Source organism: Paramormyrops kingsleyae, chromosome 4, assembly GCF_048594095.1.
Source record: "Paramormyrops kingsleyae isolate MSU_618 chromosome 4, PKINGS_0.4, whole genome shotgun sequence".
In the NCBI taxonomy this organism is placed as follows: domain Eukaryota; kingdom Metazoa; phylum Chordata; class Actinopteri; order Osteoglossiformes; family Mormyridae; genus Paramormyrops; species Paramormyrops kingsleyae.
Window position 1 is genome coordinate 41327461 of NC_132800.1, and position 262012 is coordinate 41589472.

Here is a 262012-nt window from a genome sequence, read left to right on the forward strand (position 1 = left end):
CATACTTAGATGTCCACTTAAGATTGGCTAATTCGTTGTAAATAGATCTTCTTTGTCTTGACTATTTTATTATGTTGTCGATGGTTAATTGTAGTGGGGATTCTCATTGTTATTGGCCGATAAAGGAATTAGTGCAGCCAAGAGCGCGACCCTCCCCAAAGTTAATATTGTCCTAAACTAAACAAGAACAAACAGAGGCGCCGTGACGGTGTACATTCGCCGACAATAATGAGGAATAAACACGGTTTAAACCGTTATAAACGATGAAGTCATCCACTGAGGCACATCAGTGGTGTTTTGCATCAGATATGGAATCTGGCTGCTTAATTAAATGAGTATACCGAGCATGCAGAATAACACGCCATCTTTATGTTAGTCTGAGTAAGCTACCAGAATACCGCGATTTTTCTCGGATGCTCGCCATACATTAGTAGGTTGCACTAAACACTGGCTCACTAAAATTGTCAATTTTCACCGTCTATCACTGTGGTTATTAGAACAGCTGCATAGGACAGAGACCGAAGTGTGAAGGTTTCAGTACACGAGAGTGTAACGTGCTTCAAGACAACAGCCTTCAGTGTCTAGAAACGTCAGCGAGGTGCTACTCGTTTTTAGTACCTCTATCCAGCCGTAATAGCAGAAGATGAAGTTGTAGTTTTCTCCATGGGCAGCTCCACCTAAGAACCACGTGTAAAATTATTTGTTCTATAAACACGTTAGTTGTTTAAGTTAAATAAAAATTTTCCATTTCTTTGTGCATATCTCCTCAGATGGAGTCCTGATTGATGACATTTTATGGTATATTGTAAAGCTGCGATTCGGGGGTGGGGTTGGAGGGGGTCAAAGTGATTCTTTTTGGGCCTATCTTGTATTCCCGCGGACAACAGAGCGGCCAGCAGGGAGACAACCTCAGAACATAAGGACTGAGCTTTCTCAAGTCCTCCAGCGGATTTTCTTGAGTCTTTTTTTTCTAAGCTATGTAAGTCTGTTTTGAGAGGATGAATATTTAAACCTTCGGGGTTAAATTCCCACGGAATCTGTGAAGGAAATAAACCGTGACGCGTGTTAAAATGCATGTTAAAATAGCGAAATAAAACAATACTCATCGTAACGTAAATTAAACTGAAATATACGCCGTATAGGCGCTGTAGAAAAACAAAACCTGAGGCTGTCAGCATTAGGCGTAGGCTATACTTGAACCAATGGGAAACACATTTCTCTACAATTCGGATTAATAGTGAAATTACAGCGAAACACCTAAAAGTGAAAAGCAAGCCTGGCAACAATAAATTCAGCAAATTGTGTCACAGAAAATATTTTTTCTACAAATCGTTTATGAATCATATAAACAATACACGTCATCAGATCGTTAGCTACATAAGTGCAAAATTAAGCCTACAGTAAAAGCAAAGATGTATGGCAAAAAAACTTTTGCCGTTGTTAATACTTGTAGGCTACATGGGTATAGAAGTGTTTCATTTTTTTCTCTTATTTTGCCTAAGCAATACACACGTATTTTCCACGTACGAGCTGCGCTTTGCCGAAAAAAAGATGGTGGCCTATATCTCTAAACCGGTAGTCGACTCGTAATTTGCATAATCTCATAATTCTTTTAGTCGACGCACTTCTCCTGTTTACTTATGCACATGTTAAAGTTTTAAATGTTGGCACACCCGCACACACAATAAATAAACAATTGTCCACACAGTGATGCCAAACCCTGTTTCTTCTCGTTCTTTAGACGGCTGGATAGAAAAAACAGGCTATTTCAAACTTCTGATGAATCAAAGGTGCTGGACGAACAGCTTCGCTGCATGATGCACAAAATAGTCGTAGCATAACAGAGAACACTAAGGATAAACCGCGGAATGGGCTTTTTCGCGTAACCACGAGCAAAATGCGTTTCGGTTACCAGGCAAGTCATGCGCTCACGAGAGTTCAATAAATATTTCAAAAATAAGTTGTTTAGAAATTCTAAGTGGTAGCCAATCATTGTTAGGGGGTGACGTATTATACTAGGCCCAACAGAGTCAGAAGATTAAAGGTATGTCTTGTTTTACATAATTAAAGAGAGTCGTGAAAACCACAGTTCTAAACAATAGCTTAAAAACTACAGACGCTGCTTCGATGACAGAATGCACCTTATTTTGTGTTAATGTCACGTTGTTACAACTTCCTTGAAAAACACGTCTATAGACATATTTTTCGTCAGCCTCCGTCCCCACCCCCACCCTGGCTACGTAAACACACACACATTTTCTCTCTCACACACGCACGAGGCTCAAAAGAAAAAAATCTGAAATTGAAGATCTATAAAATAAACGCTCAGGAGTAATGATTTACCAGCAAAAAAGGAGAGAGAAAACAACGTAATCATTATTCAGCAGTTCCCTCATTCAGCTCATTGCAAAGCACATTCCCGTTCACATTATGTCGTTACTATTTAAAGTAATCAATGACCTATAAAATACACGAATTAATATCACTGGCAAGTAATGCATTTCAAATTTTCTGTAAAAGCAGAAAAAATACACAGGCCAAGAAAGACGCCTGGGGTAACAAGAGATTTATCTCCAACATACGTTTAAGGTAGGCCTTACATTTTGCCAACGGAATAACACCATTTCACATAAATGGAAACAGGAAAAGGAAGCGAGCTAAACGTGCCAACCTCCCCCCCCCAGCCCGCCACGCTGCATATGGCAACGCAAGAAGATAACTTAAAAAAACCATTTTGAGCTTGACGGATAACATGTCACCATCCCGCAACACCGCATAATTTCTATTCATTTACACGACAGCAAACAAAAAACACTTTATACATCAAATATGCACTTAACAATCTCCTGCATTTACGCGAGCATGTCGTTTTAATAGGCCTATAGGTTATACAAGCCAAAACTTAAGTCTTCGTTATGCGATTACAGGATTTATCTTACTAGCCAGTCCTGTTTCTCGTAGAAGGGGGAAAGTGGGAAAACAACAAACCAAACATATTTTCAATACATTTCACAATTTATTTTAAAGTTGGTTACTATGTGTGTATTTGCATAATATGGAAGAAAGCAATCCCGTTTGTATCTCTCTTGATAGCAGAGAAGCACTGCATATGTACTAGCCTTCCAGATAAACTGTCCCGCCTATAGGCTATTATCGCCCGAAGACGAGACAAAGCACTCTCGCGTGAAAGGACAATGCGGCCGTCGCAGGCATAACATTTTGTCACGAGTTTACCAAGATCCAATTTCTCCAAATTACTTTGCTGTTGGTGCTACTGTTTTCAGCTGTTAAAGTGCCAGCCACAAAATCCTAAAGCTCAACATATCCCTAGTGTGATTTTATTTGCTGGTTTTCCTGCCAGGATGCTGCTTGCAGAATCACGTTTATGGTAATACTTCACGTGTACTATGATGCAAATATTAAAGAGCTACTGACATAATTATACACATATAATGTAAAACTAGTTTTAAAGACGCATTACAGATAGTGGCAGTGCCATATTTTATTCGAATCAATGACCGTTCCATTGTTTCGCTGAAATGTAGTAAACGGGTTTTGCCACAATTAGCTGGACTTTACTGGAGGGTTAAACGGTGGGTGGGTGCAATTTCCATGTTATAAGAAGCGGTTCTTAAACGTGCAGCATTTGTGAAGAGCTCTTGCAGGTTGTGGGGATTCGCTTCTTATTAGAGGCGCCGCAGGGGCCAAAGGGGGCAAAACTCGCCACTGTTATTCAGACTTCGGCCGCAGCGCCAGAAACATTTGGATTTAGGACACATAGAGATTTAGGACAACCTCGCGATTTAAGACGCAAATGTAAAAAAATACGGCAAACACTTAGAAATATAAGCGTATAAATATGACCAGTTTATAAGAAATCTCTCATAAAACCTCACAGCTAAATAAAAACAATCGGTATAACGATGTTAACGATTTCAGCGATGGTTTTACTTACATATTCTTATAATACCTAATCTGTGGTATTTCCTGTGGTATATATGCGTCTATTTACACTACAGTGAATGAATGATTTTCTATTTAGAGAACAGTGCATGAAATCAATTACCCCTTTTTAAAAGGCCTAGATTTGCCAAATATACCAAGTGGAGTACGCCTCATCGTTGCATATTGGAAATCGTGCACGTTTCAGTGTGAATGTATGACACCCAGCGTTTGATGGGTGCTTCCCGGTGCACAATACCCCATATTCCGAATGAGCGATCAAAGGACTTTGTATTGTTTGTTAAAATAAGAGAAAAGCCACGGAGGTGGACTCAGACAATCGCATTTCTGAATCTGCTTCGTTTGACTGACAGCGCAGATCTATCTGACCTCAGGGGAAGAGATTTATTGCAGTCAATGATTAAAATAAAACGTTAAAAGATAAATCATTTAAAATGTAATAATGGGTAAGGCGATATGTCACGTATGTTGAGTATACGAATATATACAGATTCAATAAAATCCCAAAATAAAAGAAACAGTATTACATGTCATAAGAAAATGTTGATGGTAATGTTCTCGCGTCCATTGCATCTACCTTAGAATATAATTAAGTGACATACACCACGCATGGTTTAAAGCACACAAGACCCAGTTTAACATTGTGCGAGACTACGCCTATATTTGTTCAACACCCGTATTTATGTAATATTACTCTGTGATTCACTTTTCATATATACATCAACTATAGACTGACATTTCAATACTTTAACCTTAAAACAAAGAATATGGAGGGTAGGCGTTTAACATTTAGAAAAATGTTACTCCTTATATTTAAGGCACATTCAACTAAACATCATTAACAAACCTAGACCAGTTGGATTTATATATTAATCTCAATTAATTGTAATGATGAATTTAATTAATTCGCAATTTATTTAATTATATCATTACATAAGTATTTTATGTTGAGGACGAACTGAATATGTTTATCACCCACAAGGCTCTACGTATGACAATTGCAATAGGGATCTAAGGTTTTTTTCTACGTAAACTGTTTTATGCAAGACCTTAAAACTCAATTTACACTTTACAGTGTAATTTAAAGAGAGATGATTCTACGCACAGCTTTCTCGCTGGATTTTACTATTAGCAATACAGACACGAGCACATTTTCTCGCCATTGCCGGCAACCTGGGAAAAGCAAAAAAGGCGATCAAAAAAGGCGAGTTTATTCTAAAAACAAAATATACACTTAAATTCAGTAAATCTTTAAAATAGTCAGTTTATCTGTTCACCCCTTCCACAACGGATATTACAATTTTACTGAAATTAGAAAGTGTAATCCAGGTTGCTCATGTACACTGAATCTTGCTATTCGTCCTTAATTCACTTGGTGCCTTGTCTGCCAAATATCTGTACATTTATCACAAAATCGTAACGCAAAGAATTCCTTGTGTCCATCAACTAAATAAAGACTTCAGATCTATAGTATCTTCTGGATTCTCTATCACCACTCGCCAAAGCAAAAAGGATTATCCGAACTGCGAACGTCACCCTTTATCACCCTTTTCGGGACCAAATATAATGATAGTCTGCCACAATACATTGAAAGAATGCACGACAGTCTATTTTCTAAAAACTTTTTAAATTTCTGCCCCAAGATTAAAAAAAGCACAAATGATAATTCATATTGTAGCAAATCGCTTACGTTTTGATCCAATTAAAATTAATTCAGCTCAAAATGGTTTATCTTTTAGATTCCCGAACTTTTCTGCATTTATCGAGACTATTTGGGGGCTATTATCAACCCCCAAAATGGAATGCTTACACCACGGTTTATATGTCTGAGTAACTCATGTTATTTCAGTTCATATTTTATTTTATACACCCCACCGTAGTTTACTTGCGTTTATTTATTATGTCAATAGTTTTTTTTAAATAATGATAATAGAAAACCAATGGCAATGTTAAATTGGAATATTTTTTTTCTTACAGAACTGCAGTGTTTTCAGTTTCGTGTTTTGGCCTGGTATGTTTAGCAATACAATACATATTTGACCTGCCATTTCAAATAAACATGGATCAGTTCGAATCAAATGCATAGTCTGAAATCCATTCTGAGCTAACAATTAGCGGGCTAAGAAACACATGCTTAATCCTCCACCCCCCTCCACACACACAAACACTTTCCTTGGAATTCCATAACACGTATATGTATAACTAATTGAATATAACTCAACATAACTGTTGCTGCTATTTCCGGGTAATACCGCAGTTAAATAGCAATATGGACCGTAATTTTTTAAAGCACCCCATGACTCATAAATAATGCTATGATGTTAATAAGTTGTGTTTATTTTACATAAAAGTAAAATTTGTTGTTTTAGAGGAGTTCCTGTACAATATTTATATATAAATACTATTGAGGTGCTTTTCAAATCAGACAGCTTTTACAGTTTTAACACTTCTTTTGCTGAACTTAATTCAAAATGTCAAACAAGCATTGAAAAGTAAAACATTACATTGAAGAATAGCCACAAAATCCAGTTTTGATCCACTGTGATCTGAATGGTTCATTTGCTGTTTTTGCAGGAGAGTTAGGTCGAAATGACGTATGCGCGTTGATTCTTTTGAAAAATTTGCACCGAAATATGTTTCTAGTTCTATAAACATCCGTCATTCGTTCTTTCCGGTTTTCATCATCCGTGATTGTGGGCATTTGTGCTCAATGACGCTTAATAGACAAGGGTTTTCAAAGAAACCGAAAACCGCGGCCTGAACACTGAAATAACACAAAGCGCAAGGTTACGTTTAAAAGTCACTAATGAAATCAAAACCAAGATATAGCAATAAAACAGTATGCTTATCCTGGCATTTTCCAACTTCCAGTCTTCCCCAGTTTAGGCCGTCTTAAATATAACATACATTTCAAGTATTGCATAACTGACAGACTGTTAAACCAAAATATAATTTTAACTTTCGCTGCCTTCAAAAATCAAACCAATTTAACTTATTAGCCCCTTAGGTTGATAGCGCTTTTATTGTTAAACTCTTCTTAGATCTGCTGTGTTTGAGTTTTTACATGTAAATGCTGGTGCGAGTGTATGCGCCATTCTAGATGGCATTCTAGATGTTTCAGAATTCAATCTGAAAACAGGAGTAATAAAACGCTGGCAGTTTCGTAAAGGAAATAACCAGGATGCTTGATACCATGACCAATAGATTTTGAAATCGATTGATAATCAGGACATAGGCAGGTCTATTCTATTTGCAATTTTGCTCATCTGCTTCGGCGCGCTCAGAGATGATTTCGTAGTGCTCAGCCGATTGTCTTTAAAATTGTGAATTGTCTCAATGCACTAGCTCGATGTTGACCACCCGTAAACTACAGAAAGCCATCGAATATCCAGATTTTAAGATATTACGCGCTAAGATGACCAGACATTAGTGATTACAGCTAACATAATATTTTCTTGAGTACTTGAAAATGTTGTGTTCAATTCTCCAGTTTAAGGGAAAAGATGCCAGTTTCAAACACTGGTAACCTTGTGCTTGAGTAGAGTTGTTGAAGTTTTAGGTTGCAGAAAGCGTGAGCTCACACACAGATAAGAAGAAATACAGGGAAATCAAATCAAGGAACAGTGTAGGTTACGGTCTTGTTCTTTTGAAAATCCAGCAAAAGACCCCATTTGTTTTGTACAAATAAGCTAACAAGATTTTGTTTTGCAAGAAACTTGTGTTTCAAGTATACATGTGTAAATTTAAGAAATACTTGCCAGCCTTTAAAAATAAAATTATATAATTAAATAATTCAGGGGACAGACATGTATCTCCATAGGAATTAAACAGCCATTGGCTCTAACGATTTAAACCGAATTATAGAAAATGTTTTAGCTTTATGTAATTGCATATTTTTTTACCTTTTTAAAGTTTAATTTTAGGATAAATGCCTTAAATTACCAAACAGCGGCAACATCTGTCAACTTTTCCATAAACAGACTTCAGTCAGCGGTTATTTAAAATGAATGCAAGTGCGATACCGCCACGACAAACCGCAGTGGGTTACTAGAGAAATGTTCTGCGTTAAGGGAACGTTTCAGGAAACTCGACATATGAAATTCTCTCAGACTAAAATAGTAAACTTTATTGTTTAACATAATCCCGGTGTGCCAAAGGTGTGCCAGATTATGCCGCATTCACAATTTAAATTGATGGCGCAATAAGTCACATCGCTTAGCTTCTAACATCTAAGATAACCGTATAGTTCTATTGTCATATTTCAGATAATGCTAGCAAATTCAATTGAAAGTGGAATATGTTAAGAGAAGACGCTTTTTAAAATAAAATGAATGATTAAACTGAGCAGAGTGCAATGATATGGTCATAAACGCTGCGTTTACCGTTCATATAAAAACAAAGGCTCATAACAGTTTCACATTTTTTCTTAATTCGTGAATTATAGGAAAACAATATGATGCAGAAAAACGACAAACATTACAGAAACACGTTAAAAAAACACAGAAAACACGCAGGCGAAAAACAAGATAAGAGCTGATGAAGTAATCTTTTGGCGCCCCCTTTTGGCATTATTATTTTTTCACCAATAAATGTCTTAAAGGGGAAGTTCTCAGTTGCGGTAAAATATTTAAGGTGGAGCGGAATTAATTCCATATCTCGTTTAATGCAGATTTGTTTGGTTCGCAAAATACCAAAAAGACGTACAAATAGTGAATCAAGCGTCGCAACAAACACCTGATGCTCAATGTCCCCAAATGAAAATGTATGATCGTTAAAGCGACTTAATACATCGTATTACGACACGCAGCAGTATCGTAGATGCATATCATTAAGAGTTCGAAACTAGATTCTCACCAACTAAGAAACAGTAAGAACTGCCTAGGACATATCCTCAGCAGAGGTACACGTTCTACATTACATCACATATCTCATCGATATTTGGGTTGATTTCAAAGTTTAGAATTTAATATCCGATTTATACCTCTATACACCATCATGTCAGTCTTTTCAATATTCCCAGTATCGAAAAGATTGTTTAACGTTGTGGTTCAAAGGCTTTTAAGGAATAAGCATTTTAAATCGCAGACATGCCATAGAAGTTATAAGAGAAAAACCAAAACGCGACTAGAACACTCATTACGTTTAAATTTTATGAATAAATGAAGGCATATATTGACAAAAACATATAAACAAAATACACACGTCCAAAATGTCCACTAATTTATAATCAGACTACCCTTAAGCTGATAAGAAGTAATGTCGATTTTTTTTCCTGGTGGTCTAACCCTTGACGCAGTAATAAAAAGACATGAAATCAATTGAAGTTCACAAAGCTTTACAAGACTCTTTGCCGCGTACATCGGCTTAGATTTTAAGCTTCACCCGACGTTTTAGCTATAATTTAATAGTAAGTCTATATTTTGTTGCTGCACTTTAAAACATTTAGCCTGTCTGTTTCAGTGGCGATGCCATTTTGCAGCAGATAAAGTGCGTAATTTCTTGGTATCCTTTATTGATGTATTTTTGTTTTACTCTTGTAGCGATGGGATTTAAGAGGGTGAGAAAAGAGAGATAGAGATAGTGAAAGATATTTTTTTTTCCCGAAATGTTATGTCAGAGAACACGCTCCAAAACATCGATAAAGCACATCGCTATACGGAGCAAAACAAAAACTTGAAGCTTTATATCCCATCTCCAGTTTAAAATGACGTAATAGACATGAAATACAGGTCGGTTAGTTAAAATCAGATGCATTTATTGACCTTTATCTACAATCAAGTTGAATTACGATAGAAACAACGATTGAAAATAAACACGAAAAGAATATCAGCAAGGCACATTGTGGTTATGAGTCCGGAAAACGACCAAACGTCATCTTGGTCAAGTCATAAAACGTCTGTTTACGGCCCATGCAAAGTATCACGTTTTTCGCACTGTTCATGATTTAGGTCGCGAGACACACAGGGCTACGTTTTCGTTTCACAGTAAATGGTGAAATCGTGAATGGACCCCCCTAGAACAGTACCAGTAAAATAAACACACCTAGAAATATAAATAAAATGAACTGAGCGGAAAAAATAATTAGATTGAATTAAAATATATAAACGTATAACCTATGCACGAATAGTAAAAAACTGCTGAAATTAACGTCTGAGATATATATATATATATATGTATATATATATATATATATATATATATATATATATATATATATATATATATATATATATATATATATATATTCCAATGTACGATTATATATAATAGCAAGGTAAAGATGTTCTGTTATTACTTGTGATGAGAGGTCTCGAAATTCTTGACTTCCACGTTGTACAAGAAACACACCGCTATGGGCCCCGACCGCTACTTCTCCGCAGAAAGCTGTGCGCTCCTTTTGCTCCACGCAGACGGTGCATGTCGGGGCTGATCTAGGAACAACTAACTGATATGTAACCCTAACGAAAACAAAATGTGTGGGAGACAGATGCACGACTAAAACAAAAAACAACCACCCATTCGATACTAATGTGTTGTCAGTATGAGAACATGCCATAAAATATTTTAGCTATATACTTTAGCTATATCCACGATGACCCCTTCCCATAATATAATGCGAAATGTCACTTTGACGCATTTATAACGGACAACTACAGTCAATTACGTTTATTCACTTTCCTTACGTTGACTAAACATTACACCCAGTCTACCCCTGTTAAACAAACGTTAAACATTATGAATACAGGACAATGAGTTGTGTTGGTTGTATTAGAGTGATTTTCTCCCTTTAAAACCGAGAAGTCGATTGTTCTTCTTAAATGGTTTGCATGAAGCAAGGATCAATAACTTCACGCTCCATTTACTCGTTTTACTAAAGACTACGGTACGGTCTGATTTACGCAACACAAGATACAATTTTTCATGCTTCACTGGTCAGGTTACCTGTCAGTTGTCTGGGTATACCTAAAAACTATAGGAACAAACCATGAAAACCAGATTTATTCAGATTTTCATGTATTTCATTATTTAATTATAATTGTGGCATGAAGATTAGATTTTGATTTTAAAGATATGTACCCAGTCTAAATTGATCCATATAATTCTTTGCATGAAAGTATGTATTGAGACATACTGAAGATTAATGTTTTTGACAAGTCTAATAAAGTCTTTCCCCATTATTTATTAACCGAGACGTGCTCATGTAACAGGCTGATATGACTGCGTGCAAAAGTGAGTGAAACTCTAAGTACAGTAAGTGTTGGTCCGGTCCTTAAGGTCCATGACGGTATGCAGACATTTCGTAAAGTTACAAAATCAGTCTCGCGTCTATGAAGAATTTATGCCTGTTCCTGTGTACACAACTATTTCAGCTTCTCGAGGCTTATGGACGGTCTTTAAGAACAGCCCGCTTTGTGTTCTGCAATTTGAGTTGACCACTGCGACGGACTAAATTTAGCAATATTTATTACAAATTTATTATTATATTATACATTTTCTGTAGGGGCAGTGACTGGGTTTTGATGGACTGGAGCACATTCTTTTGTGACAGAAAGGACTTGTTTTTATTAAACAATATTTTCCTGGTAAAAATGTGACCTTTCTGCAATTACCTTAAGGCTTCACAGGTGGGAAAAACAGATGGGAAGGTCTTTGTTCAGTTTTATTAATCTGACTTGTGCACTTGTACAAGTGTGAGTGCTATGACAGAAGAGTGTAAGAAGCACGGGAGGATGTTCCAGATAAGTATTCAGGACAGGCAATCCTTCTGGTTATCATTTAGCTTCTCTATTGCAGGGTTACATGAGTCTATGGACGTTTTAGAGCCACAAATTCACCTAAATGGCATGTATTTGAACCCAGACAAACACGGGGAGGACCTGCAAATTCCAACATGGCCACAAGTGTAGAAATGAAACCCACAACCCCGGAAGTGTGAGGCCATGGTACTACCCACAGATCCACCACACCAATCTAGGATTCAGAACAAACAGGGTGGTGTGCGGCTCAGTGGGTTTGGGATCTGCACCTGTGTCCAGGAGGTCATGGGTTTGAATTCCATTGGCAGAAGACTATTCATATCACACTTGGGGCCTTGGGCAAGCCTCTACTGCTGCAGGGATGCTGGCGGTACTGTGTGCTCTGACCACAGAACCTGCTCTCACAAGCATGTGGGAATACAGCTGTGTGTCTCTCATGAAAAGCTATGTGCAAAATATCCCCATTTTCCATACGGGAATTGATAAAAGAAAACCTCTAGGCTAAATATATGTTAAAAACATACAGTCACATGCAAAATTGCTTATTGGCTGGATGACAATTGTAACTTTATTGCAGTGAAAAATACAAGCAGCAAGAACAGTGATGTGCACAGACCTTTCGAGGGGCGGATGCTTGAACAGGGGGGGCGTGGTGTGGGTGCCCCTTGGTAAATTTTCAAGATCGGGGGGGGGTGGGACCCCTCAGTCTTGTGTGATCATCAGATATCTTGCAACATTGGTAGGGGGTGGGGGGGCTTCCATTTGTTTGGGAAAAGGGGCAGGTGCTCAGCAACCCCCCACCCACCCACACACACACACACACACACACACACACTGCAAATCCCTGAGCAACAACTAAACGAACAGCCAGGTAGTCCATTAAATCACTGATACACAGTGCATACACACCCATATAAACGTAACACATAACGTACCTCCCATATGTTAGAAAATATATTGAAATATATTGACAGACTTCATATCCAAATACTCACTGACAATTAATTCATTTAATTGTTTCCCTGATCAGGATTACTGTTTGGAAGTTGGGTGGACGGATAGAATTAAATCATGTTTAAGTTGCTTAATTGATGTTTTTATCCAAAGCAACCATACAACTGCATGTATTAATGGGGCAATTCAAGGTAGACACCTTGTTTAATGGTTTAACAGCATAGTCCCAGGAAACCAGCACATTTGGTTCAAGCACATTATTTAGGTACTGTTAATCATCATTTCCGGAATGACTGAATCCGGATTTCACAATATATAGATATATTCTTCTGTTTGAACTCCAGCATTGTGAATTGCTGTTTCACTGTTAAAAATATTTGGATATACGCATAGGGGAAAATAAACATTTTTACTCTATTTGAAATCAATCTGAGAAAAAAAGTCATATTTAATTTCAGGTTATTTCTGAGTGGAAATGCATCATGTAATTTTAATCCTTTGATGCATGAATTATTAAAAACATTTTTAGAAATATCGATTTTACCCAAACCCCACAGAATTGTCCACATATTAGGATGCTATGTATCAGAGAAGTAAAAAACGATGGTAAAAACTAAATTCATGAAACAGAATTAAAGTGTTTCTAAGCGTTTTCCTGCAGCACAATATATAGAAACACGTCATCTTGTTCATGTTCAAACATCACAAAATACACTTGAATCTCACTGTAAAATATCACATTGAATGCATTGCTCATAATTAGTGTTGTACATGTGAGGTTTTAGTGAAACTGAAAAAGCCATTACAGCAGTGAACAAGCATTATTACTCAAGCAAAAAAAAAGGATCTGTTGCAAGGTGACTCAATTCTTCTTTGTCATCTACATGGATTCAATGAACTATAGTGAATACTGCCTTAGTGGGGGGTATATGGCATTCCCAGTAGGTGGGCCCAAGGCTGTAGATTGCCTGAACGTGGACTTGGAGGAGAGAAGCCCCGCTAAGTCTGTAATGCTGTATGCTGAGCTCACTCGCGGTGGCTGTGAGATAATAGAGATCTTAGCTACAGCCTTGTGGGGAATCATGTGAGGGATGCTGGGAAACGGAACGAGAAGAATCAGTGGATCAGTGGGATCCGAAGCATCGCCAACTCAAGCCCCGGGGAGTGGATTTCTACGCATGGGTCCTGGCCTGTAAATCGCCACGGCAACGCCTGCCATCCAGTATGGTTATAGCAGAATCTTCCTCAGACTGGAGGGTTAAAACCTGACACTATTTTCTGTCAGATTCTGAGGGTATGTGAGTGGGATTAAACCAGGCTGCCATCAATGGCTCCTGCCAGAGCTGCTCACCTTCGGTTCCGGAGCCTCGTTTATTCTGCGGGCGTTAATGAGGGCATGCCCCGTCCCCATAACCTAAGGTAGTGCTCCACATACAAGTAAAGCTGGAAACGATTCAACTCACGCAGCCTTTCAAAGGAGCAGGTGGCTGTACTTGCCTCCTGCTCTCCGAACTGAAACTCCGCTGTAAATGTCATCTTCCTAACAGGATGCCCTCTGACTTTGTTGGGATTCAACAGTTCTTACACTCTCAGAAAAAAGGTACAAATTTGTACCTTTGCTTGTCACTGGGGCTGTACCCTTGTAATTGTACCTTTAATGGTACAGAAATGGACTCTGAGAAAATCCAAAAGGTATAAACAGCATTAATGTACCATCAATGGTACAGAAATGTTCCTTAAAAGGTACAGTTACTTTCAGCTAAGGGTACATTTGGGAGACCCTTGAGGGTTCAGCCCCAGTGACAAGCAAAGGTACAAAATTTTGCCCTTTTTTCTGAGAGGGTAGGCCGTGAAAATCCCTACACCCCTCCATACCCTCCGCACTCGCGCTCCTCACATTCAGGGACAGGGGGCAGCACTGAGCAGTGGGAAATGCTGAGATCGTTGCACATGGCTGTCACCATCAGTTGCTGCCCGCCCTGCGCCCAAGTCCGCTCCCGTCGACAGAGTGCTTTGTCCCGCTGCATCAATCACTCTTTCGCTCACGGCAAGCATGACTTTACGAGTGACAAATGGCCGTGCGCATTTCTGGACCGGCGTCAGGGAACTAACCACTGGGTAAGTATTTACCATGGTTACCGCACGTGACCAGGTCATGGAGGCTCTGCTCCCCCCCATTAGAGACCAGCTCCGACTCGCAGGCCCAGTAGGAGGGTGGCAGGAAGCCGCCTTTGTAAACACCGACCCTGGCAAGACTCTGGCCAGCCTCCACAAGCCAGGCCAAACACAGAGGGGCACAGATGTGCCCCTTCGCTGGCCCCAGGCCCGGTTTATCCCTGGCAGACTCACACTCTCAGGAAAACAATCTCGGAACAACACTTTGGGAAACACAGAAACAGTCCACAGTCCTCCATCAGTGACCGGGGGTCGAGTCGTTATTCTGCCTATTACAGCAATACTTTTGAAAGAAAAATACAAAAATAAAGGATCTGACTGATGGATTCTTACAACTTAATTTTAAACTTATTTTATAGTCAATTTATTTATGTGATTTTCATCAGGAACATTGAGCATGTGCACATAGTAAGCATCCATCCATCCATAAAATTATGTTCTATCTGCTTCTAGCCAATCACAGACAGCATAGAAAACAAGCTAAGAATAATACAAATTATAAGTAAAAAATTCTGGAAACACTTCCAACTTTTTAGACATTTCAGAACTTTATTCTAGTTACTTCAGTTACTTATTTAATCGCCCGGTGTATTATATTTGTAAACATTTAAAGCATAATGCCAGGTGTTTCCATAATTTTGCCCACGCAAGTACAGTATTGCATATTTTCTTTAATAAACTTGATATGATAGTGACATATATCCATTCTTATCCCCAAATATTCTAGCAATGGCGAGTTTGCTGCGGTAGCTAAGTCACTGCTCTTCTTAAAGTTTCATTTAATAAAAACCATTTCACTTTTTAAGAACATCCATGTGTCAGGAACGGCTGGCGGCGAGCAGGCAAACAAGGGAGCGAAGGCGTAGATAAAGGTACGACGGGGTTTATTCCAGGGTAAACAGGCAGACAGCGGAATCACCAGCACGAACAACCATAACACATACAATGACTGATCTGGAAAACAGAGGTAGACGTGGACTGATATACACTAAACAGGTCAAAACTAACATCAAACAGCTGGGAACAATCAGGGTAGTACACGTGGGTAATGAGGGGGCGTGACACACACGAGGATTGGACGAGCCGGACGTGACACCATGCAAGTACCGTTTGATATGTTATGGGCGCATTTGAAAAAAACGAGGTGAAGATTCCAAATTGTCCAGCAGATGGAGCCATTTGTACGTCTGAATATGAATTTAGATTCATAAGTCATCGAATACGCTGCTCAGAGACATAAAATAAAAAGTTTTTTCCTTTTAAACTTATTAGCTCACTGAGGATTTGTCGGAGGCCTTCTCGAGGTTCATGGATTAATCCATAGCAGTACTCACTGGACCCCCTGCTTCGATATCGGATCTGTTTACTTGACTTGCATAATACGATGTGACGCTGCGTGCGCACACGTGTGCGCGCTGGTTACTGGGCTTACGGCCAGCATTCACTTGAGACCAGAGGGCCAGGTGGACGGGTCACACATCACTTAGATGAGGAAGATGGCCTTGACTTGGCACAGCGGAGGATTTATTAAGGCAAATGGGTGACCGGATCGTTTCCTGACTCCCTTCCAATAGTTCAGCAAACAAGCTACATATCACACAACAAAGGGAAATGGGGATGTTTGAAGATGCTTCCTTGGTAATGCATTCAGAACAGAACATTGGCAGTGCCGGTCACTAATCTCCACACTCCTTCACACCTTACTGTCTGGGGCATTCTATGAGAAATGCTTTTAAGACCAGAATAATACTCTTATTTTAATGTACTTCGATTCATCATACATTCTGATCCTAATACCGCACATCAACAGATCAAATAACTGGCGTCATGCCTGCAGATCTAAGTGAGAAAATAGTTCAGGATATTGACCTTATAGGTAATAGTAACAATTGAATTACTGCATTTCAGTAATCAGACAGGGGAATAGATCAAAGTCATACTGCCATCTGGAGGGCCATGTGCAAACACAGATGACACTCTTGGATTTTATGTCTCTGGTTTTCACCGAGCGACCCCGATCCAAAAACGCGCAGGCTTTTCGGCGCGTCCCCCGATAGACCGGAGCAGATCGGCAGGTGACGTTAAACGGATAGGAATAACGTAACGTAAACCTGCACACGGATAATTAAACGTATTACAGCGCGATTCAAGGGGTGAATGTAAGATTCAACCAGTAGCGTCAAAATGACGCGCATAAATCGTTTGTATCGTTCATAATTCATTATAATAAAACATTATTATTCGAGCGATTCATGCAAAACAGCGCAGGGCATTGGGTAAGGTACTTACGTTCCCTCATCCAATACATGCCAAGCTTCCCTCTTTCTTACCCTCCCTCCCCCTCTCTCTCTCTATCACCTTGCACAGTGCAAAAAAGAAACGGATGGGTTTGGCTTGGCACTGTGGCGTCTCATAGTCCGGTAACACCGGAGCTGTCCTTTCACACCCGCGAAGCAACCTGCGCCCGCCGCCTGTGTGCGCGCCCTGACCGCATCTGAGCGAGAGAGACTCTCCGAGTCGCAGTAGAGGCAACACCGCTTCTGGGACGGCGCCGATGCTCCACTGTTGCGTCTTTTTCAGCCCTTTAACCTGGAAATGTGAGGCGAGCCACGGGTACGAGTGAGCAGTTTACACTGTAATTGGCTCCTTCAGACTAAAACCTTCAGCTTCCCAGGATCAAAATGAACCCTCAATGTGCACGCTGTGGGAAAATCGTATATCCTACTGAGAAAGTGAATTGCCTGGATAAGGTAAGCGAATATGTCCGCTTTTTGTTTTCTTTATGCTTTTTTGTTTATTATTGCAATGACGAGTTTAATATCTGGAGCAAGTAAATGTATCCCGCGACATGCTATTAGTCGGAGGAAGTGTTAAACTACGCTAAAACCACCTAGGCAGGGCTGTAAAACTTGGGATGCGTTTGGACTAGGCATGCCGATAAACACGAAAGCATTGCTTATCTCGGTAACCGTTTGTTTACCTTGTAGTTGCGTTCTACGTACTAGTTCAAATGATATGCGCATTAATTCGGGGCGGCTGTGACGCAACACACTTGCCTTTAAGCGAGCGATCGGACTGGTATGATAGCTTGCATTACTCAGTCTTACCTCGCATTGTTATTAAACAGGAAAAATAATAACATTTGCATTCGAATATCTTAGAGCAGTTCCAGATACAGTTTCACGAAACCGGTATTTGGCTGGTGGCTTGGGCATGTCACGCAGTCTAAAATCCCATAATAAAACGTTATGTAAGATGACGTGTGCTTTATTTACGCTTTAAAGAGAATAAAGTTTCACTCGAGAGTTTTACTTGAAGAAAGGATGCGATGTTTATTGAAAGAGTGGATGTATTTCAGAATTTGACCGATAATGTTTCAGTTATCTCGAGAAAAAGGACAGTTCGGACTATTTGATAAAGACAATATTATTACGCATAGCAAGTTTCATCTGTCAGTGCAAATTTCCTATTTAAAGTAATTTGAAAAATTATATCCAGAGCTATTCTTTTGGATGTATCCTGGGCCCTCATGTCCTGAGAGATCTATGATTACACCCCAGTGACTGTCCCCCCCCCCCCTTTCCGAAACCTCCCCCCTCCACTTCCACCCCCTGCCACAGGAGAAAATTGCAACCACCCAGTAAACTTCCTAACTCGGGCCAAAACCCTCCCACTGTGTTTTTTTTTTTGCCCTGTAAAGCCACTATGCTCCGTAGTGGGCTGAATAAAACGCATTCTGAAAATCCAGAGGGAAATGGTGACACAATGATGGTGGAAGCCATTAGCTCAGACCAGGGGTCACATGCAGAGAGAATGGTTGGAACACCCCTGAACAGGAAACTGGAAGTAACTTTAGACTGGAGTCTCCCTGGAAGGAGTGGAACTTGTTACTGGGGACTGCCATTGAGTGAGTCAGCAGTTCGCCATACCTGTGACCCAACCCTCTGTGTTCTGCTTTGGTCAGGTCTTCCTTACTGGAGGAGACCAACTCAATGCTGAAGTCACGGGGGCTTCTGAAAGAATCCAAAAAAGGGCAGCATTTTTATCCCAAATCCCAGACAAGAGAGTTATAGGTCAGTTAATGGTTCGAGCCAAGTTCCTGTTTCTGTTGAGAGTAGCGGCGTCACAAGTCTGGGGCGTTTGGGGCTGAAACTCTGAATGATTTGTTTGGCTTAGATGTTTAAACAACTATGCTCTCAGTTTGAGAACCTACAGAGTCAGGAAAAAAGTACCTTTGAGGGTACAGTTACTTGTCACTGGGGTTGTACCCTCATGGGTCTGCCAGTCGTACACTAGCTGTAGGTAAATGTACCTCCTGCTGGGTCGGTGTTTTCGTTGCAGGTTGATGAGCGATCACCCAGACACTGCCCACTTCAAGTAGCCTGTCATGTGAGATTCCCGAATTCCCTGTCTTCCAAACTAATTAACTCCATTTGGATGTGCAGGGATGCGAGGAATGTCTGGTGAGAGAATCATTAACAGGGGTCTTTGTGTGTGTGTGTCTGTGTGTGTGTGTCTGTCTATGTCTGTGTATGATCCTCACAGTACTGGCACAAGGGATGCTTCCACTGTGAGGTGTGCAAGATGACGCTGAACATGAAGAACTACAAAGGCTACGAAAAGAAGCCCTACTGCAACGCGTAAGTGACAGACCCGTTAATCGCACAAGGCCTGTCCGCTCTTCTTCTGTCCTGACCCGTGGCACCTATCCGCAGGCAAATCTTCCACCTGTTGGTAGAATGGTGATGATACTCTTTATGGAAGGTATAGGGCCTCCTCAGCAGCTCTGGGTTTCTGAAGGGGGGGGGGCATGTTCTTGACCTGTAGCCCACTTGACGTGACTAGCCCACTTGACGTGAATCACATAGAATTAAGCAATTTTGGATGAAAGTGAGTTAAGCACATGAGAAGGGGATGGGGCCCGTCCGCCTGCTTAGCGGCTCGGAAACCTTGGCTAATTCTTGAGTTATTCTGTGAGCAGCTAGAGCAGACTTTCTTTGATTTTTGGCTAATCCCATTCCTCGCTGTGTCCTCACAATGATCAGAGGAGTCCTATTGTTTGTTCTTCACTTTAGCAGTACCTTACCATTTCAGACGGGATAAAGAAACTACGGGTAATTAGTTTCTGTCGTTGCCTATGCCCGGCCGTTGACACTTAACTAAAGGGTTAGCCAAACTAATCCGAGTGTGGTCATTCTGAGGAGGACTGAGCAAGAGATTACCATTCCCTCAATCTGTGTTTATGTACAGTCTGCAGTTGATATTTTATAAGATTTGGCTGATTTTTAAGCCAAGAAAAAGGCTGATTCATAGACCAGACAACAGCGTAGTTGTAGGCTGACATTTCATGTGGGAAAACTTTGAGAGGAGAAGACCATAGTTTAAGGAAAACGCCTTTGGCCAGACTGTTAGTAAGGGCATGTGGGTTTGAATGCCCCTGCCTAGAGTTATCTGTGATCACCAGAGGGAAATGCTCTATATCTCACGGCGAGAACCCCACTAAATGAAGGTTCAGAAATGAATGCCCGCAGGACATCAGGGTCACACTGCCGTGTGCCTGAGGGTCCTGGGTGAAGACGACATGCTGCTTTGGGCTGCCTAGGCCTTTGCAGTCATGGAAGGGAAAGAAGCTCTTATGTCCTTTTGTCAAAGATGCACACATTTGAACACCCACATAAGTGCAGAAGTGTTACGTGTTTTTTTCACAGTATCTTCTGATGAGTATTATTTCACTACTGCTTGAGTTACTTCTTAAAGTATTTTTGTACGTTTTCTCACGAGGGCCTACAAATCTTCTTGTGTCCCCAATTCAATTGTGATAAAAATATATCATGTAACAATTGTCACATAATTGCGTGAGGATTACGGATTGGTGTTCTTCCCTGTCTTTACTCAGGCCTGGCTCGTAGTCATTAGTTGAAGAGGTTAATGTAGACAATTACTCACTAATGCATAGAATAATCAATGAAACGATCTGGATGGTCTGTTATATTTACCCTCGCAGTCTTTATTCTTGGAGGGATGCATGAGTAGTGTTCTTCCACTGGAAGAACAATCTGGTAGTGTACCATCACTCCCACATGCTGAGGTTCGTGTTGCAGTGGGCGTGATCTCAGACAAAGATGTTCCCAGGAGCTGAAGATCTTCAACTCCCGCAAGAATCGAAACTAAAGTTCTCCATGGCCAGTTGAAAGAGTGCATCGTTTGCGCCTGGAATGTATGAATAAATGTGAAATATTGTGTTTAGTAAATTTCATGAAACTGATGACAGGATATAAACATTATGCATTTGAACGCTGGTTTAAAGGATGTTTTGGCTTTTGAATGAAAAATCTTCATTGAACTCAATAATTCAGGACCTCACCTACATGTGTGGCATTACTGTGGTGCAGCCTCTTTCTCATAATTGTCAGAAGGATGTGTAGAGAAATCTTGGATATATGATACCTGCTTCTTAGTAAGCAGCGAGCTGACTCAGCTAATGAATAAACAACAGGATTATGATCTGTTTTGAATATGAAGATGAAACTGCCAAAGGGGGCAACGGATGACAAAGGAAATTCCTACGCAATAAAGTAATGTGGGCTGAGCCTAATGGCATCATCAGTGTGTACCCACTCCTGCCCAGATCAGGTGATGCCGGGGTTGGCGTGTTTTGCACTTTCGGAAAAATGTATCACTATCAGTCTCAGTATTATAATAAAGTACCTCCCGTTTGAAAATAATGAAATGTATTTTATGTTACTTTGTGTCATCAATCAGGAGTATGTGTTACCTTCCCAGAATGTATCTCAGGAGTGAACTTGTACAATAAAAGGCTACTTACATGGTTACAGACAGCAAGTGAAATGTGCACAAGCCCCCCACAGACAGTGTTCAGTTCCCGTGTGTTACTTGTTACAGAAACGCACTGCCCTATTCGGTGCCACCTGCCCTATTCGGTTTGCTGCCGTTATTGTACTGCACAGTTTTGAAAACGGTGGGCTCAATTGAAAAGGACTAAATGCAACTCCAATAGACTGTCTGTCCATATCTGTCATGCTTGTTTTAAAGGCACAGTCGTGTACATACTTGTAGCCTCATAAACTGTGACTCGTGACATGGACTCACCACAGGGTCACGGGGCCACTGCAACTGTGGCGCCCCGTGACATCACATGACTTGCCCCAAAGCCTCAGCGCCGCTTCTACGTCCTCCCGTATCTCCGGATTTACGGCGGTGCACTGTCGGGACCGCAAGGGCATGCGTCTAAGGGAGGGAAGTTCAGCCAGCGGTAGCCATGTCTGCAATCGGAGAAAATGTCTAAAGTAATGGATATTACATTTCCTGCAGCTTCAGGGAATGTTTTAAAAGTACTGTGATATACTTTACTAAGCTTAACATCATTTGCAGTCTTGACTGCGAAAGGTCAACCCACATCTTGGGACATTGCAGTGAGCTATAAGCTGCCGTCCAACATCTCCTGCTGCATTGCTGAAGGTGTGAAGGCTCATAGAGACAGTACCGACACTGCTGTCATTGTAAAGGCCATTGTTACATTGTTTTCATTTCCAATGGTTGTGACCATGTATATGCCTTAATAAACAGACGTGGTCTTATTGGTTAACTTGGATAAATTAAGGTCAATGATCGAACTGTTCTTTCAAAGTGTTTTTTTTTCTTTGCTGTGAAAGTCAATATTTTGACCATATTTTTAAACTTTGGAAAATCTTATAACTCTGGAGGTGAGATCAGGGGGTTTTACCTTTTTAAAGTTATCGGCCTCTGAAGCATTTAAAAATATTGCTGAAAAATACTCGTCTAATTCACAAATATGATGAAGGTAAAATGTTAGGAAACACTCCATAGTGCAGGTTTGTGTTGCTAAGAAATTAGTACAGATTTCTTCTCATGGGGATTCATTCACAAATTTGGCTCAGTGAGACAAATATATGCTGACAAGCAGCCACTGTTATTACACCTGAATCTTTAACATGATAGCGGCTTTATGCTGGAGGCTCAATGACTCATCGGAAGGCTGCTGTCATGGGATTGGTTCTGTTATGTAAAAATAGATGTTAGATGTGTAAGGGAACTGACAGGAGATTAACAGCAACATCCGTCGCCCAAATTTTGCCACTAATTAATTTTAAACGGTATTGTATTTGTTATGCCCCCGAAAGGGTTTTGTTTTGTACATAATGACTGCACCTGACTGCAAGGTGACAGTTATTCACTGTAACTGTGTTAAGACCCTGATGCAGGTAGAGATAACTGAAGTGTTCCTTCATTTCCCGCATTCTTTGACTCACCGGGAGTTTGGTAATTTCCCAGGGTCTGTTTGCCGGAATGTTCCGATATACAGTGCAGCCAATCAGATTCCAGGAAGAGTGGACCAATTGATTCCCTTCCGGACTAAATGAACAGGAATCAATGTGCACAGTCTGTATGAAAGCGGGTCCAGCAAAAACGGTCACCCTCACTGCTATAAATGCCTCTGTGAGATGCATTTGCTTGTGCAGTGATGATGCATAATGTATGTTTAATATCCTCAGATGAATTTCATGTTTTATGATGATCATAGTCAGACTAGTTCATCATCAGTCCAACTTTTTTAGGAAAAAATATGTTTATACATTAACAACAACAACAACAAATTTATTTTTGTATAGCACATTATCACAACATTACATTGTCCCAAAGCGCTTTACAGCATCCCCACCCAAAGCACCCAGTGAGTAAGCCATAGGCGAGAGTGGCAAGGAAAAACTCCCTAGAAGGAAGAAACCTTGGGAGGGACCAGACTCAAAGGGGGAGCCCATCCTCCAGGGGCCGGCAGGGAGAGTCAAATACAGTTAAATCTGAAACACAAACGGGGAGCAGGGGGGAGATGACAAGCCGGTGCCACCACTCCCTCCAATCGCCAGGCAGCCAGAAGGCAGGGAGCGGGTCAAACAAGGAAGATGACACAGGTAGAACGGCGAGCTGGATGCACGGTCGTCATTGGTAGTGGCGACGTCGCATGTTGCAGGGTGTGCTGGACATCTTGATAGATTGAGGGCTCCAGGCAGCACCCCCCAGGAGAAGATGGTGGAAATAAATGCAATTAGTCAAAGTAAGGGAGACTATAGGCAGTGCTAAAAGTTAGATGAGTGCAATATGAAGTGCAATGCTCTGGCATTAACTTAGATTTGAATGCAGTAGTTCATGCTACACTAAGATATTGAAACCATTCGAATTTTTCTTCCTTTAGTCCTTTAGAGTTCCTTTAATTTTTCATCATACCATAGCTGTGAGTGTGCAGCTAATTATTTAGTCCTTGTGTATGAGTGAATGCGGTCTCATGCCAATTTTTAAGAAGGTGCGAGTGGCTTATTAATACCCCTGTCAGTCAATTTCAGGGTCCCACTCGTTCTGCCAGCTTCTTCGTAGGACGAAGCTGGAGAGCTCTTCTTGCCTTCTTGTAGACGGACAGGCTGGGGAGAGGTCTAGTGGTGCTCTTGGCAGCAATCGTTCACAGGAGCGTGGAGGGGGGGGGGCAGACATCACCGCGTCTGGGACAGTCGGAGACCCTTACTGCCCAAAAATGTTCCCAGTGCCAAGAGAGTGGTGGTCAGGGCCGGCGTGTTCCGCTGAGGCTGAGCCAAACGGGCCTTCTGTGTTTGTAAAGAACACGCCAAAAAAAGCAGGAAAGACAAAGTAAAATGGCTCATGGTGTGAGAAACGGGTCCTCCTGCTTTCCTTTCGGCAGCTGCATGGGGACGATAACCGTGGTCACGGATGCGTGTGCGAGGGTTAACCCAGCATCAGCACGCTGGCATTCTGCTACGCAGCACTGGTGTCAACCTCCCAGTGGTGGCTGGGAGAAAACTCCTCCCATTGGGTCACGTGACGCCTCGCCTGGCTGCGGGGGTGTGTTCCCCTCCTGCCAGGTCTCCAGAAGCCCTGGCCGCGGTCCACTGGAAGGCTCGCTCTGAATATGAGCGGGTGGGGGCCAGGGAGGGTCCAGGCAATCTGTGGCACGTTTGGAGAGATCAGCCCTGTGAGCCTCTTAAGAGTCGAAGCCAGGCTTTTGCTGGTCGGTCCACTGTCAGGGATACCAGTGTTTGCATATTTATGACAAGAATAGCTGTGGTTTCGCGAAGGATCCTAAAATTCTCCCCTGATAGGTATTTAATGGATAAAATATACAATTTTTGTTTGTTGTTCTATATATAGATATACCTTAAAGTAAATATACAGCTGCAGAAAAAATTAATAGACCACAGCACATTTTTTTCAGTTTCACTCAATTTAGGGGTATGTGTCTGTGTAAAACATACATTTTTTTTTTGCAAACTCGAGCCTGGCTCTCTCTGCTTCTCATTAATGAAGGACTTCTTCGTTGCTTTATGGGACTTCAGTCCTGCTTCTAGGAGCCTGATATGAACTGTCATAGCAGTGCACTTCATACCTGCACTTAATGTTTCCCATTCTTTTTGATGGTCACCTGATGTTAGGGCTGGACGATTTATCGATTTCAAATCGAAATCGCGATTTGAAACAACGCGATTAGCAAGTCGCAAAAATTGCGATTTAGGATATACATTATACAGCACGTCGGACCCAGGCTTTAAAACTGCTGTGAGAACAGTTTTACAAATTCATGCCGCGCTCCCTGTCATCACCAATCACAAGCGCCGTGCTTCTTGCGTGCCAGTCATGCTCACCAATCAGAAGTGGCCCAAGAAGGTGTATAGGCCCACAAACAGCAAACATGTGAAACCCAAGGAAAATGTTACATTTGCGTTGCGGAAAAATACTGATTCCGCTACTGAGCTATAAGTGAATTGCCTTCCTATTTCATGGTCCGAGATTGTTTCAGAAAGGTCCTATCATCAATAAAACAGGCGAGCTCATTTTAAACACCAGCTGCAATATAGGCCTACTTCAGCGTATCATACCTTTGGTTTTTGTTAATAAGCAATAGCATTAGTATACCGCTAACACATCAGAACAACAATGAGACAGTAATTCTCACAGCAGCGGAGTCGGTGACCCCTAAAAAAGCCATAAAACATACAATACAGTCGTGTTTATGTCATATACGTTTTTGTGCTTATTAAATTTCAGTGTTTCCAAAGATTAATCCCACAACAATAATAAAATAAAAGTCTTGCTTTAACATAAATACTAAAAGAATACATCGCTTTAATCGCTATTACAGTTAATTGGGTATGGGCACGCGGTCTTATTGAGAAAACATACAAAAAGAGACACATATAATGTTTAATAATTATATTTGTCCGAGGAACAAAGCAAAAGAATGATAAGCTGCTTCAGTCGAAAACTGCATTTTACTTCTCAATTAAAATAAAATGCAGGGTTGGCAACTTTGGTCAGCTGCATGGAGTGAGATTTTCATGTATGTCAGTTTTATTACCTTGCAAATAGTCTGTAGGGTTTGCAAACTGCCGTAACGTTTTTGATGCAGCTAATTTTAAGTTCAGAATGGAATATAGATTTGCCGTAAGATTTCTTGTGTGAGAGTCTGAAAGAGTTTGCAACCATGAATACGTACATTTTTTGTTTCACCTGAATTGATTTGTATAGAAAATAACCGTATACAGTTGTTAAAAAGCGGAATCTTCGAGCAACATGAAATCACCAATAAACAATTTCTATTTATTCAACATTTTATAAAATGCATATTACGTTTAAAAATTTCCAGCTTTACGGTTTCAGGACCGAACAGCCACTCTGTTATGAACATTTCGGTTTTTTGAGTGTTATTAATGTTAATAACAGCAGCTAACAACAAAATAGCGCAAACAAAAGGGCTGCATACACCAAAGTAGTTCTTGCTTGTTCATTGGCGTGGGAAAAGGCGGTTCTAGTGTTATTAGGAGGGTAATACGCGTTACCTGCAAGATCGCTATTTTTCTTTTTGCTGCAATTGTTTTCATTATTACTTTATTTAACTTGACACATCACATCTTTAAATTCTCATCCTTGCATTAGAATATAGACCAGTTAATACTGATGGTATCTCATGCTGTGTCATATGTTTTAAAATTACTACACACTGAATATTGAACTGAAGCTTGACATAAAAAAATGTAATCGCAAATCAAATCGTAATCGCAATTTCTGTCAGAAAAATCACGATTCGATATTTTCCCCAAATCGTGCAGCCCTACCTGATGTCTTCCACAGATTAATGAGGCACTGCCGGAGAAGTCAATGGTCATCTCTGGGATTAGAATTTCGCTTCCGCCCTTTACCCGGCTGGTTTCCGGTTATTCCCAGTGTCTTCTGCTTCACCTTGTTCTTGTGTACTGCTGTCTTACAAATTTTGAACCTGGAAGCAACCTGCTGCTCAGCATAGCCTTCTGCCAGCAGGACCAGGATTAAACCAGGATTTAAAAATGCAAATTTGTTTAAAAATATAGAGTGGTCTCTTAATTTTTTTCTGTGACTGTATTTTTATTTCTCACATAAGCACATATTATAATGTCTGTAATTTCACAAGTACTTTTAAACATGCAGGGTAGACCAGAATAGGGTTTAGAATGGGTGCTTAGCAACCTACTGGTCCCCAGTCTTCAAGAAAAATACATTTGGTGTATGTGTTTATACAAATACGGCTTAAAATATATAACAATGATGTAAGTGGGGTCCCCCTCCCGCCACACACAGACACACACCCCTGTAGCAGGTAAAGCGGTACGCCCACATACGCCTGCAGATATGCTTGTCAGACATTACACAATGAGAGGGAAGCCTGAGCCTCTCGGTGTTGATGCTTATGAGGCACTGCAGTGCGTTTTAGGAATCCTCATAGGACGCCGCATATGAATTGTGGAAACCCGGCGTTGGGCAGAGAGCCGATACATGTGATGCGTCAAGGGGGTAAGTGGGCGGAATGTGTTGCCAGATGGGGGTGTGGTTTGGGCGTTGGTACCCTCTAGAAAAAAGCAATAGACATACTGTATGTCTGGCTGATTCAGAGAGTGGCTGTAAACCACCCTCCCTGAAAGGCACCCATATTTAAAGGGATTAGTTATCTATGGAGCATAGATTTGTAAAATATTTAGGCTATTAATATGTTGTTGTGTCAGTGTTTTCTTCTTAATAATGCCGTGTGTTATACTTTGTAAACATTACAGAGGATGCATCATTTCAGCGGTGGGTTGGGTGTATAAGTGCTGTCAGCAGTAATCCATCTGAAGCTAAGCAGGTTTGGTGCAATTGTTTGGTGCACAAAAGATCTCTGGGTATCCTTTGAAAGAGTTGGAGTGGTACCCTGATTTCCTGACTAAAATTGTCCCCAGTGGCCCTTTCAGATCTGCCCTCCTAATCATCCCTATACCTAATTGGTGAATTCTCTCCTGTCACTTCACCACCTTACCTACTGTCTGGTTAGCATACTGGTGCAGAATGGCAGCTGTCACATCATATTGGTGGGTGCTGCACAGTGGTGGTGGTTGAAGTGGCTCCCCATTGGTTCTGTAAAGTGCCATATAAATGTCATTCATTTATTCATTCAAATGATGGTTCAGTGTTGCATGGGCATAGCTCTGGGTGTTTGCTGGACACCCTGTCACTGGATGACACTGGGTGTGACCTCTCACTGCTTCCCCATCAGGAAGCCCCTTAAACACAGAATAACACCGGCCCTGTCGTTAAACAATGGAGGTGCGGGACTTTAATCGCCTGTCTATGAGGAGCATGTCCGTCCCGCTACCACGCTCATACGTACGCTCTCTGCCGCTTTGGCAAACGCCCTGTATAACTTGCAGGCCTGACCGGCTGGGGTAGTAGTGTGATCCAGTTAGCGAATTCCTGGTTATGTAATGGTCAGGTGCAGCGGATATCCCTGTTGAATTCACTACAGTACAACAGTTGTAGCTCTTTGCCCCCCTCCGCCCCAGGTTATCTGATTTTATCCTTGGAACATCCCCAGCATTTAGGCTTTGGTGCCCTGTCTGTGCATTAATTAAAACACCTGGCTCCATAAGGCCATAACTCACATCATCCCTTGCTGTCTCCCCAGGCCTGCTTAACTTGCAGTTTAGTTTCAGCAGGCTGTTATTTTATCCCCGGTGCCCCCCTCTCCCCATTTAACAATAGAGCCATGTTAATATAAAAATGACCGGCTCTGCTTTTAGATTTTTAAGGTTCAAAAGGCAGCACTCCTCAGAATCAGGCACGATGGGTGTCCCTGATAGTGCCATAGTCTGGTGGGGGGGTGGTTGACTGATCGAATATGTAGCTAAAGCCATGGAACCGTGCACTGGAGGTGCCTCGCTGAACACACTTACAATGCTGACAGTCTATGCAGTTTTGAAGCAACTGACAAATGCATATAAAGCCGAGCTGTTGACTGATCATACATTAAAGAAATGAAAGCCCCCCTGCAGTCTAGGCCATACTGAAAAAAAACACACAACTCGAATTCCTTAACTACGGCGAATCTACCCAAAGAATGTCCGACACGTTGCCATTTCCTGCGGGGTTATTAATTGATTACTGAGCTGTAGCTCCTACAGGTTTACCATCCAATTGCCGAACTCCACAATCTACTTGTGATCATTAAGCTAGTCTCAAACTGATGCAGGAATGGCACCTCCTGCTGATACACGCGTGCAAAGGGGTTGCCATTTTATTATTGGTCCCCCTTCTGGCACTCCTTCCCAGCAGACCAATCAGATAAGGCCCTCTAAGAAGGGGAATGGCGTCCCAGGGACCTTGTGTGTAGTTTCTTTGCCAGTATCTGTGGGAAGCACTGGGGGCGATTAGATGGGAAAAAAAGAAGCAGGGCCAGGCCTGTATGGGAAGCGCATGTACCAAACAGAACCGACGCACAGTTCTGTTGCAGTAAGAACCAGTTCATTTATTGGTAGCTATGCTGATGAATGTTATCAGTGCCCTTATTTACAGTTTGCGTTAAACAGTCTAATCTTCACTCTGAGCCAAAGATCTATCCAAAGAGTGAAAAAGAAAGGAAACTGAGTCACGGCAAGGTGTCTGAAGCATGTAGACCGTGGAGGTGGTCAAGAAAGGAAGCAGTTCAGGTCTACTCCTACATTCGTGTCGCCATGACAACACTCACTTGCATTTAACATGGCCTTTTTCTGATTTGGAGCCAGGTATGATCTCTGAGTTTTCTCACCCCTGTATGGGTGATGCCATGACTGGGTCTTCCATGCCATCCACCCAGGAGCTGGGGACAATGTGACCTTTGCGTGGGGAGCTGCTTGCTGTGCTGCAAACAAACTGCCGTCATGCCCTGTAACGGGCCATGCGCATGGTCCCCATGGGGTTTCCTATTTCTGTCCAGAGAGCACCTTTGGCCACCAATTTCCTCCTCTTTAAAACCGGCCAACAATCAATTAAGTAGGCAACCAACGGCGATAGACTCCTCTGTTAATGACCAAAGCTACATGCTAAATATGAGATATAATTATATGTAGCTAAACGTCGGTTAGCAGCGAGCTGGGATTCCAGCGAACCAAGATCCTCTGCAGGCTGAGAGGAAGTGTTCCCAGACAAGTTGTACAGTCACGCATCTCTTAATGACAGGGATATGTTCTGAGAAATGCATCACTGGGCGATTTTGCCATTGTGAGAACATCAGAGTGTACTTATACAAACCTAGATGCTATAGCCTACTACTCACCTAGGCTGTGAGTAGTGAATACAGTAACATAGTTGTTTATTATCAAGATCAGGTATTATGTAAATATATAAATTGTACATATTGTACAAATAAATTGTAAATATTTTTATACGACTGGCAGCACAATGGGTTTGTTTACACCAGCATCACCACAAACATATCAGTAATGCGTTGCACTACAGCATTACAAAGGCTTTGATGTTGCTTGGCGATAGGAATTTTTCAGCTCCAATATAATGTTATGGGACCACTGTCGTATATGCGGTCCGTCATTGAAATGTCGTTATGCGGCACATGACTGTATACCCGACGGAAGAGGAAAACCAGTGTGACAGACCTACCTGACTCTGGCCCGTGTCCTTGAACATGAACCATGTAGATGACTGTCACCCAAGATAAAGTCAAGTACTACTTAGTAAACACCAGCTCCTCTTGCTCAGCTATTACCCCACACCTCCAGCTCACTCTATTCAAAAAAAAAGAAAAAGAAAGGAAAGAAACAAGAACCTTCCTAGAGAAAGTCCTTGCCAGGAAGGGGCTCCGTGGCCGACCATTTGCTTCGGTCTCCTCTTTTTCAGATGAAAGGAGGAACCCTCTGCCCTCCATCCCTCCGTCAGCCTCCCCTGGTTATTCCTGTCCTTTTCAGAGGGAGTTTCTTTTTCAGATGACTTCAAAAGACTTCTTTCTTGCCTTTTGATATTTCCTTGGCTCAACTGGAAGACCATGCAACAATGCTAATGGCCTCGAAAGGGGGGGAACAAGGTTCAGGGGTCTGAAATGAGAATGAAACAAAATAAACATGACTGTGTGTGGAGAGGAAGTTAGGCCGTTAAAAAAAAGAGCTCACTGTGTTGATCCATGAATAAATGCTTGTTTGTGTGGCTCATTTTGGGCAGGGAAGAGACACCTTGGCTTCTCGGCAAGTGGATGCTGTCCCACAGAGTAGGGCCATTGTTGGCAGGGATTAGGTTACCGGGGGTGACTGGAGCGTCCAAGGTTGCTACTGGAAACTGCTTGCTCATGGTGCTGGTGTGTAACTATAAGCCAGAGGATGAAAACTAGCTGGGTAGAGGTCTGACTTTGGTGGCTGTGACCGGAGTATGGACCTCAGTTACGTGGCCAAGCTTTAATCTAGACTTTTCTCTTGTGTCATTGACCAGTCCTAGTGGTTCACTATTGGTCCTAGCGACAAGGTCTCCCCCTTTCTGCGAAAACACACTGGCAGCATCAGCTTGGCCTGCAGGGTAACCCATAAGAGGACTCGATGAATCGCTTGTTAATCGATTTGTCAGGGCAGCAGGCTGAAGCCTCCGATTCCTTCAGGAGGGCTGAACGTTTCCTGACTGAGTTAAAACACAGTGTGTCTTTGTTTACAAGATTTCTGCTTGACAGCATTTCTAGCTGAATAGTTTCGTTATATAGTGGATTTGTAATTACCAAAATTAAACAATTAAGGCCTTTTAATGGTTTTGAATAATATCACTTTTACTAATAAGACATTTATAGTGATGGATGTTTAACAAAATGTAGAAGAATGTGTAATCTACAGTAAAATACATTTTTTATGGATAATATTGTGAGACATTGGCAGGAGCCAAGATCATGGCATGGTATCATGGCAACAGACTCAGAAAGGTCTTGAGTCTTAAACACTTTGGGGCGTCACCAAATCAGCTCTGTCTGCAAATTGTCCTGCTTAGGTGTCATGATTCCTACAGAGCTGGGAAGAGCATGGATACTATGTTAAGAAAAATCCCAGCTGTGTTTCACAAGGCACCCAGCCATTGAAATTGTGAGTATCCGGCCTTGTCTCCCCCTTCGAATATCAGCGTGTTCTCCATGTAGGAGGTTGTGGGAGATAACATCCGGAGGGTGCACTGAGTGATGGAGGTGGTTCCCCGATGGTTTTTATCAATGGGCGGAACCTAGAGGCCCTGACCGTTGCTGCCCATCTCTGAGATGGTCAAGCTGGCTCCAGTTTCTCAGACCGAGTTTGTGGAAACCCGTGTTGGGCCTCGGGTTTATAGGGGATGAGTTCACTTTGATAGCCCACAGGGAGCACATTTCCCAGGACAGTGGATGGATGGGGAAGGGGCTCGGCAGGTCATTCACTGGTTGGCCAGCGGTCAGCTTCTGGTCCTCCCTTTTCCATGTGAGCTAACAATAACCATCCTATTATTGGTGACAAAGAGAATTTATCTGCTAATGCAGGGTTCCCCAGTTCCAGTCCTGGAGGGCAAGTATGCAACACAGTTTGCAGATTTCCCTACTCAAACACACCAAATTCAGCTCATCAGCTAATTATCAGGTTTAGCAGGTGTGTTTGAGCAGGGAAATATGCAAACTGTGCTGCAGACTGACCCCCTGGGACTGGAACTGCGGAAACCTGCATTAATGATTATTAAAATAAATAGAGATGCCTGCTTGGTTCAAATTAAATAATAATTTTAAAAAGGAACAGATTTCTGGACATTTTGTATTGTACTGTTATTTGTCTTTGCATACTGCAGGAAGAGAGTTTCACCCATCTGTGTAACTGGGCATGTTTAGTTATGTGTTGTTACAGTGTTTATGCTGGTGTTTCGCTAGCTCACTAGCAGCCATAAGAACATAAGAACATAAGAAATTTATTTATTTTGTACTCGAACTGTGTCGACTTTCACCAGCCAGTGACGGTCGTTTTGTTCATCTGTGTTCAGGTCAGAGGAGAAAAGAAAACAGACGGTGTTTTCTAGAGACTGGGCACACGTTCCTGCATGCTGGCAAAGCAGCCAGGGAAATACTGTGATGAAAAAAGGCACATAAAATATGCCCAGGGTCTGGGTCAGTCTGTACCAGCCACAATCTCAGGGCTTTCCAGCACCCATGAATCCCGGCACGGTCTGGACGGTCTCTTCAGTGGTTCGAATGTTCCCTCCTACCAGCAGGCTGGCTTTAACCCGCACATGTCCCCACAACCACTTACCTAGCATGGGCTACCTGTGTGCATCCTAACCTCCTATCTTAATGCTAATGCAGTTAATGGTAAAACTACCAAAATGAGTATGAAACTAATTGCATATAAATGGAATGAATTCATGTTTTATAAGTCATATTGCATGACAAAGATTCTTCAGGATAAGAATGGTATAAATAGTGATTGTCTAACTTGACTTCTTGACAAGTTCAGATCTCTGTCAAAGGTGCAAGGTAAAATTAACATGTCATTGTGACCGAATCCCAGTTCCATGCTGTACGTCCAGCTCGTTCATTTCGAAGCAATATGCCCAACAGAAAAAGGGGTGCTGCCCCCCTGTCAAGAGTCCATTGAGCATCCAGGAATGTGGGGCTCCTCTTGGCAGCTACAGAAGTATTCCTGGCAAGAATGGAAACAGCAAAGACAAAGGAAGTAACCAAAATGAGGGAGCAAATGAAGATGTGGGAGCCAATGAGGGTATTGGAGGTAACAGGAAGAAGTGTGCTGAAAAAATGGGAGCTGAAGAGAACTGAAGGAACCATCAGATAGGTGAGACCTAATGAATCCAAGGGAGCTGAAGTCGGTAACCGATATGGGGGAGCTTTGAAAGATGAGGGATGATGGAGAGCAGGGCACAGACCCTGAGCCAAATGCCTCCCCTGCTCTGTGCTCACAGGGAGTGCTTCGCTGCTCCGCCATTGTGTGTTCATGCCATCCCGTTTTCCCCCCTTCGTCCACGTTACGTAACGAGGGCACCAGCAGACGCATGCGGCGCCTTCAGAGCTGGAGTCTTGCTCCAGCCTTTCAATGCCTCCTTTGTTTAAACGAGCCTTTATTAGATAGAACTGTGAGATCACTCCTGAACTTTCTGATGATTGTGTTTCACCATGTTTAATCAGGATTATTTTTAAGCTATTGTGTTGCGCTAAATGCTTGTTGGCCCCACTACCAGTGACTCTGCAGACCATGTGCACTCTGCTGTGTGACGTGACGGCCAGCCCTTCATGCCGTTTTCCGTGTTCCCTGTGCCCAGGCACTACCCAAAGCAGTCCTTCACCATTGTGGCCGACACCCCGGAGAACCTGCGGCTGAAACAACAGAGCGAGCTGCAGAGCCAGGTAACAGCGCCCCCACATCAAAACAGATCCAGTTTACATAACCCATAATCCTCGTGGCCACTTTTCCTACTCCTTTGGGGTTTTTCTGAGATTTTTGGCCTACCGCCATTCCTCTGTTATCGTTCATTCTAACAAGATCTTCTTTTCATTCTGACAGTAGCAATATCCATTTAAGTAAGTTGAGTACAAAATTCTTATTATGCCTTGACTGAATATAATTATTTCATAAACACTTGTAGTACAGCACTACTCCTTTGTTTTGTCAATTTTTAAGCTCTTAGCTGATAAGTATTTCTGATGTTTTTGCCAATAAAGCTCTTTCTTGATATATGTGTTTGGTTTGCGTTTGTAGTGTCTAGACTGTGTGACTAGAACTAACTCTTTATAGTCAACAAACAGCATAAAATCATAATAAAATGCTAATTCTCAATGCCATTTCATGTTATTTTTATTTTCCCCCCCGAAATCACTCTTCAGTGCCGTCCATGATCCTGTCAAAGGATGGGAATTAAAATAGGATGTGTGTAAGACAACTGATTAGTGCTGCCCTGTATGCTGGACCTTCACTAGTAGAGAAAAATAGACTAAACTGGCATTTTTCTTTGCATGCGTTTTCAAAGCAAAGCAGAAACACGAGAAGAGGAAACGTTATTTACAATTATTTTTTGAATTCCCTCCTTTTCCTTGAGATGGACAACAGGCACATTGACCTGCGTGAAATATCAGCTATGCTGTTTGTTTTTGTCCACGCACGTCGTTTTGAGAGCGGAGCGGGTGCTGATCTGTTTGGGCTCGATGGAAACGAGACCGGCTGATGGTGACGCGGCGTGCCAGCGCTACAGGGACGGCAGGCTGCCACTCCGGCAGACGTAGAGCGAGGCAGCTGCTGGCGCTGCAGTCTCCCGCAGGACCCCGCTGACTCCACCCGCCCGTGAGCGGCATCGCGCTGACGTGCCCCCGGTGGGGGGGCCGTTCCTCGCAATTTGGCCAGGACGGATCAGGAGCGGCGGTCCTGGGGTTGGGGCCAAGTTAGAACCCTCCGTCCGTCTGTCCTTCTCTGGCCATGCTGGGTATCATCCTGGCCACGCCCCCAGGTCCCAAAGCGTGCCCCCAGGTCCCTTTGTCACTCCTCCTTTGATTTCCATATTCATGTTGGGATATGTAAGACATAGCGCCCTAGTGTCAATGGAGATTTATGAAAAGGGGTGGGTACACCTTTACTCGGGGGGGGGTCTGATTTTAATAAAAATGAATGAAAACACACTATTTAAACTAAAACCCCGCTAAAACAGCCCTATCGATATATCCCTGCTAGAGGCTATATCAAAACTTAGATTATACATTTGATTTTTGTAGCATTTTTAAAGTTACATGCAGGTGCCTCCGGTCCAGCAGTTTGTCATGCTGGGATTTCCTACTAAATATTTACATCCTAGCTCTATGTACCCTGGGGACACTTTGGGCAGATTGTGTGATGCTTGTACTCTGATAGAAGACAATAGATCAGTGACTGGAGATCTTTGCTTATCCCTCAGTCCCTCTCGCTGTCTCTCTTTTTGTTTTAGAGGGTCTCGTTCCCCCTTTTGAGGAATTCTCCTGCCACCAGTTAGAATCTGGTGGCTGTTGTTCCTTCTTTTTAACCAACCGATCTGTCTGTTACAGCCCGCAGGATCTGAGCATTAAACACCCGTGTGTATTTGGCCTGTGGGTCTCATACTTTTGCTCCCCTGTTTGTTTACCTTGTTTCTATAATTACTCGGCTGAAGGAGTCAGTCCAGAAAATGAATTTCAATGGTAATAATGAAGGATTCAGTAGAGAGAAATGAATGATTCTCCAAGTTTGATTTTGCTCTTCAGTAAGAAGTGGCTTCCTGGAGACTGGGTGTCACGCTCAGGGTTTTTGAAAAGAATTAGCAACTCTAGAATTAATTTAGCTATATTTTTGTTAGGTTTTTTAAATTCCGTAAGCTGTAGTGTTCCTCAAAACTCTCCACATTTCTCAGATCATTTCCCCCTTGACTACTTCCGTTTCAGTGTATGTTAAAGGAGTCGATTGTGTGTTTGCTCCAATAAGGCACCGATGGCCTTTTGTAGAATGATGTGTTTATTTCCGGATGACGGTAGATCTGCTCTGCCCTCCAAGTCCAGCTCTCCCTTCAGCAAAGGCTCCTCTGCTTGGTCTTTCCTTGTGGTTGTCATGGTAGGTTCCAGTTATTGACCAAGAGGTCAATACCTTACTGACAGCAGGATAAACACAGCAGAGCATTCAGAAATTAAAGCAGGGCTGTACGTGACACCCCTGTCCTGTCATTCGATAAGAGGTTAGCCGTGTTAAAAAGAGGTTAGCCGAGTTAAAAAGAGGTTAGCTGAGTTAAAAAGAGGTTAGCAAAGTTAAAAAAGGTTAGCTGAGTTAAAAAGAGGTTAGCCGTGTTAAAAAGAGGTTTGCTGAGTTCACTTACATTTCCTGAGTTACACTTACTTTACAACCTATTGTAAAGGTTTAAAAAATCAGATGTTATTTCCATTAATTTCATCATCCAAAAAAGAATGTAGTTGTAAAAAATATTATCAGATATTTGACTGACTGTTTGCTGTTTAAAAATTGTCATTAAATAGAAAATAGAGATTTCACGAATCCTTGTAAAGTCTTAAAGCTCGATTTACCTTGGAGAGCTGTGATTAAATGTTAACACGTCACGCTGATTTGCAGGTCTGTAAACACAGACTTTCAGTGGTAATTGGAAGTGGAAGACAAAGGTTCTCCTGGACCTTTGTTGAACTTAATTGCATGATTCTGGGTGGACACTGGAGAATGGGGTCTTTTAGACTTGCCTTTCACAGATTGACAGTTTGCATAGCCCAGGTAATCAGGAAAACCATAACATTTATTTAACCTTGGCTCTACCGCCTGTGATACAGCAGTCTTGCTTTGAATTTTTTTTTCCCAGCTTTTGCTGTTTACTGGTTTCTCTGCCATTGTAATGAGGCATCATGGACTCGAGAAGACCCTCATGAGTGCTGGAGGTAGTTACATCTCTATTAATCCTTCAGTAGTCCGGAGATTTATGGGGGGAAGATGTGAGAGGAATTATTGCCAGTTGAATTTTCGAAAATGGGTCAGGGAAGGGATGTGATTATCGCCCAGTGTGTAATCGGAAAAGCGTGAGGATAAAGTAAAGTGCCTTAACGGGACTTGAAATGATACCCGTGTGACTCATCGGGGAATTGCGTGTCTGAGTCTCGTACTAATGGCAGGCGGTGGATGTGGCTCCAGGCCTTTGGGACACATTTAAATGCTAAAGTTATGCTCTGTGAATGGAGAAGAGAACTTGAGGGTAAATTTAAGGGATGGACACTTCTTCTCATTAAAGCCCAGGCGTGTTTCAGAGCCTCTTATGATTATCTTATTTCTTATGTTCTTATGTATGAAGTGAGCTAAACACAAAACTGGGTTTACAATCATTTTCAGACAAACACAGCTCTCCCTTCTGCAGATACGTAGACCAGTGCTATTAAAAACCATTTTTGGTGTATCTTACCTGTGTAGCTGACCTTCGATCATGTACGTAGCTAGAAATTTTGCACTCCCTGACAAAATGTTACCTCGGCCCCCCCCTCTTGCCCACAGTTACATTTTAGGGATTCAAGTGTCCCTGTAAAGTGCTGGGCCCCATGAATCTGCCAGGGTATCCATGCCTCTGCCTTTGATATATGTCCAGAATTGTTAACAGAAGTACTCAATTTGTATACACAAAATCATCAATAATGAAGCATTTTGGCTGCCTTTATGGTTTCAGAGCACAGAAACGTTTGAACTGAATTTTGATTCCATCCAAAACTATTAAATGACTTATATGAATTCATTTAGCCGTGTATGTAAATATGATGAAAATAGGGATTTGGCTTCATCAGTGTTTAGTTAGTGCACATTGTTGTCCTTGGTCTTGGCCACAGTGATTGATTTTTCTTCCCCCAGCATGACTGGATGAAAATGCTCATGAGTGCATGTTGGTGAAGTGCAGTGACAAGGGGTTTCTCCCCTTCCTTTCGAAAGTTCTGGAAAAAGTGGTTTAAGTTCATCTTCAAAGACACCTACACGACAACAAAATTCTGGACAAATTTCAATCTGGCTTCCGCTCTGCACACAGCACCGAAACAGCTTTGATCTGGGTCACAAATGACCTATTGATCACTGCAGACCATGGCTCCTCTTCTCTCCTCGTCCTTCTGGATCTGTCAGCAGCCTTCGATACAGTTGACCATGACATCCTCTTCCACCGTTTACAACACCTAGCAGGGTTCACTGGCATTGCCCTGGATTGGTTTAAGTCATACCTAACAGACAGATCTGAGTTTGTCTCCATTGGACACGCTAAATCATTGAGCCATCCTGTCAATTGTGGTGTTCCTCAGGGATCAGTATTGAGGCCCATTCTTTTTAATCTGTACATGGCTCCACTTGGGCGCATCATCAGCAGCTGCGGGGTCTCATTCCACTCCGCTGATGATACCCAGCTCTACTTGAAGCTGGGTAGCAATGCATCTGAGGCCCCTTTCACTTCATCAGCCCCTTTGATATCTACACCCCCCACTCCCCCCACACTCACCGCCTGTCTCTCAACTTACTTTTGAAAGCCATATCAAGCACATTTGTAAAATCTCCTTTTTCCATCTTAGAAATATTGCTAAACTCCGGCCTACACTTTCCCTTTCTGATGCAGAAAAACTAGTGCATGCCTTTGTCTCCTCCAGACTGGATTACTGTAACGTGCTTCTCATCGGGATTCCTGGCAAAAACATACAAAAACTTCAGTATGTTCAGAACTGCACTGCCAGGGTCCTGATGAGAGTGAGGAAACACGAGCACATCACCCCCGTGCTCCGTTCCCTTCACTGGCTTCCCGTTTCTGCCTGGATCACCTACAAAATCTCCCTGTTTACCTTCCAATGTCTGCATGGTAATGCGCCTGTATACTTAAAAGAACTTCTCACTCCCCACTGTCACCCACGCACTCTCCGCTCCACCAACACACACCTTCTCCTCCTTCCCAGGACTCGCTCCCGTACCACTGGAGATAGAGCCTTTTCCTGCGCTGCCCCACGGCTGTGGAATGCCCTACCTCTTCATCTGAGGGCTCCACAGACTGTGACATGTTTTAAAAAAAACCTGAAAACGTTTCTTTTTAACCAATGTTTTTAATGATTGCTTAACTGTTAAAATGTTTTATTCCTCTTTTTAATGCTGTTTTTAACGTAATGTTCTCTCATTGTCTGTATGCACTTTGACATTTTCTCTGTAAAATGTAAAGTGCATTATAAATTTAATTTATTATTTATTATTATTATTACCACGGCGGCGGAATGAGTCACCGCCAATGAGAGTGGAGACCTTGCATACCCCCAGCCCCCGGAACCGGGGGCTTGACTGGAGGACAGAAATACTTTAAAGCACCTCATGCTGCAAAATGGGCCTTAACTCTGAGCTGGAGAAGATGGAGGGAAATTACCCTCAAACAATACCTGTTGAATCAGTCTGGGTTTTAAATTGCATCAGCAAAATATATGTTAAACTTGATGTAGGTGTTCCCTACCAACTTCTTTTTGACAGTCTAGGTCAAAAGCTTGTCTAGGTGTTTGCTGAGCATGGGAAGTTTGTAAGATGGTTACATACTGGATCAGCTGCCTCACCATGTAGGTATGTTACAATCCACGGGAATCCCGGCCGCCATTTTCTACGATCGCCACTGCTATGCGATATAGGTGCATCACAGGGTAACCCCAAGGTAAAATGGGCAGTGCGCTGTCTGTGATCGGCTATTTCTGCGAGATTCCTTGTTATGACATACTTAGGATTCCCCTCATCAGCCTCGAATTCGAATTTTTCAATTTGATCAAGGATTTGTCATTTTTGCTTGCGCCGAAAATTTTCATCAAGTTCAACCTGTTCTAAACCAAAATCTATGCTTTGGACAATAACAAAAGCTAATTGGACGCTCTTTCTATTGTTTTTTCTGTTAACTGGTGAAGTTTCATCAAAATCAAATGAATCCGAGACAGTTATTTACCGTTCCGAAGATCGCTTGTCTGATTGACTGAGTGTCATGGCGGTCACTGCGTTTTTGCATCTTTAGCCTTGTCCGTCACACTAATTAACTAATTAAAAGGAGAAATAGATATCCAACTTAATTGTTTAGTGTTTTATCTGATTCTCTTTAACTTTCTCTGTATGTGTTGAAAGTTTCATTCAGTTATCTCGTCCCACAAGGAAGTTATTGAGCATTCACTTTTGTTGATCACAGCTTTTGTTTTATTCTAATGCAAAGACAATACATGGAAATTAGCCATTCCCCGAATATTAAAACTGTCATAACTTCCTTAATACTGAACATAGAGGGGTGGTTTTGGTGTCAAAATTTATGTTTCTTTACACTCTCCCTGGTGAAAACATTTGCAGGTCTTAATTTTACTGTCTCATTTTTTTTGTAACATACCTACACCATGTCTTAGTGCAGTGGTCCCCAAACTTTCTCTGCAGGGCCCCCCTTTTCTAGATAGGAACATTATTGAGCCCCCCCCCCCCCATTCAAACTACACAGGTTCAGATTCAAACTTTATTTGAAATACAACTCCCTTTTCTAATTGAGCTAAACAAATGCAATTACAAAATACAAATGGTGCAATTTCACCACTGTGGGAGAAAAAAGAGCAATCAATTAAAAATAAAAGTCCAGCATAAGTTTGAAATTATGCTAATGCTGATTTAACATTCCTGTTAATATTCATTGGCGTACACAAATTAAAGTTTGTCTTACGATTACCGCATTTTGTTTTTAATGATAACCGCAGGTTTCAGCCTATACTATAGCACAAGACAACACTAAATCATACCCATTAATTGATAGTCTCCCTGCATTTCATGTAGAAAAATTTAAACCTCGTTTTTCATGATATGGTTAGATTTTTTGACCGGCGCTGCAAAACGTCGTCACGCGTCACCATGTCACATGGTACAAAAACCTTGCAAGAGCAAGACGACTTACACAGATCGTACAGTACCTATCAGACGGCTGAACAAACTGCAACAGCCTCCGTGCCCTTATTGGCTGAAGAACATGACGTTTGTATCCCAGGAAGTTCCGATGCGTTATCTGCTATTTCTCCCGAATATAACGTAAAGCAGTGAGAACTGGTTTTCAGTTAATTTACCTGGTGAAATAAAGTTTAACTAAATTACATAAATTCTCTAATAGTACACGTAAGTTAGTGGTTTATTTCTGATTTATTTGTTTAATCGTCCAGTCTGTGAAGAGATTATTTTAAGGTGGCACATGCCCCTGAGGCTATCCCATTGGTGCTCCCCCACGCAATACCGCGCCCCCCAGTTTGGGAACCACTGTCTTAGTGAATGAACGATGTGGGTGTGTTTGTAATTTATGATAGCTCCGTGGGCAGCCTTGTGGTTTCACACCTCCAGGGTGGTGGGTTGGGTTCCTCCCCCTAGCTCGGTGTGTGTGGAGTTCTCACATTTGCTCTGCTTCCATGTCGGGTTGCCTCCCGGTGCCCTGGATTCCTCACACGGTCCAAAAACACGGCATCTCTAAATGTCCCGTAGCGAGTGTTTGTGAGCGGCTGGCATCTTGTGTTAGCTGGGGTCTGGGCAGTCCTTTACCCCCACACTGGATAAGTGCTTACAAAAGATGGATGTTTTATCATTCACTTTTTAAGGAAACGGTTTGGCTAACATTTTTTTGTTGGATTGTATCGGTAATTGATTGAATTATATTTTTATTTTTCGTTCCTGAGTGTTATTTAGAAAATTAGCTGAACTCTGTTTTTTAAGTAAAACTTTTCTCATATGTGACATGCAAATTCTATTTATTTGCTCATCTGGATTTTCTCAGAGTCATGCAGGGAGATTACTCAGCTCAGAAATGCCCCTGCAGGACTCCTGATCAGACTTGTGTACTCAACTCAATACTTTTACATGCTGTGTGCATAAATACAGTATTTAACTACCTGTTCTCTGCTAGTGGGAAGTACAGATCCTCTTGCAGTGCCCTCCTCCAACTGCAAATCTCATGAATATTATATGAACCTGTGACATGTTTTATATCTCATTTTTATGTATACAGTTTCATTATGGTGGGAGTCATAACACAAAAAATATTTGGTACAATACTTAAAACAAGTTTGAAATGTAATAGTCAGTAATGTTTTGTAGTTCATGTATGTTGTCAAGGCAAGTATTTAATGGAAAAAGCATGTTTGTGGATTTTTTTTTAATCTAACTACTGCAGTGCATGATGGGTATGATATTTGGAGGTTACTTAAATTTTCATGATCTGCAAATCTGCAACTGCTGCAACTGCCGTAGGTAGGCCCTAGGAGTGAATTTGGAAGGGGGGGGGCATGCTCCATTTTTACCCCAGGGCCCAGTATACAGTTGTTCCGCCACTGTTTGGGACTAGCGTGTAGCTGAAGCCAGCCTTAGACAGCATCAGTCAGCTACAGGACTGTCTGCCTTCAGCACAACACAGAATAAGAGTGTGTATATTCCCTCTTTCAGCTGGGTAGTCATCAGATGTCCCACAGTAGTTTATGTAACGGTTTATGCAAGCAGTACTTCAAAGGAGTTTCTGAGTTATAAGCCCGTCAAAGTGATCCAGAATTATGGGGTCTTTCAGAATATGAAAGAATGTCAACATTTGCATATAATTCTCATTTTCTTTCCTAGCAGCTTGTCATGTGTGCTATTCCCCGCACAGATGTTCCTACTCCCCTGTCAACTACTGCTGTTTTGTTCTTTATTAGTCTTCAGAGATTTTAAGCTGAGTAAATATGGAAGTATGTTAGAATTCCCCATAGTGTGTGGCTGATTACCTTGCGATGCCCTTGTTTTCCTCCATGCTTCCCATGACAGTCTTCAGGCTCACCTCAAACCCGGACCGTACATTTCACACCATTTTCATTGAGCCCTTCCTTCACAGATCAGGTAGCAGTTTACATTGCCACAGTGAGTCATGTATGGTAACCAGTTTGATTTCCTTTTGGATGAGTACAGAAAGATGATGCATAAGTGTGATTCTGAGGGTCCCTTGTGTCACTGTCTGCCCAGCGTCTGACTGCAGGACCAGCTGTTCCATTTAACATGAGCGATATGGTGAAAGTGTCTGAGTCTGGAGTCTGAAGTCTGATCCCTGACTTTTTCTGCAGGTGAAGTACAAGAAGGACTTTGAGGAGAGCAAGGGAAGAGGATTTAGCATCGTCTCGGACACCCCGGAGCTCCAGAGACTCAGGAGGACCCAGGAACAGATCAGTAACGTATGCTGACACCCAGTATTGAAATAATATAACTACTAAAATATTAAACAGGCCAAATTTAGTTAATAGGCATTAACAGCCTTTAACCAAGTATCAGTCTTGAATGAAGTTGTTCCACACTTCAACTACCAGTTGCATAAACTATATTTGGATGCTTCGTCATCTGCAACGAGGGATGTAGGTCTGGTGCATTTCTTTGTGCAAATGTAAAGTGCATATTGCAACAGCAAATGTGAGAAACAAAAACATATAGAATGAAACATTTGACTTGTACTTTAACCGCAGGGTTCAATTTTAGGACCACTTTTGTTCCTAATTTACATAAATGATATAGACACCAATATATACAGTAAACTGGTGAAATTTGCAGATGACACCAAGGTGGGTGGTGTAGCAGACACTGAACTAGCGGCTCAGCAGCTACAGCGGGATCTTAATTTAATTAGTGACTGGGCTGACACCTGGCAGATGAAATTTAACATAGACAAATGTAAGGTACTCCATGTAGGGAGCAGAAATATAAAGTACAGGTATTTTATGGGACCTACTGAATTAAAGGTAGCTGATTATGAGAAAGACCTTGGTGTGTATGTTGATGCTTCCATGTCTCATTCTCGCCAGTGCGGGGAAGGAATAAAAAAGGCCAACAGGATGTTGGGGTATATCTCCAGGTGTGTGGAGTTTAAGTCAAGGGAGGTAATGCTAAGATTATACAATTCCTTGGTGAGACCTCACCTAGAATATTGTGTGCAGGTTTGGTCACCATATCTTAAAAAGGACATAGCGGCCTTAGAAAAGGTGCAGCGTAGGGCCACAAGAATGATTCCTGGTCTTAGAGGAATGTCATACGAGGAAAGGTTATTTGAGCTAAATCTGTTCAGCCTCAAGCAAAGGAGACTGAGGGGGGGACATGATCCAGGTCTATAAGATTCTAACAGGTTTGGATGCTGTTCAACCGAATAGTTACTTCAGCATTAGTTCAAATACAAGAACTCGTGGCCATAGGTGGAAATTAGCGGGAGAACATTTCAAACTGGATTTAAGGAAGCACTTCTTTACACAGCGTGTAGTTAGAGTATGGAATAGTCTTCCTGATAACGTAGTGCAAGCTGAATCCTTGGGTTCCTTTAAATCAGAGCTAGATAAGATTTTAACAACTCTGAGCTATTAGTTAAGTTCTCCCCAAGCGAGCTCGATGGGCCGAATGGTCTCCTCTCGTTTGTATAGTTCTTATGTTCTTATTTCAGGGGCAGACACCACTGCATTTTGCATTGCAGCACACTTAGCACAGGCTACATAAACAGCATATTTTTAATCAGCAGATACTGAAAAATGTTAAATAAAACATTCAACTGTGTCATTGTTAAATGGCACTCCGATGAAGTAATAAGTCGATACAAAGTTGATAGAAATATTGATAGAAAGTTTGTAGCACAATGAATCGCAATTTAATGGTTAATTGCAGTATTTGATAATCTAGTTTGATCACCTATCTGTGTAGACATTAGTGTCTTTCACATACAATGGAAAGTCACAGATTTGCATTAATTTTCAATATTGAGTACCCTGTATTGATGTTACTATATAAACTTCATAATATAGCTTATTCAAATGAAGCATAAAAGCTATTCCTCCCCTGTAGTGTCTATTTGTGTCAAGATACAGTTCATGTTTGGGCATCTTCTCATTACACAAATGAAGATACATTCTTTTACTACATTGGCTGGTTGAAACTATAAAATATAGAAAGATGTATAAGCACATACACAAATATCAGTCGTGCTTCCTGTGAAAGGATTGATGGAGGTCAGACTTGTATCCTTGCAAAGCAAAGCATCTGAAGTTAATGACACCTTTCCCATTGTCCCATTTCACGCATGGTCTGCGTCGTTCCGCTGACCCTTGTCTCACAGTGTGTGGCGGTACTTCGTCACAGACTAAAACAGGCCAGACTGGGACACCTGTTAGAAGTTCCATGACGTTTTCCAGATCTGGTGGACACCATACGCACCTCTAGGCTGTGAAATCACATTATTCCGCCATATGTATGCAATGACAGACAGAATGAAGGCCTCCAATCTTAATTAACGTTTCTGATGTGGGGAGTGCTATCTGTGTGTGTGTGTGTGTATGTGTGTAGATTAGGTTTGTATTACATTGTGGGGACCAAATGTCCTCCACAATGTAATAAAAACCTGTTATTTTGATGCTGTCAGGACCATTTTTCAGGTCCCTACAAAGATCTGTGAAAGCAAGCAAAAAACTAAAAATGCCGAAAGTCTCATATTTTGTTTGGTTCTTATGATTAAGCTTAGGGCTGGGTAGGGGTTAAGGTTGTCATGTTGGGATTTGAGTTTTCCCCATAGAAATTAATGGAGAGTCCCCACAAAGATATAATTATAAACCTGTGTGTGTGTGTGAAAGAGAGAGAGTCTATCTGTCTAGATGTAGGGGAGTCTTGTAATCAGCCGCCCCTTATTTGATTAGCCAGACCTCCACTTGACAAAGCAGTCTGGGATGTAATTAACTGTAGGAGGAAAACGATGAGAAGGGGGTGACTTTTCTCCGACTCAGCAGAAGCGCCAACTCAGGTGAATGGAGAGCCATGGATGCAGATTCTTGTGAGGGTATCGGTGCAGCTGGGTTACTAAGCATTAGAAAGCAGGTCCGTCCTTATAATCCTCTGTAGTGTTCTGTCTGTTATAAATGTGCATTTTTATGACAAGTTTATAGTGCTTTACCTATCGGGCACTGATGTTTGCAGCTGGATTTGGTTACTGTTCTAATGCATTTGTAAGGCTTATAAGAAAAGCGTCCTTGACATCCTGCAGCAATATTACCGTGCAACGATGACTACCATGCAGCAGGTCTGGTGACCTGGGCAAGATGTTTGGTTCACCATTTTTGGGAGGTGATTGTTGAACGTCACTGGTTCCTGTGTCGTGCTCGCCTCAGCCATTCCAGGAGAGCTCTCTATCCTCTCCGAAGCATTCCTTGCCCCTCTGCCCCCCCTGCGCTCGCTGTCACCCTCAACAACCACTCCATTCATGAACCATGGCTTGTGGTATTTGGGCCGTGGCACGATCCACTCTCCCCCTCCCACCCCCAGAAGCAAAAACGCAGCAAAAAAGATAATGAATGTTTTGCATCTGTTAACATCCTGGATCCAACATGCCGACTGCCAGTGCCAGTTCATACAGATCTCTGCTTCTAGTAAAACATGAACAGAACAGAGCTAGAAACATAGTCTGTGCTTTGGTTCTCTCATTAAAGGCAATGTCAGCCAGTTAATTGCCTTGAAATATTTACTAATCAGGTAAAATATGACACAATCAGTAAACAGAATGCTTTTGTTATGTTTTAGTTCAAGCTAAACAAACGTTTGGGTTGGTTATAGTTGCATTTTAAGGTTTCCTGCTGATGTAATATAGCAACCCTATTTAGCTAGTATCTTAGCTATAATGAAAAGCCTTAAATATCCTTATAATACTTTAAGGAAAAGCCAATAACCATTCATGTTTTCCTCAAGGCAACCGGGTGTGACGGCAGCAGCTTCATATTTGGCAGCTCTGTTTACTAATCTGTCTCGCTCCTTCATGGGAGATGAGTCACATCGCGTTGCACTAATCCCTGCCTGTTAGCAAGGTGCGATCACACTTGTGATCACATGACTAAAAGTCCCCATGAATCGGTGATGATTTTTGCTAAGATCCTGACGATGGATTTTGAAATACAATGCTGAAATAGCAGTTAGACATCTGTTATACACCAGACCTACACTGTATTTTCAAAAACCAAAATGAGAGGGTAGAATAACTAAAAAAAACAACAGGAGTCTGATCTTTTGCTCTTGTGAAATTTTTTCCAAGGGAGACTCTAGAGATGTTGCTACCCATGTGTAGAAATTGTGTTTCTTTTGAGTTTAGGAATAAGGTCCCCATTTCTGTGTGGGTCATTAATAATGATTTTTCACACCAGATCTGTTCAGAGTGACCGGTTTAGGAGACTGACGAGGGATACAGGTCTGGTGTCGAGTAAATCTGTGAAAGAGCTGCACATCTAAATGGCTGAGAATGGAAATGTGTCATCAGACAACAGTAAACAGGAAACTTTGCAACAATAGCCTCTATTGGCATGGGAAGAAGAGAGAAGCCATTGCTAAACATTAAAACCCATCGTGAAGATCTGCAACAAGTCATCTGAGTATACTAATGTGTCAAAGGTGGTATTTTATTCAGATGAGTTTGAAGTTCGGCTTAATTCAACGCAATTTATTTTTATATAGCGCCTTTAACAACAGTTGCCCCAAGGTACTTCACATGGGTGTGTTTGTTGTGATACTTTCCGCCATCATTCATACAGAAGTTCTTGGTCTAAATGCCTGATGTCACTTTTAGTACAGACCCAATGCAGCATGTCTCCCGGACTGCACTTTCCCGCCAAATCCCTATGAGGAGACATCATTGTTCTACAGGAAAGGCGAAGTCAGCCCTACAGGGTTTGTACATAAGAAACTGAAATTCATAGGCTGTACTCGAGCAGCATGAGGGGAAGCATGTTTATTTTTATAGCATTTATTTAGGAGATGCTTTTATCTAAAGCAACATGCAAATGAACAAAGCTTGGTGCCAGAGAGCAGTGATAGGATTTGAACCGACAACCTGCCGGGTTGAATCTCTAAACTGCAGAGGTACATAGCAGATATCTAGTAGCAGTAATGGAGCAAAAATTACACATGCTATGGCACTGGAGACTTTGGATAAAGGCAGTCAAAGGTGTTTCTGGCAAACACTAAATTCATAAACTGATAGATAGATGACAGGATGAAGGACAAGTAACACATGGTTGGAATGGTTTGAATATGCATATAGTTGAGAAGTTAAATTGGGTGTCATTTAAACATTTGTAGTTAAATGATCCCCGGGTTTAAGAAGATTGTAAAGGTCTTAAATTATATTATGGTATATCCTGTCAGTTGTAGTGTGTGGTAAAAATGAACAAATTCATTAATACCCAGACAGTATGCCAAGCTGGTATGGGCAAGGTTTTCTAATCTGAAATTCCTGGAGAGAACAGGGAGCTTAACCAGAGTCGGACCATTAAAACATCCATCTGTGCAAAGTCACGTCGAATATAAATGTTCACTAGGCAAGAGAGTGAAGCAGTTACCCGCTGCAGGTTTTATGGCGGTGACCCAAACAAGGGGCTGTATTAATATGCCGTCTGACAAGCATCCTGTCTGCTTCCCAGTGGCCTGGATATCACCCATATGCATCTGCAAAATGCCGCTGTAGCTCAGGCTTTATGGGACTGTGGGGGAATATCACGCTGACCTTTTCCGCGGGATGCCACGTGTTGTTAAACAGGTGGTCGTCACGCATCATTGGACTGCTCGTCATTAATGACGACATCAATTTTGTCTCCAAGGGCAGAACAACGGCAATCTTCCTGTTGGCATCCCGAGCTTCACTGGTGCCTGCTGCAGAGGTCCAGGTGCAGATGGACTCAAGGCCAGGGGGGTGGAGGGGTGAAGGGTTAGCAGCTGTGTAGATGTTGCATCTGCTTCAGGAGGTCCACCTTGTCAGCTGTCACCTCTTTAATCTGCTACAGTGGTGAAGGAATGACATGGATGGCTTTTGTACACGTGAGGCATTGCGAAAGGGAGTGTTGCACTTGTCTTTTTGAGAAAGACCAGAACACGGTTACACTACACAGTTATTCCATCTGTGCCTGTTCATGGAGTGGAAAGTTCAGGTCCAGAAAGTACAAATCCAGACCAAGGTTTTTCTTCAACCAACCAGTTGAGTATCAAGAGTCACAGTTGCAGAGCACTCAACTGGTTGGTTGAAACAAAACATTAGTCTGGATCTGTACTCTCTGGACCTAACCTTTCCCACCTCTGCCTGTTCACATTCTTTGGTCTTCAGTGTCTGTCATTAGATGTTGTGTGAGGTGGTTTGAAGTGTCCCAGCTGCTCATGGGAGTTTTGCTTACACTAAAATGTTCTGATGAAAACTGACATTAATTCTCTAATGAGAGGGTTTTGTATTCCCATGAGTTTATTTGGAAGGTCATACATTGTTTCCTTATCCTGGAATACATTTTTTACCATTTGCTCTTACCATGCCTGTTTGAGCACTGCTGATATGCTTGTCTAGGTGATAGTTTCCTAGGTGACATAATGTAGAATACAATAAAATGAATACAACCGCAGCTTTATCAGCCAGTTGGTTGTCAACTGTGGCTGAATATCTCTCTTCGTTAATGTGCCAGTAATAAGATAAGAGAAGGGGTTTGTACAAAGAAAAGGAACATGGAGGCCATTTTTCAAGAAGTCGTCCTGTGTCTGTGTGTGAGAGTGCATTATGGGATAGGATGACAGCAGGTGCATTATGGGAAGGCTTTTTGTTTCAAGGTGAACAGGGATGTGGGACTGATGCCACATGATAGGGTAAAACCAGCTGATTCCTGACTGGATTACTGGTGGGACAAAGGAGCAGAACACACCAAGTCCAAATTGGGAACAAGGGATCACAGTAGCTGAGAAAAAAGCTTTTTGTTCCACTTTGAGTGTATACTATAGGCCTGGACTCTGTCCTGCTTGGTGTAGAGTCTACAGGCAGCCTGTGACCCGGAGCAGGCCAAATGGCTGAAGAATCAATGGAGAATATCTACCAGTTATTGAGTGGGTGACAACGCTAATGACAATGATTCAGGACAAAGATGCAGGAAGACCTGAAGGAAATGTCCCTTCAGAGGAGGGGGCCAGCTTTTCCTCCTCTAGACGGAGTGACCCACAGAGAAATGATTCCGAACAAACCGTACGCCTGTTTAATCTGAGTGATTTTGGCAGTGCGACCCTCTGTTTTACTCCCACCAACAGCCTTGCAGATGTGTGTCACAAATGGCAGAGCGTCGTGCTGTTGACCGTATCTCTGGAACCGTAGATCTCTGCCACTGGTCAAGTGTAAGCCATTGTATCGAGCCAGACACCAGTTTACGTACAGGTTGGGTTTGACCTTAGCAGCTGACCCTTAAAGTTGTACTTGAATGTCTGCCAAGGTTTCTGCTGATGAGACCTTTCCAAAGATAGTTTTTCTTGGACAGCAGTTGTCTCCTGCATCCTCAAAACTTAATGAACCTGTCAGCCTGGATACCAGAGCAGTAAGTTATTCACTTCATTTCTCCTACAACATCAGTTTACTTCTATAATATTAGCCTGAATGAATAATAATGTACACAATTCCTCACTGACCTGGGGGCCCAACTGGGGGAACATGACTAGATAATAGTTCAGCTGCTATGAGGATTGATTGTTCACATTCTTCATAAGGAAATTCTGAATATCAACAATGAATTTCCAGTGACCCTTAAGGCCACAATTTTAGTAATTCATAAACACATTCATAACACATTATAATGTATTCATAAAGCATAATAAACATGGCTATAAATATTTAAATATTACAGCCATTTGAATTATGCATTATGCATGCTTTATGAAGCTCTCATCTATAATGCACCATAGATACCTCTATAATGCATTATAATGGTTGGAATAAGCATTAAGGATGCTTTGTACTGCATTATCAAGAGCTTCATAGAGCATTCGTAATGCATAATCGTGGCTATAACGTATTTTTATAAATATTTATAGCCATGTTTATAATGCTTTATGAACGCAACATAATGTGTTATGAATGTGTTTAGAAATGACTAAAAACATGGCCTTAAGTAAAGTGTTTCAGAATTTTCTCAGTATAATGGAGCTTCTATATGAAATCATGCAGCTGGGTACCTGAAAATGAAAGCTTTTGAAATTTTTCATGCATTTCTTGTAATTATAATCCAAGAATGTGAGTTTGTATGGAGGAGGACAGCAAAAGTCCTTCTGTCCAGAGGCAGATATCTAGTGCAGCAATGACCATAAACATCTTGAATAGTACAGATGGTATTGTCATGTCTCTATATTTTTCTTGTTTGTGCTTTTTTTTCAGTTTTACTCTTGGTAATTACAGTATTTTGTTTCACTTGCTGTGTCCCTGGTACTGTTTCTAAGAAAGGAATCATCCATCCATCTGGCTATGGCTTTTTTTAACCTCTGAATAAGTAAACAGTTCATTGTGTACGTATCCTTTTAACCAGAAGTGTAACATCGCGTGCAGGTGTGCACCACTGCTGCATTTGCTGTAGCGGTGACACTGTGTACCCCAGCTCTTTGCTGGCCTAATGTTATGGCTAAATGAGCCTTTTAATGCTTAGTGACCTTATTATTTCTGAGGACAGCGTTCTATGGGCTGGGGCTGGGGGTTGTGGCAGAAACAAGGTGTTTCAAAACGAACACTGTTTTTTTGTTTGCGACCCAATAAACAGAAGTGAACAATGGCTGCTTCTGCCTTTCATTCGAGGATAAACACGATACGACTAAATAAAAAATTAATGGAGCGATCTTTTGAAAATGCTGAAACAGATAATGAGCTTTTTAAAAAAATTGCCTGCTCGGTATTTCAGCATATGCTGAAATTTGCGTAATCATTTAAAAAATTTTAACTGTTGTAGAGTAGAGGGGCCCGTTTACTTACATATCAAAGTAACATAAGCATTCAATAGTATTTCAATCACTTTTTAGGAAAAGAGTTATTTTTTAACTATTGATAGATGAAACACAAACAGGCCTTACTGGTAAAAACACTTCCCATTTTAATGGTTCCCTTTTCTAATGGATTATAAAGTTAAAATAATCCATTAGTGACTGGATAAGTCCTTAAATGTCATACATTGCCATCTGTGTTTCAAAACATCCCTCTCGTCTTCAGAAAAAGAGAGGACTAGTTAGCAATGATGATCTCCAACCAAAATACATTTCCAAAAGTGGTCTTCAGATGTGTAGCTACTTGCCCCTGGGGCATTAGCTTGGTGCGTCATAACTGGTAAAGAGTCATCAAGATGATTGACGACTCACTAAAGACATTTTATGACCAAATGCTGTAGATGGTCACTCTGACCTTTTGCTGTAATACCGGTAATATAATTCAAGGAAGCATTTAGCTCCAACATTTAGCTCTAGCATTTAACCCTAAACAACCCTTGACATTCCTATTGTGAATTTGCCACATTCTACAATGCAATGTTTAATGTACTTATTATATATTTTTTTATGTCAGTGTCAGCTTTCCTGTCATGTTAAGAATGGGCTTTACGCTCAATGCGAGTCTGAGTACATGACGATTCTGCTGTGAGCAGAGTGTCCTGCCTGCTGTTGTGGATTTACCCGCAGTGAGAAGGGAAGCAGCCATTTTGCCAAAATCAGTCGGCTTGACTGGCAGGGGATCCTGCTGTACTGCAGATGGACTTTCCCACGCCAGCACACCACATTTACTGTCTTCCAGTGCCTAAATGGCCGGGTGCTAGGAGTTACCAGCCAGTCGGGGCCAGAGGTAGAAGCCGTGGCAAATATTTTGGAGCGAAAAGTTGGTGAAGAGTGCCTGCCATTTTGCAAAAGTATAAGCTGAAGTGAGTGGTCTCAATTTATGTTTTGGTGTGCAATGATTCTGTAGCCAGAGCCGAAACACTGTGTGGTTTGTGCTTTCCATTCAGCGGGACGTAAGTCCTCAGTCTGAGATTGGGAACAGTGCAGATAGCTGACTAGGTGCTCTGAAGTTCTTAGTCATCGTCTTCCGGTGAGCTTGCAATGTGTCAAGAGTAGGAACGCGTCGTACAAACACAGAAAAGACCCAAGTAGGTGGAATGACTGCATGCGTCATTTGAGGATGAAGAGCTCACGACTCTCATTAGACCAGAATGCATTGCAGGCAATGGCCGCTGCCGTGTGAGGCAGGAAGGCAAGCGTTGATGGGTCTCTCAGTGAGTTGGGGAGGGGTCCATCATGAGGCTGAGCTTGCTTTGGCTTGCTCTGACAAAGAAGAGAAAGGCGTTCCCCTCGCTGTACTTCTCTCTGTGAGTCAGAGAGCTCCCTGTGTGTGATTACGTACACCTCATATTTTAAAATAGAAGCATGGAGGATTCAGGAAATCGACATGTGGCCACCAGGGATTTGACCTGCCTGAGAACTGCAACATGCTCACTGGTAATAATGTCTGTCAGACTCAATCCCTGGTTTATCACTCAAGTTGAAGGGAATGGGTCTTTTTGGGAAACAGGAAGTAGATGGCCAAGTATTCAATGCCAGAGGAAATTGGGACATCATGCATAGTTTTCCCTGACATACCTTTTCCAGTAAGGTGGAGGATCATTTAGGGTTTTTGATTTATGTTGTTAAGCAATTTGTCTTTTGAGTTGGGTGCTTTGGCACCCTGCGCCTCCTGCAAATTTTAACCTCACGGGGAAGCTTACTGACGTGAAAAAATAGATGAGGTCATAACCAAGTCCCGAATCCTGAAGTTTTCAGGATGACCTGAAAGCCTCAGCTGAAAGGATTTGGTGTGTCATCCTGCCTCCGTGGCTATTGGAGGAATTTCTGTCGCACTTCAAAAGCGGCTTTTTATAGAAGACGGAGCAGCTGTGCGCTGTCCATATGACATTTTATGTAAATGATAGAATGAATTACTCCTTGGCATTGGCCACACAGCAGAGCATTTCTGCATCTCCTTTTGGGCTGTGTCTGATCGGAGCGCGAGCGTGTTTGCATTTCAGGGAGGAAACAAGGACTGAGGTTTTGTTTTCCGAGCACATGAGCAGATGAGACGGGAAGCAGAGACGGCCAGCTGTCCACATGCCAGCCATTGCAGACGAGTCCAAGCCGACTTGCCAAAGCCTGTGCACTGACTCCGGGCTGGGGTGGCATCGCTGGTCCCGTAAGGCTTGGTCTTTTAGCCTATTTACACCTTCTTTCCAGATCTTTTGGACACATTCCGCTCACCTTATGGTAAGAGACTTATTTCAGTGTTTGGTACGTGTTGGGTGATCTCTGCTGGGGGGAGGTGTGTGGCACCATGGGTTAAGACCCTGTCCCTGTGATTGGAAGGTCGCTGGTTCAAATTCTGGGGCCAGTAGTCTGATGCTACCATTGGGCCCTTCAGCAAGGCCCTTAACCCCCAGCTCCAGGGCAGCTGCACGCTGGCTGACCCTGTGCTGTGACCCCCCCAAGCTTGTTCTCACTTGCATATATATTTGTGTGTCTCATGGAGAGCAAGATGTGGTAGGCAAAGAGGAGAGAATATATATATATATATATATAGTTATCCCTAAGGCTCAGACAAGCTTGCTGTATTACTTCAAAGCGCCCATGGCTTTTTTGAACCGTGTGGTCAATATGTATCTCTATTATTCATGAAAAGATTACAGCTACATTCCTGTGAACACATATTACAGCCAATAAACCTGAAGTTTGGAATGTTTGTGAAAAAATCCACACTAATAATCTTGACATTTTCATATTTAAAAGTAACTGTGAATTTCTTTCCTTTTTTTAACTGGCATTCTGTACCAGGGGGTTGTGCTTCCTGAGAGAGGCTAAAGGCTCAGTGTGAACCTGAACTTGTTAAGTGGCTATTCTGCAACATTATTGATCCTAATGGGAAGTTCTTAAAACAACTTCACCCAACATGGGGCTCAAACCCACAACCCTGATATGTATGTATGTATGCATGCATGCATGTATGTATGTATTGAAAGAAACATGGATGTTAAGGTTATATTTGGGAGGCACTATTGGTTAGCAGTCAGGAGTAAATACAGTAGGTTCAGAGCAGAACATGTGCCTATAAAGAAAATGTCCACATTGAGAATGTAACTAGTTGTGAAACATGAACTTCATTCTGGATGCTAGCTATGAATTTCTGTAATTGTCTGACTGTTGCACATAAGTGTAACACATGACCTCACATAAAAGCCTTTTGGTTCACTGCATGCATAGCTAAGGTGAAATCAAACTGAAGTGAATTGAATTACATTGCATTTTGGACACATTCCGCTCACGGTAAGAAACATATTTCAGTGTTTCAATTCACTTCAGTGTTTACCAAATTACAATGCATTGCATTGCATTGAAAACCCCGCACCCTGAAAGCATATTGTCTGATTTTAAGATTTCACTGTCAGTACATTAAAAATGTGGTCTTCCTGGCTAGCAAGGCATAGCACATCACAGAGCAGCTACACTGATCAGCTATGCCAACTTTCGCCTTTATTAGTCTTGCAGTCTGTTTATTATTTTATGATATTTTCTAGTTATATCATGCATGGTTATGAAGGAACTTGTGGATGACACTCATAAAACAATCTATTTCTAGGTGCGACTAGAAAAAAAATTTCAGTCGCAAAAATAAAAGTTTTATGGGTGAGGAAAAAAGTAATCAGGGTTTGACATTCATGGTATTTTAGCAGTAAACCTGCTGTAGGCACAGCTGAGTAAAACAGTGGCTGCGATGCATTTCACAGGCTTAACACTTGTTAGGTGCTGAAGTTGGCAGATTGGCTGCTGGAAACTGCTCAGAAGGAGAGATCAAAGTGGTATCCGTGGTCACGGTAACTCAGCTGAAACACTGATGTTGCTATTGAGACCTCTCTCCTGCTTCTCCTGCTCCACGGTAGCAAGACACAGATCAATAATGATTAGACGTCACATGCTTGTGGTTAAATCCATGGTGATTGTGAGCCTGAGGTAACGCACTCTTATCTTACCATGCCCCACATGTAAAATACAGAAGTGTAAGTGTTTGCATTGAAGCATTTGCTATTAAAATGGTTGCGACAAACTGTAAGGTAGCTAATGTGTTAAACAAAGGAAATGATAACATGAGACAGGAGCCAAAATTTTGTATTCTGCTGTCCTTGTATGTCACTATCAGGCACACAGCTGGCTGGCCTGTTATTGTCAATGAGGAGACAGTGTTTGGATTGTCCTGTCAGTGTCACTGAAGAGACAGTGCTTAGGTTGTCTTGTCAGTGTCACCGTGGAGACAGTGTTTGGATTGTCCTGTCAGTGTCAGCGAGGAGACAATGCTTAGGTTGTCTTGTCAGTGTCATTGAGGGGACAACGCCCAGGTTGTCCTGTCAGTGTCATTGAGGGGACAACGCCCAGGTTGTCCTGTCAGTGTCACTGAGGGGACAGTGTTTCGATTGTCTTGTTATTGTCACTAAGGAGACAGTGTTTGGATTGTTCTTACAGTATCACTGTGGAGACAGTGTTCGGCTGTTGTTACAGTGTCACTGAGGAGTCAGTGTTCGGCTGTTGTTACAGTGTCACTGAGGAGACAGTGTTTCGATTGTCTTGTTATTGTCACTAAGGAGACAGTGTTTGGATTGTTCTTACAGTATCACTGTGGAGACAGTGTTCGGCTGTTGTTACAGTGTCACTGAGGAGTCAAGTGTTCGTCTGTTGTTACAGTGTCACCGAGGAGACAGTGTTTGGCTGTTCTTACAGTGGTTGTTACAGTGTCACTGAGGAGTCAGTGTTCGGCTGTTGTTACAGTGTCACTGAGGAGACGGTGTTTGGCTGTTCGGTCAGTATGTTCCACCCCCTCTGTCAGCGTTACAAGGATATAAGGGCTGAACCTTAAAAAGCACATTCTGCTTCCTGAAACACATCCCCTGCATCTCAAACAAGGTCACCAGGGATGGGGGAAGGGGTGACAGCTGTAAGACTGTTTCGTCATGCCTCGGGGAGTGGGTGCTAATTAAAAAAAGAACATTCATGGAGTGATAATAGGGAGTGTATGGCTCAACTTTCTGAATGCAGAGTGACATCTGGTTGGGGGACAGCATCTCTATCGTGTCTCTCTGTGAGACAGACCTCCATGTGAGAGGAACGACTCCCGTGTCCCGGGGATAATTATCATGTCCTTTTTAACCCCCACCCCCACCCCCTCCAGCCTGTTAGCAGCAGCATTGAGATTGGGTGTGTGTGTTGGTGTGAGCAGTGTGACCTCTTTTTGGGAATAAACTGTAAAAATGATCTCTATCCATGTGCTAACCTTCATAAACATTTCATTGCATTTACTGTTCATTCCCCACCAGCGGTTTCCATGGAAACCTATAATAGTCAAATCAAACCGTTTGGTCCGTGGTGAACCACAGACTACCAGGAAGACTGTTAGGGCCCTCTTCATAGTGTTCTTGTTTGAAGTGCCTTCCTTTCGGTGATTTTCGGCTACACTGGCAACATGTCTCCCCCTCCTGGTCATTCGACAAACTGCCTGAGGGTGAATTCTAGAGAATATTTTGTCCCTCGGGAGAACAGGAATTTTTAGCGACAGTGCTTACCTTTTGGTCCAGATGAAACTTCTTATGAGTTCGAGAGTAGGCTGGTGATATACAAGCTTATAGCTAAATTAAGGGAAGAATATTTTTTCTACTTATAACAGTGGAAAATTTTGTGCTGATTACAAACACTGGTTTTAGATTTTCATGTATTTTCTTTCATCGTTCATAACTTTGTGGAAAATGTACTTTCTTACCTCTTAATGGCCCATTTTTACCTATATTTATACAGGATTGCTGATTACTTAAACCAGTGTCTTCTATTCTATGTTTTGTTGAAGAGTTTAAAAAGGAAACATTTAACCTTTTTGACACATAACAGCAAACCTTTTCCAAAAATTAGAACGGGCAGACGAGGCTTTCTGTTTACCAGGCATTTTGTTTTGGGTTTTAATGATCTATGCTGCATGTGTTCTGGTTTGAACGTGAACCACTCCTAGTCCTGATTACGTAGGAATCCTCTTTCAGCAAAACAAGTCATGATACCAGCCAAAGTTTGTGTCCTTTCAATTATTTCTAATAGAGAAATCTCCAAAAACTCAAAGGTAATTGATTTTAAGATCTTATGCTGCTGGTAACAGGTTCTTACTTATTTCAACTAATCAATTGAATTGAATTTCTATCTGATCTACAGTGTTGGGGAGTAACGAGTTACATGTAACGGCGTTACGTAATTTAATTACAAAAAAATGTAATTGTAATCCGTTAAAGTTACTAGAGAAAAAAGTGTAATTAAATTACAGTTACTTATGGAAATATTCATGATTACAATTTTAGTTACATCATAAGATTGTATGCAAAACCTTGCTAATATCTTTAATAACGGTATTTTTATTGCTTTTCATGTTCTTCTTATGCATAACATCCTCCTTTGCTATTTCCCTCCACAGCCGAAAGTTTGAAATGATTCGATGCTTCTGATTGGTTATCCTGTCGCTTCTACATTTGCAGCCAATTCTGCTAATTAATTTGTTGGAGCGGTCTGAGTTTCTGTTGCAGGCAATGGCAGACAAGGAAAGGAATGCATTCCATTGTTGGAAATATGAGTACCGCGCTTTAAAGCCACACTGGCACTTCTGACCCCATTGACAGAAAATGTGCCGTCCTCCTTCAATATGCTAAGGTTATTGGTAATTTATGTTAGGTCTGTTATTAGCACTTCTGACATGCTATGTTGTATAGAGTTTTGAAAATTCACTAACTAGCTAACCCCTGGGTGATGTAGCATTACCACTCTGCTAACCCATTTTATTTTATAGTGCTGCGAAGACACTGTTTTAGCTACTCCGTGATTTGTGATTGAAAAATTGACTTAGAGAGATTACACAATCAGCTGAAATTTCATATCCTGTCTGATGCAACAACTGTTCAGATCAGAAGCAAAATGGAACCATTTATTTTCGCAAGTATATAAAATGTTTGTATCATAATGTAATTCTGAAGCATCACAGAGTGGTCAAATCACTCGTAGTTTATCTTGTTTTGACTCCCAAAAAGTTTATATTATGGACACACATTAGAATTTAACAATTTTTTTTTGACATTTTAGGTATATTTTATGTAACATTAATGTTATGACTTGTTACACTGAGGGAATCTGGGTTTTCACTGATTATGAATCTATTCTTACCCATTGTTTAAAATCATTATTAGGCCTGTATGGTATGTTTGGTATCTTTATTAAATTGATCAATTATAATCATGTTAATTCATGTATTGAAAGGAGTTTGACAGTAGTCAGTGTTTAGTACTGCTGTAAGGCAAACACTACCAGGTTTTATTTATAAATGGTTAACGGTTGAGAATATTCATTCATAATTTAGAAAGTAATCAAAAAGTAATCAAATGTAATCGGTTACATTACTTTCATATAGTAATTGAAATAGTTGCATTACTATTACATTTTAAATAGAGTAACTTTTAATTAGAGTAAATTACATTTCCAAAGTAATCTTCCCAACACTGCTGATCTATATGTTTAATAAACAAAAACATGTGTTTGGTGATATTTTTCATTCAGATTCTCTTTCCATTCTCAGTACATTATGATGACATAAATATTCTCTCCAGATGATTCAGATGATTACAGCGTAATCACTATGAAGGAAATTAAAGAAGAACAGTGAAACTGATCTGAATATCATTTGCACTGTTAACTATATATTTCACCTCCCACCTGTGACCTTACAGAATAATGTATCAAGGTTTAGTATAAATGCTGTATCCAATTAAGGGAAACATTTTAATGCAATGGGTCAGATTTCAAGCCAGTTTCAGTTACATTATTATTGAATGAGTGTTTCTCACCTTTTCTCTACTGGCCCCTAATGTACTGTGTGTAACTGGTTTCAGTCGCACAGCCCCACCTTGTGGCGTGAAGTTGAATTAAAACAGCCATCAACAAGTTAGTCCCAATGTGTGCTGATGCAGGGTGGACAGTTAACATGTACATCTCCAACTTGCTTTTGACTCTAAGTCAACATTTTTGAGCTCTTGACATAGTTGCATTAACCTATTTGTTTCCTTTTTTTGCGGCTTTTTGAGATATACTTATTTGTAAATGTTAAGAACATTTAGCATTTGTGCGCTGCCTAATCCAACGGGTCAAACAGAGTAGAACTGGAGTTCTTTAGAATTTTTGATTGTCTGTAGACAGAAAGTTAACCTAATTAAGTCTGTTTTGCCTGTGATATACACAATCTTTGGGTGATACTATAATTTCTTGTCTTCATAATGCAAATAACTTTTGTGTTGATGTGTAGTATTTATTAGCTGTCTGACATCCCAATGCGACGACCGAGTTTGGAGAAGACGAGATTATCTGTAATCCATGAGCCAGGGTGCATCTGGGCTTGCTGGAGGGCTCGACCTCATTTTGTCAGATGCTTGATGTGATATTTCATCTGTGATTGGAAGGAAGGCAGTTGACATCGAGGGGTGTTGACGAAGGGAAATCTGAGTGATTTCATTGGACAGGGAGAGCCACAGGGTTCTGCACAGGAATATCGTTCGACTCAAGCCAGCTAATGAGAGAGCTAATGATGACCCTCTTGGAGAAAGCAGACTTTCACAGGTGACCCTGTTCAACCCTAATTCAAGGACTGAGACAGCCTTGGGCTGTGGGGTGATCCCCACTGGGCTAGGAGAGGCATGTCACAGAGAGGCAGTATCCATCTCCTGTGATTGGCTGAGGGTGGCCATGACAACCACCAGGGTGGACTGAGGTCATTTGTAGCCTGATGTTTTTCTGTTTACTTTGAAGGAGGAGATGTCATGCGTCATTTATGAATGTTTAACCACTTGGAAAAGGAATAACAAGTGTGCTGTTTGTTAACAAAAATGTACCCTTAAAAGGGTGTGCGGATGTCTGTTCGGATACTGGCATGTCTGAATTCTGTACCTTGGATTTTTAGGTACTGTATCATCGTTCTTAATGTTTTCTTGTAGATATTATATTACAAAGTTGGACAGAATTTCTTTCGATATTTTTATAACTATTTATTGAGTGCAGGGGCATAGTGAATCTGGAGTTTGTCCCAAGATGCACAAAGCAGGGAAACATTTTTTCAGTTTGCTTTTTGTCTCTGTAGGCAAAATACCATGAAGATTTTGAGAAGACGAGAGGACGAGGCTTCACCCCGGGGATGGAAGAGGCCAACATGGAGCGGATGAGGCGGAGCAAGCAGATGATGGCCGAGGCGAGGGGAGGGTACCCACACACGGGGGACATGGATCCGCGCAGACCAGGCATCATAGTTGGTGAGTCTCCTCAACACCACAGAAACGTTAAAGCCGAAGTGATGATGTTACATGGGAAAAAAAGAAAAGGTTCAGCAAATGTCTACTTGCTTGAGTAGCGTCTTTTACTTTGAAGTTAGCAATGTTAAGACTCCTAACCCCAAAAACAGTTCGAACAGACATGCACATTTTTACATTATACATTTACTAATGGAAGAGTTCCTGCAATAATTCAGTCAAGGACCATCAACACAGACTCATATGCAATAAATGCAGTGATGCATTAAAATGCTGAACTGTTCCTCTGTAATACAGCAGTACATTATTCACAAGTAAAGACTTTGTGTGATAAGTGCAAGCTCTACAAATGGCAAGATCATTATATAGTCCAAGATGCACATACAGGAAAAAATGGGCATAATGGATATTATTAGATTAAAAATGAATGCGTAGAAATGCAAGCAGGTTAGAGTCCGTGCCAGGTTTGAGAAAAACAGCCATCCCAGCTTATCCTGCCCAGGGTTGGGGGGGCTTGGAGCAGGCAGCAGACAACTTAATCACTCCGGCCACACATTATGGACAATTTAGAGTAATGAGTCAGTAAAAAGTAACCTTCTGAGTGAAATCAGGAGGCAGTCAGGGCTGAATTGCAGACGAGATGAATGTTGCGGGGGGTCCTGTATTCGTAAGCCTCTGGGGAACTTCAGCCCACTACATCAAGTCCGGGCTCAGGAGAAGTGTAGCAAGAACTTGCAGTGTACAAAGGGCTGGTGATGCTATGGCATTTATCTATGGTCCATACAGCTCCGGTGCTGCCTGGAGCGTACCACCCAACCGGACACTCGCAGGGCTACGGTTATATGCACCAGACAAGCATGTCCTCCATGCGATCCCTGCAGTCTCCGCCGCACACCTCTGTCACGGTGAGTACCGGCACGCTCCTGGTCTTTCCCACAATGCTCTGCGGCACTAACTCCAATCCTAACCATGCAGAGAACCTACCGGGCCATCTATGACTACACGGCGCAGGACCATGACGAGGTGTCTTTCCGGGACGGGGATGTCATTGTGGGCGTGCAGCCCATTGACGAGGGCTGGGTGTTCGGCACGGTGCAGAGGACGGGACGCTCTGGCATGCTCCCTGCCAACTACATCGAGGGCCTGCGCTGAAACTCAGCATTCCCCGGCGAAGTTTTGACACCTTAAATCGGTCAAATTGTGACATGGTCAGCTTTCATCTTCTGCAGTAACATCCTTAAAACAAGGTCTTACACACTAAATATAAAAAATCTGGTTATAGCAACTTGATTCAATTAAGAAACTGGAAAATACTAAGGAAGACACTGTAAAATAGCGCCTCCTGCAGGACACACAAGCACCCCCACTACTCTTTACTGTGTAACTGACCACATCATCCATGTCCACAAGTAAGGCCAACTGAAATATATTAATGCGTTTTATTTTTATCTTTTTTCCTACACCTGTCTCTTTTTTACAGAAATTAGGGGAATTATTTTCCATTACTATTCTGTGCAAGTAAGCTTGTGTAATAGTTGTGATATTTTACTTAACTCCTTGAACACTTTTTTATGTTATTTCAAAGAAAAAATGTTTGACATGCCTTGAACTTAAGCGAGAGCGTTATGCCAAGTTCTAGGTGTGGATTAATAACTTATGCAAGAATAGATACTATGTATATTGCGATCCTGTGTTCTAGATGCGTTTTTAGGGAATTTTTAGTAATGAAGTTCAGGACCTTTGCTTGGGTTCCTGCAGTGACCATAAACATTTTCCTGACTAATGGCAAATCAAGTTGCATCCTGTCACACAATGGGTGACTCAGAAAATATCCCTTGATCGCTATGCTCGTCATGCCTATCGCTTTGGCGTCATTTTGTTTGACTACAAGCGGTTTGAGACACCGAGAGGTTCATTTAACGTCATTTACGTTCCCGCACACATATATGTACATATGCATGTCGTGTTAACGAAGTATTGAAAAAAAAAATGGATCTGCGTGTTTAAAAAATGTAACACGTTTACCACGGGACGACTGTTTATTCATAGTGACCTCAACCATTCCTTGGTAGATCAGTTACCTTTGATTAGTTTAAGCTGGTACTCAAAAGGACCAATTATTAAAACATAAAGTTTATAATCTGTGCATTATAAATGCTCATTATATAAATATCCTGTCTGAGATGGTAGGACGTCGCCCACATGATTCACGCACCTTCAAAGGGAAGAACGAGGTATTTTTTAGCTCTTGATATCACTGGCGACTCTTAGGAAGTGAATAGATGAAAATCAATGTCAAATATGCTTTTTTTTTTATTTAACAAAAACTTCATGCAAGAATAAACGGCTTTGTCTGTCTGGCCTTGTGATTCATGGTTGAGTCTGTATTTCACATCAGCGTCACATAGCGCTCAGTTTGTAGCACAACTGCTTCACACCTCCAGGGTTGGGATTCGTATCCCACCTCTGTTCTGCATACTGTGTATGACTTTCTGTCCAGACATACAGCCAGTCAAATTGGCGTCTCTATATTGCCCATAAATGTTGACTGTATGTGTCATAGGCTCCTGGCCCTGTGCAGGTTAACTGGTTAGAAGTTGGATGGATGGAACGAAAGGGGGAAAAAAATTATGGAATGGAATCACTAAACTGATACCCTTGTTGGTGAGAGAACTGGGTTCACCCTGGGCATGCACAATGACAGTGTGAGAACCCTACACACACTTGTTTGGTCTCTAATGGCGCTTTTCCACTGCATAGTACGGCACGACACGGTTCAGTTCAGCTCACTTTTGGGGGGTTTTCCACTGGGAACAGTACCTGGTACCTGGTCCTTTTTTTAGTACCACCTCAGCCGAGGTTCCAAGCGCGCCGAACCGTTACCAAAACGTGACGTGTAAACTCTACTGGTCACTGATTGGCCGGAGAAAATCGTCATTACTGCGTCACTGAACTTGCGACACGAGACACAACAGACCCGCTAGATTTTTAGCACAGCCAGCGAAGGTTCGGACGCACCATTTTGTTTTAACTAAAAATGGTCTTGCTGTTAAAAACATCCACATGCCGAAAATGAAGAACACCATTCCGTCGATATGCTCCATTGTTGTGTGTTTGTTTGTGGCGCATTTACGATGATGTCACGGCAATAGAGGCGGCGCAACTATAACGACACGTGAATAATCCCGCCCACTCTAAAGCGGCACTAAACTGCAGTCGAAATGCAAACCGAGCCGAACTGAGCCAAACCAAGGTGAGCTGTACTGAACCGTGCTGTGCCGTACTATGCAGTGGAAAAGCGCCATAAGAGTCTGAACCCTGCTCCTCAGATGACGGAAGTGAAGCAGAGGGTGACAGCCCCATTAGGAAGGAGGAGCAAGGCTGAACACACCTGATTCAACCTCTTGTGCTAATTACCACATAGCTGTTGAGCTGAATCATTTGTGGTGGAACAGCGAAAGAATTAAGCTACACAGGGCTGCGGCCCTCCAGGACTGCAGTTTGACACCCCTGCCATAGAGGAAAGCAAGCATTTGACTGAAAAAAACACATCCATCTGCACTCCACACTGGATTTAATAAGAAAAAAAAAATCGAGTGGCTCTACTCTGGAAAGGCTTTATTTATATATTTGATGATGCTGCAGATGTTCAAGGTGATCCGATAAGTATGCAGCTGTTTTAAATAGCAGAAGGAAATTATTCAGCAGCACATCACAGCACGATGCAGCAGAGTCCTGCAATCGTGCTGCAGTGACTGGACGCTGTACAGACACTCTGCTTCTCCGGGGTCCGGTGACCCCCAACCTCCCATAAATGTTATCACTTCACCTCTTGCCGTTGCCTGGAAACAATCTCTGCATTCCGTACCAAATGTGTGGGGTCGCTCAGAGCAGGATGCTGGGAACCGTGTGCCATTTCCAGCAGAGACGATCACATCACATTTCACTTCCAGCATTCACAGCTGAATTATACTATAAATAATTCTGTTAGGTATTTTGGTGGGAACCCGATAAATCACCCCTTACAAAGGATATAATTTTGATATCTGTCATATTACAGTCTCTCATACTCGTAAAGGTTTAATTGCATGCCATCATCACACTGAGACGCCACGTGCTGTCTGAAACCACGCCCCATCAGCACACACCCCGTCCCTATAAGCCAGACCCTGCCCCTATCAGTCAGTGCCCTACCCCTATTGGCCAGCATTTTCCCCTACGGGTCTATGCCCCATTCCTATCGGCCTTTTTTCATCTTGGCCACCTTCTCCTTGCGTTTCTTCACATGTTTCGGTGTTTTGTTCTTCCTCTTCTCCCTCTGTGCCTCCTTCACCAGCCTCTTCCTCTCCTGGGGGCAGTAATTAAACAGCAGGCAGTCAGAGTATTTAAATACTAAGGATGGGTTAGGTCACAGGCCTTCCCCCGTGACCTCTGCAATATTAATGTCTATTAAAACCAACCTCACTAATGCCTGCAATGTAAATTAAGTGAGTACACTAAAGCACAAACTGACTGGCATGCCTTCTGGGGTGGCCCCTCCACACAACTCCAGACCCATGCAGGGTGAAGACCCACAAAAAACGGCTGGCTTTTATCACAGTATCCACTCCCCTATAGTCCAAATCCACTATGGTATCCCAGCCTGTGTCTGGGTCCTAAAGCCGGCCCCTCACCTTCTTATCCACCTGTGACTCCTCCCCCTGCCCTGTGACCTGGGATGCACCCTCAGGGTCCGACCCATCACTCCTGTCACCCTCTTCCGAACTAGAGCTGTCCTCGTCGCCGAGATCCTCCAGGAGAGTGGGGACCTGCCAAGGGACACACACACACACACCGTCACTCTGTGTGGCCCCACAGTCTGGCAAAATGCTCACTGATGCCATTAGTGAAAGGTAGGACAAATATGTATTTACACCTTACATTCACATTAGGAATCCCACATGGTACAGGAATTTTACATTGTATTTGTCCAAGGTAAGTGAGGATCATAGAGCAGCAGTGGAGCAACTGGGGTTAAGGGGCACGCTCTTGGGCCCAACGATGACATCATCGGTGACCTTCTGATCATGAGTAGAGAGTCCTCCTCCTCCTTAACCTCTCTTTAACTATCTTTTACCAAAACATACAGAAATCACTGTAGGTTTACGGTGAGATGGGGGTGTCTTTACCGTCTGCACTCCTGAGAGATCCTTCTTCAGACCAGTCACTGTCTGGTACAGGACCTACAGGAAACATGACACACAGAGCATGAGGTCACCATGACGAACCCACTGAGAATTGGACCCTAACCTAGTCTGGTGGGCCAGGGGGGGTTACTCACATTGTCATTCTGCACATTCTCCCCCTTCATCTTCGCCATGGCGTCCACGTCCCGCTCATAGTGAACCACCTCCGTCAGTGTGCGAGGAATGTAGGCGTTTTTGAACACCTGCAGATTCACATTTAAAAAACGTACAAGTGTAATTATCACCAAACAATATAGCTAAATTTGTTATTTGGTAGTGAAGTTATGATGTGCCATTAAAGAATCTGCAAACGTCATGTGATACCAGGCACTCGGAACGCAACAGGCTGGACCTGACCGGGTTGTAGGTAAGATGGGCACCGTCCCTCCAGAACTTACCTCTTCATCCACCTTGTCCTGGTTGGACCTTTCCTCTGCCGTCCTTCCCGCAGCGATCTCCATTGCCTACAGAGAGACAGAGAGTCACTCCTGACAGAGAGACACACACAAACACACTCACACACACACAGAAGCCCTGGGTTGGGTAAGCCAGGTAGACACCCGGTGACCCCTGACCTTCTCCAAGTAGTCGTCGATGTTGTCCCCTGTGATGGAGGGGTCCGTGATGAAGTCAAACAGCTCCCGCACCGTCATCACCGCCACCTTGTGCTTCAGGAAGAAATCTACAGGGACAGACAACAAGTACCCCTCCATCACTAGGGATAATCATCAAAAGATCCCAGTCACCCTAGCTACAAACTTTTCACAGTGCTACCGTGAGGCAGGTGGCCCTGCAATATGAGGGCCCGATTCAGCAAGCTCTGGGACAGATTCTTCTAACCATCAGAATGCTGAACAATGGTCAATAGACCCATTTACTGTATTACTGCCCAGCAGATCTGTGTATGTATTATATTTAATTGTAACTAAAGTTACATACTGTTGTTACTGTGTTATGATTAGTGTTTGTACTTCCAATTGTACTGTTTGTCGCCGCTGTTGTGACACCTGCACACTGACAAATGTCAAGTGATATGACAAAGTGATGTAATGAATAAAGTGATGTGACAAAGTGATTTGGTTTGACAGTGGTGGAATCCTCACCATTGATGTTGCTGCAGTCCTTGCGCAAAAACTCCAGGGCGTGCGGGTGGTCGTGTTCCACGGACTGCGACACGTCGATGATATAGGCATCTCCATTATGATACCTGCCCTCACACACACAAATAAACTGGTTACTAAGAATAACCGAGGATGACTGACCTGGTTATCTCCTTCCTGGTAGGTGGAGGATGACTCACAGCATGTTGAACTCGCTGAGGTCGGCGTGGACCAGGCGCGCCTCCTGGTACATCTTCCTCATGTTCTGAATGACCTGTAGGTACAGTTCCCGAGCTTTGGACTCTGATAGTGTGGTGTTCTTCAGCAAGGGGGCAGGCCTAAATACAAGCACTGACATTAGAAATCATACAACAGCAGCCATGTCAACAATGAAATCTGGGTCTGTAGGGGAGAGATTTTTTTCTCTGTGAATACAGGTAGTTCTCGACTTTTACGAGTTAATTCGTTCCAAATTATCACTTATTAATTGAGAACTCATAAAGCGGGAGGTATTTTCCCAAAGAAATGTTAAAATAGAAATGATGAGTTTTGTTCCAGGCAGAGAATGTTATCAGAATTTTTTGCCAAATCAATAAAAGAAACGCAAATGTATTATTAGAATTAACATTTAATGAAAAATATACACACATTTAAGCAAAAAAAAAAAAAAATTAATCCTTGGAGAAAAGCAAACAAAAATCAAGCAAGGTATAAGTCAGACATGCACAGTCAGATATTTCACAAAGCAAAATGATCTGATAACTATCTGATAACGTTTTTGGGCAGCATGTGTTGAGATATGTGCATATTTTAAAAAAAAATATATATAAGAAATGAAATTTAAATTTTTGCTGCAGAAAATTAGTACTGAAATATACCCGCCAGTTCCCCAAACAAGGTGTGCATAATATTACCCACAATACACCAGGAGGCAGTGGGAGTAAACTCACGTGTCATTCCGGCCGATGAAGCCCATGAGGAGGATGTGGCTGCGTAGCATGATGGGCTCGGGACTGGGGATCTGCGCAGTCTGCAGCCTGGCAACACCCATACATATGCACACATACACACACAAACACCCACGAGCACGCACACACGCATGCACAAACACACACACACACAGTGAGAATCACCATGATCACCTGATCGGTGACATCAGGGTTTAACAAAAAAAGTGATACAAAATGATGCATGGACAGAAGCACACTTCAACAGTACCGATACCGAGAAAAGACTCCCCATTATGATCACATGACCAAAGGCTTTTGTGGGTGAGGTAACAAAGGATTTCAGAAGCTGGGCTTCGTTGACAGCACCATCACAGCAAAGTTCAGTGTCCCCAAGCATTTTAGAGCAGTTAAACCCCCTCCTGGATCATCCACTCATCCATCCATCTTCAAACCAACTGCCTGTGATCAGCTTCTCAAAAATAACAACACGACACCCTCAGTGAGTAAGGCCCGCCATCGTGAGAAGTTCACCTTATAAGGTTCCTCATCTCCTTCTCTGCCCACGTCCGCACCATCTTCCTGGGGTTCCCCTTGCAGTAGCCATGACGGAATCTAGGGGAGACATTTCATCATGAATAGCAGTCCACATGGTACCTTTGGAGTACCCCGCTGCACATCGTCGTCTCACCTAAACTCCCCACTGACGTATTTGTCCCGGTCTTTGAAAAGAAGGATGGAGGTCTTGTAAATTTTGATGGCCCGGCTTTCTCCCTGGGCGGTGGTGGCATGGTAGACATTTGCCTGTCCGTGCGGGAGACATAAAGCACCGGGGAAGAGATGTGAGCTGACGGGTGTCTACAAAACAATGCTCGAGATCTGGCACTGAAATACATGACAGGTTGATCGACGGCCCTGTGTAAAAGGAGTGGGGAGACTCTCGCCTCTTTGCCTGTGCTGATGCAGCCATTGATCTCCGAAATAACCCCTCGACTCAGCATTTTGAAGAGAATCATTCGAGTCCGTGGGTCCAGCACCTGCAGGAAGAAGATTTAAGGTTACTAGTAGTGTTGTAGTCAAGACCGCCTAAACCGAGACCAAGACACTGCCGAGACCGGAGGGTATCAAGACCAAGACACTGCCGAGACTTGAGGGTACCAAGACCAAGTCCAAGACCAAGACCAAGACACACTAAGGCGAGACCAAGACCAAGACTGGTCGAGACCAAGACCAAGACCGAAAACAGACTAGGGCTAGAATCGACATCACATTACCCAGATCAACTGTAGAGAAAAAAGGCATTGCTGTAAAGTGTCATTACTCATTCAATCAAATTCATGTTATCTTTTCAATTATATTGTCTGTATGTCCATATGTCTCTCATTTAAAATCTCCCAGATTTGTCATAGTTACGAGACCTGATGGAAAATAATATTCTCAGCAATCCTCTCCTATAACCATTTTATCAGACCTCGTCAAGGGAAAGAGATGGGATGTACCAGAAAGATGTTCATATTAAGTCTCTTATACCAGGGACAGAGGCCTCGGGTAAGCTATGAATACAGCTATATAATGATCCTTTGCTTTGAATTGAAGAGAATGAGCCTCCAGATTGACTTGCACCTCCAAGACCGTGCTTTCTAATCAATGTAAAATACCTAATCTATTTGAATTATAACTATGCTATAGACTTCGCGGACATTTTCTTGCCGATGTATGATACGATGTGTATGATGTTTGTGGACTGTGAAGCACTGGCAGTGTCCGTGGAGAAAATGTATAAAATGTAACGTTTTTGAAATGGATGCATCTGACTGGTTGCATTTGAATTGAGGCGCGTAATAAATAATGATACTGTTCTGTGAGGATGTGCAGTTTTCTCTTTTTTTCCCCATCCCATCGAGACCGCTATGTCCGAGACCAAGACAAGACCAAGACCAAATAGAGTCGAGACCAAGACAAGACCGAGACCAAATAGAGTCGAGACCAAGACAAGACCGAGACCACAAAAAATTGGTCTCGAGACCAAGACCGGTCTCGAGAACTACAACACTAGTTACTAGTCATGTCTTTGCTATACAGTTCTCCTAAACCATGGACCTGCCCCCCAAATGAATACAGATTAGACCTATGGACCCCCTATTAAAATGTCTCAAACAAATAAATAAAGAATAATGACAGATAATACTGATAACTTGTCAATTTATGACACATTTTTGTAGAGCCCTTAGAACTGCTCTATAGACCCCCTGGAGGTTGTGAATCACAGGTTGAACCCCCCCCTCCCTTTTAAATCTACAAACACAAACCAAAACGAACCTGCTCAACCGTGGCCCTGTCCGACTTGTCCTTCACTCGATGTCTGTGATTAAAAAAAATAATACAGGGTTCATCCAAATACATGTCACTCATGACCAAGCATCAAGCTGAATAAAAACTCATTTTCAGAAATACATGTTGCAGCTGTAATTTTGAAGGCCAGGTGAGTGGAAAAACAGAGATGACGATCTACATACGCGTCTGCATCTCTCTGTCTCTGCAACTCTGTGACTTTATTGATTACTGAATCCACATAGTTTAGTTTATCTGGTAAAAATATAGAGGAAGGTTTCAGAATAGGTATTACATAATTATCTTACGTTACAATGCTAATCTATGCTTGTAAACTTGTCCTCACCCAGATTAATCCTGTGTTCAAATTTTCTTAGTGCTTTATCCATAGGAGTTGACATCTTCTGAGATTTGTTGCTTGGGTTCTGTCTGTTTGCCTGAAAAAAAACATGAACATTTTGTTAATAGCATTCAAATTAAATTACTTAATTGCTGTCTTGTCAGTAAAAATGGCAACGAAACTTTGAAATGATGGAGAAACGGTGCAATTTAACACAAAAGTGAAATTAATCACCGAACAAAGCCAATTTTACATGAGAGCCACACTTCACTGGAATTACAAATGCATAGGGAAGCATTTTGCCGTTACTGCCTACCTGCTGATTGCTCCCAGTTCTGAGAGCCGCGTAGCGCTTGGTGAAATCTCCAGTAGGCTCATTCCAGTCCCACTCGTCATCTTCATCCTCCTCATTCGTATCCTCACTGTCCTCTCTCCGTTCGTTAAAATTTACCTGACAGATCTCTGCTTCCAACGCTGATGTGACCCTGGTCGGCGGATCAGAACCCGACTCTCCACTGTACATTATTTTTAGAAAGACAAATGTCTATTAGCAGATTCTGCATGTAAAAGAATGTCGTATGTAAAGTTATGTCCACCGTTTCAGGCTTCTTCTTTTTCAGTTCTATATCACGTTTTCTTGATATTTTTCTTTGCCCTCATCAGCCGTTGCTCTCTGTTATCTAGCAGCATCCACTGTCTTTTTAACAACAAATTCGGCCAACTGTTAATAAGATCAGCAGCTGACAACATACAGCATCTAACTTCTTAACTGATAGTTACGACCTTGAGGAACGACTGTCATGATCATGTACGACGTACTACCTGGGCCTATTTATGTCATAAACATAGATAAAATGGTATCAAAAACATATAATTCAGATGCTACTAGTTCTTCGACCTACAAAAGAGTACAAAATATATTACAAACCTGTCAAGTTCCTCTGCGTCGTCAAACTGGCCACGTATTATATTTGACATAACTAGTAATTCAGCAAACAAAATGTATTCTAATTAATAATTGGTAAACAGTACAGACACTCCGCCAAACTCCACCAGGATTCTTTCGATTGATCCTTCCTTAGATTTCAGAAACGTGGTTACGGATAACACGAAGGCTCAAACTTAATCAAACAACGTCAGGAAAAAACGCGTTTCGCAAATGTACTCCAGGATGTGACATCATAAAATCTTTCGTAAGTTCATGCATCATTCAATTAAACATATATATCTCACGTTTTATTCAGATATATATACTAAATTATAGTGTGGTTTAGATTTTGCATATATGAGGTTGTTGCGGTTCTTCTCTATAACAGCAGAAAATAAAACTCTGATCTGCTGCATTGTTTGATTAAATTATTAATAAACTAGATATTATATCCGGGTATAATTTACTGTGCAGTACTTTTTCTTCATGGAAAGCATGGTGTTATTCTGCAGTGAGACAAAGCGGCAGGAGGCGGCGTTTCGGCATGCTACCAGAGAGGGCGCTGTTCAGTATGACGCCTGGCGCTGCCCGGATGTACGCTGAGCGCCTTGCGATGCCCGGATGTGCGCCGTGCGCCATAGCTAAACGCACGGGACGCTGTCCGGCTAGGAGGGTGATCCGAAGCGGTGTGAGGATAAGCTGGAAACAATGCTCAAGTTCCTACCCAAATTATTACTCTTGGCGCTCTTAGCGCTCCCGGCAGCAGTCGTCATCCAAGGTTAACTTCTTTATTTATAAAGCGCTGGCTTATTTCGTGGATTTTATTTTATATTTGAACGCACCAGTTCGCGGACCACTAGCCTTGTGGCTAGCCGCTTTGAATGCAACGCTGGTTATTTAGCGGTTTTTTATTTTGGCGAATACTCTCTGTCGCCCAGCATTTTAGCAATTTTGCTGTGGGTTTGGCTGTGCGGCGGTTGTTAATCGTGATATATGCGTACGACGTGGATCGGGTTCCGTTTTATGCATAAAATGGCTGCTAACTTGGCTTTGCAAGATAATCCGCCGTTATAGCAAAATATTGGGTCTACGGGTTGGATTTGGTGTCCGTGTGCTCGGAATGGATGATAGATGTTTTTCAGCCGTGTCTTAGTCGCCGACCGTCTGTTGTGGTCTGAGAAACCTATGTGCCCCCGCTGTCCCAGACGTAGTGGTCGGGCTGACGTGTCCCTAAGCTGCCGTGAAGTCAGTCGAGCCTTACAATGGTCATATGCATACTCTTCTCCCCTTCAGTATGACCAGATGGGATCAACATGCCTTCCACATGTCATATTGCCGCAACATTTAAAATTTTCCTATTTATAACGAATATAAATATAATGAATGAACGACTTTGGTTCATTGGCATAAATCTCTCCTCGGGCCCGCAGACGCAGTCGGTTTTCGGGCGTTGATTAGCATGTGCCGTGTATGCAAGAATTGCTTATGAATTGCAGGGAATAGGGAATCATAAATTAGGCCTGCTATGCTGTATGACTTTTTGCAGTTTGTGTTATTGGGAGAATAAGGTTAACCACCCCTCATTCTGCATATTTAATTTAGGTTGATGAATAAATTTGATTGGATGATCTCAATGTGGTCTCTTAGAAACATTAGGCAACAGTGCAAGTGTGATTTATTATGCGAGACCAGTGTTGAAACTCGTTGTTGCTTAGATTTACACATATTCAATTCTGGCTTGGGAACAACGAAACTTCTATCCCATTCCCCCTCTGCACCCAGGTCCTTTGGTTGCAGCTCAGGATGCGACAGAAGATGAGGAAACCAGTGAGGACGTCATTTCGGAGGACGAAGACGATGAAGCAGAAGTGGAGGATGATGACAACACAGAGCTGGTAATAGCAGGTTAACTTGATGTTAAGAGGTGGTCATAGTTAGACTGCCTGTTTACTTGTTTTTCTTGTTCAATTGAGACGCTTATTAATATTGATACGCCATACAGGCTTCTTCTATTGCTGTACGTACTCCTTCATTCCATACCATAGATATCATGTATATCCCTGTACAGATGTGTATTTTTCTGTTTATTACATATATGTATATTGTACAGCTGTTTATAGCACTTTTGCACTATTTTACACTTTCTGATTAGATGCCAAACTGCATTTCATTGAGTACTTGTACTTGACAGTAAAACTGAGACTTAATCTAATAATCCAGACTGAAGAGAAGGAGGAAGATGAAGATCTTCCTTCAGGAGAGGCGAAGGCTTCTCCAAATGCTGATACCACCATCCTCTTTGTCAAAGGAGACGGTAAGGCTTCCCATGAAAAAGCATTGCTCCAGATTTCTCCAAAAAGTACCCTTTGTTGTGGTTGTTTGGGACACTTGTCCACACATGTGTAAAAGCCACTGAACACTTGACTTGTATGAGTGGTTTCCCCAACCTTTGATTCACCCCTGTAACCATGCTTCTGTCTGATTCGAACAGACTTCCCTGCCAACAATATCGTGAAGTTCCTGGTAGGCTTTACCAACAAGGGCAGCGAGGACTTTGTGGTCGAGTCCCTGGACGCCTCCTTCCGCTACCCACAAGACTATCAGTTCTACATCCAGAACTTCACGGCCTTGCAGCTGGGCACACTGGTGCCTCCCCTGCGACAGGCCACCTTTGAGTACTCCTTCATTCCCGCTGAGCCCATGGGGGGGCGGCCGTTTGGCCTGGTCATCAACCTCAACTACAAGGACAGCAGTGTGAGTAACCTGTCAGAGTACTATCTTTGACCTTCAGCAAGCAGAGGAACTAGTAGACCAGGGCAAGATGGCTTTGGTGTGAAAGTCTATTCTTTAAACCAGTGCTTCACAACCCTGTCCTTGGGGACCCCCAGATAGTACACATGGCAGGGAACAAAAACATGGACTGTCTGGGGGGTCCCCATAGACCAGGTTGGGAAACAATGTTTCAAACAACCAGGCCTCCCTTGAAGTTTCTTTAGGGATTAGTTGACTGGCCTATAAATGGAATATGATGGAATGTGTTGTTTGATATTTATTAATGAGTTGTTCCTCCTCTCCTGGCAGGGTAACGTGTTCCAGGATGCAGTGTTCAACCAGACTGTGACTATCACCGAGAGAGAGGATGGCTTGGATGGAGAGACGTAAGTGAGGGGCATCACGCTATACCATTGTGATGAAGGCTACGGATGGGCAATATAGCCTCAAAATTTTATCTCAATATTTACAGGAAATTTGTGATATTTGATGATATGGAAAAAAACCAACATTTTATCAGTGATTGCAGCTTGCAAGCAGCAGCATTTATCAGTGCAAAGAAATGAAGGGCATTTTCCATCTTTCTTTTCCAATGAGCTCCTGTCATTGATGATAGATCACCTAATTTGAAATGTGAATCTATTGCCACAAGGTGCCAGCAGCAGCATTATAGTGCAATAGTAGTGACACAGCAATAGTAGTCACATGTAAGCACAAAAGTAGCCTAGGTAGTGTTTTCTCTGGAAATCAAGTAAAAGTGTAACGCGACTGCTTAACGCTTTAGTTTAACAACAAATAAAGTACCGTAACCTTGTAACTCTTCAGGAGCCCGCACAATATTGTCAACCAATACAACTGTCTTCAATTTTTAAATCCACATATAAACAAACAGCAGCAATCCAAATAAACCTTTAGTCAAAATGTTAACACTCACTGCTTATAAAAATACTGTCAAAACTTAACAGTTGCTTTATATCTATTTTGGAATGAGGTAGAATATCAGTGCTGGAACTGTTGCATTGCCTCTAATCTCTTGTGTAAACATAAAATTGATATACCGTGAAATGAGGTACATTAGAATGTCAGTGTTGGAACTGTACAAGTAAATACTTCTAGAGTTAACTAGCCATCCAGCTGGCAGACACATCAGACAGAGCTTTAGATTCCTCGTCAAGATCAGCAGCTTTAATTTATTGTAATTTTTTCCTTCAGTATTACTACATAATTAATTTGATAATTCAAATGATCTCAAAACAAAAGGGTGGTTTGTATACTGTAAACAGGGGTGTCAAACTCCAGTCCTGGGGGGCTGGAGCCCTGTGTAGCTTAGTTCTTTCCCTGTTCCACCACAAACGATTCAACTCAAGAGCTGTGTGGTAGTTAGCACAAGGAGGTGCAAGGAGTTGAATCAGGTGTGTTAAATGAGGGGAAACTCAAAAATGTGCAGGGCTCTGGCCCTCCAGGACTGGAGTTTGACACCCCTGTTGTAACTTTTCGATGGCATTAGTGATATGAACGAGCACCTGAAGAGGAAAGGCACAATGGCTATTCTGGATGATGGCCTTCTAGAAAAGACAAAACCACCTTAAATGTTTTCTATTCATGTTTATTAAACTGCCATTAGTGTGACATGCTTTTCAGTATCCCTTGTCCTTATAGCTGCTAGATACACTCATTAAAGCCATAAAGTTGTCTGCCTGTTACCTTAGAATCTCCATTGAATAAGTGTTTCACAAAATGTTTAGCCTAGAATCTGAGTTTATTCTACATTGATTGATGGTGCCAGTATGTGTGTTTGTTGGGTCCAGTGTTATCATAAAGGAACCAAAATGAAAACAGGAACTAATTAAAAAAAAAAAAAAAACTGAAATAAAAATGAAAGCTGTTCTCCTAAAAAATGTTGGACTTTAAACTTCAAAAAGTACCACCACACCACCGACATCTTTATCATGTTTACCCACAATATCTCCCCTCTTAAAAGATGTTGCGGCTGCTGGGCTGTAGAACTGGGAAAATGATTCACTTCCATAATGCACTTATTAAAACAGTCAGCATCTTATCTAAAGCACAGTGAATGATTAAATGTGCATGTCAGTATAACCCATCAAGCCCACAACTATTCTATGTGATCCGCTGTTTCCTGCGTGAGCGAAACTGGTTGCTACCGCGCGAACTTTAAAACTATAGATATCACCTAAATAATAATTAGAATTAAGTCATCGGAAAAAATAAAAATCCTTACAAGCTTAATAGTCTTCTGATAATTCTCCAAACCCCTACGGATTAATCACCTTCGCAAGCACCGACCCACGATCTCCATTCAATCAAAAAGGTGCTTCCAGCTTTAGAACTTACCGTTTCACGTAAGTACAACATCATGTCTCCTGTTCCGTGTTCTGAGTGCAATATGTTTAGTTATTCTTCTCCGGTTATTAGCGGTACGTTTACCTGTGAGAAGTGTCAGTTAGTAGCTAGGCTGACGGAGAAGATTGTAGTTTTAGAGGGACGTATCCGGACGTTACGGGACATTCAGGAAACGGAGAGTTTTATTGATTCAGTGTTAGCGGCTCCGGATACGTCCGCCATAGGTATTCAGTCTCCCCCCGCTCCGGCAGCAGAGCCTACGCAGCAAGGCGAGTGGGTGACGACCCGGCGGCATAGTCGTAAATCCAACCAAAATTCACACCGGCACCATTCGCCCATTCGCGTTTCCAACAGGTTCTCCCCACTCAGTGAAACTCCCGCTGAGACACCTGTTGAAAGTGCTCTAGTAATAGGCGACTCTATTCTAAGAAACGTGAGAGTAGCGACTCCAGCGACCATAGTTAATTGTCTCCCTGGTGCCAGAGCGACCGACATCTCGGCAAACTTAAAAGTGCTGGCTAAAAGTAAACGTAAATACTCTAACATTATTATCCACGTCGGCACTAATGATGTCCGATTGAGGCAATCGGAGATCACGAAATCAAATTTTATAGAGGTGTGCAACCTTGCGAAGAAGATGTGTGTGTCAGTAACGTGCTCTGGCCCTATCCCTGCTAGACGTGGCGATGAAATGTACAGCAGATTATCGTCGCTACATCGCTGGCTGTCGGAATGGTGCCCGATAAATGGTGTGGGTTATATTGACAACTGGCGGATGTTTTGGGGTAGGCCTGGGCTTTTGAAGAGGGACGGTATTCACCCCTCGCGGGCTGGTGCTGACCTCTTGTCTAAAAGCATAGCTCATAGTCTCCAGACAAATCGCTGACTAACTAGAGCCAAGCCCAGGCGGCAGGCAAACCGGCATAACCGACCGCCTGCTAGTCGCCTAGAGTCGTCACCTAGGGTTCATTTTATTGAGACTGTGTCTGTTCCCCGCGTTTTTAATCATGGAAGCCGATTCCACCGTAGTGTGTGCCATAATAACTTAATAAAAATTACAATGAATCCGTTACTAGAAAACAGCTGTGATGCAGGGCTTAAACTTAAACTTGGACTTATGAATGTAAGATCACTGGCTCCTAAGGCACTATTAATAAATGAAATAATTACTGATTTTAGTCTTGGTGCCATATGCCTCACGGAGACCTGGCTTAAACCAAATGAATTCATGGCACTGAATGAATCTACTCCAGCTGAATACAGTTACAAGCATAACCCTCGACCAAATCGCAAAGGTGGTGGTGTTGCTGCAATTTTTCAATCCAGCCTAGGAGTGACTGAGAAATGTGGTCTTAGTTTCAGCACATTTGAAACTCTTGTTCTTAGTCTTGCTGGCTCATCTCTTTCTTGCTCTTCACCCCAAATCACCATTGTTATTGTTTATAGACCACCTGGGCCGTACAGTAATTTTCTTAAGGAGTTCGCTGATTTTTTAACTAACCTGGTGGTCAGTACTGACAAAGCTGTTATTGTGGGTGATTTTAACATTCATATGGAGAAAGATAGTGATCCTTTAAAAATAGCGTTTACAGCTATTCTTGACTCTCTAGGTGTATGTCAGAATGTAGTCGGGCCTACTCATGCCTGTAACCATACCCTTGATTTGATTATTAGTCATGGCATCTTGGTGGAACATGTATCTATTATGCCTCAGAGTCCCCTTCTCTCTGATCATTACTTGTTAACGTTTGAAATCCAGTATAGCCTCCCGTTGACCGCAGCTCCAAAGTACAGAATCAGACGTTCCATTGCCTCACTAACTACAACAACATTTATGAAACAACTTCCACAGTCCTTCAGCCTTACATCTGAAGTATCGTGTATAAATGAACTTGAACAGGCGACTGCAAACATGGATAAATCCCTTCGTAGCACACTAGATCTTGTAGCTCCACTTAAGAAAATAAACCATAGAGATAAGAAACCTGCCCCCTGGTACTCTGATCATACACGTGAACTCAAACAGGCATCACGCAAGCTAGAGCGCAAATGGCGCTCAACTAAACTAGAAGTTTTCAAATCTGCATGGAAAGAGAGCCTGTCTAAATACAGACAAGCACTAGTGACTGCTAGGTCTGTGTATCTCTCCAGATTAATAGACGGGAACAAAAACAATTCAAAATTCCTATTTGAATCCGTGGCTAGGTTAACACAGAATTCTCCATTAAACTCGCAAGTCCCACAATCTCTTAAGAGTAATGACTTTATTACATTCTTTAATGGTAAAATAACTAAGATTAGACAGACCATCCAGTGCACATCCTTAGCTACCTATGACTGCCAGACTCCTGCTAGTCTTATGCCTATCAATAATGAGACTTTTGAATCTTTCATTCCTATAAAACACCCAGAACTCCTGAGCTTAATTTCCTCCTGTAAATCCTCTACAAGCCTCATAGACCCAATTCCTACAAAATTTTTCAAGGAAATCGCACCACAGATTAGCAATACCCTGTTAAATGTGTTAAACTCTTCTCTTAAGCTTGGATATGTTCCTAAACCTTTTAAATTGGCTGTTATTAGACCCGTTCTAAAGAAACCAAATCTTGACCCTAGTGTTTTAGGAAACTATAGACCAATCTCAAATCTTCCTTTCATTTCAAAGATCATGGAAAAGGTTGTAGTTCGTCAGTTGTATACTTTCCTACAAAAAAATAATACTAATGAATTATATCAGTCTGGCTTTAGACCAAACCATAGCACAGAAACTGCTCTAGTCAAAGTAATGAATGATTTACTTATGGCTTCTGACCGTGGCTTGATATCGCTGTTGGTATTACTAGATTTAACTGCAGCATTTGATACTGTGGACCATAATATCCTCTTGGACCGGTTAGAAGGTGTAGTTGGCATTACAGGGACAGCACTCTCTTGGTTCCGCTCATATTTAACTGATCGCTATCAGTATGCACATGTGAACAACGAATCATCCAAGGCCACCAAAGTCACATACGGTGTCCCACAGGGATCAGTACTGGGCCCACTACTGTTTACACTATACATGCTACCGCTTGGTAACATTATTAGAAAACATGGTGTTGGGTTTCATTGTTATGCAGATGATACACAGTTATATATATCTGTTAACCCTGATGATACATCACTCCTATCTCGGTTAGAAGATTGTCTGTTAGATATTCGGTGCTGGATGGCAAAAAATTTTCTAATGTTAAACACAGAAAAAACAGAAGTACTGGTGATTGGTCCCAAGGCTGCAAGAAATAAGTTTCACCACCTCAGCATTAGTGGCCTTCCTACACAACCTAACACAGTGGTTAGAAATCTTGGTCTTCTAGTAGATTCAGATCTATGTTTTGATGCTCACATAAGAAGTATAACTAGAACTGCGTTTTATCATCTACGAAACATAGCCAAGCTTCGTAAGATGCTCTCACTTCGTGATGCAGAAAAATTAATACATGCCTTCGTAACTACCAGACTAGACTACTGTAATGCCCTCCTTTCTGGTTGCCCGTCTGGTTCCTTAAATAAACTTCAGCTGGTACAAAATGCAGCAGCCAGGGTTCTCACAAACACTAAAAAATTTGATCACATCACACCAGTCTTATCCTCCCTTCATTGGTTACCAGTTAAGTCTCGGATTGACTATAAAATACTGCTGTTAACCTATAAAGCACTGAATGGCCTTGCACCAGACTACCTTAATAATCTGCTGACCACATACAATCCCCCACGCTTGCTTCGATCTCAAGGTGCGGGATATCTGTTAGTACCTAGGGTAGAAAGATCTACGGCAGGCTGCAGAGCTTTCTCCTATAGAGCTCCTCAGCTGTGGAACGGTCTTCCACCGGATGTGCGGGTTTCAGGCTCACTTTCAATGTTCAAGTCTAGACTAAAAACACACCTTTTTAGTTTAGCTTATAGGGACACTAGTTCTAGCTAGCTTCTCACTCCCAGTTAAACCTATAGTGTGAGGTGTAGAGCTGGGTGGGGATCGGTGCCATTGGCTTTGGATAAACTGAATTGACAGTGCTGTCACTCTAGCTTCACAATTGCTTGTGGGATTGGAGTGCTGACATTTCAGGGACTCCCCATGCCTGCATTCCCACCTGCCTCTCCCTCCTACTTATGCTGCCATAGCCATATCTGCCGGAGCATTGCACTTCATATTGCACTCATCTAACTTTTAGCACTGCCTATAGTCTCCCTTACTTTGACTAATTGCATTTATTTCCACCACCTTCTCCTGGGTGGTGCTACCTGGAGCCTTCAATCTATCAAGATGTCCAGCACACCCTGCAACATGTGACGTCGCCACTGCCAATGACGACCGTGCATCCAGCTCGCCGTTCTGCCAGTGTCATCTTCCTTGTACGACCCGCTCCCTGCCTTCTGGCTGCCTGGCGATTGGAGGAAGTGTTGGCACCGGCTTGTCATCTCCCCCCTACTCTGCGTTTGTGTTTCAGACTACACTGTATTTGACTCTCCCTGCCGGCCCCTGGAGGATGGGCTCCCCCTTTGAGTCTGGTCCCTCCCAAGGTTTCTTCCTTCTAGGGAGTTTTTCCTTGCCACTGTCGCCTATGGCTTACTCACTGGGGGCTTTGGGTGGGGATGCTGTAAAGCGCTTTGGGACAATGTAATGTTGTGATAATGCGCTATACAAAAATAAATTTGTTGTTGTTGTTGTTGATTATATGGTGCATGTGCAGCAATCACCAGGGCTTCAGATGACCGGTGTAAACATTTGTCTGGACGCTGGCTTTTTGGTATTATACGGGCATAATTTTTTAAACAGATTAGTAGTAAACCCGAAATGTTAATAAGAGGCGTATTGTGATACGTTAGTAATCTGCATAAATTCAGCTTATGTTTGATAAGCATGTTCATCTTTAAACTGCCATACCACCAATGTCTTTTTATCTTGTCTGACCATAATTTTAAACTATGCTATCGCTTCCTTGATTCACCAAACCGGTTGCATGTGGCGTGCTCCGCTATCCGAATTTAATAAACACAAGGATATGCTGAATTTATACAGACTACTGACTTTTGAGCATCACAGTATATAGCTCAAAATGGTTTGATTATGAAATTGTGGGCATAAGTAGATGTCGTGTAGTGCGGAAAAACTGGTGTCTTATCTAAAATCCTACAGTGACATACAGTATGTTGTCAATTTAAACTAAAATTAAATGAGAATTTAAATTAGGTCAGTGATTTTTCTGGAGGACAATTAATTGAATTGATTAATTGATCCATTGGTACAATAGTTGATAAATTTATCTATAGAAAAACAGTTGTTGGTGGCAGCCCTAAATACATCAGGTATTATATTATTGATTTCACAACATGACCCTTTTTTTTCCACCGTGTAAAAATGTATACTGTTGCTATCGTGGACGGTATATGTCACAGACCTAGAGACTGCTTGCTTGTTTGGCTTAGGGAAGTACAAGACCAGCTTCCAAGGCCAGCCTGAATAAACCGAGCGTCAAATCTGCCTGTTTGTCTGTAGATCAATAGGTTGAGGCCTAAGGAAGATTCAGTTTGTATATTGACTAATTGTCTGGGTGGTGGTTAAGTAACTTGCTGTCTTCTCCACAGGATCTTTATGTATGTTTTCCTGTCCGGCCTGGGCCTGCTGGTGGTGGTGGGGCTGCATCAGCTGCTGGAGTCCAGGAAGGTAAGAGATGGGATGGACCTGGGGCACGCACTTAAGCATGTGAAGGCTTTGTGTTTCATCTCAAGTATGCAGAGACAGAATTAGCAGTAATGTGGGAGTAATTCTCAGCAGACCTTCAGACCTTCACTTCAGGTGACTGAACATTAAGCTTGAACACAACTAATACCCCCCACTGCTTTATTCGTTTTGTTTGATTACCTCAGACATTTAAACATTCCCTGTTACAGCCATCTAGATCTGAGTTTTGTCACCATTTAACAATATTTCAGACCACCACACGGTCAATATTTGACTTCATCTTGTTGCTGCGGTTTGTCATCTTCAGCTGTATCTTCTAATGGCAGAACTACTTCTGGAGAAAAAGACACGCCCTGACCTTTTTCTTACTCTGATGTACCCTACAGAGACGGAGACCTGCTCCCAAAGTGGAAATGGGGACGTCGAGCCACAACAACGTGGACATGAGCTGGATTCCTCCAGAGACCCTCAGCCAGATCAGTAAGCATTAGGGTTGCAAAAGAGTGGAAAATCTCCAGAAACTTTCCATGGAAAGTTAAGCTGGGGTATTTTGGAAATATTCCAAGGACTTTCCATGGGAACTAATGGGAAAATATGGAAATTAACGGGAAAATTCCCAGAATTTTGCAACCTCAGTGAGTATGTACTAGACTGCTAAAATCAGTTTACATCCCAGTTGTCTGTTCATCAGGAGATGGAAGTGAAAGTATAAAAACGGATCTCATTTTTTGATTGCTCTTGCTATGGTGAATTTATCTTTTTGGTGGCTTTTTGGCCTAAGAGGGGTGGACAGGATGACCTGAACACTATTAGTTTCTCTCCAAATCCTCGTCAGCATGGCATGAACTCGGTCCCTCTATCCATCCTGCTTTGCTTTACTTTATGCCTCTTCATCTCACCCTGTGCTCCAGTTGGCGTCCAGCCCTTTAAAGATGGGCAACTACTGCTATTGGTGTGGCTTCCTAAAGCTGTGTTTCTATTCTCCTTGGTGGTGCCTATCTAACTCACCCTGCTGTTTCTCTTCCCCTGTCCCTCCTTGCGGCCTCAGTGCAGAGCAGAAGAGGTGAGGATTCCACACTGTTTTCAGAGAAGGGTGGTAGCGTACTGTGTGTGTGTGTGTGTGTGTGTGTGTGTGTGTGTGTGTGTGTGTGTGTGTGTGTGTGTGTGTGTGTGTGTGTGTGTGTGTGTGTGTGTGTGTGTGTGTGTGTGTGGCCTTCTTGCCATGAAAATTTTTCTCACACCTACAACACGGGCTGTCTAGACTTGAATAAATGCAAAGAGGGAACCTCCCCTGTAGGACCAGGAGGGTATTGATGGGTTTCTCTATGGTGAATCTCCAGTTTGTCTTCCTCATTTGTCTACACCAAATAGCCTTGAGTAGCGGTGACTTTGCCTTGAACATCAGAGGTGAGAGTACTGTGTGTTGTGATCCAGTAGTCCTACTGCTGCCCTACTAAGGGAAATCCAAATAACTTCACTGGGGCTGAAGCTGAGAAAAGGGCCTTCAAAGTTGGACTGTCGACCCATGTGTGGAGTAGACAAATAAATGATCAAAACTAAGCATTGTTGAACTAAGATTTTATGATGCTAAAACTGCCTAAGAGAATCGATTTTGATCATTACTCCTTTTAATAAAACATGCAGTTGTGTTGTGCCTTTATATGGCAGTATACGTCCCTGATACATTTTCAAACGTTGCAGTTACAGGCATTGAAAATGAATGATCATGTATAAGAGAACATGTGTGCTTTGCCTAATCCCTGATTGGACAGTTCTTGGAGAGCTCTGCATGGGTTCTTTACACAGATAGAACAGGATTAGCAGTGTTCTTGCCCTTGGAGCTCATTTTGGTTTGGATTCCCCACAGACAAAGCCTCTCCGAGGCGGTCACCTCGGAAGAGAACCCAGAAGAGGTCTGCAGGCTCCGACGAGTGACTGCACTGCGTGCCGCCTCAGACAGGCACCTGTCTCCCCATCCAATCACACTGCAGTGGGCAGAGGGGGAGGGGCCACCCAGCCATGTCCTTCAAATGATACCTTGCCCCTCATTGGCTTTTTTTTTTTTTTCGTTTTTAATGGACTGTATGATCTCTGAAGAATGTGCTTGTTTTACGCCTTGAAAATGAAAACTTTAATAGTTCATTATGCAAGTAATGTTGATGGGGTTGGGAGTTGGTCTAACGTGCTGTCCAACAGAGCAAGGGGGATAAACAGTAATTCATGTGCCTGCTTGCTTCTGTCTATGATGGTCTTTTTATTTTGACTCTAAAAGAAGTAAGTGTCAGTTCGGGGAGCACAGCGTGTCAGATTTTTGAGGCAAACTACTGTTGATATTTAGGGCCGGTTAAGAAAGGGAGCCAGGTCTCTGAAGTTCTTCCCACAATGCAGGAGATCTCATGAATGAAATACGAAATACTCTGCATGCACTGATACAGGTTTCTCCCCCCACCCCCCCCCCCACCACCGTCGGTCTGCTTTGAGTGCCATTTCTGATGGGGTGGTACTGACAGTCAGGGGTGCCTAATTGGGTTTTTTTTTTCTTCAGTCAATGTGCCTGTGTATTTTTCTAATTAGCTCCTCTGTCAGCATTTACTTTAATCGGTAGATTTCCGCAGAAGGCAGCTATGATATGTGTAAATTCAGGGTTTTAGGCTTGTTTCCCCCCCCACATTTCAGAAAGTGACGTGACGACCGTTTAATCTGACAGCTGCTGGCTGCTTGGGTCTGTATTTTTAATGAACTGTTATTGCGTGTCTTCAGTTTTTGAAAGCTGAATGATTGAGGTGTTCAGTTACCCCGCAGCCTGAAGTCATGTGGCCAGCTGGTTTTGGAAAAGCTGGCCCAGCCTTTCGTCCTAAAAGGTTGGATCGTAGGACTCCTGCTGATTCACGATTAAGCTGGTGCATCGCTCTCAAAAATGCAGCTCCACTAGTTTCTTTACAAGCCTGTAGCCTCCCCTTGTAAACAGTCAAGCCGCCTTTGCTGTGAGCGTGCAGATTAGTTAAAATTGTTTCCAGTTGCAAACCAGTTGAATGATGTTTTTGCCACAATGTCTGACATTGAGGATTCTTTCATGACTGATTTTATGTGTCCACTTTCTCGTAAAAGACCACTTAACTGAAGATGTCTAGAAATGACAAACTTTTTGGTGAAATAAAATGGTTTTGCAGTATATGATGGGCCTGGACTGGTTTGGTTATTTTCTAGAATATTGACCTTTCATTTTTTATGATCCCCACTTCATTTTGGACAAATCTCCAGCAGCTAGTCCCTGGTGTAGTTGAGGTTAATGGCCTCTGCTGACATTACTATAGCAACCATGGGATTTGAACCAGTGACCTTCTGATCATGAACACAGCTGCCTAACTTGTAGACCCACACACCACACCACAATGCAGTAAGTTGGAATTGAACGTATGGTCTAAATTTGAAGCCAGATGTTTCTCATAAATCTTTGCTGTGCTGCCCTACAAGGGTCCTGCAAGTACAGAGTGCATCTCGTATTTGCTTGGGTTTCTCCCAGGTGACAAATCTAATCTGCACTTGACCTTGATTGCCCTTCAGGACTGAGTAGAGTGGCTCAGGGAGTCCTGTGGGTATTTTTCCTTGCCGTTGATTTGGCATTCTGCACCCTCAGATCAATGTAGCAGGACCTGTGGATGCTTACTCCAATGGGGAGATGAATCTCAAATTAGGTCTGCTAAATTCCTGAGCTCAAAGGAAAGACCTGAGAAGCTAAAAGCTTGAATAATGGACTCAACACACTTGATTAGTACTGATGGTGAGCTGCTGGTTTGTGTGAGGGCACCATCGGAGGCCTGCTGTGAGAGTGCAAGGAGGTGCTGGTGGTTTGCATAGAGCAGTAGTTCTCAGTCCTGTTTCTGGCGCCCTCTCCTAGAATGTGTTCATTTCAAACCACACTGCTTTCAGCCAGCCACATTTGGAGAGTGGAGAGGGGGGAGGGAGGGAGGGAGGGAGGGGGAGGGGGAGGGGGGGGGGGGGGGGTCAGGAACAGGATTGAGAACTACTGGTGCAGAGCAGTGTTTCCCTACCCAGTCCTCGGGGAACCCCGGACAGTCCATGTTTTTGCTTCCTCAGCTCCCAGCGCACTTGTGCCAGGTGTTCTTGATTGGCTGGGAACCGGGAGGGAGCAAAAAACGAGGATTTTCTGGGGTTCCCCGAGGACGGGGATGGGAAATGCTGGTGTAGAGCAGTGTTTCCCTACCCAGTCCTCGGGGAACCCCGGACAGTCCATGTTTTTGCTTCCTCTCAGCTCCCAGCGCATTTGTGCCAGGTGTTCTTGATTGGCTGGGAACTGGGAGGGCGCAAAAAACGAGGATTTTCTGGGGTTCCCCGAGGACGGGGATGGGAAATGCTGGTGTAGAGCAGTGTTTCCCTACCCAGTCCTCGGGGAACCCCGGACAGTCCATGTTTTTGCTTCCTCTCAGCTCCCAGCGCATTTGTGCCAGGTGTTCTTGATTGGCTGGGAACTGGGAGGGCGCAAAAAACGAGGATTTTCTGGGGTTCCCCCGAGGACTGGGATGGGAAATACTGGTGTAGAGCAGTGTTTCCCTACCCAGTCCTCGGGGAACCCCGGACAGTCCATGTTTTTGCTTCCTCTCAGCTCCCAGCGCATTTGTGCCAGGTGTTCTTGATTGGCTGGGAACTGGGAGGGCGCAAAAAACGAGGATTTTCTGGGGTTCCCCCGAGGACTGGGATGGGAAATACTGGTGTAGAGCAGTGTTTCCCTACCCAGTCCTCGGGGAACCCCGGACAGTCCATGTTTTTGCTTCCTCTCAGCTCCCAGTGCACTTGTGCCAGGTGTTCCTGATTGGCTGGGAACTGGGAGGGCGCAAAAAACGAGGATTTTCTGGGGTTCCCCCGAGGACTGGGATGGGAAATACTGGTGTAGAGCAATGTTTTTCCACCTAGTCCACAGGGATCCCCAGGAGTCCACATTTTTGCTCCCTTCCAACTCCCCACACACCTTTACCAGGTATTCGGTGTTCTTGATTGGCTAGGAGCTGGGAGAAAAATGTGCACTGTCTGGGGATCCCCAAGGACTGGAATAAGAAACACTGTAGAGAGCCATTAGTCGCACAGAAATGAACAAGCCTTGTGTTTTAACATCCTTTTTTTAATGTTTTATTTTCGGTTTAATGATTCCAATACAGAACAGCTTACTCTGAAACGGAAGCACCGTACAACGTGATACGGAGGAGCACTGGGGTGCCAGCGGTCAGCTGGTGCTGACCGGGCAGACACAGAACCTGTCCGGTGTGAAATAGCAGCAATTTGGAGATCCCTTTAGCGGTCATACAGTCAGTACTTCAACAGTGATACAACGAGCCATCCCATTGGTCGACACTGCGCTCATTCGTCCCTCCTCACTCTCTCAAAAGCCAAGGGGAAGAAAATAGGCAAAAAGTCACTGTGCCATAGTCATGAAAACGGTGCTAGACATAAATGAGGCAAGACACTAGGGGGCGCTCTTGGCTGAGTGAGTACTCCAGCTTCTGTTCCTCTCTCTGAATTCACAGTCAAGTGCTGAATGTAGTGATTGAAATTTTTATTTATAAAAATCACAAATTGGAAGACATCTTTACTAGAGAAAATATTGAATATGCATAATCTGTAAAAGCCCTGAGAAAGGAAAAAAATGATTAAAAGAAAAAGAAATTAGATTATCATGCAAAACTAGCCTATGAGTCACCCATTACTGAACACATACTTTTCACAGTTTTTTATATATATTTATATTCATGTAATTGTCAAACTAATATTAACCAAACAGACCACACTTCCTACAAACATAGATTAATGTCTAAATAAAGCTTTAGAATCAATAGTGATTATTGCTAAGACGAGTCTCAGGTTGTCACTGGGAGACTACTGTTTTTCTCTGTGGCATAAATGTGATCAATGGCTTCTCAAATAACCTCTTACCACACTCTGGGTCCTCAATAAATATTAAAATCAGCATCAGCTGCTTTACTGTAATCCTTATCTGCATAGAAACATACTCCACAGAGCAGGTGATGGGATAGGTGGAAATTTTTTATGCTAAAATTCCACACTCAGTGATTGGACAAGACTCTGCAGACTCGCACTTCCTGCATGGGCGGAATAGGGTAGAGTACATACATACCTCGACCCTGTGTTGTTTCGGCTGCTCATTGGTTGTTTCCAATAAAGGCGGCAACAGGAAGTGGGGTTTTAATTGAGACGGACCAATCAGGAGAAAGCTTTCCCATCACCAGATCTAGAACCACACATTGTTCATTCTAAACATCTCATTTTGCAAACTATTTATTTCTCTCTCGCCTGCTTTCCACTTTGCACTCGTGGTTATTTTGGTTATTGCCAGATTCGAGATTTTCAAAACTGGGTACACAGTGCTGGCTGATGTGGAAAAAACGTTCTCTGTTTACCGACTTGGGAACGTCTGTTCTACTCTAGCGGATTTGCACCTTGAGGTTCGTTTTGTTTCTGAGGTTCCTTTGGAAAAAAAAATACATACGTCAAAAAGATAATTATAAACAAAATCTAGCCTCTGAGCTGATTATGATGCTGGTCAGAATCCTCCTAGCGGAGGCCCAAAAGGGCCAAGGGGTGTGTAACACCACCCCCAGAACAAGGACAGCAGGGAACAACGTTCAAGTACAGAGGGAATTTTCTGGGTGGTGCCATCTCACACATACAGGGTTTAGGACACCGTGTTGGTGATCCCAAAATTCCTGTGTAAGGTGTTTTGATTGGAAGGGAGTTGGGAAGACATCTTGGAGATCATTGGAACGTTACTCAGCGGTTCAGGAGGACAAGCAGGACGTTCTGCCGAACATTTGGGGCTACGCATGGGAAAACAGGCCAGTCAGGCCCCGCCCACTCAGCTCATGAGCGATGTCATTTTCAAGCACACCAGATGTCAGTATAGCTGGAAGATCTAGTGTGCAGATGTGAGATGGAAAAGATGAAATAAAATAACTCAAGACAAGCATTGCCCATGTGTCTACTAAAAGAAGAGTCATTAGAATGAGCACCTAGTTTAAAAGAATGAAGCTTTCAGTTACACCTTAAAATAACGATCAGCTCTCCTGGGTGTCTTTAAGTGTCTAATAACCCAGCACAGTTATTCAGTCTCACAAGAAATTAAAACATCTTTGTCTCGACTCCAAAACGTTCGCTGAGGATTAAGTGGGGAGGGGAACAGGAAGTCCACCGAGACCATGTGACTGTTCCATTCTTCCAGTTAAGTGATCATATTCAAGCCTTAGTGTCCCCATACGGCAGGAACTCACAGGCTCCTGCTTAACACAAGCACCGCCATGGTACTCATTTAAATTTTGTCACCTAAAGAAGATGCACTCGATTGTTTAATGCTTAAATTTCGTAATCAAAGTTGTGACAAAAAAAATTATAAAAATGCTACGTAAAATTACGCCGCTCATCAAATATATCTTGAGATATATATATATATATATATATATATATATATATATATATATATAAAAAAAGTAATAAAAGTAGTAGTAAGGCACTAAGAATCAGGAAGTGTTTTTGCTTTGTTTCTGTTTAGTACAGTTCGTTGCATTCGAAGGCATTTGTTGCATGGCACGGGTTCTCACATGGGTTCCTGTCACTCCACCTCCAACATAGAGGGTTCTCCGGGGGGCAACATGTGCTCCAGGGACGTTAGCTTGTCGGGGCGCTCCAGCAGGTCCTCGATGTAGTCTCCTGAGGGCGCTGTTGTGCTACCTGGGGCATCTTCGGACTGTTCCTCTAAAGGTTCGGTGGCCTGGTCCATCAGTTCCTGGGGATGTCCCGGCTTTGCCTGCTCCTCCCTGAGGGCCCCCTGCTGCACCCGCCCCACAGGCTGTGCTGGCCCCACCCCTTCGCTTTCATTCTCTGAGGAGGGGTTGGTGCTGCCCAGTGTGGACTCGCTCTCGCTGCCTGAACGCCCACTGGCACCCTCCTCCTCGCCGGCCGTACCCCCAGCAATCCCACCACCACCGCCCTGTGCCTCCTCACCCCGGGGCTTCTGGTGTATCCGCTGGTGCCTCACCAAGCTGTGCTTCAGCGTGAAAGTACGCTCGCACGTCTGGCATTTGTAAGGCCGCTCGCCTGTGACGACAGAGGGGTGATGGTGGGTTAGGATGGGTGGCAGATGGAAGGGAGCCTCTCAGTCCCTAGAGGAGGCATGTATGGTATACCTCTGCTTGTATGTGCGAGGTTAGCAGATAAGACCACATGTACCCCCCTAAACACAATGACAGGGCGGAGCCTCACCTGTGTGGGAGCGCATGTGCCTTGTCAGGTCCTGCAGTGACCAGAAGCGCTTATTGCACACACTGCACACCTTCTTTCTCTTGTCGGCTTTGTTTCCAGGCTCCCCCTCACTGCTCTTTGGTTCTGTGGCCCCGCCGTCCTCGTCACTCCTGTCGTCCTTCTCTTTCTCCTCTTCCTCGGAGCCGCTGTCGCCGACACTCCCCATTCCCTCGCTCTCCTTCCTCTCCTTGTCGAGCTGCTCCTCTGCACTAGTGCCGGGGTCCTGACTGCCTTCTGCCACTCGTTGCACCACCTTCCTGCTGTCCTCCTCCTGGCCCTCTGAAGCGTGCACCCTCTGGTGGCGGACCAGGGTAGCAGCGTGCCGGAAACTCTTCCCGCAGTTGCCGCACGTGTGCTTTGATTCTTCCTGGTTGCAGCTCTCCAGGCCTGCACTGCCTCCTCCTGGCAGTGGTGGGTGATGCTGCTGCTCTTCTTCAGAAAACTTGAAGTCCATTAGCTTCCTGGCAAAGTTCAAGTCCAAGCTCTTGTTACTCTGTGAGTCGTCATCCTTCTCATTAGGGTGGCTCTCACCGCACTGTGGCTCTGCACACCCTCCATTGTGCTCTAGTGCCCCCTGGTGGACAGGTCGGTCTACAGCAGTGGGTTCTGGTTTTTGTTCTTCAGCTACAGGCCTTTTGGACCCAGCTATCCCCTTATTGGGCTCAGTGCCACTCAGGTCAAGTGCTTCCCCGGCAGCAGGGTCTGAGTCCGACATGCTCTCTGAAACACAGACGCACAGTTAGTGTGGGCCCCCGCAGCTAATCTTCACGGGGTCACAATTTCACTCATAGAATTGCACATCGAAAATGTTCATTTACAGGAGTTTTAACTTAAACTTAACTTGTATTATCTGCATTACTTGTAAATAAAATGTAAAATGTCAATGAACAGGTTTATTTTCATAACTGCAGGTCCAGCTATAAATATTTTTAAGTAAAACCGACATATGTGGCTTCACCTGGTGTCAGGCATGCACTAATTAAATCATACCCTACACAGCCTACATGACCAGAGTCATTTATATGTTATGTTATGTTGTTTATAATTTATTGTTAAAACTGTAAAACAGGTATGTTGATTGTTCCAGTGGTGATAAATGCCCTCTAGAAGGCAGCAGAGAAGAGTGAGACCTAGCATGGAGCTAGCCCAGCAGGTTACCTAATGAGTGTGAATCAGCATGCCAACGGTCATTTTCACAACAAGAGGCACAAAGACGAGCCCTTCTGGGTGGGGAGGGGGTGCATTCAGTGGGTGGTCATACCTGCACTCTCTGGCGAGCCCTCGCATGCCTTGGGCTTGGACGCGGTGCCATTGTGCTGCGTCTGCGCCCGGTTGGCTACACCGTGCTTGCGGAGCAGGTGCCGCTCACAATTGGACTTGGTGGAGAACAGGGCGTCGCATTCAGGACAGGGGAATGGCTTCTGACCTGCGAGTGTGAGCCAATGAGATGCTTCTATTCATCTCCCACTACAAGTTCACTGGTCCAGACATCAGGCATAGAGTCTCTGGATAAGCTCCATGTATTAAAATATAAATGGCAATAAAATGGAGCAAGAATATACTTTGGCTCATGGGAGTTTTACTTGCACAAAAATCGTTCTCAGGGGAGAACAAAAAAAATTATTGGTCCAAAGCGATAATCAATCAGATTGTAGAAGAGCTGGGTCGAAAAAACTAGAGGTGGCAGGACCAGACAAACACGACACAGAACAATGCATGAAAAAGTATCAAGAACAGGTCTGGGAGGGAAATGACAGCCCTGAAGGACGGTACTGGTAAACGAGATGCTATGTCACTTTCACTTCCGTAAACGAGGAACTGTCCTAACCACCAAAAGCCCATCTCTGTTGTGCTACCCTAATCCATCAAGCTACATGCCTTCCGTGGCTGCTGCCATTCATATTTCCTGCCACGCTTCCGCCACTGGCGCTATATGTCCCGCCCACCGCCATTCCTCAGCACCTGAGTGAGGCCCGGAGCAAGCCAGAGGGTAAAGTCCATTCCCCCATATGTCATTTCCTGTGCACGCCTTTTACCAAACAATCGCAGTGATTGCTGCCAGCTCCACTGGATCAGTAGCATACAAACACAACATACACACACGCACTGTGGTCTGGTGCGAGTATAAAAATAAACCTACTGTTTTCTTTCCATCCCAGCATTCTTAATGTGCACGCAATACTTGAGAATACCAGCACAAGTTTTCACTGCTTTGCGCTGTTGACAATCCTGGGTAAAAGGCATGGAGATGCCCTCCTCCAAAAAAAAATTAAACAATGTAACCATTTGTGGACATTTCTGAGATTCCAAACAGCCACCATCACTCTCAAAACAGAGTAAACATAAGAGGTGCTATATTAATAATCCAGACAGTGTATGGTCATGGGTTGAGTCGAAAGGTGATTTTTGACCTTGGATTCCATCTTCAAAACCACCAGAGAACAAATTGCACATCTTGTGCTACTCAAGCAGAGAAATTTAAATATAAGACAAAAACAACTGCAGCAACCAGGGTTATTTGTCGACCGTTAGGGCACCGCAAGCACAACTTACATTCTCGGGAGACCGAGAAACCCTTCTGCCCGGCCTCAAAGCCTTTTCACACTTCCTGTTTCAAGTGATCACAAGACAAGGTTGTCATCTTTTCTCCTTTTTTGTAACAGAGTTGAAAAATCAGGGCTGAAACATGATCCTTTTACGATTACAAATTTAGTTAGGAAAAAAATGTTGCTTCTACTATTTTGGTGTATAACCTAAAAGCAAATTTCAACAGAGATGAGCATTTGCGTGATGGACAGGAAACGTAGATGGGTATCAGAGGCCCAATCCCAAACTATACCCTCGACACTCCGCCTTCATTTCGAGTCACACTCCCGCCGAGTCACCCTCACAACACGCCCTATACACTTAAACTGAAGGAAATTGTCACAAGAAAGATTTGAGACAGACTTGCCCTCGCAGCGCCTTTTTACAGTCTTCATTACCGGAAAGAGTAAATGCATTACGTAGTGATTTGACGAAATGGATCCATCAAGAAGCTGTATTGTATTTTCTTTAATGACATATCAGTTATTTTAAAAAAGCACAGTTTATCTAATGCGAGAAGACGACGGCTACGTCGTCTTATTGCACTGAGCAATTTTAAGTATGTACATGTGTCATATTGACGATTGTACAATTTCTACCATAGCTAACTTAGTTTACATGCATAAAACATTACTTCTGTACCAAATACCAGATCCAGATATGTAGAGGAAAAAACAGGCAAATATGAAACATAAATTGTTATTGCTGGTGTGATGTTGATCGAGTTTGCGTACAAATGTTTCTTCGTGTGGTTTCTAGTTTGAAAAGTACACAAAATCTCTCGTAATCGGATCACGATAAAATCTACCTGTACTGACCAGTTATAAATAACTGCTTTCCTAATTTTTTTTCTGCAGCGATGAATTATAACATGTAACATAGACTTTCTATGTGTATTTCACTGTGCTGTTAGAATCCAATTATTAAATTATCGCGCTGTTCTGTTTCCTGTACGCTAGGAATTATGGGATATGGAAGTGGTAGTGAAATCGCGCGAGCCACCATCGTTGCCGACTCGCTAAAGGAGGGCATAATCGACCACTCCCCCTTAGCCCTTGCTGCTTTGAGACACACTTCAACATGGCGACGGGTCTCGGGAACGCGCAAACGAAGGCGGAGTGGTGAGGCGGAGTGTGTAGGGACCGGTTTGGGATTGGGCCAGACACTGTGCTTTGTAGGAGTGGATAACTCACCTGTGTGTGTGAGCATGTGTCTCTGGAGGGAGCTTGCCCAAGGGAAAACACGTGGGCAGTAGGAACAGGTCATCTTCTGTAGGGAGTTGGAGTACGCATTCTTCTTGCCCTTGGTCTGAGGCCGTGGCCGCTGCTTGTCGTCCTGGCTGTCCTTCTCGTCCTCACTGGTGGAAGGCCTCTTTGCCTCATCCTTCAAGGGGGCCTCTGCTGTTGCTGCATCGGGCTGCAGATATGGACTGAACTTGTTGGCGTTGGTGGTGGCCAGGATCTTCTCGACGCTGGCAAACTCTCCGCTGGACTCCAGATCGATGTCGCCAGGTTCTGTGGTGTGATGGTCGCCACTGCCATCACTGGGCCTTGCTTTGCCTCTCTTCTTGGAGATTTCTGGGGAGGATTCATCTACGGAGTCATTACTGGCACCACCTTCTCCCTCGGCCTGTTGCTTACTGGGTGGCTCTGGATTTTTTTGGAGCCCAGTGCCCTTCTCTGGCACCAGTTCTGGCCCACCTCCAGGGCTGCTGGGAGCACTCTCCCTCTTCAGCAGAGCAGGAGCGACGGACACAGAGGAGATGATCTGTGCTATGGAAGCCAGTGGAGGGAGTTCCTTAGAGGACGTAGGAGCTGAGAATGGCTTGGGAAGCAAGGGCTTGAGCCTCAATGGGCGACTGGCATTGAGAGGTCCGTTGGTATGAGGGGGCACGAGGGATACCTGGTATGGCCCAAATTGACGAGGTTTCTCACCCAGGGCTTTATCCTGGGGTCGGACATGGTTGGTGCCAGGAGACAGCTCCTCTCTCTTGATCTCCAATGGGGGTCCAGTAGGCGGCATACCAGTAATGTCTCTTCTCAACTTCTTCTCGGGATTCTTAGGGATGGAGAGGTCAATAGGTTCCAAGAAAGTATCATAAGGGGCAGGCAGAGGCGGGTGGAGCCCCTCCTGCTTCGTCCCACAAGGACCCACCATGGTACCTCCTCGACCCTTACTTGAAAAGTCCAGTGGCTGGTCTGGGTCGCCAGCATAGAAACCGATCTCTTCTACCTTGATTGGCTGAGGGAACTGCCTGTTCTGAGGGAGGGCAGCCGGCGATGGGGCGGTAGGAGAATCGAGGAGTAGAGTGGAGATGTGCTCCTCGATCTCTCGCTCCTGTACCTCGGGATGCTGTTTCAGCAGGTGGTGGATGCAGTTCCTCTTAGCCAGAAAGGCTGCCCCACACCGCCGGCACTCGAATGGCTTGCGTTGGCAGCCACCGTGCGTGCGCAGGTGGATCTGCAGTGCCCGGTAGCTCTTCAGGTCCTCGCCGCAGTAGCCACAGAGCGTCTCGCCACCAATGGAGTCCGGGGAGTCGCCGGACACATACTCAATATTCTTCTCTATCTCCTTACGCGTGTTCTTCATGTGCTTCTTGCGCAGGTGCCGCTCACAGTTAGCCTTGACAGTGAAGGCATAACGGCAGATGCGGCAGGCATAGGGCCGCTCGCCGCTGTGCGTGCGCAGGTGCCGAATAAGAGTGGCTTTGTCGGGGGCGGCGTAGTCACAGATCCGGCACTGATAGGGCGATGCACCCATGTGGAAGCGCATGTGGGCCTGCAGGACACTGGTGGAGGTAAAGACCTGGTCACAGAAGCGGCAGGGAAAAGCTTCCTTGCGCCCCGGCTTCCTGCCACCTACCCCCTTCAACTCAGACACCATTATCTGGTTGCCTGCCTCCATGGGTGTCAAGGCATCCATGTTGAGCTGGGTCTTCTCTCCGCTTCTTTCTTGGGTGCAGTCGTAGCCGCTGGTGGGAGAAGATGAGGAGGAAGAGGACTCCCCCAGTGTCTGGAGCAGCTGGTTAGTGGGGGGCGGCAAGCTGGGGCTGATGCAGCATGGAGAGGCCTGTTGGGCGTTCATGAGTGGGGGCGGAGTGGAAGTGGCCAGGCTGGTGCGTGGGACCACCAGTGGCTTTGGCTTGAGCGAAGGCATCTGCTTGCAGCTGGTCTGCGTGGAGTTGCTCGGGGCTTTGGAGAGCGGTGGTAGGGTGATCTGGTTGGGCGCCGAGGAGGCCATCTTCAGGATCTGCTGAATATCAGCCAGTTCAACGCCGTTCTCGTTGCTGATGGGCCTGACCACCACGCTGCTGTCAGGCTGCACAATGAAGCCCTTCTGGAAGGGCTGCAGTGAAAGGAAGCTCAGGGCGCTCACCTGGGAGAGGCCCTGGAGTGACGACGGGTCCGGCAGGGGAAGGGCAATGCCACTGGGCTCCTGAGGTAGGCTGGGCATCGTCGGCTCCACGCGGATGACCCGTATGCTATCCAGCACGGCTTGCTGGGCCTCCTCATCCGTCTGATCTGGCTTCATCTGGGAAATGTGCTGCAGGCCCAGTGACTCCATGAAGCCGGCCTTCTTGGCAGTTGGTGGCGTTTCACTGCGAGGACTGGGTGGGGCTTCCTTTGAATCACAATGTTCAACCTCGTGAATGGCCAAGTGCAGATTGAGGGCGGACTGAAGGGGGAAGGCCCTGTTGCAGGTTTCACACACAAAGCGATGGAACTTGCTGGTAGACCGGCGGAGGTTGGTCTCACACCAAACCTGGCGAGCAGACAGCTTTCACTTAAATTCGCCTGACAATAACCAATTTCATGCCACATAAGAAGCTTTTATTCAACACTAAACATCGATATTCCTGTGGACAAGCCCCCCAACCCCCATAAACTAATATCTGCTATCAGTAACGTGTAGATCCATGCCAGAACTGATCCGACTGTGACCGGCACACACCTGGGCAATGTGCGGGAATTTCCTGCAGGAGAAGTCAATGAAGGCCAGGTCACTGAAACCCAGTGGGATGGAGGGATTATTCTGGATGAAGGGGCGTCCGGCAGGGTCGGTGGGAAGCTGCTTGTGAACGACGGTGTTATGACGCAGCAGACCTCGGTGAGTGCGGAAAGTGATGCAGCACACCTCACACCTAGGAGGGGACAAAAGGGGGATTATAGCGCCTGACTCCAGGGTCTCGTTGCAGGGTCACTGTAGTTATGACAGCAATCTGCCCCACTGAGTAAATGAGTAATTGCATGCTTGCAATAAAAGTCCCATGGAATCTTTTCATTAAGTGCACATAATACTCTTTAAATCTGTCTGCACTATGTTTACTTGTTTGCACTGTGTGTACCGCCTTTGCAGCTTGTCATTTTGGCACTATATGTATGTTCTTCTGTGCACTGCATTCCTGCTGCTGTATGCACCAGAATTTCCCCCTGGGGTCATTAAAGTGCATTTTAATCTCTATCTTTCCCTTTGGAGCCAAAGGATCATGGCAAAGAATCGTCTGTACATTAACATTTTATTTCTTTAGCAGACACTTTTATCTAAAACGATGTTCATTTTGAAGCAGCGTCAGACAGTCCCTGGAGCAACTGAGGCGCCCAACACTGAGCTCCTTCTGCCGGTCATTTGATTTGAACCGAAAACCTTCCGCTCATAGGCACAGTGTCCTAACCTGCCAAACCACCCCCCATAGTTTCTGCATAGATGGAGACATGGAAGGGGGGGGGGTACCCCCATGTGATTATGATGTGGCAGGCAGGCGCTGTCTGTGACCTGTAGTGGGGCCGTTATCGCCTGGCACTGCCTAGGAGGGTTTCTGGAAGGCGTCTGCACCTCTAATCTCCTTTATCTCCGCTGACACCCGGCTACCAGCGGCTTGGTGGTGCTAGGGAGCCTAATCGCTGCCCCTCATCCCTCTCCATCCCTGGGTTTACCTCCCAACCAGAAGAACGCGGAACTCCAACTCCTCAATGGACAGAACCCAGACGGGCCAACATACTCAGCACCGGAAAGACATCACTGCTCCCCGTTACAAACAGCCCAACCATATGTAAATGTGCATGTGCGTGTTTACATACGTGTATGTATGTGTGTATGCAGGCCTCCCAGAATGCATCATCCAGAGATTAGTGTGCCTCGGCTACTCCTGTCACATCTAATTAACCAGCTCACCCCCCTCCCCAACCCCACTTAAGTGTCCATTAACAGCCCAGGTCCTGATGCTGCATACTGTGATGGAAGCTCCTAACATACCCGCCGTTGATGTGAATGATAAACAGCACTTTCAATGGAAACAAGTTTTGACTGTTACATGCACATTTAAGTGTAAGACAATCAAATGGGGGCCCAGAGAAATGCTTACTGGGTGGCATTCTCTGCCCCCAGGATTTCACTCCTACTCCAGTGTTCAAATATTCAACAGTGGTGAGGTGGCACCCCCTGCTGCTGAAATCATTTTCCAATCTTACCAGCTTCCCAATCCCAAGGTTCACTCACTCTCTCCTATTTACTCTACTTCTCTTTCAGCCCCCCTAGTGCCATAGCCTGCTTGACCCCCCCCCCCATTCAGCAGTTCACACAGTCAGTGGGGAAAGTCCCTCCACATTCTCATACACGGCAGCAGCTTTGCTCCCTGGCATTTTCCCGTTAACCTGCAGGACTTTTCAGTGCAGAATTCCCACTAAGGCTGAAGGTTTCGGCCATGGGGGCCGAATCCTCCACCACCCCCCCCCCCCCACCCCCCAACCCCCCAACTCCCGGGGCTGGTATGTGGCAGCACTTGGCCATGCTGGGATATATTAAATTATAGCTCCCGCTGGCTGAAGCATACCTCTATGGGATGCCGGCGGGGTCTCCAGGCAACGGCGGGGAGCAACCCCACCCACATGCTGCGTGGCTGAGCCCGGAGCACGCATTCTTCATGGCTCGTCTCACGCTACACCCGTCATGGGATCAGTGCCGCCAGCAGGACGCGCACTGGTCCCTAGGGTCATCAGGTCGGGTTCTGTATCGGTTGACGCCACCCAGGCTTATGCTCTTCCCAAAAGGAAGCCTGAGTGAGACCCCATGATGCAAAGCATCCTCCATTCTAAGATGGACTGGCCCAACCCGACAGGGACTCCGTGAGACACACATGGACCGGCACCGCAGGCATTACGAGTCAGCTGACTTGGAGGCTTTGGATGGCGAATTGGCTTCTGCAGCTGGGGGCGGGGTGCACGGTATGCCGTCACAGGGCGGGGGTGGGGTGGTGCCGGCCGGCGTACCTGAGCGTGCTGTCAGGGTGCGTCTCCATGTGCGTCTCCAGGCCGTATTTGCACAAAAAGCTCTTGAAGCAGATGGGACAGGGCTGTAGCTCCCCGCCTTTGCCCCGCTCACCCGCCTGGCTCTCCTCGGAACCCTGGGGACAGGTGTGGTGGCGTTAAGATAAAGGGAGGGTAGGGGGTAGCCTGGGAATGAGGGGGCGGCATGGCCTGAGGGGCGGGGGGGTACCTTTTTATGCAGGGGCTCGTCCGTGCGCTCACCCTCGTCACCTAGGCTGGGCTTCCTCTTGGCAGAAGGCCTTCGTCGCTTGGTGGGGGAGGGGGGGCTTGTGTTCAGGCCCGTGCTGGGGTCTTTGTCGTGGATCTTCATGTGCCTGTGGAGATACATGCCCTCCTTAAAACCAAGCAGGTGAATCCCTTTAAATTGGGGGGGGGCGGTGGCCTGCTCCGTCACAAGCCCCCTCCGCGCAGGTGGAGCCCACACACCCCTGACCACTGTGGGCCCTGGTCATGTGACCTTGGTACTCTGTGCTAAATTTAATTGGATTCATGACAGGAGAAAAACATGGAGCAAACACACGCCATGAGTGGCCAGCCAGCCTCTGAGAGGCGTCAGTGAGCCGGGGGCCTTGGGCTGGGTGATGGGGCGGGAGTGCATGCGCTTAGACGACTGTTGCAAGGACAAGGCACCCCCAAACATCAGAATGAGAGAACGGAAGGTGGCAGGGGACGTGCACAATGTTCTGACCCTGGGTTTACTCCAAGGTCTGTGTATGTGTGTGTGTGGATTAGGTGTATATTACATTGTGGGGACCAAAACTAAAAATACCAAACATCTTATTACTTATGGTTAAGGTTAGGGCTGGGTAGGGGTTAAGGTCATCATGTTCTGATTAGAGTTTTCCCCACAGAAATGAATGAAGAGTCCCCACAAAGATATAATTACAAACCTGTGTGTGTGTGTGTGTGTGTGTGTGTGTGTGTATGTGGTCACACTCCCAACGCTTTGCTCTGTGACACATGAGAAGGGAGGAAAAGAGGCAGCCATATGATATGCCGAGGTGACGTCACTTTACCATGGCTACACCATGTGACCCGACCATGTGACCCTCCAGCCATACAGATTTGCCAGTTTCGTCTCTCCCCTGCCTCTCCACTACCCCCCCCTGTCTCTCTCTGGTTAAAGGTCACATGCAGTGAGATGGGAGATTAAAAGAAACAAAAAGAGCACATCTCCACGGTAACACGCTGGGACACGTTGCCCCCCCATCACCCTAAAGGGGAACAAACTGGTCTTTCTGGAAGTGCAAGCCGTGTGTGCCCCTGAGCATACGTGGTAGAGCACTCGCTCGGGATTTTCGGGTGTTTCCCAGCATGTGTGAGGACAGTCAGAGAGTCAGCAGTCCACAGCTGAAGGTTACTTGTCACGCGAGGGCAGGCAGAGTGCCGGTCGCCCGTGTGCAGCCCTGATGGCCCCGCCTCTCTACGAGGACCCCGGCCTTACTCCCGCCCTGCAAGATGTCAGCGTGCTGCGATCCGGCAAACCCGGCCAACCGCAGGAGAGACCGTCTGTCTCTGCTATGGGAGTGACATGTGGAGTGACCTGGACTGACTAGGGCTCAAAATGGGGGGGAGGGGTGTGCTCACAGATACATCACCTCGAAAAAACCCCCAGGGCCAAAGCATGTGCTCTCAGGGAGCACATAAAGTACCCCCCCCCCCCACCTTCCCATACTAACCTAAACGCTGGTCTACTGCTATGCTGTGTCCCTATTCCTCCCCCATAACTCCAACCGGCTGTAACCTGACACTTCCCACAAACAATGCCACTAAATGTCACAGCGGTGACCTGGCACACCTCGCTAATCCAAAACACTGCTGCCGGAGTGATGGATCCTCGCTTTTCCAGCGTGTGAGAGGAAGAAGGGGATCATTGGGCGTGAATTGGTGACGAAACACCCTTACGCGGGCAGTTAATTTACCTCTAAATTCAGCAAGCTTTTCTTTTTTACTGCTGGGTTACTCACCTCACGCCAAAACAGCCCATGCCCTCAGGCAGGTTTCCCTACATCTCCCAAAGCAGCAGCTTGAAGGTTATTAAAGCGGTCATGATCCTGAGTGACTGCACTCAGACCTGCTGTAAAACGGTCACGCGGACTTCCTTCACATTGCATCCAAAAGGCGACTCCACTTAATGAACAACAATCAGACAGACCCTGTCTCCTCCCTGGGTTAGCTGGCGACCACAAATTGGCAACTGTGTGGGAGGGTGAGCATGGATGCAGGCAGCTTGCCGGGCCTGCAGCTGTCGCCCACTGGTCCAGCGACTGTCATGACCAGAGGTCTACGCGGTCACACATGTTTGGGAACGAACTGCCCCCCCCCCTCCCGCAATAGGCACAAAGAAAACCAGCAGAGAGGGAGAGATGGGGAGACAGACAGTTACCCCCCCACACATCTTCACACCCCAAAACCACATGGGTGGTGGTGATGGTGGTGGTGGGGGGGGGGGGCAGAGACAGCTGTCTGTCTCCCGAAAAGGAAGAGGTTTCGAGTGTGACAGTGAGCGGCTGGGGCCCCACCCACCATCTTAGCCACCCCCACTCCGCTCCAGCAGTCCACCACTGCCCAAACTGGTCTGCCCATGGGTTTTGGGGAGAGTAGGAAACAGCAGGCTATCAGCGCCTGTTGCGGAGCTCCACCTAAAAGTCCCCGGCGACCCCTCCCCCCCAGACACCGCCTGTAACCCCCCCCCCCCACCCCCGGTTTCCCACCCATCCTCCAGCCCACATGACCCCACCCTGCATTTATCTCTCCCGAGCACCCTCCACCTGCCTCCCCAGGCGATCTGGCTCGGCAGCGGCTCCGTGACGGATGCCAACTGCGGCCTGTCGCCCCCTGTCCCCTGCCCTCGGCCAAACTCCCATCTCCTCTCCTTGGTTACCGCGTGGCAACGGCGGTGGCTCTGCGCACCATGTCGTGGGGATAAACAAACGACTTCCATGGGCTTCCTGCCTCCTCGACTATCAACCTGCCCCACCCACATCCTGGCACGAACATGTCCCCCCCCCCAATGCAAATCACTTCCCCAGTGCCATGGTGGAGCTTAGCGGCTCCATTTTGCCAGTAAGGGTGCAAAGCAGGGCCCACCACTGCTCTCAAATCAACAACCATAAACCTTAACCTATACGCTGCCCTGTTGGCTGCCAATGGATAAAACTAATCATATAATAAAATTGCTTCTTGATGTCATCTGAAGCATCTTTCCATGGAGGTGAAGGCGTTTCTCTATCTCCTTTTACTGGAATCGCATCACCCATAAACAGATTGGGCAAGAAAACAATAATAAAAAAAATACAATCTCAACCAATAAGGGCTGTTCGCACAGCACACCGCTGCCAAGTCATGATACCGTTACGGCGTCCGGGCTGGTGCAGAACCAGTCCCATCACGCCCAGTCTCCTCCCACAGGTGCATTCCTGACGGCCAATTCATCACGGTGTGACAGCACCGCCCGAGGCGAACACGAGCCCGAAAAACAGAGCGAGGCACGGGAGCCGTACACTCCGCCAGAGCGCTCCCCCTTCCCGCGGCGGGTCTGAACATGACGTCCAGGCCCGAGTGGAGAAATCAGCTTTTGATGGAGACTTAAGAAACATGCAAAGCGCGGCTAATTAACAAGTAGCAGCTTCCTGCGAGCGCCATGGACGTGTTGGGGCTCGATCGCGGGGGCATCACGACGCTCCCACAATGCCCCGCCACCGTCATCTCCGGGTGAACGGGGGTGGTCGGCATGGAAACAGTGGGCGTTCACGTTTAAAGATAGCACCCTGGTGTCAAAATACAAAGATAAAAAAAAATAACAGATGCACATAAACACAAACACGCTGCTCATCCTCTATTTCGAGGCGCTAACAACCTATAGCATCAAAGTGCATCACTTCCTGTTGTGGCCAGGAAATGATCCTCTGACGGCAGAGGTTGGTAATTCTTTTATTCACGTCCTCTTTGTGGTTAACGAACAGGCTAATTAATCCATCTTGATTCAGATATACGCTCCTCATGCTCGGCGGCCCGCCAAGTACCTGTGCATGTTGCCATTGGTGGTGAAGGTCTGTCCGCACACGGAGCACTTGTAGGGCCTCTCGCCGCTGTGTACCAGCATGTGCCGGTCCAGGGAGCTGGCCGAACTCAGCGACTTTCCGCAGATGCTGCACGAGTGGTCCGTGGCCCCGCTGTCCGAATTGTGCTGGGGGGGTGGCGGAGAAGTGTGAAGGTTTATAGACACATGGAGACATCTTGCTGTGTGTATGTGTGTGGGTCACTAACATTCACTCAGTGGCCATTTAATTACGTACCCCTACACAGTACCAGATCAGGCACCCTTCAATCCCTAGAACCACCTTAAGGGTTGATGAGTTGCCTTTCTATACCTCACTATTATACTAAGCTGCTCTTGCTGCGCATGTGTACTTCCCAGCTTGAATGAATCATTCACCTCTGACCTCTGTAATAAGCAAGGTGTTTTCAGCCACAGAATTTCCCGGGACTGGATGGTTTGTGTTCAACTCAGAATTCTCTGTAACTTCAAGATACGGTAGCGTGTGAAAGTCAGAGGAAAGTAGCTGAGATGGTGGAAGCACCAGGTTTCACACCAACAATCACACCATGTTCAAAATATCACAGATCAGGCGTCTCCGCCATTCGAATGCTCAGCTGAGCAGTGACTGTGCCTGTGTGATTCTGCATGTGTTCAGAAGCAGCCACGTGATTCTGTGTTTTGGGCAGATCTGTGTACTAAATAAACTGGAGTGTAATCGAGTCAAAACGGATGATAACTGCTCATTATCAGCTGGCTAACGGCACAGTCACAGAGAGGACTGCCAGTGTTACCTGTCCTGCATGCGGCAGGTTCGTGAACTGTTATCTGTACACTGCTACGGGTTCAGAGTGAGGGTCTCAGTGTAAACCATCAGCCAGCCCCCAACTCCCCCCACCCGGTACCCTAAAGTATGGAATGAAGCAGTTACACACGACTGAAGGGGGCGACAGTGAGCGCATGTGTATATGTGTGTGTGTATGTATATGACAGAGGCCCGCGCGTGTGTTCATGTCAGGCAGGTATCCAGGCACACGGTGAGCCCCCCTGGCTCGGCGAGAGCCTTGCTGGGTCCTGGCCACCTACCTGTCGGATGTGCATGGTCAGCTGGTGCTGCGTGACACAGTTCTTGTCGCATAAGGGGCAGATGAAGGATGAGATCTCATCCCTGGCATCCTGCAACACAGTGAGCACCATGAGGTAAAATGATCCCAGGTCTCAGGTATTCAAAGGCAAGCGGTTAAAGAACCCTCATGTGCCAGCTGGATCTGCTCCTATACCGCCCCCTACCAAGCCGGTATAGGGATGCATGTATCTTCAATCCTGAACGCTCCACCTCATTCAATTTCATCAAATTACACTCAATCACCTTTACTCCGGAGGTTTGTTTAGGGACACTGTATAATTAAAGTATCAGTGCCTTAAATTTTGTACAGACCACAATCTGACCCTATAGACCACAGTCCCTATAGTCCTCTGACCCTTATAAACAATATTTCTATCAACCCTCTGACCCTATAAAGCACAGTCCTTATAGACCTCTGACCCTATAGGCCTCTGATCCTAGTATGATGGACTCTGACAAGCCCCCATGCTGCCGAGGCGCACGCACACACACACACACACACACACACACACACACACACAGGTTTGTAATTATATCTTTATGGAGACTCTCCAATCATTTCTATGGGGAAAACTCTAATCCCAGCATGACGACCTTAACCCCTACCCAGCCCTGACCCTAATCATAAGAAACAAAACAAAATACAAGACTTTAGTCATTTTTCGTTTTTTGATTGCATTCACAGAAAAATGGTCCCCACAATGTAATATAAACATAACCCACACACACACAGTCACAGCCGTCTGCTCTGTGACTAACCCTCACTCCTATGGGCTGTGGGTAGCCACCTCATCGTTTTCTTGGGAATTGGCCTACTCCCCCTTCTTCTAGTGTGCTCTAAACACCACAAAGAGCCCCCAGGCTCTCGCAGGGGTAATAATCTAGCGACTCAGGCCCTGAGGGCACCATAAGGGCTCCCCGGCGCCGCATTACAGATCAGGGACAACGCGGCTCGTATTAACATGTCTGTTTAATGACCCGGCTGAGCCCTGCCCTGTCCTCCCTGCCCCCCCCCCCTTGAGAAATGGGCCTGGAAACCGGCAGGTTCTGGGGCTGGAGGAGGGCATGTGATGCTCCCCCCCCAGTTTAGAACCAGGCATGCTAAAACGGGCCTCATGGTGAGAGGGGTGACCAAATTACACAGGAAGGCTCTCCCTGCCACTGCCAGAGCCATCTATGTATGGAAATACACTTATCAGTGTCACTGGGGGAGGGGTGGGGGTCACATGACCCAGGAGGGGGTAAGGAGAGGACACCTGTTTGCACCGTACGACAAAAAATCTCACACTTGAATTGGGGGGCATCAGTGCACACAAAGGGGGATTGAGATGGCCATATGCTGCTGCTCGTTAGCGGCTCTCCGACCCCCCCACACTCCCCCAGCTGGACAGGGATCCATCCGGAAGTCGTGCCCAGGGGTACCAGCTTCATGGGCCTTTAGGGGGCTCCCACAGGCTACGGTAACCTTACCTGGGTCCGCCTTGGCATGCGGTTCGGGGCCGGCAACTTGACGGGCGTCTTGGTGGGCGTGTTGGAGGTGGAGTTCCCGTTGATCTGGGCAGCGGTCGGTGTTGTGGGATTGACAGGGGGCGTCTCTTCCCCACCTCCCCCAGCCGGGGAGCGCTCAGCCTCCTCGCTGTCACCTCCTGCCAACACCAACAGGCCATCTTCCTAAGAGGCCCTGCTCATGGTCCACCCCGAGGGGAGGGTTTAGTAAGAGACCCACAGGGGCTGTGTGCATGTTCCTATCAGTGCATATTGGCAAGCTGCAGCAGCCTCCCTATTTTACTCCATCCCTCATTTCTCTGATCCTTCATTCCCTCCATCCCTTGTTCACTCCATTCCTTGCTCCCTCGTTCATTACATTCCTCACTCCTCATCCCTTGCTTCTCTGATCCCTCACTCCCTCATTCATTCCATCCTTCACTCCTCATCCCTTGCTTTTCTGATTCCTCACTCCCTTGTTCACTCCATCCTTCATTCCTCATCCCTTGCTTCTGATCCCTCACTCCCTCCCTCACTCCTCATCCCTTGCTTCTCTGATTCCTTACTTCCTCGTTCACTGCATTACTAGCACCCAGGCTCGATTCCCTGCCAGCCATGGTGTATTTATAGATTAAGTGGGCCAAAACAGGTGGAGTCAAATGGCGCGTACCTGGAGGCCAACCCCAATGCTGTACCTGACGGGGAGGGGTGGGAGGCTGTGCTCATTTTGGCCAAAACCATCCTGTATGACTGTCTGTGACCCTGTAGTGCCCAAACCCAGCATTATGCTTTGTATGTGTTGGTGGTGATGACGAGCAGAGCTGTGAGGCTGCCTCCGTCCCCCCTTCCTCCCTTGGGTATGTGGGGAGCCCCTGTCCTCCTCATTCTGCCTGAGTGTTATAATACACTGCCCTGTCTCAGGCGGTGCTGCTGCTGTAGGCCAGAACAGTGCGTGGGGGGGTGGGGGCAGCCTGTGAACAGCTGTGAACAGCCTGTGGTGTTACAATGGCACCTCTGTCCCAGACAGTAGGGTACTGAAGTGGAGGGGGGGGGGAGGGTGCAGGGGCACCGTCCACACAGAGTCGTCTTTTAGGGATCATCAAGTGGGGGGGGGGGGGGGGGGGGGGGTCTCATAACTATGAAAAAGAACACTGAAAACCCATAAGGCAGTAATTAATGTAATGAACGACACTGTTAAAAATATATTAAACTGAATAAAAACCACCCCTCCTGGAGCCGACACCTTATCGTGGTGGAGGGGTTTGCGTGTTCCAGTGATCCCAGGAGCTAAGTTGCTCGGGGCTTTATGCCCGGTAGGGTCACCCAAGGCAAACAGGTCCTGGGTGAGGAACCAGACGAAGTGCGGCTCAAAAGACCCCTTATGAAGAAAAACAATATGGAAACACGTTTTCCCTTGCCCGGACGCGGGTCACCGGGCCCCCCCCCTGGAGCCAGGCCTGGGGGTGGGGCTCAATGGCGAGCGCCTGGTGGCCAGGCCTATACCCATGGGGCCTGGTCGGGCACAGCCCGAACAAGGCACGTGGGTTCCCCCTCCAATGGGCTCACCACCCATAGGAGGGGCCATAGGGGTCGGGTGCGTTGTGAGCTGGGCAGTGGCCAAAGGCGGGGACCTTGGCGGTCCGATCTTCGGCTGCAGAAGCTAGCTCTAGGGACATGGAATGTCACATCTCTGATGGGGAAAGAGTCTGAGCTGGTGCGCGAGGTTGTGAAGTTCCGGCTAGATATATTCGGGCTCACCTCACAGCTTGGGCTCTGGAACCAGTCTCCTCGAATGGGGTTGGACCCTCTTCCACTCTGGAGTTGCTCACGGGGAGAGGCGCCGAGCTGGAGTGGGCGTACTTATTGCCCCCTGGCTGGGTGCCTGTACATTGGGGTTTACCGCAGTGGACGAGAGGGTAGCCTCCCTTCGCCTTCGGGTGGGGGGACGGGTTCTGACTGTTGTTTGCGCTTATGCGCCGAGCGGCAGTTCAGAGTACCCACCCTTTTTAGAGTCCCTGGAAGGGGTGTTGGAGAGCACTCATTCTGGGGACTCTCTTGTTCTGCTTCAATGCTCACGTGGGCAATGACAGTGAGACCTGGAGTGGCGTGATTGGGAGGAACGGCCCCCCCGATCTGAACCCGAGTGGTGTTCTGTTGTTGGACTTCTGTGCTTGTCACGGATTGTCCATAATGAACACCATGTTCAGGCATAAGGGTGTTCATATGTGCACTTGGCACCAGGACACCCTAGGCCACAGATCGATGATCGACTTTGTAGTCGTGTCATCGGACTTGCGGCCGCATGTCTTGGACACTCGGGTGAAGAGAGGGGCGGAGCTGTCAACTGATCACTACCTGGTGGTGGGTTGGCTCCGCTGGTGGGGTAGGAAGCCGGCCAGGCCTGGCAGGCCCAAGCGTATAGTGCGGGTCTGCTGGGAACATCTGGCGGAATCCCCTTTCAGGAGGAATTTCAACTCCTACCTCCGGCAGAACTTCTCCCATGTCCCGGGGGAGGCGGGGGACATTGAGTCCGAATGGGCCATGTTCCGCGCCTCCATTGTGGAGGCAGCTGACCGGAGCTGTGGCCGTAAGGTGGTCGGTGCCTGTCGCGGCGGCAATCCGCGAACCCACTGGTGGACACCAGTGATGAGGGATGCCGTCAAGCTGAAGAAGGAGTCCTATCGGGCCTTTTTAGCCTGTGGGACTCCAAAGGCAGCTGACAGGTACCGGCAGGCTAAGCGGGATGCAGCTTCGGCGGTCGCTGAGGTAAAAACTCGGGTTTGAAAGGAGTTTGGGGAGGCCATGGAAAACGACTTCCGGACGGTTTCGAGGCGATTTTGGTCCACCATCCGGCGGCTCCGGGCGAGAAAGCGGTGCAACATCAACACTGTTTATGGTGGGGATGGGGTGCTGCTGACCTCAACCCAGGACGTTTTGGGTCGGTGGAAGGAGTACTTCGAAGACCTCCTCAATCCCACCGACACGCCTTCCAATGTGGAAGCAGAGTATGGGGACTTGGGTGTGGACTCCCCTATCTCGGGGGCAGAGGTCACTGAGGTGGTTAAAAAGCTCCTCGGTGGCCGAGCCCCGGGGGTAGATGAGATCCGCCCAGAGTTCCTTAAGGCTCTGGATGCTGTGGGGCTGTCCTGGTTGACACGCATCTGCAGCATCGTGTGGACATTGGGGGCAGTGCCTCTGGACTGGCAGACCGGGGTGGTGGTCCCCCTCTTTAAGAAGGGGGACCAGAGGGTGTGCTCCAACTATAGGGGGATCACACTCCTCAGCCTCCCTGGTAAGGTCTATTTGGGGGTTCTGGAGAGGAGGGTCCGCCGGATTGTCGAACCTCGGATTCAGGAGGAGCAGTGTGGTTTTCGCCCCGGCCGTGGAACAGTGGACCAGCTCTATACTCTCCGCAGGGTTCTGGAGGGTTCATGGGAGTTTGCCCAACCAGTCTACATGTGTTTTGTGGACTTGGAGAAGGCATTCGACCGTGTCCCTCGGAGAGTCCTGTGGGGGGTGCTCCGGGAGTATGGGGTGCCGGGCTTCCTTTTAAGGGCTGTTCGGTCCCTATATGACCGGTGCCAGAGTCTGGTCTGCATGGGCGGCAATAAGTCGGATTTGTTTCCGGTGAGGGTTGGACTCCGTCAGGGCTGCCCTTTGTCACCGATTCTGCTCATAGTTTTTATGGACAGAATTTCTAGGCGCAGCCAGGGCGTTGAGGGTGTCCGGTTTGGTGACCTCAGGATTAGGTCTCTGTGAAGCGGCTGGGATGAGAATCAGCACCTCCAAATCCGAGACCATGGTCCTCAGCCGGAAAAGGGTAGAATGCTCTCTCCGGGTCGGGGATGGGGTCCTTCCCCAAGTGGAGGAGTTTAAGTATCTCTGGGTCTTGTTCACGAGTGGGGGGATGATGGAGCGGGAGACCGACAGTGATGCGGGCGCTGCATCGGTCTGTCATGGTAAAGGAGGAGCTGAGCCAAAAGGCGAAGCTCTCGATTTACCAGTCGATCTACGTTCCTACCCTCACGTATGGTCACGAGCTGTGGGTAATGACCGAAAGAATGAGATCGCAAGTGCAAGCGGCCAAAATGAGTTTCCTCCGCAGGGTGGCTGGGCTCTCCCTTAGAGATAGGGTAAGGAGCTTGGTCATTCAGGAGGGACTCAGAGTAGAGCTGCTGCTCCTCCGCATTGAGAGGAGTCAGATGAGGTGGCTCGGGCATCTGATTAGGATGCCTCTTGGACGCCTCCCTGGTGAGGTGTTCTGGGCATGTCCCACTGGGTGGAGGCCCCGGGGAAGACCCAGGACACGCTGGAGGGACTATGTCTCTCGGCTGGCCTGGGAACGCCTCGGGATTCCCCCAGAGGAGCTGGATAAAGTGGCCAGGGAGAGGGAAGTCTGGGATTCCCTGCTGAGACTGCTTACCCGACCTCGGATAAGCGGGAGATAATGGATGGATGGATGGATGGATGAATAAAAACCACTGGCTGACAACTGAGGGATGATTATGGAAAGAGAATGGCGGGGCGGGGGGTGTATGGAAGGTGAAGTGGACGGACTGTTTGCTGGGGGAGTTTATGATTGGTTGGTCAGCCTCTCGCTGGCTCACCTGCATGCTCCTCCTCCTGCCGCTCGGACCCACTTTCATCCTCATCTCCTGATGGGCCTGGCTCCATGCTCAGCGGCACAGCGACCCCGACTCCCAGCCGCGCATCCTCGTTCTCCATCTCTGCGATTGGATGGAGAGGGAGATAGGGGTGGATGAGAGCCTGTCTTGGTGATTGGATGCAGAAATGGACTAAAGAACACACAGGGTAATGCTGGAGTTTACCAGAACTTATGCATTCAGGATCTATTTATGGCTAATGAATAACTTAAAAACAGAAAAAACAGAGCAATTAACAAATGCGAAACGTGAACCCACAAGCTGCAAGGACCACAAAACAAACAGACGGATTGTCCGGTGACCCATCTCACCGAAATTATGACAATAAGCTACAGAATGACCACATCTTGCGTTTCCATCCGCGGCAACTATCAGCTGGAAGGGAATCTATTACCCATCAGCCCCTGCTCCTACACCACTACCAGCTTCCAGCCCTGTGGCCAGCCCCCACAGTACCACCGTTCACATTGGGAGGAGTGTAGCTGAGCCAGGCTTGCTGGCGGGGGGGCTGACTCGGGGATATGGGGGGGTTAGGGGCATGGACGCAGCACCCTCAGACTCCATCTGCTGCCATTTCTGTCGCTCAAACAGCAGCTTGTTTGATACGGCAGCTGGCAAGAGCGCCATCAGACAGATACGACAAGGAGGGTCGGGGGAGGCAGGGCGCAATGTAATGACTGTGGGGGGGGGAGGAAGAGAGAGAGAGAGAGAGAGAGAAAGATGCAGGCCGCACTCCCCCCGCTAATTGTCACTTCCCGTGCACAATCCCACAGGAAACTTCTCTCCAGGCCAGTCCACTTCCTCCTGAAGGGGGGGGAGGGGTGGAATGCAGAGGCAGTCAGCCCATCCTCAGCAGACAGGCTGCCCAGAAACAGCACCCAGGCGGGGTTGGAGAGACAGGGCAGAATGGGGTGGGGGGGGGGGCAAACACACAAACCACACGCACAAGAACCAGCCACGGCAACACTAAGAGCAGACTGTTAAATACAGCACCAATAGCGCGCGTGATAAAACTCTCTGGATGGGCACCATGGAGAAAGGCGAACAGAAGGGGGCGCCAGACAGCCCAGCCCCCCATCCCTTCAGAGCCAGTAGATAGCGAGAGATCATCTTACTTACAGGGACCACTCCATCTCCACCCCAGCCAGCGTGGGGGACAAAAGTACATGGATGGGAAGGAGACCTCAGAAGTGGGGTGGGGACCAGAGTTCCTGCTCTATCTGTCACAGCTCTGGGTGTCTCCACAGATAGAGAGCCAGGCAGGGGTAGAAGGGGGGGGGGTCCCAGAAACAGAGAAAGAGCAGAGAGAAACGGAAATGAATGGAGAAAGAGAGGAGAGGGAGTAGAGACAGAGGAGAGGGAGAGGCAGGACGGTGCATGTCAGAGATCCTTTCCCTGTCAAAAACAAACAGACGGCCCCGTGTGGGGGAGGGGGTGCGAGCGAGGGAAGCAGGTTCTGCAGGGTAGGACAGGCACGAGCAGCTGTGTGGTCTCACGTTTACCGGGGCGGGGCGGGGGGGTGAGGAATGCGGCTGGTACCAGGACATTCCCGTGACGAGCTGCCTGCAGGCCCCCATCCCGGAACGGCCGCCGAGCCCTCGCACCTCCCTCCCTCCAACAGAGTGCACCACGCTGCCAAAACATCACTGCCCCCCCCCCAACCCCCACACACAGAAACTGCTTCCAGCTCTGTCACTTGATTCGTTTCTGATATTTTAAAACACATATTCAGTAAATACAGCTTCACTAAAAAAAAGAGGATGAGACTACTGGAACAGATAGTTGCTGTACCGCTTAGAATACAAAGATGAGGGGAGGGTGGCAAGACTGTTTGAGGCCATACATGACCACACTGTCAACCTGTTGTGGGACGGGCTGCTTGCCCCCCCCAACAAGACCTCACGCTTGGCTGTGAAGGTTGTGAAGGAGTCATGTGACCCCAGTTCTGCAGGATCGCACCCCCCACCTCTACATCTGACCTGACTCTGCCCCCCGCCACAGGCCATAACCCGCAGGGAGGCAGATAGCACCCGCCTCACCAAAGCTGTGACTTTCCCAGGACCGCCGGATGGAGGAACCCGTCTCTCAGCATAGCTGGTGAGCCTCGGCATCGCCACGCCGATGCCTGGCCACCATGGCAACGCCGCGCATCCGCCACAGGCCTCTGGGAGTCACGCCCTGTTCACGCCGCCCTCCTGGAGATCGAGGTCCTGCTTGCAAGAGATACTCACCCCACCCACTCCCACTAACGTTCCTGTCAGACGGGTGTAACATGTCAGAGCTCAGCTAAAGGCGCACAAACTCAAACCTCTAACTGCTCAACTGAAGGTCGCAGACTTTATCTCAGACGGCCTTCGCCATATGGGACAGTGTGTCGCTTGCAGATTAAAGATGGGGGGGAGGGGCTTGTCTCATTGTTCGCCGCCGCTGGACTGGTGAGAAATTCAACTGCCATTTTCAGGGAGGAAGGAGAGGCAGATACTGCAAACGAGAACCGGGGGTTTTAAAATGGGTGCTAAACACAAGTTTAACAAGACAATCACGAGGGATCAAGGGCCCTGTAGGGGGCGCTATGCCTGTGGCTGCTCACATCACAGCTGCTGACCTTCTCCAGAGCGGGAAACCCAAACAACATCCCGAATAGGGAGGGCAGTCAGGGTGAGGGCGCAGACGCTCCCGGCACACAGCCTCGCGTCAACACGCCTGAGAAAAAGTCACATGGGGCGGGGCCACCCAGCTGGGCCTGAAAGGACGAGCTGAATAATTCATGAGGAGTGACTGATGACTTCTTCGTACTTGCGTGACACGGCTGATCCACCTGACGTTTGTTTACCTTTAGGGAAAAATAGCAGATTAATGACTGAGGTTGACACATTTTCACATCTGCCCTGGCTGGCATACGGCCCCTGGCTGCCAGAGATCCGCACAGGCCATCTCCCTCCAGTCTGCCATCATCCCCCCTCCCATCGTGCCATCTCCTGCACTGCACACCCACCCCTTCTCCACGAGCCTCATCCCCAACCTTCTGACATATTGCACAACACGGGTCCCGGATCTGCAAGGGGCCACCCACCCACCCGTGACGTTGGGCAACTATGAGCCGCACCGGGCCGCCGGCGCGGCCGTGACGGGACTTGTTTTCTTTGAGCCACATCCCGCAGGAGGAGTTTCACGAGTAACGGCGGGATGGCGTATTCCCATCAGAGTGCGGCGGGGCATCCACGTGGGGGGTCGGATTGCCTCAAGGGGACGCTGCGCTACACGTCAGGACCAAATACGGTTAAAGATCTGTGATGGCTGTTATGAGAGACACACGTACACACACAGCAGGACCCTAGATCCCACAAATACACCACACAGAACTGAAAATGGCAGACCATGCCATACCTACCAATCCTACAAACACACACATAGTTCATATGTTCCTGTCATTGTGGGAATTCTCCATTCATTTCTACAGGCATAGCCCCATTCCTAATTATGATAACCCTAACTCTTACCCAGCCCTAACCTTAACTATAAGAAACCAAACAAAATACAAGACTTTTGGTATTTTTAGTTTTTTGACTACAGTCAGCAAGGTTTATAAAACTGAGGTTTATATTGTGTGGACATGAAAAATGTCCCCATAAGCTAAAAAGTAACAGGTTCTACTACATTGTGGAGATGTTTGGTCCTTGTGGAGACTGAAAAAATGGTTCCCACAACATCAAAATAACAAATTTATATTACATTGTGGAGGACATCTCTCTCTCTTTCTCACACACACACACACATACACACACACACCACTCTCTGCAGAATTCAGTGAGAAGCCTTCCAGACCCATCTCTCCTTGCTAAGAGAAACGCACGCACTGGTGATCTGACCAATAAGCTGGCAGGACTGGGCCTCCAGAGTGAGCTGCCTTGAAAGGCTTGTCCCGTACACTGGGGCCTGGTGAGCGTGCATGCGGTGAGCACGGGACCTTTCATCAACCTCTGAAACAGCCAATCAGAGCACAGCTCACTGTGTCTGTACTTAAGCAGCAAATTATTACAGGAGCCGAGGGAGGCTTTCTTTTGGTTTTTCCCTCTCTGCCTGAGACTGGTGGGGGAGCTAATCAGGTTGTGGGGGGGGGGGGGGGGGTTTGGACGGGCAGTGACCCTGCAGGGGGATCATCGGGAGGGGTTTTTAAACATGCTGAGTCTCTTGGCTCCAGGGTGTGAACAGGTACCAGGGGGTGGGGGAGGGGGTGGTCCGCCTATAAGGCTGTAAACCGACACTTCCTGCCAGCTCCTGCCTCGCACATCAAAAGGGACGCCTCCCCCCCCCCCCCCCCCCGCACCCCAGTGATGGCCCTATTTGTTCTCCAACAGACTGGAAATGAAGCTCCAACAATCAGCCTCTGACAGTAAATCTGAAGCTGAGCACAGAGCACACTGCCCTCCACGGAACCAGCCAGCAGGCCCCAAGAAACATTTTCAGCTCTGGTGGGGGGGGGGGGGGGGGGGGCGGGGTCTCCAGGCTGGGAGGAAGCAGCTCACCTCAAAATAAAGAAACCAAAATAAAGCGGACAAGAAGGCAGAAGGTAGCCTTCGGAAGTGTTTGTGGTGTCCCTCCAGCCTGATGACATCACAAGGGGCGTGTCTAGGGAATGGATGACGGGGGGGGGGGGGATCTCTTAATTGCTCCTGCCCCCTGACCAGCAGGCAAAACAAGAAGGCCAAGAACGCCTGTAGGTCCTACAGAAAATGACAACTAATGGTGTGGGGGGGGGGGGGTGTACCTACCAGTACAGGCCAGGCAATCGGCTTCGAGAGACACCCAAGGGTAGAAGAATGATGGAAGGAGGACAAAAAGAGGTGCAAGCAAACCCTGCTGGGGCTGGAATGAGGAACGGGGAGATGGAGAGGCCGGGAAGACAGATGGGGCCGAGATTATCAGATTAGAGACTGCTAAGACTGTCCAATTAGGAGGTGGGGCTTATCTTGGATGGGACAGGTTACTGTTGCCAACCCCACCCCCCACTAGGACAATACATTCCTGTTAGAGATGGCAAGCTGTCAGCATCCCTGCCTCTACAGAGAGGTCACAGGCCAGTAACCCACCCCCCCCACAAGAATACCTACATGGGGGAACAGGAAAAAGATATAGAGAGGCAGGTCATCTATCAGACCTTGACAAGTCGAGCAGAGAGAGGTATTTAATCCATCCATCTGCAATTCGTCCATCATTTGTCCATCCGTCCATCCATCCATCCATCCACTTATCTGGCGCATGGGAATTGCCATCTGTTTACAGCATAATATAGACAAAATAAAATGGCATATCCAATAATGCACAGGGTGACTGAATGGGAGCGAGAGAGACAGAGAGGCAAGGGGTCACATGTGGCAAAAAGATGCGTGCAGGAATCTGGCCAGACTGGTGCGGCGGGCGGCAGGGAGGCGGGTCGCCCCTCCGTTAAGCGTCACCATGGACACCATCGCTCAAAGTGACTGTGTCGCTGTCCCAGCAGAGATAAACGAAGGGGGGGGGGGGGAGGGTGGCAACACCAGCAAAACCCACTGTACAGTCGATGTACCTCCAAAATAAAGACCGGAGTCTGCTTTTTTATGATACATTTTAGTGGAATAACTCCACTCAAACAGACTAAGAAATAAAGCGCTTTGTGATTGGACGCACGAAGTCTTTGGAGACAGACAGGAAGGCCGACGGCCATGTAAGCAGGCGGGATGCCCTGCCAGTCTGTGTGAAGGCCACCCTGCCTTTTAGGGCAGAGCCCCCTGCTTTTCCAGGCCGGAGCCAGGAGCACGAGGCCCTTGGCACCCCGTACCTCAGCTGTCACTCCGAACAGCTGGCCCTGAAAGGACTTTTCATGCCACCCCCTCCCCACCCCCCACCCAGCCACATCGATCTGCCTGGAGATATGAATTGCGTCAAAACGACACAGTGGGACCGGGTGACAGGGACAGCCCGGTTCTCCTCCCATCTGTCCGCCCAACCCACCTGGCAAGCGAGGGGGTGGGGGGGTGGGGGGGTCAGCACCTGAATGAATTAGGGGGCTCAGCAGGAAAAACCCTGTGAATACATTAAACATCCCTGAACGGCTTCTCTCAGGACGTGAAGTAGGTCACATGCAGAGACTCGAGGCCACGCCCCCTCCCTCAACCAGCCATGCCTCCTCCCCCCGTCTGTCCCAGCAGCCCTGTGGTGGGGCCACTGTAACCGGCGGGTTTCCGTCGGAGATGTGGAGAGAGCCTGTCCTGCCTGATGCTCCGAGGCTTCCTCTCTGCTCCACAAACGGGACATTCATTCCCGTCGACAGCACTGTGGACTGCAGGGCACTCAGTGGTGTTGGGGGGGGGGGGGGGGGGGGGGCACTCTCACACACACACACAGGGCTCAGTGGGGCTGGGGGCCTCACACACACACACACACACACACACACTCTCAGGGCTATGTGGTGCAAAGGGGCCGCTTACACACATGCACACACACAGCTGCAGCCCAAAGAATCTAAACAATGTCAGAAAAACAACAAATTTGGACAAAATTATAGATTTGCCAGAGGTTAGAAAGGCAGCATGTGCTGTTGGCAGGAGCAACGAGGGCAGGGACTCGGGATCCGGCACATGGCCGGCCATGTGACCGGGGCGAGAGGGCAGCTGATGGGCCTCACCTGCCTGGACCACAGGGAGACGGGAAGAAAGAGAGGGAGAGAAAGAGAGAGAGAGAAGTGGGACAAGAGGGAGAGAGGCAGGAAGAAAGATGGGAGTAGGGAAGAGAAAGACGAGGAGAGAGGGGAAAAGGATAAAGAAAGACAAAGGGCAGGAGGGATGGGGGAGCGAAAGCGAGCTGAGGAATGGAGCTCCCCACAGGCCGAGGCAGCTGGAGATGCAGGCTGCCACACGCAGGCAGAGCAGAGCTGTACGGGGCTGTGGGGGGGAGGAAACACCGCAGCCCTCACATGGATGCATGCCAGCGTGACATGCTTCAGTCCAGGGCTGCCCCCCCCAAAATGGGCTGCTAGAGCATCTGACATAAAATGAGCGGGTTGGGGAATGGAGGTTTACCCAGGACAGGAGTGCATGCCACATGGTGCTGGGTCATGTGTCTCTTTGTGAGATGCGCCCCCACACTCTACCTTCAGTCCTCTGTCGCTTGCCCCACCCCCCCTTACCTATACGGAGACAGATCACGCTGGAAACACTACCACTACTCAAACTACCATAAAAACATCCGGCTAGGTTGGGCAGCAACCTCCCCCCCGCCCTGCACAAGGCCAATGACCCCACACCGCCCCCCCCAAATCAGATTCAGGCCAAAGTACATGGCAGCAACCAGCTCCTGCGCCCCTGAAATGTTCACATGTGCCCAGTGACAGCCAATCAGGGGGCTTCTATGCTGGAAGAAGTCCCCCCCCCATCCAAATAAGAGTCACATTGTACCCCGTCCACCACAGTGTGGCTCTGCCTTCCAGCAAGGCGCCCCCACCCCAGGACAAGCTCCCACAAGGCGTTGATTCATCAGGAATGGGGGCGGGAAGAATCGGACCTGCCGTTTCTGGGAGGGTGGGGGGCACGCATACCCCCCCCCCCCTCACAGAGACATACATGAGGACTTGAGGATGACTGAGAGGCAACATCTGAAATAGCTCTTATATGTATCCCATTTAACTCTGCAAACTGCTCCATTTAATGTTTAATATCTCACACTCCTGCCCTCCCCCAGTGCACAGTACAGCACAATAAAAAAACAAGTGCACCCTATGCATTAACTTTGATCCCAAGGCAAGGGGGGGGGGAGTAAATGTCAAACACTAGTGGCCTCAGTCGTACAAAACGCACAAGCTCCCAAAGCACATCTTAAAGAGGGTGGAAGAACTGGATCCGAAAAAAAAAAAACAGAGCCCAAGGCGGGGGTGAAGCGCCAAACTGGTCTCCATGGGAGTGTTTACAGAGGCAGAATGGGGGGGCTGTGGTGACACCGCGCTCCCGTGGCCGACTTGCGAGGGGCATCAGGGTCGGCACCATCTGGCTGCATTATCACTGCAAACCCGACCAGCGCACAAAAGGAGCCCCGCACAGAGGACCCAGCTTGGACGTCCAAAGAAAGGCCTGCTCCGCGTGGCCCCGTTCCCCCAGCCGCAGGTAACCTCAACAGACCGATAAAGAGGTTAATATTTACAGCAAACCCCGGGTGAACCTCGCCTGGGGGAGCTACAAGTGAACTTTGCCTCATTTCAGGCGACCGCCCCCCCCCCCCAGCTTCCCGCAGACCAGCCCCATCCCTCTTCTTGGATGGGATAATTCCCTCAATGACTTAAAAACATTCAGCATAATTGTGAAAACCTGGAGCCACGACAAGCCTTTAACCGCTTCCTGTTTGGGGCACGTCTCCGAGTGTCGGGGGGGGGGGGGGGGCTCACAATTTATTATTTATTTTTTTTAACAGTTTTGTTACTCAGTCCCTGAACCTCCAGACCTTCATATCTTCAGAATAAACAGATCTGGTACATACTGTTTTCTCTCTCTCTCTCTCTCTCTCTCTCACACACACACACACACACACACGTTGGTCTTCCTATCTAAATGGAGACAGTCCATTCATTTCTATGGGAGAATCCCTAATCCCAATCATGACACCCTTAACCTCTACTCATCCCTAACCTTAACCATAAGTATCCAACCCAAATACAACACTTTTGGCATTTTTGACTGCATTCACAGATTTTTTTATAAAACTCAGGTTATCCAAGTGGGGATGTCAAAACATGCCCCCAAAAGCAGGGATTTTCAGGTTTTACTATACTTTTTGGTCCCCCCCCCCGCCCCCCCACACACACACACACAAGCTCACGTCAAAATAAAAGTCCCATACTCCACACTCCCACCATTGTGAAACTCTTCATGCAGCCACTGGAACCATAATTAAGCCAAAACCATCCTCCCAAAGAGAGCCCAGCTCCCCACTGGCCCCCAACTGTCATCTGGGCATAAAATGCAGCTCCTGATGGCTTAATTAGCACAATTAAGGAGCCTGATTGCCCAAGCATGCTTCCCTCAAGGGCCCTGGAGGTGTTCCGGGTAAAAAAAAAAAAAAAAAAACAAGGAGCATGGAGACTCGCATTGGTGACATCATCAGCGCCGAGGGGATGATCCGAGACATCTGCTCCGTTCAGTCGGCGTGACGGTCAGTGGGTGCACTGAAGCGGATGCAGGGGGCTCCTTTCCACTTTAAGGAAGCGTCACAGAGCTCAGCTGGTGTTAGTGGGGTGGCGTTCGCTCGCACGCATCTCCCAAAGGTATTAGCGCTAACAGGCAGGGCAGGGTGGGGCGGGGCGGTGCAGCCCGGAGATCAAACGGGTTACCTCTTGCGGAGAAGTTAATGATGCACCAATCAGACAGGGCTGCGAGGAAGCCAACAGAGACCCCACCCCACCCCTCCCCCAAACTGAGACTCAAGAGGTACTGCCAGGCAATCAATGCATGCTATGCGTTTTTCCTACCAAGACCGGAGGGAGCTAGACTTAAGATTATGGAACCCTGGGGGTTCAGCTGCTCAACTCTGGTCCCACAATCTGTCCCAAACGGACCGATGAACAACTTTCTGCACAACTCCTTCCAGAATATTCCATATGACAGCTGGACATTCCGGGCCGGTCGTCCTGCTGACTGACTCTGGAGTTCGCATTGCATATCCCGGCTCTGCTTCTGAGTCCCCCTCAGTAGCACGATCCTGGACCGCGAGACATGCCCCCCCAGCATCTCCACCATGTCCCCCAGCCCCTGTGACGTCCACATCAACACGGACACAAGACCATGCTTTGATGGGAGCCCGCCCCCCGATTCCAGGGATGCTTTGCCAATCGCTACTGCTTGCATGTTGGAGTGTTGGAGTGCAATGCCGGCGGGGGCTAGACAGCTTAACACCCCTTAGTGGACTAAACGCACCTTGTGGCCAGATGTTTAGAGACATTCCGAGGCCGGGAGCCATGTGGGTCGCCCCATCTCCCTCCTTATTGACACGCAAGCAGAATTAAGGGAGACGGACACTAATGTCACTACGAAATGGCACCGCAGATGGACCCCCAGGGAGGGGTCGGGGGCCCATGTAAGCCCCGGGGCCGGGTTTCAGCCCAGCAAATGGGGGCGTTGTCTCCTCCATTGTCTCTCCAAATCTCAATGACAACTGCGGGGGGCCCTGCGCAACAGGCCTGACTCCTGGGGGAGGGGGGGGCTCCACTGTCCTCTGAGGTCCTCACCCAGTCCCTGACACTTTCATCATCCACTGGTCCATCCCTCTGAATATCTACTGTATTTATCCTGAGGAGACCGCAAGTCCCTCCCTCCTCCCCCTCCCCCCCCCACTCCACTCCACTCCACTCCACTCCACTCCACTCCACTCCACTCCACTCCACTCCACTCCGGCTGGGAGTGGTGGGAAGATGTCTTGCTGGAGCCATAGTGGCCCATGGCGGTATTTAGGCTGTGTCCAGTTGGTAGAATGGAAACACTCACTCCCCCCCCCCCCTTAGTCCCCAGGCTCTGACAACACCCTTTTGCAGGGACACTCTCTCCAGGCTGGGCTGTATAACATGCCTAGAGCGCTGATCCACTGGCCCCCCATGTCAGACGGCGATTCAGGCAGGGGCTGGGAGGCGGGAACGCAATGGCAGACTGGGACCGCACCACGACATCCCGTTACAGAGAGGCACGGATCTCACTGCTAGACTTCAACACGGGGTCACCTTCTATCGGGATGCTCGTGCACTGGTCTCCATGGAGACAAACTCCACCCCATGTTTGCAGAGCGAACAATGGGTACTTCTTTCGGGAGGGCAAGGATGGAGGCAGACCCAGGCACCTGAGCGGGTGAAGACTGGAATGATGGGGCCAATCAGGACAGAACTGGCTGTCTGAATTAAAATGTTCTTGCCGTTAACACAAACACCCCCCTCTGTTCACCACCTCTGCTCCCCTAAACTTGAGGTGTCTCATTTTTTTGACGTTACCGACAACAATCCTTCACAAATGCTTTCATCAAAAGTTAGAGGTTCTGTGTTTCTGCCATTATAAGCTCTTCCTTCGACACAAACTGAGTCTGCATGATTAAGAAGTTCCTTAAAACATGCTTAACTTCTGGATGTCCCTTTTATTCCTTGGACCAATCAATTGAGGCCAATTGAAATGCGCGTACGCGGTGGGCCAGCACCAGAGCCGCAGCGGACCTGACGGTCCAAAGGCCCATATACGTGATTCCACGTCATTAAAAGTCGGGGGGGGGGGCACCCCCAAATCCCACCCCACCCCTATGGAGGAGTCCCAAGGAAGCTGTAAGTGCTGTATAAGTGCGATTTATGAAACATGTGGTTCCCATTCTGCATTACAGAAAGAACAAAGACGGAGCCCAGCCCGCTTTGGAGGGGAGAATCCACTGGTTGCCAGGTATCATCAGCAAAGCCACTGGGAAGGGGAAAAAAACACACACGCATACGCACACACACACACCCATGAGTTTTATCCGAGTCCTCAGCCACCTGAACTGCAGGCTCATGCTACCCTCAGCCCCTCACCAGAAAAATCTGGTTCCTCTTGTTAGTTGAGGAGGATACGAGCATTGGGAAATATGGTGCTTTCAAAAAACAAAAGCTAATTGTGCTTCACAGACAGACAAAAGTGGCGGAAAATACACACTCTCTCCCCAGAAGCCCCAAAGCATGCAGCAAGCAGGAAGAAAAAGGTTCTAAGAAAAAGTACATTAAAAGGTAAAGAAAAAAGAGTGCATGGCACTTAAACATGGGAATTAGTTATATAGAAGTTCATTTCAATAGCTGATTCTCAGTGGTTGTGCAGCAGAGGACTGAGGAACATCCCTGCATCCGTCAGGCTCCACGCGCCGTCACTGGGATACGCCTACTCCCAGCATGCACAGCACTGGCATGCTGCCAGGGTAGACAGTCTCTGCCGATGAGGTTGGGGGGGACACACACACCACACTTCTTAGATGGCTTCTGAGATGAGAGGGATGACATGTGGGTTTCCTCATAGGCCCACGCAAGACAAACAGGGAATAAATTAAAAATAAATAAAAAAATACACCCCCAAGGCCACATGCAAGACTGCTCTTTGTGCCACTTAAAGGCACACCGTCAGGAGAGGGGTGAACAGCCTAGGATGTGAGCCGTAATAAGCGTCCAGCTGCCTCCTGAACGGCCCACAGAGCCAAAAGGCCACATCAGCGTGCTATAAAGACGAGTGACGGGCAGTAACACGCATGCGCACGCCACGGCACCTCGCTACGCGGAGGGAACGTGGCATCCAGGGAAACAGGTTGGACGATGCTCACGCCGGGCACTGCCGTCGCTGCTCCTCCCCCCCTCCCCCCCAGGCGGACCAACAAGTGGCGTCTGTGAACAGGGCCCCTCCCCCTCTGCCTGCTAACCTCCAGAAGCTATCACAAATCCTCAGCCTGTGAACAGCTGCCAGCTGACAAAACTGTTTAGTCAGCGAGAACGCCAGCGAGAGAGGGAGGGAACGAGTGAGAGAGAGAGAGAGCCATTCTAGCTGCTGGCAACTGGTTGCTCACCCCCCCCCCCCATCCTGCAGCCCCCACCCCCCCTTCACTACAGCCTTCCCTCTTGCTGGTTTCCCTCAACAGCACCCCCTACAGGCCAGGAGAGGCAAGCGCATCTCAAACAGTAAGGGGTAGGAGGGGAGGCACCTTGATAATATGTAATGATGGCTGGCGCCCCCCCGCTGGCTGGCGAGCTTTTCCTCTCCCACACTCCCGCTCGCCCCAAGCTCCCCTACATCTCGGACAGAGCAGATCAAACACGACACGGACAAACGTACGAGAGCTCGACTGCTACATGCCATTGTTTCTACACTTCCTCCATCTTCCTCCCCCCGGCCCCAGAATGCAGGCTGTTTCACTTCCTGTCGTCCACACCCCTCTCCTCTTCACTCCAGGTGCTGCCGCTGCCTCCATTTCCCTCTCTCCGTCTCCCGTGCTCCCCCACCCCCCTCCTCCCCTGGCGCATTCTTTCACACGGGCGACAGGGCCGCCCCGCTGCAGACTTTGAACCCGCAGTAAATGGCCGCCTTATTTTCTTCTTTTTGATTCGCCGCGCTATGTGAGCCCGTCGCACATCCCTGGGAAGGCAGTCGCTTGCAGCCTGCCGGCGGGATGATTTTCCCAAATCTGGGACAGTGCCCCCTGTCACAGAGAACATTCAGTACCAACCTGGGAATGGGGCGAGAGCCAAACCGGGGACCATGTGTGTCCTCAAACGGGCTGAAAGTGTCGGCGTCATGTCACACAGACCATTCTAAGGGCACGAAACAGGCCTCTGCATCACAACTCATCTGCATTAATTGTTCAGATAGTAACAGTCGAGGTTCTGGTTGTCGATGCAGAGAGAGAGGTCCTCTGACTGCAGGGCGGGGCTCCTCCAAGCTAACCCAGCCCAGAACCATTCAGCGGGCCGCCTAGAACTGGGGGGGAGGCAGTCAGGAGTTGTGTGGAAATCTTATTTTCTGCCTCCTAGACTGATTTCTGTGCTTTGCATCCATTTGGTTACAGCTGAACATCCCCATAATTAGTCAAAAAGTGCTGCCCCCACCCCCCCCAGAAATGACACTCTGTATGTGGTAAATAGGCATTTCCTATTTACCAGTGAATCAGCACGTGCACACAGTCATACGGACCCAGATTTGCTAAGCTTAACACACATTGGTAAATGTAACATGACTAATGACGATATCCATCCATGCGTCTCGCAGCCCCTTATCCTGCACAGAGTCACGGATATTAATAAAAACCATGAATATATAATAAACTAATCTTGTAACAGGGCTCAGCCCTTAATCACACTGACTGTTGCTGTTTTTAAGTATCCAAGCATTCTGGCCTATGAGGGTGACTCAGGTTTGATGCAAGTCAGCCTAGGCCCAGCCAATAGCTCCCCACACAGGACAGCCGTCCCTCCCCAGCCCGCGTACCTAGCACGGTGAGCTCCCAAACATGGGCACCCCATGGCCCGAACACCCCCGGCAGGGAATGGAATATAATCTTATCTAAAATAGGCCGGTTAAAAATAGCTGGCGTGGCCGAACGGGAAGCCCATCTGCACCCAGGGAATGAGCGACTGCGCATCGGCGCTGGAGAAGGCCCATCAAGGTAACAGGGACCCCCTCTGCTTCCTGAGGACAGAGACAACGGAGGAGGATGTAGAAGATCAGTAAACTCTCCCACCCCCAAGACCGTCTTGGTTTTGAAAGAGGAACTTGACAAGCTGGGCGTGGGGGGGGAGATAGGGTGCAACACGCGATGGTTAAATAAATGCTAACGGCCTAAAATGACATGCGGTCGTGGTACACAGCCACTACTGCTCCTGTGCTGTAATTCTCACCCCCTGCGCCCCAGCCACCCTTGCCGTGCTCCTGCTCGGCGCAGAGAAAATCACACCTCAGCGTCATCTTGGACCAGTCGGCCTCAAAGCACCCATTGGTCTCCTGGCTTTTCGTGGCTGATTCACACTGAACAAACAGAGCCCCACCCATTACCTACTTCTTTTGTGTGGGTGTTTTTTTTCTTCCACGAGGAAAACTCTTAGGAGGGTGTAGGTGGGGGGGGTGTTTTTGAGATGAACATATCAGAGACCAGAGATAGAAAACTATTCTGGAAGCCTCTGTGCTGTCATCAGAGAGAATCTGACTTTGTTCTTCCTTGGGATGAGAGCAAGGCAAGTTACAGCTCAGATGAAAAGCGGTAATTATGCAGAGAGCGGATAAAACCTAACCCTCCCGTCACCCTTCCCACCCCGCCAAGTGGTCGGTTACTTCCCTAAAAACTCGCATGGGCTTCGCGCAACCCTCCTCGCAAATTAAACCTATCGCTAAACAGGAACTGTGAGGCGCCGCGTCCTCGCGAACGATCAAATCACAAAGAGAAGAAAAAAAAATCTCGGTTAAAACCTCCAGAACCACACGTTTCGCATCTCTCTGGGCGATGGGGCAGCCCGCCTCTCAGCGTTGGGGCGCCGGGGCTCTGGATGCTGGGAGGCAGAGCTTTGGGGCCCGGCAGGAGCGCCAAGGACATCTGCGAAGGACACATTCTCCCCTTGTTTAGTTAGCGGCCTTCGCTTGATTAAGAACAAATGCTTCAAAAACCAGCATCCAGCTGAGGCTTCCGTGTTTATCAAAATAGCTTCATTTAACTTTGATATCTTGAGCTACAGAACTGGTGTGCAAAGCGAGGGGAACGTTCACAACTCCAGCGTGGGGCAGCTGCAAGATGCTACACCATTGCCCAACCACGCAGAATTCCATCATTCCAATGACTACCGACGCTAACGTCGAGCACACGTATGCACTCGCATACTGGCAAACTGTTAGCTTAGTGTAATATTTAAGATTAGCTAAGGACAAGGGGTTTCTACAAACTTTCCATGAAAATACTGATGGTTAGAAAACTTCACAGATAGTGGCTGATCTGCCCATTAAATACACGCATGATGTAATCCAGCAAACGAGTTTGCTAAACCAGCGTCCTTCAGCAATTCAGCAGAGCTCCTGGCCATGTTACTCCCCTGTGGACAGCCACCACCCCCCCCACCCCCCAGGATCCTTTAAATACCCAACTGGGTTTAAAATAGGAGCTTCTCAGGACGGCAGCTATTCCCATCGCAGCCCACTCAAACACCGAAAGGCTGCCCGGATGGGACTCTGTCACAAGCAAATATATTCTCACAACTTTATAGAGCGACGGATGGCTCGGCTGCGTCACCTGTGTCAAATGAGTCACACTTCCAGATACTTCTACCGGCATCTAACAGGACATCAAGCCCAAAAGCCGCTTCGCCGTACAGTGTTCTGAGCTCGGGAGAGTTTTACAATAAAACCCATGCTGAATCTGTGTTTTGCTGCAACAATAGTAGAAACGTCCGTAATTTTATTTATATAATTTATTTAACGGGACGTTAGACGCCGGTAAATTGTTGCATTTTATTCCTGTTTACAAGATACAAACTCGATAAAAGTCGTCTTATTTCTCCCCAATGTCTGATAAAAACAGCAACATCATGCACGCGATTATAAAAGAGAAGACCATCAATTCACACAGAGGACGCAGTTCACTAACAGCAAGTCGACACATTAACATATTTATAACTGAGTCAGTCATACTGGTTTGGCCGCACACACCTTAAGTGCAAAGGAGGAACCAGAGAAAAATGGGGCCATTCCTTTTCTCTAACGATGCCTCCATGCATTATGAACAACATGCACGTAAAAGGACTCTGACAGCCCTTGCTGGGAGGAGATGCCCGGATGAATAGTTAAGGTGTAAGGTGGGGGGCTCAGGGTGGGCTCCCGGGGGCATTAAGATGCGGCTCGGCCGGGTAGGGTTTCGTGATGGAATGCGAACCGCTCTGCCGGATCTTCTATCCGCCCCAAACTAAAGCCGTCATCGGGATGGAGGGGAAAGCCCCCATACACACACATAATAATAATACTACTAATAATAATAATAATAATAATGAGAAACGGGGCTTCGTCAGAAATTACCAACAGCCCTGCCTGCCGGCAGCTTTTTGCTACCGCGATCATTTTAGCGATTAATCGGTCAGGAGCGCCGCTCCGGCGGCAGCAGCCAGGACTTCCTGGACCCAGAACCGAGACCTACTCGGTAGGTTAAAGTCCGTGCGATCAAACAATACCAGCACAGAGAAACCATCCAGAACGAGTTTACAAACATCCCTGGACTGTCGCCGAAAATAAACGCGGCGACTAAAGGCAACTCATTACCCTCCGCTACTCCATACGGGGGAAAAAGGACGCAAACTGTTGTTAAAAATATAAAATAAAGCATGGACATGTACGTACATCCTCGCAGATGACCGCAGCACGAATATCTCGGATGCACACGACGTTTCTCAAAACTTTCCTACAAGTCGGCTTTAAAGCCCTAACTTCCTCTTTTCGGACGATGCTCGTTTCCCGATTATCCTCCAAAAAGCGATCCGACGAGCAGTCATATGACGGCGGATACTTACGGAATAGAACCTGATCAGGATAGAAACATCGTCCTGATGTTTTACTAAATAAAGCAAAAAAAAAAAAAAACAAACAGACACGCACGTCTCCACAAGGTCACAGCGTTAAAAGGCGCATGGCCTCCCCCGATCGTGCGCTGCGGCCAAAGTACATTAAAGATGTGGATGCTCGGCGCAACCGGACTAATATACTTTGTACCTTGTGCCACAAGTTCGCATCTCTCGTCTACAAACAGGGAAAAGTGTTTAAAGCTCCCCGATCTCTGCCTTTTTTCGGTGAGCACCATTTGCCATGCACAGGTAGTTAAAAATACATGTGCATGGGGAAGACACCCAGTCAAATTCCGCAGCTCGGACGTTTTTAATCATGGATGAGCATCAGGTCCATGGGCGAAACTAGGAAGCGAAAAGCTAAACATCATCGGCACGTCTTAAAACTAAACTTTACACAACTTTCGTGCTGCGAAACAGGCATCCGACATCGCGTGCTACTTAAAACTAACCAGAAAAAAAGTCAAGTAGAGAAAATGAGAGCTTTAAAAGGAGCGTTTAGAGAAATAGCGAGTACTTACGTCTGACTTTGTTGGGGTTGGGCTGCTTGCGCCTAGACATAGTGATGATGGTGAGCAGTGATGGACTGAGAAGGGGGGGGGGAGGAGGGAAAAAAACTGCAAACTTGTTCCGGAGAGGAATCAAAATGGCGTTTCTGAGGATGTGCAAAGTTCGCCAACTCTCAATTTTCCTCTTTTTTCTGTGCTCTTCCTCAACGAGGAAGATGGGAGGAAGGAGTCGAGAGATGGGGGAGGGAGGGGGGGCTTGCAAGTCTCACTTATTTCGGCCCCAAGTCTCACGCTGTCTCTCTCCCCGGGTCTCTAAAGCAGATAAGGAGACGCATCACGTGTTGCTGCTAGTCTCCAAGGGGACGTGTTACTGAAGCTGCTGCCGCTAGACTGCAGCCTGCTAGCATCTCTACAGGAGGGGTCTCTATCGAGCAGAAAAGCAGAGAACGGAGGAAGGGGACAAAAGTTTACCGACTGCCCCAAATCATCCCACCCAGTGTTGCAATGCAAAAGCAATAGCCTCCATCTGTTTTTTTTTCCCTTGGGGTACTTAACCTCGGTGCCTGATGCCGATTCCCATCTATCTAATGTAGAGCATTGCGCAGTAGATATAAACATGGATGTTTATTTGAAAATGTTTTGGAAACATGTAAAAATTAACATCGCGGTGTTCGAGATACAGGGCGTCTCGTTTTTCAGTAAGTCTAAGTGGTTTCGACTGCGTATGAGCGTCGGATTAGAAGTGGATTGCGGAGGTGATTTAATCGAGTTTAAAGTCCACATGGTCCTGGCTGCGAGCAGGATGCGCAGACCTTACACGTGGACGGATAGATCTGCTAACCGTGTCGACTAGATTACATGGACGCAGCCGTGGAAGTCAGCTAGTTCACCTGTCACAGCCAAAGCACACGTATTCATTCAGACACATCAAAATGGGAAATTTAATGTTTAAACATACGCGTTTGAAAAACCTTCAGAACCACGAAAAACGCACTAACATACATTAATATTTAAGCATACGTTCGATGCAAGGTGCATTCAATGTCCTACCAGCTTTAATGCTTCTAAATACCGATACATTACATATATTTTTTTGTAAAACTATCGACAATACATTAATATTTAGTATCCAACGTATTTAGCATAGTGGATGAAGAAATTTCATTGACATTATCATCACCACATTAAACATTTGACGTATGAAACATACATATTATTTAGATTTTACAATGTTAATGGGTATATTTAAATTTATATTACTCACATAATATTATGCATCTCGTCATCTAGAGTACAGGCGTAACCAATTCGGGCACTTTTAATATAATAAAAGTAATTGCAAGAATTTTGCGTTGAAATATGGCGCGCGCGCACACACACACACACACACACGTTATATATATGTGTTATATATATAAATTTTGATATCGAAAAGTTTATTGAGCATGACAGTTACAAAACATTCACGAAAACGACCTGTTCCCCCCGAAACGTTTGATTATGTATCATTAAACGGTCTCGAAGAAGCCAGTACGTAACACATAGTTAGGAGAGTTACTGCTGCCACTGAGCGCGTGCTCGGGCTGGTCCCCTTTCTAATCCTTTCACTACGCCGTACAGGCTACAACCGCAGAGTAAATAACGACATTAGGCGCAAAATGCGGCTGCTCCGTGTGCAGAAGTACACGCGGACATGACGAAGTTATACTTCAAGCGTAACGTATTTGAAAAATTGGTATGTAAATAATGTAAAACAATTGCACAGTTTAGTCACAGACGACCACGCATCATATATGGAGTTATACATAAACCTCGGTTGTAGAACATTAAGTAAACAGGTTATAAGTGTAAGAACAGATTTGCAAAAAAGAAAGTGTTACAGGAAAGTAGGTGGAAATTATTATCCAAGGATTATAAGCCCTAGTTTTAGCCATGTTTCAACAGGTGTTTACTTTCGCTTAGTGATATCGGAATTTGCTAAATGGCATTATAATAGTTTAGTGTATAACTATTTGACAGAGATGTCATTATGATTAATTATAACTGCGGCTTCCATCACCAAGCCTCTTTTCCAAAGGACTTTCGCAGTGTCTTTTATCCATCATTACATATATTACGTAGGCGAAAGAACTCCTTTTGGTTTAAAATTCCCTTAATGTGGTCTAGAGGACTCGAACCCATAGAACATTTAAAAAACGCCGTATCACTGAATGTTATATAACATTACACACACACACACAATAAATTTATAAAACGAAGAAACGAATATTATTTTTCAATAATCAAAATTATTTCTGCGATATTTTCATCATAAACCTATTGTTAGGTTACGATATATCTGTAGTTGTTCTACTGCTGCGTGATGAAGTTATTGGTTAGTTACCCTCCCCCCAGAGTTAGAGCGCCTCCCACTATCATACGAGAAGAACACCTGTTGGTCGCCACACTTCAGTGATAAATTGGAGGGTAACCAAATACTCCATCCACGCCAACAGCATATAAGACAAGAACTTGTTAATATATGCATTTATTTTTTTATGAGGCTTCATATAAACTTCGTGTGAAAGAAAACGTGACAGGGAACCGTGCAGTCGTGATATTGCAAATCAGCGATGCATTTTTAGCTGTCAATATCTGTAGAAGCACATTCACGTTTCATTCAAGTTGCTATTCACATAACGCACGCTTGCGCTCTTAACGTGGAAAAAAGTACCCATTATTGTGTTTAGCACTCATAAAACGCTGAATATAAACTGTTACACCTTCGGGATTGTGCAGATGCCTTATTCTCAGTTTACGTACGTATTTATAAGCCATGTCAGAGTAACGCCGGTAACATTCTTTCACTAGCAGGGTACCAGATCAACGATGCGCATGCGTACTGCGCAGCTCTCCGGAGCCCGTAAGGAAACCCAAGGAGCGAAATGGCTTGCATTGCTCAAGAAACCGAACTCTGAATCATTAAAAAATTGCAGTGATGAATGAAATCACGAAATGGAAGAAATGACTCCACGCACAAATATAGTACAATGCAATACCGTCCTAATGAAACAACTACGATAGTGTCCCTGCGTGCCGTATAAGGAAATAACCAGTCAACGAATTGGTTCAGAGAGGTGGGAGTGGTAAGAAACCGGTTTCCCTTGGCAACGGATGATTTATGGGTAAAACTTGTTTGCTAGTAACCTCGGAGATACAGAATGGGTGGATTCGCGTCGAAAAGTAAATTGTTTGATAAATGAAGATAATGCATATGATTATGAAAAGGTCTATTCGGTGACCCGTGGGTTCATGCATCAGGGTGCCGGAGGATAGTCACGAGATCGTAATGAGGATTTTATGGGGAGTGACGTTGAGATTCATTATTTAAAAACTTTTGCAGCTCGATAGCCACCCACTGTCTCTCTTTCTTTATGCAGTTTGCCTGCCAGCGCAGCTATAACGACAGTTTTCTATACTCCAAAAAAGCCGAGATTTTCATTCCTCAAATCTCACGAATAATACCAATCTTAATATTTATATTTTGTTACCATTAATGCAATAATGGTACTGCTTATATGCAGAACATATTTATAATGCGCCCCTTGAACCTGTCATTATTCACGTAAATAATAATCTCTGGGAAAAAAAAGTTCAGCCTGAAAAGGTAGGAAGTTAAATTTCTGAGTGCATTTGTAAGACTATAAGCTACCAGTAGGGGCGTAAGTGAGTGGGAACCTAGATTGAAATTTTTAGTAGCTTCATAGTCATTTGAACTGCAAAATTGTACAGGAGCAAAATTTGATCTTTTAATAGTTTTCTATAAACTGGAAACTGGTCAGAATGCCACTATTAACTGTAATATACGTCTAATTGGTATTATACACTCACCTAAAGGATTATTAGGAACACCTGTTCAATTTCTCATTAATGCAATTATCTAATCAACCAATCACATGGCAGTTGCTTCAATGCATTTAGGGGTGTGGTCCTGGTCAAGACAATCTCCTGAACTCCAAACTGAATGTCAGAATGATTTAAGCAATTTTGAGCGTGGCATGGTTGTTGGTGCCAGACGGGCCGGTCTGAGTATTTCACAATCTGCTCAGTTACTGGGATTTTCACGCACAACCATTTCTAGGGTTTACAAAGAATGGTGTGCAAAGGGAAAAACATCCAGTATGCGGCAGTCCTGTGGGCGAAAATGCCTTGTTGATGCTAGAGGTTAGAGGAGAATGGGCCGACTGATTCAAGCTGATAGAAGAGCAACTTTGACTGAAATAACCACTCGTTACAACCAAGGTATGCAGCAAAGCATTTGGCGGATGGGCTACAACAGCAGAAGACCCCACCGGGTACCACTCATCTCCACTACAAATAGGAAAAAGAGGCTACAATTTGCACGAGCTCACCAAAATTGGACAGTTGAAGACTGGAAAAATGTTTCCTGGTCTGATGAGTCTCGATTTCTGTTGAGACATTCAAATGGTAGAGTCAGAATTTGGCGTAAACAGAATGAGAACATGGATCCATCATGCCTTGTTACCACTGTGCAGGCTGGTGGTGGTGGTGTAATGGTGCGGGGGATGTTTTCTTGGCACACTTTAGGCCCCTTAGTGCCAATTGAGCATCGTTTAAATGGCACGGCCTACCTGAGCATTGTTTCTGACCATGTCCATCCCTTTATGATCACCATGTACCCATCCTCTGATGGCTACTTCCAGCAGGATAATGTACCATGTCACAAAAAGGGGGTCAAACACCGTATTAGTATGGTGTTCCTAATAATCCTTTAGGTGAGTGTATATGATATTATACATGAATGAAATATCCAGTGCATCATGTGATAATGCATATTTATTTGGATGGTCTGTCACTGGAGCTGGATAGCAAATATTTTTCTTTTGTTATTCATCAGATATTTTCCTTGGACAATGACACATGGAAACACATAATTTGTCCTTAAAAAGAAAATGGTAACAGTCAGATACAATACAGGGGGACCCAAGCACTCAAGCATGCAGCAGTGCATGGTGTCCCAAGGAAAGCTGCTCAACACAGTTAATCAGTGACTAGCTGGTTTAGGGGCCGCCGATCCCGGAGTATCAGAGGGGGCGGCACAGCATGGCCGGAGCAGTGGGACATGTGGTCGGGGTAGCATGGGGAGGGGCCTGGTCGCCCCGCCCACACCCAAGAGCCAATCAGGAAGCTTGCAAGCCAAAGATCTTTAAAAATCATGATATCATAAGCTGCCTGACAGCAGTACTTTTAAAGTGACAGTCACGCCTTTTAACACTCAGTGCAGAAACGCAGAACTTTGTCCTCTGAACGATGCCCCCCCCCCCAAGCCGTTGTTTTCTCCTTTCCTCAGTGAGAAGGTGACCTTTGACCCTAATGCTGTGATGATAAGATGGGAATCACACCTCTAACATGTCATACGCTGTGTGTTAGGGGTCTGATGAGGAAAATAAGAGTACTATAACCATGGTGCTAACAGAGAAGATTATGTGGTTATCAGTCAAGATCACATTTTGGAAGGAATTAAAGCCATATACAGTGGATGAGGGATGACAGGTATCGCTGGAGAGCTTTATTGCCATAATCGTGCTGTCTGCCATCCTCGGTGCCCCAGTGGTGATATGTTCACGCTCTCTGTCGTGTGCTGTGATAAGATATGCACTTGGATGTGCTTTGACACCACTTTGGTGTTTTTGCCCCCCCCCCCATTTTGTTTTGCAGATATTGGAGTCCATCGTTTGGACAGCTGTATCACAAGAGCTAAACATCTGTGTTCTCTCGTCAAATTGTTATCGGGCTAAAGATTGTGGACCTGGGCCACTGGCACAGTAAGTATGAACTGTTTGTATATCACTAGTTTGTGATTCTCTCTCTCTCTCTCTATATATATATATATATACACACACACACACACACAAACACAGTGGTACCTCGGTTGTCGAACTCACTAGAACTCGAATTTCTTGAAAGTCGAACAAACCAGTTTAACCTAGAACTCGATCTGAATATTAGAAGTAGATCCGTGAAGGCTGACCTAATATAAATTGTACGCGCCAGGAAATGAGTCATACAATGCAATTCTTACTTGAATGCCTTCTTCACAGACTGGACGATTAACCAAATAAAGCAGCGCAACTAACAATAAATAAACCACTAACTTACGTGTACTATTAGAGCATTTATGTCATTTATTTAAACTTTATTTTACCAGGTAAATTAACAGAAAACCAGTTCTCACTGCTTTATGTGACATTCGGGAGAAATAGCAGATTACGCATCGGAACTGCCTGGCATACAAATGTCATGCGTGAAACTAAATTCTTCAGCCAATAAGGGCAAAGGTTTGTCGTCACGGAGGCGGTTCCAGTTTGTGCAGCCGGGTGAGAGGTCGCAATGCATCTAACCGTAATGCATTGCGTCAGGATCAGAATGCGTTGCTTTAAGCCAGCGCTGTAAGCAAGTAGAACGCACCCAATGACCGGACTGGGGAAACAAACTGAAACGCGGACTTAATACAGAGGACTAATGACAACAACCAGAAACAACTGATCACACTGGGATTCCACACTAGGTTAACGAGGGGGCGTGGCACCCGGAAGGTTCGGACGATCGGGGCAGGACAGGAGTAATGTTGGGATAAGATCTTTATCGTTTTGGAAGCCATTAAGAAAAAAATGCTCTTCTTGTTTTATCCTGTTCATTTTGTGTTTAAATGCTTAAAGAAAAACATATTTAGGTGTAATTTTGGGGGTCCGGGAACCAATTAATTTGTTTTTCATTGTTTGTTATGGGAAAAATTCTATCAGAACTCGAACTTTTGAGGATTCGATCCGGAGTCCGGAACGGATTAAGTTCGAGAACCGAGGTACCACTGTATATATATATAAGGACATATATATATGTGTGTGTATGTGTAAATGAACTCTCTAGGTAATAAAATATAGCGTGGTGCAGAGCAGGACTGGTTAAACTGCTGGTCAGCATGGCTACCGGTCTCTTTGTGTTAGTTCTGTGTGTGACCAGTGCTATAACTCAGTGTTTCTCAACCTGGTCCTTGGGGACCCCAAGATGGTCCATGTTTTTGCTCTCTCCCAGCTCCCTGCCATACGGTCCACATTTTAGATCCCTCCCAGCTCAAACAAAACATAGACTGTCTGGGGTCCTCAAGGACTGGGTTGAGAAACACTGCTGTAACTAGCCTACTATCTCCTGCCTGCACACTCGGATGCGTCCTTAAGCCACCACTAGAGGGCTCACTACATTGCATAAGATTGAAAGTGCCCTTGGTTTATTGGTACAGCTGGTTACACTGTAAACCGAGCAGCGCCCCTGACCCAGCGTCACCTGGAACATTCCGGCGCATGTGCACGATGCCTGACATGCTCCTCACACCAAATGGCAGTTGCAGTTCTGGCTCCCAGCCTCGAGTTCTGCAGAACCGGTACTCCAGATTTTCTGTGAAGGTTCCCCGAATAGATTTTAAAAAAGTGAAGTGTAGCTGTCATGCTTCACTACTGGTCCTGTTAATAAAATAAGCCTGACATGATTAGGTGTATTATTAATCACAGGACTGGCATCCCATCCAGGGCCTCCCCAGTTATTCCTGTGCTATGCTTTAGGCTCACCACAGCTGATAAGTGGCTATGGAAAATGGATGAATAGATGAATCTAGTCTCAATCCCAGCCATGGCAATATATGTGCCATATGCATGTTCTCCTCCAGAGGCGAATAGATCAGGTCCAGAAAGTAAAAATCCAGACCAAGATTTTGTGTCAACCAACCAGTTGAGTATAAAGCATCACAGTCACAGAGTACTCAGCTGGTTGGCTGAAACGAAACTTTGGCCTGCATTTTTACTTTCTGGACCTCAACTTTTCTACTCTGTTCTCTTCATGTCTGGATGTTCCTCCTTCCAGAATCCTGTAGCTCAGGTGAATCAGCGTCACTAAACTGCGAATGCTTGTCCCCCTGATATGAACTGCAGCCCCACCTACAGAATCCTGCTTGTCACTGGCCACAGGGTCCCCGCCCTGGTAAACGGTCTCCAAATTTTTTTCCTGCAGTCATCCTCTAATGTGCTGTTATTTAACCCCTCTGTCATGCCCAGCTCACCCGCTCCACCAGCGTGACACCCCCGGCCCCTTCCAAACCTAGAAATTGAGAATTTTTCTCCAGCAATGTTTTTGCACTAAAAACCTGACACACAGCACTGGGCAGCTATCTGTCCCAGTCTCTACCTATTTACAATTTAATAAGTTTAAATTGCACTACATTTTACATTGCATATGTCTGCGTATTTATTATGACAATTGAAATTGTATTCATTTTGTTCCTGCACATGCACTTTATACTTGCAGTACTTCTGATTTGTGTTTTGTGTTCATTTGTGTTTAGCTGAAAGACATATAGAGTGAGTATTTCATAGTGGAACTTTCTGTTTACTGTGCACAAATAAACACTTGAATCTTGAATAATTAATTCAGCATGTAAAGGGTTTGTAGGCTGGCCAAGCACACATCAAACTCCAAGCATACCTTGCATTTGGTGTTGTATATTCTCAGGGAATTACATCAGATGCAGGTTGGGGGTGCAGGACGCGTGCTGAGCTTCAGAACAGCTCTCGCACGCCCCACACAGCCTGTTAAGGTAACACAAGGAATTTTAATATGACCGCCGAGCTAACAGGCAGAACCATGTGGTCGTTAGTCAAGGTCACATTCAGGAGGAGATTAACCCCATATACAGTCTATGAGGCATAGTGACAGGTACATCATAAGCCACCTGAGCACTAGAGCAACATATGGAGGGCATAAGTGACTCTTGGCAAGAAATCCCAAGGGGTCCTCCAATCCCCCTCCCTAAATTTATTACCATTATTTTAGCATGAAGTCTAAATTAATAATATCAACAAAGAGATGTTAATGAACACAAGTTTTGTGAAAAACAGAATGCACAGTTTTTTGTCATCGTAATATACTACGCCAGAGATATTCAACTAAAATTTAAAGAGGTCCAGTTAGAGAAAATTTCTTGAAACAAAGGTCTGGAATATCATAATGTCTAACTATTTAGTGTGATATATATTTAAGTAACCTATTAGTTGCATCAACATTGCATTTAATCAGTACCTGACTGTCAAATCAAATTAATTCAGTACAATTCAAAAACGTTTTGACAATATTTATTGTCACATGACATAGAACTTCGGCCAGCTGACTGGAGTGAGATTTTCAGTTCGAGATGTCTGCACACACATGTAACAATTCTTACCTTGTAAATAGTCTGCTTTTGTATTTAACCATGTAAATATACCTTTGACGTAGTTAATTTTAGGTTTTATAATGGAATAATATAGATTTGCCGTAAGATTTCCAGCGTGAGTGTCATGCCAGATGCTTGAGATTTGGCAGCCATGAAAACATACATTTTTTGTTTCACCTGAGTTTATTCATATAAGATAACATTATTTTATACATATATTAAAAAGCAGAAAGTTCAACGAACATGAAATCAACAATAAACTACGTCTATTTATCCAACATGTTATATAATACATACTGTATTTTCAGTTGTATGATTTCAGGACAGACCAGTCACTCTGTTAGGAACATTACGGCTTTTTGCTTGTGGGTTTTAGCTTCGCTGCTGCTATTAACCTAATGGCACATTAGTGCAGACAAAGGGCTGCATGAGACGAACTACGTCTAGCTTGGCGGTTAAAGGTGTTTGACGTTCATTGGCGTGGGAAATGGTGGTTCTACTGCTAAACCACTACCGAAAAGAGCACAAAAGCTGCGTCGGTTAAAATAGAAGCGTCAGGTTTTAAATAATAATGTTTTGGCTATCAGTCCGGGTCCGTATAGGACAACTTCTGAGTCCGGACCCGGACTGCCTGTTAGTGACCTCTTTACTACGCCATCCGCTGCCCCCATATTGACTGCCCTGCCTATCCTGTTGTTGTGCCTCTGACAGAGGGCTGCAGATGGCAGGGGCTTGCCGCACTGGGACGGCCATCTTTCTGAGAGCCGTGACGAGGCAGGGGGAGAGACAAGCATGCTTTCTTTTGCCTATACTTTGCTCCAGGCGCTACAGAAGGATGGCACCAGTACAGGTCAACGTGTTAGGCGACATAGGCGATCGCCTAGGGCGCTGTCTTCTGAGGGTGCACCGAATTAGCAAGCCAGTGAAGCTGGCACCACATAGGGTTTAAACATATATGTCACGGACAACGTGAGGTGGCACACGGAATGCACCTCCGGCTCCCCCATGAGACTTGACCCTCTCCCTCCATCTAAAGGGTTTGGAGCAACATTTCAAAATGGCTGCGCTCCAGTACTAAAAAAGCTGAGAGTTCTCACTGCATCGTGAGGAAAAGCATGTGAATCAAAAACCCCAAGAGGAAGTGGAATGGACAGGACCTTCAAAGACGGCGACATGCCGGAGCCACTGCTGTCTGACGTCGCTTCCGTTTCTTTAAAATCTCACTTCGGGCCTTTTTTCCATCAGCAGACGTTACGCAATCGTGGGGGATGCTTCCCCTTACAGCCTGGGCGCCGTTTGCAGCCTCACGGCCACATCCTCCTGCAGAGGAGCCCTTTAAATTGCACTTTTTTACTGAAAAGAGGGCCAGAAAGGAGCCTAATCGCCTATGAACGAGGTGCTGATGACAAAAATAAAGTAACAGGTGACCTTTGCTAAGCAGGGCACCAGACAGCCTTATTTTAGGCCTTAGAAGGACAGATTTGGAGAAACCAACATGGCCGACATCACCTGTAGCTTGGCCCCTGCTCCTGACAGCAATCTGTTTTAATCACTCTGGATTAGTAACGGCGCGTGTCTGCTGTAAGTTGGAGCCAGGCGACATTTCCCAGGGTCGATGCGGAACTTCCTGCTCCATTTCCACCCCTCAAATACACGATTTCCTCCCAGTCTGTGACTCTCCCGTCAACGAAGGCCTTCCAGAGCTTGAGGAACAAGAACAGGACCTCATGAGACCCGTAATGGAATACAAAGCAGGGGAACGCATCATATCAGATAAGGGCTCTATACACCTTCTTGCAGCTGTTTGCATTACAGTGAAACACAGCTCTCTTTTATCACTCTGTCTCAAAGAGAGTATGGTATATGCTGATGTCATTAAGCACTCGCCCAAGAGGAGCCTTTATAGGAAGTTATACGAGTCGCTAACAGCTCTCCCGGGATTAGCCGTGTGGACATGTTGGACACACGGCCCTTTGTTTAAGCACTGGGCTTATACCTTGTTTTTTAGCTGTGGCCTGCTGCTGGTCCTTACGAACAGCAACAGTAGTGTTTACATGCTGTTAGTTGTGTTTATGCCTGTAGGAGACCTGAAGAGCATTAAGAATCACAGGGTTGTGGTTTTGAGAAAATGCTGAACTGTCTTAGAATTTAAAGCATGGCACATGCATGCCGTTCAGTTAGCTTTTCTGGTCTCTCGATACTGTGGGAAACGGAAGTGGTGTTTTCTGCAAATAAAGCACCCTAAACACCCTAAATAAATGATGTAATAATGGATTTTTGCATTAATGATATAATAATGGATTTTTGCATTAATGATATAATAATAGATTGACACTCTTGACACTTATCAAATGTTGTAAGTGTTATATAAAAAAGAAATGAACACCCAAGAAAATTGTATGAAAGGGCAACCAGTTGGCTGTGAAAGCCAGCTGTAAATTGGGTTGGTTCTGTAGTAAATGGGCAAAGGGGCACTTGTAGGTTGGGGTTCTGCTCTGTAAGCCACAGTCCCTGGTGTCCAGTTCTGACTACCCCAACAAGAGGGTAGCTAGGTGGTGTTCAGGGGTGGACTGGCAAAAAAAGCAGCCTGGGAATCTGCTATCAAGCAGCCGCCGATTTGAGGGGGGTGTGGTGGTGGTATATTTTGCCATCAACCGGGGGGTCCACTTGCAATATTTTGTCCTGGCCTGAGGGGGAGTCGCCCTCAGTATATTTTGTCAATCGAACTCATATAGGCTAAATAAGGCCAGCATTGGGGAAAAAAACCCAGACCTCACAAGACTGACGCATCAGGAAAATTCCCAAACTTCCTGAAGGCCAGTCTGTGCTTGGTGGTATTCCTCAGCTCATTTGCAGAGCCTCCACCCCTAGCTAGCAGGGGAGCCAGGGACTGGGCGACTTTGCGGAGACCGTCAGGGCTCCTTGACAACGCTTGGGGGAGGGCAGAGCCAGGTGGTTTTCGCGTTTAAGGACATCTGATGGGTTTCTTCTGCAGAACGTCGTGCATCTGCCAGTACGGCCCCCAACCCACTCACTTCCTCACCTGCAAAACAGGAACCTGCAGAAAAGGGGCCCACGCGGGCGGCAGGGTTCGGTGGGTGGGGGGGGGGGGATCAGGCAGCTCACAGGCAGAACATGGCTCCACGGAGACAGAGGGCCCTCTCCGACGCTCCGATAACATCACCTGCAATCTGGCTATGCTGATTACCATCAGTTTGTACCTGTATCCTGTGCCTCGCCTTAGCCACCGAAGCGTTGAGGTTCAGGGGCCTGTCGGATGATGTAATGATGCAGCTTCCCGCAGTCATCCTCTAATGCACTGTTAGCTAACCCCACCCCGGCCCCTTCCAAACCTCAGGCTCTAGTTTATGTAAAAGACTATAGATCCTCTCATTGCTTAAGCATTAAATATAGGTTTTAAAGAGCAAAGTGTTTTCTACTGCAGCATGTCTCCAAAACTGTTTTCTCGAAGAGGTCACCTCCCCCGCATGCGCTAGCCTCTGCAGCCCTCCCTCCCCACCACCACACATTTATCCGGCTCCTTCTGCAGTCCCTTCTTGTCACAGTCAGCTGTCTGCACAAAAGCCTGGAGTCAACAAAGGCAGGGGAAAAAAGGTCACTAATGTCTAATCTAATTCTCCAGGTGCTTCTCTTGGGATAGTGGGTCAGAGCGATGAGAATTATCTGCCGTTACGCTGTGATGAGATCCTGCCTATAGGGGGCACTGTTGCGCCACAAACCAGAGGAGACTGAGAATTCCCAGGTAGAATCTATCATAAGCGGCGAGTTTATCCCAGGTCACGGTGCCGGTGTGAAGGTGAAGTGTCACCCAGGATGGTACGGAAGGTCTCCACCTCGTGATTCCTGCACAGTGATGTTCCTCAGCCAGACGGCAGGCCGGCATGATGGGGCGTGACCCGCCAGGGGCACAGTGCGAGACTTTTCTCATCGTCTGTCATCCGTCTCAGGCTTAACACGAACCAAACTAATCAAGAACAAAAAGGCTACTGAGGTTCTGTCGCGTCTTTATTGAAAGAGCAGCAGGTGTGAAAAAGCAGAAATTCCTCCATCACCGTATGTTATAATAATCAGGGCTGGATCTGCTTTCTCAGGGGGCCCAGGCCAACTTTTACTTGGGAGGCCCCCTCACCAAGAATATTGATGATCATTTCATTTCCTCCATAGCCAAGTAGCTCGTGGTCCTTGCCTATTCAGCCTATAACTAAAGCTGGCCATGTTTCTGGCTGCACATAAAAATCAAATACATGAAATTAAAATGTTTAATTATTTTATTATATATTTACATTTTTTTTTAATGATATATTATTATATTTATATTATTATATTATGTTATATATCTTGGTCTGGGCCCCTTTGTGCCAATCGGGCCTTAGGCAGCTACCTAGTTTGCCTCTGCCTAGACCAGTCCCTGATAATAATTACCTTTAAGAATGTCTGACCTTTGCTATGTTTGCAAGGCATTGTGGGTAAGAGTATCTTTGACTGATCTGTTGCTCTGGGTAACTCAGTGAGCACTGTGGTCTCCCAAGGCTGTGTGTTCACTTCCTACGCATGGCTCCGTGTGTGGAGTTTGAATGGCCTTACTCTGGATACTCTGGTTTCCCCCAAAAGCCCAAAATATCTGGGATATGCTCACCATGACCTTTTGCCGGAGAAGCAGTTATAGAAGATGGATAGACAATAATAATGGATAGGTAATTATATAAGGAGCCTATAAAGAATTTTTTGACACGTAATTTAAGTAATGACCATAAAGTTGTTACTACACACTGAATAAATTAGGCATTTATGAGAAATGGGTGAGATCTCTCGGGAGCACAGCAAGTATAGCATGCCTCCTGCTGGCCAACACCATGCACTGCACCTATATAGCTTGTTCAAAAATGTCTATCTCCACCCATCTGATTTTGTGGCCTAAATACTTAAGCTTCATGATACATAAGTTTTAGGAAAATACGGACTCTGCATCTCCTTGCTTGTCAGACTTATAAATCATGTGGATATCTTCATAATTGGTTTCTTTTCACATGAAGTTGTATAGGTGGCACAGTGGTTAGAACTGCTGTCTCACAACAAGTTGGGCCTGGGTTCAGTCCTGGGTCCTTCCTGTGTGGAGTTTGCATGCTCTCCCTGTTTTTGCTGGGGGCTCCGGGTTCCCCCCCTCGTTCCGAAAGGATAGGTTGATTGGTGAGACTAAATTGGCTCTGTGAGTTTGTCCGCCCTGTGGTGTGTAGGTGACTGCCCAAGGTTGGTTCCTGCCTGAGCCCATTTCTCTCGGGATAGGCTCCGTTCCCCCCTGTAACCCCATTTGGGATTAAGCAGTTTCAGAAAATGGACAGATGGATAAAATTTAATGTGGTGTATTATATAATCGCCTGCAAAAATATAAACGTATAAATCACATCCTTTTCATAGTTGCCTATAAAATAGATCGTACAGGCTAATATGTCCTCCAGCTGAGAGTGCCGAGGCTTTGATAAAATATTCCCTCTTTTTTTCCCACAATCCCCTGCAGTGCGCCAACAGAAGCCCGCTGATGTGCAGAGCCGACAGGCTCCCAGCATGCTCCTGTGAATGCCAGCAGATTGGAGACAGTTGATGGCTCACAGAGGTGCCGCTTCCCTGGCGGATGCTGTCAGACTCCTGGGAAGAAGGCAGCGGTGGGGGGAGGGGGGTTCAGAGTTTTGGGAGGAAATGGACAAAGGCTTATCTGTGTCTATGCCTGAGGGAAACTGGTTACCAGCTTAGCAGGGAACTGGAGGGCTTAATTGTCCATAACTCACCCTGTACCCTTATATCAGAGAAAAAAGGAACATATCACTGGTGGTGACCTCGCTTCAGCATCTAAGGGTTGTGGACATGCATCTCCAGTCAGGCCTGTGTTCTTGGTGGGGAATCAAACCCACAACCATGGAGGTGGGCCATTGTGTTTTCTTGCAATTAAAACAACAATAAAAGGAGTAAGATACCATTCACTAATCATCCATCCATCCATCCATTTTCTGTAGTACTTCCCAGGAGGTAGAGGACAGGCAAGGGACTCCCTAGCTCAGACGCCAGTCCATTTTTGTGATCATAATTCAGAACACTAGAATGTGGCAGCCAGAGCCGGCCATGGCCAGCTGCAGGACAGCAGAGCTCCGTGCACCGCAGTGCCAACAGCTTCCCCAGGACCCAGTCACTGTGGGAGGCCTCTGAGGAATTGAGAACGCACTCCGAGTGGCTGGAAGTGGGTCAGCGCTGATGCCAAGCATGCAGATCGGGTATGTGACGGCAGCTGCTGGAGATGGCCAGGGAGCAGGGTGGAGAGAGAGGGAGAGGAGAAAGAGAATGAAAGAGAGGGGGAGGAGAGGGATGGAGAAAGACAGTGAGAGGGAGAGATAGAGATTAAGATACAGAGTGGGAGAGAGAGAGGGTCAAAAGGATAAAGAGGTAAAGAGAGAGGGATGGGAGAGAAAGGATGGGAGATGGAGAGAGGGATGGAGAAAGACAACGAGAGAGGGAGTTAGGGGTGAGAGAGAGGGAAGAGAAAGTAAGGAAGAGAGGGGGGAGAGGGTGAAAGGGAGAGAGAGCAACAGAGTTAGGGGGAAAGAGAGGGTATGAGAGGGGGAGGGAAACAGAAAAAGATAGAGAGAGAGAGAGGGTGGGAAAAAAAGAAAGAGAATGAGAGGTCTCTGGCCGGTCCTCTCATCTCCAAGATGGCGCCTCCAGGTCCCACCGCCTGATCAATTGCTTTTCATTTAGTTTAATCCCAGAACGCTACACCTAATTAATGTCACACATAAAATTCCAGCTGAGCTGAAATAATTGAGTGCGTTTTGCATATTCCTGTCGCCAGCCCCCAGCCACGTGGCATCAGTCCACGTCTCCGAGACAGAATCATTAAAATTTACGGGAAGTTCAGACGACTCCCCCATTGCCATTGGAGACGCTGGACTTCTTAGCTGCCACTGAAAGCTGCTGCCCATAACCCAAGTGACTAGAACCAGCTGTATAAACAGATGATGATTAGACACGGGAGTGAACACAAAAAATTGGATGTTTTAAAATGAATTCATAACAAGGTGTGACACTAACGGGCACCTACATTTGGGGCTGGTCCACTCCCACAGCCTAGGGCAGTGTTTCCCAATTCGGTCCTCAGCGACCCAATGTGGGTCACCGAGGACCAAGGAGGGAGCAAAAATGTGGACTGTCTGGCAAGGAGCTGGGTGGGAGCAAAAACACGGACCATTCTATTATTCATTTTTAGACAGTCTATACTCTCAGTCTTCTGCCCCCCCCTCCACCCTGGGACATATCATACAGCCTAAACTGCCTTCATAGGTATTAAATGTGAATCTGTGGTACCTCATACAGTAGACTGTAGAAGCAAAGCTGTGGAAAATTCACAGGGCAGACCTTAAAGGCAAACATCTGCTTAGTTTATATGGCAGACCTTAAACGTGAAGCTGTATGTGGTCTTTTCAAATGGCAGACATTAAATGTGAAACTGTGTTCTTTTCATACAGTGGACCATAAACGTGAAGCTGTGATGATTTCATACAGCAGACCTTAAAGGTGAAGCTGTGGTTTCTCCCCATAGCAGACCATAACAGTGAAGCTGTATGTGGTCTCTTCATATAGCGGACTTTAAAGGTGAAGCCGTAGTCATTTAATTCAGCAGACCTTAAAGTTGAAGTTGCAGTCAAATCATATGACTGGACATAAAGGTGAAGCTGTGGTCGTTTTATAAGACAGACATTAAAGGTGAAGCTGTGGTCGTTTTATACAGCAGACATTAAAGGTGAAGCTGTGGGTATTTCACACAGCAGACATTAGCCATGAAGCTGTGATTATTAGCTACATGTGGTACATCCTGAAACAGATAGTTCTTCCTGAAGTGAATCTTCTCCAGAAGGCTCCCCCGCTCCTCCCACGCCTACGGTGATACCGTGCTGAAGTCTAGCTCGATTAATGGTGAACATCTCTCCCCCTCTGTCAGAGCACTGACAGTTTCCCTCCCAGACAAAGCAGACCTTTGTGTCAGCACATTCAGCCGTGTCCTGAACATTTATAGACTAGGAGGACTTTTTCGACCACTATTTATGTGTGTGTGTGTGTGTGTGTGTGTGTATGAGAGTGTGTGTGAGTCTCTGCCATTGAGAAAATCAGTGGAGAGAAGGCCATTATTCAATGACAGACCTGAAAGTAGAATACTTATGTTGTTCTTCAAATGTAAAAAATTAGTCCTTGACTTTAGGTTCAGTTCATTTGTGAAAACGAACGAAACGGGCCTGACACCAGCGCTGTGGGAGGTGGCCATGGCATGTGTCAGGGATGGACTGAACTGGCGCACCATGGAGGATGGGGAGTGAAGGGAATGATGGAGAAAGAGTGTGACACTGAATGAAAGCAGGCACGGAAAACATATTAACCCCATTGATTTGTTCCAGACCGTCAGGATGCTAAACGGCCGGCAGGGATCTTGCTCACAGATGTGCACAGCTGGAGGCAGCAGCTCTGGTACCAGCAGTGCAGTCAGACCCCAAGCTCTTTCTGCTCTCCTGTAGTAGTCACACTGATCCACCTAGGAGACCCAGCTCAGCTTGCAGGCACTGTTTTCCTCAACATGCAAATTGTGACTCATATTCATGGGTATAGACAGGAAATCCAAAAACGTCCATAATCTTAGGGTGTTTTCATTTGCCTGTTTTGCAAAGTAACCAAATAAATCATATTTAGATGCAAAAAAAAATATTATCCTTTAGTTATTTGCAATGCAAATAAGGTAATAATTACAGTCAGTTGATTGGATATTTTGCTACTCAGTCAGGCCTGATTTGAGCCATCAGTAAGGGTATGGACACAGGTCCTACATGTACAGGCACGTTGGACCATGATCTGACCTCCCAAAGAATTCGGAGAAAAAAAAGTTGTCGTGCTGGATTTTGGAACCTGGCAATGCTCAGGGGTTCCACTGAACCACATTTGGAGCCTGAATGGAGATTATTTGGGACAGCAGTGAATCCTACCAGGAGTGGCTGTCCTGCCAAAATCTGTGAAATAGCTCAGGAACTAGCAGAGAACCCTAAACACAACATTCAGGTATCTGCCCCCCCTGTTGAGGTTGGTGTTCCTCTAGAAGCTGGAAATGTTGCAGAGCAGAGAGACAAAAACCACAGCTCGTCAAAGAGAATGTGATCACTGCTCTCAGGTTCACCAAAATCATCAAAAAGATCCTCTGCAATTCTGGAAGGGTCTATGAACAAATCAGTCAAAGTGGACCTTTTTGGCTTGATACCAAAGCATTCCACAAGAGTCCACCTGTCAGTCCATAACTTGAAAGACATGGGCCATTTGATCCAAAGGCAATGATCAAAAGCATAGTAGCAGGTCTACCCCTGAGTGGTTGAAGAATGAGAAGAATATGTTTTGGACCAATGTAATCCATATCAAAAACCATAATGTTATGGCAAGACATGACAGATGAAGTTAATCTTCATAGACCAGGGTTGCTGGGTCTGGGGGAGAGATGAAGTCACTGAGGTGAAGCAGTAAAGTGTGGAAGGATTCCTCCAGAGATCAGTGAGGGACAGGTCAATAAGTACAGCAAAGCCCCCAGCCAGTTATTTTAACAAAAAAGCCCTGTAACATCTTATCTAGCGTAAGAGTGGATTACTGTTTCTCACGGGGTACTGGGACTTGTGTAACTTTCCTTGCCATTATAACGGATGCCAGTCTTAAAGGTTCATGTTCCCCATAATTTGCCATTTAATTTTGGCTGCAAGTGCAGTAACTTTGAGCATCACAGATATGCAAACCATCTGAAAATCTTTGATGCTGGGGTGTGTGTGTCTTTATATAGTGCTTGGCCTTTGTTAGTCAGCAGGGAATGCCGACATCCCTCTCCGAGCTCCAGGGACTGAAATTTTACCACCTTTCTGTCACTTTTGTTCCTGTTTGTTCAGCAATTTTGCAGCCAGGGGCCTAAAGAGCCTGTGTTTGTTTTTGCCATCAAACAAAAGTGAGCAGCAACTGGGACCATATGTCCTGGCTTTCAGATCCAACATGAAGCTGAATGAGGTGCCTTTCCGCGACGATGTCACTGTTTTACGTCCAGTCGGGGGGGTAATTACCCGAATGATCAGAAAGACCAACTCATACTGAATGAACAGTTAACATGTTTGGATGAGACAGTGGTCAGTAATACTGGGAAACAACCAATACTTGTTTATGGCTCTGTGTGTGTGTGTGTGTGTGTGTGTGTGTGTATGGATTATGTTCATATTACATTGTGGGACCAAATGTTCCCCACAATGTAATAAAAACCTGTTATTTTGACATTGTGGGGACTATTTTCAGGTCCCCACAAATATCTGTGAATGCAAACAAAAAACTAAAAATGCCTTTGTTTGGTTAATTATGGTTAAGTTTAGGGCTGGGTTGGGGTTAAGATTGAGATTTTCCCCATAGATATGAATAGAGAGTCCCCACAAAGATATAATTACAAACCTGTGTGTGTGTTGTGGGGGGGGGGGTTGTGTGTGTGTGTGTGTTGGGGGGTTGTGCGTGTGTATTTGTGTTTGGGGGTTGTGTGTGTGCGTGTGTTGGGGAGTTATGTGTGTTGGGGGGTTGTGCGTGTGTGTGTGTTGGGGGTGTGTGCATATGTGTGTGTGTTGGGGGGTTGCGTGTGTTTATGTGTGTTGGGGGGTTGTGTGTGTGTTGGGGGGTTATGCGTGTGTGTGTGTGTGTGCTGCAGTTGCTATTTAGTCATAACAGTGTCATGACATGTAACATTTGGGTATGAATATTCATCACATGTTTTGGAATGTGGTGGCCTGAAATAAGAATCAAGTTCCCCTCAAACCCCCCCCAGAATAAAAACAGTCACCTCACTTTTTAGGATGGAGGTAACTAGAATGTAGACTAGGGTAAATTACTGACCGAAACCCTCCCTTTTCACCAGCATAGAGAGCGGCGGACTAACTGATCTGAGATTCCTAAGCTGACATCAGTGTGAACACTCAGGTGTTGCCGATGTTTCCTGGGGTCGGGTGGGACCCCTGATGTTTGCCAGGGCCCTGGGCTATGGCCTGGGACAGCCTATGCGTTAATCTGCCCCTGAACATTTACCCAAACCTTGCTGCCCCCCCTTCACCCTCCAGCCCTGACAGCCGCCCCCCGACCCCGCGTGAGACTCTCTGCTCATCTTATTGTCCGCCTCTATTCCCAAATGTAAACAGTATGAAGTGTCTCTAAGCAGCACTGTATGAGCCAGGTTTCCATAGCGGCGAGAGGGCCCATTCTGACGTTCAGCATACTTCACGCACTGTATATTTAGCTGCCTGAGTAAGTCTCTAGCCAATGTGTTGTTCTCTGGGATGTTAATTATGTGAGGCGTGGGTGACTTCATTGGACTCCCTGTCCTCTTATTTATTGCAGTGTCTTGAGTTTAAGCACCTCGTGGTCCACTATTGCTCTCCCCTAAAGCACCATCCTCAGGTACCGTGAGGCGGTGAATTATTAGAGAGCCGTAAATGGGTCCCTAATTCACTAAATGGTGGCGTGTTATAGGGGGGGTGGAGGTTTAGTGTCAAGCAGCTGGTCTGGTGGAGCTCACATGGAGAGCAGCTGCGCTAGTCTTGAAGCAAGGTCTGCTTCACCCCATACCCTCAAGTCCAATGGGGATTGGCTCCTCCCATATTTGACTCCTCCTACCACCCTCACCCTTCCTGATTTGTCATGGCCTAAGTCAAGCCTCACTCCTTTCTCCAGCCTCCACCACGCATTGGCTATGACAAAAACCTCCCCAACAACTACTAATGAGGAATTGAGATCTGGAATTCTTGTCCATGTGACATGTGGGTGGTGCCATTTTAAGGCAAAAAAAAAACAAACAAACAGCAACCCTCACTGCTCCTACGTGCAGAAACACCCCACCGGGGGAGTCACGGGGGGAAGCATGTCACAGAGCCGTGTGCAACGGCAGGCGAGTCGCATGTCCCATTCCCGAATCGCGTTTTCTCCCCACGCTGCCTGCTGTGTCTCCATGGCGTCCTCGTTGTGAAACCCCAGCAGTAACAGATTTGCTCCTGCCTCAAAGGACCTAAAAATATTGCATTCCAGTTTTCCAGTTAAAATAATACAGATTTTAGCTCCCTGTAACTTAATATAAGCTTCTGCTTGGAAGACGCGAGTGGCTGGGCTGAGATAAATGACGGCATTGTATGAAAAACAAATAAACATATTAAGAATGCAGGGAAATGCTTATGAAGCACACACTTTAAATGAAGACTGTACCTGGGAAAAAGGGAGCAAATTAGCCCCTGTTAATCTGCTACATGACAAATGGAGCCATTATGTTCCTGAAGGGTTTCTGCAAAGCCCATACATCGACCTGGGGAAAATATCTGCCTTAATTGCCCGCTGGAATATAAAAAAAGTTGCTACAATAAAAACACAGGTACACAAGCAACATTTTAATTAATAAATATAGTTTTAGATGTTGGTGGCTGGGGCTATATTATTGTGCAGAAAGGAAGACTGCTTTATACAGAGGGAGAGCGAGAGAGAGACTAAGCAGAATAGGATTCTGGGTAAGGTCCATGCAGATACACCACTAAACTAGAAAGCAAGACAAAATAGTGAGCCTCACATCAGACAGAGTCATCTGAATGTTGTGAGTTTTCAGTCAGAATTTGATCTCCATAAATTTTGGGAAGTGTGACTTCATCCTTCCCCCAGACCCTGCGATCCATTGTAACTCAGCTCTCCCTGAACTGGCCCAGTGATGTACATCTTGCCTTAACACAATTTACGGTGCCATTTGTCAGCTGCGGGGACATTTTAAAGGCTCTGTGGATATTCCCACTACGTCTCTTTATTGATGTATCTATTAGTATTGTGATCTCTGGGAACTGATGACAGGATGTGACATGGCTGGATGGGAAGTGGCTGAGAACTGCACATCACATTCGCAAAGACGTGAATCTCATCCTGCCGTGCTCAACACCACCAAATTAACATCACTTCAATTCCAATCCCTCTGGATCACCTACTCTTGTTCCGAAACTCGACCTGTGGGCGGTGCTCTAAGGTGTGAAATTTCACATTCGGCTTGTTTCCTGAGGTGTGAGTTTTTTTAAGGTTACTGCGGGGACACGGGTACCATGGCGATCATGGATGTGGATTTACTGTCAAAAAAAGGAGACAGGAGGAATCTTACTACAGTACCCACAAGAAGGATAGAATCAGTTTCCTTAGGTACATAAACCTCCAGACAGAGTAAACTGCTTTGGATAAACACACACTAATATACTATTATAATAAACTATAAACTATAATAATACTTATAGGCCTAGAATATTGCGTTCCGATATTAAAGGAGATTATTCAGCATTGTATTATATTTTGGAGATGATAAAGAGGAGCTTCACTCTTTCTCGGGAAGGAGAATCAGATGCAGCATATCCCTCCCTGGATTGGCTCCCAGACACATCTGCGTCAAACTGCTTCATGTTTATGTCATCAAAATTTCCCTGCATAGACACTTTGGGTTGTCTTTACCCCTTTCTGTCCCTGTAAACCCTAATAAAATGTTCTGTCCTTGACCATCCCCATGTCTTGTGGTCGCATTCGCCGTCACAAGTGAAGTGTGTCTTCCAGGAATTACTGAGACTGAGGAAACATACATACATTTGTGCTATATGGATTTCTGAGATGGGAAACACAGGTAAAAATACATACACATGTACATGGCGATGCTGTGAGATGCTGCATCTGTAAGGATGGCCAATCGATCTGGGCAACTGGGTAAAAGTTACGTAATGGGGATTTCATAAAAGCTTTGCACTGCAAGAAGTTGGAAACACTCCCCAAAGCTCTTACTTTCCTCCAAAAGCAGTAAGAGTCCATTCTCCGCCTTTAAGACATCCTAAATGATCACAGATGAATGGTAATTAACCAATTACTGGTTTATCACGAAACGCAGTACCACCTACCGGTGAGTGAAAGACTTTACCACCCCTTGGCCATCTGCATCCCCACCAGCTCTAACACACTCCAGAAAAGAGCATGACTCCTTCCTGGGATTAAGACTGCAGGCAGGTAGGGAACATTCTAGAGTTGGGGTGGCCAGTCTTATCTGCAAAGGGTCAGTGTGTATGTGGGTTTTTGGGGCAACCTTTAGGTCAGCTGTTCAAACCCAGGTGTGAGGACTCTTCAGCCAATCAGTCCTGTAATTAGTAATCTAATTATGGCATTGCATTGAAAACTCGAATACACAACAGCCTTTTTGGATAAGATTGGCCACCCCTCTTCCAGATTAATCTACAATTCTTGCCTCATCTCCACATGTCAAACGGCGAATTCTCACAATTAAGATGATCAAGCACTTGTATCTAATTTATCTGTCGAATAATTGAAAGCCGTTAGATCATTAACGGCGGCAATTACGCAGATTTCCCCCAGCTCTGAGTGCCACGAGGCAGGACGGCAGGAGTGGGCTCTCTGGGGAAGGGGGAGATGTCACTTAATTATGACCCTCAAAATAAAAGAGAATCTCTGGTGACAAACAAAGTGGACATTGTCTCATTTGGATCAGCTGAGGCAACACTGAGGCATGATGGCAAATAGCCCTTGTAAACAGCTCACTGCCTGTGTTCATCCTTTAACAGCTCAGGCATCAGGGGTCGAGTTCTGAAACACTCTTTTAACGTACCTCCTGAGAGACCAAAGAGAGATGCTCAAAAATGATACCTCCGTGTCTGATTCCACAATACGGCAGGATTGGACGACCTGTATTGACGGTGTCTCTCTTGGTTCCTGCAGACGAATCCCTCACCTCACATCCCTCTACCGCGCCTGCGATCATTGGGTAACGAGCTCACGGATGAATGGCGAGCTAATGTCTCAGAACCCCCGCACCATGAATAATTGAAGCTGCTTTTCTTTTGTTGCTACGTTTAATCCGGTTTTCTCATTCCTCAGACGGGGAGGCAGGGAGGGTTTGATAACTATGCTTTAGAAGTCTGGGGAGGATCAGAGAGGATGTGACCTGCGGGAGCGGTATCCAGCTTCCCTGATCTGTGTGCGATCCACATGAATACATTTATAATAAAATATCGATATTTTGGGTGCCATCTTATTGGCTGTTGAACGCCCTTAGTCCCCAGCTGCTCTAGGGGCTGTCTGACTCTGTTTTCAATGGTACATCACTTCAGATAAAAGTGCCTGCTAAAAAAAAAAATCGTAAAACCTGTAGCTGGTTAAGCAGGCTTAATTGCTTTGGATCATAACAGTTCCCTTAAAATCCTGAATGTTTTTCAGATGGGATTTTGCTACACTCTTGCATGAGTGCGGTTGGGTAATATTGATGCTGAAGCTTAATTGTTGTTGGTTTATATAGATCCTGGGGACCTTCTGCCTTGTGATACCAGATGTATAAATGAATCAGTAGGAGATGATGCGTGCTAACAACACCGGGCGAATTTATTGCCGCCTTCCCATAGTGGTGCCACAGTTTCCCGGCTTCTTCCGGCAGCAACTCTGCCAGGATTTCTGAAGGATGCCATAACACCGAAGGTATAAGCCTTGTGGTAATAAATGTTCCTGTGTTCGTCGTGCGCGGACATAAGTGGCTCAGCAGACGACATGATCAGAGTGACAGAGGACGATAATAATGCTATTTGGATTGTCTGCTGCGAATGTCGGTCGGTGAAGGATATACTAACCGTCTGCTTCTCACCCTCAAGCTGGGATTTGCAATCCTTGGCGAATGTGTGAGCAGACTAGCGGACGATCTGCATTAATTCCGGAGTAATTCATCATGGAGGGCAAAAGCAAAACAAAATATGTGATCTATATCAGGGCGCAGAAGCGGATCTAGTTATGTATTATTCAGTGAACATTAAAAGACACAAATCACATCAGAGGCCATCACCCAGAGCAAAGACAGGCCAATGAAGGGAGCCGTTGCAAATTCACTGAAGAGGTAAAACAGCAAATTGTCCTGACGGATTAACCTCTCAACACATAAACAGCAGCCACTGGAAGATAAGAAATCTGCTCTGAGGGCCGAAGAAGATCTTAATCTATCAGTGAGTTGAGTGGAAGCATTTGAACATCTTTGTAAATCAGGTCAAATCTGTACTATCATTTAAGCAGATGTGATTGAAGAACTGAAGATCCCTGGCCCATTTATGCAGTGAATGGCTCACTAGAGGTCACGACCTCACACGCTCGCTCGAGCCGCCATGATGCATTGTGACGTGAGGTGTCGCCATACTGAAGAGTTATTCATAATAACCTGTTATGATGTCAGTGCTAACTCAATGAGAGTGGAAATTATGTCACTTGTGCCTATAGTTAATGAGGACTTCAGCAGAAACTTGGCACCTGCCACGCCCATATAAGGCAATAAAAAAAATTATGCAAAAGGTGTTCATGGGATATGTGGGGAACCTGCCCCTTGATTATTTTACTTGAACATTCTGTCCACCCAGATGGTCCTTATCTTGTCTGTATAATGACAGGAGCTGGAATCGATATCTCTATGCCCCAGTGTAAGCCAGTGGCATGCAACTGGCCTAAATCAGAAGCCGTGGATCCTCTTCAGGCCTGAGCAATCAATTACCAGCTGGCACACCATGATAGAGATGGTTCCTGGAGCCACAGTGTGAGCTTCCACCTGCATGGAGGGGTTAAAATTGACACCTGCACCCACGTGTGTGAGATTCAGTCCCATCTTTTTTCCAAGGCCACAGCTCAGAGTAGGCTGGGGGGGCCCGTACCTGTCACTTTTGGCAATTTGTATTCACAGCTGTGAATGACCTCATTCTGTGTCACGACCACGTACAGGTGACTTGAATAGAAATGTCACAACCCCAGGGGAGATCTGAGAGTGAGTAATTAGAATAACCTTGCTCCTCACTTGTGAGCCGAGGACCTTTATCACAGGATGTCTCGGATAATGAACTGAACTCCAGTAGGACCGGGGGACATTACCAAAGGAACGTAATTAGAAATGTCTGCTGTATTTTTTATCTCAGAGTTCAGGTTATGCACGTGGTGAGAGGGGAATCGCACATACCAGAATGTTCACGGTGTGATGAATTGTTGACCTCGTACCAGTGCACTGTTTTATAAGAATTCTCACTGGTGCTGCGCTACCGGCCTAGCTGCCATTTGTGGACCAGACAAGGTTACAAAGAGCTCTGAGAGAGCAGCATTTGGATCGGTACCTGTTTTTGGGTCACTTGTTTAGTAACAGATCATGAAATGCATCCACGCATACTTACCTGGACTTGTTCAAAATTAATTTAAATTTATAATCTTCAGCCTTGTGCCCTGTGCTTCTTGGGAGAGACTCCAGGGCTATCAAAACCCTGACCAGGATAAACAGGTAGTGACTGGTTGGGTGGACTAGATTAGATTTAGCTAAGCATAAGTAGACTGGCATCTAAATTGGTGCTGTGTTGAGGTAGCAAGTGGCTCAGCAGGCTGTCTTGGTGCCTGTGATTGGACGATCATTGGTTTGAGTCCCAACTTTAGCACAACAGTCATGGGCCACAAGAACTGAGGGTTAAGTATCTTTCTCAAGGTCCTATGGACCATAGGACCTTGAGAAAGATGCTTAACCCTCAGTTCTGGGGATGCCACACATGCACTGACCCTGTGCTGTGATTTCCTGAGCTTTGGAGAGCAAGATGGGGTGGAAAAAGAATCACAGTGTACTTCGGCAAATAAAGAATTTATTGCTTGTGTTGGTTTATTTTGAGAATGTGTACTGACAATGGCCAAAATATAGGATAGAAATACTGAAAATGACTTCAAGGTAACTGAATCACAATCACAAATGTAGCTACAAAGGTGTGTCATATTTCGGTGAACACTAGTTAGCGTCAGATATGAAATTGAGTCAAAATCAGCACTTTGTTATGGGAGCTTTGAAAGGGACTTCAGGGAAGTAGCTGAGTTACAAAGTCCCCAGAGAAACTCCTGAACTGCAGGTCACAAAAAACATGTGGATTTATACATTGCAATGTCTAGAGGAACAGTTTCAAAAACTATGACTCCATAGGCCAAACAAGGAAAAACAGCATTGATAAATAGGAATAATGTCAGGGTCAGCCCCTGTTGTCTCACTCTGTGTCCCTTCCCCGTTTGACCAGCAGGCGTTGCTGGTCATCCCGTCCTTCATGTTAGTCTTTGTGTGTTCCCCCTTGTTCTCTGTTGGCCTCATGGCTCAACACATTGAGCAGCCAGTTGTCTGTGTGCCCTTCTGTCCTGTATTTGAATCCCACCGCCTCTGTTTTTGTATTTTCGATCCCTAGTGTTTCATTTGAGTTTCTCTAGTTCTCTAGTTCTTGTGTTCTCTGTTTTTAGTTCCTTTGAGTTTATTCGTTTCACCTGTGCCCCATTTTCCTGGTCTTTGTTAATTAGCCTCACCTGTCCTGTGTTAGTCTCGTTACCTCTGAATATTTTAGTTCCTGCTTCTGTTCAGTTCCCCAGTGGTTCGTTGATTGTTGTTGCTTGTCTAAGCTTTGTTAGTTTGGTTAGCTCTGTATTCTGTTTACCTTCCCAGTTTTTGTTATTTGTGATATTAAGTCTTTAATTACCCCCTTTAGTTTTTGACCCTTGTGGTCCTTTTGGTTTTGTGTTTGTAGTGATTTCTGTTCTATTTAATAAACCCCTTTTTGTTCTTGGAGCCGCTAGTGGGTCGTCCACCCTTTTTTGTGCCCGATGCCACGTCCTCGTGTCCGAGCCGCCCGGATCCATGATAAATAGTGTTGCAAGTCAAAACTCGCAAGCAACAATAGACAGACACTTAAAAGGATGCCTGTTAAACATCACAAATGCTTAGTCTCTGGACCAAATCAGCACTGTTGTGAGCTTAGCAGTGCTGGAATTTCCATCAGGGCTGCCACTCAGAAGTCGTTTGTACCCAAGTCTAATACACAAAGCCTGGATCTTTGAGCAATGGGGGAAGTAATGTGGTCTGAGGACTCATCTTTCACCCATTTTCCTACATCCAGGTGAGTTTATGTTTGGAGAAAGTGAGAGTGATGCCTTCAACTCACGTTTGCTGCCAGCTGTCAAACATAGTGTGTGATCTGCAATGATACGGGCACCTTCTCTTTGGAACTGTTAAATCGCGTAATTGTTTTGCAGTTTGGGGTCATTTTCCAGTTCCAGGTGCCCCCTCTGTTGGAGACACTGGTCCCTCATACTGGCTACTAAATAAATTCAAGGGTTGCTTCATAAACCCCAGGATAAAGTCAAATGCCTTCCACAGCTTCTACAATTATCTGATCGAAACATCACTAAATCTTTATTGGATGTTCCAGAACACACAGCAAAAAGAAATCTTCTACCTTCTTCATCTCCAGTAGAATTTCAAGGACTGAAGCTGTTCTGAAAGCAAAAGGTATGATATTAATATGCTGTTAGATGTTTCTGTTATTTTGTCCACCCCTAATGAATATTATTCCATCCATCCATCCATCCATAATTGCATATCCAGTGCAAAAGTATATGAAGATGTTTAAACGGAGATAAATGAAATTAATCCCTAACAATACAACCCTTCTCTTTGATCAGATGAGCTTGGCCCAGATGGGAATTCACTGCTCAGAGCTGTTTTTATAACTTCCTAAGAGAGCTACTGGTCATCATACACTTTACCCCAGTAAACTTTGCATTGTTTCTAATAAAATTGCTTTAAAATATACGTAATTGAGGAAACAAAACAGGACAAAAATGTGATTAAGAAAATGTGCGAATAATGAATCTTGTGGAAAGCAAATGCTGGGATCATCTATTAATCTCATTTCATGATGTCCCAAGATATTTACAGGCACTTTTTTAGGATTCTGCAATTTTTTTGGGGATCCAGCTGAGCACAGGAACAAAGGGAAAAAAGCCAAATATTTGCAACCAGTAGGAACTGCAGGGAGCTGTCAGGCAGAGCAGTGTCTTCGAATTTGCGTTTGTGGCTTATTCAGGCTCCCATCACCCATGTGGTGTGTGGTTTCTCCTCCTGTCTGACATGCCGTGTCTCAATGCCTCACAGCTGTTGTTCCATGTGAGCAACACTGGTGCCATGAGGTCCATGATTGGCCAGCTACGTGTCATGTGACTGTCCTGCATATTCAGAGGACAGTAGAGTTCTACAACCGTGGGAGAAAACAGCAGCAGCCAGTGGCTCGTTGGTCTAGGGGTATGATTCTCGCTTTGGGTGCGAGAGGTCCCGGGTTCAAATCCCGGACGAGCCCCTTCTTTTCAGTGTCTCGATTTTGTTCTCATATCTATATTTGTGTGTAGGTTTTGAAAAAGATCAACATGTGATATGTGGGGAAAAAACACATTCCAGTCTAGTTGTTCTCATACTTCTACAAACGGTAAATTAAACATCATTTCGTGTTGGTGCCGGTTTTGCTGTTGGAGATGGTGTTAAGAATTCTCCTGATTATGCATGATTATTTTTGTATTGACCTTTGACACATAGGCATCGCCAACCCTATGCTGCAGTATTGGAATTAAGTGATTCCCAATTACCTGAGCTGAACAGGTGGCAGCTGATTAATTAGTTAGCAGCTGGTATACATCTGCAATGTAAGCTAGTTAAATCTGTTTCAAAAGTGACTCCTCATGCAGGTAAATGAAATGCAAAGATTTTGAACATTTGAGCAAACCCTTGGCATTGTCCTCATGAAGAAAGTGATGACTGTGAGTCAAATCTCACATACTATACATGCCACTCTATTAAGACCTGTTATTCCTTAAAGAGGAGGGTTAGGGTTTTAAGATGACATCACATGTTTGGGGATGTGACCTTGCCAACTGCCTCTTCCATTCATTTATCCATCCATCCATCCATCCATCCATTGATACACCCATGTATCTTACAAATCAAAATTTTAATAAATCTAAAAAAAAAATTTTTTTTAGGGAGATCTCAGTAGGATATGGAGATTATTCTCCAGAGGAGAGGCTGGAAATCCTAGACACCCATTAAAAGCTCACCCTGCCAGACTGGTGATATGTTCCACCCCCCCCGCCCCCCCCCCCCAATGCTCAGATTTCCAGGGCGCTATGTAAGCTCAAAGAATTTAGCACCCAGGGCTTCAAAACTGAGACATAAGGCCAGCTATAACTGTGTGCAGGGTTTGTGCTGAAAAATGGGCCATTTAAACTAGTCCCTGGCCTGTCAAGTATGCAGATTAATTTGGGAACTTGCCATTAATATTATATTAAACCAAGAGACAGAAACTCTGAACTATTAAGGTAAAACGAAAGTCGATTGTTTAAAATTCACGGGAGGACTCTCCAGTCTAATGTCACAGGGAATTTATTCCTGTCGAGAGGGTGAGGGTCACACGAATCCTCTAGCAGATGTAAAATGTACTCCAGCTCCAGTCCACTGTGCAAAAAAACATCACAGAGCCCCTCCCCCCTTCCCACAATTCCCAGTGGTCAACATTGACCTCTGTGGTTGGCTTGTGGAAAGCGGTAGGGGAGGATAACAGAAGAGATGTTGTTTTTTTATTATTAGGGGAGTGGAGATGATTGTAGACATCTACTGTGTTCCGCGATTAACGGGCGTGAAGAAAATATCCTCAGATTTCCAGAGTCAGCATAAATTTACATTTATGAGGTTATTGTGTGCATAAAGAGTGGTGCCAGGAGGGGGTGTTAGAGAGCTTCTGTAAGGGAGCTGAGAAAGGCCTGTATGTGGAACACCCTGTAAATGGAACGTAAACAATCATGTAACTTTTCCTCGGCGTGTGCTCCGAGTGCCATGGCTATCTCCCACAGACACCGGCAAATTTACTGGGCTGGGGGGCCCTGGGCTAAAGTCATTATTGGGGCCCTATCTAGGGCATTAAGTGCTGTTGTAATGACCAGAAGAAATATTAGGACCTCCTACAACTCAGGACCATGGGCTAAGTTTGGTCTTTTCCACAAACGGGCATATAGGTTAATTTGGGTATCTAGATTGCTTGTAGTGTAGATACCTGGCCGGTGAGGGACTAGAACCCTACCCATAGTGGACCCCCATGTGCCCTGTGCTGCCTGGGGTTGACTCCCCCCGGCTGTTGAAGCTACCTAATAGAAATGTTAGAAGACAGCTGTGGACTTCATGAGGTCCACTTTACGGACCCAAACCACCAGCAGGACCAAATGATGCGTCATCCTGTATTTCATGCCCATATGTCACACAGCCCCCTCAATGACAGGCCAATCAGTCACTGCCACATCACTAATTAATCCCAAATCATTAAGGAGTCAAGAAAGTCTTTAATGAGCATTTGCTCAAAATGATCCAAAGGATTTTGATGTTGATGGAGGGAGTCAACGTGTTTGGCTACAGAGGCATGTCGATGAACCAGGCCTGGGTTTGTTTTTCAGTCTTTTTGTCTTTTTGCTGTCAGGGAGTAGAAGCAGAATCTACTCCATCTGTCCCTGCTTGGAGAAGTCTAATCCTTGAACGGCGTCACGCCGTCAGCCTCCAGCAGGGGTCCTCGCGATCCCGGTTCTGGAGGGATGGATATCGCCAGACTGGGTGAATTATGTCATCCAGTTAATCAGAACGATGAGTAACTCAGTCAGGCTTTTAAGGAGCAGAATGGCAGAGGAATCAGACAGAGCGCGTTACCCTCTGTCCCGATGGAGGCTGGAGGTTGATCATATGGTGAATGACATCATACTAACACGCGCTTGGAAAATTTGAATGGTAGGACATAGCTGCCGTGACGTATATCGTGAGATCACTGATACAATCACACCATTTTCAGCCCAGTCACCAATGAATAAAGTACCAGCGAAATCCAGCCACTGCACAGAGAGGGGAGAATTATGGCAGGGCTGCAGATTTGGGGCTGGGGGCCTCTGGTTCGGTGTGAAGCACTAGCAGTGGCCCCCACAGCCAGACGGACACCAGGGCAGCTGAGCGGACAGACCTCAGATTGAAAGCTTTCTGACAGCAGAATCACGCTGTTCTTGCTGTGCTGTTTGTTAGACTGGTTTTGTTTTTGGGTGTAAAGAGGAGCATTGTCACAGGAAAACAGGTCAGGGATGGAGGGTGGGAACTCCTGGTGGGGCGGGTGCGAGGTAGGGTGACCACCTAATCCTTCATGGGGGGCCACTATGAACTACTTCAGGTTTTACAAACTTCTTTAAAACTGTAAGGCTCCTGTGTTTGGCTAATTAGTTCAGTTCTTCTTATGCTGTGACTGGTTTGTTTCCTTGACCGAAAGACTAGTTGTGTCACACTAACCAATTAGCACACAGCAAGGACTCAGGGCTTAAATGAAATCCAGGTCCTTCGAATTGAAATGGTTGAAATGATAGTTTTCAAACTCTGTTGTAGCTCATAGTGTCCCTCCTGACAGATTAGGTGGTCGGCCTAGGGGGAGATCATGTGACCCAGCAGATCCCCCAGCAGAGGGCGAGCTGTGCTCATAGACTGGACTTGATCCTATTCTTGTGGCCAGGAGTACAGAGGTACATAAGAAAGGATAATTAATGTCAGATATGTAACGGGGTCAGGAGTACAAGGCCAGGATCCCAGACAGCCGTGTTTTGACAAAGAACGGCGATACTCCTGAATTTCCTCGCTCTCCGACAGATTTAGCCGAATCAGGTCATGCATTTTTAATACACAGACTGCTATTTTTAGGGATGCATCTTGAATCTAGTTGTATTTCTTTGCTCTACACTGCACATTCAGAACGATTTCCAGTCCAAAACTGTATTGCGTGCAAAACCTCTCAGAGCCGGGACAGTGTATATTACTGACCAGTACATTTTTTTAACCAGATGCTTTTGTCTAAACTAATGTACAGGTGAGGAAAGCTTGGGGTCAGAGAGAAGGAAGAGCCAGCATCCCAGGAGCAGTAAAGGTTAAGGGTCTCACTGATGGGCCCAAAGCTGATATGATTATTTGCCAGTCATGGGATTCTAACCCACAACCGTTTTTTTCCACAGGCATAGGTGACTAAATTGCTGGTATGCCCATTACAGGGGTGGTGAAACTGATCCATGGAGAGCTGTTACGGGTTTTCAGGATGACCTTTCAATCAGCCAATAATAAAGCAGTGGTTCACAACTCCAGTCCTGAGTACCCATTGTTATTGACTGATTAAGAGGTCATCCCAAAAACCTGCACCCATCTATGGATCAGGTTTGTCACCCCTAGCCCAGAACTTCTCCTTAGACTGCTGGAGAGGAGGTGTGATTTCGAGATGGCCTGCTGCCTTTATTCAGTTCATAGTCCACTATTCAAGGTCAATCACAGAGCAGCTGTTGGCCACACCTACCAGTGAATCCTTGCGAGACAATGAGACCCAAAAATCTGTTTATCGTAGAGACGTGGAAATGGATCCTGATTACAGGTGGATTTAAGCAGGATATCTGTGAGGTTCTTGCACTAGAACAAGGAATGGTGGAGTGTCCACCTGAACAGTGTCTGAACACTGACACACATGGACGGGCTCTCCACTATCCTCTCCGTAACAAAATACCTTCTTGAGAAGGTCAACCCCCTTATCTTTCATGCGTCCCTGCTGCTGGCTGAGTGATTGATGAGGAGCCATCGCGTTTTGACACACTGCACTAAGCTGTCACACGACCGCAGTGCAGGGACATTGTTCAGTACTGGAGTCTCTGGGCTGCAGAGCACTGGGAGTCATCCTGAGCTTGCCTGACTTTGTGTGTCATTCTGCTGTCCGTCTGGGTTTCCTTCCAAGCTGAAGACAGCGATGGCGGTTTCTAACCCCCTTCCCGTTCCTCTCGCCCCCCAGGCCTTTCTGCTTAACTAGCTCCCCTAAGCAGACACTACGTGTATAAGATTCAGATCCCAGCCCTGCAATCCTCTATTTGCAACACTTGTATCTGACGGCAATTTACTCTGTGTGATTTGAACATGGGTGGCGTTAAACCAGAGGTGGCAATCTCAGCTCCAGAAAGTACAAATCCAGACCAAGATTTTGTTTCAACCAACCAGTTGAGTACTCTGTGACCATGACACTTTAGATTCAAATGGATGGTTGGTCTGGATTTGTACTCTCTGGACCTGAATCTCCACTTCTGCGTTAAATAGTTCATAAAAAGAAAAAGAAAGGAATCCCTTTATTCTATGAGGGCACAGATCTGCACACTGGGCACGCCTCTGCGCCGTATCACCGATTAACCCAATATGATCCCAGCATGCTGCACACCTGGCCATTCCCCCCTCCGGCCTGAATTTCTGAACGGGATGTTTCTCATCGATATTTCAGCCTTCAAACCCCAAAAATTTGTGCGTGCACCCATAATTAAAACCAGAGTCCTCCAGCTGCACTCGTTCGATATTAATCCTGGGATCTCACCCAGTTGTGAGAGCAAAAAGACTGACATTAAGCAACAGTTATGCGCTGGATGTGATTCCTGGGCTCACATGCCAACAGACTGTTTAGGGGGGCCAGCATCACAGCGAAGCGTTTAACTGCAGCTGCCTTCCAAGAATGGCATGGGAACGCGTGAGGTGGAGGGCCACCTTTCTGCAAAATGTCACCAGCCAGCAAGCCAGCGGGGACTCTGCAGCACGAAATCCAGGGCAGACCAGAACATTTCATTTTTGAAGTGTACTCAATAGATTCTTCGCGAGACGATAGCTGTGACGTTAATGTTAATTAGCCCAAATGAGCAGCGTCTTTGAAAGATAACAGGATGCTCTGGTAAATGAATACCATGTTTTCTGCATCAGAAGACAGCAGCACTGGAAGCAGTGAGTAAACAGGACTGCGGAGATGTTGCAGGGATCCTCCTTGGTTCTGCACGGCTCAGCATTCAGCCCTACCATGACTCTGCTATGGATCTTACTCAGCTGGGTGGTGTCATAACTTGCTCGGGGGGGCGTACCGATCTCCCAGATTCACATCTGGTGTGACTTCCCCACCTGAGGGCATGAAACAGAACCAACTCCATACAGGTGTCTGCATCTCCTGGTGCAGAAGTGGGTCTCGGCCCCTGCCTGGGCACTTGGGGGAAGCCTACACATCCTTCTCTCTGCTCTAAAAGAAAATTATACATGAAATTATGCTTCATATACCATTTGTACAAGCATGTGGTCGTGTACATTGGAATGGTTCTTTTTTCACATCTCATCTTGCTCTTTTTTGAGATATAAGTTTAGGGTCTGAGTGAAGGATAAGGGTTATCTGGCACTTCAGGAGGATGGGATGGGGGGAGTTGTTACGGGCCTAATTGCAATATAACTGCTGAGTATGCAGTTTGTCTCCAAGTAACTGACCACGGATATCTGATTCCACCTCTTTATTTATTAGGGCATGGGTGTCACTGCCATTAAATCTTAATGTCCCCCTCACATTTCATAATTATTAATTTGGACCCCCACATTTAACATAAAATGTTAGTTTTATGCCAGTGTGCCCCCCACCCCCCACAATATCAAAATATATCTGATTACTCCCAGGAGAGTCTAGCCAGTCTTCATGGGCCACTGTGGCTTATGTCAAATCATTCATCTGATTTTCATAATAATACTAGAAACTGGCCTAGAATGGGGGGGAGGGGTTAAAACTGGAAAAACCCTCTTTAGATCTTGAAAAGATGTTTGCAAGACCAAAAGTATCTTTGTTAAAAAAGTAATCAATTTTTCAAGTTTTTTTCCTTGGGGAAAAATATAGCCAGTCATAAATCTTTCCAGAAGCCAAAACAAGTCAACCGCGAAATCACTACCGCATTGAATGTACATTATAAATTATAATATGAAATAGTTAATATATTAAACAATTAATATTCTTCACTGTTAACATTTATTAAGCAGGACATCCACTGAACCACGATTAAATCCATTTGGATTTTAAAAATATAAACCTGCAAATGCACATAAGTCTCTAGTTTGCATTACCAACCAGCGACAGCCTGATGGACATGAATCTCTAAGAAAAAGACAAAACAAGCAGTTTGAAAACCAGGAACACAGAACTGCGAGCAGAGGTAATCATCCGTAATATAAATGTAAAGCAGAGTTCGTGTCAAAAATACATAATTATGTAATTTGCTGTGCGTGACTCACGGCACAGCCTTGCCAATAAGATCCTGATAAGATCGTTTCCAAAAGCATTCCTCCGGAGAACCCCGTGGTTTGTCGTGACTAGGTAAAGTTTAAATCCTGCTGAGAGTGCTTGAAGGTAGACAGCGTGCCTTCACGGCGACGCACTTCCCCTGCAAACACGCCCCCATGTGCAGATGCTGTTACAGTCACCCACCACGAGGGGGACGCCAAGAACGAACCACGGAATTTCACATTTTGATCAAATCAATTAAAATCAGTTCACTTATTATAACGACCACCTTCGTCACTCTATAACCTCCCTTATAATATTTGGAAAAAAGCCATCCAAAACGTAAATGTGGTTTCCGACAAGTTGATTGCTGTAATACATTATATAGGCTATTACATTTTACCACTATACATTATATATAGCCCTCTATATTAATTTTACTCAGCCCTAATTTACACATCTATCTGATAGCCTATTTATTCAAAAAGAATACTGTATTATAGCCCCAGCAGAAATTCTTACATGTAGGCTAATACAAATATAATTTTTAGAATCCAGAAATCTGCCGCTTGCTTATTTGGTCGGACTTCATCACACACACGCACACACATAGAGTTTGTCGGTTTATTTTCGTTTTGATAAGTAGTGCAACAGTCTCCCCGATGACATTACGCGTAAATAATAACTACTGAAGCGAAACCCCAGCATTGTGAATGAACGCGAACTTGTACTTAAAATAACTCGTGTAGCGGCCGCACTCTCATCGCTGCGCCCCACGGTCCCCTAATGGCATTTTTACGTATTGCCCACTTTAAATTAACTGTCTGGGGACCTAATTAGCCAGTAGTTAGATGTGCGCATGACTAAAGGGCAATAGTCTGCGCACTGGGGGGAAAAAAGTCAGTTTACTCGCTGCTGTGTGAACTCTCCGTCCACATGTAGGTACTTCTTATGAAACGCCCGGACTCTACGAGCTGCTTATAGTGAAAAGATGAAAGAGTCCGTCGTTAAATGTAATGTCCATCTGACTTAAGTTGACGTCAGGGCAAGGGAACAAACTTTGCGTCTTTTTTATAATTCTTACCCCCCCCCCCCCCTTTGTTTAATTTTCCAATTTTGATCGTGTCTGTTTATCTGAAAATGAGAATCACAAGGGTGAACATCTCCGCCTTACGAGATAGTACGTTGGCTTCTCGCACGTTCATGCGAGATGTGTGTATCACGACAGTCCCCTTAATGGTTGTATAAGAAAAAAGGAAGACAGAGTTTGTCTTATCGAGCAAATGAGAAAAATGAAGAAAAAGGGGGCCTGTCATAGTCACTTCTACGTCACCCAAGCGATGTGGGCGTGAAGCAAAAAAAGCATCACCACCCTTCACTTAATGGGTTGCGCTACTTCTGTCTTCATCGCCTCACAGTCCGCGAGAAAAAGCGTAAAGGAAAACGAAAGGCAACCGTTGCTGCCACTGGACGCTGTGGCGATGTGTGGTGTGCAAAATCTACTTCAGTTTTTCTTTACAGCTATTTAAGATGTGCATACTCCAATGGTTTTACTAAACGTAGGATGGGATTAACTTTGACCGGCAGATATATCTCACTGTTTCTTGCTGTACAGTTGGGTGAGTATCGGACTATTTATTTTGATTATACTTAAAAACAGTTGCATGTTTGTGTGTATTGTCCGCGTTACTTTTCCACTTGACTTGCGTTTAAAACGAATAATGTCAATGAAACACAAATGATACTATGTGAAACTGCTTTTTATTCATAAGGCTTGCACAAAATATGTTTCCTGCAAAATATAATTAGCCTGCTAAGACGGAGTATTTTTAAAAGAATCGATACGACCGCCTGTGCTTCGTAACAATAGTGAATGCGCCAAACGTTAAGGATCAACTCAAAATCAAATATACTGGGTATTTGTGGACGCAGTTTCGATTTTGCATTTATACGCATCTTATTTCTTTCAGTTTGTCCGAAAAATTGTCATATTTTGCTATCAAACTTTGTAGATTATAATCGATGCACTGTTTTTTTTCTTTTACGAAATTTAAAGAGAACCACATTACGGCTATCTTAAAATACATTGCATAACGTTACAGCTGGAGACGTACACTGCGCTGGCATCTTAATAAGCTGACAGCAGCAGGCACGGATGACATAAATACTTCACACCTAGGAGTGCGAGTTATGGTTGAAATATATTTTCTCGCGAATCTGCATCGACTTGCAAACGTTGGAACCGTTTGCGAAGCAGGTCACCGGTCATCTGTCATGAGTTTAAACACTTTAGAACGCTCAGGACCCCGGTTACTCAGTTACGCAGCAAGCCTTTGCACCAGAATAATTATCCCAGGAATCCACAAAATAAATAAATAAATAAATAAATCACAGTATTACACGTTCTGTAGACATGTGCAGCTACATTTGTATCTTTGAATGAAAATACTATTTACAAAAACCATTCGTTTCCGATTGGAATATACTCACTTTTCTAACATCAAATGTTGTGCTCATAATTGGGTCAGATTCACAGTTAAACGCTAAATATAGGAATTGCGGATGTTGAGAATGTTAGGCAAATAAGAAAACATAAATAATGCTGTTCATTATACAGATACTATATACATTTACTTTCCAAGTTATTTCTATCATGGTTAGTCTATAAACTACTGCATCTTATTGTTCGTAGGATTCCAAACACGTTTTTCAAATTAATTGGTGCCAGAGATGTAGTACTAAATTATAATACCTAACGGCTCTGTCTAGACTCTTAGAAAAAAATATGAAAAAATATCAAAATATATCTGAAAATAAAAAAGCGTCATACAGCCAATATGCATTACTAATGTAGCCTAGTTCACGCATTGCAAGCAGGAATGTATTAGAAATTCACTGATGAAATGCTCGTATCTGTTTCGATTGCCGGACAAACGATATAGAATAAAAATGTTTATAGATACAAAGGGAATTTTATGCTGGATTGATTTCCCTGACCGAATTGGCTTATTGCAGATACCTAGGTTATCCGGAGTAATTACTCCCTCCGACTTTAAATCTGCTACATATTTAAGTCATCTGCAGTAGTTGTGCTTCCTGGCTGTAATTTTCTCGGAATGTATTGTCTCAATTTGTATCGTTATCCTATAGCATGATACCTTGTAACACGTAGATTTTTTATTCATTTTGGTTTTCCGTAGTGTAGTGGCACTGCTTTATTTTAACATTGTAACTGCTTTATTTTATGTTACCTGTTCTTAGTGCCACACACACATATATGTATATAAACCATATTTCTGTGTGTGTGTGTGTGTGTGTGTGTATATAGGCCTATATATACATATATATTGCCTATAAACTTTATATATATATATATATATATATATAATATATATATATATATATATATATATATATATATATCTTATTTGCCTTTAAACTTTAACACAGTAAAAATTGTTTTATTAAAAAATATTTTAAATGTTCAGCATTAAGCGAAAGGACAGTAACTTTTGGGGCAATGCTGGAATGACCCCCGCCACCCAAATTTAAGAAAAAAATCTGCACAACCACTAAAAATGATATCCCTATCCTTCTATAATTGCCAGCAATTATTATTGTCTTTTTCGCTATAAACCTGACAGTTTCACTGCGCAGACAAAAGATGTAACATTAATTTGAAGCAGATGATTGACCTTGTCTTTGTCTTATATAATCTATCGGGTTTTTTTCGATCGTTGTACTAACAAAAATGTCTTAATATTTTTTGTTCGGGTGAACTCGATTTACTATTATTCTGCACTGTAGTCGTTTTACCTACGCGTAATTCTTGCTTAATGTCCGTCTTTTTGGTCTCACAAATTGAACTGATCATTCGCGCCAGAGCGACTCTACCTTACGTCCACTCCTATCAGCACTGATCAGGATAAATAACACGTACAAGGTTCCGCAGTTTGACTGCAGCCACTCAACCGGAGAGCTTGTCAAATTGTTACAATCTGATCAATTGACTAAATCTCCTGCTCAACGAACCGCGAGCGGACGGAAGGAAAACACATGCTTCCCAATAACTGGCTCCTGCACGGAAAAAAATGTCCGGCCAAGATGAGAGAGACAACCTTTTTTAGGTTGCATGTCCCTTGTGTGCGCCAGTCTTTGAGCTCCGCCCACAAAATAATTGAGGAGAGTCTTTCTCATGAATACGAGACCTGCATGAAGCTACCCTCGCGCAGACATCAGCTCACACAGTGTGTATAACGGACCCTTTACCCTCTACTGTAAATTAAGTCCCACCCCACCCCCATGCACGGTAGCACAAAGAAACACACCTCCCATCTAGACTCTAGACGAATTACCTCATCTTTCTTCCGTCGAATCCAGCTCGCGGACAATGTAACCTGCGTGGTGTTATCTCTGCAGTCACGGAGATGGGCGGATAGAACAATGCATGTAGCTTACTGTCTTCAAATCATTGTGAGAAAATGCGCACTTCCCTCGGTGCATATACTACAGTAATCGAATGATATATGAAAATGTTAAATTGTGCATTTAAAAAAATAATAGAATTTAAAGTATTTTATACTATAGGCCTATGTATCAAGTAATTTGCCTAAAGCATGTTGATAACGCATAGGCCTACATTATACACTTGCATACTTGAATATAATCGCGTAAATTGTTTTATTCCTGTGGCGTAATTAAAATAGGATTAGTTGACCATTACAAATTTAATTACTACAATTAACGCGCGATGTTTAACAGAACGTAATACATGTCTTTCCCTCTGATTTCAGTGTATCTGCTTCAGGAGGTGGGCGCTACAGGGAAATGTGATACTGTATTTAAAGGTTTCTCCGATTGCCTGCTCAGACTGGGCGAAAGCATGGTGAACTACCCACAGGAGTTGGACGATCGAGAAAACCTAAAGACCATCTGTTCGTAAGTTGCGCTCTTCGCCCTGCAGACTTCGCTTTGTACGGCAAGGGACACGTGCACCACGACCCAGTTAACGCAGACGGGGATTGGGAGACAGATGGCACGAGACTCCGCATTAATTCGGAAGCGCCAGAACCAGCAGCGGGTGTGGGTGTTCATGCAAGGTCCACATTCACATCTCACCCATTAATTGCAACCAGATAGACCAGGCTTACAAAAAAGGGGCGGTGAGGTCAGCGTCAATTACGGGTATTGGACTACCATGGTGAAATCTCGGGGCTTTGGTGTCTCTGTCACTTATCAATGACAAATTGCAATTGTGTCATGCAAACACAATTGCATGTAGTTTAACGGTCATAATTTTTTTATGTTTGTATTATTTTGAATCGAACTAGTGAACCGAATTGCAAAGAAGGCGTCTGTTAAAAGCGATTTTTATTTATGATATACACTATTTAGGTTGCCTGATGCAATAATTTTGTCGAGCATTCTTAATGTTTCTATTAAGTTACTTAAGTCACACCTCATAAGCCGAAACTGCTAGCAAAAAATGTTACTGGGTTCAGTTTGGATATTAGCGGATGAGCCTGTGTTTCTGCGCATGTCTCTGCCGATAGTAATCCGAAAATAGGCTACGACGCTGCTCAGGTGCGTCTCCTAGCCAGCATGCTGCACTACTGTGCAGGACAGAATAGATTGAAAGTGTTTGATTTCCCATGGGGAGAAAATATTATAAAAGGAAAACTGCAATGGAGGCAAACCCAAGTGTCCCTGGTGTTTCGAGCTCTCATTATTTATCGCGAATATATAAACTCAGGAGACAGCCTCATTCTCAATCAGGATGAACGGTACCGTCTAACAAACGCTTGTATTTGGCTGACAAACACAAAATAATGCATAAGACGATTCAACGTCCAAGCATGCACCTCGCAGCCCAAGTCAAAGCCGAAACACTAAAAAATGTAAAATACAGAAATATTAGGAACGTTAAAATGTCTTAACATTAAAAGAAATAAATGTATTTAAGTGAATATTCACAATAAAGTTACCTATGACGATGGTTATTATAGACAGTATAGTATTTGCACGTTTTACAATTAAAATATGTAAAATGCATTCCTTTGAATTATTTAATTTCATGTTCTCATTCTTGTCGTTATTATTATAATTATTCGATAAATCTATAATAATTCCCCCAATTTGATTATTATGACATAAATATCGTCGATTTTCGTGCTTTTTTCAGGTACTGGGATGACTTCCATGCTTGTGCCACCACTGCCCTGGCGGATTGCGAAGGAGGGGCCACGGAGCTGTGGGAAAAACTCAAAAGGGAATCCAGGAACCTAGAGTTCCGCGGTAGCCTGTTTGAACTGTGCGGAGGAGGCAATGGAGCGTCAGGACGTAGCGGCCGCTCCGGCGTCACGATGCTTCTGACGGCACTTCTCGCTCTAGTGACATGGCTCGCTTTCTAGGAAGCAAAAAAAAGTTAAAATGAAATAAGAAGAGCAAAAAAGGAAAAACAACGTAATACAAAAGAGAAAAAGACTACCAACATGAAAATAATAAGAAAAACGTTTAGCGATCAAATGTATCCAACTGTACACCTACCTGGAGTTGTATACACCAGAAAAGCAACTTTATTCAGACGAGACGACATCCTGATATTGAATCAAACACCGGCAGACCGTCCTCTGGGGATTCTCCGGGATCTTTGACCTGGGGTCAATTTCAACACACGTCTATTTCAGCAGCGCTTCAACAGGAATTACTACAACGACGGCATCTCACTCAAACACAACTGTGGTACCTACATCAGTTGATTCACAGGACAAGGAATTCAGCAATATTAACTGTAGGCAAATACAAAACGTATATTGTGTAGATAAATAGCATTAAAGCACAATCTGATGTCCCGGCTTATACTATGGTTAAATTTCACAAATAGCGGCCATAATTCTACTCTTAATACATTACAAAATGCAGAATTGCAATTAATCCCAGGTCGGCTTCTACACGATCCAGTAATAAATGTGTTTATTTATATATTTCCATTTGCCAAGTGCATCACGTCAAGCCAAGTAAAAAATGGAGACCGACGGAGGATATTATTGCTGTGATCAAGTTAGACTCACGCGACCACTGTCCGAACAACGACAGCAAGGGAATTAAGGAAATGCAAAAACTGAGCACCCTAAATTATGGAAGACTGGGTAGCCTGGTATATATACATATATGATATATACACATATATGATATATATGTGTGTGCGTGAAGAATGATGTGACTGTTTCCACTGCACTTCACATGGTGTTTCTGACATTCCATGCATCCAGATGAAAAAAAGAGATGTAACGTCACCACGACAACATGCAGGCTGCGAAATTAATTAGTGGAATGGAGTGAAATTTGCTAGCTTTATTTGATGTTGCCAAGGCATAGATCACGTTTCACTGTATTTTGTTTGTTTGTTTATAGAGATGTTGCATATTACCCCTAACTATTCCAAAACTATAAAAAGATAAAGGGGATCTATATATATATCAAATCATTTTCAGAAAAAAACAGAGATAACTAAACCCTAAAGATTTTAAATCAGAGTACTTATTATATAGGCATACTAAAACCAGATTGCTACAAAGTATAAAAATATATTAAATAAATCAGTTATTGTTTGAAACTTAAATGTGTGGTTTTCTTCGGAGCGTCTACAGGCAGATCGAGAGTTCGGTTCGGTCAATCCGAAACTAAAGTTAAAGTCATTATAACTGGATGATGCGCACGGAACGGTTTTTAGTCATTTAAATGGTCTATAGGCATAAAGGACTCGATTTACTTTTTTGTTTGATATATCGGTTGTCTTTCGTAGTTAGATGTTTCGAAATACTGGCAATTATATTTAATCTCCTACATGTAAAATTGATACTGGGAGTGGAATGTGTGAAAAATAGAAAAAACGAATGATAGTTCTATAAAAGGAAATACAACTTGTTTTCAAAATTAATAAGACATTTGTGATTGAGTGGCCGATGCCCCCCTCCCTCGGGGTTGGCAGAAAGTCAATTTCAGTCAACGACCTATTTTTAGCACGGACTCTGTGGTTTTGTTATCTTGCATTTTAAATGACTGCCATTTAAAATTTCTTGTACTGACTTACTAATTTAACTTCAGTCCAACGTTTGATGCAAGAAACAAAAATGCAATGTGACTGAGAAATGAAAATATATAAATGATATATAAATTTTATAATAGCGAACAGCATATTGTTCAATATAAATAGACGGTTATTCTTAAAATTTCGAATCTGTAAAATCTCCGAGCAATCCAGCTACATTTCGTTTGTTGGCGCAACGATTACACTACAAAAAAATAATCAATATGCCTAAATGTGTGTTAGTAATGTGTAAGACTAAATGTATTTGAAACTGGTGTTTCGCATTTTGTAACTGAAATAATATTTTGGGTTTTAAAAATGATTATTCGCAGAAAGCTATTTTCTGTCCTTCGTTAATGTAATTTGTACTCAGGCCTTCGTTGATTTTAACTGCATAGAAACGGTACATATATTCCATTATACGCTGAAGATTACAAAATATTTTAGTACGTTTAAGACTTGAGACATGAAATTTTTGGCTTTCCATTGACGTTTAGAGGTTTACTGAATGGTAGCTCTGAAAACGCAAGGTTAAATGCCAAAAACTATAAATATCGAATTAATCGTTTGTAGTCGCATTTTGTTAGCACCAAATCCCTCGTGTTTTAACCATTTTCTCTTAAAAAATATCAAGGTGGCTTGCTATTTTATGATTCCAGCTTTTCCATTTATCAACGTATACAATTTCACAGGCAAAAGAGCTCGTAGCATAAACCCGAAAAGAAATCTCGTTAACTTTCCTTTGCTAAAAAATAGTAATAAATAACCTAGACATTTAATAAATTACTCATGAATTACTTATATACAATAACCACAAGAGTGAATTACAGTTTTACCCTCTAGCTTACCCGGACTTCAGTTTGAGGTAAAAATTGTCAGATTCAATTTTCCATTAATTTAGGTGAAACCAAACGTAATATAAACCATGAAAACAGTTACATATGCACATGTAAAATAAAATACATTTGAATACATCGCAGTCATTGCACACATTACAAACTTGTTCAAATTATAAATGGTTTCAAGGTTTATTTTGCAAACATACAATAGTGGCCCATTATTCGATAGAAGGACAAAAATATCTTGTATTTAAGCGGTCAGATAGTTACCCCGAAAGATGTAAAGCGCCGTATTATTAGGATAAAAGATAATTATCCAATTAGCTAGCAAGTAATTTGTTTCCATCACGTGACGTTTTGATTTACAGATTTTTAGATAGCGCATCCTATTCTTCTCTCGCGATAACTCAGGTTATCCCTGGAATGCTTGTAAGGAGGCCTGGAAAAGCGTAAAAACACGGGGGAGAGAAATTAAGTCTCAAAATTATTAGGTGCACGTTGTCAAAACCCTTGTCTGGATGGATGAAGTTCTCCCCCTGATCGGTCCGATACTCCCGTCATTTGAAAAGATGACTTAAATCCGCACCCCCTGCAACCCAAGGCAAGTAAACAACATAAAACATTAACATGGTCTGCGCTGTGGATAAAAACAAACGATTAACCGAGAAACTGTCATTATCTACATCACAAACAAAGCAGCATACGTAAAACCCACCTGGCCATTCAAGTTACTCATTTTATTGTTCTGCAAAAAAAAAAAAAACATGCTTCAAGGTTATTGTTCTCCTCTCTGTGGTTTTGTATTTTTCATGAGTCAAGGCAGCAGTTTACTTGCAGAAACATTTACCACGCATGCTGTTTTCTTCTGGGTGTATAAAAAACATGGCACTTGTGGTAAAATCCTTCTGTGTTAAAGTAGGTAGGAAAATGGCCTGTTTTCACACAGTTGATGTCTGTGATATGTACTTCCAGGTCAAACAAACAGGGTGTGTGCACACATACATGTGGATGACTGGACTATGATGCCTTTTTATTTACATATTATGAGACTTTTTCAATGTATTCCTTTTCTTGAATTATTTATGTTTCATATTTTTTTCTGCCAATGAACCTGTCAGTCCTCATTATTCAGGCGATGCATTCTGAAGAAATTTTTATGGTTATAGAACTGGAGAATAACATCACAAGCCCAGGCATGCTCTAGGACACCTTGCCAGTCTACGGCTTGGCACTGACCTGCTGGAACAATGGTCTCCAGGCAAATTACATTGTTCATGTGGATATGGGCAGGGGGGGTTGGGCATTCGATCAGGTATGCATACATTTGCACATAAAAGTTCCGTAGCGAATAATTAATGTCTCTGCAAGATGGTGTCCCCTCATTCACGCCTACATCAATATGTCCTCTTCTGGCTAATGTTCTGAAGCTACAAACGTTCACCAGCTTTGATGTCCACAAATGTCCATACCAGTGCATTATGGGATACGTACCCTTTTTTTATTTTATTTTTTTTACATTGTAGCATTCCGTCCAGAATGATGCAGGGGGCAGTATATTCTGACTTCGCATTGACCAATATCTTCCGATCAAGCGATACAGATACAGTTTAAGATGTAAGGAACATGCTGTTGTGATTTTTTTCATCCGAACAGCACTGTGCCATATTGCATTCATACCACACAGACGATGGGATGCAATTAGTGGCAGAGGGAGGGGAGTGTTTCAGGCTCTGCCTGGCAGAACGAGAATTTGGGTGCTCTTAGATTACTGATAGTTATAATATAGCTGCAAATGGCATCGCAAAAACCTGGTGGCTCCCAGTGCGATTTGCAGAGCCAATGTTACACTGCAGAAGCATTAATAATGTAGGCTTTCGTGGGTATTTTTATATCTCTGCCTGAATTTCAGGCATCGTGTGGAGAGGGAGAGGACCAGCATTCCACACCAGGGCTGGCCGAGTGCCACTAACAATAGCATCAATAATGCTTTCCACAAACAGCCCGGAAAACAAATTTAGAAACATCTTTTTGATGTTGGGCGTGACACGTTGTAGCAAACAGAATTTTGGCCCATATATATGTTTGGGGCTTTCTGGTTCAGTGTAACATGTCAGCTGGACTGAAAGACGCAGCTGCAGTACATCACATGTTAGCTAGCAAATCACAGGATGATACGTGATTATTGTAACGCAAACTTAGGTGCTTTATTCAACCCATGTGCAAAATCAGGGACAGAAGCACAAAACAGAACAGGCTCACATTACATTGTAGCATTTATTTGCTTATTATAAGCAAAATTGACAAAAAATATGGAATGTGCAATAAACTGTGATGGCTGTTTATTCCAAAATGGCAAAATTACAATAAAAATAGACAACAGTTGGCTGTAATAATACCAGAGTGGTGTTCTTTATAGTATGGAAATAACTTACAAAATTATCACTCAGATTGTGCATTGGCACTATTAAGGCATTCCTGAGCAGTATGTTGACGCCAATGAGATTATTTGCAGGAAACTGGGGCCTGCTGCAATTTGTGATGTGTTCCAGTAGTTATAAAGTTTCGAATCACAGGAGGAGCTGTGAAGGAGCCTAAATGAAGCTCTCCACCCTGCTCTTGGGAGTTTTACTTACACAAGAATGTTTTGAGGACTGAAAGAAAAGTGATTGGTTCAGAGACAAAACCAATCAGATGGTCAAGGAGGTGGGTCCAAGCAACTAGAGGAGGCAGGTCCAACCAATCAGTTGTCTTGGTTCTACCTCCCCTTGTAGCTTGGACCCACCGCTGCTACAATCTGATTGGTTATCTCTCCAAATCATCAGTCGTTTTTCTCTATGCCCTCAGGACATTTTTGTGTAGGTAGAACTCCCACGACCTCCTCCCTGCACATCTCCTGACATAGGTGGTGGGGCCCACTGAGGATGACTGACTAGATGAAGACGAACCATGAGAACCAGCACCCACTATAAACATAGCTCTGAAATCCCATACTGCAATTATCACTTATAAAAATCTATTATTTTCTTAGCCGAGTGCATAATTTTTTGTGTGTGTGATAAACTCCATACATTAATAGCTGTTATAAAGCTTACATGATATCTCCTACACCAGGAGCCTGAGCACCACCTTGTTCTCCTCTCCTGATGCATTGCTTTAAACGAATCATAATTTGCATTTTTATCATAATTTTTTTGACTTCCTGGCAGAGGCGGTGAAATGTATCTTCCATCAGCTCGCATCTGTTCACCCGATCCAACCTCGGAATGTTCTTTAGGGTAAATTGGCATCTTCCTGCCTTTCAACTTGTTATCCCCTGTTAAGTGACCAGCTCAACTTCCTTGAAAGCATCCAGAGGGTAATCAGGGGAAGCGAATCATGGTTTGACGGCACAGCGGGCCAGACTGTTAGCGTGTAGCTAAATGCTATAGATTTACGTGCAAAAACGAGGCATAGCCCAATAATAAGATATAACCCCACCCAGGGGCGCCGTAAGGGGGAGGAAAGCTAGGACGATTCCAAGGGCCCCTGAGTGACAGGGGCCCTAAAAAATTAGGAAAATAACTGGATTGGTTTGGACTGGGGGGCCTAATATGATATGCTTTCATGGGGCCCAAAATCTCTAGCAACGCCCCTGACCCCACCAGTCGAAGATGCAGAACCCATAGTAGTTGCCATAGCTATTTCCAAGAAAACTATCCTGTTAAACTGGAAAACCAGACACACAGTAAATATCACACAATGGTCAAACCTACTCAAAGAATACATATCCATGGAAATTATTACCCTACAGCACCAAACCCTAGACTTCAAAAAAGTTTGGGGCTCATTTACCACCGCACTGGACTTGCCTGTCAACTAAACCCACGGAATGACACACATAATTACACTCACACTCGCACAGACACACACATTGTCGCTACAACTCCTCAATGCAATCATACCCCAATTGCTGCATGTCATAAGCTCTCACAACTTCACAGAAAACCCCTAAATCTCCCAGTTAGTGTATGGCTTTGCTTCGCCCTGTCCTGTCTTGTATGTCTGTGTCAATCTGTTTGGTCTTACAGTGTCATGTCTTGTCTGTCTTACCTCCCATGTCTTACTTGTCCATCTGTGTACGGTATTGTCACAATGGGGTGAGCAGGGGTGGGGGCAAGGGTGGGCTGGTTTGGAGTGGCTTCACTAAATGTGTTGATCTGTTGTTCAGCTAATTAGAAATAAAGTTGTCCTCTGAAGGGGGGGTGGTGGTGGTTGGGCATTCAAAAATAAATAAATAAATAAATAAATAAGAAGGCAGCACCTTTAAGCCACAGATCCCTTAAAGGAAGGACTGGAACACCTGTAGGACTCATACAGACATACATCTGCCTGATGGCGTTTGAGAGCTGCAAATAACTACAAATAACAAATAGCTATTGATTCATTCTATGGGAGAGACACGTATGAATACATACAAAATTCAAACATGATGCCTGCCAGATATCGTAAAAAAACTGCATGTTAAATCAGCGGTGACAGGATTTGTGTAACTTCTGACCACTGCTGTCTAGAGATACACAATATCAGATTAAGGAAGTGCACTTGGATTTCAGAGGCCTGGTGGTTCCTGAGTGAAGTTCAGCCTGTCGATAAACAATAAGCAAGGGCTTTGGGGAAAGCCCAACAGCCAGCAAACCCATCATATTGTGGAAAAGAAGTGGCAGACATACGTAAGAAACACAAGTAACTTAAGCAGCATCACTGTAAATAGCACTGTATTGCTTAACTGTATTGCTTAACAAAATTCCTGTGTAGTTTTATTATCAAGAAAATCTAGGCATAACCTAAAAAGTTGAGTTTTGATGTCTGCTTTAAAGGGCGCTAAAGTTACACCATCAAGAAGACCACCAGGCCATGACAGAATTAGGTAAGGTAGCGGAACATGTTGAATATTAAAATCTGTAGTTCAAAAAATTTTGAACAGTGCAGTCTGAAATGTGAGTCTCCCTCTGTAGTCCCAAGTTAAGAAAATTGCAGACAAGATTTGCTCATTGAACCTCTAAAGACCAGAGGTGTCCTTCATCATTAATCCTGAATGTAGCACATTTCTGAAATATCAGGTAATTGGCTCATTAACACTATCATGTGCCTGATTCCTCCCAACACATCTGATGATCGAGGTCGACTTCAATCAACGCGTCAGCTTATTTAACCTTCAGGATGTCCTTGATTTAAGAAGACGAGCTAGGAAATCAACATGGAATTGGGTTTGGAATAAATCAACATATCCAAAAATTCCCCAATAAAATTACATTTTCAAGGATGTTAGCCAATTCTTTAATTATCGCATGAGGTTCACAGAAAGATGTTCCTAGGTTTTGGCCTAAATTTGTGTTGTGCACAACAGTATCTGTTCCAGACATAAACAAGTGAGTAACAGTTTAAAAGGTGACCGTGGTGCAGGTATCGTTAAGGCTGATTGCATCAAGTCATGATAACATTCTGAGAAAATCAAAAAGCAAATTTCGAAAAGTCACTCAGTCCATTTTTGGTTGTTTTTGAGATGAGACTGCCAATGACCTAAAGTCAGGCTTCCTCATAATATGTTACAGCATTGGGAACCAAAACTCACTAAGTCCTCATGTAATCCAACAAAGAACTTTCGCTCAGTTTTCAGAACTCACTAAGTCCACAGACATTTTCTCAAAAACATGTCCAGTGGACTGAGTGAGTTTTGGAAGTTTGTTCTTCAGTTAGTGTGTATCTAATATTGCTCATAGATAAACTGAGCATTTTGGGAGACCCATCTGAAATACTGAAAGGTTCCTATGCAGAAACTGGAAACCATAGAAACTCATGATGCTCTACTCATCATTCAGAGAAAAGCAGTTCAATCCCACATTCTGATTCAACTGCCCCTACCTATATACTGTACAGTCTACAGGCAACGAGATTACATCCTGTCTAATGCTACTTCAATGCTACTTCAGTGCTACTTCAAGCTAAACAAGGTTTAGTCGCCTTTTCACTCTTGACCACCCAATCTGAACACGGCTCAAGTCTTCCCTGGCTCTCCCGCTAAGACGCCACCGAGTCGCCGTACCATAACGTGCCGTAAAGGCCAAGCCAGCAATTTGCGCAGCCATCTGTATAAACAGCCTGCTAATTGTTGTTGTTCCTCCGCTTTCTCCGATGTCTTCCCAATTAAATGCATAAAATGTATCAGGGTACCACATGGAATATCCACCTTAGCATTCAGGCTACACTACTCGACAACACATTAGCCATAAAAAAAGTCAACGTGAGAGAAATTGCTTAACTGAAGATATTAGCATGTACTGCCTAGACTTGATTTCAGAGTGAAGTACAATAACCATGAAAACAACTCTCTGTGGGTTTGCGTATTTCGTGAAAATTATGGTAACAGTTTTCTCTTCTGAGATCCAGCTGTGTGCCTGATTTCCTTTGATTTCAACTTGGTATGAAGATAATTTGAAAGTCCGTGCAACAGTATGAGGACTGAAATTATTCCTGTCTAGTACAGTGAGTCCTAGAACAAATTGCCCAAAGGTCATTGTAATAAACACACCATCGTTGAAAGAGTGCCAGCTTGCATCATATTGTAATGACCAGTCGGACGAGCAGGTAGCGAGGAATCAGGGTGGGGAAACAGAGAGCCAAAACAAGGGATTTATTTGCAGAAGGCTAGATGGTGAACAATACGGTACAAACTTCAATGACAGGACTGGGGAAATATACTTGAATGCGGACTGAAATTCACAGGACTTAATGACGGAAACGTGGAACAGCAGATAACAATCAGGAGGGGGCGTGGCACACAGGAGGATCAAACGAGCAGGTCATGACACATATGTTATCACAAATAAAATAAATTAACTTGAAAGGCAGATTTGAAGTTCATCAGTGAATTTTTGACCATTCTGGTAACTTCTCTTACTAAAGGAAGATCTTCACATAGCAAAGTCTCAGACATGATACAGACAGTATCGAGTTAGAAACTGAAGAGTAACATAGAGGATCATTGCCTAAAACCACCAGGAGCCTTGATGTCACCCTCAGCAACACCCAAGCAAATAGCATCAAATGGTCTTGTGGTTCATTCTCTACAAAACCAGCAGGGGTCTTCTCTGAATTTGGGGCTACTGCTGCAGACCCTGATCCTCTCTAAGCTTGACTCCCGCAGCCCTGTTCTCGCTGGCCACCCTGCACGTGCTTCCTAAGCTCACACATCTGCGCATCTTTGCATTTGACGTCCCAGACTCTCTATGCCCCATCCCCTTTGGTACCTTTTGGCCGACTACACACCGAGGACGCTAAGACCCTGGCGTCAGTGATCGGATCTGCCAGGCAAACAAAGCCATTTGACTTCCAGAACTTCCCTAAAGCTCCTCGTGGTCAGTAAATTCCACCACTGGGGTTTCTGACCCTCCTTTGTCCAAAACTAGCCTCTCTAACCGGGAATCATCTTCTTCCTGAAGTCAGAATGCTTTCCTCTAGAATGAAAAGTAATTCTATGTCTTTAAATGCAAAATCACAAAACATCCGTCACAAGAGAGTTTATTTAAAACTTGTGCATCCATTGGTCTTTATATCTTACCTCCTACATCAATCCCTGCACTAAAGATTTACCCTCATCGTGAATCAGTATTATTGTTAGTATTGATATTATCAGTTATCATTTTTGTTCTACAGAACCCTGTAAAAATAGACAAAGATTCATGGGGGAGGTGAATAGCTCAGAGGGTTAGGATGGTGTTCTTGTGATAAGACGATTGCTGGTTCAAAACCCAGTACTATTCCAATGATTTCACTCTCGTGGTCTGGGCAAGGTCCCTAACCTCTGAATTGCTCCTGGGACTGGCTGACCGTACTTTCTGTGAAAACCTGGTGCTTTGGATTTGTGTGTACTGTAAGATGAATGGCTGTGACTGTCCTCATATCAGCTGGATTGTAAGCTGTATGTAATCATATAAATTGGGGGATCCTGTTAGGCTTGGCTTCCTTCTTCTCCATCAGTCAGATATTCGGTAGTGTTTAAGGCTATTTGCTAAGAAGCCCTTGAACCTGGAGCAGGCCAGCATCACAGAGACGACTGACTGCTGAGAGAATGGGCGGTGCGGAAGCCCTGATTAAAGTGGAAACCTCAGGGCAGCGAGGCGTCTGCAGTCAGCATCTGCTTCGTGTTCCACTCCTTCAACATGGGGCTAGAATACCTCAAAAGAGGACTTTTATTATGAATGCCGTCTTCCTTCACACCTGTCTGGCACGTCATGGGAAATAGATGTTAATGCCTAAGCAATGGCAGAATGACAATGAGTCACACGGCCACTGAGAGGGACGTCACGGTGAGGGCTGCATCTGACACTGCACAAGGTCCGTGTGGGGTTCTGGCTAATTGCTCTCCTCTCACACAGTTTGTTTAATCTTCACGTGCAGTCAGGTCCGTGTGAGCACATTGCGTCTCCCTTGTCACCATCCCACTCAGGAATACACTTGTTCCACTGATGCAGGTTGCTGATATTGGGGAGCTCGACCCACATGTCCTTCAGGGATGCTCTGAGGGCCCCGTGCCACATGACAGTAACCAGGAACAATCCTGATAGGGGGACGACAATGGTGTGATAGGGTTTTTTTCAAAAATTTAAAGATTTAACAAAGGAATGAAAGATGAGCAGATGAAAGGAAATAGGTAGATGAGGAATAACAATGAGAAAAATGGAAAGTAAGCTGGACAGAAAATGGTGAAAGATGGAGAGAGAGGGAGAGTGAAGGGGAAAGAGGGAGAAAGGGAGAGAAGGGGGATCAGGAGAGAGGGAGGGAGTGGGGAAAGAGAAGGAGAGACAGGGAGAGGGGAAAGGGAGAGTGAAGGGGGAAAGAGGGAGAGAGAGTGAGAGAGGGGGAAAGATGGAGAGGGGGAGAGAGGGAGAGAGACGGGGAAAGAGGGAGAAAGGGGGAAAGAGGAAGAGAGGGGGAAAGAGGGAAAGAGTGGGGAAAGAGGGAGAAAGGGAGAGAGAAGAGGGAAAGTGGGTGAGAGGGAGAGAGAGAGAAGGGGGAAAGGGAGATAGGGAGAGGAGGAACATGGGGAAAGAGGAAGAGAGAGGGAGAAAGAAGAGGGAGAGAGGAAGAGGGGGAAAGATGGAGAAGTGGAGAGGGTAAAGATAAGGATAGAGATAGGGATGAAGGGAGAGGGAGATGAAGAGATAGAGGGACAGAGAATGATAGAGTGAGGAAAAGAGGGAGAAAAGGAGAGGGGAGAAAGAGAATTATAGAGAGGGGGACAGGGGTAGAGTGTGACTTAGTGCGAGAGGGACAGGAGCAGGACGCCCTGAATGATAGAGAGGGGGACAGGGGTAGAGTGTGACAGAGTGCAAGAGGGACAGGAGCAGGATGCCCTGAATGATAGCAGAACCCCTTGAAGCTGCATCATGGTCGTGTGTCAGTGGCAGCATATGACACAGAGACTGGCGTCAAAGGCAATCACTCGAGCAGGTCCTTACGCATGCTGAGTAATCATACTCGTGTTTACACAGCCCGATGATGGGGTGGGGTGGGTGTTTAGTATGCGACGCTGGCCGCTCTGAGATGCAGCAAGCTGACATTGAACCCGCAGCAGATTTCTAAACTCTCAGCAGCAGCGACAGCAGTGACGGGCCAGTAGGCCCGCAGCCAGCTTGGATTTTCTGGCCACGTTTTTTCCCTTTCTTTTCCATCTGGCTCGCCCTCGTCTTGGCAGACAGGGGGGCCGGAGCGACCTGCTGAAGAGATTCTCGCCTGAGACACGGTGAGGGCTCGGAGCCTTTCCGAATGCCTGAGATACAGCTGCCTTTGTTTTCCATGTGGGAACTCCGTGTACTCCGTGTGTAAGTGGTGCGTTTGTTTAAGTAGACAGTGACTTAGCAAAACCGAAGAGCATTTAGAGGACGTGTAGAGTGTTGCCATTGATCTAAAACTCCGTCCTCTTCCCTTGTGGGGAAGAAAATAATTAATTGATCAAAAAAGTCACATACACTCACCTAAAGGATTATTAGGAACACCAAACTAATGCGGTGTTTGACCCCCTTTCGCCTTCAGAACTGCCTTAATTCTACGTGCCATTGATTCAACAAGGTGCTGAAAGCATTCTTTAGAAATGTTGGCCCATATTGATAGGATAGCATCTTGCAGTTGATGGAGATTTGTGGGATGCACATCCAGAGCACGAAGCTCCCGTTCCACCACATCCCAAAGATGCTCTATTGGGTTGAGATCTGGTGACTGTGGGGGCCATTTTAGTACAGTGAACTCATTGTCATGTTCAAGAAACCAATTTGAAATGATTCGAGCTTTGTGACATGGTGCATTATCCTGCTGGAAGTAGCCATCAGAGGATGGGTACATGGTGGTCATAAAGGGATGGACATGGTCAGAAACAATGCTCAGGTAGGCCGTGGCATTTAAACGATGCCCAATTGGCACTAAGGGGCCTAAAGTGTGCCAAGAAAACATCCCCCACACCATTACACCACCACCACCAGCCTGCACAGTGGTAACAAGGCATGATGGATCCATGTTCTCATTCTGTTTACGCCAAATTCTGACTCTACCATTTGAATGTCTCAACAGAAATCGAGACTCATCAGACCAGGCAACATTTTTCCAGTCTTCAACTGTCCAATTTTGGTGAGCTCGTGCAAATTGTAGCCTCTTTTTCCTATTTGTAGTGGAGATGAGTGGTACCCGGTGGGGTCTTCTGCTGTTGTAGCCCATCCGCCAAATGCTTTGCTGCATACCTTGGTTGTAACGAGTGGTTATTTCAGTCAAAGTTGCTCTACTATCAGCTTGAATCAGTCGGCCCATTCTCCTCTAACTTCTAGCATCAACAAGGCATTTTCGCCCACAGGACTGCCGCATACTGGATGTTTTTCCCTTTGCACACCATTCTTTGTAAACCCTAGAAATGGTTGTGCGTGAAAATCCCAGTAACTGAGCAGATTGTGAAATACTCAGACCGGCCCGTCTGGCACCAACAACCATGCCACGCTCAAGATTGCTTAAATCACCTTTCTTTCCCATTCTGACATTCAGTTTGGAGTTCAGGAGATTGTATTGACCAGGACCACACCCCTAAATGCATTGAAGCAACTGCCATGTGATTGGTTGATTAGATAATTGCATTAATGAGAAATTGAACAGGTGTTCCTAATAATCCTTTAGGTGAGTGTATATTGGAGCCACTGATATGAGCTCGTAAATGAGTTCTTTGGTCTTTTATTGTGAAAACAAACATGACCGGCGATTCTGCAGTTCTGGTATCATCTGCACAGATTCTGTCACGGGACACTGAGAGGAGAGCGAGGCTGTGGAAGTGAGTCAGCTGACTCACATGCAAATGACCAGTACTATTTACCACAGATGACACAGCGAACGGCCAGACTGCTCTTCAGGCTGGAGAAGGCGTATAGCTGAGAGAGACTACACCAAGGCTATTAGGGGTGTGTTGATGCAGAGGGTCTCAGTTGTGGATACTGGTGGGTGTGGGGGGGGGTACTGCGCAAGACTGAGGGGTTTTGACAGAGGCAGTGATGTCAGCAGGGCAGCAGGCGTGAGAGGGGTGTATGACAAAACACAGATGTCACAGAGAGTGACGTTCATGTGGGGGTGAAATGTCATGTCAGCAGGGCGTGGAGAGGAGGCGGGGCCTGGTGACCGCCATGCGTGACAGAAGCGTGTGCCGTGGTGTCGTCCTGGCAGGGCTCACTCTGCCCTGCGTATGGTGCCTGTGAGGCTTCCAGCATCCCAAATGAAGCAGGGACGGGGGCCGGGGCAGGCAGGTATAGAGGAAGGAGCGCCTCAGGATTACGTGACGAAAAAAGAGCGAGGTTGGAGACAGTGAGAGACGGAAAGAGGCTGTGTTACAGTAACAGCTCAACTTTACTCCAGGGCCTGCTGCCGTCTCAGACACACACACACACACACACAGTCGTGTAACCATATATTTTTGGGGACCGCTCATTCATTTCTATGGGAAAAATGCTAATGCTAACTATGACAACCATAACCCCTACCCAGCCCTAACCACAACCAAACAAAATACAAGAGTGGGTATTCATCACGTTGTGGGGACATTTGATCCCTACAAGGTAAGGTATACCTGGACACACACACACACACACACACACCAAAGTGGATTTCATTCCAACTTGGGAAGTAAATGGCTTGGACGAGAAAATAAGTCACAGTTCATCATTATTGGGGGGGCGGGGTTACGAGAAACTGGGGATGAAGTGTCAGTGCTAGGGGCCCGAGCCACACGGGTTATGTGATAAAGATGAGGATGTTTGGGTATGTGTGTGTCCGTGAGCGTCTGAGTGCATAAATGCCTCCAACACACACCAGCTCCTCCCAGAAGCTGATCCCAGACCAGAGCACATGCTAGGTGCCACATGGAGCTAGGCAGTGGGCCCCGCCCACACAGAGAGCGATATGAGCAATCAGCAGTGGGAACCGGCCGCCGCCCACCTCGCCTGCCCCGGCGTGCCAAGCTGGCAGTGCCTGCCTCAGGCGGCGGGGTACGGGAGCCGCGCTGGCCCTTTAACGCACTTCCTCGTGATGTCAGATTGCCCATGGCGAGGGGGGGCGCAGGTGGGAGGCCATTCGCAATCCTGCTTCCAGCTCCATCCACTTTCCACACAATCCCCCCCACCCGCACATGAGCGGGGCGGTCCCACATCACGGCAGCGAAGACACCTCCATCCGCCTGGACGCCTCCCCTCCAGCGCGTGAATCACCGCCGTCTAAAAATACCTGCCCCGTATTCGACGAGCCGGTGCGGGCCGGCTTCGACATCGGCGGAGCCAGATCAACTCCCCTTATAATGCTGCAGAGGAGTGCCTGGGTCACCCCTGGACACCGTGATCCACGCACTGCCCCGGGGGGGGGTCGTCCCAGCTCCATCAGAACCCGCTATTTATTTGCAGAGAAAACATTAGTCACAAGAATATCGGGTATAAAAGTGGATCAAGGAGAGGAATTAATCACCGACACACGAACCGCATTCCGGCGAGTAAAACAAAGACAGAAATAACCTCGTTGAGTCTAAATATACATGAATAAATCTGTCTTTTACTGTTTATAATGCTAGATGATCCATGTGTGTGTACGGATGGGTAAATACACAACGATGGGAAGTGAGGACACATAATGTAAAACTGGAATCCAGAAAAGTACTGCTGGGCACGTGTTACTGGATGCCAGCAGAGACGATTCGAACCCCCAGCCCTTGAGGTGTAAATGCCCCCCCTTTACTAGAACATGCCTTGACACACCAGAAGACACGTTGCTGCTGTGCTCGGCTATGTATGCTTCATGTGACCCCAGGCTTTCTTCCCATTGGCTAGTCCGTCTACCCCTGTTTCTTGGTGATGTTCGCTCCCTGGGTCTCGTTTTAGTTTCTTGAGCTTCATGCCTGTCTCTCCCTCCAGTAAACCGTTTTGGAAATACAAGCACAAGTGTAAAGCCCAGGACTGCCATTTGGTCCAGATGGGGTTGCCGTAGCGGGCGTCCGGCGGGCTGTGTGGGGGGTAAATGGCAGGCAAAGCGGCGGCACGCGGGGATCGCCGCGTGATTCACGCTCAGAGCGCGTCCGACGCCCCAACACCACGCGACTAAGTGAAACACCTGTCAGCGATTCTCGCTGAAGCACAGCTTGGGTAAAATGTGTCTCTAATATGAACTGGATTTCCATGGCAACCACGCCTTTCTGCTACATCTCAGAGCCTGTGCTCCAGAATTCCAATTCCGCCTCTCCGGCTCTAATGGAGATCCGACCCTGTCCGTGTGATCTGAGTCCCGCGGAGACTGGTGGTTGCTCCCTGTGGACAAATAATGAAAATATAATTTTAAAAAAAGCACACTAGCAAGTGCGATCTGCGAGGGACTGCATCCATGTTTTAATTCAGGATCTGAATCACCTCTGTATCAACAACCTCTGTTTCTGCTGCAGTGAAAGAATCATGTTTTTTGTAATTTGCGTTGGATTTATCTGTTGCTGCGGCCCCTATAAATATAATTGCCCTACCCCCCCGAAAAAACACCCAGCAATGTCTCGGTGAGTTGGAAGGACAGCTAACTGTGGTTAGGGCAGCCTCCTCCCCCCCCATCGCCACTGTGTAACACTGTAAGGAGGGGCAATAGTTTTTGCAAGGAACATGTGACTGGCAGTGTTTACCGTCACGCAGCTAGAGCTGCCACCTGCAGATCTGTCATCAGACGTGAGGACAGGAATCCTGGGCCGAGGGAAGCTTTATTGGGAATACAATCCGCCACAATCCGAAGGCAGCGAAGCTGCATCGAGACAGGAGCTCGTTAAGCTGGAGTGAGGGTGAGGAAAGGTCTGGAAACCGATAATGGGTGTCTGCCTCGAAGCGGTCTTCTTGACACTGCAGTCATTTCTGCCCCAGTCATACAAGAATTTGGAGAGTATATTCAACAGCTTTGTCCCTGATATACTGCACACAGGCAGCATGTTAAATGCCATGTCAGATCAAGGAGTCGTTGGAGACTCGATATAGATTAAAAACCTTCCTTAAGTGCTAAAATATGTAATGAAAATCTTATGAGTCGGTTGCAGAGCATGACCTGGAAGTGCGGGAAAATGCTCTGATGGAGACACGTGAGGCTTTGGAAAGTGGAATCGCCTCGGGTTGCCTCAGCAAAGATACAAACGGGATGAAGTTTTTGCATAAATTAGATCCCCTATCAATCATGGAGAGGGGCAATGGCACACAGCCCTGTCCTTTGAGACAAACGGACAAAGCACAGATAATTTACATATAAAATCATCCAAATTTCAGAAATGGGAGCTTGAGAAAATTACAAATGGCTCCAATCTATTACCCCGGGTTAAACTATTATGGGAGTGATGAAATGGCTCTCAAAGAGAGAGCGAATATATTATCCTTTACAAGCAGGATCTCGTCACAATCATTGCAGTGTCTATTCCGTTCATATTTTGAAATGTTTTCGCATGGTGATTTACCGTCGGTGTCACAATGCCTGGTGCAGGAATAACGGGCTGGCAAGGAAGTGACGTGGACCAGGCACCCGTAAATGCACCGCGGGTTTTATGCGCTCCGATCATGCACAGGCATGTAGGGTGGTGAGACACTGTGGCAGGATGAGATACCGCAGCGAGATCTCGATCCTTCATTTGGTTACTTGGAGGGTGTTAGACAATATGTAAGAAAATTGGAATTATTTGCATATTGCAAAATAATATTAATGTGGAGCAAGAGCATTACTATTGCATAATAGAGGGCCATGCTCACCCAGCAGAATGTCTGCAAGTTCAACATTCAATAACTGTTGCCACCTCAAGGTTGACAGCTGCCCCCAAGACCTCTGACACATTACGATCACTGGTTCCCACCAGCACACGCTAACGCCTGGCCGAAGATTACGTTCTGGTAACTCCATTAATGTGGATAAACTTTCCCCAAATTTATGGAGGTCCTTGTTCCATCAGTAGCATCTCATCATCACCCTGGAACTGGGCTACAGAGCTCTGACAATGCCGGGACAGCAGCACGGCTCCCTTGGACCTGTGCTCCTGTAGTCTGCGCTGTCTCTTTCTAGATATGCTGTCTGCTGGGTTTGTAGGTCCAGCTCCTGTCCCCGTAAGGATCCATGAAACTCCCTGACACCCCCTCGTCTCCTGCCGTGTGCACCCTCTTCCTGGTAGCTCCCAGCCTGATGTCAGGTACAGGCTCTTAGTCACACAGCCTCACATGCAGATATGCTATTTAAATGTGTCAAATCTGGGGAAGCAGCAGGGGGGCGTCGCGTGTTTTGCGCGTACGTGTGGCCGGAGATGTATGGGGTGTGTGAGGGGGACCGTGTTGGTCGATACGCCTCTACAGCATCAGCTAACACATTAATATTAATTAAACTTGAAACTGCAAAAAACCATGGGGAGTAAATTCTCCATAAAATGAGAAAAACAAACTGCAGTTGCCCCCAAAGATGCAGTCTTAAAAGCCCCACCGACCCGCTTATTCCAAACAATCCTTTTATTTATAACTGCCAAGCTGCTTGGTGAAGTAATCAGTCACACAGCATTTACAGTATAATTAAAAAACACAATAATTGTCTGTAGTTCCACATTGAGAATGTTGTTGACTTTTCGAATGCCCATAATCTCATTGTTGACTTCCTGTACACATTCGACAATTAAAATGTGTAATTATACGTTCTGGCTCTTCCAGACCAAGCAGTGTAGCATCTGAGCAAGATTCAGGGCAAAGAGGAAGTGTCTGGGAATAGATTCGTCCCGTTTACATCCAGGGAATAGGGCTAGTTTACCATGTTGTATAGTGCAGTTGCTTATTATGTTACGCTGTCAAAGCTAACCATTACAAAGCTGTAATTCTGGGTGATTAATATTGCTGGCTTGCCTAGGCAGTGTTAGGCATCATGGCACTCTTAATTAATCAAATGCAATTACTTCTCTGTTCATATGGAACTTGATTACATTTTTGGAGGTGGAAAATTTTTGCATATTTTTGCATAACTAGAAATCAAGTGGCTCAAGTGATTAAAAATGTTTAATAATTGTACACTTCTTACACTGTTGTACCTGGAATTTGCTTTTATACCCCAAACAGGCGATTATGACATTATAATCCCTCTGAAGATAATTATGTCAAACTGTTATTATTAGGGTGCCTTCATTGGGATGCTGAATGACAGTCAAACTGCTGAAAACTCCCATCAGAAAAACAATAACAGGATGAAAATATACTTAATTGGTTCACAGCTTTGTTTGTTTGTTTGTTTATTGAAAAAACACCACTGTCTCCAAATCATTGGCCTGTACTACGAAGTGGGGTTACTGGCTTATCGGGGTATCTTGTCGGATTTAAGGTACCACAGTTTAAATGGACTTCATCTTTGTTCAGTTACATTTTACCCATACTTAAATCCGACAAGTTACTCCGATAAGCCAGTAACCCCGCTTTGTAGTACAGGCCCCAGTGCAAAAAAAGTTGAAAGTTGAAAGAGGCCTTGCGCTTGTCCTGTGCCCCTCTAATGCTCATGTGCACCCCGAAACTGTGGCTCCACCAGCAACCGGAGAAAAGAGTCAGGCAGGCTGCCCGCTCCACATTTCTGGGCCCCCGCTCACCGGTCTCCTCCCTGAAGAGCTGCACTTCCAGGTAATGCAGGAGAAACAGCCTCTTTGATTTATTTATGTTCCAAGTGCCCTATTCGATATTTATAAACAGAAATCACAACTGAGGGGACTTTTTCAAATATTTATCCAGAAGTGAAATCCAGGAAGCTTTTGATTAGCGGCCTGTCAGAAGACGTAATGACCCGGAACGTGCAGGGTTCCAATCTTCCTGGGTCATGTGACCATGGCTGGACACCATGGCAAAAGTGTTTCTGAAGTAAGTGGAACATATTACTAGAGTAATCAATTACATATTGTATGTCATAACAATTAATTACAGAGCAGTGACCCTCAGTAATAGAATAAGAGGTAGTAATAATACATGAACAGTTTATAGTAAAGGATGAACAACAGTAGATTATGTAACTGAATTGCTGTTTGAAGCAGGTGAGAACACTATTTGGGCAGGTTGGGTACCTGAGACAGGCTGAACTCCTGGTGTGATTAAAGAAGTTATGGGTCCTCCTGATAATGCCGGGGGTGATTGATCCATTTGGGGGGCAAGGGCCATGTTTATGTCATTCCCGTATCTATGAAGCTCCTGTCTTAGTATGTACCATATATGGGCAACATCCTCCTTCCTGACCAATAGCTGAACAGAATGGGAGAGTACTCTTGTACTTTGTAACATGGGACGTGCAAGGTGTCAGCAAAGTGGGGAAATTAAAAATGGGGGTTATCTGCACACCCAAACATGGTGTGTGTGATGTCACCACACGTCTCTCGAACCCTTCTTCTCATTTCCACTTTATCGTCTTCAAGCACGTGGACTTACACCCACTGCACCGGTGTTGCTGGCATCCTCTTCTGGTGCACTGAGGCTTTTGGCTATAAGATAAGCACAATTAATGAACCAGTAAGAATGATTACTGCAGGCACTCAAAGGTCACTCTGCCTTTTCTCATCAACAACCACATGACAACCTCAAGATGTTGGATGCAGGATGCAGAAAGTGCGTTCAGAAGACACCTGATGTCAAAACAACGAAATGAATCTCGGAAAACATCATAATACATTAAAGCCAAAAGGGGAGGATCTATCCACCACTGCATTTCTGTTAGAAGGTCTCTGGGACTTCAATTCTACACATTGTGAGATTTCTAAGGAGGAGTATATAAGGTCATTCCTACCCTCGGCCATTAGACTGTACAACGAGCCACCCTCTGACGGGGGAACAACCAACTGTCTGAATGCACCAGAACCGCCAAGGCACATTCACAGAACATTCATTTATTCACTGTGCAATACTATTTATTTCTGAGCTGCTACTACAGAATACCGTGCACTACTTCCCCTGACAAGAAGCCGTTATTATCACCCATCTCTCTAAGTAGATCCCCTCGCTGGTATCAGACCCACTGAAGCAGCTGCTGACGTCATGTGGCAGGGGCCCATCAGGCCCCATCCCAGCCCAGCTGCTCACCAAAGTAAATCCTCTAACCTTAATTGGCACCAACATGACTGATGACACTGGCTGCAGTTCTTCCTTCACACGCAAATGGTCCCCCAGCAGATTAAGATCATCGCCGTGGAGTTATGAGTCCCCGCATAGCCAATCGCCAAGGGAGCTGCGGAGCGGCACTCGGGCGAGAAAACTGGGGGCGGGGGGGAGAGAGCGGGAAATAAACACATATGACTTTTTATGACACCCTAGAGGAGGAAGAGGAGTTTAGCTTCATATATCCCTCGCACTGGATTAGCAGGATATTCTGGCCTGTTTAGGCAGACAGCAGGTACACGTTTCTAATTCTAATTAATCATTACTGTACAACAACACTGATAAAATCCAGTAAAACTCAGGCCACACCCCACAATACAGGGAGCTAGTCATTCTGAACCAGGGGAATCAGCTATTTAGAAAGAGATTTACTGTTCTCATACGGAAATAATTTCACTTATATCAGATATATCCAATCTGCATCTTCCTGCTTCAAAAATTACGCAAAAGACAGAACATTTAGTCTTTGCTATTCCAGTTATATAGTTAATTTCTTTTCTCATGATATGTTTTTCACCCATAAAAAGACACCCCCCAGTAACTCTCCACAGGATAAGCATATGGGGGGTGGATGTTATTTTTGGTCATGTGGTCATTGGGGGGCAGTTCATGCAGCACAAAACAAAAAACAACAAAACAGTAATTCTGCTAATCTATGGGCATCTTAGACCATGAAAGTCTTTCAAAGTGTTTTTGTTTTTGTAATGATTGTGAATCCCCATTCATGTAGAAATCCAAGGTACTTAAACATATCAGATCTATTTGCGTACTGGAAATGATTGTTTAGTCATTAAAGTCTGTTATATGTTCAGGAGACCTGAGTCATGGCGGTTCCCTCCTCACTCATATTACTTTCTGTTTACTTGGTTTATCCCTGGAGCTCTGACCACCTCAGCTTGAGGGTTATAGGTTTTTCACTTACAAAACTGCTTTTCTGTCTGTATGCTTGGCCAAACGTTCGAGCCTCAAAAACAAACGGGCATTTATTTCAGGTACGACTTCCCCCTGAGCCAATCATGTCCTTGCTTTTATTTATGTGGATTTACTACAGCAGATCCTGACTACTGTTAGATCCTGCCGTGGTACTACTGGGGATCCCATACATGACAAAGGAGACGGAGGAAGCCAGTTCTTATCACTGTCAGTTCCCAATGTAGATCCCTTGGCTGAGAGGGGAGGGGCAAGCCCCCCTAGAAGCATCAGTGAAATCAACGCTGACATGCGCTAATGGACAGGAAATGCGAGGAAACACTATGAATTTATAGTCTATTAGTCCCATAAAGATTGTTGACCGATTGTGAACGGTTGCCAGACCGTGTGGGAATGTAAAACAAGAAATGAAAATGTGGCAACACAGCATGACAGGACAATCAACCTTCTTCTTTTTCCATCACCCCACCCCTGCCTCCATTCTTTTATAATTTAACTGTTTTGAGTTTTTAGATTTCTTTTCCATCTTCCTGATACCCTTTGCAAGATAGTGGGGAGGGGGGTTTGTTTTCGGATGCTGAAAGTGCACACTTGGTCCTCCTGGGAAGGACAACTGCCATCTGAACATCTGCCGTGGCCCCCGCCTCCTGAGAAATGGGCTTGCCGAATGAGAACGCTCCTCAGGATGCGTCCTGTGCTGCTCACCGGACCCGTATATCATTAAACCACCCACTTAATCATCTCCATACTCGAGGGCTGCCAAGGTCAGAGGCAGTAAAACGACTGTTAAACACTTGCGAGCTACAGAGGCTGTGGTGATTTAATGGGCCAGGTTTAGGTGCCTCTCATTGTACCTGTTCGATTTGCCAGTCAATCCCTCCAGCATGATAACCATTCCCTCCAAATAGCTACGGCGATGGTGTGGGCATCTCTGTTTCCCGCTTTGAGGTTTGTGGGAAAGTTCTGAAACTTGGCTGCCTGCCAGAGAAGTACAGGACAGTTTTTTTGGTCACTACCTGCTCCAGAACCCCAGCTCCTGATTAGCTGCTCTCTCAAAGGCTCCATGGATGTGCCACGCCCCTTCCCCAGTTGGTGACTGCTTTGTGCGGCTGCCTGATATTGCAATAACAGTGGCTAGCCATTCCTGACCTTAAGGAGGGAGAAGTGGAACAAATTGATACGATCTCGTCATGCAAACACAAGCATCGATCTGTTAAGCGTGACGTGCAGAGTTCACTACCAAATCCGTTCTCTGGAATGGATCACTGTTTATTGACAAGCTAAGCTGTTATGGAGGTCATACCTGGATGAATCCTCCAGAAGACATCCAGGACCATGTGCTCAAAGGGAAGATAATTCACAATGTATCTGTTGTGCATTCAGTTGCCTTGTAGACATTGTTGTATAAGTCATGGAGTTCATGAAATGTAAATGGCTGGTAGTGGAGGATGATAGCTCTCATGTACACCCACTCTTTGAACTCCTACACTCCGTGTGCGCGGCTTATTCGTGTTCATCTGCACTTGCCCACTCACTCCTTCGCACAGCTGGCTCCTTGCAACGTCTGCTACTGTAACCAAACTGCAACTGTCAAACTGACGTTAATGAGAAGCCAAGTGAGTCCCAGAAACCGCTATGGGTTTCATGGGTCCAGCAGGCCTGATCTTTTTCAATCGACCAAAAAAATTGCCCCATGAAGGGGCGTGACCTGTCCCTGCTAGTCAAAAAGCAGCACTGGACACTTTGGTCCATTAAACTCCTGGTATCGTAACCTGACAAAGCCTGCGCAGTGTCCTGGTGTAGTGATGAAGGAAAGGTGAAGGATCCAAACCAAAGGAGAAGATGAGGAGGAGAAAGATGATGGGAACTTCTGCTTCAGTGCACTACCTGCAGTAATGTGGAAAACAGCAGGACTGGGTAGGAATACCTTCTGCGACAGTGCACTGTTTCCGTGGCACCCTCCCTTCTGAAAGCGTCGTCTTACACACCCCCCTCGTGGCTGCTTCAGAGTCACTGTGCCTGACAAATCTAGGCCATACCGTGCACCCCCCCGGGATGACTCTCCTCCCACCTCCGCAGCTGGAGACAGATTTGTGTTGGCTTCATGCTTATGAGACATATACGTTTCAGTTTCGATTTGCCATTATCCTCCTTTTTCAGGATGCTTTATGAACTTGATCCTTATGTCAAAAAGGTGTCGTGGAGAGGCCAACAAGTGTGTTGCAACCATGCGCCTCTGTCAAGGTCCGCTAATCTTAGACCGTAGTTAACGAGCTCTGACCCCCCCCCAGCTCTCTGGCAGAACCCCTCCCACCCCCATGCCATTAAAATAGCAAGGAATACAAAGTTCAGTGAAGGGTTTCTCCTGACTCCTTTAATATTACATAAGCCAGACTGGTTAGAGAGACTCTTACTCTGTCTCCATTGACGGGAATCTACTGTGTCTCTGGCCAATAGCTGAGCTCCTAAATATAGAGGGTTTGGGGGATTTAACTCAAAACATGGCATTGACTTTCTGGAGATCTGGAAGTTACTGTGACCAACGTGCTCGGGTGAAAATGACAGCTGGCACAAACATGAGGCAGTCTATGCAGAAGCCCGTGTTGCATGAAATGTGTCCTTGTTCCCATGATTCCTCAGGGATTGGAACATGGAATGGCAGCATCCAGAACGCCCCCCCCCCACTTTACTTTTTGCTTCCTATCCTGCTCTGTACCTAACCCCAGGGTTCTGTCTTCGGGTAGTGATTTTAAGAAAGCCCAAGTCTGGAATCCCAGAATCCTATGCACCTCTTATTCAGGACAGGTGTCTCATTTTCGTACCTGTAATGAACCTTCTGCCTTCTCCTGATTGGGACAAGCTCACCGAGTGGGCGGGGCCTCTGATCCCCCAGGGTAATGAGACTCCCATATCTGTGGTGCTGCCATGCCCTGGAGACTCTGGTGGTCCGGCATCGCTTTGAACAGGGATGAGAGTGCACCGAGCTGCCACGGGGTCCAAAAAACAGTCAATTAGGACTGGTGCTGCCTCTTTGTCCCTTGCCCCTCGCAGGATTCGGATAATGCCTATGTGTGGGAGGGGCGGGTTTTGGGACATCAAAGGGGAGCCAGGGAGAGCAGTCCGCTTTTCATTCCTCCTAATCAAAGTGATCGCGGCTGTACTATCAGGGTGGGGGATAGCGAGCAGGACGGGGATTCAATTTGCATCATCTTAAGTGCTGTGGTCCCCCGGATGTTGCCGCTCCCTCGCTCTCACACTCCGTCCGCGTCTAATTATACTCCGCAGACATCACAGCTTCCAGTTCCACCTCTTTGAAGTCAGGGAGAACAGAACGCCAGAGTCTGGCTATAGAAGGCGGGGATAAAGTAGAAGGAAAAATCAGAACATCCCATTAAAAGTCAGATACCACTTAAACGAAAGCTGCAGGTTTTGATGCTCGAGCCCAGCTCTGACTGACCAAGCATCGGTCACCCATGATGGCAAAAGCCTCGCTCATTATTAATGCTGGTGAGCTAAATACAGCCCTGTTATAACCAGCTGTAACAACACGCTGAGAATAACCCGGAACTGTGATACAGCTGTATTCACACCACAGAGACTGATACTGACGAATCACACCAGGACTGGGGGGAAATTCATGCTAAAAACGCACACAAGAATAGCAGGAGAAACCATGTCTGTGCTAAACCTCAGTATTAATCCACAGAGCCCAACACTCACAGTGAAAGAGAATTATGAGCCTTTAATAAATCATGCATAGGATATTTAAGTGCAATAGCCATAAAAATGTTATTAATAAATTAGTGGGAAGATGAATGGGATTTATTGTGTCGAGTTACGCATTTCATATGCATTTATTTTGTATTCATTTTATTCATTATGCATTGCTTAATGAAAGTTTTAACCCTTTATATCAAAATATATAATAATAATAATCTTTATTTATATAACACTTTTCATACATGCAGCTGAAAGTGCTTCACGTGTGAGATTAAAGACAGAGAAGCAACTAACATACAGATCAATGAAATTATAGAAAGATGGAATAAATCTACATAAAATAAACAAGCGAGAGTTAATAAAAGTCAAATAATTAGATAGATAAAATAGAATAGAATAGAAATGAATGAAAAGGTCAGAAGATAATAAAATAAATGCTAGCAAAAACAAGAAATAACTATTATTGTATCTTTCTTTTGCCTCCTTTAGTTAATATAAAATGATACACCCAGTAAAGGAATGATTGTAAATGATCCCCTCCCTCTTCCCCATTTCAGCAGAGGTCCGTCGCTTGGCACCTCCCGTTCACATCCTGCAGATGTTGCCTGCTGGCTGGGCTCTGTCCGTACCCCAGCTGGAGATAATCCTGAATGGGCCACACAGGCTCACATTAATTACTCAGGTGTGTCCCAGCAGAGCCATGCTATGTCAGGCAGGCCCGTTGCTAAGCCGCAGAGACAAAGCCGGCTAATTGACCATCCCGAACAGATCCAAGACAATGCATGCTGCTTTGACTGGTCGTAGATGGCACAGGATACCCCCCCCCAAAAAAAAACACAAAATAATCTTCTTATACTCATTAAACATTCATTGGACTTCCGTTTGAAGACCCAGAACCCTTAAAACTGGGGCTCATCTACTGCCTGGGCAGAGAAAGGAAGTCGCCACCCCCCTTCCCTGTAGAGGAGAGATGGGATTGGTGCTAAAAACATGGTCTCAGAGGAAGCCAGGGGCTACGGCCTCTGTTTGTAGAATTCATGATGGAGGGAATGAGAGTACCATTACTCACTGGCGGCAAGGGATTCCTGTGAGAGGCGCTCCGGAGTAAGCGTGGGGGTGGGGGGTGGTGGCTGAGTGAGGCACTGCTGTGCTGTCAAAGACACAAAAAATCCTCCCCTTACAAATTTAGAGCCTCAAGAAAAAATGCAGCTCATGTCACTGCCACAGTGTGCCCCCTGGAGTGGACGGCTGTTTGGGCAGCCGTGAGAGTGCTGCATTAGGAAGCCGTCTGAGCAGCTGTGAGAGTGCTGTGTTGGGAAGGCGTCTGAGCAGCTGTGAGACTGCTGTGTTGGGAAGGCGTCTGAGCAGCTGTGAGAGTGCTGTGTTGGGAAGGCGTCTGGGCAGCTATGAGAGTGCTGTGTTAGAAAGGCATCTGGGCAGCTGTGAGAGTGCTGTGTGGGGAAGGGGTCTGGGCAGCTGTGAGAGTGCTGTGTTAGAAAGGCGTCTGGGCAGCTGTGAGAGTGCTGTATTAGGAAGGCGTCTCGGCAGCTGTGAGAGTGCTGTGTTGGGAAGGCGTCTGGGCAGCTGTGAGAGTGCTGTATTAGGAAGCCGTCTGAGCAGCTGTGAGAGTACTGTGTTGGGAAGGCGTCTGGGCAGCTGTGAGAGTGCTGTATTAGGAAGCCGTCTGAGCAGCTGTGAGAGTACTGTGTTGGGAAGGCGTCTGGGCAGCTGTGAGAGTGCTGTGTTAGGAAGGCGTCTGGGCAGCTTTGAGAGTGCTGTGTTAGAAAGGCATCTGGGCAGCTGTGAGAGTGCTGTGTTAGAAAGGCGTCTGGGCAGCTGTGAGAGTGCTGTGTTATGAAGGCATTTGGTTTGGGCAGCTGTGAGAGTTCTGTGTTAGGAACATGTCTGGGCAGCTGTGAGAGTACTGTGCTAGGAAGGCGTCTGGGCAGCTGTGAGAGTCCTGTATCAGGAAGGTGTCTGAGGAGCTGTGAGAGTGCTGTGTTAGGAGGATGTTAGGGCAGTTGTGAGAGTGCTGTGTTATGAAGGCATTTGGTTTGGGCAGCTGTGAGAATGCTGTGTTAGGAAGGTGTCTGGGCAGCTGAGAGTGCTAGCCTCCTACCCAGGGTTAATATAGTAGTAGTCCTTGTTGTCTAGGGGAGATTTGGTCTCTGTTGTGTATAGAGCCTGTTTATCCTGTAGACTAAACTGGTTTAGCCAGTCACAACCCCACCCCTATTTGATGGGTCCTTTCAGCTCCCTAGCTATAATCTCACAACCTACCTTTGCTGCACAGTACAGGGGGTCAGGGGTGAGGGGGCAGGAGGAGAAAAGCAGATTGATTTCGACAAGCTAATGGGTGACTGTAGCAGCACATGGGAATATTTCAGGTTGCAGGAGCAAGTGGGCTGTGCTCTACAAGAGCGTCAAACCCTATGGGTAGGGGGACCATGAGTGATTCCATCCCCTAAAGGATTAGCGTTTGTATCAGCCAGAATCCCCCCTCCACCCCCAACTCCCCCCTGCTGACTACCCTTCTTTAAAAGTCTATTAATCATCTTTGCAGAGATGGCTTATTTTCACTTGATTAAAGGTGTGCCTGTAAATAGCCGAAAGGAGCAAAATTATCCCAAATCTGAGTGATCCCTGTCTGGGAGGTGTGGATGAGGGAAACTCGTGGGAAACTCCAACAAGCTTTTTCAAGATGAAGAAAGACAATGAGAGCAAGCAGACTTCTGCATCATCTACAATGTACCCTAACTTATGCTGTTGACTAAACCAAAGAACCATTCAACTAATTGAGTGACGAAAATGGTGCGGAAAGCATCACAAAAATTGGACTGATGCAGTGACTTACATATGCAAGGTCCTGAATTTGATTCTCAAACCCAGTCCCTAGAGGTTTACATGTTCATGCTGTGTTCATATGTGTTTCTTCCTACAGTCCAGAGATATGGTCAGTTGAATCAGTGTCCCTAAATATCCCATATTGCATCATGGCATCTCAGTGCATGCCTTTGTGCCCTGTGATGTCCCATGTCTTCTGTCCGGTGACATCCTCCGTCTTGTGCCCTGTGATGTCTTCTATCTTGTGCCTTGTGATGTCCCCTGGATATTCCTTGTGGTGTCACCTGTCTTGTGCGTTGTGATGTCTGCCACCTTATGCCCTATGACATCCACCTTGGCCCCTGTGACGTCCTCTGCCTTGTGCCCTGTGATGTCCTCTGCCTTGGCCCCTGTCATGTACTCCACCTTGTGCCCTGTGACGTCCTCTGCCTTGTGCCCTGTGACATCCTCCGCCTTGGCCCTGTGACATCCTCCGCCTTGGCCCCTGTGACGTCCTCCTCCTTGTGTCCTGTGATGTCCTCCACCTTGGCCCTGTCACGTCCTCCACCTTGGCCCTGTCACGTCCTCCGCCTTGGCCCCTGTCACGTACTCCGCCTTGTGCCCTGTCACATACTCCATCTTGTGCCCTGTGGCGTCCTCTGCCTTGGCCCCTGTGACGTCCTCTGCCTTGTGCCCTGTGACGTCCTCCGCCTTGGCCCTGTGACGTCCTCCGCCTTGGCCCTGTAACGTCCTCCTCCTTGTGTCCTGTGACGTCCTCCACCTTGGCCCTGTCACGTACTCCGCCTTGTGCCCTGTCACATACTCCATCTTGTGCCCTGTGGCGTCCTCTGCCTTGGCCCCTGTGACGTCCTCTGCCTTGTGCCCTGTGACATCCTCCGCCTTGGCCCTGTGACGTCCTCCGCCTTGGCCCTGTGACGTCCTCCGCCTTGTGCCCTGTCACGTCCTCTGCCTTGGCCCCTGTGACGTCCTCCGCCTTGGCCCTGTGACGTCCTCCACCTTGGCCCTGTCACGTCCTCTGCCTTGTGCCCTGTCACGTCCTCTGCCTTGGCCCCTGTGACATCCTCCGCCTTGGCCCTGTGACGTCCTCCACCTTGTACCCTCTGTTTCCTGGGATAGGCTCCAGGCTCCCCATGACCCTGCACTGGGAAACTGGTAAATTATGGCAAACGGATCCTTCCATCTGCCAGCAACACGGTGACGTACTGCGGCAACAGTGATGCCGTTCAGCCCGATGGGCATCTTCAGAGCAACACTCCATAATGAGGGCGATTTAAAACCTTCTACCCTCTGAGTAATTCCTGCAGGTGTCATAGGTATTTAATGAGTTACAGCTGACTTGGGGATGGGAAGGTGCAACCATTAGACTCACTATGCAAATAATGTCGTATGTTTAGCAATTAAGTTCAGAGGTGGAGAGTGACACTCACTCTTTTGACCCATAATGGCCGCTGTTCCCTGGCCGGCCCTAAAATGCCTGGCATATTACCACCGAAAGGTAATTAGCGAGGCTAAGTGCTCAGACAGCCTGCTGCCCTCGGACTGTCCCGCGGGGGTCACGTCCCAGCTGGCTGATAAACACACTCATCCCAGTGCTCAGATGCAAGATTAAGGAGAAATGAAAAGTCACAATGAACATAATGGAGACCTAAACAAGGAGGAATGGCAGCAAAGGGGGATATCAGATACGGATACAAACCCCCCTTCCTCCCGTCGCTGGGCAGACATATATCACACCAAAGCCAGATGGGGGAGGACCTCTTCCCCACCCCCCCACCATCGCTGTGCCCTTCTCCATCTAGATCGGTGATGTAAATCCCACCAGCACTTTGGTTTGGGTTGCATTCACCCTGGGGTGGGCAAGCCATGCCCTCACCCTTACCAAGCTGCAGGTGAGATGAGACATTGATAGTCCAGTTCAAACCTACTGCTGTGCAGCACAGTCATCATGGGTGGCCTATGTAGGGGGGTCTTATGGGTAACAGAGACCCCAAGACCCCTCACCTAACACTAGAAGAGGATCGGCTGGCTCGGTGTGCATTGTGTGTGAAAGAGGGTGTGTAGGTATGTGCGAGGACCCATTTCCCAGCATGCACGGGGAGGTCATCGACCGAGGTCTCTTCAATAATGCATGGGACCTTTGGCCCAGCCCACACAAAAAATGAAATTATAACCGAGTGTGTGTGTGTGTGTGTGTGTGGTCGAGGTATACCTTGCCTTGTCCCCACAACGTTTTTTTTACCTTATGGGGACCATAAAACTCTATTTTATAAAAATCTGTGACTGCAATGAAAAAAACTAAAAAAACTTGTATTTTGTTAGGTAACTTATGGTTATGGTTAGGGCTGGGTATGAATAGAAATGAATTCATAGAAATGAATGAGCGGTTCCCAAAAAGATATGATTACACAACTGTGTGTGTGTGTGTGTGTGTGTGTGTGTGTGTGTGTGCGTTTGTGTGTGTCACTGTCCTTTAGTGAAGTTGTCAGCGTGTCAGCACCCCAACGCCAGCCCTGCGTAATTCTCCCTGTAAGACAGAGGAGGTGATCTCAGCCTGGTGACAGATGTGAGCAAGTTGCAGCGGCCGCTGGAAGCTTGTGACTCCAACAGCAGCCCTCCTGTGTCATGCACCTGCCCCTCTCTATCTGTATCATTACCCTAACAACCATTAGTGATTATGACCTCAGATAACGATCGGTGCTTAACGTACTCCTTCACACCTCCTGTTAAACATCAAACACGGGGGTTTGCTCAGGGGGTCCCGGGTTTGCTCCCACGGATCCCCTGATGCATGTCCAGCGGCTTATTAGCAGGAACTGGCTGTATCTGTTGTTCCCTTTTGCATGGTAAGATTGCATTCAGTGGTGGTGGGGGGAAAGGGGGGGCGTGGTTAGCAGAGAGGGTCAGATGTCCAACCTTTTTTTAGTGTTGATTATTTCCTTCTGTTCCTCAATCCCACAAAACCTCTAAATGGACTAGTTGCGGTTTGTGTCGGCCTGGTAGCCCCCGCTGTGGTTTTCAAAGAAGGTATCCTTTCTTGTGCTGTTCTGGTACTGCCAGGGTTTGTGCCTTTTTGTGTGCTAAAATGGCTGTTTTTTTATTGGTTCGCATTTCTTTTGTGCAGTGTTGACCCCCACTCACTGCCCCTCCCACTGGTCCGCCCCATGCTCCCTTACAGGAAAGAACCCCAGAGCGCAATGACATCCCCGTCTGGTTCCCGAGTCACATGCTTCTGTCGTCCATCCTGCTCACTACCTAAAACATCAGCAGAAATGCCAGCTTCAAGAAAGCAAAATCACAAAATGGGGAGGGGCTCCCCTAAAGCCAATCGGGACAGCCTTAAAAATACGCACATAAAAAGCATCTGGAGAAACATGCAGACTTGATAAAAGGCCACAGATTCTTGGACGAAACTACACAGGCTGCTCAGCAGCACGCTGAATATTAACGAACTAACTAATGAATTACTGATACCAGTAGTAATGAAACAACCCTGAGAACTTATATTGCTTTGTTTTCTTGTTTCTTATGTTATATTTCTGTCTCTGACAGCTTGTGCTCTGGTGATTCTGTAAAAGTTTCCCTGCAGGGGCTCCCTGAGCAGATTGCCAGCCTCACGGCGGCGGCGACGATGGGCCGCCTTCCCCGACACTCCGTAAACACGGTCGCAGGTCGCTCACGCCAGAGCCAGTGCCAGAGGAAAATGAATGGGGGGAGGGGGTGTGAGGGACGAGCAAGCAGACACAAATAAATATCCAACAAAGGAAAATCCAGTGCCCAATTAAAGGAGGTCAACAAAAGAGAATCAAACGAAAATTAAGGTATAACATATACACTATAACACTGAACATAACTGATCTACCAAATAACACACTGGGAAAACATATTTACTGGGTGATCACTCCAGCAGCACACACAAGGAGGAAACATCACCATATTTACACATACATGCAAATACATCAATTAAACGAATAACAAATTTGGTCCATCAAAATATACAAATAATTATAAACAGAAACACTAAACAGAAAATATTAACTATAAAAACAATTCTGCCCAAAACCAACTACCCACCCACCTGCTGTGGGCTGCCGTTGGTACAGCCCATGGGAATTTAAAGGGAACCACCATGACCTGAATTGTTTACCTGTCGGAAAGATGCACAAACCACCCCCGCAAACTACTTGGTATGCTCCTCCAAGTAATGTACCCCAATAGTTTGCCCATCACAGGGGACAATTGAAATGCAGAGAGGAAGCAGTGACTATAACCCATAAAGGAACACAAACACACACTAACAGATCAACAAAGCTGAAGAAACGTGTACCATCCACACGTCATTGCATGGCGACTCTCTATCATTTTTTTTTTTTTAATTCATTTATAGATGTCCATTTTGTTTGTTAAAAGCTAGATAACAAATTAAACTAGCTACCTTCTTGAAACACCATGGGAAATTGCCAACTCAGAGTCCACCACACACAACGCAACCCAACAAGCATACGCTAGACAACCAATCAAGTGGGCTCAAGAGGATTAGAAAATGCAGGCTAGAATGTGACTTCAGTTTTAGCTAATTATGCTGGGCCCAATCATGCATTAGTAAATTTTAAATTAAAATAAATTTTTTAAATAATTTAAATTAGGCCATAATCTTCACCGGGGTAGTCCATCTGAGGGGGTCCTTACACCCTCCTGTGGCACCGGGCCGGGTTCACACCATCTCACACCGTCTACATCTACAGCTCCATGGACCCTATGGGTCACCCACAGCAGGTGCCCAACAGTCCCAAGATTTCGGTGATTAAATTCTCCGACTGCTGCAGGATGTCCCTCCCATCTCGGTGCTGCGGACTCGTGTGATGCCCCTGTCTGGCCGTCCGCCCATCCTGCATCTGCCCGGCGCCTTGATGCCGTGCGGCTCCCCATTCCCGAGCATTGCTGCCTCCAGTCAGCTGCCTTCGACCTTCTACCTTCTGCCACTATCAGAAATTTCCGGAAGCCTCCCCCCCAGTCCGCCTGTTTTTTTTCCTGTTGTCGTGGGTGGTGATTTTCTGGAAAACAAACTCGCAGGAAAGATGCAGTGTTTCTGCTCCATGTTGGGAAAATAATGGAAGTAAAAGGAGCCTGAAAGGCCATTCCGAGTCTCTGTTCCTGTGCGGCTACTCGAAACTCCATCCTGGCCAGCTATGCGCCAGATTCTGACGCCATAATGATCTGTCTGTACGCCCCATGTGCCATAATCACCAGCTACACTGCCAGCATACAGTCTTAATAACACACCGCCATTATCCCCAACCAATAACCCAACAAGCAAAAGCATCAATCTAACGACCTACAGTGGACTATTCACACACAGATCCATCTAGAGAGCAGAGGCAATATCACAGTGGGCCCACAGCATGGACAGTCATATTGGCATCGCTCCGGACAGATGCATGCGGGACGAAATGTGCTGGACAGTGTCCTGTGAAGATGACACAAATACAACGAGGGGACAGGGTCCAAACCGTATTGAAGAACTTTCTAGATGGAATGAACTGATGAAGGGCTGTGATGGAAGGATGCAGGGTCTCGGTACTGAAATGATGGAAGACATGCCTGAACTGCGTCACGGTTCTGAGCTTCACTGAGCAATCAGACTCCCCCCCACTGCTGAACGCGCCCAGAAACCCAACCCCTTGCTGATTACATCCTCAGGACCGCTGCGAGGAGAGGCTGTGGGACTAATGGATTCTCTATCTGCCTCACATTTCACCCCCCATCCCCAGACCCCACTAGGGCTGAGAAGGGGTGGAGGTGGCAGTGGTACCAGGAAAAGCTGTCTTTGAAGAGTTCAAAATGTCCACTGGGTAATCAATGTACATGGGCGCAGAAACAGAGGTCGGGGAGAGTCCTGGCTGACCTCTTCATCACTGGCAGGCCGAATATCAAGGACTCAGAACCACCAATGAGGGATTTACGGATTTATGAGCCACTCCGGTCCAAAGACTATGACAGGGAGCCTATTACTCCCACAGACAGCAGACATGGGAAGAGAAATCCTAAATAATCCCTCAGATTAAAGAGGTCACCCCCCCCCCAGTAATTGCAAGTTTACACTTATCATGCTATTATGCTACGTTATTGCTAACTCTGTACTGCCTGTTACATCCAAGCTTAGACTGTCCCTTTAACGATGACGAGTTCAGTCGCTGTGCTAATCAAACCAGTCGCTACTCCCTGTGCCCTCCAGGTGAATATAATTCAAAGCCATCGTTTGCTGAGATGATCCTCATTCCAGCAAATTCCACCCTTTATAGCTTTTATGCATATATATACCATAAATTGCCCTGATGTTACTATTCCTGGCATGAAGAAAAAGGTTTGTAGTAAAATCAAATTATTTTCCCCTGATCTTCTCTGTGACCTTGCTGGTAATGTCCTAACACTGAAAGTGTCACAACGCAGAGAAGCAAAGTAAAATTACTTTGCTCTGGAAAACCAAGAATGGCTTTCAGTGAAAACACTCCAAATCACTTACTCTGAGGTCACTGCTATCTGATGTCACTGTAACCCCAACATCGATTAACACAAAAACACTGACAGACTAAGGTGATTCATCACCATTGTTGGTGCATGTATTCAGATTTACATGGTGCAAACATGAGGGTGGCACACTGTCGCACGATTTGGAAAAAAAAATAGAATAGTGTGAATCAGCTCTCAGCTTGATGCAACAATTGAAAAGTATCTTTAAGAGCCTAATTGTACACATATGACCATTCTGGAATTAATCAGTTCATTGGGCAAGTGGGGTTTAAAATACTGCTCATGAAATGCTGACATTTAAGTACATGTAACCAACGTAAAATATCCATCCATCCATCCATCTTCTACTTGCTTATCTTGGTCTACTTTCCATCTTGCTGCTGGGATGCTCAGGCCCTCATAGACACATCCCCCCATGTTCACCTGCTATCCTTCCAGGCATCCCAGACCTGGGCCCAGGACAGGAACAATGGGACAATGGGATGCAACACAGGCCATAGAGGACCGGAAATTGCAGCCATTCGGAACCATGTAACCTGGAACCCAACGTAAACGTAAACATCCTAAATCCAGATCCGAACACTAGGCGCTGATGCCCAACATGCAAAAAGCCATGGTGATCACTGAGGTGCAAGCAATTCTCACTGCTCTGCTTAAACTCAGAGCCAACCTGAGAAGAACCACAGACTGGAGCAAGATCACAGACCAGAGCAGGACCACAGACTGGAGCAGGACCAGAGACCGGAGTAGGATCACAGACTGTAGCAGGACCACAAACTGTAGCAGGACCACAAACTGGAGCAGGATCACAGACCGAAGCAAGACCATAGACCAGAGCAGGATCACAGACCGGAGCAGAATCATAGACCAGAGCAGGACCACAGACTGGAGCAGGATCAAAGACTGGAGCAGGACCACAGACTGGAGCAGGATCACAGGCTGAAGCAAGACCACATACTGGAGCAAGACCACAGACTGGAGCAAGACCATAGACCGGAGAAGGACCAATAGACTGGAGCAGGATCACAGACCAGGCTGAGTTACTTGACTGTAAATCCACGACATGGTAATAAAACATCACACAACTGAAACAAAGGCAGTGTTAGATATAACTGACAAATAAATAAAAATAGTTTATACATATACATAAAATGTATATAGAATAAAAAAGACACTAATCAAAATCTGAGATTTATCTGCTCTCTGGGGGATAGTTCTGGTAAGAAAAGTAATGAAAAAGCAGAAGAATCTTTTTTCCAAGGATAAGGTCACTGTTCCTCAGAAATGTTAAAGTAGCTAAGAAATATTACATTACTGCGGTTAGACACAATTACATAAGTCAGTGATGTAGTGCTGAAGGATGTGACATTAATGGCTGTTCCCCACACCCTGCCCCGTGTGCCAATTAATCCAGGAGCTCACAGCCTGGATAGGAGGCTCCGGGGCACCGGGGGAGGCCTGTCACGGACTCCGTGGCTAATTGCCAGCGAGCCGGGGCAGGGTGGCCAGCGGAGAATCCGGCCAGGTCTGGTGCTCAGGTCCGCACCACTGCCCTTTGCTCACGGCCCAGCGGCACCGAGATCCTCAAGCCCATGCAGACATGCCCCCCCATGTTCACTGGCTATCCTTCTGTGGTCTGTGAAGGCCCCCCCCACATGCACACATGACCCCCCCCAGCTGTGTAATAACCCCCCCAGGAGGACAGCAGACACTGTTCCCAACAAGCGTAGCAGAGGACGTTCTGGGACCCTCATGGGTTATTGTCTCACGCTGAGCCTTGTAGAGAGTATATATCGCTGCTGATCCATGATGGACCTGAAGGGCAGGGGGAACCATGGGAGATAGATAAAATGGCACTGTCCCCTACGATGGGAAACCCAGCCTTCCACAGCCTGCCTATCTATCTATCTATCTATCTATCTATCTATCTATCTATCTATCTATCTATCTATCTAAATACATACTGCATAATGAAAAAATAAATTCAGGATTTACTTTACATGTGAGCAAATCCGGCATGTTTGTCTCTCATTGCTGATTCTGTAGGTGTAAATCGCTCTTCTCCCACCACAAAAGTTTACTCGGCAGAGACATGCTTTCCTTTCTTTAAGTGTGAGCAGCTACACAGTGTGATACTGTGCCCGACTATGCAGACGACTCCAGGCTTGGCTGGGCGGGTGAGGGTCACCGAGGTGTTGCATCGTCTCCTAGACTCGCCATGACGGGGGCGTGGAAACCTGCGCATGAAGGAATCAGAAAACAGCCGGAGTGAGACTCATCAGGACAACAGTCTAATGTATTCATCCATATAATCTCCACCTGAAGTTTTCACTTATTTTACTACACAAGGAGAGCTACTGCCCTTCAGTAATGTGTGCATACACTTTTTTCTTAGGTAAAGGTGCTTATGAAGATCAGACCATCTTCAGTCCTCTTCGTCCATCCAGTCTAACCCCCTTCAGGAGTAGTTAGCTACAGGTTCTGCCTCCCCTCAGGAAAGAATCAAAAAGAAATTTAGTTTTGTAGGAGAAGATTGCAGCTAACAGTAACTTCCTAAGTTCTAATTTAGAATGTCCTTTATCCTTCATTTATGGCCTTTCTCTCCCTCTCCACCTCCTCCTCCATCCCAATTGTGGGAACGAGCATCGGATGGAATGAGTGGTGTTCCAGAGCCCCTGATTTCATCCTCAGACGACCAATGCATCAACCCCAAGCCCTGTCAGCAGTGGAGATTAAAAGTTCAGTGGCAGCAGAGTTTGAGAGCCCAAAGGTTATTAGCTGTTTGCAAATGATAATTACTGTCAATCAGCTGGCACAGAGATACTGGTTCGACCCGCTTTGTTGATGTTCTCCAGAAGCTGCTGACAGAACAGTTTTGTCTGTTTTTTTTTTTTCTCTGCTAGCGGAGAGTGGTGTCATTTGTTTTCACAGCTCCAAGGTTCTTAAAAAAATAATAAATAAAATACGACCCTTCATACCCTCAACATAACTGCTTACAAAACACGTTGGTGATTCTCTCATTAATATTTCAGCGTAGCTGAACCTCTTTGAGTTTTAATCCCGTTTTAATGCGCTGCCAGTCTCTGCATGCAGCAGGAGGGACTGCTGATCAACCCCATGCCGATTTACTGTCACAAAAGTGCAGATTCGAATCCCAGCAGGATTCACGTAGAGGAAGACCTGATGAGGAAGGGCTGACATGCTAAAAAGGGGTGGGGCTACAAGGGCACCAGCCCCAGCTGATAGCTGATTGGCCCCCAGAGTGCCCCCTCCCCTGGTTGGCCCCTCTTTATGAATTACAACCCCCCTGTCCCCCATCTTATAAAATCCTAGAATCACCCATGAAAAGGAGAAAACAGTAAACTGCTGAGTTAAAAAAATAAAGCGGAATAACAGGCAAAGTGTCTGAAGCATGACAATGAGTGACCTGAATACCTCATCAAGCACATGTGGTTCTGAAAGTTTCCACCTCGCATTTACCAGCAGACAGAAGCGGCCAGGAGCCCAGATAATGACTGCCACTATCAGCGTCCACGAGGCTCTCCAAAACACAATCAGTTGTGCCAATGCTGTCACCAACCAAACGCGATTCATAGTTCACCAGATTTGAACTGGTAGCTGGTTGGAAAAAACAGGGACCCTGCGCTTCAAGCTGCATGTTGAAGGGAAACACTTTAAAAAAACAGCAGGAAAACAGTGTTGCGGAGAAGTGCAGCACGCAGCTGAACAGATGTCAGAGTGACAGCTCTAAGGACGCTAATTGGCTAAGCTTGGGCGAGAAGGCTACCTACAGCCATGAGTCGGTGGAAAAAATGGGGTGGGTGGGAGAGCAGCAAGGCGGCAGACGGTCACATCCCCCGCAGCCCCCTCCTTCCTCGCGCTAATTAGGAAGTCCCATAATTACGAAATAGTCCAATACCTCCTTCCAGCCATACAGTTTTAACTCAGAAGCAGCTCACCTCCCCGGTGACTTCCGGCCTCTGCGCCAAGCGGGGATCGATCTCATTCAGAGCCTGTTTATTACAGTTCACACTCGATTTCCTGGGAGACGCCTTAGCATACAAATCGAATATGTTTATAGAGGCGTCTGAGCATTGCTACAGCTCCATCCACGGGGCCTACTCCAGCCCATAGTGCCTCATGCCATTGAAAGATGTCAGGATGCACCAAAATGAGAGAAATTAGTGTGCGGCACCTTGGGGAACATTCTGGAATGTTCTAGAAATCCACCCATCCATCTTCTAAGTGCTTATCGTGGTCAGAGTCACAGAAGCACTCAAGAAATACCACCTGAAACATTACTGATGCTGTATATCTCTTTTATAATTATTTTTTGACTGCATATGACTAACGCATTCTGAACGTTGAAACAAATACCTGCTTTATTCAACATGCTCCCAGGTTAGTTCTATATGGCACAAATGAACTGCTGTAGTTTACACCTTAAACATAGATTGTAATCACTAATCCTACCATCAGCTGCAGTAGAGTCTTACCCTAGTAACTGGGCTATAAAAAAACTTTCTTTCTCAAAATGAGAATTCACACATGTATAAGGAGTCCTCCTTACCACCCAAAGGGCCACGTTTACCGAGCTGTTAGAAGCTGACCTAAAAATCAGAGGTCCCTAACTGTACCATACGTACACTGTAAGTTCTTTTCATCCCGAGGTGTGCATTAAACCAGAATGAAGACTTCATTAGAGATACATCAGTTTAACGAGTCAGAAATGAAGACATTCCCTCTTAAAGTTAGCACTCCAAGGGAGCTGTCTATTGAAAGCCCAGAGGCCCAAAAGCGTGCTGAGCAGCAAACTGACAGTTCCTGTCCTGAAGTAAATCCCGAGATGGAAATTTGTACCTGGGGGCAAATCTTATAGGATGGACACTCATAGAATGGGAGGTCTGAGAGCAGAGAAGGTTACTGGACAAGGTTATAAAACAGTGCCCTTCATTCGTGTTCCAAACACTTAACCAGTGCAGGGTCACAGTGATCCTAGAGCTTATCCCAGGAAACACAGGACACTAGCACATGTAACACCAAAATGAGACGCCAATCCATTGCAGGGTAGTTACACATGTACCTACACCTTCAAACACACAACTGAGAGTTGCTACACTGCCTCGCCACATGTTTTTGGTCTGTGAGAGGAAAGTAGAGTACCCAGAGGAAACCCAGCATGACACGAGAAGAACATGCCAACCCCTCATATCCAGGGCAAGTGCTGGAATCAAGCCCCCCAACTCTGGAGGTGAGTCAACAGTGGCACCCCCAGCACCACCATGCCCAAAGAGAATCTCAAGTTGAATATCAAATGGTAAATGGACTGCATTTATATAGCGCTTTTCTACTCTTACAAGCACTCAAAGCGCTTTACAATTTATGCCTCACATTCACCCATCCACACACACACATCCACATGCCGATGGCGGAAGCTGCCATGCAAGGCGTCAACCTGCACACCGGGAGCAATTTGGGGTTCAGTGTCTTGCTCAAGGACACTTTGAAGGGGTCAGGAGGAACCAAGGCTCAAACCTGCAACCCTCCAGTTGCCGAACGATAGCACTACCTCCTGCACCACCATCTTCCCCAATGTCATCATATTATTGTATAGTCCTGTAGTCATCTTCTCTGTCATTACTTTCCTTATGTAGATAGAGTGTCCCTCCTTCAAGGAAGCAACTCCTGTGTTCTGCTAATCAGACCTGATATCAGATGTTGCTTTTAACGTAATCGATCAAAGGGTTTCTCCCACACAATTTGTATCTTTCCTTTCATGTCAGCCTTCATGGGGGTTCATTCTTGCATTCTCATGAAGCCACAGTATATTCTTTAGCAGAAGCCAAAGTTGATGGCTGATGCACCAGCTAATCCTGTAACAGACCTACAAAACACCTACTGTAACACCCTTCTTAATTCCACACGAGTGTTTATCCTTTAAGAAGTTACAGCTGAAGTCAGCCATGCTTGTGACACTGTGACAATGGCTGCTGAGAACATTCTAGGTGCTCATAGTACCGTCCAGAGCTGACAAAGCTGGAAACCAGGATAGCAGATCCAACGGAGGACGTCAGATTCTAAAATCCCACTTTACACTGAAAGCAAAAGGCAAGCGCCCCAGACAGAGGTCACTGACATGCCTGTGGAGCCGTTGTGACTGACATTCTGGAACCATCTGTCGAGCAGTGACAGGAAAACCACGGGCTGTCACTGTCAGCATTCCAACTACGGGCCGTCCCTCGTCAATCTGCGACTTGGTGCGGTGGCATCCGCAGATAGATGCAGGAGGTGAAGCCCCGTCTGACCTCAATTTGTGAAATGAGTGTGTCGAAGCTGTCCGTCAGGAATGACTGTCCTTCTCAGACCGATTCCAACAAAAATAATGGCACATATTATATCGTCCCAGAGGCCTGTCACGCAGTTGTGTGAAACAAAAAATGTGCCATGGGGATGCTTGGAAGTGGCAGCAATTCTGTGTTTAAGGAAAATACTGCAAAGCAATCAGGGTGCACTTTTACACTTAGGCATTATGAATCTATAACAGATTTAAGAAACAGGAGTGGAAAAGTAATCATTTTTGTCGATTTCTGCCATGGGCGACTCACAGGGACAGCGGTTATGAGGACCAGGCACACTGATGAGATCTGCAGACGTTAATCAATAAATTATACAGGTATCCAATTACAAAATGCCAACAAAAGGCAGAAGATGAATGATGGCCACACATTGTCAGGGAATCGCAGCTGTTTTTTCCAATCAATAATAAAGTTTTTTTTAATACAAATTGTATATATTTAGTGTTCTCACACAACGATGTTGAAGAAATAAAAGCATGCAGTAATATTTGATCAGATCATTAATTCAGAAGACTAACAGAGATTTAAATAACTTCTGAACATATAAATAGCCATTATTATGCTCTAAATTATAATTAGGTAAAATTTCATTGTTCAGTTGGGTGCATTCATTTGCTACTTCAGTTTGAAATAGCTGGCGCAAATCACATGATATATTTTATGAAGATACTCATCGGCTGTATTTGTGAACACTGATTTCAGCTGCTGAAGGATGTCCATGGTGTTCACAGAACCCTCCTCAAACGGCCAAGGTGGAACACCGAGCATAGAAGAACATGGCGCAAGCTGACCTTGGTTCCCAATCGCATCCCATCTGCTGGTAGCCCACATGGGGACACGCCCTTCACAAAGACGGCCCTCAGCCATCCAGGCCATCTCCAAAATGTGCCATCGACGCCAGGCTGAAGTCAGCACCCTGGGAGGCGAGGAAATTCGGTGCCCATGCTGGCTGAACAGCGAAGCGAATGTGATGAACATGCCCCTGTGCCCCCCCTCCTACATTCACACCCACAGTCAGACTCGAGACCTGGGCCTGCTCGATAATCATGAACCCCTTTCCAGTGCGGGGGGGTTGTGGTGTTAAATGATCAGCTGATGGATTGAGCCCCTTGTGGATGTTCTCATCATCGTCTGACAAACACATTTTTTTCCTTTTTACTACAACGACGAGGCAGAGGGACGACAGTATAAATGAACCCATGTGCCTGTCTAACGTGTATGTAACGAGTCAGCTTCTTGAAGGAAAACGGGGGCCAGCTGCAAGCTTTTATTCTCACTCTTTCCCCTCACACCTTACCTCTCCCTCCATCTCTGTCCTCCTCTTTCCCCATCCTCCTGAGCTGTGCTCTCCCTCACCCCTCCCAAGCTCCTGCAACAGACTGGAAATGAATAATTTATGAGACAGCCGAGGAGGAGGAAGGGGAGGAGAAGGAGTGGACGGCAGCCACTGCCGCGGCCATGGGGAAATAGCGGCCGGCGTGTGCGTGTGAGACATGGGCGGGGGGAGGGTCATGAATAATGCAGGCCAGGCTGACGGCATCCCCGGGCTCTCCACATGACAGAGGAAACCCGGGAGGTGGGGGAAGACGGGAATGAGAGCTATGGCAGGATCCTCTGACTCCCTCCGCAGAGTGGGCAACCAGCCAAAGGGAGGGGGCAGCAACAGAGTATGCCGCACAACCAGCTTCTGGGCCAGCACCGCCCTCAGAAAAAAAAGACCCTTTCCTCAGTCAGTCCCATGGCTCGTAGCATTTCCATTTTGCCCTGGCACATACAAAACATTTGTTCCGTATTGCTCAAATAACACGGAGAAGCCATCCTTGATCACTCTGCTACTGGATGCTTCCCCTCTCTGCGCTCATTAACAATCCCCTGCATCTCAGCGGTGTGGCAGCTGCCACGACAGCCATGCAGTTCACTCCTGTGGTGCGTGAGACTCTTCGCCGAAGCACCTCGGAGGCCGTAGGGCAGCTAGGGATGCCGCTCGTACCCACACTTAATGTGATGCTGATAAAAGAAGAACTGCTGGATAAAATCACAGGAGTCTGTCATCAGACAGGCCAGGGATGATGTGCATCACGGCCCAGTGAGTGCGAATCTGCTTGGACACATCCATGCACATCACAGATCAGGAAAAAGATGCGGGGGTTGGTCTGCAGATCGTCTGGCTAAACATGTGGCTCCTTCCCCCCCTACCCAGGGATACACCATAAAGGTGGACGGGATCCAGCCCTTTGATCCACTGGGAAGGCTGGTGCCATTTCAAGACTTAAGCCTACTTAGAGCTCATGAAAAAAATAGTCCCAGTACCCGTGGCTATTAAAAGGATCGACAATGTACCTCCCCACTGAAATAAATTCTCAATGATTATTTAATGAATCTAATGGAGACATCTGTTGAATTACTGTATCTTTAAGGTCAACAATTCTTTAATTGAGCTCAAAGAGATCCTAAATAAATTAAAAATGAAAGGAATTCAGAAGGGAATCGACAAGCTGTGATAAGTAACCAGAGCTAGCTTAAAGCAGCGATGTTGCACTGAAATTATTATATAGGCTATGATTCTGTATCAGTTCCTCCACAGGGGTCACCTGTTGGTTCTGAGGTTGATGGAAGATCACATGACCTTGGTTATACCCTGCCTGTTTTATCTGCAGGTTTTATTTAGAGGGGAATGCAAAGCAATTATTACACAGGTCAGACCATTAAAAGCAATGGGGGGCAGGGGTAGGGGTTCAACAGGTGCACGAAAAGTAACCAGAACACAAAAATACTCAATAAATTATGATTAGCTCAGAATATTCAAACATCATTAATTCTATGGCAGAGTGGCAAGGTGACGGGGGCTTCGGACCCCCATCCATTAACCTGTCAAAAAAAACACTTACAAGTAATGAAGTCATAATTAGTGGCCATAATCTCTGTCACACGGACGGTAATTAGCTTTGTAGCCCATTACCCCCAAAGTTTCATTTTGTCAAAGACTGCAAACCTTCCATCACTGGTCTGCCAGAAAACATGCGGCGCTTTCCGCATGCACGGTGAACGAGGGAACGAGAGAGGAGAGGTTTCATCTAAAAAAAATTAAGTGCAAGGGCAAACTTTACGTTTACGCCCTTCCTGGCCGCGGGCTCTTTCTTTATGACTGCCTTCAATTTCATACCAAGACTGCGAACCTCCCCCAACGGCATGGTCTTCCTCCCACTACTGCTGAAATGTTGTTAATGACACATTTACAAGACGCAACAGTTACAGCCAGCTAGCTGACCGAGCAACAAAGAGCAGATTACACCCTTCACCATGAGAAATCCGACCCACTAAAGGCTGTATCCCAGCCCCTGGGGCCTCCATCAACCATCACCATCAGCAGGGACCCAGCCGAATGTGGGGGGAGAGAGCAAAAGCCAAGTAAGGTGTATCAATATAACAATGCATGATATTCCTGACTTCTGGTTAGACGCTTCCTCCAGAATTCCTGGCCTGAGTTACAAGTCTCTCTCCCTGATCCTGAAACAGCTCTGTTTCATCTTTGTGTGATGTTTATCAAGGGCTGGGAGGCAGTAAACTGCTCTTCATCATCTAATCCCTCCTGTGTCCTGGCTCTCACCCTTCGGACCAAAGGGATTCTCAGCAGCTTTCCTGTTCTCTGCCCGTCGTAGAGTCCCGAAGCTTCCAGTATCTTAAACAGCCTCTAGGAATGATAACTAGTTATCAAAATTCTCCATAAGTACTGGGGTGAAGGAGTCGAGGAACTCCCAAACATACTTCCTACCAACAGACTCCTCTCGCCAAACAAAAAAGTCAAACAAATAATGAAAACTAATAGCACTGTGACTCATCTCCTTCAGTGTCCCCTCTAATGGATGCCACATGTGTGAACAATGAGGAACGCTAAGCTAACAGCACAATGCACACAGTCAGTCTTACTACACTAATACATTTTCCATCCCTACTTGTCCTATGCAGGTTTGTGGAGGTCCAGAGTCTTTCCCAAAAGCTAAGGCAGGGAATAACATAGGATTGGACGCCAACCCATCACAGAGTATACACACCAGTCACACCAAGGGGCAATTTAGCAACTCCAGTTCACCCTAGTATGTTTTTAGACTGAGGATACCAGAAAACCCCTTGGTTCAATTCTCCACTAGGGTTGTGTGGCGTTTCCATGTTCTCTTCATGTCAGCATGGGGTTTTCGCCAGGTACTCTGGTTTCCCCCCCACAGTCCAAGAACATGCTGAGACTAATTGGAGTTACCAAATTGTGAATGGTGTGTGAATGTGCTCTGTGATGGGTTGGTGCCCCATACTGGGCTGTTCCCTGCCTTGTGTGTTCATAAGCTCTGGACCCCCAGAATATGGCAAGCAGTTACTGAAAATTGATGGATGGTATAATATTGCATAAAATTACAGTTTTAAAATATTTATAAGTTTAAAATATTTGACATAATAGGAAAATGTCCTCTAATGGTTATGGACATTATGATAAAAGGAGATACCAGTGTCCTGTTTTGGAGGTGTGAACTTATCCAGTGGAGCCACCACCTCCATCAGGTCTCCCCCAGTACCTTCAACCCTGAGAGAAAGAGCCTGCGGAAGGAGATGGATGTTCACTCAATATCAAAACAGGGGGGGAATAACAGAAAAACAGAAAGAAGAGATGTACAACAAATGGCATCAGCAGCATAAAAAAGAGAACATTTATAGACTGTATGACTCAATGAAACTGAACTTGGAGTAATTCTTTTATCCATAAGTCACACATTCAAGTAACTGTCTAAAACAGATACCTAGTAAACCTGCTGATCTCTCGAAAAAATCATTTCCCCTTTTCATCAGAGCCCCTTGGAAACTTGTCAAAACATTTAAAAAAAACAAGTCCATGGTAAATTAGATTGTATAATGTCCTGTTCCTCTCTGATAACTTTGTATCTCTGAACGATAAATCTGTCCTAATTATTTTCTTTAATTTCCAGCACTGTGGTCTGACTCAAAAACTGTTGGCCCAAAATTGTCTATTAATTACGCAGACCTAATAAAACAGACCATTAAACAGACACTTAATGAAATGTGCCTGGCTGTAAAATAAAATAAATTAGCATGTGTGTGTGGCAGGGAACATATCAAATATCCCCGAAATCAAGCATTTCCCTGAAAACTGCAGTAGTGCATTAAAATTTTTAATGCAACCATTTTACTCAGTTTAAAAGAAACATAAACTGCACAGGAACTGGTGAACTTAATATTGTCATAAAAATAAAAATAATAAACAAGCATGGTCTGAAATGCACAAACAATTGAGAGCATTTCTAGTGGGAAATAAAAAATCTTTAAAGAATCATCTGGAATAATGTTCAGAGTAATGCATTTATGGACACGGGAAGTGCTTCCTGCTCTTAAATGCAGAGCTCTGTGTTTCTGCACAGTCCCCAAACCAGATTAGAGGCCTGGAATGCATTTCCTGTGAGGCTTCTGTCGACTAGGGGCGGTGTCATTAACCGAGCGAGGTCCCCTCATGACCCACAAACGTTCCCCTGTCTGTTGGGCACTTTTCCAATGTGAGAGCCTCGGCGAGATGGGATATAGATGATTTGAAACACCTCAGCCGTCTTGGACAGGATCTTACTGGCTTCAGAAAGTGCTGTGAAGTTCTGTTACAGCCCACTCCAGGCACCAAGGCCCGGTAGACCTTGGGCTTTCTGTGCCTATGCAGCTGAAGTCCATCAAAACGATCCGAAAATCCATTCTGCGTCCCGCGGAAATACAGGCAGTCTTGAACTTCCCAACATGCAGACTTTCACTGCAGGTGTGATTAATAGCGGCACACAGAGAGCCGCTCAGCGTGGGACTAAGTAGATAAGCGGTTGTTGAAAACGCAACAGATTGGAGGACTGGACGCATTGATGCATGGATGAGTGCATGGATCAATGCTCCTTACAACTGGCAAGGTTTAACTATCATGTCACTGGAGAGATGCGTATGGCCTCCAACAGGAAATGACATCCTTAGCTGAACTTTTGACAGCACCTTTCATTTTTTGACTTCCTGCTTAGCTTAAACTTAGTCTCAACCTCCAATATATTTAACCACCACCATGTTCCTCAGGGGGATCCCTTCTTTCCAGTGGGGGGGCAGAGTCAAGCCTAGCATGACAGTTCCAACCCAAGGGTTCTGGGCTAATGATAGGAGCGGCTTTGATCTTCATCATCAATCAGTCAAGTCTCCTGTTTCCTTAATTTCCAAAAAAACATAATGCTTCAAAAACTCAAGATGTGTGTAAATTTGTCTGCTAAATTGAGGCCAAGCCCACATTGCCAGTGAAGCACAGAAATTAAAGGGATGGCCTTTGGGTCTCAACACTGGCCCTAATTCTAATTGGGAACAAAACCTCATTAAATGCGGCCCTTTAATTCTTCATCCGAAGCAACAACACCCTCCTCTGGACTCCGTCCATTCTGTTTTCCTCATTTTCAATCCAGATCAAGGTGCCTCTCTTCCCATCACTGCAGCAGATCATGTGTCATCTTCAGAGTCACCCACGAACCATTCAATTTAAAACCAATGCAATAAAGAGTTGCATTAAAATAAAATTTGCCTCAGAAGTCATGATGGGGATGGATTGAAGGCTTGACACAAACATGGCTGCCTTCAGGAAGCCGACGGGATCAAATTTAATTGACCAGAACTAGCTGAGAAAAATAACCAGCATCGATTGCAGCAGGTCCTGAAGGGAAGGAGAATCATTAAACTTTCATTCCACTGGTGAATCAATTTAATACGGGCTGATCAGGCTGGGTGCCATGGTACCGAGTCCACTTCGTCTAACAACATTTAAGATTTACCGAAGAAAGCTCCAGTGTAGTGCAATGCTTACTGACATCTCACTTTGTGCAGGAAGCATCATCAGAAGAGTTTGGGAAGTGATATGGGATGGTGCATCTTCACACCTGAGGGAAGACGAATGCTTCTCAATACCCCCAAGAGGGCAAAGGCAATTATGAGAACCACATGTATAGAATTCCTGGAGGTTATGTGTCGCTGTGATCCCGCAATTAAAGGGCTCGCTTGTGTCCTGCAAAGATGTGAAGGTTTCGCCACCTTAGTCTCCCTTGGATGTCAATCAGGAGAATGCCTGGGGACCCCCCCCCCCCCCCCAGTACAGCTAGAGGAGCAGGAGGGCACCCCTCAGTCATACACCTCAATTACAGACGATCCTACGTCTCAGTCACAGATGATCCTATGCCTCCCTCTCATGACACAGACAGAGGGTCTGCAGCTCCAGCTTGCTTCGTAGCTCAGTCTTCATGCCCCCACACTCACCTTATAATTCCGTCCATCTTTAAGACATTTACCTCTCCCTCTTACTGTCACTTTTTCAATTTCATTTCTCTTTGCGGAACATCGGAAGAATAAAATTCATGAATGAAATCGCAGATAACCCCTGCAGCTTAATCTCCCTGCTCCCAATTCCTTATTTTTTATAATACATGACTGATGCTCCCCCTACTCGACCGCCCGCCTGCCCACCCACCCCCGGGGCACCCTCCTTTTCAAAATCCCCTCGACTGAATTGTGCCTTTAATAAAACATCAGGGATCAAAACCAGAACGGGAGAAATGGTGCATCGACAAAGAGAGTGAACAGAAACTTCCAGAAGCACGCTTCCGGAAGTTTCTGTTCACTCTCTTTGTCGATGCACCATTTCTCCCGAAACATGGCAGCCCTTTTCCTTGTGATCCTTGTGATCGGCCTAGCGGATGGCCTCCTTAGTGCCTCGCACTGGTTTTGACACTAAACCCCAAAATTCCCGGCTCCATGCAGCGTCCAGGCCACCAGTGAGATGGAAGACTCCGGATCCAGGCTAATTAAGGACCAGAGAGGAAGCGAGGGAGAAACAACCATGAAGAAGCATGGCATGTGGACGACTGGCCCACCTCCTCAGCTCGCAAGCAATCAGTGAAACGAGAAGAGCATCCTGTGGGGGGGAGGGGGGGTAGCTACCAGTGTCTAATTGTATCTCAGAGTGATGGTGGTGAGAGAGACTGGAGCCTTGGCAAGAGGCAGAACACAGATTTCTAAATAAGCATCAGAAATGTAACAGGCGTCAGAGGAAAAGATCAGAGTCTTTTTTCTCATGTGATGGAGGTTTGGGGTGTCATGAGAAACAAATCCCAAAGAACAAAACTTGTTGTCTTTTGGGGGGGATGCTGAGGCTGAGGCCTTGGTTACTGGGAGGCATGTCAGCATTCGTAATTCTTTGATGTAAAAACACCTACTAGGGTGGCCATTTACAGGCCAGAGCTGGCTCCACCCACTGCCATCCAGACAGCACATCATTCGCCATAAGGCGTGACAGACAGCTGACATGGCAGCGGGCTTCAGCCAGGGAGGGGCATTCCTTCCTCCGGTGCTGTAGTTTCTATGGACCTCCAGTCCCCTTCCAATCACATAATGGTTTATAGATTTCATTTTAAAGGGCTTGAATTAATCAGCTGGGGAAAAGAAGAAGTCAGCACATCAGAGGTGTCAAGACTGAAACCAGCAGGTCAGAGGAGATCTCAAGATTCGGGGATTCCCCACTGTGCTTTATCAATATGCCTTACTCCTGCCATGTCACTGACGATACACTATGTTAGCAGAGACTACCTGAAAAGGTGAGGGCATCATCAAAATGTGGGGCCGGGCCGAACCGCTGCAGGCAGCGCTTGTCCTTACTCCAGAAGATCCATGGATGCCACAGAGCACCACAGCCAGCCAATCTAGGCCTAGTTAAAGGCCCAGTATATCTCGATGTCGGTTCCAGCTGCATGGAGGGATGTTAGGACAGAGGAAAAGTGAGGCCAGAACCCAGAAAACATGTCCAGAACTGAAAAGAAAAGGGGGAGAAAAACACAAAATTCGTCAGCATTCCCATATTTAAGCAGCCACATGTCATTCTCTGTGACATTCATATCGTGACAGGGTGGGGCCGGAGCCTCCCAATCAGAAAAGCTCGTAGACACACCATGAGTCACCAAACTCCTAGCCGCTAACTGCAACATCTCTTCACAAAATATATTCATTTATATAGGCTGGCCACTTCTGGAAAATAACTCCTACACACAGAACACCTCCCCCTCCTCCTCCCTCCCCGAACATCTAGTGTAATTAAGATGTGATAAAATGCAGGGGCGGATCTCTCACAACATCTGCTGCATGCTCGGGCGGGGGCTGAGGGCTGCAGAGAGGTGTCACTAACAGGTCGGAAAAAAATCTGCAAAGTTCAGGAGTGTGGAAGCCCAATGGGGACACACTTAACGAAATGTGATTACTCCATCTGTCTGAAACAATGGAACTTAAAATGTTTGCTTTAAATGGGAACCGTCCATGTGAGAATACAGAAGCCACTAAGTCTCTGGGTTGGTGAGCCAAAGGTATAAACAAAGAGAAACCTCAGCTCTCTCCAGACGGGAGCTGCTGTGCTTACAGAAAGGAACTCAGCTTGTCTGAAACGGTTTTCGCAACCAGAGACATCGATTTGAAGAGTAGCTATCCATTAGCAGGGTGCATGAATGAGGAAACACTGGCGTTAATATAACATTCTAAATTAAGCCACAAATAGCCAGCATTACACAAATCAAAACCAGTATGTATCTATATCATTTATTCCTGACAGCCAGAGGTGGAAATCCAGACCAAGGTTTTGTTTCTGAGTACTCTGTGACTATGACTCTTTAAACTCAAGCATACAGTAGGTCACCTTTGGGATCGCTAATAAATGAGCCATTGATCCTCTTCTTATTTTCCCTGCACTGAAGCTCCATGGAGGTGTCATAGCTGGGGTGCAGGGCTGCGATGCAGTTCAAACCCCCAGATCCTACAGCTTTCCACGATAACGGCTGCCTGCCCCATCTCCATCCACACACACCTCCAGGGATTCCTTAAGCTTGGTGACGATGTCTCCTGTGGATGTTTTAATTTAAGATGGGGAATTGTCATGACTTTATTCCCCCATCCCAAAGCTTGCAGATCCTCCCCAGATCACATGACCACAGCAGCCAATCGGGATGCAGATCTGTGAAAAGGATGCGAGACAGACAGCTGAGAGGAATGACCTCACGCTTCGTCATACGGCCCGCCGGCAGTGCCGTGATGTCACGCCCCCCCCCCCCCCAGACACACACCACACGGCGGGTGAGGAGAGTAGGGGTGCGAGGCATTGTATGGCATGTCTGATGTAATTCCTCCCGTGATGACATCAGTGTTTTTCACAGCTCTGGTAGACCTTGGCAAGCCTGCGCTCCCCTGCTCGATGCCACTAAGCTGGTCCAGATCTATTAATATATCCCCCCCCCCTTCTGTTACCTATCCCATTCTCTCATACCCTCCCTCCCATCTCGCTCCTTCCTTCTTTAATTCTTTCCCTCTCTCTTCTCTCCCTCATGTCTCTCCCTCATTCCTCCCTCACCCTCCTCTTTTCTTTCTTCCCCTTCTCCTCTGTTCCCATCTCTCTCACTTTTACCTTCCTGTGTCTCTCTCTCTGCCATTCTTTTGTTCCGTATCCTCTCTCCCTCTTTCCTCCTCAGCTCCCCATTCTCTCTGTTTCCCTCTATCATCAGTTCCCATCTCTCATTCACTCCCTCTCTCCCCTCTCTCTCACCTTCTTTCTCTCTTTCCCTCTCTTTCCCTTTCCCCTTTCACTCCCACTTCTCTCTCTTCACCTCGCTTCCCATCTCTCACTCACACTCTCTCTCCCTCCTATTCCTGCTCTCCCACGCCGCGTTCCCTGGCACCTCACGCTGTTTTCTTTCCTTTTTTTGTGGGGCGTTGCCCTCAGAGCGGTAGCACGCTGGCACCCCAGCTCACTGAGAGCTCAGAGCGGGTGGGGCATGGTGCCGCGCTGTACGTGTTTCAATTAGCTGCTCGTTAGCAGGCTGCAGAGTCCGGCGTAGGGCCCACAGGGAACCTGGGAGCTTTGATGGTGGACGGAGGGAGCTTCTGCGCCGGCAAATGACCTGCCGTACACCCTCAGGTCTCTGGGGAAGGGGCTGAGCCTGGCCCCCTTTCTAATAGGTCACACACAGCCCCCTCACACATGCACGTACCAGCTGGCGTGCTTCTGAAGAGATGCATTATTTATTTGCGCCTGTTATTTTACTCAAGCCAGTTGGGGATGAATGGAACCCCCAAGCCAAAAACACAATGCCACATGGGTAAATTTGTGTTAGTATGTATTAGTGTGATGGTACAGAATTCCCCACACCAGCACAAACTGATGCCAATTTTATAATTTCAGTAATACTGGTATGTAGTTTCAGTGTTGCATCATTTCAGTAATACTGGTACATAGTTTCAGTGTTGTGTCATTTCAGTAATACTCAAAAATTTGTGTTTGTTTGCCTTAGTATGAGGTACAGAATTCCCCACACCAGCACAAACAGATGCCAATTTATTTACCCTTATGAGAGCTGACGTCCAAAATGTGAAGGTAGTTGACATATTTTTGTTGCTCTGTCTCTCTTTTTGCTGAAATAAATTAATGTTTCCAGGATGAACTGAGGAAAGTCTCTCCAAGTCATTTCAGTGTTGTGTCCTTTCAGTAATACTGGTCTGTATATTCGTTGTTATGTCATTTCAGTAATACTGGCATGTATACATAGTGTTATGTGATTTCAGTAATACTATTGTAGGCAGTTTCACTAGTTATGTTGTGTACACAGCTCCACTGGAGAGCCACTTTATTTATTTATATTGCTTTAACACCAAAATGATTTAAATGTGTATAAAAATTTAGTATATTTTTAATGCTGCCTTGTTCTTAAAAATCACCACAGCTTTCTGTCATAAAGCGATATGATATACTGCATAATTTTTATATAATGTTATATTATTTAGGCACTAATACACGGTGTTAATTATTCTCTTTGAAATGCACTTAGATAGATTATAATTCAGCTTCTCATTTGGTCTGTAGACAATAAATTCAAACATTTCTTTGAAGTTTTTACTCCAGCGGTCTACAGAATTATGATTAATTTGTTATTTGTTAGTTGACACTGAAGTTTTTCACTTTAGTTTTTTTCAGTGTAGCACCCCTGCTTATCACCTCTGCTATCTTGTCTACATGTTTGAGCTATAAGAATTGGGAGAAATGAGGGAAAAATGTCCAACCTGGCAATACTGAACGTTAAAAAAATAGTTCAGTTTTACAAAATAAAGGAAACAAATTTAAAAGTGTCTTTTGAAGCGTCTAACCAGATCTACAGAAGCTTTTGGTCTAAAACAGCTAAGATGTTAATAACAGAAATCATGTGGATGACATCGCAGAGATGCAAAACTCAATCCAGCACATGTAGGCGTCACTAAATAGTTAATCTATTTCAAAAGTGAGCGGCTTAACACGACACGCCAAGGGTCAAGAGCAACATCACGCACATCGTCAAATGAATCCCATCATCTTGCAGCACTGCCAAGCCCTGTGGCTCTGCCCCCTGGTAGAATGATGTCGTCAGTGGCCCCTGATCTGCCATTGCAGTTGTCCCTCATTTCAAAAATGCTGCCCAGTACATTCCACCGAAACAGGAATCCCGTGTGAAGTTCAAAAATTAATTAGTAATGCGGCACTGTTAATAATACCGCCTCATTAATAATCGAGGGCTGTTTTTTTAGGCCCCATTCCTGCCTCGTCTTAGAGATCAATGTGGCCTGAAACGTGAGCATGGTGGGGGGAGCCGGCTGCCCCTCTTGCCATTGATTCAGCAAAGCCAAAAGGAAATCTCACTCCTCGGCTGAGATGGCAATCCCCCTTCATGCTCATCCCTGACAGCCTTATTAAAGACAGATTTTATTTCCTGCCAACGTGCTTCTGCGGGGAAAAAAGTGCCTAAATTGAGAATAATTAAGAAGTGTTGTTTTCCAGAAACGTGTAACTGAACAGTGTAAAATGAGAAGCCGACACCTTAGCTTACAGTGGATGCTTGTAATTAGTGCAGCAAACGAGGACTGGCTGGTATCTTGTTAATATGCTGACGGAAATCTTCAAGCGTGAACTACGATAGTTTCTGATTCAGAATAACGGATTCTGATCACACCGGGCACAGCCCTCGCTGTACTGGAGGAAAACACCTATCAACCAACCCCAAACAGAATCCGAGAGGACTGACCCCACGTGGGGCATCGTCAGATCAGGGTGGCAGGGAAACATGGCCCGGATTCCCAAAATCCCCCTGCCTCGTATCTGCCAGCATCACGGAGACCGTAGCCTGTGATGCTCAGAGTTGCTCCAGTTGAACGGAAGTAATTGCCGCGATTACGCTTGTTTACCGGCAGCAGGTTGGGATGGGCTCATGGAAAGCCCTCCCCCTCAGCAACTGTGGCACCCCCCCCCCCCCTCCCCATTACAGATGCCTTATGGTGCCTTCTGGGAGGTTCAAGGGAAAATGAGACCCAAGAGCCACGTAGATTCTGGAGAGAAGATGCAAGTGCTGCGGAAAGAGGGAGCGGAGCTGGAAGGGTGGAGGGAGGGAGAAGGAATGGGGATTGGGTTTCAGCCCCCCCCCCCACATTTCAGGAATTATTCATCTTGAAACAGTAACGGGTGGCACTGCAAAATGAATATGGTAAAAGTCATCATCTGTTCCTCCAGTCTGAGCACGAGAACAGAGCGCTCACTTATACATGGACATTTGCTACACAGAAGATGAGAGTCCCACACTATGGTGCAGCACCTGTGGGGATAAATATCATCATCATCACCTTAGTAAAGCATGTAATCATCTCCATGGTGACACATACATGACTTTGACTTCAACCCCTTTAGTGAGACACTTAATGCTCCTCTCCATTCACACAAATAATCCCCCTTCTGTGAAACATGCTTATCTCCATGGCAAATCATGTAATCACCTCCTAACTGAGACAGACGTACATGTAATCAATCCCACAGTGACATATTTAATCATCTTTGCTTAAACTGAGGCTTGGAATCATCATCGCTTTCTATAAATGTATTTATCAGAAGGTCTATAAATACACATAACCCACAAATTATATTCTCTTGGCAAAACCGCCGAAGCCTGATCTTAGCGACTTAATGAATGTAGGCTAATGTCTTTGTGTACGCTGTCAAATGCACAGCAAAGGTAATTAGGATGGTCCACAAGAATTAAGATTCTTTTGTTTACCACCAACGTGTGCTATAGAGCATCTGTGCACTCCTAGTCAACATATAGAATAAAAATATTCTGTATGTGGTATTTCTTAATTGTATAGTAATGTGAAAGTAACGTGTTGTGTGATGGTAAAGACTGAATCAGAAACTCATACATGGTCAAGTTTCCATCTATTAACTCCTCAGAGCCACAGTAATAAATCAGAATGCCTCCCTTCATGAGTGGACAAAATAATTATTCATTAAAGGCTTTGTATGAACAGAAAAAAACAAGAGCAGTACGAAGAATCACAAGAGGCTCGTCTTATTTCTAATTGGAAAGAGCCGGCATTTCTAAACCAGGCAAGGCGATGGACGTCCCAACACGTCAGCAGGACGGGAAATTCTCTCCCCAGATCCCCAAGCATCACTCGGCCATAAGACCAGCACGTTCCGAAGCCGTTAGCAAAAGTCATTACAATTAGATGGAGAACATGGAGCCATTTTAATTTTGTTAATTGTATCATTTAGAGTGCTGTCATTAGAGCCATTGGAGGTCCCCACCGTCCCTGCCAGCTTCCGTTGACATGCGATGGCTTCAGTCAAGCGGATTACACAATCGCAATTAAAAGCAGCCCATCGGCCGGGGAGGGTGGGCATGGCGATCTGACGACCGGCAGCGACTCCTCTCTCCCTGTGTGGCCGCCTCCTCACACTACCGCTCCACCAGGAGTCGTTCCCCGTCCTTCGGTTTCGCAGAGGTTACATGGAGCAGAAACTCCGACCGCTGACACAGCCGGGAAACGGGAGCCAAACCACGAGGGGAGGAGAGCCCGCGCGGGTTTGTTAACAGCCCCGTCCAGATGATTTATTACTAATCAAAAAGCGGCACCGAAAAAAGGAGTCCTTGTGTACGTGTCATAAAAAGGCAGCCGTAACTCAGGCTAACTGCCGCTTATTGATGGGTTTCCTTGGTTTTTAAGTGAATCCTGACAGGCATTAGGGCAACACCGTGCTCACATGACTCCTCGGGGAGCTCTTGGACTGCGGATCCCATTGACACAATCGGGCTCTTCCTTAGAATGATCCAAGGAGCTCGTGCCGGGCGTGGAGCGCTTGGATTCACGGAGCCACGCCCACTCCATTCGCTCATTCATTCAACCAGAAAGACTCAATTAATACGTTTATTTTTCGATTTAACCATGAAGATGGATATTATGTAATATTCAAAGATGCCTAGTTGAATTAAATCCATTAATGCATAATAATGTGTAATACGTGTAATATGTGTAAAACGAGAATCTTCAGAAAGTAAATTTTTCTCTGGATTTGCAGTGAGTTTTCCCGCTTTCGTCCCTCTGTAATCATTCCTTTATTCTCCTCCCTCAGCTGTCCGTGCTTCTCGGGGGTAGAATTCTCTGTCCCACTTCCCGAGTCCAAGCCGGGGTGGATTACACGGGGGGGAGGGGCGCGCGGTTGCCACTGCGCGTCTAGATCAGCAGCGCTTTCACGCGACGCCGAATTAAACGCCCAGTTCTGTGTAGGACTCATCTCTACACCCACTGACTCACAGACACTGCGGTAACAAAAACTGCCATAACACATTCAGTCTGGATTTAAAAAGGTACAATTAAGAGCTGTTAAATTGTTACAATTTAACTCATTTCCTGTTTGAGGTTAATAATTAGCATTTAAAAAGAGTTTGACTACAAATAATTCTATGCAGTATTAGTGGTTTGAGACAGTTTTCTCTACTGTCCTGTTCCTCTTACTTGCTGATTTGATCAGTTTAATTTTTTATCCATCCATTTTCTGTACCCACTTGTCCTATGCAGGGTCCGGAGTCCATCCCAGAATCTATGGCCAGAGGTGGAAATTTCAGGTCCAGAAGGTAAAAATCCAGATCAAGATTACTAACTTACCAGTTGAGCCTAAAGAGTCAGTCACATAATATTCAACTGATTGGTTGAAACAAAATCTTTTTTTCTGAATCTGAAATTTCCACCTCTGCATTGCAGGCACGGGGCAGGGAATAACCCAGGACAGGGGCACCAACCCGTCACAAGGCATTTATTAATTCAGCATACAGCAGGGCAGTGATGAAAGTGAAAGCCTCATTCGGGGCTTTGTGTAGCAGGGTGGAATCAGTACCCCCCCCCCCCCCCAACTAGCTCAGAAAACTGCTACTGGGTTTGGGGGAGCCTCAGATGTCATACCAGAGCCTTGCAAGCAGTGCTGTCACGTGACCTTAAGATGCTGGCTCTGGGACACACTTTTCTGGGACATCTGAGACCCCAAGCAGGACGGGAAAAGCATGTGAGATGCCAAGAAGCTTCTGGGCCTTCCAATCTGTTTTTTTTTTTGTCCCCAAAAATTAATTACATGAGTATTACAGAGCCGGGACGTGGGGTACACGTTATTAGATAAACCACCTTTCCTGTTTCCCATTATGCAAATGAAGCCTCCCCGCCCCCCACCTCCCACCCCTCTCAGCCTCTGCTCCTTATTTCATTATGTCTGCATTTTTAATGAACTATTGATTCCCGCACATGTCGGGTGGCGCACGTCATGCCGTGCGCCAGGCATTGACGAGGAAGACAAAAATCACACGGTCTGCTCACGTCCAACAGCGCCAGGGATGGTGTGAGCAAGCGGGAAAGGCCCCTCCCACCCACGCTGTGCAAAGCAGGAAGGGGTAAGTGATGCGGGTGCACGTATGGAGAAAGAGCAGTGGAGGAGGCAGGGGGGGGAATCATGTGACTATGCCTGCAATGATATCAGCACAGAAGCCGCTACAAAAATAATAATGCTGGAAGAAGAGAGATCCCCGGGCAAGCCTGATACCTGGGAGAGAGAAACCTGGTAGGATGACGTCATCGAGGGGGAGGGGAACCGCGCCTCAGTGGGACCCACCTCTCCCAGGTAGAAGGGTACTGGTGTCACATGACTAAAAAATGCTCATGCCTGCTTTGCTTTAGGTATAACATCACCAGTCTGTCTTATTGATGCAGGTGTGGTGAGGGATACCCCCCCCCCTCCCGCCACCACCTACAGCACAGATGGCTTCAGTTTAAATATCCTATGCAGGAGTGAATGCTTAGGAAATATGCACGATAACAGATGATGAACAGCCATTCGTGAGGATGTCACTGGGCGGGTGGGTGGGTGATAGACAGACCCTCCAGGCATGGAGAGGGGCGGGGAATAGCCAGTTTATTAGGTTTGGGGTTTCCCTTCTCAGGGGCTAGCCGGGGCTGGAGCCGACAGCAAAATGGGACCAATAAAAGCCAGTTTGATAAGAAAGGAAATGAAAAGTGCGGCAAGGATAAACCCAAAATAATCTGAAAGCGAGAGAGCAGGATACATCATTTCATATAAGAAGTCACAGACAATGGATGGGCTGAGCTAATCAGTATGGAAAATTGGGGTCACCTGACTCTCTGTGATATGGCCACACCCCCTCACCATATTCTAATACAGTACAGATATAGTTAATACACGGTAAATTCAGAGTGATTGTGCACTGTCACAGCCATGCTGGAGAAGCTCAGGTTGGGTCCCCAGTGTAGAGTTAACCATCTTCATCTGGAAAAATATAAATCTGGGGTGATGAGACCAGGAAGAGATACATCACCGATGCCCCGCAGACTCGTGCTTTCATATCAGTTAATCCCATTCTTTAGCTGCTTATATTAATTTCAGAAAGCGTGTCTAGCGCCACTGGTGGGCTGGGGGAACACATAGCTCAGCAGGTGACCCTTAAAGGTTCCTGAAAACAGGATTAGCATAGGCCGAGGTTGAAGCTTCTCCAGAGCGACAGGCCACCACGGGGTGGACTGTCGTCACCGGAAGGCCATGGTGTTACAAGCATGCTGTTCTGTGTCCTTAACCAGTCTTCAACACCTTCTCGGCCTCCTCGGGGAATCCCAACGCCAGTCCAGCGAACATCCGGAGATGAAAAAACACACCAGTCAAACTCTGGCCGCTTAATCACCTCGGCAACAGGAAACTCCTGGGTCTGACAGCTTTGGTGGGCACCGGCGTGACGTCTCATCCCCAATCAGAAGATTCTGGACTTTTAAGAACAAAATTTACATTATATCTACTTAGCAGACACTTTTATCCAAAAAGATATACAGTTGAGAAAAGAGGTCAGACAGCCCCTGGAGCAGTTCAGGGCTTAAGGGCCTTGGTGACATCACTTTCACTAGCATTGAATTTGAACCACTGACCTTCTGATCGCAGGTAGAGCACCCTAGTCCATAGAACTACACACTTTCCCATAGCTGATGTAACAAGATGGCATCTCCCCATCCTCAGCCAGAAGAGTTGAGCACTATCATGGCAAACACAATCGCCAGATAACATCTGACAGCCAAACATACCTGGAGGACAATGTCCGGTCCAACCAGGAACATCCAATCGCAGGACAAATGTTATCCCGATTACATCAATCCACCCCACTCCGATGCTCTGAGATTTGAGACAGCATTGAGATAGCTGTTCCTAACCATCTCACCACCATCTTAAGACATATTAGGATATTAGGACATAAAGCAGGACACAGCTTCACGGCACTGTAGCTCAGTATGTCGTAACCTGTGCCCCTGGGGCTTACTGTTCCTAATGTATTGTTTTGGTAATTAATTTGGTTTAACAGAGTTGTTAATTGAACGCTGATTGGGAGTTCCCAAACGTTCCGCAACAGCACATGACTCATCGCGAAGGGAGGCCGGAAAACGCAGCCGACTCCTCTGACAGCCGTCGCGTTTCGGCAATTAGGTTTTTTTCCCACTAATTTGCGCATTTTAAACGAAGCTGGAGGACAGGCGTACATTTGCTAAAATGAAGCTGTCAATGAAAAGCAGGCAGATGCAGGGGGTTTGAGAAAATGCTGCGGAAACCCACTACGCTGCTTCCATCACACACACATTCGCACACACATGCAGTCATAATTGTAGGGATTCTCCATTCATTTCTGTGGGTATAACCCTATTCCTATCCATGATAACTCTAACCCACACCAAACCTTAACCTTAACTATGAGTAATCAAAAAAAATATATAGACTTTTGGCACAGATTTTTATAAAAATTGAGGTTTATATTGTGGGTACCTGAAAATGTCCTCACAAGCTAAAAAATAAGAGGATTTACCACATTGTGGGGACATTTGGTCCACATACACAGACACACACTCACGGGAGGGTCGTCAACTCTCATGCATCTGGTGTAACACTCACGCTTTCTGACTCTCATGCACACACAACAAATCTTACAGCAAATCTACATTATTCCATTATAAACCTAAAATTAGCTATATCAAAACTGTTGGGGTAGTTTGCAAATGCTGCAGGCTATTTACAAGGTAATAAAACTATTACATACATGTAAATGCATGTAGAACTGAAAATCTCACCCCAGCCAACTGACCAAAGTTGGCGACCCTGTCACGGACACACACACACTCACACACAGGGACAAACACTAACCCTAAACTGAGTCGGACCTCTTGTCCGTCATGGCGAGCACAGAGCTCTGCTGAAGGCCCCTCCCACTGTCCACCCTCCTTTAGGGCTGATGGGTAATCTAACATGCATTTGGGGTGCAGCCGCAACCCACAGAAAGGGGCGTTGACACTGAGGCGCCCTCAGTACCAGCATAATGCAAGATAAAGCCTTTGACTGGCTGCTGGGTTGGCCCTGTGCATTCAGCTTGTTTTATTCCCAGCATAAAGAATATTCTGGACAATTTAGGGTATAAAAGCGTGAGCCACACATGGGGAAAGGCATGGCGTGAGCACAGAAACACTGGATCTTTTCCATGATGGAAATATGAAAAAAAAGAAATAATGGAAAATGACCAGGTCAGGATCAAGGTCTGTAGTGAAGGTCGAACATGTCGCACCCCCCACCTGTCTGAGACGAAGTGAAATCGGCATGCTAAGTTGGCGCCCCTCAGAAGATGGCGTCCTAGGCGGCTGCCTATGTCACCAAATGGGTTGACCAGCACTGAGAATAAGTCCAGTGGCAGCATGTATGACCCAAAGGTGACTCTTTGGTTACAGGATCGTGTGATGTGGCTATAAGGATCTGGATCCTTCCAGCAGCACTGTCCTATCAGTCCTCAGCATTCTGTCGTTTCCCGCCTAAGTGAGGGTCTGAAATGGACCACTGCACAAACAAATGTTTACCCCGGGCCTGCAGAACCCCAGGGAGAGCAGGGCTGCTATGGGTGGGGGGGGGATCGCTGTGAGTGAGGGGCCGTCCACCGGCTGTCTGCACCTCCTGTCCCAACAGTAATTATTTTCTGGGGCGGCTGGGACTGCAGCCAAGACTGGGGTGGGCCGGGGGGGTTGGGGGGGATGGGAGCAGGAGCAGAGGGCTCAGGGCAGGCAGAATTAGGATATGGGGGGCCGGAATACTCTGTTAGCGGCACAGACAGACACACGGAATCGGAGAGCCTTTTGTTTGATGTGCAAAATAAATAAATAAGGAGAATAATGCAGGCTGAGGCTGATTGATTGGGGACAGTGCGGCGCCGGCAATAAAGAGGGATGGGGGAACACCGGCCCCACGTTTGATTTGAACATGATTAATTCGGGGGGGGGGATTAGGCCTGGGACTGCCACCTGAACCCTCCATGCCCCCCCTCCCCGCGGCCTAAGGCACGCTACTCGAAGGATACTTAATTGTCACCAAACATGGGTTTAATCACATCGGCGTGGCCCCCCGACCCCCTCAGGGTGTGCCTGCCTGACGCTCGCTGTCATTAACACGGGGCCCCATATGCCACCAGAGGTCCCTGGGGGCCCTGGCTGGCCCCCGAGGTGTGGATCTGGGCAGGAATTACACACTGGTTCCCTAATGAATAACTGCGCGGTGGCCCAGCCCTAATACCCACCCCCCTTCCCCCTGCACACACACACACAATAAAGCTGCCTGTGGCACGTTCCTCACACGCTCCGCACATGCCTGTCACGCTCCGAGATGAATAGATAAACCCTGAATCTGCATAACCCCCCCACCCCTGCCCCAAACCCCTGCCACCTTGGCCTGTGACTTTGCTGGTGGAATTCACCCAGCACACACTTAATGCCCCTTTTCTGGTGGTTTCTCATTGTGTTTCAGCACTCCAGTGGGGCGCGGGGGGGTGTGGTGGGGGAGCCTGAGTGCGAGGGGGGGGGACAGCACGAGGGGTTTCCTAGGTAACGGAGGCTGGCGGATTTGCTGCAGCGCTCTGCGGAAAGAGGGAGAGACTGTTAAAAAGAGTGTAACTGAGAAAGGGCGGGGGGATCACTCCGGCGATCTTTTATCGTCGGTGTCGTCATGGTCGAACACAGGAGAACAGGCAGACCCTTCAGGTTTCTTTATATAATATGACCCCAGTCCCGGGTTGTGAATCAGAATTCAACACCAGCTCCACATCTTTTCCTCATACTGGCAGATAGGGGGTGCTGTGCCCTCCTTTTCATCTCCTGACCGATCTGGCTGACCCTGCCATCCTGTTTGAGTTCCCATCAAGCTCGACCTGAAGACCAGAGCTGCCTAAAGCTCATTCAGGATGATGGCTGGGTGAATTAGCCCGTCCCCAATAGTGAGTTTTGGGCAGCATCTCGGCACAAATTGGCCACCGCACAATAACCTGGTTGTGCGACACACTGAGACAGGTTAGGGCTGTTCTGTTTCAGGGAGTTCCTCTTCATACCCCAATGATGATCATCATCGTCATCACTACACTGTGTATGAAAGGTGCCCCTGGTATCTGGCATAGTGGGTGCTAGAGATGATTGTTACCTTCTCATCAAATCCCAGGCACTCAACCACATTTTTTATTTTTCAGATGATTAAGGGGGAGGTGGCTGGTGGGGATGGGGTGAGTTTGTGTCAGCATTTGTCTATCTGATGGAGTTTCCTCACTGAAGCATCCTACAACCTACCAGTCATTGTCTTCCTCCTGCACCTGCAGAGGTGTGGCTGGAGCTGTCCAATCAGCACAGAGCTGCCCAAAGACGGGAATAAAGATGGAATAGGTGCAATGAAAAGGCGCAGAGGGCTAAAGAGCAACTGGAAACACTCCAGGGGGGGAGGCCCGGGATATTCCCTCCCCATCTTTGCCCTGAAAAATGTGCAAATAGCAGAGCAGCGCTGACACCAGCGGGAAGGCGCCTGTGCAGAATGAAAAAAAGAAACAGTGGAGAAAATCTGAAAATGTAAAAGGGGATAAAAAAAGGAGGAGAGTGCAAGACAGACTAGCATGACATAGTTGACTGTTTCTCAGCCCCAATATAGTGTGAATGGCATGACTGACACCCTGCACACGCATTTAAACACACATTGAAACTGCAGCCTGCACTTATGCGCCAGCAGTCTGCGCAGACATGCCCCCCCCCCCGCCCCCATATGTTCCAGTCCTGCTCGATGAGCCAGCCAAGTCGAGCGTACAGGTGTTAACAGTCGGCGACCGGTGGCGGGATCCCACACGCCTGATTGGCCCTTCCCCTAGTCGTCCTTCACCTGCTCTGGAAGACTCCGGAAAGTTCCGCAATGCCGCTGCAAACCCCGGAGCACAAAGGCGGCGTGTTCTGCTGTACACAGGGGAGGCAGGGGTGTGTGGCGGATGGCGGATGTTTGGTGGGAAGGGGGCCCGTCAATTGCCGTTAATTCCGTTAGCTCTGCCATGCACCACACGGACCCCTCCCCAGAGTCTGCCGACATTGTTCAGCTCAGGGTCCTGGGCGCTGCTCCACCTGCCCTTGTCATCAACCTACCAAAGCAGCAGGATGTAAGCCCCCCCCCAGCTCAGCACAACACTACCATCTGCTGGTGATGGCAGAAATTACTGCAGCAATTACATGCAGTGCCCCGCATTCCCTAAAGACCTGGATGCTATTAATTGTTTCACTCTAGCCATTGCAGGGCAACTCTGGGAACTGTACCGTCTGGCTAATGTGGCACCCTGGTAAGTTGTAGTTGTCACTCCCCCATGTAACCGCTGCTTCCTGCTTACCAATGAGCTTGTGGGTCTGTGTGTGTGCGCATCGCACCTGAGTTGACCAGCTCCTGTTCCCACATAAAACAGCTAAACACCTCGAAACAGTCGCCATGCGGTGAGTGAGGTGTAAGTAGCTCTCCAGCCAGGGGTCATCATCTGCTTCATCATCATCATCACCAGTCACTCAGCAGCCAGGGGTCTTATTTGGCATGCTGACAACCGACTACCCCCCCCCCCACCAGCACCCTGGTATATGTCCCCGAATGGCTGGTGACAATAAATCATGCAGGGTCCCCTCCCAGTGCTACTTTTGCAGACAATATATCTGAAACATTGTGGTGGGGAGGTGTGAGGTGGCAGGTTATGGGGGGGTTGGCGGGGGGGGGGGGGGGCAGTAGTGTCACTTTCAATATCGGAAGTGATCCATGCTACTCTGCTTTTCTCAGATAGTCGATCCATCTCCAGCTCTCCTCAAGGAGGGGTGATAGTAAGGTGGGGTAGAGTCAAGGGCACGCAGGGAGTGCCTCTGCCAGTTCTGAAGGTGACCCCCCCCACTGGACCGAGAGGAAGGGAGGCAGGGGCGAAGGGGAGTTCATCAAGCAAGCGAGACTCAATACCAACGGACAGGAAAATGAAGGAGGAGAAATGAGAGACCTGGAGCAGCAGGTGGCGTAGTGGTGAAGGGGCTGTGTGTGCTACTTTGGGTTAGGTTCAAATCCCTTGGTCGGCAGAGTAATCACATGGATTTATTTGTATCACATCAGAGCAGCGTGTACGTCAAACAATTCTTATGTAATGGCTAATAAATGTAGCATCTTAAAAGTTCAACCCCTGGCTATAAATGTAAGAGTACTTAGGTTACAGGAGGACTGACAGATCTCCAGATTATGAGGCTGGTGAAGCATTTTCACATTGATTAATTTGGGGAGATGTGACAAATCCAAAAGATGGCAGACAGAAAGGGGCGGGGCAGAGGTGCCACCACCCCCCAAAAAGGAGCCCAGCCAGAGGCAAAAGTGTTCACTTCAGCTGAAACTACGCCAGCCGACCCCCCAATGCGGCTTCTCACCTTTTGTGGAAGTTTGCCAATGGCCATGGGTTTTGTGACCTCCCACCCCCCCAGGCGGTGTGGTGGGGGAGGTCAGGAGAGTACAGGAGCAGCACAGCCTCTGGCACCCCGCTTCTACTCAAAGAAATGCCGGAGGGATTTTCTGACCGCTTCGGGAAAGGGAACCAAGGCATGGATGCCAGGAGAGACGGAGGAAGGGAGGGAGATAAGTAAACTGGAGAGTAGGGTCCCTTAGTCAACAGGAAACAGGAAGACATTACTCAACAGAGATGGTCTTGCAGCTTTTTGAGGGACACAGCGATGATGATGAAGCTTCCAGCCTTCCTACCTGGTGGTTGGAGAAAAGTGTCACTCCCTCCATCTGGCACAAGAGGACATTGATGCTGGAGGACTGCAGGTGGCGCCGGTGGCCCGAGATGGGCTGCTGGTCCTGGCGTATCAGTAAGCTGTAGAAGTTCAGCCTTATCACCACCACAGGGTTCCTGAGAAGAAGGGAATGCCCTGGTGTAAGCCTGTGACGAATGGCCCTTGAGGTGCTCCTTAACGTACTGCCGGAGAGAGTGATCAGCCCCCCCCGGCTGCTGGCCCACAGAGTATGAGACACGCGCTGTTTTACTTGTACAAGGGGAGCCACACCTTCTACAGTGAGTTACAGTGATGGCTTCCAAGGTGTGGCCCCTGACAGAGTTTATTTATATTATAAGGTAAACATACTGATCAGGTTACATTGTGGGTGTGAACAACATTTGGAATGGGATAGGATGTAATGGGAAAGTGGGAGTGGGAACAGGAACAACAGAATGTACAGCAGAGGTGGGCTCATCTGCTGCACGTGATGGAAAATTACTGGTAAACACTTACACAGTGGTTTCATGAAACAAGTTATGCATTCTTCAGAATACACGTGAGTGATAATATATATACAATTTCAACCCAACACGTACCAATGAGGGAGGCCGACGGGCATGTGCAGGTCCCGCCCCATCAGAACCTTCCAACACAGTTCTACCGAGGATCAGCAGTGGAGACCACCCCACAGCAAGGGGACGGGGCCTGAAAGTGGACACACCCTCACATCAGCTCTATCCCAGCCCTCCTAGGATAGGACAACTGACTCCAGCAGGGGAGAAGGAAGCAAGGACACACAGACAGTTCCTGTGAGCATCCCCAGAAGGAAAAGGGGAATTCCTATAAATGGCAAACAGCGATTGCTAAAAAACTCCCAATAAAGAGTTTCAAGCGGGGTGATGATATGGCAAACCTCACAGAAAAAAAACTGACATTATGGCAACCTCTATGATTATCAAGAGTTCCATTGAAACACCCCTGAAATGCAGTGCTGTCCTAATTGTCACCCAGGAGACCACTTAACGATCCAGGAGCGAAAGCCAAATTAGCATTCACAAACGGGGACCTGGGGTATTGATCATCTATGTGAGAGGGTACAGAGCTCTCCATCCACCCACCCTCTCCATCCAGCTGGCAGAAATGTAATCCCCCATATGCAAAGGCACCGTGGTCACTGTGGTCACCGTGGTCACTGCAGCACAGAATTGGAGAACAAGCTACCTGGTGCTTTGACTAGAAAGCTGCATGTTAAGGAATCCAGAGACGGAAATGGGGAAAACTCTAATCCCAACATGACGACCTTAACACATACCAGATCTAACCATAACCATAAGTAACCAAGCCAAATACAAGAGTTGTTGCATTTTTAGTTTTTTCATTGCAGTCACAGATTTTTTTTAAATTGAGGGAAAAAAAAGGGTGTCCACATAAGGTAAGGTAAACCCGCTCACACACACACATAAACAGACATACACACGCACAAACACACACACACATACACACACGCACGCATACAGCCATACACACACACACATACATGCACACACATGCACATGCACACACACACACACAAACACACAGCCATACACACACACACATACATGCACACACACACACACACACACACACACGGTTAAGCTGTCCTGAAGGGGGAGCTATCTTCTTCATTTCCCCATTTCTGCTGCAATCAATACTGAGAAAACTGACAGTTTCACCTGCAGTAATAAACACCAGTCGGATATAACATCCTCAGCCGTCTGGCTCGAATCGTCGATGCAGGGGCATCTCAGAGGAATACCTGGGTATTTGGCAGGAAAAACAGCAGCCAGTCATTCTTTACAGGCTGTCCAACTTTTACGAGTACTGACTGTGGTACACATACAGCATATATATAACGTGTTCCTCCGTGGTAAAAAAATAATTTGAATATACAGTATGCTTCATCCCAAACTGGTTCTTCCATCCCTGTCCTCCATGATACCCCCCCGGGGGGGTCACGTGACGGCCATAGGCGCAGTGTCGATCCTCAGTGCATGGTGGGGGATCCCTGTGTCTGTGGCGTGGGATATAAACGGGGTCTTGGTATATCCACTTCACGTACAAGGACTGGGCAATATTCATCCCTCAAGAGCGCAGAAGAAGACTACCAAACATGCCAACATCACACACGCGATGTGGCATTACTGCCAGTGGCCCCGGGCCCTTCGCCTCTGATGGGTAAAGAGACCAAAACGCCCCCTACAGGGCAATCAGAAAACTGGCCAGAGGGGCAAATCCCTTGGATTTCATGGATATCGTCCTATTCCAGCACACTGCACTCTGTAAAAAGTGTCAGTAAAAGGCATATTGCCAGTGAAGGGAACCTACCAGTGAAGGAACAGGCATGCAGGGAGCATAATGGAAGCTTTGCTCTTTTACCTACTATCCACAAAAAACGAAGTAAAATATGTAAGCGCACTACACAGGCCGCCCCTCCGGGACGGTAAGCTTCGGCGAGCCTCAGACAAACAGCAGAAGCAACGTTGGGGATTTTATAAAGGTTACGAGCCTCTAAGATACGACCAAGTTATCCAAACATGGCGAACAGGTGCAGTGCATTTTCCATCTGCCAAGCAAACCTCTTCCATTTTTTTTGTCTCCCTCGTATTGGCTGAGTGGTTGAGAAACATTATTATGATATACAAAACTATATCTTGCCCTTTTTTGTTTTGTCCTCAAGTTGCTGGGTCAGAAGTACAAAAAAAGTTTATTTTTTCTGGTTTGATTTAATGATTTCATAAATATTCAGTGTGGTCGAGAACATCTTTAATCAACATTTTACAATGCTTAATAAGTAAACTCAAGAATAGTTTGCATATCTGGCATCCATTTCAGTGATGCCCCCCCCTACCCCCCACCCAGGCATCACCACTAATTTTCATCTGTGTTTATCTTCTTTGCAGCTCTCCATGACGCCTCACTTCCTGCCAGGAAGCAGAGGGCGGCTGACATTAGCTATTCCGTTTCATGGCCCTGCCGATCAACTTTTCACACGGCGAATCGAACGACACTGCGTGGGAGGGCTCAGAGCTGATTGGGTGAGAAGTGAGCAAAAATCCAAGGGCATGTTTCAGGGGCAGCTAACTGAGGCACCCCGTTTGCCAGTTTGAAGCCCCTGTTCCGCTGAGAAAGGATGCCAAGGCTTTTTGCTGGTGTGGAACTCAGACTGGACCTGGCAGAGCAATCTGAGCTGACTTGAGAAAACTCTATCTAGTTGTAACTGGACATAAACTATGCATCACTGTGTGTGTCATGAGCATGCCTTTCTGCATTGTGTTAAGCTTTGCTTCACTGAGTGCTGGGGCAGAGTGCGGCTCTGCAGGTTAGGACACAGTGCCTGTGATCAGAAGGTCACTGGTCCGAAACTCAGGGTTGCCATAGTAATTTCGCTTTTAGGCCCTGAGCAAGACCACTAACCCCTGACTGCTCCTGGTACTGTCTGACTCTATTACTTGTACTTCACTTTGTACTTGTACTCTATTACTGCTCTATTACTTGTACTTCACTTTGTATGCAAGTGTCTGCTGAAAATATTAAATGTGTGTCAAGCTTTGCTGCATTGAACATGTCATGCATTGCAGCATTGAGGGTGTTAAGGTTTGCTGTACTGAACGCATTGTGCTTTGCTGTACTGAGTGTATTAAGGTTTGCTGCACTGAGCGCATTATGCTTTGCTGCACTGAGTGTGTTAAGCTTTCCTGCACTGAGTGCATTATGCTTTGCTGCACTGAGTGTGTTAAGCTCTGCTGCACTGAACACATTACGCCTTGCTGTGTTGAGTGTGTCATCCCTGGTCCTTGAGCCTGTGGGGAGCCAGAGCCCTAATCGATGTCACAGACCCCTCTGCCCCCCCTCCCCCCCCCCCCACCCCGTGCTGAGACCTGCACCACAGCAGAATCAAACAAACGGATTTTACATCACTCTGCAATACATTAGGCCGGCTGTGCCGCCCTTGAGCGACGCAGTCCTGCAAGAGTCCTGAAAGAGGCACAAACCATATTTAACAGGCAACAAAATTTGCCTTTTCCCAATTTACAGAAGTCCATACGTCCCCTAGAGCTTCCTGAGCAAAGCTGAAAGGTCACTGGCTGGCCGCATTCTGTATATTTCCTCAAATTCATTACTGTGAGGGGGGAGGGGAGCCTGGAGCCACCCGTCTAGCCACGTAGCTCTAAACAGCTTATCGATGCTTCCATTCACAGCTGAAGTGCCATCTAACTGCCCAATCACAATTCAGCTCCTAACAAGGTCATTGAGAAAAATCTGACAGGAGACTACTGCGGATTGACCACCTGAGTGGTCTAGTGAAATGTCCCTGGTTGTTAACCTGTGTGTGTGTGTCTGTGTGTATGTGCAGGCGGGTACACAATGTCCCCATAATGTGAAAAATATCAGTTTTCATCCCTTATGGGGACCGGTTTCCTAGTCCACATAAGGGAAAACTCGATTTGATAAAAATCGGCGACTGCTATGAAAAACTAAAAATGCAAAAACTCTTGTATTTTGTTTGGTTACTTATGGTTATGGTTAGGGCAGGGTGGGGGTTAGGGTTGTCATAGTTAGCATTAGCATTTTTGCCATTGAAATGAATGAGTGGTCCCCATAAAGATATGTTTACCCTACATGCGCGTGTGTGTGTGGGACCACCAGGTTAAGGGCATCGCTTTCTCTTTAAAGTGCAATGACACTACTTGCAATGATCAGATCAAACCATTATACAGTCTCCAGCAGCAATGGGACCCCTGTTAGGCCAGAGTTGGAGCTCCCGCAGGGACGGGGTGTGGGTACCAGAGAGAGAGTGTGAGAGATAGAGACAGAGAGAGAGAGACAGAGAGAGAGAGAGAGAGACAGAGAGAGAGAGAGAGAGCACAATAGAGAGGGGGGACAGGAAGGAGCCTGCAATGGAAGGAAAAACCACTGATGGAAGGGAGGAGGCTGAGATGGTGGTGGATGGGGGCGGGGGGGCGTGAGTGAAATGGTTGTTCATTGCCCAGCTGGCTTGATCCATCTAATGTGAAGCACAGCACTCTTGTTAAGCCCCACCACACACCCTCAGGGGGCGGTAATTGATAGTGGAGCTACAGAGACGCTTCCTGACAGTCAGGTTCTCAAAGCGAGGGGATGTGTCACGTGGAGGTGGGCCTTGGAGTTACATGCCTTATTAAAATACACAGCAGGGGTGCTGTTAGAGATTTTGGGCCCCATGAAGACATATCATATTAGGCCCCCCAGTCCAGACCAATCCAGTTATTTTCCAAATTTTCTAGGCCCCCTGTCACTCAGGGGCCCTTGGAATCGTCCAAACTTTCCCCTACCTTATGGCGCCCCTGTACACCAGTTTGCTAGTGCTATATGAGAGTCAATGAGTCTTTGAGCTGATTAGACAATGAACAGAGACTGGGACTGAGAAAGAGGTATAGGTGACGGGGGAGGGAACACAGAGCTGGGTCACGGTGAAGACGCAGGGTGGCCCAGGGAGTAGGCGCAATTAAGCGTGGGCCAGAATTCCTACAAATGGCCGCCAATGATATGTTTTGAATCAGTGAGTGACAGAGGAAGGGCGTTCTGGAGGTCAGTCAGCTTTCAGCTAGGGCCAGCGCCCCCATGGCCCCACCCCTGTATACACCCCGACAATGGATTCAACATCAAACACTAATACATTATTAAATAAATGAGTGTGCAGAGGGCAGATGGGGCACTGACCAGGTGTGCTCACCTGGGCTAGGCAACAGGGGGCGATATAGAGATGAGCCACGTGGCGAGTGATGAATGACCTTGGGGAGTTAAGAGGAAAGTCGGGGGAGGGGAAGGCAAAGGGCAGGCAGCACGTGAGCGCCATCATGAGGGCTGGGCCCCGCCCCACCTGCCACATGCCTCGCCATTCCCAAAGCCCGGTCGGCCTGCCAGCAGCGCTCCCTGTGCCACCAGAGAGCCAGCTGGCCGAGCTGGCAGCCTCACTCCCGGAGCCTGCTCTGAACTTACCACGTGTGGCGGCCTGGGACGACGTGCCTGCTTTCACAGCCATGGCTGACCGCTTCTGGCCTAGTGCTTATTTAAGGCCTTACATTTAATTAAAGACAAACATTAAAAATACATTAAACCAACCAAGCGCCGAATTTAGCCGCAAAAAAGACTATTAAAACAAGTAGGATTTCATTTTTATGAATAAAGCATTAACAGAGATAACCACTACTTCCTGTAAAATTCCCAGAACAGGAAAGCTAGATATCTTTCTTTTAAAACAAGGGTCTGTGGCAGAGGGGCAATGACCCCCCAGGAGTGCACAGAGCTGTTAGGGAGGTCTGTAGAAACACTCTAAAACTCTGTAAAATGCTTTGTTTGTAAAATCTCATGCATTACATCTTATGCTTTGTATCAGTGACCATGTTAGCACTGCATTGTATTCTCTTTTATTCTTTTAAAAGTCTTACTCTCCCTAGCCTAATCATTCATTGTCACATACCAGCTCTGCCCCCAGAGAAATAATATTCAGGGAGTCCATTCCTGGTTATTTATAAATAGTAACGCAGAGGTAGGGGGTATGTGGCTCCGCTCTGCTTTCATGCTTTTAGAAAGGCTGCAGACCTCTGTTATAATCTCTTATATCCAGCGGTCGCAGGACTCCTCGGGGTCAAGTCAGATGAGCAGCAGTACAGATTTACCATAAGGTGGAATGAAAAATGCTCCTGCACCTCCAGCACGGCGTGAGCAGGGCAGCATGCTGAGGGTTTGACGGCACGGAGATCGCTGGACCAGCGGTATCCTCCATGTGGCTTGGCCCAAGTCCTTGAGGAAGTGAAGAAAGAGAAAAGGTGAGAAAAAGAGAAGCGAGATAAGTTTCTCAAATATTTACGTAACGACAGCACAGAATTTTAGGTGGCACTGGCAAAGTGGTACAAGTCATGCAGGGAACACAAAGGGGCGTGCTCTTCTAAGCAAGAGGCCTAACTAAGATCCTCCTACCTAACCACGGGACACGGTTGACTTGGTCCCCAGTGGGCTGGGATGGGCCGGGGGGATGTATCTATAAAACTGCTTGTTTCTCCTAGCTGCCTTGTCAGGTACAGTTTGCGCAGAAGGACAAATTTCACACGAAGGACCTGAACACAGGAGGGATGCAAGACTGATGATGGGGCGAGAATCTGATGATAAATCATGGCAATGGAGGGCAGGCAGGCAGCAACTGGCACAGGAGAAACACTGGCTCCTTCCTCAAACACAGGTAAATAAGTAAACTGCTAGTTCATGGGGTTAGGATAACCAGTGAGGGTTAAGGATCAGTAACTGTTGGATGTTAGGGTTAGTAACCCTAAGGGTTAGGGTGAGTAACGAGTGGGGGTTGGGATTAGTAACCCTGGGGATTAGTGTTGGTAATCAGTGGGGATTATGGTTATTAACCAGTCTGGGTCAGGGTTAGGAACCAGTAGGGGATAGGGTTAGTAAAACAATGGTAGTTACAGTAGAAACCAGTGGGAGTTAGGGTCTGTTTGTAACCAGTGGGGGTTGGGGATAGTAAGCAGTGGGGGTTATGGTTAGTGACCAGTGTGAGTTAGGGTTAGTAACCAGTGGGATTAGGGGTCTAGGTTAGTAACCAGTGGGGGTTGGAGATAGTAAGCAGAGTGGGTTTATGGTTGGTAACCAGTATGAGTTACAGTTAGTAACCAGGGGAGTTAGGCTCTGTTAGTAACCAGTGGGGGTTGGGGATAGTAAGCAGTGGGGTTAAGGTTAGTGACCAGTGAGGATTATGGTTAGTAACCAGGGGGAATTATGGATAGTGATCAGTGGGGGTTAGGGTCCGGATTACTAACCAGGTTTAGGGTTGGCACTGCAAGTTGCCCTGATCAAATGAAGGCAGAGATCTTTGTCTCTATGGTGAAAAGACACCAATCATGGGGGCCCTGGTCTGCTATTGATCCGGAGAATTCTGAGAGACAAAAGGTCACCATGGTGCCCCCTACTGTTACTTACCAGGGAGAGGAGCAGCATTCCCTGGAAAGTCTCCAGTGTGGCTCTGCAGCACAGTGCCCCTATCAGTCTACCCCATGTATGCCCCTTCATTCCCTCCATCCTCTTGTTTCCCCCAAAAGGGAATCAAGTACAAAAGACGAGTCCAAATATTGTCAGGAGCGGCTCAGAAGTAGACAGGGCAGGGTGGTAAATAATATCAATTATGCATGGCGTGCCCAGCTCTGTGAAATCACAGAAAAACAGCTGGGAGTGGCAGGGACTGGGAGTGGAGTAAACCCCCCCCCTCTATAAAAATGGAATTGACCCCCTGACAAAAGGTTAATTATGTCCCCCCTCCCATCCAATTTTATGTATAATTCTGCGTATTCAAGGGCCCCTGTCATGTGCTGGCACCCCTGCATCTGCCAGGGTGTCTGAGCCCTTCAAATGCCAATGGATTTAGTACACTAATATTTTGTCAGTTTGTGAAAGCTGGTACAATGTAACAACAATAACATAAATAGCAATGCAGAATGTCCCAGAAAGGCACATTCAGTCAAGGTCAAGGGGATGTAGAAGACCTGTGATTGTCAACACTCCAGTTAGCAGACGGCATGCTGCTTCAGGTGAGGGTTGCTATGGGAATACTTTCCAAAGGATTCACCATATAGTTTCCTTCCTGTGTAATATGAATTGCCTTCTATATAATTACAGAGATGCTTGAAGGAGCTCGTCTGGGTAATGGAGAGAGAAACAGGTCCTGGAGAGGTTATCTTGGCTAATTTCCATTGGCTGCAACTGGGATCCGGATTAGCAAGTAAACAAAGAGAAAATATACAAGTGTGCATTATGGCATTAGTCTATATCCTGTCAGGTAAGGCAAAAATGAAGACAATCCAAGCTAAATTTATCTCTGTCGATACGGTAAGGGAAAGAATTCTGGGAGCAATCTATTCACATGTCACAGTAATAAACCTCTCGCCTGCTATTAAAAAGAAAAATTATAGCAGTGAAATGGCAGGGAAGTTGGGGAAAAGGCGTAAAAGGGCAAATAGAAAAATTGGAAAGAAAAGATTGGAGGTGGCAGGAGAGAGCCCTGGAGCGTTTTTACCAGGCTGACTTTTGCCTGAGATTTTCATGGTGACATGGGTCGCTTGAGATGTGAAGACAAGCCTTTATAGAGCACACTGAGGTGTGATGGTCAAGGCCCAGGGTTTGAACATGCTCCACTGGGGTGCTATCATAATAAATTATTTTTAAAAAGGGGTGGCTGGTGTGTGGCTCAGTGGGTTAGGAGGCTGTATCTGTGATCGGAAAGTGTCCAAGTCAAATCCCCAGATTGGATGAGTGATGTCATCACTCAGCCCTTGAGCAAGATACTTAACCCCCAATTCCTTGAGGAACTACAGTCATGTGAAATTATTAGGACACCCCATTAAATATTTAGTTCTTTATTGAGAAATATCAACATATAAATATTAAATCATCTTTACCTGTAGATAAAGGTGATGTAATTGAATCACATATGCAAAAACTAGAAACAAATTCACATATTTAACAGAATAAATTCACTATGATGGCAATTTCCACTGAGGAAAAACCCTTGCATCCATTACCATTTAAAATGCCTAGAATTAGATTCTGGTCACCACATCAGGTGAAAATGATTGGAGCATCATTACAGAGCCTTTTGGTGGAGCCTGTCTTATTTAAACCACTGATATTTAGTTTGGTTTGCTCTTGATTGGTGAGATCCAAAGAGCTCTCTGAGGCCTTCAGAAAGAAGCTTGTAGGTGCATATGAGTCTGGGAAGGTATATAAAAAGATCTCAACCCAGGCATTCCACTGTCTGGAAAATAATTTACAAGTGGAGAACTTTTAAATCAATTGCCAACAAGCCAGGTCAGGCCATCCTAGGAAGTTCAGCCCAAGAGCAGACTGTAAGATCCATAAATGTCATCACGGGACATACAGGAAGCTCTTACCACAGTTGATGTCAAGGTACATGCATCTACCATCAGAAAGATAAAGCACAAGTTTGATTTACATGGAAGGTGTGTAAGAAGGTTGCTGTCAAAAAAAAATATCAGGGCAAGACTGAAGTTTGCCAGAGACCAACTGGACAAAGACCAGGGGCCTCATGTATAACGACGTGCGTAGAATTCACACTAAAACACGGCGTACGGACAAAACTAGGAATGTGCGTAAGCAAGAAAAAATCCAGATGCATAAAACTATGCGTAACATTTCCGCACATTTCCTTTATAAATCTCAGTGAGCGTGAAATTTTACGTACGTGAACGAAACACAGCCACGCCCCCGACCCACCCATAATTATGTATATTGGCATATGTAAATCTGTATAAATTCCCGCTTTGTTCTATGTTTTTCTTAAACAACAATGGATAAACCACGAGGGAAAAAGAAATATTTCAGCGAGTGTGAAGTGGAGGTCATGTTAACAGAAATCGAGAAAAGAAAAGTGATATTATTTGGTGGTTTAAGTAGTGGCATCAGCAATAAATGAAAGTTGATGGAGTGGCACTGTTATGATCAGCTCTGAACAATCCTCGTGTGTGCCACGCCCCCTCATTTCCTCATGTCGACTCCTGATTGTTCCCACCTGTTTCTAGTTAATCCCAGCCTGTCTTGTGTATTTAGACCGCGTCCGAGTTCAGTCCCGTCAGATCTGTCATTGAAGTCTGTGGTGTCAGTAGATGTTTGTGCCTGTCAGCCCTTTCGTCGTCAATAAAACCCCATTTACCCGTAAGTACAGCTCCATTCGCCTGCTTTCCGGCTCGCCTGCTCCGCAACTCTGACAGGCACAGCATGGCGGAATCAGTTAAAAGTGTTGGTTCTGAAATTCGCACAGGGGCTGCTCACTGTAAGAGTCTTAACAGCACAGGCGGAGGTCGTGAAATTCCTGGTCTCACACCCTTTGAGCAACAAGTTGCTGCGATGATTGGGGACACTTTTATCGGGGGAGGGGGATGCCGATGTCAGCACGGGTGAGTTTTTCTCGTACCATACTTGTTTGAATTACTTGCATGTTCATGAATAACATGTAGGGTGTTACTTTAGGCCCAATCCCATTTCTCCTCCCTTAGCCCTACCACTAGATTTCGAGGGCCCTCCCTTCCGAAGTTGACTTCACAAATCGTAGCCACAAGGGGTAGGGCTTGAATTCTTTACCTAGGAATCGGGACACCACTCGCTTATGAGCTGCCTGGTTTGCTCGGGAGTCCCTGGAATAGTACAACACGCTTATAACACGGACAAGTCACTTTAACATTACAACATGATTATACCACTGACGTGTCCCTAGAATATTACAAAATGATTATGACAATGTCGATTTGTGGATTAGCATTCCTTTGACAATGGCACGCAGATTTAAAATTAAGCATATTGCATGCAATATTTCTATAAAACATGCACATGTTTTGCATAAACAATGTGCTTATGTTGCATAAATAACACGTCAGGAACGATGTCTTTTATATATTCCACGATGTAGAATAATGCACTTAGAAGACTATTGCACGAAACACAGAAAACAATCAGGGGTGAGTTTCCCAAAAGTGTCGTGGCCAAAAAACTACATAAAAAGGACTTTGAATGCTCTCTCTGAATAAATACGTTCTTAATTCTTCAACGGTTATGTGAAACTCACCCCTGCCCGGTTCTTTTTCTATAAATACTACAGAGATACTGCTCTATCTGTACGCACAGAATTAGCGATTTTCAGAAAATTGTTTTTGAAAAATTTAACCTCATACTCCGTTTCACTTACATTACACTAAGATATTCTGCCAAAATTAGCTTTTTTTTGCAAGCGTATTTATAAAGGTATGAGCTTCTTTCCCCACACCGCTAGCCATCTTTTCTTTTCTTGTTGTGTATTGCAGTGCATTGTGGGAATTTTCTTCTTTCACTCGGTTTTGAGTCAGCATCTGAAAAATCTCAGTTTCGAGGGCTATCTTGAGGGCTGAACACCACTATCCCTCACTGCTAAAAAGAAATGGGACAACACTACCCTACGCGGGTATGCACAAAACGGAGGGGTAGGGCTAAGGGGCAGGGCTAAGTGGGAGTATTGGGATTGGGCCTTAGTTTATTCTGTTTGCTTATTCTTACAGACAGTAGTACAGGAGGTGCCCAAAGTGCCGAGGACGAAACAGGCGGCGATGGTGCTGCTGTGCCGAGCACATCTTTGGGCACTGGCTGCACACATTCCCGTGCCTCAGAAACCGGGGGGTGGCCGTGTGCTGACTGAAGCTATGCTGCAGTCACAAAAAGAAATCATGAATGCTGTAAGATGTTGCCAATGAATGAAAACATCTAAATGATACGCTGTGTGATATTGAAGTTGTAACACTGTTCCATTTGGCAGAAAACTTGGTGGCTCAGGGTCAGGTTCATCTTGCCTAAGCTCTTCAGATACCGGCAAGCCACGATTTTGTGCCAGATTATGCAAAACGTTACATGCGTGTACAATGCGACACACATTTTGCGGACTGTATAGCAGCACTCCAGCTGTCTTGCCCAGGCAGCGCCAACAGCCTTTAAGCTGCCCTTAAGTTCGCTCTACCACCGCCCGAGCCCAAGAATGGGCATCATTATAATGCCGCTCTTGTTCATTCTGTGGGTTTGCAAGCGGCGTGTGAAGCCATGACTTCAGTGGGTACCCATTGTCCCCTAAGGAATTCTCAGATGGTTAAATCAAACAAAGCTTACAATATTGGACCAAATTACAAAATCTTACCGAGCAGCCAGCCATCACGTACCACCCCATTTTCAAGTTTGTTTCCAACACTACTGTTTCTGAGAATGAACAAATCATGGGTTGAGCCAGGCCATCTAGCCACAACATTAATGCAGGGGCGTCAGAAGCATTTTGAATGGGGGGGGGGAGACACACTGGCATAAAACTAATGTTTTATGTTAAATGTGGGGGGGATCCAAACGAATAATCATGAAATGTGAGGGGGACACGTCCCCCTCAGATTTAAGTGTGGCGACGCCCATGCATTAATGAGATGTTCGAATAACACATAATTTGTACATTAATAGAGTGAAAGTGCTTTCTATTTACATAAGCATAAGCAAATTCGTTCTCTGAAGGTGCCTTTATAGCAATGTGCGCGCAATCGATGGCTCCGATTTCATTGGGAAAACCGGACATCACTGCAAATTGCGCTTTAATGTTTTCCTGTTCAACCACAGTGTAAGGAAATTTTATATATCTGGGAGACAAGTGGATTATGCCGTCCCATACAGCTGGCATGGCGCGACTTGGTGTTGACTGAGAAATACCCGATCGGTCTGCAAGTTCTCGTCGAAAAGCACCTGTGGCTAAGAACTTGTAAAGGAACAGGTATAGCGCAATTCCTCATCATCTGCCTTTGTAATGCTGGCCCCAGTTCAGCACACAGCTCCAAAAGGATTGTTCCTGGAGATCTGAATTGACTTAGAAGTCAGTCATCATCATGAGCCAAGAAATCACTATGATCCCTGAATACGCGCTCTCTTCTAATTCTTCCATAAGCTATGTCTTCCAATAACGTAAGAGCTGCCATGGTAGTTGTAATAGTTCGGTCATTTTCTGCACCGTTTTATTGTTACAAATTGATTAAAAATCAGGTGCTGTACATTTGTAAACAACATACAATTAATTTTGGTGTATTGGATAAAGTCAGCGTCATGATTGTGGAGTTTAAAAAAGGAAACCACAGTAGCAATGACTTGCCACTGAGTGCCGTCCGATTACAAAACGAGCAGAAACGTGCGTACACCATGTCTGGAGCTGCCGTGAGAATGTGCGTAGCGGTACGCCAAGTTTTGTTTTTATACATCTCGACGTGAGCGTGGAAATGGACATACGCAACATTTTCGTGCGTATGCACCATTTATACATGAGGCCCCAGGACATTTGGAACAATGTGCTTTGGACAGTTCAATCTAAAATTGTAACAGAGGACATATTTCGTGTAAACCAAAGATTTTGAGCAAAAGAACCTCATACCAGCTGTGAAGCATGGGGGTGGAAATGTCATGGTTTGGGGCTGCTTTGCTGCAGCAAGATCTGGCCAGCTCACCATCATATAATCCACTATGAATTCTTCATCGTATCAGAGGGTGCTTGAGGACAATGTGAAATTATCTGTCCAGAAGTTGAAGCTGAAGTGGGGTTGGACCATGCAACATGACAATGACTCAAAACGTTCCAGCAAATCCACCAAGAAAAAGCTTAGAAGAAAGAAGTGGAGAGTTCTGGAATATGCAAGTCAAAGTCCAGATCTGAATTTTATTGCAATGCTGTTGCACACAAGACACCTTTCAAACATCACTCAGCTTAAGGAATTCTGCATTGGAGAGTTAGGAAAACTTTCTGCCAGTGATTTCAAAGATTGATATATGGTTTTGCAAACGTCTTATTGAGGTTATTTCAGCCATGGGGGGACATACACTCACCTAAAGGATTATTAGGAACACCATACTAATACGGTGTTTGACCCCCTTTCGCCTTCAGAACTGCCTTAATTCTACGTGCCATTGATTCAACAAGGTGCTGAAAGCATTCTTTAGAAATGTTGGCCCATATTGATAGGATAGCATCTTGCAGTTGATGGAGATCTGTGGGATGCACATCCAGGGCACGAAGCTCCCGTTCCACCACATCCCAAAGATGCTCTATTGGGTTGAGATCTGGTGACTGTGGGGGCTATTGTAGTACAGTGAACTCATTGTCATGTTCAAGAAACCAATTTGAAATGATTCGAGCTTTGTGACATGGTGCATTATCCTGCTGGAAGTAGCCATCAGAGGATGGGTACATGGTGGTCATAAAGGGATGGACATGGTCAGAAACAATGCTCAGGTAGGCCGTGGCATTTAAACGATGCCCAATTGGCACTAAGGGGCCTAAAGTGTGCCAAGAAAACATCCCCCACACCATTACACCACCACCAGCCTGCACAGTGGTAACAAAGCATGATGGATCCATGTTCTCATTCTGTTTACGCCAAATTCTGACTCTACCATTTGAATGTCTCAACAGAAATCAAGACTCATCAGACCAGGCAACATTTTTCCAGTCTTCAACTGTCCAATTTTGGTGAGCTCGTGCAAATTGTAGCCTCTTTTTCCTATTTGTAGTGGAGATGAGTGGTACCCGGTGGGGTCTTCTGCTGTTGTGCGTGTTGTGGCTTCACAAATGCTTTGCTGCATACCTCGGTTGTAACGAGTGGTTGTTTCAGTCAAAGTTGCTCTTCTATCAGCTTGAATCAGTCGGCCCATTCTCCTCTGACCTCTAGCATCAACAAGGCATTTTCGCCCACAGGACTGCCGCATACTGGATGTTTTTCCCTTTGCACACCATTCTTTGTAAACCCTAGAAATGGTTGTGCGTGAAAATCCCAGTAACTGAGCAGATTGTGAAATACTCAGACCGGCCCGTCTGGCACCAACAACCATGCCACGCTCAAAATTGCTTAAATCACCTTTCTTTTCCATTCTGACATTCAGTTTGGAGTTCAGGAGATTGTCTTGACCAGGACCACACCCCTAAATGCATTGAAGCAACTGCCATGTGATTGGTTGATTAGATAATTGCATTAATGAGAAACTGAACAGGTGTTCCTAATAATCCTTTAGGTGAGTGTATTTACTATTAGGGCAAAGGGTCTCCTAAATTTTTCCTCAGTGAAAATTGGCATCTTAGTTAATTTCTTTTGTTAAATAAGTGAATTTGTTTTTTGTTTTTCAATGTTCATGCAATTGCATCACCTTTATCTACAAATATAATTTGAAACAAGATTTAATATTGATATGTTGATATTTCTTAGTAAAGCACTAAATATTTAATGGGTGTCCAAAATTTTTCGCATGACTGTAGCTGACCCTGCCTTCTCGAAAACATACTGTTTGTCACTTTGTACAAAAGCATCTACTAAATAAAATGTAAAAGCAGGAAGCATGTAACAACCTGTTTTTTTTTTGCAGTATCAGTGTTTTAGGGAGTTGTTCCTGGCACTGAAATTGAAAAAAGAATTGTTGACAGCGCTGGTGAAGCCCAGCGGAGACAGGACGTAAGGTTAGATGAGACCACAGTAGGGAGACCCTGGTCCCGGGGACTCCCCCTGACATAAATGCCTCCCTTCACCTGGGCTGGGTTTCCAATAACATGCCTCCAGACCGATGGCTTCCCCCAAGGGGCTGCACCCACCCTGACAAACACACCTTACTGCTGCAATGGGGAAGACATTTGTTTAAATAACTACAAACACAGGGACTGTTTTAATGCAATGAGGCATTGCTTCAGCCATTGGCGACATTAGGCTTTTTTTCCCATAATGCACCGCAAGGTGAGAGAGCTCAACTAGTTATTCATCCAGGTAAATAAATTTGTCAAATAAACAGTAAATACATTAATAATAAATTATCATTACACATTCATATGACTAACACAAGCCATATTTTCAAATATACCTTTACAATCATGTCATGTCCGGCCCCCCGCTTCCACCGGACCCTCCTGTCTCCTCCCTAGTGTGACCCCAACAAGCCACAAATGTTACTCGTTTGGCTCAGCTCTCATTCCTAATGCTTGTGTTAATTACTCCCAACTGCCTCTTGTTAGCGCCATCATTAGTCCCGTATATATGTGCTTCCCAGTCTTGTGTTTCCTAGTCCAGTCATTGACATTGAACCTTCCTGTTGCCTGTGCCCATCCTATTGTCCAGTCTTCCCATTCTGATCCCTTGAGATCCAGATTGTTTCCAGTCTATGTTCCTTTCATTGAAATAAATCTCCTTTTCCCACCTGCCTTCTTGTCCTTCGTCCCCTAGGTCTTGACAATAATTACATTTTATTGAACTTAATATGTTCAAATTTTCATCTGACCAGTAGGGGGTGCAACTGCATGCCCTGTACCTCCAGTAAAATTGTAAAATGACTTCAGCTGGAATTCCCTCGGGAATCAGGGATGATGACTGTAATAGGCTGCAACAGTGCCCTCTCTGACACATTGCCAGGACTGCACCTCTAACATGGACTCCCGCAATGAGCGGAGCTTCCCTCACGGGAGTTACCATGTGACTACAGCGCAGAGGGCGGCTTAAATTAATATCCATGTCGAAAAGGCCCCACTGCCTGTGCTGCGAAACACTCAGCAAAACAGGGACATGTGACCTAACAGCCATTAAAATCCGTCTCTCAGCTGCGTCAGCAGCAAAATGGCACCTCGCATCGCATGCCAGCTGACGCCTGGGAGCGAGGGAGAGCGAGAGGGACGAGCAAGAACAACGGACGCCACTGCAGTCCTGCATCCCCTCCCTCCTTGTCCGTGGGGAGGCGGGGCCTGTTACTAGCACAGAAAGGCGGGGGTGTGTGCTGGGGGGAGGCCGGCCCAGAGGGCAGCCCCGCGCCGCGAGCGACAGGTGCCCAGTGACGTGCTCTGGCACAGTCGGCCTGGCATAGAGGTCCAGGCACACGGGAAGGTGCCCTGCTCTCCCACGCAGCCAACTGTGACCGCACTGCTGCCCAAAACAGACCTTCCTGCAGAGCACTGGGGCACCTCGTTATGGAGCCTCAATCATCATCATCATCATCATCATCATCATCATCATCAATATTACTATTATTATCATTACTCATCTATACATGCCTTACATATCCCTGTATCCCTCCATTCATGTTATGTAATATTATATAATTATATTTAAACTGCACTCTAAGTAGAACAGAGTACAAAGACGACCCAAATCCTCATCTACCAATGGAAATGTACATTTTCTGAAGTGTAGAGTAATGCAGGGTGAACCGAAAAGCCGGCAGCTGATTAAGCCCCCCCCCAGCTGGCCCCACTGCTGCTGATATCCTCAGGCTCCCCCCAAAAGCTGCGGCAGGCAACCCTTATTCCCAGGGAATGTTCCAGGTGCCCTCTGCCATGGTTGGATTTATCAGGAATAATGATTTATCAAAAGGGGGGATTTAGCCTTTAATGGGGGGAGGGGGAGGGTTGATGAAAATGGCCCATATTAATGTGCATATCAATTAGTGTACATTTAGGGGGAGGGGGGCAAAGGAGGCTACAGCCCCCCTAAAACAGCCCTAGTGATGCCATGTTGACAGACTCCAGGTGCAGAGACTGTAAAACTCTAAAGGGGCGGGGGGGGGGGGCGAATTTCCCCAGAGCAAGGCAAAGCTACAGAGGGCCCACGCCATGATTACCCCAGGGCCCACAGGCACAAACGCAAGGCAAACGGGAGCAGGGAGGTGAGGAGAGCAGCGGAGCCACTACTTTGAGGAACTTGAAGCCTCTCCATGAGGAGGCTCCAGCTCTGATGGGAAGCAAATTCACCCGGACAAGCCCTCCACCTGTTCCCAAGCAGAGACAGGCGGCACCACCCGGGGAACAACACAGGAGGTGCAAAAATAACAAAATGGCAATGTCCAGAAAAAAAGACTGGCTGCTCACCACATGTCTGTGTGTGTGTGGGTGTGTGTCTGTGTGTATGTATGTATGTCAGTGTGTGTGTATGTACATGTTTGTGTGTGCGTGTCGGTGCGTGTGCACATATGCTGTGCATGTCGGAGCATATGCAACTGTGCCAGTGTGTGCATGTATGTGTTTGTGTATGCATGTGTGTGCATATGTACTGGAATGTGTGTCGGTGTGTGTATGTGTGTGTGTTGGTGTGTGTGTGTGTGTGTGTGTCTCAGTGTGTGTGTGTACATGTTTGTGTGAGCGTGTCGGTGCATGTGTACATATGCTGTGTGTCGGTGTGTATGCGACTGTGCCGGTGTGTGTATGCATGTGTGTATGTGTGTTTGTGTGTGTGTGTGTCTGTGCGTATGTGCTGGAATGTGTGTCACCGTGTGTGTGTGTGTGTCAGTGTGTGTGTGGGCGTCTTCACACAGTCAGGGTGGCTCTGTGCACACAAGCGTGAGATGAGAGGAGATAGGGGAAACGACGGAAGGATCGGGAAGACCACTGGGGGGAGGGGGTGGGCGGGGAATGGGGTGGGGGGCTGGCTTCTCAGAGTTCCCACGCTGGCAGAGAGACACCCGTTGATGTAACACAGCAACAACACAAGACGACCTGTTTTCCTGACCGCAGAGCTCACCTCACACATGCCATTAAACGCCACGCTGACCTGTCATGCCGCTGCAAAGGGGATTAATGCATTACTGTAGATGCTGGAAACTTCCAGAAATACGAATTGCAGTATAGAATAGTGTAGAACTGTCAGATGTTTCAGAAAGGTCAGAGGATAATAAGTCTATAAACATCATCGAAAATGCAGATAAAGGAATTATGGCCTTTTCCAGGTCTGGTTCACTTTCAATTCCACCCCTCCAGTGTGACTCATTACCATCATTTCTGAGACTGTGACCCCAGTGTCCTGAAAGCCTGGGAGGCCAGTATTTGTACCGGAACCTTGTGGAGAAAGTTCCCATAAAACACCCCAGACCTCTTTTTGTGGGTCACATCTTTTGATCCACCCTGTCTCTGTTTTACACATACAGGTGGCGCAGTTGAAGCCCCAGGGCCGAGATAACGGCCCATAGGTAGCGAGCAGCCAGCTGGTGGCGAGCTGTCAACCTGGAGCCCCACCAACGTCCAACCCGGCCACCTCAGCAGTGACACAAGGACACGTCCATCATGGAGAAGGTGCTGTCCATCAAAGCCATCCTTCCTGGGGAGATCCAGTCAGGTGCAAACCACAGCTCCCAGCAGCTTCCAGTTATCTCTACTCTCAAAAGATGTAAAAACTACACCTGTTTTTTTGGTCAGAGGTTAGAAAATGATAAAATAGACTTTACTGCTGCAATCCTTGGCTCACAAAGAGCACTGTTGTTGAAAATGGTTCAGTTTTCTGAAAAATCGTCCTGTACTTAAGCATCCTACCAGTCCTTTAACCTACTGGCTGACTCCATATCCAGGACAGGCTTCCCGCTGCTCGGAAGCACCACAAAGCTGAGGAGGGTTTTCACAGCTCCTGGACTAAGCAGCGGACAGGATCCCACAGCCAGGCAACGTGCTACAGTGTCAGACTGTCCCTGTCCTTCAACTAGAGGTGTAAACGAGGCACAGAATACGAGCCCATCATGTGAGTCTGTACACGCCTCCCTCCACCTGGAGGAGACGCCGAATCCTCCTTTTAGCTTATAAGGAACTGAACGGTTATACCCATAAGATTAACATGACCCCCCCCCCCCCCACCCACCTAGATCACATGCTCAATCCCAGCATGCAACTGGCCATTTAGTAAAGATATGAATAACTATGAGAAAGGATCAGCAAAGCTTGCAGAAACTTGGCCCTTTTGCTCTCACTTTTTAAGTTAATCTGGATTTTTAGCCCATTCATCCAGGACTGGGCTGTAATGAGGCTGGACCCTATGGCAGACAGCATGTGGGGACGTCTTGTGGAGGTTTTTCTTACGCAAAATTGTTCTGAGGGCAGAGCGAAAAATGATTGGATTAGAAAGATAACCAAACAGATTGTCAAGGAGGTGGGTCCAAGCAACTAGAGGAGATGGGACCAAGACACCTGATTGGTTTGTCCCGCCTCTTTTAGTTTCTTGGACCCACCTCATCTACAGTCTGATTGGTAACCTCTCAACCAAACACTTTTCACTTTGCCTTTAGAAAATTTTTTTTTGTATAAGATAAAACTCCAGTGAGCAGGGGGACATGGGACAGGATGCCAGTCATCACAGGTTACACACACCATACTAATTCACCTGGGGCCTCATGTATAACGACGTGGTAGAATTCTCTCTAAAACATGGGGTAAGGACAAAACTAGGAATGTGCGTAAGCAAGAAAAAAAAAAACTTTGCATAAAACTTTGCGTAAGCACAGATCTATGCACATTCCCTTTATAAATCCCAATGAGCGCGAAATTTTTACGTACGTGAACGAGCCCACAGCCACCCCCCCCCTCCCGACCCGCCCATAATTATGTATATTTGCATATGTTAATCTGTATAAATGCCAGCTTTGTTCTATGTTTTTCTTAAACAACAATGGATAAACCACGAGGGAAAAAGAAGTATTTCAGCGAGTGCGAAGTGGAGGTCATGTTAACAGAAATCGAGAAAAGAAAAGTGATATTATTTGGTGGTATAAGTGGCATCAGCAATAAACGAAGGTTGAGTGGCACAGCGTGGCGGAGTCAGTTAAAAGTGTTGTTTCCGCAATGGAACAGTTGACAGCACAACTACAGCTGAAGACTCACGTCTTTGAAAGAAGGTGGAGACCAGTCCAAAGCCTTGTTGGATAGGCCACTTATGTCTCTTTTAAGTTTATGTTTTTGCTTGGAGTTTGTCTATTTATTTTTATTTATTTATTTTACTTATTTATTTTTCCTCAGATTTTTATTGTAAACATGTATATCTTCATTTGAGAACTCGGCCCCAATCTCAGGACTGTGGTTATTGTTTGTATTTACGTTGACTGTTGTTAATAAAAGTAAAAAAAAAAAAAGTGTTGTTTCCGAAATTCGCACGGTGGCCGAAATTAAAAAGAAGGGGTCGGACATTAAAATCGACGTGAAAAAACGAGCGGCCGCTCACCGTAAGAGTCTTAGCAGCACAGGCGGAGGTAGCGAAATTCCCGGTCTCACACTCTTTGAGCAACTAGTTGCTGCGATGATTGGGGACACACTTTTATCGGGTGAGGGGGACGCCGATGTCATCGCGCGTGAGTTTTTCTCCTACCATACTTGTTTGAATTACTTGCATGTTTATGAATACACGTAGGGCGCAGATGCGGTGTTACTTTCGTTTATTCTGTTTGTTTATTCTTATAGACAATAGTACAAGAGGTGCCCCCAGTGCATTAATAGCTAGAGTACATTCATAGAGTGAAAGTGCTTTCTATTTACATAAGCATAAGCAAATTCATTCTCTGAAGGTGACTTTATAGCAATGCGCGCGCAGTCGATAGCTTCGACTACGTTGGGAAAATCACTGCAAATTATATTTGCAAATTATATTTGCCTGTTCAACCACAGTGTAAGGAAATTTTATATATCTGGGTGACAAGCGGATTATGCCGTCCCATACAGCTGGCATGGCGCGACTCAGTGTCGACTGAGAAATACCCGATCGGTCCGCAAGTTCTCGCTGAAAAGCACCTGTGGCTATAGAACCCGCGAGTGGGCAGAACTTGTAAAGGGACAGGTATAACACAATTCCTCATCATATGCCTTTGTAATGCTGGCCCCAGTTCAGCACACAGCTCCAAAAGGATTGCTCTTGGAAATCTGAATCGACTTAGAAGCCAGTCATCATCATGGGCCAAGAAATCACTATGATCCCTATGAATACGCGATCTCTTCTAATTCTTCCATAAGCTATGTCTTCCAATAACGCAAGAGCTGCCATGGTAGTTGTAATAATTCGGTCATTTTCTGCACCGTTTTATTGTTACAAACTGATTAAAAATCAGGTGCCGTAAATTTCTAAACAACATACAATTAATGTTGGTGTATTGGATAAAGTCAGCGTCATGATTGTGAGTTTAAAAAAGGAAACCACAGTAGCAATGACTTGCCACTGAGTGCCGTCCGATTACAAAACGAGCAGAAATGTGCGTACACCATGTCTGGAGCTGCCGTGAGAATGTGCGTAGCGGTACGCCAAGTTTTGTTTTTATACATCTCGACGTGAGCGTGGAAATGGACGTCTGCAACATTTTTGTGCGTACGCACCGTTTATACATGAGGCCCCTGGACTGTAAGAAGAAATCTATGGAACAAACAATTGAGTGAGATTCAAACCCACAACCATTGAGTTTCAAAGCTGCAGCACTACCCCCAGCACTACTGCTAGCATTGAAAAAAAAATCCCCTATTGCTGCCTTCATGACCATTTATGCAGGTCTGTCACACCTCAGTATGGATACAGAGATCTCCTTGCCTGAGTCTGACCTTCCACTGGAGAGATACAACCTTGAGCCTCAACCATGACCTCAGCCCAGACAATGGACCCTGCCATACCACATTCTGACCTACTGACCATTGCTGGCTGCACCAGATGAGGGCGCCACAGAAGGCCACATTTCCAGGGTAAACTCCACACTCGGACTTCCATAAGGTCAGGTGGGTCTTCGACAGACAGCTGGCCTCAGACCCCCCAGGGTTTTTTTTAGCCCTTAACTACTGAAGGGTATTTTTTGTTTCCAAGCCTCCATTGCCTCCAGGATTTTTCCCCCTGCATAAGAAGAATTTTATAGCTGCATAACATTAATGGACATTATGCCTCTCTGCGGTGCCATCCTTTAAGTGCTTCGGGGTGAGTATGGCTGGGAAAAAAAACACATAAACGTTCACCAGATTGAACTGCATTTTCACAGCTTTGGAAGATGAGGTAGGTAGAACAAGGACAACCTCATTAG

The 262012-nt window shown here is 45.6% G+C and overlaps 5 protein-coding genes, 2 long non-coding RNA genes and 1 other non-coding gene across 18 annotated transcripts; 5 read left to right on the forward strand and 3 right to left on the reverse strand.

Annotated features, from left to right (window-relative positions):
• The first annotated feature begins 17203 nt into the window (after positions 1-17203).
• Positions 17204-64222, forward strand: nebl (nebulette). Its single transcript, XM_023841207.2, has 7 exons — positions 17204-17599; positions 19395-19489; positions 34479-34563; positions 43777-43884; positions 61695-61863; positions 62647-62765; positions 62836-64222. The coding sequence occupies exons 1-7, from the start codon at positions 17531-17533 to the stop codon at positions 63010-63012; spliced, it is 822 nt and encodes a 273-aa protein (XP_023696975.1). The 5' UTR covers positions 17204-17530; the 3' UTR covers positions 63013-64222.
• LOC111858962 (uncharacterized) lies at positions 20715-27115 on the reverse strand. Its single transcript, XR_002841713.2, has 3 exons — positions 27008-27115; positions 21960-22132; positions 20715-21059 (listed from the first exon to the last, which is right to left on the reverse strand). It is a non-coding gene; the product is annotated as an uncharacterized lncRNA (long non-coding RNA).
• Positions 64223-65461: 1239 nt separating the features above from the next.
• riok1 (RIO kinase 1 (yeast)) lies at positions 65462-72921 on the reverse strand. Its single transcript, XM_023841206.2, has 17 exons — positions 72732-72921; positions 72120-72318; positions 71810-71900; positions 71649-71718; positions 71452-71494; positions 70077-70169; positions 69824-69936; positions 69667-69747; positions 69136-69222; positions 68386-68523; positions 68189-68292; positions 67661-67767; positions 67484-67549; positions 67181-67288; positions 67029-67082; positions 66534-66668; positions 65462-66208 (listed from the first exon to the last, which is right to left on the reverse strand). The coding sequence occupies exons 1-17, from the start codon at positions 72779-72781 to the stop codon at positions 66098-66100; spliced, it is 1650 nt and encodes a 549-aa protein (XP_023696974.2). The 5' UTR covers positions 72782-72921; the 3' UTR covers positions 65462-66097.
• A 428-nt stretch (positions 72922-73349) lies between these two features.
• ssr1 (signal sequence receptor, alpha) lies at positions 73350-86763 on the forward strand. Of its 3 annotated transcripts, XM_023841226.2 has the most exons (9): positions 73350-73509; positions 74514-74626; positions 74952-75045; positions 75223-75485; positions 75813-75889; positions 83493-83571; positions 83976-84069; positions 84638-84652; positions 85457-86763. In XM_023841226.2, the coding sequence occupies exons 1-9, from the start codon at positions 73440-73442 to the stop codon at positions 85522-85524; spliced, it is 873 nt and encodes a 290-aa protein (XP_023696994.2). In that variant the 5' UTR covers positions 73350-73439; the 3' UTR covers positions 85525-86763. The 3 variants fall into 3 exon arrangements, with proteins under 3 accessions (XP_023696994.2, XP_072567444.1, XP_023696995.2); XM_072711343.1 differs by lacking the exons at positions 84638-84652; positions 85457-86763 and adding an exon at positions 84501-84611; XM_023841227.2 differs by lacking the exon at positions 84638-84652 and having other exon boundaries at positions 73351-73509.
• A 1942-nt stretch (positions 86764-88705) lies between these two features.
• Positions 88706-129972, reverse strand: rreb1b (ras responsive element binding protein 1b). Of its 9 annotated transcripts, none has more exons than XM_072711348.1 (13): positions 114743-116221; positions 114177-114618; positions 112081-112200; positions 107459-107634; positions 105949-106038; positions 104849-105012; positions 100993-101137; positions 100767-100900; positions 98452-98641; positions 95694-98262; positions 93176-93340; positions 91876-92634; positions 88706-91710 (listed from the first exon to the last, which is right to left on the reverse strand). In XM_072711348.1, exons 3-13 carry the CDS (start codon positions 112196-112198, stop codon positions 91226-91228), a joined length of 4995 nt encoding a protein of 1664 aa, XP_072567449.1. In that variant the 5' UTR covers positions 112199-112200; positions 114177-114618; positions 114743-116221; the 3' UTR covers positions 88706-91225. The 9 variants fall into 9 exon arrangements, with proteins under 9 accessions (XP_072567449.1, XP_072567448.1, XP_023696991.2 ...); XM_072711347.1 differs by having other exon boundaries at positions 114728-116221; XM_023841223.2 differs by lacking the exons at positions 114177-114618; positions 114743-116221 and adding an exon at positions 129751-129972.
• A 2673-nt stretch (positions 129973-132645) lies between these two features.
• Positions 132646-144987, forward strand: LOC111858973 (uncharacterized). The gene is made up of 3 exons (XR_002841715.1): positions 132646-132863; positions 135457-135563; positions 144534-144987. It is a non-coding gene; the product is annotated as an uncharacterized lncRNA (long non-coding RNA).
• Positions 144988-159201: 14214 nt separating this feature from the next.
• trnap-ugg (transfer RNA proline (anticodon UGG)) lies at positions 159202-159273 on the forward strand. The gene has a single exon. It is a non-coding gene; the product is annotated as a tRNA-Pro (tRNA).
• An 8191-nt stretch (positions 159274-167464) lies between these two features.
• On the forward strand, positions 167465-173692 carry nrn1b (neuritin 1b). Its single transcript, XM_023841189.2, has 3 exons — positions 167465-167690; positions 170865-171009; positions 172253-173692. Exons 1-3 carry the CDS (start codon positions 167636-167638, stop codon positions 172479-172481), a joined length of 429 nt encoding a protein of 142 aa, XP_023696957.1. The 5' UTR covers positions 167465-167635; the 3' UTR covers positions 172482-173692.
• The last annotated feature ends 88320 nt before the right edge of the window (positions 173693-262012 follow it).

Bases quoted from the DNA above. Each gene is read 5' to 3' on its own strand.
- rreb1b (XM_072711344.1), bottom strand. From the start codon at position 129,465: ATGGTGCTCACCGAAAAAAGGCAGAGATCGGGGAGCTTTAAACACTTT. The intron at 107,635-112,080 runs GTGAGCCAGCGA...TGGTGTTGGCAG, and splicing joins GCAGGAGGAGGAGCATGCAG to GAGGTGACAGCGAGGAGGCT. The intron at 93,341-95,693 runs GTGAGTTATCCA...TCACACTCGCAG, and splicing joins ACACATGCTCACACACACAG to GTCAGAAGCCATTCCCCTGT.
- nrn1b (XM_023841189.2), top strand. From the start codon at position 167,636: ATGGGATTAACTTTGACCGGCAGATATATCTCACTGTTTCTTGCTGTA. The intron at 167,691-170,864 runs GTGAGTATCGGA...CTCTGATTTCAG, and splicing joins GTTTCTTGCTGTACAGTTGG to TGTATCTGCTTCAGGAGGTG. The intron at 171,010-172,252 runs GTAAGTTGCGCT...TGCTTTTTTCAG, and splicing joins AACCTAAAGACCATCTGTTC to GTACTGGGATGACTTCCATG.
- nebl (XM_023841207.2), top strand. From the start codon at position 17,531: ATGAACCCTCAATGTGCACGCTGTGGGAAAATCGTATATCCTACTGAG. The intron at 19,490-34,478 runs GTAAGTGACAGA...CCCTGTGCCCAG, and splicing joins AAGAAGCCCTACTGCAACGC to GCACTACCCAAAGCAGTCCT. The intron at 43,885-61,694 runs GTATGCTGACAC...TTGTCTCTGTAG, and splicing joins CCCAGGAACAGATCAGTAAC to GCAAAATACCATGAAGATTT.
- ssr1 (XM_072711343.1), top strand. From the start codon at position 73,440: ATGCTCAAGTTCCTACCCAAATTATTACTCTTGGCGCTCTTAGCGCTC. The intron at 73,510-74,513 runs GTTAACTTCTTT...CTCTGCACCCAG, and splicing joins GGCAGCAGTCGTCATCCAAG to GTCCTTTGGTTGCAGCTCAG. The intron at 75,486-75,812 runs GTGAGTAACCTG...CTCTCCTGGCAG, and splicing joins TCAACTACAAGGACAGCAGT to GGTAACGTGTTCCAGGATGC.
- riok1 (XM_023841206.2), bottom strand. From the start codon at position 72,781: ATGTCAAATATAATACGTGGCCAGTTTGACGACGCAGAGGAACTTGAC. The intron at 71,901-72,119 runs GTAGGCAGTAAC...GTTTTTTTTCAG, and splicing joins GAACTGGGAGCAATCAGCAG to GCAAACAGACAGAACCCAAG. The intron at 66,669-67,028 runs GTAAAGACACCC...GTCCCTTGGCAG, and splicing joins ATCTCTCAGGAGTGCAGACG to GTCCCCACTCTCCTGGAGGA.